Source organism: Patagioenas fasciata, chromosome 17, assembly GCF_037038585.1.
Source record: "Patagioenas fasciata isolate bPatFas1 chromosome 17, bPatFas1.hap1, whole genome shotgun sequence".
NCBI classification, from domain to species: Eukaryota; Metazoa; Chordata; class Aves; order Columbiformes; family Columbidae; genus Patagioenas; species Patagioenas fasciata.
Window position 1 is genome coordinate 7,937,464 of NC_092536.1, and position 208,832 is coordinate 8,146,295.

The following is a 208,832-nucleotide window of genomic DNA, read 5'->3' on the forward strand; positions in this document are numbered from 1 at the left end:
CGGTGCTCCCTCAGCCAGACTCCGCAGCACATTTTTCTTCTGAATTTCCCCCTTTCTCCTCCTTCCCACACCTGTATTTTTGCATATATGATCAATTTTGTTTTAACTTCAGCTTTTCTTCTGATCGACAAAACCACAGGGACTATGTGACACAAGCTTTTCTCTAAAAGATGAGTGAAAATGGTGAACCATACTCAGGGGGACACAAGGTGGGTGTCCAGAGAGCAGCGCAACGTGGTGTAGCCCTGTCTTTTACAAAACCTGGCTCTTTGCTGGGTGACTTGCAGAGTTTCCACTACGTGAGTCAGAAAAGGTGAGGAAGGAGGCTTTGCTGAAACCTTTTCTGCCCCTTTCATTGCTTGGTTCTCCAGCAAGGATGGTGTGTTAAGGGAACAACCAAACCAGGTCCTGCTGTGTCTGGAGGGATAGGCAGGAATTGTGCAGCCTTACTATAGAAAATCACTCCTGCTGTGCTATTTGTAAGTACATTTTTACGTTCTTTGTCTTTGACACTTTTCCAGTAAATGCGCTTAGAGAGAAAAAGTAGGATTTTAACCAGAGGCTGAAATAGCTTTTGTCTGGCCTTGCCCAGAATAACACCAGCACTCTCTTACTTTGCATTGCTCCATACCAGAGGCACTGGGTGACCAGTAAATTCGGTTTCCTGAGATCTGGCACTGTAGCAGCAACCACCACAAGCATAAAACATCCTCAAGAAGGTGGTGGGATGTGGGGGGGCTGACAGCTGTGACCGCTTGTTTCCATACAGCTTCACAAAGACATGGACTTCACAGGAGACTCAGCTCTTCACCTTTGCTTTTTCTGGTGTGGATTCAGCCCGGCCTCTCAAGGACTGTAGTATTGTCTGCGTGGGCAACAGCACTAACTGAATGGTTTTCAAGCTAAATTGCTGCAACTCTGTTTACGTATTTACCAAGAAAAAAAGCTCAAAATATTGTTGTTCAGTTTAATTTTGCCTGTTTCCCACTGGCTTGAATTGTTGCAGCCCACTCCTCTGGAAGTAGGAGCTCATTCAAGCAATTGCTCTGCTTCAGCATCATCTGATGGGTTGCACTGGTGCCCATCTCACATGGGGCCATGAATTGTGAGTCGTGTGTGGTCAAACTCTGTGTTTCAAGGTCTCCAAGGAAATCCTGCTTCTCCCTCCAGCTCCATTCAAGTCAGGGACCCGGCAATGAGTGTCCCCCAGAGCCCAAGCCACCGTCAGCAATAACGGCAAGGGGCTCCATGGGGTGGAACAGAAGCATGTGCAGAATTCAGTCCAACTCATTTCCCATCTGTGCTAAATTTACTCCGGCTAACCACTTCTTACTGTGAACTGAAAACCACACAGAACACCCCTCTACCAGGTACTGCTCCAGGCAAAGGGCCGTCATATCCTCTTGAGCCTGACCAGTGGGCACAGAGAAGAGGTTCAGGCCCTGGACCAGCCACTCTTTGGATGCTGTTGGTACGAGAAGCAGAGCAGAGATGAATGGACAGAGACAACCTGGAGGAGGCTGTGATGGTCAGTACTACGGGGATGCTAAGTGTGCCAGGACACCTCGCTGGAGCCTGATGTGCAGGTTGCAGCAGTCAGACCCTTGAGGTGGCTGCTGGACCCACCGGGCAGCAGAGCTAAAGCAGAGGAGATGAGAGAAGTGCCAAGGCTGCTTGAGGATCTCACTGGGTGCATCACAGAGGTGGCACATCCCTGCCTTGAGGCAGCCGCCCACACTGGTGCCTCCAGCTTGCACAGGTGTCCTTGGGAGCCTTGCAGAGGGGAACCAAATACCTGCTCGGATCCATTCTGCTTTCTGGGGCTTTCTGGGCCAATTCCTAGAAGGTTTTACAGAGGTTTTCCAACCCTTAGTGCCTCCATGTGCACCTGCCAAGCAGCATATGCCTGTATGTTGGCTCCAGTACCGACCTACTGACCTCAGCCTCTGCTGGGGCTGCTGAGCTCTGTTTCTGTGTTTTTTAACCCAGATTGGGCCCAGAGACCTCAGAGTGAGAAGCCAGAATGAGCCCTCACTTCCCTGCCCAGGCAAGGGGCATTTGTGCCCCTTTGGTTCCCTGGGCTTTGATTTGATGTCGATGATCTGAGCTTTGATGTCCATGTGGACAGGCTTGCACAGAAGTACAAGGTTTTGGTTCAAAAGCAGCAGCGTGCTGGTTTAACGCTGCCTGCACTGCTGTGTTGAGGGCTTGTTCCATGTCACCTGAATCCTGGACATGGGTGGCAGATGGCCAGGGGTAAAGCAAAAGCGGTGAAGGGCTCGAGTGCTAAATGCAGCCAATCCATGGCCGATCCCTTCATGGTGCCGCTCAGCAGGAAGGGGGAGGCCGAGCACAATGGAGCCAGCGGGTGCCAGTGGGTCGGTGCTGCTGCAGGCAGTGGATAAAGCCAGTGCTCAGACACTGGGTGAGAAATACCACATATTTCTGGAAACCCCCTGCCACCCCTAGGCAGTGCTGTTTGGAAGGAACAGGATGCTGGAAATCTTGCACCAGGAAGTAGCTTTTATAAGCAAAAGGGGGGGATTTGCCAAACACAATCCCCCCTACACATTTCAACACTGTTTGCTTTGGAGAAGGCAAACAAACTAAATCAGACCAAGCAGGAAGGAGGTGGGCAGCTGCCTGCCCTGACCGGCAACGGGTTACACCACTCGGGATGGCCAGGGATTTCTCGCTTCCTCTCTTTCTTCGGAAAGTGAATGTTATTCCAGGCATCACGGAGGATCTGACCACCCTGTGCCATGACTGCGGGGAAGGAGCCGGAGCCAAGGCTGCACTTGGAGCTTGGTGAGCACAGCCCCACTGCTCCAGCACACACACCTCCATGGCAGTGACATCCAACCCCCTTGGCTCAGACAGGGGTGTACCCAGCCCTGCCACCCACACGGACTGGGATCCCCGCTGCAGTGCAAGGCTGTGACCAGGCTGCAGTGCTGGGGGGGACAACAGGGTGCCAACACAGCCCCCTGCACTGCCACCCAGCCGCCAGCATCCACCTGCCCATCCCACGTGCTGCTTTAGCTCACCCAACCCAGCACAAACAGCCAGTGGCGGGTTTGCTTCTTGGGCCTTAAACCCTGCAGCAGAAAACACCTCTAAAAAAGCAAAAGGAGCTTGATGGGTAGATTGGAGAGGAGAGAGGCTCCCAATGGGGTCAGCCCTACCCAGTGCTGGTGTGAAAGCCACCATGACAGCTCAGTTCCTTCCACGCTTCCACAGCCCTGACCTCCTGCACCACCTTTGGGCAGCCTGGGCAGGTTTTGGGAGGTTCCAGCCGTGGCTGCTGATGCCCAATGAGCAGCAGTTGTGACCATGCTGTGTCGTGGCCAATCACACTGTGCACGTCCCACACCAGACCCCTTTGTCGGGAGGCAGCAGTAGCAGCGTTAGTGCAGGGCACGGTGGCTGCTGTGCTGGGGGGCTGCAGGGACTGTGGGGGGCTGCAGGGAGCTGTGAGCACTATAGGGGGCTGCAGGGAGCTGTGAGGGGCTGCGCATGGTGCCTTGGCGTGGCCGGCACTGACTCACCCTCCGCTGAGCTCAGGCACTGCAGCCCAGTGACTTCATCCACTGGAAATAGCAACTGAGGAGGAACCTTCTCTCTGTCACCACCATACCCGTATAGACACAGGCATTCGCTGCTGCCTGCACCTCTGCCCGTCCTGCTGCCTGCACTGCTGCCTGCACCTCTGCCCGTCCTGCTGCCTGCACCCCAGCCGCAAAAGCTGGTTGAGCCCCAAGGCAGGGGCAGCCCTCCCATCTGGGACTGAAGTGTCTCTCCAGGCAGGTTTGGTCCCTGGCTGGGTTGGGAAGGGCAGAGCAGGCAGAGGGGCTCTGGGAAGGGCTGGGATCAATCTATCTGCTCAAGTAAGCACTGGGTACCAGGTTTGTACCACAGGACTGTGCACAGAGCAGCTTCCCAGGCCCTTCTGCTGTTCCTGACATCACAGAGAGGCCAAATATTCCCTTTTACACAGAAAAAAAAAGGCTCATCTGCAATCATAGCAGGCTGTGTTTGACAACTCATAACTTAATGACTTTAAAAAAATAGCCACAGCCTGTTTTAAACACTGGTCAAGGTCTCCTCTACCCCTCCCCCTGGAAAGCCTTCCAAGCTCTCACTTTTCTGATATTAGATACTTTCTCTAATCTTTGGCCTCCATTTATTAATGGCTAATTATATCTATTTGCTTTTGTGCCAACATTGTCCTTTAGCTTGAATAGCTTTTTTCCCTCCCTAATGCTCGCTTCCCAGTGCTATTTATAGGCAGCAATTGTATCCCCCTCCACAGCCGCTGTTTTGCTTGGCTCTACAGGCTGTGTCCCTTCAGCCTCAAAATGGACCCATCACCCTCCTGCCTCCCTCAGCATCCCTTCCCCAAGCAGAGGGGGTTCAGATGGGCTCCCAGCCCGTGCCCAGGTCTGGCAGAAACCAACTGGGTGGCAGCACTGGCCATGATGCTTTGGGGCAGAAAGCCAGGGCAGAGCTGTGTGCCTACAGGGAGCTCTGTGGGGTTATTTTTTAGGTAGCCTCATGGGGTTACTTTTTTAGGCAAAGACCAGGGACCACTCCAAGCTCCCAGCTGCCTTCCCTGTTGCTCCCACCCATTTCTCTGGGAGGAGAGCAAGCACCCAGCAGCATGGCCCACCAAGACAGCACGGGGAGCCGTGTGATTTCTATCTGCACTTTCATCCCAGGATGAAAGAGATGATAGAAAACATTTGTTTTTATGATAAAAGCAATTGACCCGGGAGGAATCTGCCTCCCCAGGGTGGCCTGCAGCAAATTGCGGAGATAAGGCACTGACACGCAACAAACGCCAAGTGCTTCCAAGTCTCCGAGCGGCTGCAGAGCAAATCCCTCCCCACGTGTAAGGAAACCCGTGTTGGGCTTCCATGGCTGCTCTTGAGCCCGGATAACACGGCTGCTGGTGATTTTAGTGGATTTTGCTGGGGCCAGGAAGATGTGCAGAGAAGGACACTATTTTATTTTTTATTAATGAATGGCCAGATTTTTTTCTTACAGACATCTTCACCACAGATCTCAGTCAAGCTTTTAATAGATGGTTTCCTTGCCAGTGGCAATTGCAAATTGATTGCAGCAGAAATGGCAAGTGAAGACAAATATAGTGCAGGCTGCCTGCAGGGAGAGTGCATGGAGGAAACTTCGAATGCTATTTTTGGTGCTTTGTCTCTACCACTTACAGTATTTCTAATCTTTTTTTCTCCTTAAAAAACATGTTTAGGGTTGGGAATTTGTTGTTGTTGTTAAGAAAAATTCCCTTCTCCAGAGAAAGGGTTGGGTGCCATGTCCATGCCCAACTCTGTGGGAGGGCAAAGGTGCGGGTGATGCTGCCTCCACCCCTCTGCTGGGACCAAAACCAGGCCTGTCTGACTCGAAGCCACGGCACAAAGGGTGATAGAGCCAAACCATGATTTCACCCCAAGCCATGGGAACCTTGTGGGGAGTAAGGGAAAGTTCAGCATGCTCACTAATAAAAAAAGGAAACCCTCCCACGCTGCCAAGCCACTGCTGCACCATGGGGGCCGGCAGCGGATGCTCCAGCCCTGCAGCAAGCTCCACCGCTCAGCACCAATGCACTGAGTTTTGCACAGTACCACCCAGCACCAGGAGCCGCAGTGGCCTGATGTTCCCGAAACACGGGGGGACTCATCTGGGTCTTGCGGGCAGGAACACATATGTTGGAGACCAACTGTGAGGAGACAGGGAGCACTGGAAATCATTCTGATTACTTGGCAGAGTGGAAAAACGCTCCTTGTTATTGTTGTGGTTAAGGAGCCACGGCTAGGTGACACTAAAGTGATGTTAAAGGCTTTATGGCATTGATGCCCTAAACTTCTTGGCCTCTGGTCATCCCCTCACAGCCTCCACCCCAGGGGGTGATTTGGGACGCGGTGGCAGATCGAGGCACATCCCAGGATGATCAGCCCCTGGTGCAGAGGCGTCTTACTCACACGTGTGCCCGTGGGTGTGAGAGACAAGGCTGCAGTTATAAATAAAGGAGCAGAAACGCTAATAAAAGTGACAAGCAAGAACGGGGAAGATCTGGGTTTAACCATAGGAAAACAAAGTAACAGCAGCTCACCTCAAGGCTGGCCATGACTGCCACAGCATTGGTCCTGCACTTTCTGCGTCCGCCTGGCAACCCGCGGTGTTTGCAGCAGCTCAGGGGCACCATCACCTTCTCCGAGGATCTGGCTGCATTTTGGACCGTAGGATAGGGTTTGTTTGCCTCAGTGGGAGGCTCCTCGGTATGAGAAGCCCCAGACGCTCTTCTGCTGTCTTTTTACACATCCACATTTGCTCAGACCCCATTTTGCCTTGATTTGATCAAGCTGCAATCTGGCATTTGCAAAACATCCCCCTCTTTCCCATCTTTGCTTCTAAATAACCTAAAGGGCCCAATTCCATCACCATGCTGGATGGTACTGGAGTTAAAGATAACAAAAATGGGAGAAAGAAATTGTTCATCTGTGGCTCATTGAGTTCTTTAGCAGAGAGCACCTGTGGCCCTTTCATAGCCAGCCAGGCTGACGCTGTGTGTGTTGTGCAGGGCTCACACCCGACAGCTCAGCTTTGTCCACCTGAAGCCGGGGCAGCTGCAGCTGCCGAGCAACCCCAGGAAAGAGTTAAAAAAAAGAGGCCTTTTTTTTGGTGCAACCTGTGTCTGCCCAGCCCCACTATGGGACAAGGCTGCAGGCGATGCCACCGCTGAACAGCCAAACCCCTTTTCTGGGGCCGCAGAGGCAGCAGCTCAGCTTCCCCAGGAGGTTATTTCGCAAGAGAAGTCAGCTTGTGGAGGAGGTTTTCATGGCTGGGGATCAAAGTTCTTGGCACTTGCCCAGTTTCCCAGTATTTAGCTGTTGCACAGCACGGGTTTGCAGCTGGGTTTGTGGGCCAGCGCCACAGTGGGGAGCGGGGAGCCCAGGGCTTGCTGGGGAGCAAAGGCTCGGCCGCCCCAGCACCGGGATGCTGGGGCCAGCCCACTTGCCTCTCCCACAGCCACTGCCACCACCAGGCACCCTGAGTGGCACAGAAATGGGGGTTGAGCCCTGTGGCCCCTCCCAGGGAGGGCAAGGGGAGCTGTGGATGCTGGGGAACAGGATTGTCAGTCAATGGGACTCTCAAGCTTTAACAACGGGAAGCAGCTTTTCTTTACCAGGAGATTGAAGCATCATATCCCAGGTCTCACAGGCATCCCGGCTAGTGGGAGTGTGGCTGGGTGCTGGCCATTCCCTGCCCCTATCTGGACAACACCAGCCTCACCCCAGGTGATAAACCTGATTTCTCCATCATGCTCCATCTCGACCAGTCCTGGGCTGTCTCTTGGTCCCCATCATTCTCAGATGCTCAGCTGTATAAGTTTGTTTTTCATTCTGCTTTCTGGCCACAGGCCTTGCAGAGTTCTGCAAAGACGCAGGCAGAGACACAAGGAAGATGTCAGCTAACTTTTACGGCTTTGATTATTTCAGACAATATATAGTGAATAACCTGGAGGATCACATTATAAGACACTGATTTCCCCCCATAAAGCAAACAGTGTGCTTATCCATGCCAGGTCTGCGGGGATGCTGGGTGGCATCGGCTGCAGGTGGAGATCGTTGGGGCAGAGCTCATCTCCCTCAGCAGCCTCACACCCATTGAAAACAAGGAAACTGGTTCACACAAACCAACCCCACCTCGCCAGGGCTGAGTTAAACTTTCCCAGCTCCAGCTCTGCCCGTCACAGTGGGGCTGTTCCCAGGTCTGCTCTTGCAGGGGCACAGTTGGGGCCCCCTCCAACGCCCTCATCCCACAGGACCAGGAAGGTTGGGAACTTTTTCTTCCCAGAATAAATATATTTCTGGAAAACTCCCATTCTAAAGCACTGATCTATAAGCCCTATCTGTCTGTGTTGCTTTTGCATTTCATCCAGCCATATTTCCATAAACAACTATTTGGAGGGAGGGTCCAATTGTCACCTCCCAGTGGCACCCGGTGTCACCTACCATCCCCATCACTATCCGGGGCCGAGAGAGCACAGCTTGCTCACATCATCTCAAACCCTGGCTGCATCACTGCCGGACACTTTGTCAGCAGACATTGGGCTGGCAGGAAACCAAGCTGGCACTTACAACAGAAAAGGGTAGAAAACTGATGGTTATGGGGCCAGAAGCTGTTCCTGCTGTATTGTTATTGGCAACTTCTGTTATAAGAAAAAAAAAAGCTGAAATTTAGAATAGACGTAAAGAGCAACATGTTTTTTTTCTCCACCCAGCTGAGCTGTCAAGAATAAATCTTTGGGTTTGTTTTTTTTTGCAAATGCTCAGCGAATCTGGGGAAATCTGCTGGGAGCCAGAGCGCTCAGGTCAGGGCTGTCCTGCCAAGAGACGATCACAGCCTGTCCTGGGGACAGAGGAGCGGGGAACGGGGCCAGGAGTGGCTTCAGGAGGTGTCTCAAGTCCGGGAGTAAGATTACAGGCTGCGAGGTCAGCAAAACCCTCTCACAGCCCGGGCAGCACCTGAAACCTTTCCAGCAAGGAAAGCACCGGCGGAGCACCCCTGTGCCCAGCAAAGGGCCCTCCCAGCAGCAGCGGGGCAGGGAGGCTCCAGCAGCCCCTGTGAGGACACAGCAGATACTCAGGGAAGAATTAATCGGTCACTGCACAGCATTTCTACCCAGCACTGGAATGAAGGGTCTTGGCTCCCGGCCATGGCTGTGTCACCTGTCCCCAGGGCTAGGGTGCTTAGAGGTGGTTCCCCCCACCAGCTCCCGGCCTCCTGCCTGGAGATGCGCAGATGCAAGACAAACATCTTAGCAGCCTGTGAGCTCCCCATAAAAGCAATGATCGCAATTTACATTGTGCCTGTCTTGAAAAAAAAAAAAGGCATCGGAAGAGTAGGTTAAGCATGCAGTTCAGCAAAGCGCCTGGGGTTTATTGCAGCAATTAATCTGTAACAAAACAAGCTACGCATTGCAATAGCTTGGCCTGATATTTTTTAGCGTGTGTGTGTTTTTTTCCAAGGGTGAGGGCTTGCAAGCGCCCTGCTCACAGTGGCAGGGTTGCTGACTCTGTCGAGGAATCGGTGCCAGCCTGAGCTCCATTCAGCACGGGGCTGGCTCTGCCGCCTCCATGCCCCTGCCACGCTTTCATCTTCCATTAAAATCAAGCCTGTAGTGCAACAAGGCCGCAGGGAGCAACAGGAAAGCCAAAGCGGATGCCACTCAGCGCTCATATCAGGGAGACAATTGTCCAGGATGGTGGCAGGGTGCTGAGCGACGTGGAGCAGAGAGGATGGTCCTCAGCTTCATGTCCCAGCCCACTGAGTGGCTTCAGCATCCATCCCATAACCTGCCCACACACAGGCAGGTCCCTGCCCGGAGCTGCAGGCAGTCCAGGCACAGACGTTTTCAGCTGGGTTTTAGGCAGCCAGGTGGTGCCAGCCACAGGGAGATTTCCCCAGGAGGATGGAGCCCACCTCTGCTTCTTGGTCCAGAGCCTCAGGGGATCAAATATTTGTGCAGCTTGGCTTCATGTAAAATGGAACAAAGAGGCAAAAATGGGGAAAAAAATGAGGGAGAGGAGCAACCACCAGCTCTACTGATTCCGCAGCTGGCTGTTGGTGCCCAGGAAGCCCGGCTGGGCCAGCCCAGGAGCAGGTTTAACCGACTCGTGATGTGAAAACTGGAGATCCTGGCACAGCACGTCTGCTGCCCTTGGCTCTCGTACATAATTCAAATCAGGGACCTACTGCACGGCTCAGAGGAGATAAGCTTGGTTTTCAGAACCAACATCCACAGAAACCAGAGAAGTTTCCATGAAGCCCTTCACACAGACAGCGTTGGTTAAAGCCCCAGCTCTTGTTACAAGCCTTGGGATTTTTGAGTGGCAAAACCACAGCGTGTAGATGCTCACTAACAGGCGTCAAAATTACAACTTGTATGGTCATAGGGGGTGGATGTGGCACCTTGAAGCAGCCAGGCTCCCTCTCAGGCAGGCTCCAGAGCTGCTCCTTTTCCCCAGGAAAGGGATCTTGTCCCAGCCAGCAAAGCCAGGCCACAGTATTGCTGGGCACCAGTGGCTCACAAAACCAGCAACTGCTCCTGGCTGTCAGACTTGGTCTGATTGTGGCACAGCAGAACAGCAGCAAGAGGTAAGAAGGGGAGAGGAAAGGGAAAAAAGGAAAAAGAAAAGGAAAAAAAAGAGACAGAAAAAAAGGCAAAGATAAAAGAAAAGCCAAGAGATGCAAAGTAAAGCAGTGGCAAGGGGAGGGGTTGCTGTGTGGTTGGGGGTGCAGTCAGGGCTGGAGAAGGGCTCATGGGGCTCCCAGCCCCCCAGGAGGATGGCTACCCACATCCCATTGCTGCAGCTGCATTTCAGGTTATGCTCATTGCACTTGAACAATTTTTCTTACAGCGCCGCTAGCCTGAGCATCTAACGGCCCCAGCACAGCGCCCAGCAGCTTGTTTCCCTGGGTCAGGGCTGGTTTCCAGCGGGAGCTCCCAGCGCTGCCCGTTGGCCTGCCCTGCGCCAGGGCGGGCAGCCGCTGAACCGTGCCCGGGCACTGCGGGTGCACGCAGGGCGTCCTCACGGGCTCTGGGGCTCCAGCTTGTGCACACAGGCTGCATCCCTGTGTGCTGTTTCAAAGGGCTGTTTTGCCTCTGTAGCTCAAATGGGAAAAGCAAACATTAAAAAACACCCTCCACCCTCTGACACAGCTGCAAACACTTTGTCATGCAAACCTCCCGGTAATGGTCCCTGCTGTGTTGATTTAACAAGCCTTGTGGACTGGGTTTCTACTTGCCAAGCTGGCCACTGGATTTCTAGGAAACCAACAGATGAGGTAGGCAGTTTTGCTCCAGCTTGTGGCCTGGGGTGAGCAGATGCTGCGCAGGGGACACGGACCATACGTGCCAGCCACACTGTGCCAGGCAGAGACAAAAAGCCCTTGACCAGATGAAGCTGCTGCTGCCAAGGTGAGAAACAAGTGAGACATCCACACCCAGAGCCCTAAGCAGCAAAATGAGTCACTGCCTGGTGCCAGCAACATCCAGCACTGGGGACGTGCTGGCCCTTGGCCCCTACAGGGTCTTTTCTGGGCAAGGGTGGGTGGCTGAGGGAGGTGGGTGCTCTCATTTCGGCTACACTACACAGGGCTCCAGCTGGCAGGATGCACAGTGTGGGGCAGGAGCATGGTGCCAGCCCCACACCTGCCCTGTGCTAACCTTCAGATGACTTTTTTTTCCCTTCCACAGCTCCTTTGTGCAGTGTGGAGCTGGACAGTGGGATGGGGCAGGGCACGAGTTGCCAATGGGAGATGGGGTTTGGAGCCAGCCAGATGTGAAGGGAAGAGTGTGGGGAAGCAACAGGGGCTCTGGGCTTCACAAGACACAGGAGACTTCCCGAGCACTGGCTAAACAGTGGTAATGAGGGGAGAGGGATGGCAGAAAAAAGAACAGCAAAATGAAGCTAAAATATATGGGCAAATGTCAACAGCAGAATGCGAAAGCAAAACCCCAGGGGAGGCCAGCTGATCTGACCATGATGTGGGTGCAGTCGGGAGCCTGCTGAGGGCTGGTGGGCACAGAGGCTGCAGCAGTCTTTGCTGACAGGCCATCGGCTGCAGGACAGGGCTGCTCCAGACCCCTCAGCCCCCCGGATCTCACTCTGCCGGGAAGGAAACCTCACACACCAAACAGGCCCCCTCCGTGCACGCACACGCGCACATGGGCACAAGCAGAAAAACAGCAAGCTCAGTAAAACCACGAGTTCAAGCCCTTGGAGCCTCTTGGGAGGAACACGCTAAATAAAGAAACAAAACACACTGTATTTATCGTCTTCCCCACGCACGTGTGTTGCAGACCGGCTGCTGCAGCATGTGCGGCTGTGTGGGGGCCAGCGCGGGGAGAGGAGGCTGGGAGGCGGCGGGGGCTTTTCCTGGGCAGGCACACAGCTGTGCACAGCCCAGCATTAGCAGTGCTCCGTTACCTGGGGCTCTCGCACAATTAATTTCCCAAGCGTTATTAAACTTTTTTTCCCCTCTTAGGTTATGTGTTAGGGGGGTGTTGATGCAGCACACATGCAGTGTCAGTACATGGCACATTTTCTCTTTAAACCTTCCTGCTAGTTCCTGCAAACCTAGGCTTGATGGCAATTCTGCTTAAAATGGCTTTGCAGGCATGAGAAGCAAGCTGAGATCCTGCTGAACACCAGGACTGATCCCTGTCATGGTGCCCCAACCATCCCTGCAGCCTCCTCCAGCCGAGCCCCTTTGGGAGCCTGTATCTCCTCAACCAGAGCCTCAAAGTCTAAATATCAGCCTGGGACACAGGGAGCCTCTTAAAACTCCTGTAGCAGGAAGAGATTTAAAAGCCCATTGCCTCACTAGCACAGTGTGCCTGTGTACAGCCATGCAGGAGGATGCTGAGTCGCTTTGTGAGTGATGAGTTTACATTTATATAGTGCCGTTTGCCAGAGGGATCCCCATTAATACTGCAAATATCGCATACTCGCAAATGCACATCAGCCATGTCACGCTCCCACGCTGCAACACATCGGGTCCTCTGAGACAGTCAGAACCACCCAGGGAAAGCTGGGCAAGAGGCAGATGCAATTACCCCAGCTGGAATTTATCTAAAGCACAGGAGCAAAACCTCTGCTCCTGTGAAGCTGAACACATTCAGGCCTTTTCTATCTGATTTAAAAGTGATTGGACAGGACCAGCTATTGTTTTGTGTCCAGAGAATCAGTGATTGCTTTCAGTCCTCAGAAAATCTCAGATTAGAAGATGGTATTGTGCTGTATTTCTACACAGATGAGGCTTCAGCAACATCCTGCTCTCACAGGTAAGGGGCAGCCAGGTCATGGCATCGGCCGCTTTCTCAGACCTATCTCTCAGAATATTTGTTTTGTGGCTATTTCTGCCCAGACAAACATTGCCATCAGTCCGCTGGCTCAGTAAATGCTGTAACCAAGAGGTTTTTCTAATAAAGGCTTGGGAATCGCAGCATGTTACAGGACAGACAGCTTTGCCGGATTAGAAACCTGATTAACGGCCTCGGGAGAGATTAGAAATTGCTATTTTGAGAGGGGGTTTTCATAGCAGGCTCCGTGTAATCGCCAGCCTGAGCGGGACGGTTTCCTCCTGGGCTGGCTGTTTTCTGGGCAAGCGGACACTTCTGGGAGCCCGGGGAGGCAAGGGAGCACAATTTCTCTCTGCTAATAGATGTGTTTATGTTTTCTGCAGTGCTCATCGCTGGCTGACCAGAGCAATTACACAGGCGAGTCATATTTACATGTTTTAACTCTGAAACACTGAGCAAACAAGGAAAGATAATCATTAACTTTGGGAGCTGTTAACCTTCAGTGTGAGTTTTGGCCGGTGAAGGAGAGGTCTGCCAGAGCAGTCTCTGCTTTAGTAAACATCGAAAGCATGACATCAGAAACCTTTTGGTTTTGTATGTTATAAGGAGGTAATTAAAAGGCATTAATTTGTGTCTGCAGCCTCTACATTGTAAGAAACTTCTCATTATTGAAGAGAGGAGGAAAGGAGAAAAATACTGCTGCTAAAGCAAAATCCATTGGCTTCCTCAGCCTGGGAGCTGGAGGAGCAGAGGCAACAAAGCACAGCATCGCTGGGGGGCTGCAGTTTGTACATGCTCATTTTCCTTTGATTATCATGACAGAGAAACAGTATTTAGGCCTCAAACTCGCTGCAGGAGTTTAATCGGTAAAGCAGCGATAGGCTGGTAGCAAAGCAGCAGGTTGTCCTCTGCCCTTGAGGTCTGAGGATGGGCGCAGGGTCCAGCCGGACAGGGTGGAAACACAGCGGCTCCCTGGTCACGCAGTGAATCAAACACCATGAAATACCAGCATATGAATCATTAGTGCTGCCCCGCGGGTGTTGCGTGCTGGAGGGGAAAGAAGAGGAACAACAAAAAGCAAAATGCTGCAGACTTCGGACTGTTATGGATATCATTAAAAAGTGGTAAAATGAGGAAGATAAAAGAGGAAGAAAGAGAGGGAAGATAATTTAAGTAGACAAGCAGATTTAGAGTCTTATCAGTTCTACTGTGTAATGAAGCAGAGCGTGCCATCCAGTGCAATTATGCTTATTTGACCGGCAGTGGGAAACAGATAATTAATTCAGGCCTGTAAGGAGATTACGGTCAGAAAGAGCCTCTTGCCCCCAAGAGCAAGGGATCGGAGCAGGGGCGCCCTTCTCTGCTGGGTGCACAAAAAGCAGAGTTTCATTTGCCATTTACCACAAGGCACAGAGATAGATGGCTTGTGGGGGACCTGGACTGTCACAAGATTTCATCTATTCCCATTGAATTGCACTTGTGCTCTTTCTGCAGGGCAGGTTGTAGGAGACTTCTTTTGTAAAGGTTCAGCTTTTCTGAGGAGGCAGAGCCGCCCTCCCAGCGCTGCAGAGATCGGAGCCCTCGCCTCCTGTCCCAGCGCCTGACGTACCTGCCAAACCTGCCTTTATGGTGCTTAGCTCCTGTCTCTCAAAATGGTTTCACAGTGCCCAGCAGCTCCGGATCAACAGACCGAAGGCTCACTGTGATAATATCAACAGGTTTCCCCTGTGCATGGCAGAAAATCTCTTTATATTTGTTTAGGGAAGCCCCCCCAGCCCCCAAAAGCACACATTTTACATCTGCAACCTGGCTTGTAGATGTAGCAATTCCCCCCAGGCCCAATTGCAAAACAAGCTCCTCTCACCCTTGGCAGCCCCACTCCCTGTCACAAGATCCCTGACTTCCAGTGGGCCTTTACAGAAAGTTTGGGAAAAATGTTGAACAGACAATGCACAGAGCTCCTGCAGTCGGGTTTTAGGGTTTTTACACTTTTAGTGTTGTACCTCTGTGAAGAGCGGGTCATAAATTCAGTAGTAAAACATTCTGAATAACCATTCATGCAGAAAGAAGCTTGATTTCACTTTTAAATGGAACACACAAGGACTGGAGGTATCTGTGCAGCTCAGCTCCTGTTTCTAGGGGCAAAGGAACTTGAAGAAATCCAGTGTGTGATCACAAGTGGATGTAGCCAAATTCAAAGATTATATTGGCCGTAATCTTGTATGACCTTAATAGTCTGCCTTATGCAATAAGGGACAAAGCCACCAGCTTTGACATATGTATTGTACAGAGATGTGCAGAATAGAAAGGTTAACAAAATCAGCAGCAATCAGGCTGCTGTTTAATCCACTGAAGTTTTGATTCAGGGTACATAAGAGCAGAAAACTTTTTCAGATGCTCGTACACCATTGCTGCACTGTCATCAGCTCTAGGTCCCAAACTAGAGGCTTTTGCTCATAAATTATTTTGTAAAACTAACTTAACTTTCATCAGGTGTAAAATAAAGCAGATGATCATTGCTGATCACGTCATAAAGGTGTTCTGAAGATTAAATAACATTTGCATTCCCTTCTTGCAGGTAGAGGATGAGCCACGATGTTCCATGCTGTGATGGAATTTGCATACGTGTATACATTTTAATGTCAGGATGCAAATTCAGTTTTGAATAAAGGGCTAGTTTAGTCCTGCCATTGCCTTTGCTTGAGCTTGAAACCTCTGAAGTCAATTTGGATAAGAAGTTAAATTACACTATTTGCTACTAAAATACAGAAATCAGACCATGCAAGAACTGTCTGTTATTTTGTTAAATACTGAAAAGACTACATTATCTTTCTAGAGTGATCTTTACTAAGGTAAACTCTTTGTGCAATCGGGTTTATACATACAAGCATAGATTAAACTGCTGCCATCAGCACAGAGCATCTCAGATCCTCAGCCCTGCCGTGAGTGACCTCAGCTCAAATCTTATTCTGCAACGCTGTAGAACTGACAGAGCCAAGCCCTCAAGTTAGCTCAGCGTTCACTAGACGAGAAGCAAGTTAATGCTCATCAATTCCATGGCTCAGTAGAGCTGCTTCACAGCCAAGGAATTACTTTGTCCGGCCTCAGTTAATCCACAGCTGCTTTGCTTGTCAGGGGTGTGAGCAGCAGCCCAGGTGTTCTGCTCCACTCCATGGGCTGGACCCTGTGGGAAGAGCCATGGGAGGGGGCAGAGGAAGAGACTAAAATGGAAAGAAAACCTCCCGTGGGCAGAGTAACCAAACTGCAGCCCTTTAGTCGTGACTGTTTTCCTGTTTAACCTAACCGGATTTTGTAAATAGAGACCTACTGCTGTCCCAGTACAGCTTGACCTTACAGCCAGTGTTTCATGCATGAAAGAAAAACCCTTAACTGAGACTAAGGTCCAGTTATTTAAATTTAACAGAGGCAAAAAGGTATCAAATGGAAAGTTCCCAGCTTGTAGATAAGGCATCTGCCCATCTGTGTCTATCTGGAAGTCAGAGATGCTCCAGGGATTTTCCAGCTTTTATGACACAACACTGGAGTTCGCATTTCCAGTATCATTCTGGTAATCCAATTGCTGACGGTGTTTTTACAGTCCCTCTACTACACCAAAATTTAACAGGATGTTACTATGATCATCTCGAACATGAAAGATACATCTGTGTTATTTGAATCTTTGATTATACCCATGTCAAAAAATTAGGTTTTTATTCAATGAACACTCAATAAATTTCTCACAAAATGCCATTTTTACCCTTTTTTTTTTTTTCGGATCTGGTGAGATAGTTTTATTGTGGTCTAAGACAGTAAAGCCAAGAAAAGGTTAAAAAGAAAAAAAGGAGCCTGAGATGACAGCTTATAAGTGCATGAATAAAAGAAAGGGTAGCAGGCTATCTTCCATTTCCTCAACATGGAAATGTTGTTTGATCTCATATGTAGAGCATCCTCGTCCCTCTGTGAGATGAAATGATGGATTATTGAAGAGACACTGAATAAACCTGCACTGAATGACTTCATTCTCAGCCTCAGGCAGTCCAAAGGGGTCATATTTGATGCACTGTTGCTAATGTTCAGTAACTGAACATTTAACTAAACCAAATAAAAACCCCAACTCCCCCTCCAAATCCTACATGAATCCTTGCTGCTAATTTCCTACTTCACCCAAAGCATTCAAATGCAAACAACTGACACTTCTAATCCAAATTCTATGTACCCTACTGGTTTAGCATGCTAAAAATAATTGAATTATCACAATGACACAATTTAGCCTACCTTGGAGTTCAGAGCTTCCAGGAAAATTTCATCACCACTTCAATATTACCTAACACGCACCTACATCTTGTACTAGCAAGCAAGTCTGGTGTGAAGCACTTCCTTGAAAAGTATTTATTTCACATGGTTTAATGTGATTAAGGATAATCCTACACCCGTTACCATACGGAAGAGTAAACTAAATCACTACAATATTCCCTTGCTATAATTTAAATAAATTTTAAAGGATATTTTTACTATCAGTATATCAACAGAGCTTTTTTGGGGATTTGTTTAAACTGAGGTATTGGTTGAAGTCTTTCAAATTAATAATATGAAGTCTTTCAAATATGAAGCGTTTAATAATAAAGTCCCAGTTTGATTTTGTAATCATTAGCATGAAGATCAGTATGACCATCTACAGATTAATTTTCAGGAGAAAACATCGCTTTGGTTGGTGTAACAATTTGCTAAACGGTCAATGAGGATCACAGACTCGGTTTTCAAACTGAAAAGGACCTGGGGGCTCCAGTGGATTCCAGGCTGAACATGAGTCAAGTGTCCCCTCACTGCAAAGGGGCTAGAGCAGTAAAGTAGCCAGCTTATCACAGTAATCATCTCCCTTCTACTTAATCATCCCGACAGCCACTGTCAAACCTGCTGCTACGGACACCCGGTGATGCACTGACATGATCATTAGAGAAAGTTCCTGTGTGAATGTTGGTGGGAGCCCTTCACAGCCACGCACGTAGCACACCATGCCTCCTGCAAATAAAATACATACATCTGAGTCAATATGAAGCCCACTATGTCTTGGGCTCTTGGATGGAGAAGACCCATCTTCACCACATCCTTGCTACTGACTCACAGTGGAGACTTCAACTCCACTAACACGTGAGAAGACTGTTAATTTGATTAGAGGAACTACAGCAGTTCCTCCCAACTAAAGCAGAAATAACAGATTGAGTCCCAGTGCTCAGAGTGCTCCTCTGGTCTACGGTGACCCAGACATCGCAACAGAAAGCACACACGGTTCCTACAGTTTATCTGAAAGTCAGTTTTGGGGTATGCACAAACTGGCTCTCTTTTTGAAAGCACTTTGCAGAAGTTCCATGATTGACTCAAAACAGGCCAAAGCTCTAAAAGTTGTTACACAATTTTCTATTTTTTTAGGAAGATCAGTGAAAGGAAAAAGAACAAGTGTTTAGTGACGTTCTTAAAACCACATAAAAATCAGATTCAACCAACGGTTAGAAGTTTTTAAGAGCAACTAAGAGCACTGGTGTTTCTCTGTGGCTTTAAGAGAGGAAAAAAAAGCATGAGAATCTAAATTAAGCAGGAAAAGACATAAAAAAAATAACAAACAACTCAACAAAACAATTGAAAGCTTTTATTGTGATACCTCAAGTAGATACAATATAGTGAAACAACAAATAATGTACAGTATTGCTAGGACAAAACAGCAACACAGCCATGTCACCTGTAAAAGAAAGCATTGTAAAGAGTTTAAGAAACAATGAGGCACAACTCAACCGCCATTTACGACTCATGCTTTAGGCCTTAAACCATTTGTAACAGTCCTTTTAAAAGAAACCTCCAAAGTGTCTGTTCCTTTTGCGTTAAGTGTTCGTACTGCTGGTTGGCTCAACATGAGTCTCAAGGAAATACAATGAAGTGTCCAAAAAGTTTAACAATAATTTGACAGCTTCTTCCACTCAGTGCCATATCAAAGAATAGAGATGTTTGAAATTTGGTCTGCGAGACTGTAGGTCACTACTGTTGCAATCTGACTGCTGAGATGAGCGTGCAGAAAAAGCTCTACAAGCATTAATCAAAGGGAAGCCTAAGTCCACCAAAAATGGTACATGGCATTCATGAACTCTTGCACTAACTCAGTACACCAGTAAGAAATTCGGATGACCGTCTGGTTGTGGGCACAGTGATGACTATTTGCCAGAACCTCTGAGGCCAGACTAACTCAAAGAAATTTCATAGACTGTATTGTCTTTCCTCTCCCATGGACTCCAATGACAAGCATGCAAGGCTCAGATTGGCCATTGCATTAGTGAGAAAATAAGATGAAATTATAACAAACTTCATTAACACAGTCCGTCATTGTACAGCTTACAATGAACAAAGGAAATTAATATTCTGGCCCTTTTTACTGGGAGATGACATTGAGATTACTAAACTGCTGGGCATATAGCAAGAGTGGTTGGGTTGATGTGTCCGCAATCTCTCACCAAATTCTGCCGCTTATTTCACAGCAAGTTTGCAACTTAACAGAATTTTTGCAGATGGCAGCATCACCTTTTATTAATCAAAATGTACTTGGAGTGACCAGCCAAAGAATGACTCTATGTTTGGAGGCAGACCCAGTCCTGGACACCACTGTTACAGCCATTACTTTGGACCTAGACAGAGCATGTGTGGTCAGATTACTAAAGTCACATCAAATTATGATTAATTACTTTAGGACAGGCGTGGCTTTAGAGGTTCAGAGAAAAAAAAAACAGTTTTCAATACATGTACATTTTGCTAGCAAATTCCTATGCATCCCAATGAACATTTCTTCTAAGCCAGCTCATAGTCAGTTCATTTGGTCCAAGAAAGAGCCAGCAAGAAACAAAGGTTCACAAAAGCTTTTTGTTACAGTTTATAAAAAACGAAATACAAAATAAATGTTAAGACCAACAATAAAAATAACCAGTACAAGTAACAAAAGTGCTCAAGTTGGAGGGGAAGTAAACTTGCCCAGAGCAAACACATACAAACTTTAAATATAATCTTTAATATATTACAAAAATTGGTTAGAGGGAAAATGCTTTAGTAAAATTTTTTTTCAAGTAAGTTTCTTTTTCTTTCAAATGACTGCGGGAAGGTTCAGTGACCAGACTGACCTCTTCACATCAGCCAGCAGCCATTTCTGTCTGGATTCTACTTTCACCAAAACCAATAACAAGAACTCTCTACATCTTTACAAGGGGAGAAAATAATCATTGATGCTGCCAAACAACACAGGAAGAAAATTCACATATAGCCTCAATAGAATGAGCCTCAAGAATTGTTACATGGCAGCATGAAATAGCAATTGTTAGTTCTACTCTTTACTCCTCCTAAGCATTAACTCTCAAAAGACCAAAAAGAATATTGCTTTGTTTGGTTCTCTTAAAAGCCATAAACATAAGATATAGATCATTAACTCTTTGTGCCAGTAGTCCGAAGCTCTATGTGCTAAACACGTGATGAAGTCCCAGCCTTTGGCATCAAAGTTAATTAAGGTTTTGGTGAAAATGTCCAGTTTGAAATATAAATAATGCACTGAAGAAAGAGGTTGAATTTCTAAGTAAGAACCAGACTGTGTTACAGACAGCATTACCTTACTAACAAGAGATAGCCAAACCCCCAATTTTAGAGAGAATAATCTTCAATACTTTACATATTTCCTTTAATTTCAGCTCTCTACTGAAAAGCAGCCGTTACTTTTGTCTTCAGTCCAGTGTACTGCTTCAACGAGTCTGTAGCCAGGAAATAAGAAAAGCCCAAAGAGACACAAACTTCACATCAGCGTGTTCACAAGTATCAACATTGCAACTGGACTTTGAAGCCAACACCACCTTTTTGTTGATAGAAGTTTTAGTGCCACCTTTGTTGGCAACATACATTACAACAGAAGAAAATAAAGTCCCAAGAATTCCAGGTCAAAAAGATCAAGAGACAGACAAGAGCAAAGCCCAGCTCCTGCATCAACAACATTGTTAAAAACGAGACTCTGAAGCCTGACGATGTGAACATGAACTAGTAAACATGTAAGCCACAAAATCCAGAGCAAACACGACTGTACCACCTCAGGTCTCCGGACTGAAACCAACAGCTTTAACTACTTCTCCAATTCTTCTATTTTTAATTTCTAGGTATAGTTCACTACAACATCTTGAATGCAGTGTAGCCAGCCTGCATCACAGAGAATGCGTAAACATGGGTGAACTCTCTTCTCTCTCTGTCCATGAAGACACCGGGAAGCTGGTTTTAAAGATTTGTATTGCCCCTACCCATTGGCATAATTTTTCAGGTATGACAAAATTTCTAAAGTGCAGCAGAGTTCAGAAAGCCTATCAGAGATTCCCAAAAACATAACAGCAGCAATAGCACCTATGACTAAATTTTGCAGGTGCAATATTAGAATTGTTATTGAGAGAAAATGATTCTGTATTGCAAGGCTTCCATACTGTTCAGTTATAGTACTTATGTAGTGTTAAAGGGTTGTTTTCCAAACTTTTTGTCCCCAAGCATTGAAAGGATCAAAATACAAAAGGTCTTCGGAGACTGTTTAATTTGAAAATAAAGTCAGCAAGTTTAAGTAGAGCATTTCTTTCATAGTTGCTCAGAATTTGCATGCAGATACCAGCAGCTAATATTGTGCATACACTTTCTAGAAGTTTCTCTCATTAACTCGTTCCATTTAAGAAACAGCGTGAGAACAAAAGAGAAGATGAGTTTCATACAAATTTTTCTATTAAAAAGGTACTTGGGGATGATTTAGCCAGCAAACCAAGAAACCCTTTCCCCACCCCCAAGTTTTAAAAACTATCTTGTTATTTTATGAAAAACCAAGTCAAACTTCCCTTCCCTCTTATTACCCCCCCTTTTTCTACAGGTACTATATTAATTTTCATGTCATAGGCTCTGGCCATTTCTCACAAAAATAAATATTTTTGTTCAAAGGTAGCAGAAGCAGAATACTTCAACAAACTTCCTTGATATCAACCTCTTTGTCCAGTGCATTAGGACTATACAGTTACATGGAACCAGCCATAAAACTTTACTGATGCACAAGTCCCTGTTACTGGCAAAGGTACAGTACCAAAACTTTTAATACACTGACTAATTTATTTTTTTTCCAAAATAGAAGATGCATATATTTTTTTGCCTTTTTAATCTTGCAAGCTATAGTTTTATAAATTTATTATCCAGCAAAATCCTTAGGGAATATATTGGTCTTAAATGAACATATTCTATAGCATTATTGATTTTAAATCCTTCTAAGGTGTTTTGTTAAGATACCAAAACTCTAGCATAACCTTTCCTAACAAGTTGAGACCTGCTAACTTCAGTCAGTGCAACTGAAATATTTTTAAGTGAGCACTGTACCTTTAACCAATTCACCTACAAGATGTACACAGGTTATGGTACACTCATATTTAAAAAAAGAAATAACTACAATACTGCATCCTCTTCACTGCCAAACACATCAGAAATTGCTACATATAAAAAAGCACCCCATCCCATACATTCTTTCGGACTGCTCAGGTATAGAACTTCTACAGGACTGGAGTGTAGGTGTTTAGGCAAGAAGCATGCACAGCAGAAGGTAGCATTAAAGGCATAGGTCAGAGATAAATGCTAACCAGTAAAATCCGTTTTCAATTAGTGAACTGTTTCTCTAGTTTGAGAGAGTTTAGAAAAAGGTCATCCAAAATGTTCCAAAACAACTGTTCACACAATAATACACGTACAAAAAGAGGGAACTTACACAAGGAGAAAAGGCAAACATGGCCTGAAATAGCCACTTACACTACACTACTCATTTGTGAGGTTTCAGAGTTCAGTGATATTCCCAGGGCCACTCTAGCCAAGATCTTCCTTTGCTTTAGTCTTTGTAAAGCATGTTCCACAGAATATTGTCCAAACAGAAGGAAAAATGTTATGATTCACTCCCAGCCATTGTCTTTTATCATGTGGGCAAGTTCAATGATAAATTTTCCTTCTTTGTATTTCTGACTGCTCTCAAAAGCATGTTCCTGGAAAAAAGAAAAATCAAGACACCAAATTAAGCTTGGGAAATTCAGTATTTTAAACATCAAACTTCCATTAAAAATACAAACCAGGAGACATTCCGGCTAACATCCCATATCGGTTACACCAAATCAAGGGTGGGATGGAGGAAAGAGAGGATGAAGAGCATCGAGAAGGAAATAGGAGTAAACTTCTCATTAGTGGAATGGGCAGATCCACTGCATGACAGATCTTGCTTTAGAACTCTCCATGTTCTCACTGCTTAGAGAATTTTAGCCCTTTTTTATTTTTTTAAAGTGAACATTAAGAAATCGCATCACAGAATCCCAGAATGTCAGGGATTGGAAGGGACCTGGAAAGCTCATCCAGTGCAATCCCCTGCCAGAGCAGGAACACCCAGCTGAGGTTCCACAGGAAGGTGTCCAGGCGGGTTTGAATGTCTGCAGAGAAGGAGACTCCACAACCTCCCTGGGCAGCCTGGGCCAGTGTCTGTCACCCTCACTGAGAAGAAGTTTCTTCTCAAATTTAAGTGGAACCTCTTGTGTTCCAGTTTGAACCCATTACCCCTTGTCCTATCATTGGTTGTCACCGAGAAGAGCCTGGCTCCATCCTCCTGACACTCACCCTTTATAGATCTGTAAACATGAATGAGGTCACCCCTCAGTCTCCTCTTCTCCAAGCTCCAGAGCTCCCGCTCCCTCAGCCTTTCCTCACACAGGAGATGCTCCATTGCCTTAATCATCTTTGTTGCCCTGCGCTGGATTCTCTCCAGCAGTTCCCTGTCCTTCTGGAACTGAGGGGCCCAGAACTGGACACAATATACCAGATGTGGTCTCACCAGGGCAGAGTAGAGGGGCAGGAGAACCTCTCTCGACCTACCAACCACCCCCCTTCTAATCCACCCCAGGATGCCATTGCCCCAGGTCCCTTTCCCCTAGACTGCTCTCTAATAGGTGTACTAGCTGTACTAGATAGCTGTACTAGCACCTCTAGCTCGTGCTTGCTTTGCAGTCCAGAATGAGGTTATTATCTACTCCAACATCTCAGCAGATATAAGGAAGCAAAACTACATTACAGTCTGATATATAAAAAAGCACTACAGCTAACTCACCTAACTATCAGTATAGATGCTGCTCTGTGGCCTATTCAAATATCAGTACTTCAACATATAAACATCTATCGAAGACTTAAGTATATTGCTTACATATTTCCATCCAAGAGTGGTTTTACAGTTTTCACAATAGATATCTGCTACAGCATGTAAGCCTGTCAGAAGAACTCGCTCCTCTGCTGGACCACAACCCACATTTACCCTGAAAAAGAAGGAGAAATTACTCTGTGTTAACTGCACGGGAGTTTCTTTTCTTACCTGGTATCCACCTTTTCTCTGGAGGACAAGTAATAGTTAAAGGTCCCTAACTTCTACAATGCTGTAAAAGTAACTTCCTCTGTTACACTGAGCTGAAGGACAGGAAGAAAAAATGAGGTTGTTTTCTCTTTTTTCAAGTGGCTATTCTAAAGAGCAAACTGTCGGTGATGCCCACGTCCTCCCATGAACAAAGACAGGCTAAACAGTTAAAGTTTCAGAGAACAGAGCACTAAGCAGTAACTGGACACCTCTACAGTTTTGGGCTTTTCTTCAAAAACAATTTGAGACTTCTATAATGGAAATCTGTACCAGTAAATCAGCACCAACAGCTGAATTTAGAACCAGCTCCAAAATAGCAGCAAGGAAAAAGCCTCATAAATATTTCTTTGCTACAGATCAGCAGACTAAGCCATGATGAACAAAAAGCAATATAAAAACAAAACATCCCATGAAGTACTGCATCAAGTTGGCTTTTTCATGAATAAGAGCCTATACAGAAAACATCAGGTAAATCTAAACAAATTTTTAGACAGTGTTATACGAGAGCAAAATTTTGCCGTTTTTGCTGTTGTTATTACCAGTTCTTACTATCACAGTTATACTAAAAGTCCCAAGTAACCACTGAAGGACTACATTACAAAAAGAGTTTCAAAGATCTGCAATCAAATCCTTTGCAGTTATAGTTCCATTATTCTGGCCTAAAATAGACTGAGACACTCAACTGCGTTTCTTTTTTCCAAAATGCTGCAACACAACGAACTGCTGAAAAAATAGGAGACAAAAACGCAATCCTGCATATTAGAAACTTAAAATACATCCATTAGCAAATGCAAAGAGCTTTATATCATGGGTAGGACGTGCCTAAAATTGCAAATATTAGGCTTGATAAGATCACAGAGACCTTTTGCCTCTAGCACATTTGCAATACTCAAGGTCATTTAAAATGTACCAAATTTGCTGGAACATTAACCTGTAAATGTACCTACCTATCACACTGGAAAATTCTTCTTTGGACTACAGCAGAGTTCTCTAAAGCAAATTTACAGTCACACGATATGTTTTAATTTCTGGACCATCTCAGGATGACAACTCTTACTCAAGACAGTTATCATTACATACACAAAAGGAATTTCAAATCAACACCCTCCCCTAAACTTTCAGCTATTAGCAGAATTGCTTAAAATAGAAGATAAACTAATATGTGCAGAGGGAGGTAGGTCTGTAATAACTATTGCTGGTGAGTAAAGACAATGTTAAAAAGAACAGGGCCAAGTGCACCTAAATTAATTTCTACTGCTTTCCACGTATGAAGCGTACAAAAGAGATTATACTCTGTATGTAGTGTGCATAACCATAACAACATACTTACACAGAGTTGAAGAGGTAGGCGCGCCCCTGGCTGCCCTGGAAGGACTGAAACAAAAAAGAAAGAAAGAAAAAGAGAGAGAAAAATCGCATTTGTTAAAACCCACAAAAAAATAGTTCCAGAAGGGTATGTTAGTAAGCATATAAACATAATACAAACTATTTCAAGGGAATTACTTTAAGTCACATTACGTTTTTAGCAACAGTTTTAAGTATTCTTTTTCTATGTAAGATGTCTATAATGCAAACATCTATAATGCAAGATACCAATTCTCATTTTCCTGGACATCCTTCATGCTAATTAATATCTGCTTTTAACTCAAAGGCAATTATTTCCATCTCCTCCGTCCTCTCCCACTGCACCCAGCAGAAGATGCTTTATTTCAATTTCATTGCATCATTTGATGTAAGTCTGGCAAAACGGCTGGACCAATCATAAAACCAGCACACTGTATTCAGGAAACGCATCTGATCAGTTTGTAAGCTCAGCTTTATTTTAATACAATTACTCTTATCAAACTCCTAAGCACAGCCATATACTTTCATATCTCTCACATTCCTGATAGATTACGGACAAAAGATGACTGTTAGACTTTCTTGCCTGAATCTCAATTAATATTTTAGTTCAGAGCAGTAGGACAGTAGAAGTAAAATCCCTAATCGGCCACACTGATGGGGGTTGGTTTGGCTTGCAGAGCAGTTCCAGTGCCTGTGAACTACAGCTTTGTTCATTCTGTACCAAACTAAACCAGCAGCTCTTCCACTGTGCACTCTGCAAACGCTAACGAAGATGTAAAGGCCCGAGCCCATGATCAGACAGCTCTGAGCTACAAACATCCTGGCAAAACTTATGAGCAGACCAGATCCAGCCACAGGTAGAACATCAAAACATGTATATAAGACACATCACTGCTTTCATCTGTTGATCTGTTCCTTCTGTACTGCAGACATAGCCATTATTTCCCATTTAAACAGGATCACACTGAAATGGAGTTTTTCTTTGTTCTCTCTTCCATACTGAATTCCATTTTAAAAACACCTAAACAGCATTAATTTCATCTGTGTGGTTTTTTTTTGGTTGGTTGGTTGGTTTTTTTTTCCCCCAGAATTTCCCTTCCCTAACCTATTTTCTAAGAAAATTGACATTTTCATCTATGCTGACGAGGTAGTACAATTTTTTTAAAGAATTCTTGCAGTTCTAGTATTGAAGATCACAGACCAACTTTTCTGAAACCTGTGTTATATCAACATGGAAGGTTTTTGGAAGGAAAAATCTCAAATATTTTTGACCAGTTTTAGTAACATGAGACATGGAACCATAGGCAAAATGACCTTTCTGCAGTGGATTCTTCTTCTCCTATGTATTTACTTATATAATTAGAAGTCACTTGACACCAAAATAGATATTTTGCCAGTTTAACAATTACCAACACAAGTAACTGTTGTATCTTAACTACTTACTCAGAACAGTTTCTAAAAAAATATGTAAAAGGAAAATGTATATAAATGAACACTTTTTGATCAACATTAACCAGATTATTTACTGCAACAAAATGTTAAATCTGTGGCTCTGGATGTAGCAAGGGTGGCAGTGTAACTGGTTACATATAGCCCTTAGCTACTCATAATATCTCACCTTAAGATGAGAAGGTCTACTTAACAGTTTATAGCATTAATATTTCAGTATTATTTTAGCAAGCATTTAAAATAATGATTGAATGGAGATTTTGGGCACAGAACATATTTCTTCATCTACAGCAAAGACAAAAGGAAAGGTACTCTGTCCATTTTTCTGGACTGCAAGTCTAATTTTTCACAAGGCGAGGAAAAAAATGCGGTACAGTGAAAACTAAAACTTCAGGTAAGAGCGACCTTGAAAGGCGAGACTCAGTTGAGCCCAGTCTGAACAGCTCTGCCAGAAAGAAACACGTACACCGCACCACCAAACCAACCAGCCCATCGCTAGTTTGGTTCTCCTGAGATACTTATGAACACATCACAAAACTGACAGAATGGTACAAACCCTGCAATCTGTAGTTTCTATAGAATTAGTGATGCTCTCTAAATTAGAGCCAGTGTCTCACAATCAATACCAAAGTAGAGAATGCTGACTGCAGATGAGACAAAAACTACTCACGTATACACTCTCAAAACCCGCCCACTAACAAATAACTAGCCTGAGTAATCTATAAATGAATTTAGAGAAAACCTCAGTTGTGCAACCCGAAAATTTAAGAAAAAGCAAAGGAAACACTTTAAAGGTCCTTTTACTCACTAAGAAGCAAACTTAAACTGTAACTCCCTTGTTTCATGTACCTGAAATTAAGGAAAAGAACTTTCAAGGCCACAATGACCATTATTTTTGGTTAAGCTACTGTAACAAACCATACATTTAAAAATTCGCAGCCATTTCTCCTCCTTGCTTTAAAAACTCTACTTAGCAAATTAGAATTCACAAATCTCTTTTCAAACTGCACCAATAAATACTCTCTCCTACTAAATGAACCATGTGCTACTTTCTGTATTTACATGTAATTACACATGCCAGTCGCACACAAATTATTGTGGGGCGGGGGGGGGTTGTCTGGTGCTACACAATCTCTTTTAAAACTGCTTATATACCATACTTGAAGTTTTCCAGCTGGCTGGGAAATAAAAAGACTACAGAACAAATCAACAGTCAAGAGACCTTTTGGACTACTTTATGCAATTATTTCTGCCAAGTTTATGTTTAGTCTTGACTTAATACCACCTAATAAAAGCTCTCCTTTGACCCTGCATTTCTCAAAATTAAGCAGAGGGCAGTAACAGGATGCCAGGAATAGCAAAAAAAGGAGCCCTTCCCCTCTCTTGTTTCATAAGCTGAAAAACGTTCTAGCCAAATGAAATACAAACCACAGGTTGGAAAGTACTGCTTTAGTTTTTCTTTATTCCTGATGTATTTTTAAATACGACTTTTCTTGTACCCCTCATGGTGTTTGTTTTTTTTTTTTTTTTTTTTCCCCCTGTAATCTCCTAGTTTTTTTCCCCTCAGAAACAGCCACTTTCATTACCTTCCAATTTTTGGAATTATCAGGGTAGAGCAGAGGGAAAAGCAACACAAACCAGAACCTTTTCCTGGGAGAGTGGGTTTAGAAAGAAAAATCTGTTCAAACACACCCCACCATGAGAAGCTCCTCCATTCCCCCCTTCTCTAGCTGCTTCTTTGCAGAGTTTGGCTGACTCATCTTTCTCGCCTACATACATGTTTAGAGGCTAAACATTGTATTTACATGTGATAGAACAACTGTTTCTTAGTCCAGCTGGGAAAAGCGAGTTCCTCCATGTTTACATCACTCACAGATAACTTCAACCTGTGGCAACTTGTGCTACTGTGCTCTGGAATACAGAATCTGGTCTAGGCAACTCAGGTTTTCCTTTAAAACAAGCGTCAAACCACAACATCCATGTGCCACTGAGCATTTAATGGTCTGCAATCCATCCATGTGGAATTCTTATAGCTGAATGAAGTAAAAGTACCATAAAGACATCAATTTTTACATTCCCATGCCTTTTTTCTTATTAAGTTCTCAACTTTTAGAGCTTCGCAGTTATAGTTTCTTATTCATATGAATAACTGAGGAGATGATTTTCCCCAAAAAAGCTATTCAAACAACACAAAAACATGTACATCTGTCACACAGGCATTCTCTTGACCACAGAACACTCGATTTACATGTAGGGTCCACCTACTAACAGGTATAAGAAAGATTCATTATCAGAGCTCTACTTCCTGATGCATCCTATTACTAGAAATAAAAAGGGGACAACTCATTTTGGCACCCGAACTGCTTGCTAAGCTTGTAACTTGGCTATAAACTGAGTATTTTGCATAACCAGAATAAAAATTTCTACTGAACAAACATTTGGTTTTTACCAGCACGAAGTTTCTCACACTCTGCACTGTATGATTTAGTTCTACTGATATGAATTTTAAGAGGTTGACAGGTTAAACGCCTTGTGTGTCAGCTCCTCAAAGGAAGAGAATATTTTAAATGGCAGCGTCAAGGACAAACAGGCGTAACTGTTCAAACCAGTCTCCAGACAAACGGCTCTTCTGAAGAGTAAACAGCAGCTATGCAAAAGCAAACTTTTACTTTGCAAGGTTTGTTTGGCACATCCAAGATTGCTAGCGCCATACAGCAATCACAACCAAACCAGAACATTCCATCAGAACTGCGTCTCAAATATGCATCCCACCCAGCAGAGAGGAATTAGAAGAAAGTGGCGAGTGCGACCAACTGTCGTCCACGACCCACTTCAACGATGATTTTTACTTCAAAGCTGGGCAATTTATCAGTTCAACTAAGATTCACAGTTAAAAGAAGCTTGCTTTAAGTCTGCTTTTTCATGGTCCTCAATTATTAATATTGCAGTGATTTATTACTTTTTCCCTAGAAAATCCATGTCTTTGACTACTTGTCCAATTCTACAGGAAGATCTACAAGATCCATAACTGTGTTTCAGCACAGCCTGAAACACATGCTTAGGAACTACACTAAGGTCGACTGCAACAATACTTAGGTATTATGATCTCTTCAAGCCATCTGACAGACCTCTGTCAGCAATACATTTTGTATTAAAGAAACTCTATAAACGTTTCACTTATACACAAGTACACATCTGCAAAATTAGATATCATCTGTGCTTTTAAGTTAAACGCATCATTTCCTCTAACACGAGGATTAACTGTTTTATGGAGGAGAAAAGGAAGTATCAGTTAAGCAGAACATGTATCTATTGCCCCAAGGCATACCTAAGGGCATGGGTAGGGAAGCTACCAAAAAGCTTATGTAATTAATTATTCCCCACAGCCGGGATTAGATGGTGTGGCTAGGGATCATGTAGCACAGAAAACATCCAGTGAAACTGGCATCTTCTCATGTATTAAAGGTATTGCAGCATTATAAGCAAGTCAAAATTGCATTAACACTATGTTCCTTAGGCACAGCTTGCAAGCTACTCATAACATGGAAAAATAAAGAATGGAAATTAAAGAAGCCTAAAGGGTTTTTTTTTTGTTGTTTCGTTTTCTTTAGTTTCCTTCAATTTGCTAGAGTTCACTTCACAGGCCAAGATAGATGAACCTGAATTAGTATTCTGAACAAACGCTCAAAGAAATATTACTCAGTAATTCAGAAGACAGTGTTCTTAGGCATAGCATTTTTAAGGTAAACCAGAAATACATATATAAGGGCTCTAATGCCTGAAATTATCCTCTCAGTAAGATGCATCACGGACTGTAAGAATATCCTGTGACTTCAAGATTTGCAAAATAAATTCAGAAAACTGAATTCAACATAAGCTACAGACAAATAAAATTATCACGGAAAAAATTATTTGTACCATTTGGTATTTGTCTCAGATCTAACTCCTCAGTGCTGCAGACAACTAGAGATAATGCTGCTCAGCTGCTTTCTAGGCAAGTTCAAGATGACTCCATGACATGTATTAATCTTTTTTTTAAAGTACATTTTCATTCAGTTATTTACTTATTTTTAAAAAGGAAGTTATAAAGTTCAACATGTAGAGAATAACCTTAAAAAAAAATTACACCCCCAAAACTGCAAATCTTCCCTGAAGTGAAGACTTTGTCAGGCAGGACAAGTTATCTTGACTTATACATCATCTATTCCAGAAATAACTATGTCAAAATACCTATAGAGAAGAATGCTTCCTTTGCATACACTGCAGCTCCTTTAGGCCTTCAAATCTATTCTTGGATGTTTTCTGGAGATTGCTTCTCTTCCAAAATCTAGATTATTCCCCCAGGAGAAAAAAACAGAACCCAAAAAACTAGAAGCCTCTAGAAAATAATCACCAGAATATTTATGAAGTTAGGCCCATTCTCAATATTTTCAGCATTGAACAAAAATGGCCTTCAAGCATACAACAGGCCCATCTGTCTTTCCAAGTACTCTTATATCATAAGCAAAGGAGATTATCAAATTGAATCAAGCTAAGAACACCACATTTACTTACACACAATAAACCCTTAAAAAAATCCTCTTGAACTCATCAGTTAAACAGCAGAGGACAAAAACACAGATTGCTTAGCAATGCTAAAAATATTTTGGCATCTATTTAAGCTGAAGACTTTCCCTTCTCATCAATAATAAAACAGCAGACATGCTGAATGCCTTGGAGAACTAAATTTAACCACCATGAGGTGCGAGGATTTCCCAGCAAGGTCAATGACAGTTATGTATATATACCTTTATGCAGAATGTGTTCTTGAAAATATTGACACATCTAGTCTTGTTCTGGGACTTCATATGGCTTTTTCCCCCTCTGGTCAGATATGCTTTGCAACGAATGAGACAGAAGAAAGTGACAGTATTTATACAGGTATCTAAACAAAATAATCCAGATTTTCTTCCAACCCCAGCATCAAGGCACTTTGTAAGATGATTTAGAAGTCTTTCAAGCAGGCCAACCTTGAGTAATAGAGCATTATCCTTTGCACTATATCCACGAGGTTCCAAGATATTAGGTATTTGTATTTCTTTATAATTTGTTGGACCTTGACTGAATTGCTAAACAATTACTGGAACTTAGTGGGTACAAGTCATTCTCAAGTGTTTTAAAACTTATGCTCTTCACGTAACATATGCCTCCTATAACATTAACTACTGCTAATAATCACTGCACATTCTCTACCATGTACAAACCAGAAGAAAGCTCTTTCAGTTAAGCCTTTCACAAAACTCACTTTAGAACGCTTTAAGAGCGGCATACATATAATATTTCGTATAGGCCACACAAATGGCAACCTCCACTGGACTTCAAAGAGTCTTGTAGAGGTTTTCCCTTCAAACTCAATTATATCAATTTTTTAATTTGTCTGGATTATTAACATACACTGGTTGTTTTTATGTGCTATTTGAACATTTTAAATTCAACAAGTGCCCCTTGTGGCATTAACTTTTTGCCTTGCTCTTTGTTAAGGCCTGTGGTCGCTTACTGGTAGAAGTTACTTCCCTGCCTCTACTCATAGTAGGGTATTATTCTAAAAATACCCGTTTGCTTCTTTAAAAAAGTAAAAAAGCCGCACATTCTTTCCCTGTCCTCTGAACATCCCCCAGCGTAGTGAAGACTGGTATAGTCCAACAGTTTTTAACATTTAACATTCACTTTGAAGGCTTCATCAAAGAAACAGAACAAACAGTACTTGTAGACCTGTTAACAATGGAAATCAGTAGTGTTCAAAAGCTACCTACCACCACTCCAAAATTACACTTATTTCAATTAAAAGTCATCTACAGTTTGGTATTTCTTCTATTGTGCATCCTTCAAATGAGTGTTTTCCCCAAATGACTGGGATTATAAATTATTATGGCAACTGTTTGTAGACATGCACATGTGTTCAGCTCTACAGACTGTCAACATCTCTACTTCTGATGACTTCTCAGTTTGGGACTTTTGTTCCCAACCAGCCTTCTTCCCATTCCTCCTCTTTCCACAAGCTCCTCCCTAGACACAGAAAACATGAGGTTGTAGAGTGAAAATATCGAGAAACGTATGCTCTAATCACTAACATCCAAGCAGATTTCAACACAAGGCAACATGTTGAGTCCCCTCATAGTTGCAGAAAAAATGAAAACTACAGATAATGATGAATTCACTTGTGCAGGTAGCACATTTTTATACTGTCTTATTAGTCTGCATTCTTATTTCTAAGCTGCTGCCATGACTCTTGGTTGCCATTTTATCACTAGCAAGGGCACAAGGGAAAAAGAAAAAGAGCTTGATGATTAATTCTAAGGAAAGAGAGAGATCCTGCTGCTCAAAGAGAACAGAAATAAAATGAGAAGGTGATTCGTGTGCACTGCCATCCTTGTCAGACAATTGGCATCAACAGCTGTCAAAAGCAGAACAACTGCAAATCTGTATTGAAGTTTGGTATTCTGAGGACCAGAATCAAAGGGATGATTGACAGAAATACACAGCACTCTTTGCTTTTCCCTGACAGACAAATGTTTAAGAGAAACACCACTCATTTCACAGCATTCAAAGTTGGAAGCATTATGGTGTCAGGTATACAAATGCATATACCTCAAAGCACATCAGAAAGGTAGGTATAGCTGCTTTAAAAATAAGAGTGCACCATATACTTTGGCTCTTTTTTTCTCCTGACCACACAGAATAAGAAGGCAACAATCACCATGCACCCAGGAAATGTCAGGTGGGGAGAAGACCCCAATTAACCAGTTACACCTAAATGCCAAATACCCTTTGCCTTTACCTGCTGCAGAGTATTTGTAGCACTAGGGTTGTGGAGTGATACTGTATAGCAAGCATTTGGAAAAAAAGTGAGACAATCTGTAACCAAAAGTCATATTTAGTGTTACCCAGAGCTTAGCTTTTAACTAGGCCCTCAAAGTGAGGCATGGAAGGGGGAGGAAATGGGGTTCAACAGCCCAATTCTCTGCTCCATCAATAAACCCAAACCAGCACAGCAACGGCACCATTCTTAGTTAACTTTAGACTGCATAGAATCAACCTGCTACACTTCGCGTTATTTAAGTATTTTTGCTGCAGCTAGGTATAGTAACTAGGAACATATATATTGTTAATATAAATTAAAAAATCTCTCATTAACCAAAGTTCATTGCACGCTATGTGCAATGAAAGCGCTTTAAGAACTTCAGAAAAAAGGTTCACTCATCTGTTAGTCCTTTTATGGTTCTGTCTACACATTGTCTAGGATTTCTTCAGTTTTTATTTTCCAGCTTAACCTGTGTTTTCATTTAAAATAAATCTTATTTCCTCGCACACAAATAACTCCTGCTGTCCTGGGGAGTGGTATCTAACTATTGCTTTGCAGTTGTTTCCATCAGAAGAACTTCTCCAGTGTTGGAAAATACACAAGCTAAGCTTAAAGGATGGTGAGGTTGCTAAAGCTATGTTCCAAATACAACAGATGAGAAATGTTCTTTTTATTTTTACAAAGATACAGAAAGACACACTTCACATTTAAATTTATTTCTCATTATCACACAGATATAGACAATAAAATACGGATCAGATATCAAATAAGTATATATGGTCAACCTGCAGGTAGAGAAACGTTTTAAGATGTCTTCACTGAAAATTATGGAAGCCAGAAAAAGCAGAATCCATATCTAACACTTTTCCCAACACCATTAGGAACAACTTAAAGTATTCCCCTTTACTAGATAGATTTTTAAAAACAGTTCTCCATGTTGTTTGAAATTTTGACTTTTTCATGTTTGAAATGAATTTATTAAGCTGTAATATGAACGTGCTATTTGCTTAAGAGCATTCAAAAATATTCTACTGAGCAAAACTCCTGAGACGTAGGAGAACACCTGGCTCATGCGATAACTGGCAGTTTATTTGGCATGCAAAAATCTAAATCCACTAAAAGTTTGCTATTAGGTACATGTGCTTGGATTGGGTTTTCTTGATGAATTTATACATCTCAAGTTTCTCTCTTCCTGTAGGCATCTACAACCTGAAGCTCAGGAAAGATTAATCTCTCCCACTAGTTTTCAGCCCAGAACATGCAGTGAATAATGAAGCTATTATTGCTTGTGAATTAGAATCCAGTGTGGCCAAAAAGACCCCTTATATTCAAATACTGAAATCAATGTGGAAATCAGTGAAATTCAAATGCATTCACATTATTGTTTGAATATTTCTCTTATTTTTCCTCAAAACAAAATAAGATCAATCACTCTAAAGCAAGTGAGGAACTTTTCTCAGGTTAATACAAGTAAAACAAGTCCTCCTTAATTTCTTGACATCATTTTACATATGTAGCTAGCTCACTGTTTCACATTTGCAGTTCCTTGCCTCATGTACTAAGTTGAGGAAAATAATTGTTTAGGGGAAAAGACTGAAGGCAGAGCAGAAGTAAGGAAGTGAGCAAGCAATAAGTAACACTGCCAAGAACGGTTACAAATTTTACTATTTGAATAAAAGAGTTGTCTTGAGACCTAAACAAAGACCAAAAATATTAATAACACAGGAAAAGCAGCATGGGGAAGACCCATTATTCCCTGACAACCCTTTAAGGGATAATCAAGTAGGTATGCTTTCTCCTCACACAAACAAAACCTCAATTCAGAAGTGGCAGCATTCTCAACACCCCTCATCTCTTCAGCACTCAAAACCAGCATCACCTGAGCACTGTCAAACACAGGAACAGGTAAGAGCAACAGATAAAGTCAGTTTAAAATGGTTTGCCACTAAAAAGTTTATTTGACAAAATAGTTATATAGAAAGCAATGTGTATTAAGAGGTTTGAAAAATCAACTGTTTTCTCCAAGATGCCATTAAGATCAAATCTGTCAGTAGCTTATTTGAAGCAAGGAATGAACCAGTCTGTCAAGTATTTATGCCAAACTTAAAGTGTTCCTAAGTATTTCACACATCACAAATCTTGGTTTCTTCCAGCAACAGGTAAGAAGGACAGGCCTTGCCTGTTTCAAGGATCCACACATCCTCTAAGGTTTAAACAGTCCAATTACTTTGAACATCTCTGGTTAATCACATTCCTCAAACTGGTATACAGCAGAAGTAAATACGTTCACAGCAGTGGAACGTTCTGGAAACAGTTTTGTGACCTTCAGTCAAATAGAGTAAAAAACAATCTTTATCTGGAATAACCATGCCCCAAGTAACCCCTACCCAGATATCCATGCTTTCTTCTGATAATTTTCTTAGCAGACTTCTCAGATATGACTGCTCACAAATAGTACCTACCTGACAGTAGTCAGAGATTGTTAATATAAGGAATATATTAGATAAGCCTCTACATCACATTCAGAAGCTTCCAGAATATATCCAGTCCTCAGTACACAACATGTATGACCCAGGAGTGAACTCAGGGAAGATACTCTGAAGTATGCATCAGTTTGCATCCCTAGTCTACTGGGAGCAATGACACAGTGATAACCATTTTGGTTAAGAAATAATTCATGAGGTCTCTAAACAAACCACTTGCCTTGGAGATCAATTCATCATGATTGGCTAGATGGGCTCTGCAGTGGATACAGCTGTAGGTTCGATGACAGTTTGGCAGGTAAGCCTGGAACGTTTTTGACTTTGTCATTTTTACCATCTCTGCTGGTGGCTCCTCACTCAGCTCAGGGCTGGCACTTGAAGAATTACAACTTTGCTGAACTCGCTGACAAAAGAAACACTGGAATATGCAAGCAAAAGCCGTTGTTGTTCTGGAGTGTGTGTGGCACTTTCCACACAAATGACAGAAGAGAAACAGTCACAACCTGTAGGTGAAAAGAGCAGAATGATTAGCAGCTTACCACAAGGCCAGAATAGACTTGTTATCCAATAATTCTACAGACAAAGCAAGGCGTTATTTAGAGCAAATGCCTGGTTATACTATAGGCTCCTTTTTTTCTATGAAGCCGCTCAATTCAAGTTCCATTCAACACAGTAACAAGTAGTTCTGTTCTCCTAGTGGAATCTACTCCAACACATGTCTAATGAAGGAAGAGATTCAAACAGTGTTTCATGAAACACTAGAGCACTTTCTACAATATACCAGGTATGTTCTTTAGGACATCCATGCAGCAAAAATGCAGGAGATTAGAGAAACTTAATTGTCTTTGAAGTTCCAGTGGTTGGTTCCAATATAGCAAGTGACAAGACATCTTGGAAAAAGGTGCTACATCCAACAATAAATGCACGCCAGGTATTTGCACTTGGGCTTTCAGCAAAAATCTTGCTGTATTACATATAGCTTTAAGTCAAATATCAAGCAAGATGCCACTACCCTATTGAGGGATCCAGACCTCCTCTTTCAAGCTCAGCAGAATTATGTTTTTAGGCAAAGCCCTTTTTGACTAGTGTCCTGACCAAAACTAATTAGAGACTTCCTTATTCTACCAGAATAGTCTTAACAGATGCTACTACCAAAGTCACAGTCACTAATAAAAGGTAAATTCTACACACTTAACACCCAGTTGCATTCTTAATTCTCTGAGTCCCTTTAAGAGACATTACATGCATAAACTGAGAAGGGTGGACCTTCCTGTTAAGCAAGCCTTTTTCAGATTTTGCCTGTAAAATTACAGATTCTAAATATTCATAACATCTACTCATCTGTCAAAGGTCAACAGCTACCACTATATGTGACAAGTTAATGAGCAATCCAGACACGAGCACTGCACAGTCACTGATGTCATCAGCTATCAGCTGACTGACACAGTAGGTCCCCAGCACAAATACAGAAATGAGAGCCAATATAAAGAATTTACAGTATCTTGATCCAGCTATTAAAACGAGCATGCAAAACACTTATCACAATTGTAAATTGTGCTCCAGGTAGCAGTTAACCACTCTTCTAGCAATAGAGTCCTAGCAATAGCAGTAGAGATAATGAAAGCTACAAAAATTGAAGATAGTTTATAGGAAGCATTAACTGTGCTTCAAAAGTAGTCTTGAAAAAAGTGAACTGCACAGCAGGCCTAGCACAATCTTTTTTAAATCTTAGGCTTATGATAGCAGCAGGAGAAAAGACTCAAGAACTACTGAAGTAATTACTATAAGAAAGTTTCTTACAGAAGGAATTGCAGAGGTGGAGATAAGCCACAAACAAGACATAAAGCAGAACATATGCAAAGCAAAAAATAAAGCAACACATCACAGTGACTGGGCTTTTGTTAGTCACTGAAAAGGAAAACAGATTTGATAAGAGATACATTAATATATTCGAAGTATTAAATCTGGTTAGTAGGAAGAACAGAACTTAATTAATACAGAACTTAATTAATACAGTCATTTAAACAAATATTATATACCTATTGTAGCAAGATAATTTAATTATATAATTGAAGATTGATTACCGTGTTTGAAATAATGTATTGCTTTTGTAGAACACTCAGATATTAAGCCAAATTTATTGGAGGCAACAGATTGTACAAGAAAGATGACATAAGAAATACAACTCTAGAAGTTAAAAGGAAGTTCCCTTGAAATTCCCAGCTTGAACTCTCAATGTTAGAAATATACAGATCCTGTTTCCATTCACAGAAATGGAAAAAAAAAAAAAAAAGGGTTTCAGAATGAAAGGCACCACAAGCAACGATGTTTTGACTTTGGATTAGACCCTTTCCATCAGTAACTGAAACATGAGTTCAATGCTTGCAAAAGTTCAGCAAGTTGAACATAAAATAATTTTCTTCAAGGTATTTTTAACTCATATTTCTAATGGCAATCCAGACTCTTTCAGACTCAATATACTGAGTCCTTCAACTACACAAATTAAAGAATTCCAAAGCTCTTCTGATAAAACTGTATTTGATATTGCCATCTTCAAATAAAAGGCAATCCTAAGTGTTTAATACACACTGTAAGAACAGTGGGATGTTAAGGCAAAGTTGGGATGTTAAAGGCAAGTTCAAAACTTAAAACAATTTCTTAGTTTGTTCTAGTAACGATGAATAAATCCAACCTTGCTTCACTCTGATAGCTATGAGCAGTATCAAGTTCCACAGCTACTGTTCAGTATTCTGTGGAAAGCAGCGCAAAAACTTGAGGCAACCATTTCTTTCTTATTCTTGGACAACAGCACAGTCTGTGCTTTGGTCATGCACATGACAGGTTTCCTGAAGATCTAAGGAATTTGAAAGAAAATGCAATATTAAGTGCAAAATGAAGCATAGAGACTGCCGTCTAGCCATTTCTACATGGCTGTCCACACCATGTTTCGGGTGACTTGTCCCTGTACCTACCAGTCTAGAACCGGGCGGGGGGGGATGAATCATTATTGACCAGCCCCGTCCCGTCGCCCGCACTTCGCCCCCCGAGAGACAGCGCGGGCCCGGCGCCCCGCCCTGTGACGTCACCGGGGAGGGGCACTGGACTACCAACGGGGCGGCGGGGCGGCCCCGCCCCGCGTGGCTCCCGGATGTGTAAACAAACACCGCGATAAGCGTGGCGGGGGGGCGGCCCTGGGCAGGGGGCGGTGAGAGCAGCTCCGCTCAACGAGCCGGGCACCGGCAAGGGAGACACGGAAAGCGGCGACCCTGCCTGCGTGGGGATTGTCACAGCGCTGCTTGTAACCACACGCGCGTATGGAGAAATAAGATGTGTGAGCAACTAGCCTCTCCGTCATTCTGTCCGGGCTCAAAAAAAAACAAGAGGCGTGACAAAATAAACTTAAGAGTCTTTGACTGGCCCCGCAAAGCCGGACAAAGCCTACGTACGCACTCTCGGTAAGCTGCGATTTGATTACTCCATCGAGAAAAATCTCAAAGATTTGCTATATAGGCGCCTCATTTTCGCTTTCGATACCGAAAAATAACAGGAAAAAAAAGATGCGATTAGAAAGTTACCGGCAGAGCCAGATCTCGGTTTCCCTGCCGGGAGGGAGCAGCTGCTCCATGCGTGTTTAAGCCTTTTCCTCCCTCCCACCGGAGCACAAAGCCGCGGCGGCGGGTGACGCCGTTGCCTTTTCTCTCCCACTCGCAGCGATCCCCGCAGGACAACGGCTCGTTCTCCCCAGAGCGCGGGCAGGCAGCCCGGGGACAGCCGTGTGCAGCCACCCTAACACGGACCAGCTCCCTGCCAGCCGCTGGACCCCGAGCAGGGACCCGCCGCACCGCTCCCGGGGCCCTCGCAGGGCGGGAGAGACCGACGGGGGAACCCCACCGGACCGCTGCCCACCGAGCTCAGCCTTAACCCCCCCCTCCAATTATGTAAACCATCACCACCCGCCCTGTAACGAGGAGGCTACATACAGGCAGGCAGCGCTGCCGTCATTTCCAGGCGCTATAAATAGCGCCCGAGCCCTCCTCCCGCCAGCAAAGTTGCCTTGGTGGCCCCCCGCCCCGCGCGCACAGGAAGCCACGGCTCCCCCCAGCCGGGGCTGCAACACGGGGCTCCTTTCGGAGCCGCCTGCCCGTCCCCCCCAAAAAAAATTCCCAACAACAGGGAGAGGGGCCGGCTGCCCGCACGCTCCGGTACTCACCGCTGCGCCGTGCCGGCTCCGCTCCCCAGCCCGGACTCCAAGCAGCAGCGCGCTCCCGAGCCCCTCTCCCTCGGCGGGCAAGGGCAGGAGGGGAAGCGGGACCCCTGATCCTCACGCGGCGGCCGGCAAGGGCTCAGCGCCGGGCCCTCACCGAAAAACAAAGGGGGGCGGGGGGTGCGCTGGGGAGCGGCTTCCTTCGCCTCGAAGGTGCCTTCTCGGCGGCAGCCGGGGGTCATAAGCGGGAGCTGGGCACGCGTCTCCTGCCCTGAGGGCCGAGGGGCGGCCGAGGCATCCTGCCGCTCCCGCCCGCCGCCGCCTTTGTTTTGTTTTCCCCCGGCCCGGGGGTGCTGCGGCCGTTAAACCCGCTCCCACCGCCGCCGGCAGCCAATCACGGCGCGCGCGCGCGCGCCCTCGCGCTCGCCCCGCCCCCTTGGGAACGGGAGAGGGAACAGGAGCAGCGGCCGCTGCGGGGGGCGCGCGCGAGCTGGGGGGCGCGCGGCGCTCCGCCCACACGCCCCTCTCGGCCTTGTGGAGGAAGGGGCGGGGCGATCTTGGCTCCGCCCCCTGTTGCTCCGCCCCCTTTCGCTCCCCCTCCCCGCGGGCCGTTGTGCGCGAGGCAGGGGGGCCCGTGTTCGTGTGCGCGTGGAGAGAGCGCCCCCCCCGTCCCCGCTTCCCGCGCCCGGGCGCTCGGCGGTGTGAGGCGGGAAGCGCGCGCTGAGGGCTGTCACCCGCGCGGGCTGCGCTGAGGGGAGAGAGCTGAGGAGGAAAGAGCTGAGGAGGAAAGAAAGAGCTGAGGAGGAAAGAGCTGAGGAGGAAAAAGCTGAGGAGGAAAGAGCGAGCTGAGGAGAAAAGAGCTGAGGAGGAAAGAAAGAGCTGAGGAGAAAAGAGCTGAGGAGGAAAGAAAGAGCTGAGGAGGAAAGAAAGAGCTGAGGAGGAAAGAAAGAGCTGAAGAGAAAAGCTGCCCGGGGCGGGGAGCGAAATCAACACGAGGTAAATTCTCAGCCGGAGCAGCCCCCTCGGTCATGGTTTCAACCCTGAGTATTTCCTGAAGGGTTTCCATGCGAAGGCACTGTAATAAGCAATGTAGGATTGCTCAGGCTTTTTTTTTTTTTTTTTCCTCACGGGAGAATATTTGTTTTCCACTTTTCTGCTGAAAGTAGGTAAAACTCTGGAGGATCACACGACTGTGTTCAGTGCTGTAGGATAAACATTAAGGAAAGAAGTCAGCTGGAGATTGGAAGATCAGTAGAATGGGTCAGAGCACTTGTTTCTGGAAAGGGAGTTTCGGAAAGAGTTCATTGCTTATAAAGAAAAAAAAATATACAGTTTTTAAGGTATAGAATAACTATTTTGAGGATTAAGAAAACCAGAATACAACTCACATACAAGTAGTTTCTGAAGCATCTGAGGTCTGTTGGCAAGGATCTTATTTTCCTTAAAAAAGTAAATAAAAGCTGGCCCCTAGTTTATTTTGGCTGTACACTTCTATTTCCATGGGCAAAGAGTATAGAGATACAAACTGACAAAGCCTGTGACAAAGCTGTCATTTCCACTTTGTGCCCCAAGGCAGGGCTCTTTTGTCATGCTACATAAATGCAGCATCAATAACATTTCCTTCGCCTCCTTTTCTTCTTGTCAGTACTGACATCTTTTTTTCCAAGTATTTATCAAGTGGGTCTTTTTACCCAAGGGGCCTTGGTACTTTGCAGAATATTAGAGAAATATAATCCATTACAATTCAGCTAGTGGCTATAATCAATAAATCATGTGCTAGCTGATTTTATTCAGCCGATCAGTTTTTTACTATAATTCACATGTTCTTACATTTTTTTGTCACATGCTTCTTCTTTCTTAATGGCAAATTAATGGCCATTCTTGAAGAACAGTACAAAAAGTCACGCACAATAAAGAAGAAATACGTTTTTGGCAAAACAGCAGGAAGCAAACATCTGTGAGAGTGTTTCCAGTAGGGTTTTTATTGCAATTTTCCCGTCATCTCTCTTGCTCCAGTGTTGATAGCTGTAGTCTTGTAAAAAGGAGAAAAGGTGATAATCCTTTGGTTGGTTTGGCCTCGCTTCAGAGTGTACCAACTCAAGCTTCCCAGTCCAGTTCCCACAGATGAGTTGGGTGAGATGTATGATAAAGATGTACAACAAGATAATAATTGGAGAAAGAGGCAGGGATGTAGCATAATTTAGCAGAGAAATTACAACAGGTTTCTTACTCCATTCCTCTTTATCAAGTCGAAGGATACCTGACTAGACGAATAGCTGTTGGCATCTGGTCTGGCTGATCCTGTACCCTATTCATGCAGCCAGCTGCATGAATTGTGTAAAAAAAGTTCCCATATGTCTGCTTTAGAAGTAATTGCTTTGGCCTTTTAAAAAAAGTTAATACTTATATTGGATTTTACAGGTTCTAAGTACTATACCACAGTATGTTTACCATAGTTCCAACTTCTGTCCTCTTTTTGAGGATTAGGAACGAGGAATATTAGACAATGAGCAGAAAGTTGTGATAAAAACAACACTGATCTCTGCCGGTCATCCTCCCAACCCACAAAGTGAGGTGTCAGTCCACGTAAGCAATGACTGACACCTCGCTGGTTCACTGAAACTGGTGGTGAAGCTCCCACCGCGATACACAACCCCTGAGCCTCAGAAGCAATGATACCGCACATGCAGAGTCCTCAGGGATCACAGCTGCACAGCCTGATGCTGAAATGTGGCAGATGCTGCATAACCTCTTGCCCTCTCTAAAGTCTTGCTGATGCTCTGTCCCAATACTGACTGGAAGTACAAATTCAGAGTTAGTAGTGCTGTTGTATAGGCTTTTCTACCGATGTGAATGTAACATGGGGTTTCTCTTTTCTGTTTACCTTGAGAGAAAAGCTGTGATCTTGATTTAGCTGTCAGGAACTAACCAGGTTACACAGAAACAGACATTAAAATAGACTGGAGGAGTTTTAAAAATAAAAAACAAACACACACACAAAACAAAAAAACAAACAAAAAAACCCCACACAGCAGCCCAATCCTGAATATAGAAGTGACTCTCCTTTTCGGAGCTGACAAGATGGACAAGGGGGAGAAAGAAGTGTCTGTCACTCAGTGAGGACAGCAAAGGATCCCGAAAGTAGAACAATGTTTCCATTGTTTTAACACAAGCTCTGCTACACCACTGGAAGATCCAAATGACAAGGACACTGAGGGTTTCTTTCTCTTTGCTGTTTGTTTCCCTAGTAACAAACACACAAGCTGCACTGTTAGAATACCATCTTTTTCTCCATTTTTTTCTCTTTTTTTTTTTAGTGTTTTTTTTGTTTTGTTTTGTTTTGTTTTAATGATAAAGACATGTCAAGGATGTATTCAGTGCTTTCGGGAGCAGACTAAGGTTGCTTGTATGAATAAACCTCTGATACAGCATGACGTTCTTGGAAGTACTGCCTGTAGTCCACCGAGACAGTGAAATAACCTAAGAAGTGTGGGAGAAATTAAATGCTTGCATCTCAATTTCTATACCGTTTAGATTGTAAACTCTGAGGGTCAAGTCTGGCTTTCAGAGCGGGGCTCTGATCTTGATTAGCAAAGCAGAAGTCGTACTACCACTACTACTACTGCTACTACTGAATCCTCTGTAGTGTCATAATTGTAATCATATTATCATCAGTAATACAACGCGCACCATTTTAATAGGACTGATTTTGACACTGACAGGTCTTGTCTATGTTCCTGTTGTGAGTTCTGCATCATGAAACTTCTCTTTAAATATAATTCTGTAATGGAGGGGGGATGTTGCTGTTCCTGTTAAGATTCTAATCAACGTTATGGTCTGTAGTTCTGGAATTCACTGCGTTATGGGAGTCAGAGAGACAGCATGCAGTCATAGTCCATGTGGTTTAGCACATTAGAAGTAGAACTGGTAGGTGACTTGTATCTAAAAACATAAAAGGCCATTCTGAAAACAGGACAAACTTGAAACAGGACAGGTAGAGGCAGGAAGGACCATTAAAGACACCCAAACTGAGAAAGAATGTCAGGATCTTTCTTTCCTTTGGTTCCTCAAGATGTTAAATCTCTATTGGTCCTAGAGCTGCAAAGTTTGGTGTTCTCTGTTTTAGCTGAAGTACACACCACTGGAGGGTGATTTGTCACCTGTACAATCTGAATTGCTCTTTTTATGCCCAGAATCACTGTGGAAGTGCTCCTTTTATCTCTTGTGTGACATTTGAAATAACAAAACCAGATGTTACCTAAAATTTTCTGATATTCAGACTGACAGATAGACAAGTGTTCTACCTGAAGCAGGTAAGTTCATCAGGGAATTAGGCAGCATACAAGCCCTTCAACCTTCAACATACATTAGTAGCTAAGTTACTTCCCCCTCCCCGAATTTGGTTTTATAATACTTAAAGATCTGCTTTCACTAGAAACTCTAGACCTTTCACTGCAAGGTAACACTAGTAGGAGCCTATAAGCATTCGGGTGTTGTTATGTACTCCTTTTGGTCTTTAACAAAAATACAAGACCAACAAAAAGAATCATCTTGATACAAGCACAGTAGTGAAAATGGTGATCATAACAAGTGACAGCCATATTTATTCTTGAAATTTGTTTCTTGTACTAGCCAAACTGTGGAGAGGAAAAGATACTGGATCCATGAAGTTCTGACTGTCCTCAAAAGCAGAGACAGCTACAGGGACTGCAAGCAGCTACTTGCCTCGTCTGGTAAGTGAGGAAGCCCTGCAACTTGTTGTTTCTGCTTTTCCTGCTAGCTGTCACTGCATTTGCAGAAAGTCTTTCAAGAGACTTGAGCAGAACAGAATTGTAATGTGTGAATGCATGTGCATATCTCTCTATAAAATTAACAAGAGTGTTTTTCTAATGGGAGAATTTATAACTGTTCAATTTGTGTATCTGGCACAGTCAATCAATTACAACCTCTGTAACTGTAGGATTCACAGATCAGGACCCAAAGGTGAGATACAGTAGCAATTAGGTCCTAAAATTGGGGTCACAAGTGTTTTGGCTCATTATGATATGCTTTAGACTGCTACGAAAGAAGATTCAAGGCCAAAAAGCAGTACCAAAAGTATACATTAGAAGATCATTCCATTTTAATTAAAATTGTAGATTTAGCCAGTGCTGTGAGCTGTACATTATATCTCTCAGTCCTAACTTTGAAATTCCAAATCTTACTGTCTATGGGCAATCTACCTCACGTTTCTCTTTATGTGAAATAAGCATAAGCATTTTATCTGTCGAATACAGACTCATTTTGATACTTAATGTGAAAGCATACTAGAGATGGAAAACAGGATAAAAGTGGTAAGCAGTCTTAAAATTTGTTTGTGACCTGTTTCAGAATTCAGTAATTTGATCTAATTTCTGATATGAAAGTCCATTGGTGTACATGACTGGACTGGCCAAAATCTGTCAGTGAACTAGAACCTAACCCAGGAGTACTATAATTTCCTCCTCATCTCTGAAAAGTAGTAGTTATTTTAAACTATCCCAAGCTCCTTGTGGGTGGGTAGAGGGGGAATAAGTCTAGATCATGCTCAAAAACTGAAAAGACAGAACTATTCTGAACCCCTGATATTGGTTGGGTAATTCTGAATGCTGAGAGGGCTAGGTTGTGTCTCCAGCAAGATACATTGAGACTGTAGGCAAGAATCAGACTTCACTTTACCATGAGACTGGGGATGGCATGTTTAGTTTTCCAGCTATTTATTCCTGGTAAGTAAATTACACAGTGTAGTGGAACATTTGAACCTCAATTTAGCATGCAAACAGGAGTGGGAACACAATAAACCAGCACAACACCCCATACAAACTAATTGCACTTTATGAGGACTGTAGCATTTAAAGTGCAAAAGCAAATGCTAGCACGTATTGTCTGTATTTAGCAGTAAAGAAAGCAGAAGACACATTTCTCTGAGGCAAAAGAAAGAGGTAATAAAAAAAAACTAAATAAGCTTTCAATGTACACATACATATTATAAAATCCACCTTTTTTATAGAATTGTTATCTGTTTCATGTGGCTATAGACTCCCTGGCTAATTGTTGGCCAGCTATTACTTATCTGAGAAGTTAAACCTGTGTTTTGCGAGCCGTGAAAAAACAGAGCTCAATTTTCTGTTGAGACATGTTTTATAAAAACATATTCTGCATATGCTTGCCTATATATGTAAAACAGTTGGCTCGAGGCAGGGATTCAAGCTTTTTCTGGTTTAGGTTGTATTGTGGTTTTGTTGATTTTTTTTTTTTCCTTCTCTTTTTTTCCCTTCTGCCAAGAGGTGTGTTTTTCATTTTAAATCCTAGACTTACATTTCCATCTTCATTTTGTATCCTGTCCAGATTAGGGCATCCAGCACAAGCATATTCTATCGTTTCACAGATAAATAGGGCCAAGGAGATTACCGTAGTCATGTGGTACAACTTGCTGTAAGATAGAAGCCATGTGACTGGTGATATTACTTGTCATTTGAACCAGAACATCCCTTAGGAAAACATCCTAGAACATCCTGTCTCTACAAATTGTTAATTCCTTTTTCCAGTCATTAATTACTCTCATTGGCAAAACTTTACATCTTATTTCTCCCTTGAATGTATTTAGTTTAATTGTTCAGCTGTTTTTTCGTTCATCAGTAAGACTGAGACAATAGGACTCACGGCAGATACAAGAGCAAGTCATCCTTTTGAGTAATAGCATTTTACAAAGCACATTTTTCAATTTCTAAGTTGTTTTTTGTATCTCTTCTCAGATCCTCCTCTAAGTTATCAAAAGATTTCTTGAACTGTGGATTCCAGCAGCAATTTTTGTCCCTGTCAAGCACAGGACTGTTCTTTTCCTATTTAGACAGCCTGATTATCATATCTATCTGTTTGGTTAATTGCTAGGTGTTCAACTGATTCTTCATTAGGATCCCCAAAGGCATTTTAGAATTGCTGTTCCCACTTCAAGAACATGAATACCTGCCTGTTCCCACCTTTTTTTCTAAGCAAGGAGATTTGTAAAGTTTAAACCCCAGAGAAGCCTTATAGAGAGGGAAACAAAATCTTGATTAGTTTGTTACCTTCCCTGAATAACAAATAGCATTTCAGATATATCAGAGACACTGAGTTGATTTTTTGAATGTAAGTTATAACACCACTTTCAATAACTTACTAGAAACATATAGTGAAGTTTCTCTAACTGCTTAAACACAAATTAGATTTGAAAATCACTGATGTTTAAGATAATATAAGCAAAATGGACTTCTGGGAAGAGATAACACAGTAATTGGTCTAATAAAAATGTTAGGCCACCCCACAGACCCCATGTTATAGATGTTTTTAGACAATGATAGTTTATACAATGCTAAGCAAATGCTTTCTGCTACCATTAATCTGTTATTAATCCATCAGCCTCACAGCATCTATTTTAATGCAGTTAGCTGTTTGAATAAACAATAGATGAAGTATAAAATGAGTACTACAGATGTTTAACTTCATTTTTCCTTTCTACAAGCAGTACCATGCAGATCATATATTATATAAACATATTAATTCTTAAGTTGAAAGAAGTGGATGTGACTGGCCTCTTCATAAATGCACTGACACTTTAATGAAGACTTCTGCTACTGATAATCTCATAAAAAAGAAGAGTTAGCTATTTGATGTACAAACATTTTCAGCTTGTTAGTGTTTTCTCCTGAATTGGTCCAGACATACTGTAGAAGTTAAAAGTCTGGCTACGTTCAGGAGATCTCTCTTGTTGAGAATGACCAGCAAGTCACCTAAATTTTTTCAAAGGTGAATTAGAACATAGGTTTCCTTAATAAAGCTATGCTCTAGGATATTAATTTTTTTTAATAATAGGAACCTATTTTGATTAGGAGGATTGACTTCTTGTAGTAGCCAGCCCATTGTTTACAGGGCAAAATGAAGCAGGGCAGGGTAAAACTTCAAGGGATCACACTCACGCTTTTCTCTAGAATTATGTGAAGACAGATATAGTCTAAAGACTAGTTTTATTTAGAGTCACAAAAGAAGCATCACTGATTTTTATTTTTCATTATTAGATTAGCTGTAAGAGTTTCATTTGTGGGTTGGAATCATTGATACATGAATTCCATACCCTAACTACTGGGTATTTCTGGTTTTTTGTTTTCTCCAATGCTATCTCAGTAACTGAGAGGCAAACAATCCTCTCAAAGCTGCTGAAGGATTTAGAGACAAAATAGCATGTAACAATCTCTTCAACTGAGAAGATGTGCCAGATACTGCACTGGCTCCATCTCGTGGCTGAAGCTGTACTGATTTTTTTTTGTAACAGGTTGACTCTTCTTACCATCATCCTTATATACATATTGATAAGTAAATATATGAACTTCGTTTATAAATTTTAGAACAAATGGGTCAAATGTTTCTGGTAATAGAGAAATAGGGAGACTGGTTAAAGACAAGATTAGCTCAAGCAAGCATTGCCTGTTTCCTCATGTAACACTATCAATCATAGTATTTGATTACATCCTCCTCGTTACTGTTAGAGAAGCCTCAGCCAGGCACATAGTAAGAACAAGCGCCTATCAATCAGCACTTTTAAACTCCAATCTGCAGTAATGTTACTGTTCACTATTAACTTGGTGTGCTGAGTGAAGTAACTTGCCACTTACCTTGAAGAATTGCCTAGAGTTTCTATGAAAACATAAGCACAGATGAGTGTTGTTTATTTTGGCAACTTTTTTTTCTTCTCTAAACCAAGTGGTTGTCCTCAAATAAAATGCTAGCATTTGAATGGAAGAAAAAAACAGATACCTTTCAATTAATTTCCTCCTGCCATCCCTGAACTAGAAATGTATTCAGTAACTGCCATGATTTGACTGCTTGACCACCCAAACCATAACTCAGCATAGGAAAGGACAAAACACACAGCAGAAACTAGAGAGGCCACCAGCACTGGACTCACTGACCACATAGCTCAGCGAGGCCCTTGTTCATATCCCACATATGTAAGTTCATATTTTGGTGTATAGCACAACTATACATTTCTTCAGACTGAAAAAAAAAAAGTAGTTCACTTTTAGCACATTCAATGTTGGCAGCAGGAAGGCGGTGAGCTGACAGGGTATACCAGATTTTCAGTTCTGTTGGATATCAGCTTGTATATTACTGGATAGAGCTTCTAGCAATTGCATCAGAAATTGCATTAATCTCTCTAAAAATATTGTCAGAGGTGCAAGATTGCAGAGATGAAGAGAATACAATTATGTTTCCAGAAACTGGTATGGAGTTGGTTACCGGGTACATGACAGGACGCACATATATTTTGACAGTCCTAATATGAAAGACATATCCCCTGATCCATATGACATGGAAACAAAGAAGGTGCAACAGTGAGTCGCAGGCCCCAGCAAAATATGCCTAGCAAGAACAGTCTCTCTTGCTATGTCATGTAGAGGATCCATGATGTCCAAAAGTGAGTGACAGAACAGCCTTACCTTGTAATGTAAGTGCCAAGCTGGAACACATTCCATATCTAGAATTCCATTTTATATACCCTGCAGATATGCTCAGAGATCTGAAAATAAGTGCAGGTTGAGAAGACTGACACTTAGTGAATTAATATTATGAAAGTCTAATTCTTTCTGCTGGACATCATATGCATTTCATAAATTAAATTTGCTCATGGCTGCACTACAGTTTTATATGAAGAATTCCTTGCTAGCTTTTGTACCAAGAAAAAATATTTGCATTAAATGTGTTGCTTAATCAGAAGGCACTACACACACAGTACCTACACACTGTGTTTCGTGCTGTGCTGTACAGCTACTGAATACTTCTTCTGGTCTGCACTGGTAGTTACATGTTTGTCAAAACATTTTCTGAGCTTGCCACAGTTGCCAGTGTAGCTTGTAGCCCAGTGAGGCAGAACAAGGAAGAGGACAGGAGAGGAACAGCATGACTGGGCTGCTGCGAAGGAGACTCAGCCCTTCTTTTCAGCCACAGCATGGTTAACATTCTAAATTACTGGAAAAGGGGCAGTTGAAAGCTATAAAAGGCTATCCTACATCTGCTTGAGACAGCAGCATCCAGCACTGAGCACAAAAGCTACCAGCCGTATCTAATAGTATGCAATAATGATTACTTAAAGACAGAGGTAATGCTGCTGCTTCACATTCTGCAGTACACCAGGACAGAAGGTTGACAGGCAACATAGGGATGAAGTGCAAATATTGCAATATGTCGTCTCAATCGGTATCCAAGTTTTGGGAAAATTATCAACTCAGTCCTCAGGCAGCAAAATTTTCTTGTAATCCTCATTTCTACTGCCTTGACCAGTCATATTCCACAGACACTGCGAGACTCAGCCTGCTTGGAGGGGAAAAAAAAAAAAAAAGGCACACAAACCCCCACAAAAAAACAAAAAAAACAAACACCCACACAAAAAAAAAGAACCCCAAAACCTGCCATGTAAAAAAATGAATCATTCACTACACTTTCATAGGTATGTTCCTGCTCTAAACTGTTTCTAGGTTAGCCTTTGATAAACATTGAGCTATCATTCTAGAGAATTTCCACAATATTTTTTTGAACACTCTAGGTATTACTATTATAAATTTTGCTCTTTAGTGATCACCTCAAACTGTCAGTCAGGGAGGTTTTTATTTATATGAACAATTTTCATGGCAACTTCTCACCAGCAGATGGCCCAGCTGCAGGCCAGAATCAGTCCAACAATTCCACAGTTCCTGGAATAGGCAGGAAAGCTATGAAGCACATAGGACTAAGCAACAGTTAACGCTTTTCCTTCAACAGCTTTTATTTAGATTTTCATGGATGCGAGGTTTCTAGTGGCAGGCTGGATAAAAAGTATGATTACATCTATGGCAAATTTTAGGTGTGTTCTTTTTCTGCTCTGGAGACTATATAGCCCTATTGCTGAAAAATTTGACGTGCAGACAAAATTATTAATAAAAACAACATGGCATTGGAAAAACCACCCAGCAGCATTGTGACTTCTGCTAATTACCAAGCTCTGGAAAGTGACAGCCTGTGGTTTAGTCACCAGCAGGATATAGGAATTGTGTTTATAGGAGAGCATGAGCTGAGTTTACATTATCTGTTTTCCTCAAGCTTTTTAGATATTAACCAGCTCTTCACTGCCTAAGTAGGTGCAAAGGGTATACAGATGTATTTATTATCCCTGAACAGGCCATACAGAGAGTTTGTAATTTTCACTAGTCTACCTGAAGATTATTTCATTCTAAAGACATTCCAGGGCATGGAAGAGTACACTCCAAAAGAAAAATAAGTCATGTTTCCCCCTCCTCCAAATTCAAGTACATTTAGCAGGCAGTAGCAAGGCAGGATCACTGAAAGGCTGTCACACTTCTTTTCATCATGAAAATTACTGGGTGTTCAAGTGATTAACACATTCAAGTAAAACCAAAATATACACATGCCAAGTTTCAATAATTTAACACAAAAATGTCATCATTAATCCATTTTCAGAGCAAGTAAATGCCAAAGCAATACTTGGAATATCTGGAATAAGCATCTTGAGAGCTGAAATGGACTCTCCTGCTTAATTAATTGCTATCTTCATTTGAGGAGGTGTGTGGCAATTTGCAGATAGAAATGTTTATACAAGAAATGCCACAGGCTTCATTGTTGCTGCCCACCTCTCTGCCCCCAGAAAATGACTGGGTTATAATCACCACCTTCAGAGAATCTCTGTCGCATACATAAATTTCATTCATTCAAGAGCATTGCTTCTGAGATGTTTTTGTTTTCTAGTACCTGTTTGTTTGGATTTGTCTTGTCAGAGATTCCATTCAGTAGATGTCATGGACATGACATTTTATTCTGAACAGGGCTGTATTTGTTTTGAGTATGTTTATTCTTTGAATTGTTCAGTTTAATATGCTTGCTGTAAATCAAACTCAATTACCCCTTATGGTAAAAGGCCACAGGCTACTGTGTCACAGCTCCTGCTTTGAGAAACAGTTTGATCCATGTTAAGTGGAACTGTTTCCATGTGGTACTTGCCTCTTAATTCACTTAAATACCTTGAAAAGAATCAGGCTCCCACAGATTATGTAGCAGTTACAGGGAAGGAGATGTGAAGGGAAGAATGAGGTGAAGAGCTACAGGAGCAACTGAAAGCCAAGAAGCAGAAATATTACCATATCAAATCATTTAAAGTCATGAGCAACACTGAAAGTTCATTTCTTTCTCCCCTGACTTTAAAGGTCTAATTTGAATGGAAAGCAATTTTCTTAATTACTTAACAAAAGTATGAGGGGAATTTGTAGTCAAAAGTACATGTGTTAATGCAGCCACTTTCAACTAACTATCTATGGCTGGCAGTGTCTGAAGTAGAGTGATGAAGGAGGCTGGCCCAGCTGTTGATTGTCCACATCTTGAAAGCAGAGGGCAAATTACTTGTCCTTTGCTCATTTATTTGGCACTATTTAAACTCTGAACATAGCTAACATTATTAGACAGCATCAAATAGCATTTTTGGCTCATCAGCTGCTTTTAAAAGAGCTATGACTCCTCTTATTTGCTTTTCCCCTCCTGGGCAGTGTCAGAACTCAAGACTAGATGTTGTGCACGTGCTGCCTGACTGCCACCGGCCTGTCCCTTCAGATAACTGTACTCACACTGCAGATCACAAGGACAATTATTTTAAAATTAATGCACAAAATGTTTGCTAAACTGGAGCAATTTCTAAAAACAGTTTCTCCCAAATTAGTGTGTTCTTGATGACTGTCAGCACAATACACAAGGAAAGCAAAAAATCTGTTCTGATTTATTTCTCTGTCAAGTCCATTGTACAAAACAAAGCAAGCATATGCAAAGGGGCTTGCCAAGGTTTTTATTACTGTCGCACAAGGAAGTGTCATTTGCCTATCAAAAAGCTCAGCCCTGTAATAACTACCAACAGTTCTCACCCCCAAAAAAACACCAAACCCAAAACCAAAACTCAAACAAAAACCACGAGCCAAAACCGATTTCAGAATTAAAGTTGGACTGAACTCTGCTTCCAGATGAACTTAAAGAGTGGAAGAGGGAGGAAAATCTTATCAGTCACAGACAAGGCATCGACAAGCAACATCATTTAATCTGCACTGGCAGGAAAAGCCATGGGATGAAGCCAGAGGGACAGGGAAGAGAGAACTGCAGAGGGTGATTCCGTAGAGGCACCCAACAGGAAGAACAGCGTTATGAACCGCACATTTCGATCAGCCCACCCGCCCCTGCCCAGACAAGCTTTTTAAAAAGAGCCTGTTGCCATGGTGTGGAGTAGAAGGTGTTTTTTACCTGCATACGCAAATACAGCTGACTGGAGCCTCAGGTAGTTGGGAATGACAGGCCGTATCTCTCCAGCACTGCAGAAAATTCAGTCATTTGAGTATTTTCTTAAAGTATTCCATAGGACTGCCTAAAACATTCATCCCCAAAAAAAAAGGCATGAAAACCCTTAAACATTAAATTTTATCTACTGGTACACAGACCAATGACAGGCCCTCCACAACACATGCATACACGAAGGCAAATTGTTCTGAAGAGCTTAACATCTGACTGCTAATTAGATCTCAGGACTGTTTTCTGGAAGAGAAAGGCAGTATTGTTCATAAACATGTCCCCACCAGCTCCTGGCAGTGCCTGCCATACCTTCCTCTGCCTGCGCAGCCCTGCAGCCAGCCACAGCGTTTGCTGCTCCATTTCTGACAGCATGCCAACCACGAAGGGAAGGCAGCAGAGCAGTGTATCTGGTTTTTTAACCAAAACATAGCACTTTGTGTTCTCTACACAGGTCAGACCTCTTCCACTTTTTTCCGCCACCCTCTCAATTGGATAGGAAACAGACAGCCCCTTTGCTAGAGCTGATCGGCTCCAAGGGTAAAACGCTACCACAGCAACAGCTTCCTAATCAGCTTCCAACCATAAATAATCTTGTGTTCTCTACTTACTACACAAATTTTTAGAGATATTTACATAAAAATGTATTATTGCTCCACTGACAATCAGTTTGACATAAGCATTGATTTGCTGTCATCTGGCAAATTATGCTGCAAAGTTACTGCCTAGAAATAATTGCTGGCAATGCTGTAGTTGCCTGCAACTTGTTACTAGGACCAGATTGCTGAGGAGGCCAGTCACTGAAGGGTTTCTTGTAAAAGGTACAAACAGCGACTTCATAATCACCAAGGGCAAAGCATAGGTCCTTCAGGAAAGCACAGTTACACTTTATAGCTAAGGTATGTCACACATTTACAGAGTAGCACCACAAATAACTTGACCATGTGTTTACAGTCATTTTATTTACAAGTTACCACATGACACCTGTAGTGCTACAGTTTTTATGACACCATTAGCAGTAAAGTAAGTCACATCTAGAAGAGTAGGAGGCAGCAGAGGAAAAATGTGCACAGAAAATGCAGAAAAGCTATTTAATTATAACGGGAAGTAGGTATTTTTCTACAGTGAGAAGGAATATACACATTAAGAACAGCAAGTTCTTCAGCATTAAAATTTTTGTACAGCAACACTTCAGTATGATATATACTACACACTAGCAGTCAAATGCAAGTGGTGGGGAGATAACTGTCTTAGTATCTTGCCCTTTTGAGCACCCAGAAAGGAAAAAACCAAACCTTCTCTCTTTTAACGGAAGGTTATCCAGGGTGGGTTTACTTGCAGAACCAGTAGCACGGAATTGCTATGGGAGAAGCAGGAGGGACAGAACTTAAGCCTAGAGACTTCCCATGCATTGTATATTGCCTGTGTGGTCTTATCTGCTCTTAAGCAGTTGGTGAGCAAAATCAGTTGCAGCATTCCACAAGTCTTTTTACGGTGCTGTGATCTAATAAGGCTGCGCACAACTTAGCAGAATCCCAAAATCAAGCAGAGGGAAAAAAAAACCCCTTTCGCTTTCTTATAATCCTTGGGTCTAATGATGCTGGTGTTGAGCCTGGGCCTTTCTCAAGAGGAAAAATGTGGAGGAACAATTCTGGAGAAACACTCTAGAGATCTAGATGTATTCTGATGATAAGACTCAGAAAATATGCTTAACGCAGCATCAGATGCAACCCTTCTCTGCTTCAAAGTACAGCAGCAGCTTCCAGAAAGTATTATTCAGGACTGTTCCCCCCGCCCCAGACATCTTTAATAGCCTGGAGCAACTGTCAGTGCACATGATCCATGCTAGTGGCAAGCGCTGGAAAGACAATGAAAATAAAAGCTTCACAGTAATAATTATTTCCACTACTAACTAGACACAGGATATATTGCTTTTGGTACAATGCCATTTATTGTCACAAGAAGAAAACCAGTGATTAAGCTGAGCACACATGAATTATGCAGACCTTTGCCATGCTGGAACGACAGCGTGTTATTCTTAGAGAAATGTCACCACGTCAGCTGTAAAAACAGCTTAATACAGTACTCCCAAAACACCAAACATACCCTCAAAAACAAGTTTATAAATTAAGTTTAGCTATGAAAGAATGCTTAAGAAATAACCACAGGTGTTTTTTTTTTCTTCCTTAATGCCCGCCTATTTGCCTGGAGTGCTGCACTTATGCTGCATGTGAGAGCAAACACAGACATCAACAACATTAATTAAAGTATTTCTGAGCGTGTAAGCTGGCCTGCAAAAGTTTGCATTCCCTCCGCGTCTGCGGCATACCTAGTCAAATAGACTCAGGAGTTCAAACTTTAGACTTTTAAATGCATTCTGTGTTTTTAAAAAGCTTTTTGTTAGTTTTTGTACATGTATATACTTCTGCAGGCTATGTCTCAACTACAAGTTAGAGTATTTGTGAGTTTTAACACTTCCAGGAATACAGAAAGTTTTGTCATAATTTTCTTCTAAGTACTAGCTCTTGAAATCAAAGGTAAACTAGAAGAAAGGCTTGACTAAGAAACCTTCCTCTGAATTGTTCGTATTACTTGTGGTATAATCAGTTCAGTGAATCTCAAACCAAAATTCTGAATATTCAGCATTTTTGCATTTGCACTCTTAAGGCAGAAAAACATCTTCAGAGCAAGCCATTTAGTCTTGGATCTAACAGCAACAACAAACCCCTAGAATGTGCATCTCAAGTCTTTTAGTAATAGCAATTTAAAAAAACAAAACAAAACAAAAAAAAAAACAAACAAACAAACAAAACAAACAAAAAAACCCCCAAAATAACAACAACAACAAAAATCAAACAAAAAACAAAGACATTCCCTTAGAGCTTTGGGTTTTATTATATTTTTTTGCTAGAAAAGCCTGAATTTTGATATTGTTTTCAGGTGTGCTGAAGCATGCATCATGGCTACAAAGACTAAAATTTTCCATTGTTATTTCTGGGTTGTGTATTCAAGCTCAGCATTAAAATTGTAAGGTGGAATGAACAGGTCACTGCACAACGTCTTGGTGCCATCCCTGGCGCTGCGGTGACCAACAGCAGGAGAGGAGCTGCCATGCGCTGTTTCCTCCCCAGAGGCTGTGACCAGCAGCCCAGGGCTCAGCTCTGCAAGCACAACCGTGTCCTTGACTCAGCTTTGCAGAAGGGAAAAATAAAAAAGCAAACAAAAGTCGACCTGTGAGACGGTAGGTAATTACAGCCATGCAAGATAAAGTCAGACCAAAGAAGTGAAGTCATTGAGTCGGTCATAGGAGACAAAGGGACTTTAGAGAAAAACACCAACATGGGAAGTGTAAAACCCCGAGGAACAGAAGCATTGCAGGAAGACAGTAACTCAGCACAACCAGAGGTCAGCCCAGCCCAAGCAGCAGCGGCAGGAGACGCAGAGAACTAGTATTTCAGTCAACAGCTAATGCAGTTGAGCATTGCACAAACTCAAAGACAAGATAAATGAAAGTATTTTTTAACTTCTATTTTTAGAAGAGAAAATGCTTCACACTCAACATGCTGTCAATGTAGTTCTTGCTCTTTTCTGGGAAATCAGAAATAGAATACTTCAGGGTTCCTTTTTTTTAGTCCTCGTGTACAAACATAAGCTACCTCTGTACCAAGCAAAATGAAAAGCTAGAAGGATCACACATTTGTTTGCCACACTCGTTAATCAGATGGAAAGGGAAGGAACTTAAGGTAAAAGGGCTCTGTCTGTGCATTGAGAGCAAGATGAGAGGCAACTTTAGGGAAGTAACAGGCAGCTTTCAGTATCCACAAGGTATTTAAATCTTTAGAGTCAAAAAGAGAAAACTTGGAAGCAGGGACTGTTGGACTTCAGGCAGAAGTTCCCAACAGTAGCAAAGAAACCCAGCGGAACATGGTTTTATGCCACATCTCAACCAAATGCTCAGTTCCTTTCTGCTCCTTCTGTTTTTATATTGTCTTCTCAGAAACCCACGTACAGATACCAGATCACAGGCTGTATCTTCCAAGAGGAAGAGTCCCAGGTGACTTTCCAGCTTCCTTGCTTACCTCTTCAGTAGATATGCAGTTTCACCAACAAGATCAATAATCTGTTGTTTACCATCAAAAAGCTCATGAATCCTACAGAAGAAAGATTTTTTGAACAAGTGGGACTTTAGACTCACTTTGAATAGGGAGACAAAGAAAAAAGTCAACAGCAAGTTGTAGTGAAAAAACAAGCAGAGGTCTGGAAAACAACTGGAAGAAAAGCTATCAGCATGAGTAACATACAAAGGGGTAAGACAGAGGGGTTACAGAACTCTTGCATCAGACTCCACATGAACACTATGTTGAGTGCAACCACATTCCGACAGAGGATGTGAACACTGGCAGAACACCAGGATGTCACACTGCAGACTCACCAAAGCCACCTTCAGAACCTGAGTTCAAGCCCCAGAACTCTTCTGAATCTAGCTGAAGAGTTCCATGCGTGGTGGAAAGATACATCAGAGCAAGATAACCATCAACAGACACAATGCGTATTGATGCAATGAAGTTTCTAAGTCTTCTACACACCTCAAATGTTTTTCTTATTTTTGAAGCTTGTCAAGTGTTACATATATGCAATTTAGTAGGAAAAAAAACCAAACTGAAAATGAAACATACAGAACATAGAACCTGCCATCTTTGGTCTGCAGAGAAAGTCCAGGGATCAGTTCTACAAAGCTTGATGCCACCAGACCTACACTAATCTCTTCAAATAAACATGTACTCAGTAGCTCCTCACAAGCCTTCATGATCTGAGTACAACCACCTTACCGGGCTCAGCTTCCAGAGCACCCTGGGGACTCCTGCTGAACCAGGACAGCCCATGCTGGCCACAAGCACCCATCCCTTGTCTATGACTTCAACAGTTTGAGTGCCTGTTATACTTGAAGTCCACAGATAGAGAGGATCAGTGTCCAACTGTGGTGAAATATGGTAACTATTAATATTTCACACTAACTGTACTTAAACAAGGGTTACCAGAGTGTTAAGCCAATCAGTAGCTTGTCAAAACCCTCACTGAGACAAGCTGCAGTGGAGTCATACCTTGAAGTAACTTGTAGAAGCAGATGCCACTGCAAACACAGCACTCTGCTAGAGGGAACAAAGACAGCAAGAGGCAGGTACAGTCAGCTAAGAAGAAAGCACACACATAAACCTATTTATGGCAAAAATGAAATTCTGTAATACTCTGGGAAAAAAACCTTACATACTCTGCTGTGAAAGCCAAAGAGGGGATGGAGAGATGAATTTTGACAAGCTAATTCTCAGAATTGTTACAGAACTGTCAGTTATAGCTAAACTCTCTTCAGTTTAGGTCACGTCTTCTGTTTTCATATTGATTAGAGAAGTTTCTAGCTGCCATTATCCAACTACTTCTTTTAAGAGTTCAGTTCTTTGGCACAGTCTGATTTTAGGCTACAAAAAAAAAAAAAAAAAAAATCATTAAACACCCATTACAGTGATGTAAGCTCGCTCACATTGTTCCCAGAAATCACACATTTAAAACCCTTGGCCTGAGAAAAAACCTTTTTGTAGTAAAATGAAAACATTTGCTCTCTAAGGATTGCTCAAGTAATTATTTTCAAGACTTCATGGGAACGAGGCGATAGCTATAGGAATATCAGTATAAAGAGTGTCAAAAAAGCCTGTGAATCATCAGATATGCTGGGATCTATTTGCATTACTCTGTGCCCAACCGTTCAAAATACTGATGATTTCATAACTTCGTTGCACCAAAGATAAAACATTTCTGCATGTGTATGAAGAAACTTCACCTGGGTTTTTTTGGAATGTTTCCCTAATTTAATTTCAAGCTGGTATAATCATACAGTGGAACAAGCAAACTTGAGTATTTACAAATGTGAAATGTGGGCTACTCACCACTGCAGTGTTCAAGCGACAGTAACTTTTTAGATAAGCTAATGTAATACATATCGTGTAGCTATGATTTACAGAACAGCAGTTCACTGTAAAGCAAAATTCCAGTCATTCTATATATGCACAGTACTATGCTGATTTGGTAATACAGGGACACAATTTAATGATTTTCTTCGCATTTGTTTTTACAAGATTCAGATGCCAAAAACAAAACAGAACATTAAGTTACCTGATTCAAAAAAAGAAAACCACATACGTTTACAACATCAAAAGAATAAGACGAAATATAAACCTTTGCTACTTACAATTGATCTATACAGATTAACCAAATCACAAATCTGTCACAATATAAACGTTTAATTGTTACAATGAATAAGAACATACAGAAAATGAATTTATTTTTTTTTTTATAAAATCTTCCTTTGCTTTTTTATTTTAAACTTACCATTAACTAAAGTAGCTATGCAGGACCTTGGGGTACATGACTAAGAAGGCACCAACAGTACAAAGCAAAGACAAAGCAGTTTGAGTATTTTAAGAGTGCTCTACACTGGTACAACACAAGAAAAGGCAACAATAGTAAGTAAACCAGCTGCAACCTTTAGAAATTTGTTCTAGATTTACAAAGGTAGTCCAAGCTTTACATTTCCTCCAATGTTTGACTTAGTTTGATCACAGCACATGCTACAAAAACCATTGTAAGCTTCACTTTACTAATGTGCACTTTTCACTAATTTAGTGTCTTGATTTCAATTGTTAACTAAACCATTTTGAACCACAAATGTATTTAAAACTTAGTAAAAGGATTGTTTGGACTTTTTTTTGTTTAAACCACTGCATTTACAAAAATATTTCCCCTAAAATCTGGGATTGCTTGAAGACATAGCTGTACAAATATAAAAGTACTATGCAAGGGACCAAATTCATGAGTACATGGTGTGTATGCATAGACCTATATTTATACCATATCACTGTGCTGTAACAACACAATAAATTTATCAATAACCAAGGACTATATAAACTACACTAACATAAGCAAATATATATTAATAAAGTTTAAATCTATAGTACAGTTGCTCAGCAAACAACTTCGACATGGTATAAATATATTGTAGCATATTACAGTGGGCAGCAACAACAGGTTTTTCTTTTTCTCCTTCTGTGAGGAAAACCACGCTCAGCTCCTCGGGTCTCATTTGGCCACTGCTGAGCAACGTCAGCGCTGCAGCCCGACAGCTCCTGGTGCAGCGCAGCGCTCAGCCCAGCGCGGGTTGGACACTTCAGCCTGGATAGAACGTGCAATATTGATGAGGAAGAGTCTGGTGACAGTCAGGACAGCAGAGTAAGATGCTTGTTTGCCAGAGCATCCGTGAGAAATTTATGTTTGCATATTTTTCTTCAGCTGTAAGGTTGGAATGTTTTTGACAGTGAACTCTTTACATTCCTTATTCTCAAAACACCTTTACCATGAAATATGCATGTTAATTCAATTAGGAGTTGCTGTTCTCCACTCTAAAATATTAAAACTACATAAGGAAAAAAAAAAAATCAATGTAAAATGATGAAATAACTGACCTAACACAGTGTTGTTATAGGCACCTTCTTTTAAACTATTTTCAAAATCTGACCGAAAAAAAAAAAAATCATGCTTCTGCATTTGACGCATCAACAAATTCAACCCAACAATGTTTACTGCATTCGGTAAAGGATTGGTGAATGTGGTTGCTGATACTGATGGATGCCAATTGGATTCAGCAAGAATAGCTAAGGAAGAAAGCCCCAAAGCACCAGATGTTGGGTAAAGCAAACCCTCAGCTTCTCATTCTGAGGGACACAATGCAGGGCTAAGTCTACACCTCTCCAAAAATCCAAAATTAAAGCAAGTATTAAAAAAAAATAATTGGAAAGAGAAATATGAAGTAAGCTGACAAAAGTTCTTTCTTAATAAATTAAGATGGAGGTGTTACAAACATATTTCAGTAACAGTCATCTTTCCAACCATGCCAAAAATTATTCCTGTAGTAATGATCATACAAGTAGCAGAGATTCTAGAAATATTTCAACTTTTCAAAACTCAGTGAGAAAAGCATTTTGGTAAAGATGTGTAGAAATGTTGAGAAATTTCTACACTAGTATCAACAGTCAAGTGCATATTTCCATAGAAATGTTTTTAGCATAGGTTCCATACCACAATTCAATGGTCACTTGCGCAGTGTCCTGACAATGCTCCTAGTATGTTCCCCGCAACAGAGATTTATGTACCACAGGAACTTCCTAATAGAAAATGCCCTTTAATGATGAACCCTTGCTTAATAAAAATTAGTTTTGGCAGACCAACACTTAAAAATATAGGAAAAAGAAAATTTTGAAATGGAATCTTGTAAGCACCCTTATCTATTGAAGTCTAAGTTAATGGCTTTCTAGATTTCGTTGAAGAGCAGACTAAATGGTATGAGGAGCCTGAAGTTATTAACCAGCAAGCGTCCTTATATACTACAGTAGCAATTGAACCTGATTTCCATTCAAACACGTTACCCAAGAGGAAACCAAAAACTAATTCTTAATGTTAATGTGAAGATATAAGATTTAAATTTATTTCCAGGAATTACAAGTGCATTTTGTTCATATTAGCAAGCAGTCTTTATACAATCCATTCTTCACTGCTGCCAAAATAAAATGAGAAAAAGACAGCAGAGATATGAAAAGCTAAAAATAGAACTATTTTTCCTAAGTTATTTGTTGAATAGCATTTCAGTTGAACACAACTCAGAGGTAACAATAGATTATTTTTTCTCTCAATCATAGGCATGTGGCACTTAGACAATCATCTTTGCACAGAAAGCTTTAACAGTCATGCGAGGGCACAGTAATTATTTCAAACAAGGCAAATTTCTCACCACAGAGAGCAGTGGGGAAAGAAAAGGAGGCACTGCACTGGAACATAACACCTAGTAAACTCCACATTATACAATTTCAGTAACAAATACTTGAAAAGATCATTAAAAGGTATACAATTTTAAACATTATTTAGTGCTAGCTTTGTTTGGTTGTCCTAACTCAGCATTATCAGAAAAGTTTGATAGTACTTGACAACAGAACAGTACTTCATGTCACGAGCTCATGGAGGCTGGATTACAAATCACCATAGTGTAGGTTGCAAGAAATGAACTTGAGATGCTGACATGCTGTAGGAGCAAAAGTAAAATCAAACTTTCTCATTTAAAGATGCAGTGTTCCTCTCTGCAAGAATTCTGAATGTCAGTGATTAGATTCAAAGGTAAAAACTATCATCCTCATCTGAAGCATTTCATTGGTATGCAGTATGTAGACAGTTTATTAACATCGTATTTTGGTTTCTCGCTTGCCACCGCACATGGATGCCTTCCACAGAGAAAAGCATTTGCCATTAGGTCATCGTGCCATTATGTTCTTTGTTAATCTTCCACCACACGGTGAGTAAACATAAGTTGGCGAGCTGCCACTCATTCTCTTTGCACAAGCCTTATAAACACCACTACATGGTATGAACTTTGGAAGTACCATGCCTCCAACATGGTTAAACTTTAAATGATCTCTTTTAGAAAAGGCAGGGGAAAAAAGGTACAAATTTTGTCTCTACATGGAAAAAAAAAAATGTTTCTTAGATGAATTCAATTAAGTTGGGTTCCTATGTGGCTCTTACGCTGTATATAATACCTGTATGTACAGCACAGGACACCCAAACAAGTGCATAAGCAAGATTAACATGAACGCAACTTATGCTGTAATCCATAGCATAATGGTATAAACTCTGCCGGATGCTACCCATTTCTATTTAAAAAGGAAGTGCAAAAAAAATCTGGGATGTCACTGACTTAAAGTGCCCTGAATAGTAGCTTTTCTAAAAAAAAAAATGCCAGCGACTTCAGTAAAGTCAGAAAAACATAGTTCATGGTGTAAACTTCTTACAGGTTAATGAATTATCTTCTTGGATATTGATCCGGGAGTGAAAGGAACCACTGCATCTTTCAAACCAGAAAGCAAGCAGTTAAAATACGGCCAGCAGTAGGTGCACTTACAGTACAGTACTGCAACAGGTCAACAATGGGCATTACGCATAGGAGTGTCAATTACAATTCTTCAGCCTTAAAAGATTCATTGAAAGCATGAGAAGCCAAAACTACCAGGAACTGCCCTCCTGAATGGCTCAAAGGAGTTAGTGGATAAGCTGAGAGAGGCCACAAGACATGACCAACAATAAAGAACTGGGAAGAGGAACAGCAACGTTTGAGCATGCCCAGTCCTTTAAGTCCTTGTCCTACAAAAAAGAGCAGAGACACATTTCAGTGAAGAAGGTTTTAACATCGCCTTTTACAACACGCATTCTTTCCTAGTTCTATGCTTTATTTATACTGTGTGCCAATATACATTAAAAAAAAGTGCCAGAGACTGTGAATATTAGTAAATTACATTTTAAATTGAAAATGTAAATCTTCCAAATATCAGGAAGATTAATCAGAACTAATTAATGAAGTACATTATTTGTTTATCTGAATTATCTGTTATTTTCACATTGCTTCTCACTTCCAAAACTACAGCCAAGGAGGAAGTTTTGAATCTTAAGAAATAAACACACTGAGATAGTTTAAGAAGTCCTGGGGTGTGTGTAGGGGGAGCAGAAAGGCACAGAAAGAGACCGTAACTGTCTGGTTTAGGCCACCGCCTGGGGACTGGCCTTCACTGGGATGTCAGCTATGTTTGTTTAACCTGTTGTGATGTGGAATAGCTAATAATTCTAACCACAAATGACTAGGACAAATTATCAGCATATCATTATCAAGCTGAGTACAATAGTTAAATTTCAGCATCACGTAAACCACATCAACTCTTCATAGTCACATTTAAAGGTAACAGTTTTAGCAAACCAGAAATTTCCGTTAGCACTAGATCACTGATATCTTTATCCCCAGTCCCTTTATCCCTTAATCCCTAACACAACCCAGGTAAGTATGCTTTGGGCAAAGAGGCAAGCAGGACAGATCATCAACTACAACTTACCAATGTCAGCTATTTGCTCTCCCTTCATACTACAGCCTACTAGTAACAGGATTCATCTTACTCCTAAAAATTTAGGTCATTTTCTTCCAGAATGTGTACATGTACAGCTCCTGCCTCTTGTACAGAATTAGCTTTAAAAAACACAGACAGGAAATAAGCACCACACATGTTGCTGTGTCTAATTCTATTGGCAATGCGCAGCTAACAATACGCGCCAGATGTGTGAACCTTAGATTTACCTTTTAATTATTAAAATGGTTTCAAATGTTAGCTAGTAAGCTTAAATAAACAAAATATAGTATTTTGAATGTTCAAGCCAGTGGCCACAGAAGTTACTCTATTTAAGTAAAAACTGTATTTTCAGAAGTTTCTTCAGCAACAGACAGAACTGAGGTCAAACGACTAAGCATAAACTCTCCTTTTACACCTGTGAGCACGTCAACAGAAACAAGGTGAGTTCTACATTTCACAGAATCCCAGAATGTCAGGAATTGGAAGCGACCTCGAAAGCTCATCCAGTGCAATCCCCCCACCGGAGCAGGAACACCCAGATGAGGTTCCACAGGAAGGTGTCCAGGCGGGTTTGAATGTCTGCAGAGAAGGAGACTCCACAACCTCCCTGGGCAGCCTGGTCCAGTGTCTGTCACCCTCACTGAGAGGAAGTTCCTTCTCAAATTTAAGTGGAACCTCTTGTGTTCCAGTTTGCACTCATTACCCCTTGTCTTACCATTGGTTGTCACCAAGAAAAGCCTGGCTTCATCCTCATGACACTCACCCTTTATTTATTTATAAACATTAATGAGATCACCCCTCAGTTTTTAGTGGTAACAAAGTTCCAAATTCTCCCCCCTGCCCCCGTGGGTTCATATTGCTGTGACTTTACCTATGCACAATTTAAGATCGATATCCTGGCTGGAATCTAGCAGTTTCCTCAAAAATCAGTTCTTTCAGCTTTTCCTTCGGCAAGTCATCCAACTCCATATCAAACTTGAAGGGTGCTTCAGCTACAGGCTGAATAATAGAAAGAAACATTACTTTTTGTTAATAATACTGTTCTGTGGAATTTCATGTAGTCCTTGTATGGGGAAAAAAAAATCTGAAAATGCACTTCAAAAAATATCTAATACTTCGCAGTCGTCAAGGAAGAACTCATTTTATTTGTCCTTTGTGCGCTTTATATATTAGCTTACCAAATTTTAAGTCAAACCATAGTAAGTAGCTACTCAAATCTAAACCACAAGTTAAAATATTTGTTAAAGGCTCATAACTTCATATCTACCTGAAGAAAAAATATCTGAAACATTTGAATTTCTCAGAATAAGCATACCCCTCCCTCAAGAAAAACTAGCTCATTTCCTTCGCCCCTACTTCTGCACCAAAAGTAACCTGATGTCTCAGAATTTTATGCTAAACTACAGCAAGCTCAGATTGAGGGGTTGTAACTGCATAATCTGATGGCAAACTCCGTTATTCTCCACCTTCATCTCAGACGCTATGAAACAAGAACATAGTGAGCCAAGAAGTTCCATTCTCAGCAGAGTACACCTTAGCGTCTATTTATTGCATTGCGTCTCCAAAAGGTTGTAGACCAAGAAATACAAAAATTTGGTAAATTGATGCAATTAATTCTTCAACTCCATTAGAGCAGCAGAAACACTGTCCTTAAACTAATGAAGAGAATAACCCATTACATCATTTCATCACCATTGACATTTTAACAATGTCTTTACCTCATCACTTGGATCATAATACTGCTCCAGATATGGATGGGCTAAAGCTTGCTCCACTTCAATCCGCTTGTGAGGATTAAAGGTCAACATTTTATCCAACAAATCAAGTGCTAAGAGAAAAAAAGTGAGCAAGAGTTTAATACACATCCTAAAGCACAAAAGCCATGTAAACACCAATATTACACAGAAAATACACTCTGCACTAAGTTTTGCACTAATTTCAATTTACAGCTGGAATTCCCCAGCTATAGTAGCAGCAACAGAAGCAGCTGATTCCTCCCTGTAACTTGGGCAGAGTCTCCTCGCTCACCCATCTCATCAGCTCCTTGGCTACAGATGCCTCTGGCACCATCTGCTGTAAAGGAGGTAAAACCCTCATAACGGCTCTTCTAGTGTCAGAATGGAGGTCAAGTGAAGAAATGCATAAAACCCCACAGTAGAATCTGGTTTTAGCTACAGTAGAAATGGAAGAGATCAGGATTTTTCTTCACTCAAATAGATGCTTTGGATTTTTGTGCCAAAAATCCAAACCAAGATGGAGCTTTTCTGAGATGAGTAAGTAATCACAAATATGTTCTTATTCTGAAAAGAAAACTTGGCTGTTTACTGACAAAAATATCATCCAGAAGTCATTAGGAGTTCCAGATCATCACAATGAACTGTTCCAGCAAAACTGGCTGCCCAGAAGATACTCTCCAGCTAAGATACAATTATATTCATATTCATGACATTCAGGCAAAATCTGTTGAAGACAAGTCATAAAGTATCCATAGAGAACTTGAGGATCCAGTAAGACAGAGAGCGAGGTCTGACGAAATTCTGTACAAATGTTACAGGTCAGAGTTACTGCAATTGTTCAACTACTTCGACTGTAACCCATTTTCCTTTTCCAAGGAAAAACCCAGAATTATTATAGCAAGAAGCCTAAAGATACCTGCAGTATATCCTGAATTCCATTCCATTTCTTTTCCTCACCACATAATTCATGACACAGAACTTAACTAGAGGCTTCTTACTGCAGCAAAGTAGCTGTAGCTTTGCATCAGGATGAGATGCGTGCCCAGCACTGCAGAAGAGACAGGCCCTAGCACTGCATTCAATGGCACCTTGAAAAGCTGCAAACTTGCACAGCAGTTAACATCAAATATTTTGATGCAGTTTTCTCAACACTGGAAACTCACATGCTTGCTCCATGCTAAAGTGTGTCCCGGACAATGCTTTCACTGAAATGATTGACAAACAGCTTTTTGAAAAACTGCTGTCAAAGCTACTCAAGATGAGAAGGCGTTGCAGAAACCGTGCAAACCGCACGTTCCCCTGGCAGCTCAGCACAGCAGCGCGGCTACAGCTGCAGCCATCAGGAGCCCACGGTAAAAATTCTCACATTGATAAGCACTATTATAAAAGCAGAATAAATCACTGCTGTTTCTCCCAACGGTAAGGATAATCAGCTCTACACAGTTCCATCTGCAGAAATCACCTTTACATGGCAGTTCAGTACCTGATCATTTTCACTAAAAGTAAATTATCATATCAGTTTAAAAAAATAAGTGACTTATGGTTGTGTCAGAGCGAGTAAAAGAGCACTGGGCTGTGAACACACCCACCCCTGAACTGCATGAAGCAGAATGTAAAAGGCAAAAAAAAGTCATATTTACCCTTTACTAAAGCCTCATTAAGAAAGGTAACAATTATTATATTCCTTGTTTTTATAACTCCTGCTCCACTTATCGTAACTGAATTTTTTAACCCATTAAATGTTAAGCTGTCATACTGCCTAAGGCCCCACACTTGGATTGAAATTATCCTGTTTGATCTGCACAGACTATACTGAGTTTGGCAATAAGCAGCTTTCTCATATCCCGTTTTAGAAACAAAGATTTGTTTGATGCCTGTGTCAAAATCCGATGCCTGTGTCCAGTACCTGAGAAGTGGATCGTGCTTTCAAAGACAGTAACAAGACTTACGTTTTACATGTAAATTAAAGATCAAACACCACAACATGTAATCTTAAGAGTAACTAAAAATTGCTTTAAAAATATAAGCTAGTATGAGGGTTCCACGCTGGTTTCTGATTAGATTTATACAGCTGTTTTAACGGACCTGCACGTTCTATTTCCAATATAGATCAATTTTTATGGTGCATTACTTTTGGGGCTCATTTCCCTTTCTGAAGATGTGATACAATGTGATAAAAGGATAAAATACCTTTGGGGTCAGCGTTTGGAAACAGCCTGTTCCATGGTACCTTATTTTTGTGTGGTAGAGAAAGCAAGTAGTTTCTGGCCTTTAAATTTATTATACAATTCAAATCTTCTTGGGAAGGGGATCCAAGTATACCTAAAAAAATACAAACAGTACTGCATTCTATGAAAAGCACATTAAAACAGTTATATCACATTGCTAAAACTCTACATTAAAACTGCTGGGAAGATTTTAGACTAAATGCTTTAAGAGTATAGAGTATCTTGGATTTCTTTAAAAAACCTTTACTAAAAAGGTTTAAGTTGTTTTTTTTCTTGTAAACAAACAAGTGCATTTGAGTTTCCTAATGATCAGTAATCTGTTTAAAAGATAAAATTAAGTGGTCTATCTACAGATATTTTTTTAAAAATTGGTCTGGACCTAATAGTACATTTAAGCTTTTTTTTTTTTAATAAATTGGTAAATATCCTCTAGTTGGCCCCAAATCAACAATTTGTTGTAGAAATCACTGCAGAAATACCAACAGGGAACAGATGTTACTCCTGCAGATCCCTACATTGTTCGTTGACCAAGAAGAGAAAGACGGACGTGGAAATGCCACTTTCTACAAAGCTCACCAAGGATGTGGTTAAGTTGGTCAAGGTAGTGTTTTCCTGGAAAGATGGGTCTGTTGGAGAGCATCTCTGCCAGAATACAGCCTACTGACCAGATGTCAATAGACTTGGTGTAACCCTGCAAGGAAAACAAAACCACATTCTTGTCAAATGAATTTTTGCATCATTGCAGCAACGTGTTACTTCAGTAAATTTTGAAAGTTCATGCAAATCTTTTTTTTTAGATGAGTCACGCTTGTTCACGCTGTTTGATTTTTCTCTACAGAATGAAATCATTAAGAACTGTATATCAAAACCACTACTTCGAAGGGGGAGCAAGAGCTGAAGTATGCAAGTGAAGCTTTTCTGAGAGGATTCTCTAAGTTTAGCTCAACGTATTACCAACTGCAAAGTTTTGAGAGTCCCTAATTTTACCGCAAATTTACACTAACAAATTTTGGAAACAAGCTATTCTTCTTAATTCTGTAGCTCCTAACAGTATGCTAAACACATGTGAAAAGTGCCATCCTTCTTCCTAACAGGATCTAAATACTACACCAGCAAGCAGCCTTCAGTGTCCAAGGGGTGAAAGGGCAAACCAGCTTGGTTTTTAGCTGGTATGTAAAACACAACAGCAAGTAAGTAGTAAAGATGATGTGAGAAGGCCAACAATAGTGCATGTGATATATGAAGAATGGAAGCAATGGCCATATTTTCATGTGTATGGAAAATCTGTGTTAGCCATGAGAAAAGCATTACCAGTGCCTGGGTAAGGCAGGGGCGGTTCAGCTCAGGAGCCCCTGTTTTCCCCCAGCAGGGAGCTGCCAACAACTGCTCCTACAGTAACGCTGAATCCACAGCACCTCAGAGCTGGCTTCTCAGGACCCCATCACTTGACTGTTTGTTTTCAAGGCACTGTAATTCTAAAAAGAATCACCGTACAGGCCAGGAAAATTCTAAGTTGGCCACCTCTTAAGAAACACACAAAAATATTTTCTTGTAAAAGCTGCTGATGGATATCCAGAAGTAAGGTTAAGTTGTGCTGTGTTTATGGCCTCAACATGAGTTTAAAATACAAAAAGCAGAAAAAAACCAACCTTGATTGGTCAGATGAGTATTTTCTAGAAGCACATTTGACACACTATTGCCACAACAAATAAAACAACCACCAGTGAAGCTGTAATCCTACAGAAACAGTCTTTGAGGAATTTAAAAACAGACACAGATGTCACATAGGTATTTTGCAAGTAAGTGTAAGGCTGTAGAAACTAATACAAAGGTTATGAAAGATATCCATTGCTCACACCATACAGGGACCAGATACACCTTAAAACAGCCACAGAAGAACGTAAGAATAATTCCAAGTATAAAAAAACCCAAATCAAACAAAACCAGAACAATAACACAAAGGGATTATTTCATTAACACTATGGGAATGCAATTAAGATTGGCACATAATCATCACATGCCTTCAGAATTAGATTCATTCTCATTATACTTTCTAAATCAAGATGTCAAGATAATATTAAGGCAACATTTGCAAGCCTTGATGAAGACGGTAGTAAAATGCTCTCATTGCCAGTACTTCTGCCCTGTTCTGTGGAGGAGCATTTGATGTAAAGACGTCTTGTGACTGGCAAAGAACTTGACACATGGGAACTCGCACACGATTACTCAGCTGTAGTAGCCAATAATTGTATCTGGAATCACAAAGTTATTGCGAGCCAGTAGCTACACTGCAAATCCTTTGCTGCATTTTCTCAAGGCTCTGCATGAGTGAGCCTAAAAACATGGGGGGGTGGAAGCAAACCTGGTACTCACAGGTGAATGACCAGCAACAGAAGCACCAGAGCAGCGCTGTGGTTCTCACCTTAGAATTCAGCATGATTTCAGGAGCCCTGTACCAACGCGTGGCCACGTATTCTGTCAAGAATCCTGTGTGATCATGATCTGGATCTGCAACACGAGCCAGTCCAAAGTCACAAATCTGGTTTTAAAGAAATTTAAAAAAAAGGCATGTTAGACATTAGACATACAGCTTCCAATACCACAACATTACCAATTCACTGCTCCTCAACACATGATGTAACACCTACAAATGTGGGGATGGTAACCTGTATTTATAGAAACAAATCACTGTGCAAACCTTAAGAAACATGTTTTGGATATAAACGCAAAGAATATCAGATTAGACCATGCAGGGGCCAGGCAAAATAAGCCGTTTGGGAAAAAAAGTTGTTCCTGTGCACAACTGATGTTGCACTTAACACCTTCTCTGCCAGATAAGTGGCAAAATACATTGCTCCAACCTGTTATTGGGAATTTACCAGAAAACGGAAGGAGATTAAGATTTCCAGAAAACAAAATTACTAACACATTTGTAGCAAAGTTCAATACAATTTTTTACAAGAGCTACCATCATAAATGCATCTCTACACAAGATCCCATCCAATCATGAGATAGTGGTAGAGCAGAGAGATTGTAGGTGCTGAATAAAGCATGAGTTCAAAAAAATCAAACCAAAAACAAACAAACCAACAACAACAAACCCAAATGCCATGCAAGAAAATATTTTTCAGCCTTGTATCAGGAAAATAGTTTTATCTAACCATGGAAAGAAAAATAAACTCTGATCTAGACTAGTGAGTTCCTTATTCTGGTATGGAGGCTCTAGGGCTTTCAAAGCTATTGAGTGCCCTCTCTCCAGAGAGAAACTAAGAATACTCAAAATGTGAAGAAACAGAGTGTTCTAGAGAACAGCAGCTGTTCCTTTCTTACCTTCCAGAAGGTACATGGCAGGAGACACATTCATACGCTTTTGCTACCACTAAGCAAATACCAGTTTATGATAATGATCAACTTCCACTCAAAGTGTATTTGCATGAAAGAGTATGTACTCTCAGAAAAACAAGGCATCAAATGTAGGAGTAGCAAACAGGAGGTTCCGCTGATGCATACATCTTATAATAGTTTACTCTTTGATAGTTGTGTACACTGATTATATTAAAAATGTGAAGTAATAATATATTGTAGTCAATCAAAACGGTAATGGATAATCCTGCCAGAAGCCTCACAGTACCTTGCCAACCTACTCCTTTATTTTCCTGGAAGGACAAGCCTGTGAAACAATTGACAGATCAGTTCAGAGTGATTCAGCCCACTAAAAGCTGCATCTGAAAGACAAGATTCAGCAGCTGACTGTAAACAGAGGGACTGAGGAAAAGGCCGTTATGAAATTCATAAGCCAGGCTGCATGAGATGACTCCTCTGATTTTAGCTATGTATTAACAAAAAACAAAAAAACACCAAACACAACACAACAAAACCAAAACACAAACAACAAAAACCCACAACCTAAGTCCTTAGAAAACAAAACCAAAAAGAACCCTTTTAAGCACGTCAAGGTTCTCCCTGGCTACAGAAACAGAACAGCTTCCTTGTGTGCAATTAGCAGCTTACATAAAGAGAATCAGTGCAAGTAATCAGAAGAGACTCCTGTGAAGACAGAGGCGAAGAAACTGTAGAGGAAAGCTTCATGCACTTCAGAAAATAATTATGCAGGCAGACAAAACTGTTGCAACCTCTTCCTCCTCACCTCAGAAAAAAGCTAGATAAGGCTACAGGCAAGGGGACTTGTGCAGAATTATACTATTACACATAAGCAAAGTGCTACGATTTGTTATTACTAAGAAAAAACACAGACACTCACTCTCTGATCCACAGTGAGGGGAAAGGACAGAATTAAAGAAGGTGCCTGTGAATCTTTCAATTCAAGTAGAAAAATGCACATGGAATAGAAAGGAAGATTAATGATCAAGAGAGCTCATTAAAATGACAAAAAGCCCCTGCTGACTAGAGCAGAAACAGGTTAAGCAGAAAAGAAGAAACACCATTAGTGAGAAAGACATCGAGGCTGAAGCTGCAAGAAAAGAGGCTTCTGGCCGTTGGCAGCGCTCTCAGCAGCTGCAGCGCTGCCCAGGAGCACCAGCAGGACAAAGGAGGAGCTGGAGAGGTCACAGTTCTGCCTCAGGTCCTGGATGCGAGGGACAAAGCGCAGAGACTGACCATACCCTGCTGAGGGCAGACACTGCTTGTCCTGTGGCAACAGAGTGCGTTTAACGAAACAGCCACCCTGTTTAGGGAAAACAAATAAATCCAAGTCCACTATTCCTGTTCAAAAAATAATTGATAAAAGTCAAAGCACGAGAAGAAGGCAGGCTTCTCAATCAGAACTGAAACAGAAGAAGAATCTGTGAAAGCAACATAATGACAGGCAACATTTTCTTGGCATTTTGACATAACAGAGAATAAAGAACTGCATAATGAAAGACCCAGGTATGTCAGTCAGTGCTTCATGCCTTGGAGAGACAGAAGAGATGCTACTAAGAGAGAAGGAATTACTTCCCCACTATATAAGTAAATAAATAAAATGCCAGCATCTTATTTATACATTCAGCTTCCTCTTCTCAAAAACAATGTTCTTGTAATCAGCATCAAGTATGTTTTTATTTTTGTTAAGCAGATATAACTTAAAATTGGATGAAGCTACCAAGCAGGTGGGAACATTTATGAGGATCACGTACATACTACCATTTACTAAGCAAATTAATTGTCACCCAACAGTGCAACTAATACACTGAAATATTTGAAGCTGTATCATTAAGTAGTCTGTGCATGTATATATGCGTATAAAAGGAAAAGGAGAGGCTTCCGTTAAGTTTAGTTGTTAATGATGCTAGTTGAAACGGCTGTGTCTCTAAAGTAATTGGTGAAACCCTGAAACAAACAACTTGCAGTTTTTCCTCAAAAAAAATCCCTCTCTCATCACCTTCCTTTCAAGCCTATCAAGGTATTAATATCTAACAATTCTTGGATGTTTAATACTTGGAAGTATCCACTATGTAGATAGAAAATCACAACTTATAAATAATATTGATACAGTGTATTAATGTTTTAACCAACTCAAAGAGATAGATTCTCAGCTAGAGTGGTACACTGAAAACACTGCAATATACTAGTTGAGAATCTGTTTGAAATAACTTTGACCTCATTTTCTGAAATATTAATGCCACTAGCCTAGGAAAATTACACAGTCATGATTGTTTATGCAACTTAGTCAATTTACAAAACTGCGAAAGAGGCCCAATTGTTGTATGAAAGCATGTGAAAATATTTCTAAAAATGTTAGATACTATTTTAGAGTATATTCCAGCCGGTGGTATGTACATTAATCTCATTCACAGCCAAGATGCCAGACTGGAAAAGAGAAGACCGGGGTTTTTATTGCCCAGGACTCTCACAGGACGGAGATCCCAAGGTAGTAGTTTTCATGTATTCTCAAATCTAATCTTTCACTGAAAATACATAACAAGAGACAGTAGTTAAGTAAAAATTATGTACTTTCACAAGTTTTCGTTCTCCATGTGGTAAAACACATTTAAGGTGTCATTTAAGTCCATAGCATAGCCTAAGGAAACTAACAGCTTTAGGTTCTGCACTTCCGCCCTGAGCCTTCAGCTGCTTCGGAGAAGCAACAGGGTTCACAGACAAATTGTGTCAATAGAGACTCCTACATTTCCTTCCTGGCAATGGAGTCTCTGATCCAGGAGTCAAGATCATGTTTAAGGGAGAAGAAAGAAAGAGCTCTTGTTATAACCTGTAGGACTCTGAGCTCCAGAAAAGATGAACAGCTCTCTTATAACACCATTAAAGAAAGAAGCCAACAGCATTACCACTGAAGATGAACATAAAATCACACTTTTGGAAGAAAGTAAGTGGTTCATTTTCACAGTATGCTGTGGTTTGAGTTTATGTGCAATAACCAAATTAGTAAGCATGCACACGTACAGAGCTAACACACAGACTTGCAGAACGGCCCCAGAAGAAACGAGTTAGTACAAGTTCAGCATTCATCAAGCCCTAACATGTACTAGTTTTCTCTCCAATTCTGTTGTTTAAACTTTAGATGCGGTATTAATACAAAACCAGAGTTCCCTTTAGGTTATGAAAAAGCATATGCTCTGTCATACAGACTACCGCATTCTGCACCAGGCAGCACATATTGCAGCCACGTGCCGTTTTTATAACCTTACAAAGCAACAGAAACAATACTCACTAAGGTCATATAGTATTATTTTGCCATACAGCGAGCTTACCGTCTTTTTCATTACTGTCTTACTTCTGTTAAAACACTGCCTTTTATTGTATTATTGCCTTTAAATGCACATAACACAGAGCTACACTCAAACTGTTCTGTTCTGCTTCTGTCGCAGTCATCGTAGATTTTACTCCACTTCTTTCACGAAGGGGTTAATGCCTCGAAGGGATTTGATGTAATAACAGCTGCTGAAATCCCATGGCAGGAGTCAGAGGTGACCAGTCCAGCAGTACCATGCATTAAGAAACGCTGACAAGTAGCAGTGGGAATGTAAAGCAAACTGACCATGCAGCCAGTTTTTAGAATGGACCAGCGTATGAACAGCAAGGACTTTTCTGGGAATTGTGACAAACTTGTACAGCCAGCAACTGGTTTACATTTTGAAGAGTGTATTTTTTTAAACAAGAACACTAGAGCTACTATAAAAGACAAAGTGTAATTAAGTGCAACACAGCGTGCAACAAACACAGTTGTACCACATCGGATCAGAGTAACCTTCGTAATCTCGCTCCATCAGTGACCAACAGCAAATACGTAACATAACGTGTCAAAGGGAACGTAACAGTGCTGCTCTGCCAGTCCCATCCTCCATGGATTGGCCAGCATGGGACTGTAAAACCAGAGGCAGCTTTCAACAGCTTTGTCTTCTGCTAATTTGGTTGGTGTTTTAAGTCACATTATCTGTAATATCTACAGTGCTCTATGGTACCAAATTCCACAGTTCAAGAATACTGCAAGGTAACTACTATGTCCTTTCACTCTGAGCATTTTCTTCCCTCCACCTCAGCCTTTTTGGCAGGTAAAGACACTGAACAACTGTTCTCTATTCACCCTCCCTATGCCACTAACAATTTTATCAAATTCTACTGTGTTCTTTCTTTCCCTCAAGCAGTATTTTCCAGCAGAGATCCTGATAAGGAGGGAAGTACTTTGAAGCCCTGGTCTCCTCATTTTAAAAAGATATCATAGGGAGAAGTGTGATAATTATGATCACACAGAACCGAAAACTCCAAAACAACAGAAAGCTGTAGAATGGCATGTTTTCTATTTTATTCTCTATTTCTGTTCTGATTCTTCACACGTCGTTTGCTTTCCTGAACGCTACTAAGCATTGAGCTGACATTTTCCAAGACGCATAACAGCTCTAAGATCATCCTGGTGTAGTATCAGCCAGTACAGAGCCCAGCGCTGGAAATGTAAATTAGGAATGCGCTGTCTCTCCAAGTAATTGCTGCACATTTAATCAGCACTGAATTTCACATGCCATTTTAGTTGCCCACTAATATGAAGTCCTTTTCCAACACCAAACAATTAACATTTTAAACACAAAGAAACCAAGACCTGAAATATATAGTTTTGAGTTTCCTTTCTAGGCAAACATAACTCTGCTTCAGACAAGTACTTTCACCCAGCTTTCAAAGAGGCTGTTTCAAAGTCAGCCTCCAGATGGAAACAGTGATGCACTCATTAAAATAGCATAACAGTGAGTTCTTAGTCACTCAAATCTTAATAATTATTTTATCAAAACCAATAATGTTTTGGCAATCTTTCCAGGATAAAAAGCACGTTACTCTCCAGTAACACCCATGTGTATAGCAGGCAGATTATGAAGACCCTGGAAGCAAAATTTCTAAGAAATTTCAACTGACCTTGAGATCACAAGTGGTGTTAAGCAGCAAATTCGAAGGTTTGAGGTCACGATGAAGCACATTGGCTGAATGGATATATTTTAACCCTCTCAGAATCTGGTAAAGGAAATAACAAATGTGGTCGTTGCTGAGGTGTTGAGTCTTTAGGAGCTTGTAAAGATCTGTCTCCATAAGATCTTGCACAATGTATCTGTCAGGCATCAGATGTAAGGCAGCAAAACAAATGTGGTGCCATCTTAGATATCAACATACAGTACGAGATGAAACTTCTGTAACAATTTGTCTGTTTCACAACAATTATGAATCTATGTAGCTGTTTCTTCCTTTATGAGTTCTGATTCAAATCAATCTTGTTACATGATGCAGCCCTTTATAAAATTAAGAGGCATCAGCACATGCTCCTCTCCAACTAATCATCATAAACCTCTATTTCTTTACACTAAAGCCTGATTTTTATTGGAATCTTAACATGATCAGATTCCTATCCCGCTTGCCAGGAAATAAAAGACTGCTTTTTACTTTAATGAGTAATAAACTTCCGAGATACTTGCTTTTAGTTGCATAAAAGCATGAAGGTAGAAGATCTGATCATTTCTGGTCAGGCTTCTATGCCACTGCTCCACTTCAAAGATGTGGCTGTTGTTCTCCTTTACTATATATTTATTATGCTACATCGAACACAACAGTCCTTTGCTTACCAAAATGAAATCTAGTATTTTCAATCATATTTTTTTTTCCCCTAAGATTGGAATGAATATAACAAAAAGGTGGTGGCTGCTTTTCTGCTTTGGCAGGAGTAAGTAAAATCTTCTTCTCTTTTAATTCAATTTGGCTGCAAAACCCCTGGGGTGTAGTTCCACGATCACTTTTCACCAAAATAGGATTTTGTGAAAACACCCTACTATTGCCATTCTAGTTGGGTATTCCCATCCTGTCCTCTGGGCATTCAGACTGGAGCACACAACCAGGACATCATTCCATGGGCAGCATCCACTTACATTAGTCAAAATGGCTGCAGAAATGCAGGCTCAGAATCCCACGTAAGACCAATTGAACTCAAATAATATACTGATAATTTACGAAGTGAAAACATCTGACCTAGATTCAATTCCATTTCTGCCTGCTTTATGCCTTTTGTTGGGCATAGACCCACAAAACCCATAGGAACCAATGAATATGGACTCCAGGAAATTAAGCTGGTTGACTCTAAACTGTGCTTTGTATCTCAAGCAGAGTCTCTCAGCTAAGACTTCATACACAAGACATCCACATGAAGTCACCTACACAAGCCAGGTTTCTCATGAAAGATCAATTAGTATAACAAAAAGGCCAGATTTGTATATATTAATCCAGCATGTTTACCTGCCTGTGTGCAGTTGGGACTTTTCACACATGCAGGCAGCTCTGCACAACCAGGGGCTGTATTTCACTCCTCCCCCCCCAACATGTAGCCATCCTATTCTTTAAGAAAATTTTAGACAATTATAGCAGAGTCTGGCCATTTTATTTTATCCTCAGAGCAATCAGATAGTTCTAACAATAGCTCTATCAAGAGCAAATATATTTTTAGGATTAAGTGGCTAAACTAAATCATCTCTACAATGTTGAGTTCTTTGGCTTGAAACATAGGAATTACCTTTTTTTTTCCTGAAAAAGAACAAACAAAACTAGTGTTCACCTACATATCAAATCTAGCTGTACATCTATAAAGTCATCAATCACCATGAACTTCCCTTTCAATTTTCAATAATAGAAGCCAAATTTTATTAAAATCTAGTAAGGAAGAAGATGAAAAGGGAGAAATAATCAAAACACAGAAGGCGGTAACCATCACTAACATTGCAGAATAACTTCAGAATTTTGGAAGGATACACATCTTTCATTTGTTCAATAGTTGGAGCTCGGATAATGTCATTTATTCCAATAATATTCTCATGTCTGAAGCGCAGTAGGATCTTAATCTCTCTCAGAGTTCTCTGGCAGTACGTCTGATGCTCAAAAGGGCTGATTTTCTTTATAGCAACTCGAACTTTGTTGACGTTATCATAGGCAGAACTAGAAGAGAATCAAGAACATTAGTTATAAGGAATATTAAATTAATTCAATTCAGAAAGCTAGAATGTGAATTCAACTGAATATGGGGGTAGTGCATTTGTTTTACATTTATTTTTATGAAATTAAGAGAGGTGACAGTGGCACATATCTTTTAATCTGGTGAACAGACAAGACTGTTGTTGTATTACCAGCATGATCATGTATCTACAAGTCATTATCTTTCCCAGCTGACTTAGAGTCTGCTGATTCTTGGACACCTGAACAAAGAAAGAAGAATTCATCTTCTTTATCAGCCCTGTGGAACAAACAAGTTTGAGTCTTTTTCTATGTGCTGTAATCAATAAGTTGTTTGAGACAAGGAGTTCATCTTGAGTTAACCCATTCACTTGAGGGTGCAGAAAAACCTTCAGAATTCATCTTTCAACCAGCAGAATCCCACATTCTGTGTCTAACTCCTGCAAGTAATCCAGCTGCCGCAACCTTTTGCCACTCCATTGAGCCACACTAGTTGCATCTCCACGAAGAACAGATATTGAAGAACAAAAGGGATGGCGAATTTGTGAAAACACCTTTCCGAGTACAATTCCAAAGATACAGCAACAGAGAAAGGCTGTACCAGACTACGCACATGAAGCAAAAGCAAGCAGCAGGACGAGGAGGCAACCCGTGAGTGTGACCCACATGAACAAACACGCTGGCTGCTGCATTTCCAGTGCTGTGAGCTCAGCAGCTCAGAACGCATTCCTGGCTATACCAATAAAGCAGCATTTCTGTTTGAAATGCCTACACATTTATGAAGAATACCACAGCCTAAGCCATGTAAAAAGGCTCAGTAAAACATATATAATTTTCTAAAATTTGGACTCAGGTCGTTATTTAGTAAAAATGTTATGAATCCTTACAAATTTTAGGATGTTTTCTATGGTCTTGCTTATACGAATGACAAAGCATCTCATTATAATAACTTCTCTTTATATTGAAAGTATATGGTAATTAAAAAAATAGAATTTAAAGGTGTGTATATGATTCTTGTTCCTTTCGAATGTATTTTTATTCACTACTGTATTGTTTGGAAATCAACAAATAAGCTTACACTTAAACATTTCTGTTAGTGTCAACTATTTCATATAAAAATTTACACACGCTAGCCAAACAGGCTTTACATTCCACCAATTTTCTATAATCGAGTCCCAGAACATTCTTTGAAACCTTCTTAACTGGCCTCACTCTGCTGAGACGGCCAGGTATCTGGTGACTGCGTAAATCAAAGAAATATGAAAATCCAATAAGAAAAGGAGACCTAAAATGAATTCAGATACCTGGCCACGTCGAGGTTCTTCTACCACTAAGCAGATTTATGGTGCAGTGAGGTGGTTTTGACACAGCACTGTTACCACTGTATGCAAGTGCTTAACATTTCTCACTTTCATTATTAAAAATGACGGAGAAGTTGTGCCACCAGTAAGATCTCCATACAGCCCATGCATTTGTAGCGACATTTTTTTTGCATGATTTTCCTGCAGAATCACTCTGTAACTCCGGTCCATAACCACAGATCAACTGCACAATTTATTTGCCTCTAGAAGCAATGAACTCAAATGCTTCACAAGGTGCTTTGAAATTCCACATGCTAAGAGCAAGTGTTCGTTACAACTGTTGCTATTACATATGCATAGATAACATAATAGCAGTTCTTAAGTCCCAGAATAGATAATAATAAAGTGCCATAAGTGGAACTTGGCATAGGCTTCAAGAGCACTTCGTCTTCAGTAATTTTCTTAGTTAATCACCTGTGGTGTTTACAATATACCAGTAAGGTAAGTCACAAGCAGAAAACAGAATCAGAAATACTTCTGATGCACGAACCACCTGTATTTGAGAAAGAAAATAAAAGATTCCTATGGACTATTTTAGCCTTATAAACAAACCTCCTACCTCCTTCTTTGTATTGACTTCAGCATATTTTTTCCCTCACAATACAGAATCTTACCTCCTTTCAGAGTACTGGACACGAGCAGCTATGCAGAGCAGAAAAAGGCAAAATGCCAACATTTACTAATGGATGCTGCTTAAATAAAAGTTTCTAATCTCTTACAATATTTGGTAATTCTCCAAGTTATTGCTTCTCACGCAAAGGTTGGTTATTGATGAAAAATATGCATCTTCCCGTGTACAGATTCAATGAACTTGGATCCATCAATTAAATATACCAAGATTTGCTCCCTGGTAGCTGTTCCACATATGCTTCTTAAAGTGTTTTCTTAGCAAAAGGTTTATGCAGTTATTTAAAAAAGGATGGGTAACTTTGCTTTCAGATGGTTCAACTACAAAACACATGATTTGGTGTGGGGAAAAAGCTGACTATTTGCAGTAAAGATGCAATCAGTTTCCTCTCCACTGTACATTCTGCATACAGTCATTTCTCTGTGGGTATCAGATCTCACCACACCAGTGTAGCTAAGCATGCATTGCTGTTACCACTGCAAAGCCTCAGCCAAGGAGAGCAAAACCAAAATATCACCTACTTGAAACATTAATGGAACACTGGATTTCTTTCTGTTGTCACACTTTCTGAAATATGAGCCTTTCTGTAACTTGATTAAGCGTATGAAATATTATCTCAATTCCTATGAACAAGAAGCTAATAATATAAGTAGTTAGTACACTTGCTTATGCATAATTTAAATATCATGCATAATATAGGTACACAGAGAATCTGTATTAAAGTTGACACCATTTCACATTCTCAGTCACAGCCCTCAAAGCAAATATGGCTTTGAGTAAACCCTTTAGAAAGAATGTGCTTTTTCAATTTGACGCATGCTACAGAAAACTGTAAAAGCTACATACATATCACAACAAACTTCAGTAGAACTGAAGAGTAGTGTGTTCATATGCACATATGCTACAATCAGACACATATTTGGACTATGAAACCAGATAGCAATATCTGTTTCACTACCTAGGAAACACCATAAACTAACAAAATCAGGTCAGACCAAACTGTTTCCTAAAGCATTTCCTGTCTCCATCCAACCAGCATCTACCATCAACACCAGATTTACCCACCACTCTCCAGAACTCTGCTGCAGAAATACGCTGCACACAGTGTCATGTGCAGTGTTCACAAATAAAACAACTACTAAAAGTGCAAATCCAAACCCTCGATGCTTTAACTCACTGCAGTTAATATAACAGCTTATCACTTAACGCAGGATTCATCTTGCTTAGCCTTAGCTAGAATTAGAGATCTAATTTTACAACTAATAATCACCCATGCTCCCCCTACAGACCAAAAAGGAATAGCTCTGCATATACATCCCATCCACCACCCTACACATTCTAAATTTAGATTATTTGCATTCTGGAAGTGCTGTCCCAGTGTGCACAGTCTAACCTCATTGTCTACACTTTCAGCTTCTACTAAATCTCACAACAACTGTTGATATTTTCCCAGGACTCCTTCTAAAGGCAAGAACTTTCTATTATCTAGACTTTTTTTTCTAGAGAAGATACAAATCTGTGAAGTGGGAATAACAGTTCACATACTAACAACTTTTAGAGTACTAATTTATAGATTTTAGTTTCTAATCATTAACCACATGTACCAATCATTGCACACAGAACTTTCCTTCAACAGCCTGCATGTTACTCACATTATGATTAATCCAGTTATTGACATTTTAAATATTCAAAATGAATATTTGAATGATATGCAGCTTCACAAGCTGATGCAACCATTCAGCTGTGAGTGCTATTTATCTGTAATGTGATAAATTTAAACATAGATTTTGCAAGTGCCCAGTTCTAGTATACGCAACATTATTGCTATTTCAAGCTGGGGTTACCATCCTGAGACAACCTGCAACAGCACCATTATTTACATACTTTTAAGACATCGCATGAAAATCAATGCAAGGCCTAGCAGCACAGTTTATAATTCCTAATATTAAGGTTTTTGTAAATATATAAGGAAGATTTGACATGTAAAACATCTTTCACAGACGTACAAAATAAATACAAGATGTACAAAAAAAATACGAGCACTTATAACCAAGAAGTTGTACCTCACAACTTCTCAAGCCAGCGTTTTAGCCTCCTCTTGCTCCGGTACCATCTTCCTTCTGAAAAAAACAAGCCCCAGGTGGGGCTGCTTCCAAATGCAATGACCAGAAAGTGCAAGGCGGTCTCCAAGCAGCCTGCAGAAAACTGCACACTGACTGCTCAGCGGAACCTCTGACATGTAGCCTCTCTCCCATTCATTCCTCCTGGAGGAACGAAAGCTTTTCACCAGACAGAATGGGACAAGCGCCAAAACTCAGCTCCTTCTACCCACAATGGCTGCTGCATGTTCTTCCATCCATTTCGATTCTTCACGTTTCATTTTGGAGCAGAACTGGAACAAGTGAGAGCACGCTGCAGCTGCGGGAGGAAGGGAGCCAGCTCCTGGCAAGAGTTACACCCCACAGAGTGCTGTTTCTTCATAGAATCATTGAAAAACAACCACCTGCTCTGTGGGCACCCCCATCCTCAGCACACTCCTGTGGCACGCGGCTGGAAGGCTCACCCCACCATGGGATGTTCTTCCAGCACTTCAGGATTATTCACCTTACGGCTGTTCTACAGGCTGCTCTCAGCACATGCATACATACACATTAAAATACACGATCCTACCAGCAAACATCCTAATTACAACTCTAAATAAAAGACTGATTTGAAGTTTAAAAGGGATGTTTCATCAGTAGCTTTGTGTTGCCGTGGAAACAAGATTCCAAGGGCATATCCAGGGATAAGAGTCTTTCTGAAATATTGAATAATTCTGCTTGCAACCAGGAGAGGAGAGGCAAAAATAATTCCCAGCAAACAAGCTGATCTATGAAGATCTTTAATCTCTCCGTTCAGTCTACATTTAGCTCAATCACGGACATTTCTACAACATGCTGACGTTTATCAAGTTACAGTGCATATAGCTTAAATTTATTAAGACTGCTGTAAAAAAGACTCGCAGTATTATGATGTAGTAATAACCAGCAGTACCATAACAGACTGCTCACTATGATTTTTGGGGGTGGGGGAAAGTAGGAAGGTAGTGCTATGGGTGCTGATTTGTGGAGGGGACTGTATGGTTTTAGTTTGGTTTGTGTTTTATTTTAATCAGATATTAACCCTTTCCGATTCTTCAGAATAATTAGTTTCTGCTTCTAGATGGTTAAAATACAGGGAGTAGCTACAGTGTATTATTCTTTTACCAAAAAAACTGGAAAAGGGATAAAAGTAGTCAAACACAGTTTCATATTTGAAGACATTCAGTAATGTGCCATTTTTATACCACTGAATATATTTTTTGTCCCCAACTGTAAACACGTATGGTTACTAGAAGTATGTGTACTTTGTCTCATTTATTCATAATATTTTTGAAGATAAATAAGTATACTATTCATTAGACCTCTTTTATTAGCACTAACTTACTGAATCAGCACCTGGTTTTAAGAGGAATAGGTACCTATTCATATTAAGACATACTTGCCTTGTTTTAACAGACCTGAGTTTATGGAAAGACAACCCATGTCTAGCTCAGAGTTTTTGTTTTGATTTACTAGCTTTCTCTAGAATTGCTTCTCAGTAATGGAACATCTCCCAGGCTTCCCAGCTGTGAATTCAGGAAAAAAGCTAATCAAACAAGGGCATCTTAATAAACTTTTGCTTTGCTCCATTAAAGTTTTAGTTTTACAGACTAACTCCTACTATGTAGGAAAATTAGTAGATCCATGAAAATGGAGAGCTAAATATTAGGTTATAAAAAACAAACAAACAAAAACAAAAAACCCCACCCAAAACAAAAAACCAACACCACACACACAAAAAAACAAAGCAAGCCCAACAAACCTCAGCCTTAAGGGTCTAGTTGCTTTTCAAGCTACAAAAAGATTATAATAACTTTAAGAACATCAGCACCATGTACTTTTTCATCTTACCCAGACAAAAGTCAAGTAAGTTGTAATTCCGCACTCTTATCTATTGCTATGCTACAGAGACTTCCCATTGATTGTTAAAAAAATAGCTGTATGTATTATCTTCTCGGTCTTTAGGAAACATGCATAAGCACTACTAGCCTATAATCATAGAATTGCTTAGGTTGGAAAAAACTTTTAAGGCCATCAAGTCCAACCATAAACCAGCACTGCCAAGCCCACCACTAAACCATGTCCCTAAGCACCACATCTACCTGACTTTTAAACCCTTCCAGGGATGGTGACTCCACCACTTCCCTGGGCAGCCTGTTCCAACGCCTGACACCCCTTTCCAAGAAGAAATCTTTCCCAATATCCAATCTAAATCTCCTCTAGTGCAACTTGAGGTCATTTCTTCCCATCTTATCACTTGTTACTTGGGAGAGGAGACCAACATCCTCCATGCTACAACCTCCTTTCAGGTAGTAGTAGACAGTGAGAAGGTCTACAGAGGTTCTACAGGTTAAATAATCCCAGGTCCCTCAGCCACTCCCACCACACTTGTGCTCCAACCCCTTCCCCAGCTCTGTTCCCTTCTCTGAACTTGCTCCAGCACCTCAAGGGCTTTCTTGTCATGAGAGGCCCAAAACTGACTCCGGGATTCGAGGTTTGGCCTCCCCAATGCCCAGCACAGGGGGACAGTCACTGCCCTGGTCCTGCTGGCCACACCACTCCTGATACAAGCCAGGATGCTGTTGGCCTTTTTGGCCACTTTGTCACTCTTCTGGCTGATGTTCAGACAGCTGTCAGTCAACACCCCCAGATCCCTCTCTGCCAGGCACTTTCCAGCGACTCTTCCCTGAGCCTGTAGCGCTGCCTGGGGTTGTTATGACCCAAGTGCAGGACCCGGCACTTGACCTTGTTAAACCTCATAGAATCGGCCTCAGCCCAACAAACCAGCCGGTCCAGATCCCTCTGTATGGCCATCCTACCCTCCAGCAGATCAACACTCACACCCAATCTGGTATCATCTGCAAACTTACTGAGGGCACACTCAATATCCTTGATAAAGAGATTAAACAGAACTGGCCCCAGGACCAGACACTGAAACTCACCTGGCAATTTTTTAATTTTTGTTTTTATTTTCCAACCAGGGTCCCTTCCAATCCCTAACATTCTGTGATTCTGTGTGATTCAGGGGGAAAATAAATCTAATTTCTAAACCGGTGTCCGTTATCACAAGTCCATAGCGAGGTGCCCAAGTAATCAATGCAGACTGCTCCATCATGCTTTTAGTTAACTTCTGAAGCTTACTGTGTGAAAATGTAGCTGCATTGCCTTCACCTTCACCACCTACTTTTTCAGTCCCCTCTCTCTCATAACATTCACTATCAATCCTAGTATTAAAGATTGCTGGCATAATTATGGCAACTCTTTCCACCCATGACAAATGTGAATAATTACTCATAAATGTTATTAACTCTTTGGCAGTTTCTGATCTGCTACAGGTTATTGCCCTTCACACCACAAATTTTTAAGGCACGTTTGTAACCTCCTATAGGAAATTCGTTTTCATATATCTACTCAAATGATTCTAACAGGTTACAAAAGCATTATTTTATTTTTCAGTATTTGAAAAGGAAAATCTGATGGAACCTTCCAAAGCATTACAATTTTAAACTATTTACTATGCACATAATAAAGATTTAATAATTTAATTCCTTAGATCATTCCTAGTATTTTGAAAATAAAGAGTTAGTCATGCAAAATGGAGCCTGTTAAATCACTTTCGCCAGAAACTCGGTCAATTCATAATCCAGGGTGTGGCAGAGCAGATGATTTGTGCTTTGTTAGCACCTACTAAGCAGAACTATGGAAAACAGCAATTCCAGAAATACACTTTAATATCTAGTATTAGAAAAATATTAGCCATTTCACCCAAGGTTCTGTATTGTTTGTCATTTAACTTCATGGTGTTTTGATCAATCCTACTTGCTCAAAAAAAAACCAATCTGAGTCTCTTCTAATATGTATTTTTCTTTCTATACCTTTAGCTGTGAAGCTCCGTGACTTCAAATTGCCATATATGCCTGCTTTATTTTATGGTACTTCAGTTCAAGTTAGTCTTCAGAAAACAGACAACTTTTACATAGTCTATTTTTTCCACTTCTTGCCTTCCCACTTAGCTTCCCCATTTTAGAGGTTTACAGGTTCTCCACTGCCAATATTTCCTTCAATAGCATCTATGCCAAATTTAACATTTAGGCAAACTTAACTGTTACATTTCAAGGCCCTTTTCCTATCTGCAAAATAAAACCTCCATTCCAAAAGCACCCATCGCTTTTGATAAGATATTATGATATTAAGTATCACTAGTTTTCTTCTCTCTATATAAACTTAAAGACAACTCCTGTGGGAATCAATTTCAGGCTAAAATTGTAAGAGCTCAACAACATCTGAGCCAACCTAAGGGCTGCATGAATTAAAAGGAGCGGTTGCGGCTCCCTCTCCTTTTTGTGCTTGACAACACTGCTCCTTTCTCACTTTTTTGCTTGGAGTGGTTGCTTTCTTTGTGCCAGTTCAGAGAACTAAAGCAGCTCAAAGTCAAAGCAGCTTATGAACAGGAACAGTAAAGAAGTCTTTACCTGCATATTCCCGTTCCCCTCCTGCGTCAGCACTAGCACTCGATGGGTTTTGTGTCAGTCACATCAACTTACCACCTTTACATTTTACTTTTTATGAAGTAACTTCACCTAAACCAGCTTCCCACCACAGCTAACTCTACAGCTCTATAAGCACCAGCACAAGAGCGGAGGAAGGAATGACCCGACGCGAGGCACAGAAGGAAAGGTTGCTCCTTTAGAAGCACGACAGTCCGAGATCAGCACAAATCAGTCATGGAAACCACAGTGTAAGCGTTGAGGTCCCACTGTCATGAAAGCTCAACCTCCACACGAGCTGATGAAGCACCAGCTTCCTCCTCCTGTGCTTATGGCTTCTCAAGAGGCAACAAAAAGCCACCAAGACAGCAATGGTGGGTCAGTTCCACAAGCAGTGTTACTCCAGAGTCAAGGAAACAACTGCTGCCAGCAGAGCAGCACTATGAATGTGTGCAGGAAACATTGTCCTTTCCTAGAGAGAGGGGAGAGAGCTGGGAGTGAAACCTCATTAACAAATCTCCCAGTGTGGTTTACTCTTCTGTCTAATAATGTTCTAATTTGACTTCAATCCCTAATCAGCTTTAGAAAAAGGAAAAAATCCATACAATTACGATATTTTTTCAGGAATTAGCTTATTTGATTCCACGCTACATAAATCTTCAAAAGAGACAGTTCACAGTATTCCACTCCAATGGAAAATAAATAAAACACTGAACAAGATCATCCATGGATACTTAGAGAGGTTTTCCTAAACCTGTAGAAAAATCAGTGCAAAATGAAAACTATCACAAAGCACCAGAGAAAGCAAGCTCTACTATCCACCTTACCATGGCCAGTTCAGTACTCCGCTTGCAAAACAAGACAAACAAAAACCTAAACCACCAGCACTGACGGTGCATCTCACCACTATCAGAAGTTACTTCCCTTCAGTATCCGCTTACAAGGCATGTTTTGCATGTTTCTTCTATCTTTTTAAAAGCATGCTAACAGTAAACTCTAGCCCCTCAACATACTAACAGTTGTGTTTTGTTCAGGCAGGGTATCGGCATTAAGACACGTCAGCTCCCGTAACTAAAAGGAAGATATTCCACAATTATGAAACACTCAGAAAAATCCAACATAAAAGGCATCCTGAATGTCATTTGGAGTACTTTGCACCATCCAAATCCCAATCAAATTGGCCAAATTCTGGACTGAAGCGGTTTCAGAAGTATCGATTTGCAGTGCTCAAGTGACTTCAAGTTTTACGCAGGACACATCAGCAATATTTGGGGGAGCAAATTGCCTTCTCTCCAAACAACTGAGAAGGCACTGCAGTAACAGCTGCTAATTTTAAGGAAAACTGCAAAGCGAAGTAATTGCATATTATAAACTGTAAGTCTAATTGCAAGTTGCTGGTACTTAAAACGTACCCACACCACAGGCGAATTACTTTCTACAATGTAACAAAAACTCTCATTTGCATTCCAATCACCACAGAGTATTCCAGTATTCTATGAAAATTCTCTTAAAATACAAAAGAAGAACCTCTAAGAGAAGAGATCTTCTGTTAACAGAACTTAGGCCATTGTGATATTAGGTACTGGTAAACAAGATAAATAGTGAAAACACTTGCACAACTCCACTAAAAACTGGACTGTCACGGAAGATTCTGCCCAAATCTAATAGAACAATATTTCTATTCAAGCCTTTCTTCAAGCCATCTGTCTATATATACACACACACAAACTGTTTCATCCACTGTTAACCTAACACTGCCAAGTCCACCATCAATGGTAAGTAGATATCAATTATAAGAAAATAATCTCATCAAATAACCCCCATTTGAATGACATTTATTACTAACTGAATCTTATTAATCTACCTGGTAGAAGCTGATAAAGCAATGCATATTTGGCTTTCAATGTACCTTGCAAAAATATGAGTTTGATAATAGCTTCTTTACATGCCCAAAAGTTTTAATAACATAAAGGAAAATAAGTTCCCTTCTGAAAAGGAGATTCATTCCAAAGCAAACAACTCTCTTTAACTAACAATTACTAGAATCTAGGTTTTACACAAATAAACCATCTGAAACAAACTACGCTTTGCTGCATTTCACATATACTATTAATTTAATTTACCTTACGAAACAGTATAATTGTACTCTAGAATATGTTTATGGCTCCATATGCTTCATTTGAGTGATTTGGAAATCAAAATCAATTACAATTGAAATAGTTTAATAAAATGTTATGGGGTTTGTTTGTTTGTTTGTTTTTCAGACATTATGTGAAAAGTTCCTAAAATACCTCACTTTAAGTGCAAGTAAAAGTATTGTCTAGATTAGCAGAACAACATCCAGCTTCATCCATGAGCAGCACCTGCCCACAGCCAAGAAAACTAACCATGGACTGGGCTGGGTTATTAAGTGTGTAGCCAGCAGGTCAAGAAAAGTGATTACTGTTGTGAGGCCACATCTGGAATTCTGTGTTTGGTTTTCCTCTCTCCCAGTACTGGAGCAAGTCCAGCAGAAAACCATGAGGATGCACAGTGGGCTGAAGGACCTGACATAAAAGAAAAAAAATAGAGGAAACTGGATTTCTATAGGCTAGGAGGGAAAAAAAAAAAAAAAAAAAAAAAAGGGTGGCTGGGCAGAAAGCATCTAATTGCTGGTTTAAGCTACATAAAGGGAGATACAGAGAAAACTGACCCAGACACTTCTCAGAGGTACAGTACAGAGGACAAGAGGTGACCATCAAGTTGCATCAAGGGAAACTCTCATGTTCTTAAGGGCAAAAATTCCACTGGTTTAACACTAGAACCAGAAGTTGCCCAGAGATGTTGTGGAATCTCCACCCAGAAGACTTTGGAAATATTGAGTGGACAAGTTGAGCAACCTGATCTAATTTTGACATCAGCCCTGCTTTGAGTAGGAGGTTGGACTACATGACCTCAGGAAGTCCCTTTCAACCTACATTATGCTGTGAAAGATTCCATAGCAAGATGTCATAAAATATTTTTATGAAATATCCAACTGATCAATAAATTTCATCACTAGATCATAGCTGAAAGCTATGACAAAGTATCAACATAAAAAGCATTAAAAAATTACTATGTTGGCAAAGTACTAGTTTTCAAATCAAGTTAAGCTGTTCATCTACTCCATTGGTAAGTATTAAATCCTCTGTGGGCTGTAGATCCCCACACCTAAACAGGGAGCTCACTGAACAGAGCCTGGTGCCCTACAAATACACATTTCTCATCTCCAGAGTACCAATAAATCCATCTGTGAAACTGGGGCATCTGTCACATCTCTTTGGACAAGTCAGACTTCTCATACGTGACCTCCTGATACAGCCTCTTCTTCAGCTGAGCAGCATACAGGATTTCTTCACTGCAGCAAAATACCTATTTTTAAGAAACGTGTAGAAACTTTCCATCTCTAAGACCTCTACCATCAGGCTTAAAAAAATAACACAAGTTATCCCTATCTGTTTCTGTGGGCTGGACCAGGCTATGTTAAGAAAATGTGTATTTATTTATAAAATGCAAGTGCCCCTGAGCTGCACCCCTCAACTCTTAAGCTAACATCCCATTACTTTGGGTGGACAGGAGAAGCTGCTACCTCTCATCTTCCATAAATCTCACAGACAGTTCTGATACAACCAGAGTGAGCAAGTAGCTGCTGTCCCATCCCTGCCACCTGCTGCACAGCTTGGGGACCTCCTGTCGCATCCCAGGGGAGAGAGGGAAAAGCAGCTCTAATAGCTCCTTTCGTGTTTCCACCTCAGATTAAACAAGCTTGGGTGACTGAAGGGAAACACTGACCTGGACCTCCTCCCCAGGGGACAGAAGCTGATAAGGACCCACCAATTACACTCCCTGATAAGAACGATCTGTCGGGGTTGGCTAACTTGTATCAGCTCCCCATCTTCCTCATGACAAAGACTAGAACATGTTAATTACTGGGTATGGACACCCATAACCAACCCGCGCTCCCTAAAAGCACATATAAATAGGAACATCAATCTCTATACTTGCTCTATCATTACAGCATACTTTGTCCGTATCAGTGCAATGGTTAACAGAAAAAAAACTTACAGGCTGTTTCTGATCCTTGCCACAGAGCAGCCCGCCCACCTGACCCTCACAGGGATGCAAATGCTACCTTTTTGTGTAATGTTGGGCAGTCTCAAAAGAAAATATTACACAATCATCAAGCTCATCAAGTTTTCTATTTTCATCTTTTAATATCTACACCTTGCAGATCATTCTATCCCTGTTTTTTTTCTGTTTCAAGCCTCTTCATGAACACACTTCTCAGATTTCATTTTAAATTATCCATCCTCTACAAGTAGGGCTCTTCTGTGAGACAGCAGAAAGGAGCAGAACTTTGAAAAAACTACTACCAAATGTTTTAAAATATTATTTTCACTATTACTTTAAAGTAAGTCCCTCTATTGACTACCTTAACTTCTAATATCACTCTTCTATAGCACATCAGTAACACTAAGATGTCTTTGTAACAACAGTCAAATTCAGGCCAAGAAATGCAAGATTTGAGCTTCAAGTTTGTTTTCTTCCAACTGCATTCATGTTTATTACTTATATGCAGTTATTCACAGCAGTAATAATACTTCACATTCACATAAGCCTGATTATAAAAAGGACTTCCAAAACCCAGAATATAAACCAACATCCCTATCACAATCCCATTCATAATTTCTTTCCCAAATGCTGACTTGTTTTAAGCTGTCAAATGATCATCCTTACCAAATTTCCGCTGACCAACTTGATGAAGAGCAATTCACACCAGAAATCTAAAGCTCGACACAATCCTATTTTTTTGCTGTGTCAGTGTGTTTTAAGTATGGCCTGTTAACAGTTTTTTGTTCGTTTGTTTTTTAAGAAGAAAAAAAAAAGCCCACACACATTTGGGAAGGAGGAGACAATCCCACAAACCTTTCACACTTTATTGTGTCTGAAAGGCAGCTCTGAAATTTTCAGACTTCGTGTGAAAGTCATTCCCAGCTGACTCTGAGGTTGATAATCCCCTATCACTGAAAGAAAGGGCAAGTTACATGAAGGGCTTCCCACCAAAGCCCTTCAAAACAACTCTCAAGCAAAAGAGAAAGGGAAGAGAAAAAAAATAAACACAACATTTGCATATATTTGGATAAATTAATTCAGAATAACAAACATGACTGTATGACTAAATTGCTCAAAGACAGTCCTGCAGTACTGGAAAGTACTGAAGACTGTGGCTAAAACTTGGTTTGCTCTGTGGTCATCCCCTAGTTTCACAAGCAGAAATACTGAAAACAACAGGTTAGAAAGGAACACTGACATGGCTATCCACTTATTAACTTCTTCACCTCCAGCAACAAAATTTCCAAGTAAGATGCAAGCCTGTATCAAAAAGGATGAACAATTTTGGCAGAGTTTAACTGGAGGACATTAAGAGGGGGGTTTGCCTGATGCCTTTTCTGCTTGCGAAGCTGAGGAAGTGCAACCACAACACAGCAGTAAATACACTGTTAAGTTTATTTTTACTCTAAACCTGATTAGGTTAAAAAAGAATGCACTGGAGAAAATAGATCAATGCCTTTAAGGGTTTTCAAATCCAGATGAGAGAACATTCGCGTACAGTCTATTCAGTCAACGTCTTCCTCTATTTCCTGTGCTGTTATTTTATGTTGCGATCAATATTTCTCAAACATTATTTTCTCTGCTGCAAAATCAAAATGGAAGACTGACTGTAACAGCACTATCCTAAGAATACTTAATTTGCCCTTTTAGTAATATAATTAAAAGAATATTATTGTTTTCAGCTCCCTAATCCAATAACCTAGATATACAAGACTCAGGAAAAATAAGGAAAAGACTGAAGGATTTTAAGAGTAAAGTCACTTGTTTTCTGTATAACAAGCCTCCTGGCACAATGCACTTGCATTTCCCAAGTTGTACGCATTAGCTCTAGGTCTAAAACAGAATCATCAAAGCTTGCTTTGCTTTCCCTCATTAAAGTGCAGAAATTTAAATGGATTTTGCAGTTGCAGGAAACATCCCCATCTGCACGCAGCCTGCCCTCTACCCTGCCCCCAAGGGAGAGGCTTCTGCAGATCCTCACTGCATTAGCAATCAAAGCTAGATAAGAAACGTGTAGTATTAAATTGCATAACCTATACCTCTGTTGATTTATAAGTAATCTTATTTAATCATAAGAGCTTGTATGTTAGGCACTACAAAACATTACAGTTGCTATGGCATTTAACTACAACAAGTGCATCCAACACTTGGCTTATCAAGTATAACAATATAAACTGAGACTTTGTTCCCTGTCATTTCACACCCAAGGCAGAAGAGCAATAACGAAGTGCACAACATACCCAATTTAGTAGTTTGCATTAATAATTTTAGAGTAAAAAAACACAAGAGCCAAGTGCATATTTCAACTGAACTGGAGATCTGGAATTTTTGTTAGTAATTCCGTACAGCATTCATAGCAGGGACAATATATTGGAGCAAGTTTTTAAATAAAATATAACCTTATATAGTTTTGGAGGGGAAACAGTTTCAGTATAGAACTTCATAACATAGCATTTGGAGGGGCAGAAAGTGGCCCCATCTCCCCTGTATCTGCTCACTAGCACAGTGATGCCAAAAAAGGGCATCAACTGCCATCCTACTGCTCTTTGTAATCTCTGTAATCTGTGGCCAAATATTTCGGCTTTAACACCTTGTCTGTTAAACACACTTTTAACACCTCGTTTCACATGAACCACCCTATACAGAGTGTACATCTTGGAAATACCGCTGCCAAGTACTTTCCTAAATCAGACTGCAAGTGTAAACCAGTGCAGTTAGTACTGAGATTATCTGCACTGGTTTAGCTGCCCTAGCCCAGATGATAAAGTACACAGTAATAAAGTACAGCTTGTACCATAAGCTACATTAACAGGTTTTGGACTCGATACGTTGTTGTGATTTCTAGAACTAAAACAATAACAAGGATATCTTTACACTGTGAAAAGGATTGCTGATTTACATTTTGAAGGTTATTCCCACAGCAAAAAAAGCGAAGGCCACAACTAAAACTTCACAAGAGGCTCACCTCCCAGCTCAGTTCAGGCCTAGACGAAAGCTTCCACCCTGAAATATGGGATGACTTCATCTTAACAGGCCAGCACAATTCAACGACTATACGCAAAAACTTAGAGCTATAAAACCTGTAACATACAGCTGAAGGCTGTGAGGAGCCTTTGCTGAGAAATGCACTGGTTTACAAAAGATGAAGCATCAGAGAAATAAATTAATGCTGATAAAGCTTCCATGAAGTCATAGCCCGTAAATCTCCTTTAGTACCTCTGGTCAAAAGCACACTGAAGAAACAGATGCAGCGTTGGAAGAAAGTTGACAAAACAATAACAAAATAAGTTTTTCATCTGCATCCCATAAATTATTTCAGAAGGAGGTTTTTAACCTCTTTTACTAATAGAAGACAGAATAAGAAATCCTAAGTGAGGCCACTGAGCATGTCGGATTTATAACCCAGGCACTACACGTAGCATCACGGAGCATCATCCCAACTCATCTAGATTGAAAAGAAAAAAATAAAAACAACCCATCTCACGCTCTCCATCTGCTTAGTTTACCTTTTCAGTCTTTAGTAGCTAATTCACCCGAGTCTTTAAGAGCGATATCAACCAAAGCAAACACACACGATTGCTTTTTAGTGAGACTTGGTATAAAAAAATAACCACAAGCTAGAACGGCTGAAGAGAACTTTCACCTGCATGCATGTTCATTTAGACACTAATCTGGCAGGCTTTACGGCACAGACAGCACGTCCTAAGAAAAGCCTGGTAGGGGCAGCAACTCTTAGGCACAAATTCACTTTTTTTGTCAGCCGTGACCTCAGGGCCAGGCAGGCAGGTGAGCCTTGGTGGGGCACAAAGAGCCGCGGAGCTGCTAGCAGGATTCTACCTTTTCCCCCTTTCTGACCGCCTGCAATAGCACAACAGTGAGGGAGAAAATAAAAGAGAGCAACCAACTCTAGAGACAGGGACGAAAAATATCCAAGGAAATAAACGCACGGCTGAAAGGAAACGAGACGCTGAGCTGCACCCATGGATGGAGGAATTTTGGAAGCGTGGGGAGGCGGCAGCGAGGGAGGGGAAAGGGGATGCCGGAGGGACAAACCTCGGGAACACGGAGGGAAAAGCAGAGTTGAGGGGAGCGAGGCAGAGATGCCGGAGCCCCGGCTGCCCCTCCCCCGACACACGGGCGGGCCGGAGCCCGGGGCCGGGCCCCGCGGAGGCTGCGGCCGGCAGGGCGGCGGGGAGGGAAGGAGGGAGGGAGTTGTTGAGGGCAAGGGCGCTGCCCCAGCCGGGCTGGCTGCCGGCACTCACCACACCATGCCGTAGGCCCCCTCGCCGATGTAGGAGAGGTTGGTGTAGCGCGGTCCCACGTCGAACACTTGGCCCCGCACCATCTCTGGGCCCCCGGCGTTGGCAGAGCCGCCCGCAGCCCCGGCCCCCGACACCGCCGCCATGTTGTCCGTGCCGGGAACCGCGGTGACTGAGTGGGGGGGGGGCGGAGGCGGGGGGAGGAGGAAGGAGGGGGACGAGGAGAAGGATGCGGGAGGGATGGAAAGAGGCGCCGCCCGCTCCGCAGCACAGGCCGCCACCGGCTCCGAGGCCCCGTCAGCGCCGTCCCCGCCGCGGCCGCTCTGAGGAGACGCCGCCGGCCGCGCGCGCGCACCGAGCCAGGCCGGGGGGAGGGGAGGAGGGGCGGGGGCTCGCGCGGAGGGAGCGGCGGGGCGGGGCAGGGGGCGGGGCAGGGGGCGGGGCCGGGGACTGCGGTAACCGCAGCCGCTGGGGAGGGGGCGCGGCGGGCGAGTCACGTGGTGGGCGTGCCGGCTCTACGGGCGCGCGGCCGCCCGGCGCCATTAGAGGCGTCAGGTGACGGGGCCGGAGGCAGGAAATGGAGCCGGGCAGGGGTCCCGCTCCCGCCGCCCTCCCGCTGGAGAGCCGGCCCGAGCCCTCCCGGCAGCGGGCGGGGCTCCAGCCCCTAGGCGACCGCCCGGAGGAAGCCCCGAGAGCCGGGGGTCCCGCACGGCGCTGTGACACCGTTACCCGCGGGCTGGGCGGCCGTGAGGCGCTGCAGGAAAAGCGCTTCTCCGTGCCGAGCCCCGGCCGGGCCCTGCGCGGCTCTTGGCTGCGCTACAACCCGCTGATGTTACACAGCGCAAGGTTATTATATGTGAAAACTGAATTGCTGTAATAAGGGCAAGTTTGTTTCTGACATTTCCTAACTTAAGTGCTTAGTTTTGCAACCTCTAGTTAGCAGACTGTCTTTATACAGATTTTCCTCCTAGTTGTTTCCCATATAAATATAAATAAACTTAGGGCTTGGACAGGAGGTTAAGATGCAGTTGGTGGTTTGCATTGTGCCATTGACTCTGCTCAGCAGTGCCTGTCCTGTTTTCCTGCAATAGCTGTTACTTGATCTGGAAGCTTGCAGAAACTGTGCACAAGGATCTTTACCACTTCTGATTTTTTTTTCCCCACAATTTAACCCTCTTGACAAAAAGTATTAACCCTGATCTGAAATCCTACTGCTGCTTGCTCTGACTACAATGGCCAGTGCTGCTTGAGATGTGCTGTATCTTCTGTTCCCTTGAAAATGTGTTCAAATACATATCTTTATACATCTTAGCATGCTTGTGTCTCCACGTTTATACCCATGGCAGCGTGTCAAAAGACCACGGTGTGGAATCATCTGATTACCCCTTATCAAGCTTTTCTCTTAGAAGCAGTTATTAATTTTGCATTCCAGTTTACAGTGCTCAGACAGAAGTTGTTACCTGACAATCCAGTTGCTCACAGGTTCTTACTGGTTGTACTTTGCCCTCTTGTTACTCTCGACTCCTTCTGTTGCCGTTTCTACTATTGACATCTCCGCTGACAATCCTGCTTCTTCATGTCTGTCCTTGCCTTGAAGGTGTCCCTGCCTGTGTGCTCTGTGTTTTCCTTCTCCCAGCTGCCAGAGGCTCATTTCTGGCGTTCCACCACCTTCTGGCCCTGTGTGCTGCGTGCCAGCTTCCTTCACCATCCACCCAACAATTGCAGTTTTCCGTAGCTGCTTCCAAATGCTGTACAACCTCCTGATTACGGCTGACTAACATCCCCCGAAGCCTCAGGATGGCTGTTTGACCAGAAGTCGAGAGGGAAGAGTTTCTGGTTCCAGTTGTGCAGCCGGGTAACCAGACTGCAGCTCAAGGACTCTCCCTCCAGCCCAGCAGGGTCTGGGTTTCAGACACAGCCCCAGCCTAGTTTGGTGGAGTGAAAGCTGTCATAGGTGACCAGCATCATCTGATAAACTCCCTCAATGATACAGCTTGGGTTTTTAAGTATTTGAGTGGGATAATGCTTCTGATGTATTTATTTTCACCTTCCTTCCTGTGATGTGTTCTCCTGCACTTTAGAAACACAGCATTATTTTCTCAGTAATTTTAGACAGCAGTAAATGTGAATAAATGTTTAAATTTTCTGAAACCAAGTAAAACGTTATTTAAAAGGTTCTCTTAGCTCTAAAAATGAAATTGTGCTTACAGTTCTGATTACATACATAAATAAATCTGTCATCAGCAAATGCAAAACAAATTATTATAGAGAATCTAGCTTAAACACAACCTGTCATAGCAAATTTAATTAAAAACTGGTGTGTATCTAGCTTATTTTCTACCTTCACTGGGATGTGTGCGATCAAAAAGGAAACCAACCATGCAGACCAGGAAATTGCAGAAAGACGGTCAGCTCCTCGAGTGCTGTGTTCAAATACGTGTCTAATCCAATTAAACCCAAATAAGTGGTCAGATTGCTACGGCATGCTTTCCCAACCATCTCCTGTGGCAGAACTGAGTATATGTATTTCAGCGGAGCACTCCTGTTAACGAGATAGACCACGCAGAAGTGTTATCAATTGCTTTTTAACCTGTTTAAATACACTGTCATTACCTGCACTTAATGTTGGGTCTTTTACCTCAAAAAGGTGACGTTAAAAACCTCACTTCTGGAAAGAACATTAATGTGCTTTCACAAAATTATTAGTTCCAGGATCAAAATAAAGGGTTACACTGGGGGAAAAGAGGTGATACTTAGTAAAAAATGATAGCAGATGATGAAAACCCTTTTATTTCAAAAAGAAATCAAATCACCACTGAGAAGAGTTTGTCCAAGCAGAAACACAGTATCTTCAGGTTGAAAGCGATATTAGGAAACAGCCAAGCCATACAACCTGGCAGTTTAAAAATGCCATGGTTTGGACGATCTCCGTATCAAGTTCGGGACTCACATGGCTGAGTTCATCCTACAATCAGGGTCTAGAAATTCTCTGTCCTGTTACATGTGTCTACTTGAACTGTTAACTTCTGTAAACAGGTCTCTTGAAAAAAGTAAATCTCATGCTATGAAAGGTCCTACAAGTCCTGGAAACAGTATTATCGGGTTTAGGCAAAGGACAAACACTGTGTAGCTGCTGTACTGTGCCACTCTTTATTCAATTTTTTGTGCCAATTTAAAACTAAAGCTACATCTCCCAAAATCATCATCATCATATTAGTTGTATTATTTGCATGGGGTCACTGAAGATGCAGGTTTCTTGGTAGCTGCTGTAGGAGTATGGCATTTGCTTTCCGAGTACTTCAGCATGACCGGAACCTCCCCATCATCCCAACAAAATGTATTTAAAACCATTTTCCCAGCATTATTTAAAAGGACCTCAAGCCTCTGTGCGGGGGTGACAAAAGAGTGAAATAAGACACGTAAGATGTTTTGTAAAGATATCTTTTTAACTTCTAAGGCACTCAGGAACCATGGTGATGAATGTGACACAAACTTAAATTGCTTAGATATGAGCTCTGATCCACAGGGAACTATCCTAAGATTCATTAAGAGCATTAGATGCTAATAATTCTAGTCGGTACCTACCTGGGCTTGATTTAACTGGTGACATGCGGCTGAAATCCCTTGAGACTGATTCTCATTTCAGTGTCGGCCACAGCATTGACAGTGCGAAGTGACCTCAACGAAAATGCGGATCTCGGTGCAATCTTACGCTGTTGGGAAGTTAAAAACAGTCTCTCACTCAATTGCTGGGCAACTGATGCCAAAACAAAGTTACTTTCCCCCTCCCAGTATTTCCTTTTTTGCCCATTCAGCATTCTGACTTCGTAGGAAGCTTATGGTGGCTTATACACCACACTTAACACTAGTAAACAGATTGCTATGTTTGTTTTGTGCATGCCAAGGGGAGCACAAAAGATGATTAATTGCAGAACTATACTGTCAGTAGCAATCTTGACCTTGCACTGGGTGTCGTCACTGTCAGAATCTGTCGCTGTTGTAGGAGATATCTTGTATTATCTATCACGTTCTTGTTAGATTTGCTGTTCACAAATATAGCTTGAAAATGCAGTTACATTTTCAAAGTCATTTTTTGCATAAGTAGTTCACAATTATGTTCTAAATATTTTTAAAGGGATCTATCTTACAGCAACCTTAAAAGCTTATTATATAATTCTAACAATTCTAATTACTATAGCAACATTTTGCTGCTGTCTATATAAAATTAAGTTGCTTTTATTTTTCAGCTGCAGTAGCAGCAGTAGCCAGGCACTGACCTGCACTCCAGTAATGGAAATTTCCCAGCCTCAAAGCACACTCTGTCACAGTCAGCTGCAATAAAACTCTGAGTGATTTCAATATTGTTGTGTGCTTTACTTGTCCTCAGTTATCTGGAGCTGGTATCTTGAAAACCAAGCTACCCCTCATGAGCTTGCTTCATCTTGCCCAAGACTTAGAATTCATTAAACAAGCTGTGGATTATAGGAGAATTGAACCATGAGATTTAAAGTTATTTTACAAGACTGACCAAAAAACCATACGTATGGTCAATATTTATAGAGAATATTACAGTGACTTTTGAGGATACCACTGAAGTCCTGGTACATGACCACTCTTGTGCCGAAGCTTTATGCACTGGAAGTTTTTACAAAAAGATGGTCACTGTGTTTCTGGTATCATTGATCACTAGGCAAATACAAGAAAATATAAACAAAGGGGATAAGATTATTACAAAACCTCACAAGTCTGATGATCTACAAATACTAAAATATGCAGTCTGTTTCCCCCACTTGTTCTCAGTTCAGCTGTGGACAGGACAAGTGATGCCTCCAACAGAGACAGAAGTCAACATAGAAACAGGATTATTAGGAGTTTTGTTCTCCAGATATTGCAGTAACTTCATTTTTAATACTTCTCATAGCGAAAGACTTAGGGGGTGTTTATGATGAAGAGGTTGGCTGATGTAAGGGCAGAGGAGAAAGAATGGGGAAGAATAAAAGAGAATATGGCAGGGGGAAGAATGTAAAAGTAAAGTAAGATGAACAGGTAGTGGGAATGAGCTATGGGACAGCAGGGTGGGAGCTGCAGGGATGATGTCCTGACCCCAGTGCATCTGGCTTTGTGCAAGGGAAGCACTTGGCAGAAAGACAAGTCCCTTTGTGGGGAACCGGTTTGGGGAATGGTGCCAGACCTTCTAAAAAGAGCTTACCAGGACTTGCTTTCACGTGACCTTGTCAGCTGGGGTGATGTTCATCACAAATACGCGTGGCTAATGATTTTGTGACGGCACAGGTATACTTCCTAACTGCCTGTGTTGTTGTACTCAGTCTAAATGATGGGCACTGGCTGAGAAACAGTTGACGGGGACCAGTACACTAGTGGGATTCTTAGATTTTCACATTAAAAATCAGCAGGGTTCAAAATTCAGCCAACATCGATACAACATCGCATGACAAGCGTGTGGCAGCCTTTATGAGCAAATTGAAGGCCGTAGGACAGTTATTCTGAATATAAGGTTCCACATACAAAGCATCACACTTCTCTTTCCTGTTGCTGGTCGTGGCAGACAAGAAGACCTGGCTGGAAGCAGAACGGCCTTTTCTCCTTTGCTGGCCACGTCCCGGCCTTGGTAACGCTGAACGATAGAACCGTGGAAGAGGCACCGCTGGATTTACAGCTGAGACACTCCAAGAACCTGCAGGAAACCTGCATCTCTGCTCTCCAAGCTGCACCTGTGTTGGGGAGGAAAGGAAGGTTATCAGTTTCTTCTCCTTGCATGTTGTTCAGTCCACTGACCTGAGATCCCAAAGAGACCGTACCGCATTTTTTCAATAGATACTGTATACATTACACACATCCGTTTCTGCACTCTGAAATTGATGAATCATCATTCCTTTTTAAAACAACCATTTCTTTTGCAATTTTGCGTATCTATAGTAGATAAGAGCTGTGCAGATGAGAAAGATTGCTTGAAGGACACAGTGTTACAGTATTTTGAAAAAAAAGAGCCAAGCCGTTAGAATCTGTGTTGCATTACAGGGGTATTGCAATACCTCTGAGCGCTTCCTGTTTATCAGGAGAGATGCAGTTTTCACCACATCATGAAACTTTCAAGCCTTTGTTAATAAACACTCCTAGAGAAAAAATAATATCTAAACATACAACCCCCTGTGGCATCTGTCGTTATAAACAAAAGAAGGTTTTCATTATGTATATCAGGGGACTGTTTGTGTGAGAGAAGCAGATTTTGAGGGCCCCATCCACCTCCTGCTGAAGTCCATGTTGCATCTCTCATTACATCATCAGACCCCAGCACATGATTTTTCTTGTGTGTAAATATCAAGATGTTTGAATGAGCAAATGTAATTTTTACTATCAGCATTTGTCATTTTTGTAAACAATGTGGGCATACAGAGGACAAACATCTGCAGAATTACTGCACAGAGCCTTATATGAAAACGGCAAAAGTAAGATTTGCTTCTAACAACAATAATCTGCAAGTGCTGAGGTGCCTGATCAAATATACAAATTGTGCAGATGTTCAGCACAGCGCTGTCTCGCAGTGTGGCCTTTCTCACTTGACAGCTTTGTTGTCTCAATTAATTCTTCCAGATAAATTAACCTAGCCTGAAAACACAGAGCTGGGGTGCAGAAAGATGCAGACTTTTCAACACCAGCAACCTTGATGGTGCAATTTGCACCCCCAGCAGATACGAACTTTGGCAAGGAAACACAGATTGTTGAGGCTGATTCAGGAGGTGGTTGTGATCACGGCTGGAGCTTGGTCCGCAGCTGACAGGCACACAAGGGTGGGACTTGGGGAGGAAATTCAAGGTTTCTGCCAATTCTATGGGGAATAAGCATGTTGATAGGTAACTACACAACTATCCAGAGACAGGCCTTGTGTCTCATAGAGCTTCACCAGTGGAGGAGGCTTGTTAAGTTCAGAGAAAACTATAAGCCTTATCTGTTTGTTTGGTGTTTCTGGGAGAAATGGACAATGACTGTACACAATTCTTATTCCTTTAAATGGCAATAACATTTTAAACTCTGCCACATAGACTGTTATCAAACCAGGGGAAAGACTGAACTTCAGAAAGATGTTCCCTCCAGCCACCAGCGCTAGGTCTTGCTAATATGAATTAGTAATTAAGACATTTGTAGCTTTTTTTATTTTGAAAGTTTTAACAATAGGAAAATTATCTGGCTCACATTATTGTTGTCCAGCCTGACATATGGCGGTTATTACTCCAGATATGTAGAGCCTAATGATAAGAGATGCCTTTTATAGCTGCCATACATCCATTGTAATCAAGCACTACATTTATCTTATTGCATTACTGAGTCTCTGGATTTTGTAAAAGTGACACAAAATTGTTGTGAGGATCTATCAGCAACCTGCATCTCAACTAACTATTCAATATGATGTCTCATTTCTCACTGATGTTAAGAGCCAAACTGAATCCCTGGCCTGGAAATCCTGAGAGAAAGACCAACAGCAATGAAAAGTATTTTTGACTGTTACAATAAAGGCTGCTTTAAAAAAACAAAGAAAAAAAGGCAAGAGAACACTGCTCTTTTTGTAGGACATGGCAAAATACCTGTAGGATGATGCTCTGAGTCTAATTTTACAGGTACCATTAATGGTGGCAGGATAGATTAAGTGATTATGCTCTGCCAAACAGTAAGTGTGGGAGAGCAGACAGCAGATCTCCAGCCACTTAGGCCTATGCCTTGTGCACCAGACCGTAGTATGGAAATGTGTGTGGATATTTAATTGTAATTCAACTACAAGTTGCCTGGATTTATGAGTCTGGGAAGCACATATGCTGCAGTGAGAAATGAGTGTTTATTAGCACAGTAGCAGTGCTGAGCTTTTCTGCAGAGAGGCAAAGTACCCCGTCTATAGAAAATGGATTAAAAGGGGGCAGCGTACCACTCCCGTGTGCCATTTACCTTTGTGAAGTGCAGCTGGATAAATGCCAATATACAGATACATTTCCATCTTGAACTCTGAACAGCTTTTACTGCTGCTGGGTGCGGATAATAAAAATGCAGCAGCTGTCGTCTTATCGAATCCCAATCTGGAGAAATGTATACCTAAATAAGGGACATAAACAGGACTTCCCCTTCAGGGACAGCTACATGTATACACAAGAATAAACCCTTTAAGAGCTAGATTAAGAAGATGGGACCATCACCCTGTATTCAATCATTTTTCCAGTGCTTGTTGCAGCAACCTTCTGTGGTCACTCTGAACATTCCTCTTTCTTCCTTGCTTCCTCTTCCACCACTCTTACCCATGTCAACATCCTCCTGGGCTCCTGCAGTCCCGTTCGTTCCCTTCTCCGCTATGAATCGCCTCCCTTCACCTACCCAGGCAGCCTCCCTGATCAGGCTGCGTTCATCTCGTGCCCTTTTGAGGGGAGCACCACCTGGGAGGTGAAGTGGGAGGCGAGGCGCAGAACAGCAGTGAGGCATCCCCAGCACACCCCAAATCTGCAGCAAAAATCTGACGTCTGTACTTCTCCCACTCACTGCAGTTCCAGTCTCCATTCTTACAGTGTCCAGCTCTCCTTTCCTGGGCTGGTTTTTGTTTTGTTTTGTTTTTGTTTTCTGAATTAATTTTCTTACAATTTATTGAGCTGCATGAGCTCAACAAAGGGCCTGACAAGCACCAGACCTGTACAAAGAAAGCAGCAAGGCTGGGAGCAGAACTGTCATTTTTGATACCAGCAGTCCATTAGATTCAACTCAGCTGCCATGTGCTATCAGTCCCTGAATCTAGTTTCATCTGTGAAACAGGGAGGTTTGACTACACTGCTGAGAAGCCTTCAGGCACTTCTCTTTTGCCTTTGCCGTCTTTTGCTGCACTTTTCTCTATTCTGGAAAAATGCAGGAAAAAATAATAACGAGGGCAGTTTTATAGTGGCTTCCTTACCACCTCCTTTCTACTTGTCCTCTTCCTCTCTCTGCCATTTAGCCCTCCCAAAAATCTTCCTGCTGTAATTCTCCATGCTCCTGGTGACCTTGTGCTATCATCTCATGAGCAGCTGCTGACCTCTAGAAACACACTCCTGCTCCAGGATCTTTTTCCTTGCAAACACACCGCACAAGCAAGACAGACAAATGCAGGCCTCCCTTCTCAGGACAAGCCTTCAAAAAAAGAAGTATTACACAATCCACAAGACATGCGCATTACTCACCAGAACAATCATGGGTATCCTATTTCTGCAGCCCTGCCTCTCACTGCTTGTTTCTTTCCAGTATCGTGCCAATATCCTGAAGCTGGAACCCAATGGCAACCTAAAGCCTGCAATGGAGGGGAGTTTTTTGTACAGCTATAGTAACAACCAGAGGCATTCCTGCTGTGAAGGACAGAAGTATCTTGCTGCGTTTGTTTTGTGATGTGGTCTGATCATTTATATTGTTGAATTAATAAAAATAACAAGGTAGAAGCTTTCCAAATGGGATCCATTGCTAACTGTCCTTCATTGCTCTATTCTTATTCCACGTACATTAGGAAGTGCGCATTATCTGATAAAACAAGACATAAGAAACAAATAAATGCCTTTGTATTGTAAGAAAAAAAAACCTTTCTAGAAATACTGTAGAAACATTCACATCCTCTATTTCTGTCTTTTATAAAAGGCAGGCTGTGTCTTATTATCATCAAGGAAAAGTAAACAAACGTAATTTAATCAGTTCTGTCGCTCGCTGATTTGCATCAGCAAGAATAAAAGACAAAGGCAGAATAGAAAACAGCAGCTTTGTGCTAAAAGTTTGAATGCACAAAATACTTCTTTCTCCAGCTGTCAACCATTAAAAAACGCTACGCATACCAGTAATAATAAAAGTGTCAAACAATTGACCACAATGGGAATCACAATGCTTCATTAAAAGCTCTAAAGCAGAGCAGAAAAGCTTCCAGCCATTTGTTAAACAGAACTAAATGCTAAGATACTTGCAAAAAGCCTCAGAAGATGCTTTTATCTAGTCTAGTCAGTCAGATAAACATCTCCTTCCTTACTTCTGCCCCGTCTCCGAGCTCCCACCCTTTCAGCAGTAACAGCTCTATCTGCCATTTGCTTTCCTGAGGCCGGGACATCTCTCAGTAACACAGAGGAGGTTTAATGTCCTTTCCGGTGATCAGGCCTTCATTCCATTTGCTGCAGGGATATCATCAGTTACTTTGTATTTACATACGTAATTATGTATTATTTGGAGAACCTACCCTATTTGTTCAGCTGACAGGCGATGTTGTGATAAGGAATTTCAGCAGGCGGGATATTTATAGACCCTTTATCTCTACGTACAATCAGAACTAAAATGTCAAACAATACCCCGAATGAAGGGTTGTTTCAGTTCAACTTTGCTCCATTGTTGCTTTTCCCTACTTTTTTTTCTCCTCCCTCTGTCTGGTTGCTGCCTAAAACTTGGCAGTGAGAGAAAAAAGGGAATGTGACTCACACTGACAACTTCATTTGCTGTAAGAGACCTCAGTAATTGCTCTAACCCACTTACAGGAAAGCTACCCCTCCTCTCTCCCTTTTCCTCCACCCCTAGATAGACAGAGGCCATATTTGTAACAGGAGCAGCCTGGCTGATCTCAGAGGTCATGCTATCACTTGCGAAGCAACCAGGACTCTTTCTTTTCACTTTGCTTCTTCTGGACTCGAGTTAACCCTCACAAGAACTTAAAGCACCTTCAGCTTAAGGGGCAGGTTCCTGCCGTGGATTTCTCATTAACTGAATAAGCAGGGGTTCAAAGGACCCGCGGCACAAGCGCGGCAGGGTTCAAACGGCTGCGCCCACGGCTTGCACCAGCTCGGCAGCCAGCGCCGCCGCGCCAGGATGAAGCTGCCCAGGAGTCAAACAATCGTCGCCTTTCCCTTTCCTTGTGGGACGGGGGCAGGGGCTGGTAAATAGGAACAGGAGAAGAATCAGCACAGATGCCTATGCAGCACTCTACCAAAATATATTTTCATTTTTAATTACATAATCAACATAATCAGAGTGGCATTCGTAGTGAGGGGGTGGAACAGATGGCAAAGACTTAGTTTTCAGCAAGACATTAATTGACAACAACTCTGGTTTCTGCTAGAGAAGGGGGTTTGTTCTGCTCTAGCAGGGTTAAGACAAGTGCTTACTACACAGGACAAAATGCCGTTCCCAAACACAGAATTGTCTTTTTTTTTCCCCCCTACATCCCTGTTGAAATTTCCAGGATACTCACTAAAACACAGCAACGTGCTATATGTAAAGCCTTATTGAAAACACAAGTATGGGTCCTGGCAGTAGCTTGGGATCCTCCTTGCAAACACTTGAATGCTCTGTGGACATATAAAGAGGAAAGGGAATAAGAGTTAATATGGTTAAGTGAGAGAGTTTTGTGCAACTTACACTGCAAGTGAGGCTTGTGTAATACAGAGCAGTTTCACAGAGTTATGGCTAAAGCTTTCTTAGATGCTCTACGTGAAGTTTTCCCTCTTTCTTCTTTTCCACACACTCAGGCTTAACATCTTCAGCACACTGATGCAGCTGAGTTGGAAAGAGCTATCCCAAAGGGGACTGAAGCAGAAAGCAGCTATGAAAGATATTTATTAAAACCACAGGCAGAGAATACATCACCCAGACACAATGAATAGGGAAATGGCACATGCAGCCTGAAAGTCTAGCCTCTATTTTCTGTCTGATAAGCTGGCTGTCCAGCCAGGCACACAGAACAGCCCACAACCCCCCAGCTCTTCCCTCCCTGTGCTGCCAGGTGACATCAGATTTGCTTTTTCCTGCTTTGCATTCACCATCAGAGGCTCTCCAGAGTCACACGCCCAAGTCCTGCAGAAGCCTGTGGGCCACATTCCTCCAGGGATTACATCCATCCCAGCGGGAGAGAGGGAAGAGGGATGCAGGCCAAAAGGGATGGGCGAGCGTGGGGAGGGAGGAACTGGGGGAGCAGGAAAGGAGCTGCCTGCAGAGAACATCGAGACGAACATCGGCAGGAGCCGGAGGACAGTGCTGCAGCAAAGGGAGAGGGGAAGCAGCCATTTACTGTAGCAATATTATGTAAAACAGGGCAACAGGGCATCTAGACTCATCTGCTCTGGAGCTTGGAAATGAACCCACTATTCCCACGTTTCAACACTCATCTCTGTGCTGCCAGCAAATATCTAACTGCTGATAAGAAACGTTTCTGCCCGTTCTAGGGACGTGCACATCTAGCAGGGATGCTTTTCCACTGTTCCATGCAGGCAGTAGATATTTGTGGGTCTGTGCTGTACCAGGGGGAGTGAATAATATGATTGCAGATTATTTTTTATTTTTTTCAATGTGTGTGTGTTAAAAATGGGATGAGTTAAAAATTATAAGAATATTGCAGTTGTGAAGTCCAACACTAAAAAAAATGATTATATACCTAAAGTAAAAATGCCTGTTCCATCTTTCAGCTGCTACTTTAATTCAAAATACCAGGTCAGGCTCCCGTGCCATATTGCTCCCAGCCATAAAAAAGTGAATCCTGACATCGTTATACTGAGCATAACTAACCTGCAGGATCGTACATGACTTGGGCCTCCATCGGTTCATGTTGTGTTAAACCAAAATGGGCCACAGAGGGGAACTCAGTATCTTGCATACATCAGATGGCAGAGATTCTTTGCAGGATGATTTTTGGGCGAAGTGCCAGATATCACCAAAACTGCTTAGGAGGTGCAAAGTAGAGGAAAGAAAATAACACACAAAAATTATATTCTGCTTAGCCTGTCCTCCTTTTGTAGGGGTTAAGAGAGAGATACGAAAATCAACAGAACTGCATTGATACTTACGGCTACTTCTTTGGGAGGAAAGAGGGGCGACTAAAAGCCCTTTGCTGATATTACCTTTAAAAATAAAATGAACATAACAAGAAGTTAACTCTTCAAGCAAAAAAAAACCAAAAAGAAAAGCAACCAACAGATGCACAGACAAGCACCGACTTCAGTGGAGCTGCAAGGCTGAATTTGGCTTGAATTCTGTGAAGTACTTTCAGAGCAGGAGCGTACTGCATACAAATGAGTGTTAAATAATTCGCATCATTAAGAGAGCGCTGAGCAGCTCATCTGGACTTTGAAAAAAGCTAAAGTAAATGTATATTGTTTGAATACCATTAGGGACGGTCATTAACTAGCATTAAGACATCTACAGTATCGATGCTTAGTGCTGTAATAAGAGACCCATCCTCCCTTCTAGGTTATTTTCTTTATTGATTTGTAGAATTTCTTATACACAAGCTTTGGAGTGCCACAGAGCTCAGCAATTCATGTAGGAATACCCATTAAAGAACTATACAATTACTTCTGTTTTTTACATTGCATCTTTTAATTTTGGTTTTATGGAAACATAGTCCTGTGTGTTTGGTGTAGATACCATAGACAATTTAAAACCTGATGTATATCAAAGAAACAAAGACACAAATAGGTAAATGGATTTATCCAGGGTGACCCAGGAGGACACAGTGTGACAGAAAGAGACTAAAGGCTCTGGATGCCCAGTTTCCCAGTTTAACCATTTTACTCCATCAGCTCTAAGCAGGGCTGCTGCAGGAGTAGGATAAACTACAGCCCCACACCATATCTCAAACATGTTTCAGAAGTAGCACGGACAGTACAGGTCAGGTGAAGAATGTAAATTGTGCAAAGAACCAAAGGTACGATATAGTTTCATGTGGTTGAAGGTATCCAAGTGGCAGAGCTGCAGGAGTTGACGAGTGATGGAATACTGCGAGCTAAATATGTGCAGCAAAGTGCATAGGGGGAGGCAGGGGCAGGCTGCAGCCCACAGGCAGTTGAAGGGGAGATGGAAGGAATCTTTAATGAAGGCAGAAATCATTCTGGGTGACTCAGAATATCGGTATTCACGAAGAGAATTGAGAACAGGCAAAAATAAATAAAGCTGAAAGCAAAACCCAAAGGCCAAATGCCTCTCAATAGCCAGAACACTGATATAATCTGAGCAACTAAACAACAGGTCCTTGTGAAAACCTCTCCCCGGCCGCTTCCTGCACAGCGGCCGCTCTCTGCGGCTGGCGAAGGCTGCGAGCAGCTCCCGCTGCCCCGGCCGGAGCGCTTTGCAGCGGCTGTTGGACCGACACCATTTTCCTTGCAAAACACAGCTCCGGTGGTCTCCCCTCCACACCCCAGCCCTCGGCTTCCCCGTGACATCTCAACTAGCGCATTGTGTAACTTCACCGACTTCCCTTGAGCCCCGAGCAGCTCAGCTCGGCTTTCACGAGCTGCCAGCTCTTGTCCATGTCACACACACACGGGTCACTGACAGATTCCGAGATGCACTAGTTTTATTTATCAGCGGATTTAAGCCAGCCAGCTTCCAGATCCTGCTGCCATCAGCCCAAAACGTATGCAGGCAGCATTTAACTAAAACCCCACGTTCTAAAAGTTTTACAGTGAAGACTGAAAAACCAGATTAGTTTCAATTTTTTATGCAAAACCTTTTGCCTTTCTTTTCTAATTTTTCATTAAAGAGTAGTCAAAGAAGTCACAGTTATATATATTGGAACTGAGATCGGTAGGACTGACAAACAGGAAAGACTTCCTGACACTCAGATCTATTAGTCAGTGGACCAGTCTCCCAAAGGAGGCAGCGGGAGCACAAGAAGTGCTTTAGCAGAGCCAGCGTTAAGTGCTCCCAATGATGCAGCCAGCGCTCAAGGATTGCCATGGGACGCCTGCCATTAGCCCGCTAATGCACATCCTGCCTTGGCCTATTGCTACTTGGGAATAGCCTGTTGACTTAAAATTTCATTAACAAGAAAATATTGGAAGGCAATTTTCTGAGGCAAGGGGCGGGCCTTTGCAGCATCTCTTCCCATTACAAAAGGTCATTAGTAGTCAGGGGGAGAAATGAACAATTTTCGGTAGTATTTGTATTAAGGTTTTGTTCATTAACCTTTCATTAAACTACTTCAAAGTAAAAAATACTAAACTTCTTGGTTCCCCTGCCTCTTTTACCCTGCAGAAACCAGCCACTTCCTAATCTCTTGCTAGCATTGCCAAATAAATACATAAACAGTAACAGAGTAACAGCCACCAGTTACCAAGAGGTTTAAGACTGAGAATACAGATCCACAATTTATTTAACTTAGAAAACAGACAAAACCAAGACACTAATTAAGATACGACAATTAAAATGCTACAATTAAAGAAAAAAAAAGCCTCAAACATTTTGAGGAGGAAGAACATAATGGGGGAAAGAAAAATTAAACTATTTTTCAAGGGTCTTAATGTCAGGCCCAAACCAAGCACTTGCTTCATAATCTCTCTTTAGTGAATGGTGCACTGTGGAGCAGGAAGGTTGTTTCAATGGTTCAAGCAGTCACTTCCAAACACCCTCTACTCAGACTCTAAATGGAACCTTAATACTGCATGTCTAGGGTTTGACGTTTACTTCAGTGTCCTAATCAATCAGCAATATAGCTAATGAAGCAGCTTTTGATCTGTAGCAAAGGGGAAGGTCTGTCCATGTATGATTCGATGTTTCTAACATTTTGAAGAGATGAAAATCCATGGAAGAGTGGGAGGGGATTACTTTTTGTTTTCAAAAGCACACTCACCAATGCAACAACAAAACCTGCCTACACCGTTGAACCTGACATTTTCTTCAACTTCAATGATTCTTTTCAGAAAAATACGAGACTTCAGGTGACTGATACGATAGAAAGCGGGAATTGGCAAAGTCATTTTGGCATCTAATTCATTCTCCCATCTCGAGTCCCTCACTAGCAGGGTTTTCAACAGCAGCAGTGCTAAAGCAGCTGTGCTCCAGGGAGTCTGTTGAGAGCCAACACTAAGGACATGGTACCTTTAAAGACCACGGACATTTGGCCAGTTAAGTCTGTCAGGGAAAGCTCTTGACATATATCCACGCTTCATCCCATGCCGGTCATTCCAGCTGCTGGAACAGTTGTGTGGAATTAGCTGCATCAACAGAAAGCAATTGGGTGAAATATCTGATGTCAGTGGCCCAACTTGCATTACCTGCGCCCGTCTGTAACCCAACAATTAGATCCATCGTTAGCAGTTTGACTTAATTATAACTTAGAGCTTTTTCAAGCATAGACTTTGCACAAGATTTTAAATAACCATAATTAATTATATGGAAAGCCTGAAGTGTCTTCAGTTCCATTGTTAATTTTTTTCTTCCTTTCCCCACACTGACACCAGAACTTGGTTTTGTAAAGGAACTGGGCTCTAGACTAAGAGAGGTATCTCTTATAGCCTGATAAACACACAATTACTTTTTACATCTTATATAAAGAGAAACACAGCTTCAGATTTTTTAAAATCTTGTCCAAGAGGTGCAAAAAGGAATATTCTTCTAACCTATACTGCTTATGTCCCACTCTTTATGTGAATTACTTCTTCCCTGCCTCCCATACAAAAGGCTTTTTGCACTCTCCCCAAATTACTGCTGTTGGGATGACCAGAGATCTGGTATCAGACAGCTGCACCCCAGCCTGAACCACCCGCCTGCATTTTAACCGGTAAAAATCAAAACAGAATTAGTGCCGGAGACACTGCAACTTTTTAAAAGATATGGCAAAGGAAGGAAGGCAGTATCATAGAATGATTTTGGTTGGAAGAGACAGAAATTTTCCCCACTCAGCTTTCCAGTGCCTACCAGCAAGATGAAAATATTATGGGAACGACACAATACGCAGAGGGCTCTTTTGAACAATTTGTGGCAACAGGCAACATCACTTTTCCCACTGTTTGTTGTTTCGCTTTGGCCAGAGGCAAGAGGGAGCCCTCTAGGGGCAGAAACACAAAGCCCTGAAGGAGCGTTCAGGCACCTGCAGAACAATTTGCCTTTTTCTGTACCCAGCCCCTCCTGCCTCACTTTGAGCCAGGACCAGTGTCAAGGGCTCGGAAGCCGCAGGTGTATGCAGAAAAAGCAGGCTGGGTACAAGGAGGTCACAGGCTCCTTGCTGGAAGTGCTTACCCTACAGCCTAAATACGATGTGGGGAATAAGTCTCTTTTCTACCATTTGTGCCACCTTTTCCAGGGCCAATAGAACACCACCAAACTGCAGGCTGAAATAGTGCAGCTAGTCCGGCCCACCACAACATAGCTAGAATTTTTTCTTTCAGGCTATGCAAAAGAGTTGTTTTTGCCTTACTGTATGCCTCGAGCATACAATGAACTCTTGTATAAAATGAGCAGGCTTATGTTTGTCAAGGCATGTTCAAAATATTTCTTTCCAAAAGCTACTTGTATTTGAAGGCTAGATAGCAGCTGCACCATTTAAACATTTCAATATTTTCTCATTCTAATGAGAACTTTAGATTATTTCCAAGTGGCTCAAATATAACAACATGAGAACATGGCAAACCCAAACTTCAAAACATTTTAACTCCAGTAAAAAACAACAGCAAAAAATACACACCACAACCAACACGCAAGTAACAAAAAGCATCTAACAAGATATTTAGAATTAGTTTTAGTACAACAGGTAACAGATTGTTAGATATCCAAACCAGAAAAGTTCAAAAACAGCTTAAGACTTTTAAAACATTTGTTTTTTAATATATAAGGGATGTTGACTGTAAGATATCTGCAGAGTTACATATGCAAAACTGCATTATCAGTTTGGTGAAACAGGTAAATACCCATTACAGTCTCTACACATAATACACAAGCAACTTTCTGCATGACATGCTCAAGATTATGCTTGATTTCTTAAAAAAAAAAGAAAGAGAGAGACAGTAACATGAAAGCCTGTAATCCACATTAGTGCTACTTGAATAGCAAACTTGATCTAGATGCAGAAAATGTTTTGTCTGGCCCTTGCCAAAGAGCAGAAATGTGTGAAGTCTGCATTACCGGAGGAGAGCCAGTGTTTCTTATAGTTCTCCTGGTCTCTGGAGAAGCTCTTCTGCTCACTCCTTTCCCCAGGTGGAGAGAACAGGCATTCTCAGACTGATTTGGTAGAGCTGAAGAACTAATTTCTGCATAGCAACCCCCAGTGAAGTTTCCTAGATAACCTGGATGAGAACAGCAAATACTAGTCAAGGTAAACTCAGTAGCTCTGTAAGAATTAAATAGCCCCCATTTGTGCTGTAACAGTCACTAATTCAGGATGAAACAGGAACACCTGCCTCTCCACCACTGTTATTTCATTACTTTATACAGTCTAGGAAACAAGTGGCTACTGATTTTACAGTGCATTGTTTGCAAAAAAACATATCAAACAGGAGTGGTTAAGCAGGACATGAAGATTTGTCATGGCTTGCTCAAACAATTGAGGTGGATGCTGCTTCTGTAAAATGAAACCCACCAATGGCATCTAAGTTTAGTTTCATGTACCTTTAAATCAAAGTTTTACATTCATTTCCATGGGCTTACTGATTGCTTCTTGCTCAAGCCCACCAGCAACAGAGACTGCAGATGACTGATATCACCAAGCAGAAGGCTGGCTACGAGCCCCTGTTGAACACATGGTCTACTGAAGACCTTCTAGATGAAAAAGAAAATGTCCATGAGTAAGACAGCACAGCCAACAAGAATCAGCAATGTCCTGATTCCGCCTTCTACTAATTGAAAGGTGACAGTAAAGCCAGTGTTGGGGACCACCAAGGAGAATCAATAGTGATGTCCACTCCTGTTCTCAAATGCAGCTGGAATGGGCTCAGATCTACAGGAAGACAACACCTTTGTGAGGAGGTGCCCAAGATGCTACAAGACTGATGTGGTTCAGCTCAGTGCTGTTATCAGCAAAGAGCAGCTGTATTTGCCTTCGGACTGTGGAGGTACCTGGACGATGGATTCCCATAGCCGCTTTCCAGAGTCATGAAAAAGCAGCAGCAGTTAGCTGGTCATTGTGCTCCCTGGTGAGCTAAGTACTGTACTTTCCCAGAAAGGCCCTGTGGAGGAAAGTAACATTTGGTGACAGGGTAACCACCCAAAGATGTGCAATATGACCAATGTGGATCCAGCTACTTGTAGTATTAGAATGAAAAAGACATTTAAGAAAACAAACAAGCAACGCTTCAACTCACTATACTTTATTAATACTTCAGAAACATCAGATCCTACAGTGGAGAGTTCTCATCCCCACCGGTTTCCAATCACTGCTTTGAAACAACTTCTTGCAATATGCAAATAGATACATGAGGCACTGTGTGAATACAAAAGTGACAATACAAAAAAATCCCAACAATTAAACCTCATGCAATACATACATACATATATATAAAAATATGGTAATGTAGCATAATACACACAAGCACTATTAGAACAATCCATGTAAATGAATGTACAATATGCACAGCATTTAATGATCAATGACAACAGGTTTCTGACCTATGCACAAAACCAGTCAGCTTAAATAAGAGTTTTAAGATATTAGATAACTGGTTAAGCCACAGTTTATAAAACCTGCTGTACTGCAGCTTTTCTGCTCAGAGTCACAAGTGCAGATTAGCATACAAAATAAATAAGGACTACGATTCTACAACACTTGGCTAACAGCTCCTGTTTCAAAGTCACTGGCCCTCTTACTTTCATTCAAGGTTCATTAGCCAACACAGTGGCAAGAAATGTGCCTAAAGAAACAGTTCTGCTCTTGTACTATTTTAATACTGATAAGAACACATACTTTTAAGTCAGCAGGAGTAGTTATGGAGATCTAACTTAGCACTAAATAAGACCAGGATTGAAGTTATCGTACAGAGCAGACACTGCAGAATGACAGACTGAGGGTGAGGAGCCCATGGTGAGCTGCGCTACCAACCTGTCTGTTCAGCCAGCCAGGGCAAGAAAGAGGGAGAACTGAAGAGGTGAAGGAAGTCAGAACGCTTTTTTCCCCACTCTAAACAGTGTAAATGTTTGAAAACACAAACAATCTGCAAGAGCAAGGAAATACAGAGACAAGAATATTTCTGAAGTCCTGCATTCAGGATGAGAGCTACTGTTACCTGAAATAAGCTTTAGTATTCCTATGGAATAACATGCAACTAACAGGATTTTCTTCTTAGACGTCCAATATTGGTCAATGCCAAAGACACAACAGGAAATCAAACACCAGCAACATTAATCATCCAGTATTAAGCAGAATGCCTTTTAACAAAGTTAGAAAGGGCAACGTGAAAAAGAGGAAGTCATAGTATTTAACTGCCCTGAGAAGGTTCCCATAGGATCTCTCTAGTTTCCTAGTGATTATCTCTTTATCCTTAGACATCCAAAAGGAACCACCATTCCTTAGATAAAAGGATAAATACTTCCTGCAGGGACTGGTGGTCACACCTTCCAGCTCCATTTGCCAAAGTGACAAACCTTCCACATGCCTAATGTATTGCCACACAAATGATAATAAACTTCAAGAAGTGATCCGCTAGATCACGAAAGACTGTGGAAGTTCTTGTCCATGGAAATGCAGAAGCATTTAATCATTAAAAAGCTCAGTACGTGCTATATTAATATCTCCTGGGTATCAGTAAGCAAACTCAATAGTTCACAGACAATTCGATAATAATAATCTAACTAGTCACAAAGCCCAGATACATTCAGCTCCTTAGAAAGTTAAATGTATCTTCTATCTTCAGATTAAAAAGCATGGATCAACAACAAGACACAAAACCCTGACTGAGAGGAATTTGTTAGCAAAATAAAGCAGACATTACAAAGCAGCCAAATTAATTTGCTTAAAACAGTGGTTTTAAGCTGACAGTGCACTGCCAATTCTTCTAGGTTGCCTTTTTTTTTATTCAATTGTTTGCATTCCAAAAAGCTTGAAAACATTTCTTTTCCTATTGATTTTGTCCTCTTCTGTTTGACAAAAGCTGCATCTTGCTAAATTTTCTGTGCTGCCAACACAGCTGCCTGTTGTTTATTTTTGTACACACCAGCAGCAGCGTGCGCAGCCTGGAAAACACATCAAACCAGCACCAGCGAACGGCTTGTGGGAAAGGATTCTGAGTGCTCAGGTTCTGATGGGTCACACCACAATCAAGGTTTAAGTGATTCTTTGTAAGATTTTGCTTTCCTGCTCTATTCAGAGATAAGGTTATCACAAGGGCCTACCAGCCCATTTTAAGGTAGTATTTTAAGAAGTGTCTGTGACAGATATCTGCTCAGATCCACTCACTCCTGCATGCCTCCATTTGATTACTTTTCAGCTGACATGACTGAAATCAATAGACATAACTTTAGATAAAGCAAAATCCAATACATATATTTAAACCAACCAAAACATATGCAGAAAGCAGCTGGCTTAGCCCTTAGAGCTGTCAATGCTGCAGAACACTCACCAGGGCTCCTGTGTTAGTGGCCAGTTCAGGAGGGCAGGCAGGACCAGCCTCTTGGGTTTGGTGCCGTCAGTTTTACAGGTCATGACTGGCTTGGCAGAAAACCCACTGCGTTCCAGCACAACTATTCAAATGCTATCAAACCTGCTATAAACATGAGTTTAGACAGAACACATAATTTAGCATAGATTAGCAAGTTTTGCACTCATTTTTCTCCCTCTCCACTCGTGTCTGAACGACATTTTGTCCCTCACGAGTTGTTTGCTCCTCAAAAAAAGGGAATAGACCATTATTTCCTAGTAGGATTTTGTCTGATGGCACAGGCTCAATTGTAAAAGGGACAGTAATAGAATTAAGCAGGGAAATTTAATTCAGGCCTAACTAGAGCTCAATCATATGTGAATCATCTGCAATCTGCTCTATTGTGGCTAACATTTCCCTACCTGCTCCCTAAAGCACTTGCTTGACACTTGACTGTAAGAACAGAACTAGCCCATGGCTGGTGCTGTGCAGTAAGTACCTGCACTCACAGGAATCCGCTAACCAGAGTATCACTTACACAAAGAGCAAAGCTGCAATCTTAATTTAGACTTTAAGGTGCTCAACTGTCTGTGCCCTTTAGACATTGAGAGTAGATGCGATTCCTTGAAGCTATGGCCTTTTGTGGAATGCCATTTAGAAACAGCTACCCTCCTCAGCCACTTGTTTTGGAAGCCCCTTTTTGTTGGTTTTTAAAGGATCAGCTGGGAGGGAAGTTTGAACCTCAAACAGTGGTTTTAAACTATCAACTGAAAATGAGTTTTCCAGTGCAGACAGCCAACTTATCTCCAGAATTCAGAAAGCAAGAGAAGCACTTTTCCCAACATCCAACAAAAAAATGGAAATTTTAGTGGCTTTTCATGACAGAAAGCTAATAACACTGGAAATGCTTTTTAAAAAGAGCAGTATCTCATCTGACTTTGAATTCAGATAAGTGTCTATTAAATGCTATTAAAGTCATCACTGTGATTAACACTATTCAACTGCCAACTCTGCTGTAACCACTCGGTGCCCAATTACTCATCTTCTGAGAGCTCACCAGCCGGATCGATTCATTAACGCGCTTCACGGCATTTGCTCACGGCAGCAGTTGCACAGTGACCAGTAACTGTGTATTCTGAACGCTCCCCCGCTTAGCACTGCCTTACACATAAGGACATTTAGAAAAATCCATTTAGTAGCATTAGCTTCCAAGAGAGAGTTGAGGGGTCACATTAAGTCACCTCAGATGCTTTTACTGTGATTCCTTCCTTGGCTGCTTGAACACAGAGTTACCATATCTGAGTTTTGCCTTTTTAATGGGTGTGTTCCTAATTCTTTCAAGCACTGGTATTTCACTCTGAAGAACTGACATTTGTAGCGCTATTTTCCAGCCCACTTGCCTTTTAAAATAGGCGTTAATAATACTTAAATGCATTCCTGTCTCTCTCTTTCACTCCTCCATCACTCAAGAGGGTGGATTTTACTTAATCTCCCTCTGTTCTAAAAATTTTCCTACATTTCTATCCTCTGTATTCTCGAAAAACCCAAAACCCCAAAAAAATGTGATTTGTAAAATTGTAATCTTGTCTCTGTCAGACCCAGAAGACTTCACTGTCTTAGGTATGTTTCATTGTAGGAGAGGGTGGGTAGGGAAAGAAAGGTAGAAGTATGAATTACCCTTAAGTAAAAGAGATGTTGGACACGCACTAAGCAGCATGACTAAAGCTGGTTTTCAGTGAAGCACAATGTAAGGATTTAAGTGTGCTCTGTTTTAAAAATGCAGGCTCCTTTAAAGAACAATTTTGCTGACACTGGGTGATAAAATGCAGTAGCAGACATTCATTTGGAGTTTAGTAAAATACGAAAATACTTTCATTTTTCACTGAACATCTGTCCTGGATCCTCCAGCTAACTTCTGCAGCTTCGAAGATTTTGGCTGGACTACAGAATTGGTTTTGCTGCAGGCCCCTGAGAAAGGCAACAATTATACAGGAAAATTAGTCAATTTGACATAGGCAGACAAGCGTTAATACACGGCACTGAGAAGGCCCAGAGAGGCGAGATGATTCCCTCATCAAAATTACATATTATTTTTAACCAAAGGAGGGAAGGAAAACAGAACAGCCAACACAAGAAAGCCAGGAAGTTTTAAAGAGGAAAGATAAGAAAAGCTAATGTAATACATTAGTACTGCAAATTCAAAACATAGCACCACTCCGTATTTTGGACTATTTAGTTGAACTTCATAACGTTCTGCTGGAGCCCCTTCCCCTCCCTCCCCACCACCCGCACTGGTGACACTTGTAACAGTGTTATGCATTGTAGCTCATGGCTTCTAAAAGTAATATCCAGGTCACAAGTGGAACAGAATTGGGAGGCTGCCTTGCCATCCCCAGGGTAAGACCACCCTGATGACCATTTTCAACTGAACGCTCAAAGTGCACTTGAAATCTATTCTTGCATCCTGTGTCATGACTGATTTAACTTCAAACTTGAAATGTTGGGGTTTCAGTTTAAAAAAAGGAAATTTTAAGGATAAGACATCTCCAAACCAAATTTTCCTGCAAAATTGTATGTGAAATTTTACTGTAGATGACACATTAAGACTTATTTAGTCCATTGAGAGGATACAAACTGCTGATTTTGACCTAGTTACAACTCTTATACACCTGACTAAACTTTTTAAAGCTAGTAAGAAGGTCTTGGAAAATTAGAGAAATATTTTCTATCTCCCCTGAAATCTATACAAGTTTCCAAAGACTATTCCTCTTCACTTCCACCTCAAAGAAATGAGGCACTAGGTCATTCAGAATGAGAACATCTATGCAGAATTTCTTCCCTACAGTATACCTATCAAATTTGAAACAAATATGGATATTCTCACACATTGAAAGGCTTAAGACTTTTTTCCTCCGTAATGCAAATCTGCCACAGAAAGGTTGAAGTAAAAGGATCATTACCAGGAATTTGGCTCATTTAGTCCCCTCCATGTTTCAGGAAGTTTGGCAAATCTCAGAAACTAAACCATACTATGAATTTCCTGACATTTCAAACTCTTCTTCAGGAATGCGATAGCTCCCCTCTCTCCTGATAAACCTCAGATAGCAGAAATCAAACAATTCTTTATGATTCTTACTATATTAATAATGAGAACTCTTTCCAAGACACAAAGAGGCACTAGTGGTTATAAGAATTTAGCACGACACTGAATATCTGGGTTAGAAATCAGAGAGATGGGCGATGGTAAATCCAAAGGGATTACTTGGCAAGTCTGAAGGCTTCCTTAGCTGAAGTAGGTTCACTATAAAAATTAACACCTACCCTACCAGGTTGCCATCACTAAAAGCCCTCCCCAAATACTTTAGGACAGCAAAATAAAGGACAGCAAAGTGCTTGCAACCTTCTCAGAGGAAAAGCTCCCATTGTTGCACAGCAAAACAAGGGAGTCACTGTCCAAGCTGCTGTGTAATGAGATGGCAGCTCACTGAGGAGTTTCTATATCAAACTGTACAATCAACCATAGTAATCCAGAAAAAAGAAATAAAAAAATCAAGTTGCTTGGCTAAGTGCATTGCTGCACACCAGCTAACCGTTCAGAGACACTATGGACAGAAACAGTCCTGCTCTGTTCTTGCTTTTAGCCATCTCAACTCTTTCACCTAAAATTTCTCCCTAAGCAACATCAGCATTCAACACATTTTAATCAACACGACTGACATATTGCAATGCCATGTGCTTCTAAATCAGGCATACAGTCTTGCTGCCACATGTAAAGCACTTTTTGTTTAGGTACAAAAATTACTAACACATTTATCACTGAGCCTTCAGATCTTGCTGAGTCCTGTGGGACAGGTCAGCAGAGCAAGGCAAAACACCACCAGAGGCTCCGGTGTGTAATGGATATAACAGTCACACAACAACATACACGTTCATTAAGATTCTTTCATCCTCACCTTAGCTTCACATCTCCTTAGAAAGTTATTCACAAAGTATGGCCCAATTAACCATCTATTAATCAAAAACTGTTACTAAACTGTTTCTAGTTTGTGTTATTAAGTTTTTCTTGTGAAGGTCAGATGTGTATTTGTTTTTAAATGAAAGTCACGATGACTCATTGTTACTTCATGATTAAGTAACTCCAGCTTTTTGCATGGTGCAGGGGGTAAGTCACAGTAAGTGTTGTGAAGCTTTTACTACAAGCCACAAGATTTGGCAACAATGAACAAGATGTTTTCTTGAAACCTACTTCCCACTAAAATAATTCACAAAACCGAAACATTTAAGTGCATTAAACATTAGTATCAATGAAATTAAAAAGTCACATTCTAAAAACGCTATAAACTGGCTCACCAGAATACAACAGGAAGCCAGCAATCCTTGGGTGAAATATTTAAGGCACTTGAGGGTAGTCAGTTTTAAAAATCAGATAATAAAGACACAACTACTTTAAAATTCTAATTTAAATAAAAACCACAACAAAATAAAGTAACACTGCAAAAAATTACTCCAACTGTAAAATTCAGTAAATAAACAGATAAACCCTTAGAATAAAAATAACATTCTCCTTTAGTTATAGTACACAAAAAAAGTGGCAGAAACGGAGCATATTTAACTGCTGGAGCACACATACTGTAAGCATCTCTGTCAAATACAACACTAAGGGTCCTTTCTTTTCAGGTTGCCAAATAGCCAATAAAGAGTGTTTGTTAGGGAGAAATAATCCAGTGCAGTTAAATATTGGATTCCAGTTTATAAACCAGAACATCCCCCCAAAGCAGCTGATTTTGTATCATTTTGCCTGGGATATTTCTAGTTAGCTTTCTTGCTCTTTTTCTGGAGCATTCAGCTTCATTTTCTCCACTCCATACACACAAAACTAAATGCCTCTGAATAAAGAGACCACACCATCCTTGTAATATTATCTTTGGTACAAAACCGAAGTTACACAGCATAATGGCATCAGCCAGTCTCTCGCACACCAAGCCTGTTCCTACAGACCACACGCAGCAAGCAGCTTTTCTGCGATGGCGACAGCTTCTCTCCTCTCAGTCTCCAAAGTAACATCGCTATTAAATACAACATACAGCATTCTTTTTAAGCACTAATTTAAATTTTCACACAGAATTCACAAATGGGTATTCTCACCCGTTAGCTTATACATCTTACGGCTTCTTACCACCTCCAGGGCAGAGGGATGTGACCAGCAGCCCCAGGACACACTTTAGAAGTCTGCTCCCAGGGACGAAATTGCTGTACAAATGCCAACATCTGCTCAGTGTTTTTTGAAGGGAGAGGGATGGAAGGAAAAGACAAATAGGAACTCAGTAAAAGGAGTCTTGCCTTTCTGTTAATGGTATGTCCATTTTTCATTTTTTTCCTAATATGTCTTGCCTGTTGTATTAGAGGCTTCTTCAGTGGAAAGCAGTTCCTTACGTGAACTTACTTGAACGTTTGGGACTAGGCAGATTTTGTCACTGTGTGGCTGCTGCCTCACAGCTGAGGAAATTGAAGGGTGAGCTCCGAGCATCCTCACCGGCTCCATGGTTCTTAGGGTCCCTGAGACAGTCTGCCAAGATGTCCTGAGGATCCCTCAAGAACACCACTAGAACAGTGATGTTATCACTGGATCCGTTTTCCTTCGCAGCAGCCACCAGTCTTTCTGCTGCTTTGAGACCCACTCCTTTGGTTTGCATTAAATGTTCTAGGACCAAGTCTACAACCTCATACGGCTTGATCACGTCAAAGAATCCATCGCAGGCTAGGAGCAAGTAATCTTCAGAACCAGTCAGCTCAAATGACTCTCCATCTGCATCACCAGAGATGTAGGGTTTCTGACATATGTCACCTAAGATAAACAATTGAAACAAAGGCTTTATTACTTCAAATGTAAACAGTTACTTCACCCACCACTTGCTCTTAGCATCCTCGAGGACGGTCAGACCATATTCCAGAGGCATCTGATGCAGGACAAGAGGAGTGAAAAGCTACAAAATAAACATGGAAGGCCTTTGTTTCTCTAAGAATGCTTGAAACATATCTAAATCCAGTGAGTTCCTAAGGAGCTACTCTAATTCATGCTTTCCTAATTTTGCAGGGAAACTAAGGAAATTCTTCTGAAGGTTTTTTTCCTCTCTGAAATACATTTGTGCAAGGAGATAGTCAGGCCTTCATTTTGCAAGCATGCCTCTTGTACAGCCTTCAGAATGCTATGAAAATGTACAATAATACAATGCCAGAAAAATCTGCTCATTGTGTTTAGTTAATCAGCTTCATATGGACATACTTATTAAACATGGGTTACTATTGATCTGAATATTATCTATACATTTACACTAATTTGCTTCCGCGCATACATTACAGTTATCTACTGTACTTGCCCAGGATCTTTTCTTTTCTTGCCCTAATTGGCCAGTAGTAAAGTAAGCTCATTTACTAACATTCTGGAATACTACAATTAAAATGCCCTAATTTGCTGGATATGTGTTACTTGAAAGAGGATGCAGCAATTTGACTTAAGAACTGCAGTCAGGAGAAAGATATATTAATATTAAAGTGGCCAAAAAACCCAGAATATAACCACATAAAGGCTAGATGAAAATTTATTACTTCCTCCACTTATTACAAATTAAATACTCTACATTTGTTACTGTAGGACACCACGGAACCAAAGACATTTATAAGAAGTAAAAGACTTAGAAGTATAAAATAATTAGGACTGTCATGGCTAGTATGTAAAATTAAGCAATATTCTATGCTTATGGTAAAATCAGTAAGATTATGTAGCTGCAAGCTATGTGAGTGATCTAGTTGTAAGCTAGACTTATGGCAAAGACAGTAAAAGTGGTTTAATATTTGATTGATGCTGAGCAAAATGTCATTTATAGTAAACCTACAATCCCAGGTGGTGTGTTTTAAATCAAATTTAATCTGAACAATACTAATTCTGATGGTTTATCTTACCAATTGCTCTGGAAACACCCAAGGTACCATTAACCCGCCAGCAGTCCATATAGGTTACACAACCACCCAGAGTCTCAATACGTGCTCTCTCATCCTGCAAAACAGTAGAATACAAATAAAATAATAAAATACCTGACTATTTAAAATATATGGAAAATGCTGTACACTTTAAGCCAGTTAGGATACTAGACCACCATTAGCTTTCGAATGACAGCAATCTCAAATTAATAAATTAATTTATAGCAGGCAGTTTTAAATTCACACACACAAAAAGTGCTGTGAAAGCCTTTAATTACCACAAATTTTGAAAAGCCAGTCTGGGCAGGGACTGGAGTCAGGACTGCCAGTACCACCAGTACTTTCAAAGGGGCACAGTTGGAGGGAGAACCTTTTCAAGATACGGGAGCGGATGGAAAAAAAGAAACTGTGAATTCTCTGAATCCTACCATCCAATAGATGTAATTGTATAAAGCACCAAACACTTAAGGCTTGCTTCCAAAAGGTTTCTAGAGAGATTCTTACAGCACGCACAAGGTGAAAAAACAAGTCAGACTTACTTCTCTTTCTGGTTTGTGAGGTTCCATTAACGTCACAGCTTTTCCTTGCTGCACAAGCATTATCTGCGAGTCCCCTAGCCATGCTATGTGTAGCTTGTTCCCTACAATCAACGCAGTCACACCTGTGGTACCACTCCGCAGCTTCTACAGAACAAAGCAGGTATGTTAGGTGAATATTCAACAAGTCCTACTATGTTACACAGCAATATTGTAAACCTAGATTTAATCACACTTAAATGCAGCAGAGTAGACCTGCCAATCATAATTCAAGTACCTGAGAAAAGGTACAAGATTAGAGGGACTTGAAATAAAGTATTTACACATTCTAACATGTGTAGGGCTAATACTGCCTCTCTTATGTTCTTCCTTCTCTGCTATTAATTCCACAATTATCTCGGAGTCTAAGATGTGCCTCTGTTCAGAAAAAGGAAAGAGGATCTGAATTTCAGTAGTATGAACGTTTCACAAACACACACAGGTCGCCCCAAACCTTTCACATTCTCCATTCTACCATTAGCAACTACAGACACCTTGCACTGTGTACATCCCCTTATCGTTGGTTATTTAAAAGAGGATGTCAAAGGCAGGAACCTGACTGTCCTAGATTTCCTGTAAAGGTTAGTGAGAGTCAGACCTCGTGAAGATGCTGGTCTCTCTTTCGTACCTCATTGACAGAAATGAAGATATTAACAACGACTACTTCTATATTCTGTTACTGCTATAATAAGAGTTATCATTAAACTGTATAATAAACCACCCTCCCATTATGTAACACTTGAAGAACTAACACTCATCATACCAACTTGATTCAAAGCTGATCAATAAGCTTAAGCTTAATGAACTGAAGAGTCTGATTTAAATAGATTAGATAGAATACATTTTTCATCTTACAACCACCTGCGACACAAACGGTGGAACAAGAAAGAGGAACATCATGACCGTATTATCAGGAAGAGAGAAACATCTTTTCCAGGTAAGAGGTAGGACAACAGAACATCTAGAGGCTGCCTAATTTAGGCAAAGAGGCAGCAGAGCGTTCTGTCAAATAACTGTTATGTCAGGATCATTTAAATCACTTAGTGCTTCTTCTCAGTCACTCATCTTGAACTTGCAAGTACTGTCATCTTGTTTTTCCTCACAAAAAAAGAAATAATTTGTTCAAAGAACACCTTTACATGTGGCATTATTTCATAAATAAGCCAGTGATTCAAAGAAACTGTACTGCTAGAATTTTCTGGATAATATAATGTTGTCCAACAGTTCTCAGTGTTATTTAAATAGCATGGAATTAATCTGTACCCACTCACCTCTCTTTTGGCTTTGAAAAGAAACATTTCATCTGTCTTCTGGAAAGAGCATTTCAAGGCCTCAGCTGGATTCTTAACAATGTCTTCATGCAGCCCCACATTTACATGTAAGTGGGTTGCTGAATAATTGGCAGCATCCACTCCACCATGGCCATCAAATACCGCAAAGTAAGCACGATCAACGTCATCCTTTTGTGGGAAGGGAGAGAGAGAAAGACACATCCATGTTCAAAACCAAAATAACCCAGAGACTGGCACCAGCAAGCAAAGATTCCTTATTCTGGGCTTTCTTCTACATGATGTTGCATAGGTAAGGGTAATTTAAGTCAATTTACCTGTGTGCAAAATGGATGAAAGAGATGCTTTGCAAGGGAATTACTTTTCTTTGTTTGCTGTTAGTCATTTAATATCCTTGAAAATAAACTGGAATTGAAACAGCACACAGCGAGTTACATAGTCCCACTGCAGTTTCATCAATTGGCACTTGCCCTTGTTCAACTGCTCTTCTCCTCCCTTATTTTCTGAATATATCAGTTACCACACTCACAAGAACATTATAACTCCAGCAACATCCGTCTCCCTATATAACATATGACATGAAACTCAAGGTCACAAGATCCTCCTTTATCAGAGCAGTAGTCAGCCCTGAGCAATCTGAGCCAGTACGTCCTTGCTTCAGCACAGAAATGATAGATAACCTGCGGCAACAAATTCTTACAATTTCACTGATCACCCATCACTAGGTCACCGTGTTCATAGGAATGCTGACATGTTACCAAACTGGCCTCCCCGAGTTTGTCCAGACTTACGGATAATCCAAAGAGCTGATTGAACTCTGGGAGCAGAACGTGCCGGTCCTCCATTTTCCGCCGAGTGTTACGGATGGCGTGGATGGAAACGAGCAGGAATCGCTTCACTGGTCGCAGCGGTGGCAACTGCTTCTGCCACTCAAAGCAGACGTCCCGAAGCTTGTTAAAGAAGCAGCGTTGCAGTGACTCTCCATCTAGCACTGACAGCACAAAAACAAAACAATAAGCTTCGGTTTAGCCCATCTTTTGGCTTATGCTTCCTTCAAGTTTCTTACTTCAGAGCTACATACACACATTCAGCATTCTGCCTCTACAGGTTCTGCAAGAATTAGAATAAGCTCCTGAGAATAATGTGGAAAGAAAGCTGCAATGTAAAACAATATGACATTAAGGATAAGGGCAGCTTCTTTACTTACTAGATCCCTTTCAAACCAGAGGTTTATCAAGAGGGTGATTACATTACAAAAAATCATAACAAACCCCCCCAAAATCTGCCTGGAATATCAGACAGAAACGTTATGTAAAATACAAAAGATGCAGTGGTAGGAGCGCATCCTTACTAAAGAAGGTTAAATAAATAAATAGATAAGAGACTGCTGCTGTATTGGACACAAGGGTTGGAAAAGCAGTAGCCTCACTTTGGGTCAGGTTATGTCCCACTGAACCACTTACACTGAAATAACAAGGAAGTCTGAGAATGTTTGGCTGAGGTCAATAGCTCAACTCATAGCTGAGCTGAACAGATTAGAATTTTAAGCTGTAGTCTTTATCTTTTTAAATACACATGGTTGTAGGAGTGTGAGGGACAGAAGAACATTTCCGTCACTTTTCTGCTTTCTCATTACAGAGCAGAATTGTAAACACCCATTGAGCACAGTGTGAAAAGCTCCGGCCAGACACTCAAATCCTTTTTTTGGATAGGTCCCAAAGATCAATTAATCCAAACATACTGTTCATCAGACTGAATGGTCTGGTTGACATTGTGTCTAGCTTTGCAATGGTCTCTCTCAGAATAGGTAATAATTGAAAGTTTTGTTACCTGAGTAAGAATCCTGCCTCCATGCTAAATAAACTAACTTCAAAAAGCATTGAAAAGATCACCTATACAGTAAAATCATTTGCTGGCCACTGACATGTTTCCTATGAAACTGCAATGCATGAACTATCTTTCCTACTTTGATTTTACCCTGCCTCCTGCTGACACTGTTAGCATTAAAGCTTCCTCAGAATTCCTTTTTATAACTCCTGGTTCTCAAGCACTTATTTTCCTCAGCAACACTGCACGGTCAGCTTCAGATGCACCTGTGGGCCTGGAGAACTGAAAGCTCAGATTTAAACATAGATCTTTGACTAACAGTCACTACATATTAGCCAAAATTACTTTTGGTTTGCTTAATATGCAGGTGTGAATGGGCAAGATTTTAAGACTTTCAAATATTAAGTCATCCCATATGCAAATATGATGAAATAGGACAGCATCTTCGCCTTGTTCACAGGTATTAGTTTACATATTCATGACTCTTGACTGTTACTGAACAGAAGACTTGAACACACATCACTTTTTAAGCTTGTGAAATCTGACATAAGGTTCAGTACCTTAACACCAGAAATTCTTCTGCAGTTTACCACATCAAACAGTGGTACTCATATAGGCACACATACATACCTTGCTGTTATATAATCATTTCCTCTTTCATTCATGTGTCACTTCCAACTCAGGACATTCTATGACTCCAAGAATGTTTTTTTTTTTGCCAGAGAATTATTATTGCAATGTAGGGAGAGTCCATACTGTGCTGTAGCACAAGGAACATATTTGTTCCTAGTTGCACAGTTAAAGTGATGTAACAGCAATTACAAAATAGAGAAAACAAATACAGTCCAAACGTGCAGAGAAATTCATGCCTTTAAAGTAGATATTCCTTGCTGAGATGAGGCAATGCAAGTACCAGAATAGTATGCAGATTTCCATAATATTTGACAGGGAAACAGTGAATAGCTACTTGATCTAAATGACAATGGTGACACAAGAACAAACGACTGGAAGAGACACCCCGGAGAATCTCTGAAGGCCTCTGCAGAATGTCCTCACAAGCTGTTCTAGACCCAGGAGCTGGGAGGCTCCATCCCAGAGGGGCTGAGCCCACCTCTAGCTTTGTCGGGGGCGGCAGAGCGTGCCTGGAGGTCAGTTTGCTCATGTCCTGTGGGCCAGTTTGCTTATGTCCCAGGGGCCACTGCTCACGCTGCCCTGAACGGCCAACACAGAACCACTTCTCCTGTGCCAGAGGAGGAGAGCCAGGGCGTGACGTTCAGACCGTGGCCAAGCTGATATGAAGCCAAGTGTTCCCATGCAAAACGCTGGAAACTTGCTACATCTCTCCGGACATATGAAGGCTACAAACATGAAGGCAAGGGGTGAAAGATTCAGGGGGCAACAAGACTTACTTGTGTTGACCCTCCTCCAATTTCAGACTTGTAGATGAATACTGAAATAGGCTTCAGGAAAAGTGTCACATCTTGGCCATTCCCAGATCTCTGCTTGGAGATGCATCCTCTGGGGCACACTGAATGGCCTTCCAAGTCATCCCAGCGAAATGGAAGGGTGAGCATTTCCCCTTACAGGGTAGACTAGTTTGCCTAAGACACCTCTACTCCACTTTTATCTTCAACTGCCTGCATCCCGCTCCATTTAAATTCTTGGCACTGGGATTGAAAGTCTGGTGAAGTCTAATGTGAAACACTTCAGTGTGTAAATGCAACAGGACCATCTGCTACACGAGGCTCAAACCCATTACTCAGTCACCAGGGTCTGCTCTCTCAGATTCACTCAGATAAGGGAACATGCAGGCTTCAAGCAGAACACACATGCATCAGGTTTTTCATCCTCCAGCATCCCACCTTTATGGGGGAGGGTGGAAAGAGAAGAAATAGTCAATAAAGACAAACATGACTGAGAAACTTGTCAAGAGAAAGATCTGGAGTTTCAAGATATTCAGGCTGCGGAGGGCCCACAGGTCCCAAAATCTGTTCCTCAAGAACAGACATAAGCAAGATGGATTATATGGATGAATTTAAGGTGCCAGTGTGGTTGCACGACAGCAATTGTGACGATGTCAATGTCAAAACACAGTAATTAGCTAAGGTCAGTCTATCAAAGAGAAAAGGGCACTTTGGAAATATAAAAGGTTATCAACTTAAGATAGGAACAGAACCAGTTCAATTTAAGTGAAATTATCAAATGAAGAAGCGTTCTTGAGCAGGAAGAGAGGCACAGTGGACACAGTCATTAAGAATTTTTGGGAAGAGAAACTCTCTTTCCTTTCCAGAAAGCCAACCCACACGCTCGGTCCAGGGCTCCAGACACCACGTTTCCATCTTGCCTGCAAAACCAGCACAGCTACCTGTCATCCCACAGATACCCAGCAGGAGCAAATAAAGTTCTGAGGGCTGCTGACTGCCAGACAGCGTAACCAAATATTCCGGGAAACATTTCAAAACACTGAATATTCCAACAGACAGCCTCTGGGAAAACCACAGAAAGAAAAAAGTATACTTACAGGTGAACCTTTCCTCATCTCCTTCTCCCTCTGTTTCCACATTTTGCTGCTCAAATTCAGTCAAGTCTGTTTGGAGAACTTCATCAACTGCAGCATGGATTAACGATGCTGCAAGAAGTGGTGAAACACCTCTGCTGGTAAGAAAAGGAAGGGAAAGCAAAATAGACTGCATTAGTTTAAATTGAGCTACAACCCCACTGTTTATGGTTGGTGACCTCAGAATTAGAAAGCAATAAACACAATAATTTCAGCTTCATTAGTAAATCAGTAGAAGAAACCATATGTTCAATATTTATTCATACAAATCTTTAGTAAGATCTTCAGTTAGACAACCGCTTTCTCAAAAATGCAAAGAGGAAGAGGCATATGAATCATGTTTTCAAACTGTTGCCTCACGCTCCAGTCGCAGATGGTACCTCCTTCTCTTGAGCTCTCTGATGGGAACTGCTACCTTCAAATCTACCTTCTGAATGCAAACATTTTGTTTCTACTCACTACACAACATTTCCTGCTTGTAGTCAACTGTCTCACCACCACAGACAGTATCAGGATCTCTGCAGTGTGGTACACACAAAACTCAAAAAAGGTTACTGAAGACTCCAGTGCCCCTGCACACACAAAAAAGTCACGTTCAGTACTAACCTGCAGCCCTTTAACACCCAGTTTCTCCTGACTGAAGTTCCCCAAAGAAATCGCCCAGGAAGAAGGCGCAAAGAGTTGGCACGGGGAAGTAAGCTAAGAAAAGACTCCAAGACTTGTGATTCAACTGAAGTTTTTAGGTAAGCATCTAGAAGACAATAATGCTACATGATCTACACACACTCTCTTTTTTACTCAACACATTAAGCAAGTTCCATGCTTTATAGGAAGCACATGCTCGCTATACTGCTTTTGAATCTGTAAATAAATAAGCCTCATCCAAATTTAAAATGCGGCTACTAGAAAATAACTCTTTTATAGTCACTATATTTCCACAGCAGGTACTAACAATTACTGTAAATAACACACATTCCAGACATATTCTGTGAGCACAATGAAAAATAAGCGTGGACGTCTATAAAAAGCATTTTATCCATTGTTCATTGAGTGTTTGATACCCGCAAAGTATCAAATTATGCAACCAAAGCAGATAACACATTAAGGCACCTGCAGCAAGTCAAGGACAAGATTTGTTTTGCCAGGAAACATTTAGAAAGTTTTGCATAAAACTGGCTGGCTACAGAGTAAGAAATGGTGGAAACAACTGGTCTCTGCAGAGGTTCAACAGAAACGACTGGTTTTGTGGGTACAGAAGACTGGGGAGTGGAGGACAGTGAGGTTTTAGGTCCCAGTGACAACAAGCTGAAATGCATTTGCCATTGTGTTTCTGACAGAGGGGCCTTGTCATGCTCTCCCAGCCATGTCCGAGTAGCTCCTGCGGCAGCAAACAGCGAGCATTGTGTTAGTCAGCAGGCTGCGAACAGAAGCGTGTTTTATGCTACGCATTCTGTGGCGGTGATGGGCTCCTTTAATGAGTCACTTCGGTACTTCAAACAGACGGCAGTGTGCCTGCAGCCCTTTCAGTGCTAGCTGCAGTCCTACTGCATCAAGGGGAGCCAGAAATTGGCTTTTTATTTCTTTTTGAGGCTAATACGTTTAGGGGAGTTGGTTCCTTTCCTATCCAAGTTAAAAGGAACAATGCCTGCTTATAATCACTCTGGCACTAACAGACAACCTTTTAAAAGGTCAGGCAAGAAAGAAATCTGAAACAGATACGGCAGCTCTCCCCAGTCCTGCTTCCTGTTTGTGTTTGTATAGGTGGAAGAGAAAGGAATAAGAAAATACAAGCCACATAAACAATGTCAGATGTGTAGCTGATGCTGCTGAAAGTCAGAAGCTTTAACTAAAGTAGGTTTCAGCTCCACAAACAGAGACAAAAAGTAGTAAGTCAAACTACTATGCATTTAAACACACAGCAAGAGCCACAGCTTCAGTCATCTTCAGAATTTCTCTGCAGTGCTGGAGGAAAAATTCAAATCTAGTCTGGGTTTCCAGCTCGCCATCAGAAGAGGGCTTACTGCTTTGATTAGGAACTCGGCAGACTTCTGCTTTCTAGAGCTCTGACTTGCTGAAATGGGTCCGTAAAAAGAAGCTCAAACGAAAGGCAATAAGCTAAGTGCTATAACTCACAATTCCTGTATAAACCTCTGCTTACAGGATGCCTGTAACAAAGGAAAGGTTTACGAGTTATTATGTCACATCCTTCAACTTTTTCCAGTTGCCACACAGTTCCTAAAAAGGAAATTCAGAGATTCCTCAGTACCGGTCTGCTTCATTCAGCTCTGCTTCCTGTGCATTTCCTTCCTCTCCACATTTTTCAAATCTATACAAAGAAAACGGTTGCTTATTGGGATTTTTTTTGTTATGCAGTCAGCAACAACAACATTGAGTAGTTGATTCTGTCACGTTGACAAAAGATAAGATAAAAGCCTAAAAAATGACCCTACCTATTTAGTTCAACCTCAGCTCCAAACAGAACATTTTGTCGATTACTTTACAAACTCTTAATACTAGTACTACCATATCAGTAAACCTGGTTTTTTTACTCAAGCTCAGGTAAATGGACATCCAAGGTAATGACATCTTCCATTCAGTTTAGATGTCTACTGGTTCTAATTTCATCCTCTAGAACAGAGGTTTCAAGAGTTAACAAAATATATGGTTAAAAAGCAAGAACTGCTTCTTTAGTTGAGAGCTACAAGGCCTCACTTGGCTAGAAAGTATCTGGAAGCAGGCACAGTACCTATGGCAACCAGCGTAAAAGTAGAAGCCCACTGCAGTTACCGTAACAGATTTCAAACCTTTTCTGTAAGCAAAGAATGTCACTTATTGTTAAAATCTTGCTTCCAAAGAAGCCCAAGACACCCTGCTGACAGGCTGAACCAAACATAATTTCATCTTCATGCATCAGAAGAAATACTGAAGTTGTTTCCTAAGCAGGAAAACAGCCGTGTTAGGAAGAAGAGGGAAGCTGGTGGGTGTGTTTCCTGAAAAGAATGTTACATTCTCTTAACAGAGCCTTAGAAGAACTGTGTCAGCCCCATTTCTATGACAAATGCAACACTAATTACCTAGCGCCAACATACACAGATGAGTAGCAAACAGACTTAACATTTATTTGCTACAGACTATTTCTTTGCTAACAAAAATGTTGCGTTTTGACCACAATAAAAATACTTAAAAGGAATGAATGTGTGTTGTTACAGTGCAGATGAGGCATTGCAGCTTCACCACCAGCCAAAGTCAGATCACCAGTGGCTGGAGCATGGAGTTCATACCCTCCAGACACTTCGTGGTAAAATACAAGTCTCATTTTAAAAACTTGAGTATAGATAAAAGTGGTAAATTCAAGAGCAAAGCAATACTTGTGTTAATAAAGAACACATTTAAATGTATTTTCCATCCTTCTTGAAAAAACATGGACCACTGGACACATACAATATTGTTAAGAGGAGTTATGCAAAGCTTCTGCTGATATACATACCTGTAGGCCAAAATAAAGCTACACACAGATGTAGAAAGCAATTACGATACTTTGCACACTTCAGATTTAGCGTAGGTTACAGAACAGAACCTACTTCTCCTCTTGTTCACCTTGTTTCTCTTCTGCAATACAATTCAGTTCTCTATTTTATCTCACTTTAAAAACCCAGCTGGCAGCCATCACAGCCACAGTGTATCCATATGTCAGATCAGTCACAAGACTGTTACTGACACCTTAAGTATCAGCTTTCAGAAAGAAAAGAGAACATATACAAGTTTCTTCAGGGAGCAGAAACACTAGTAAGATCATTTGGTTTTATTTGGTGCATTAAATCCCCAGTACACTTGCATTGAGTGCTGCAAACAAAGTCACCAGTTCAAAGGTGTCCCAACCTCTTCTTTCCTTCAAATTTAAGGGAGTATATTCAGAATTAAACACCTTTGTGGGCAAGGAGGAAGCATCCGCATCAGAGTTCGGGCCACCACATCTTGTCCAGAGCCTCAACTATGACTACACTTTTTTCCAAAGGCTTGAAAACAGATGACACACTTTCTGTTGTGCTCTATGCCCACAGCAGCTCCGAGAAAGCAGAGCAGTGCAGGAGATGGCAGACTCGGAACAGCTGCTCTTGAGCAGAAAGAAGCAAGCGCAGTGTAACCTGGCGGAGAGTGGTACAAAGCCTCACTGGGACATACCAAATACCCGGTGTTCATGCAAGGTCTTCTGAATTTTTATTTACTTTTTTTTTTTTAAGGAAAATAATTCCCATCCCCCCACCACAAACACACATCCTCCCATAGTACTGTCGGGAAATCTGTATGAAGAGAAGAGTCTTTACTAACTATATTGGCCAAATTGTTGATCACTTGTCACCTTTCAAATTAAAAAGGTTACATGATGTTCTTTCTAAATATTATGACTAAAGTCACAGCAACAAGGCAGCAGTTGCAGGTCAGAGGACCACTGTACAATCCTCTTTTCCTTTCAGAGTACAAATAGATTAAATAGATATAGATATATAGATATGTACACACACATATATGTTGCTATAAGTACTAGCAAAAGCTTCTAGCTAAGTCAGCTGCAGCTCACTTGTATCAAGAGGGAAGACATATTTCTGCACTTATTTGCTACCCAGGCTCTGTAACACCAGATCGCACCCAGCACAGCTTTGCCAGTAAAGCAAAGTTTGTGGACTCAGAGTGTGTTTCTAGCACGTTACAGCTATATCAGCAAAGTGGGTTTAGCGCAGATCTGCAAACGCCAGCAGTTCTCCAGCAAGTGAAAGATCCTCTCGTACTGCCAAAATGATAGCAGGTCACAAGTTTCCTCATAAACAAAAGCTGCTTGTATTATTTTCTCCTCAGTCTGTTACTTTTCTTTCCCTCCCCGCTTTTTATTCTTATAATCAAATACAGAATGTTTCCACTCAAGTGGCTCTGAGCATTAGTAATTATTACAGCAGCACCCAGAGTTCCCAGGGCGACGGCGATCAAAAAAGTACAAATTATATATACCTGTTGAGAACATCTGACATCCTATAATGCACAGAAGTTGTTTCTTTGGTTAATGACATCAGATCTTTACAAGAAGATGAACAAGATGGAATCAAAACCAATATATAAACAATGCTACACATGGAATTCCAAACTTTTATCTTTTCATCTTTACATGAAGCAGCTTTTTCCAGATTTTCTTCTGAAACTATCAGAAGCAGCAGCTTCAGACCCAGAATCCATCTGTTGAGGCCCTTCAGCCACCATCAAACAATTTGTACAGAAAATGTGCAATGCAGAGTCACCTGCTACTTCCATTTCATTCTCAGCAGGAAGAAAAACCACACAGCAGAATGGGAGAGGCTTAATTCCACAAAAAGTCACTTTTCAATTAAGCCCTAAACCTGTCGTTTCAAAATTGAGTATTTCTTATCTTGATGCCAAATTCAAACAGTAATAGAAAGGGTGTTTCACACAGATTATGAGAGAAAAATATGCAAGTTCTAGGGAAAGAGAATTTCAGTTTTCCAAGCAGAACCAAAGAAACTGATACAAACACCAGCAAACCAGCTCTAAAAGCTTCCTCATCAATATAGATGTGATTTTTTTCTCTCTTGTATTGCAGATGTCCCTGTACATACACTTTCTTTTCAAAGGCAAAGTGATTCTTTCCCAAAATTACTACTGAGAGTATCTTTTAACATGGGAAACTCCCTGGGAGTTTTAAACTAATAAATATCTTCTGAAAAGCAATTTACTGATCACAAAATTAGCAGTTTGTCCAGCCTCTAAATACTGCTGGAAGGCAGGTCAGAACTACCAAAACCTTTATTATCCAGACACACACACAGTGTGACCTGTACATCATTTTCCTCAAGCTGCACATTGTCCTCCCATCAGCTCCAGAAGCAGCAGTGGACAAACCACACACAACAGACCAGACCACCAAAAATTACCAGAGTCAGTTTGTTAACCATTTGCTAAATTAACTAGCAAACAGCAGAAGCGCCACATTCCTCTTGTGCGCTAACTTTATCAATGCTTCTAATTCCACGATTATTAATTATAAACCAGTGGGAACACCAGTGTTCCTGAAGGAGTAAGCTGTTGCTGTTAATCCCACGCTTGCTTTGCTACCAAGCACAACTGGGCCCATGAAAGGTAGAACGTTTGTTTCCAAATTCAGTGATGGATCACTGAAGCTGTAAGCATGTTCCTAGCAATGAGAAGTACTGGTACATTACAATAACATACACTAAATGGTACAAATTAGGAATAAGGGAGTAAATTCTATGGAACGTATTGAAAGGAGAGATCATGATAGTCAGGTTATTAGTAGCTTTCACACAGGAAGAAACTAAAGAGAATTTTAAGAAGAGACTGGGTAAACCAAAGGCAAGATTTTTTTTTCCCCTCTTCATGCTTACATCACATAAAAACATCAAAATATGAGAACTGCTGAATTAACTATTCTAAAAGCAGGGAAATGCTGAAAATAAAGCTGCCAGGGCCACACCTTGGCTGTAAGCATTACAGTGTAAAACAGACACAAAACAGGATGCTGAGGCAACTGAACCACAGGGAATCGTTTGAGAGGGGGCACAACAGGAAGCGCAAGTCTCACTACTGTTATTGTCATAAAGCCTCTTCGAACAGGAAGGCTGCTGGAATTTCACATTGTTCTATGGCTGTGTCACAGGATGGTCACACAAGTTTTAGCTCCTAGGAAACGGGGGGTCTGATCTCATCTCATGTTCTGTTACAGTACAAGTTAGTAAAATCTCAGGGTAATTTCTAAAGCTTTGGAAGTAACTAATGGAATCTTTGTTCACATTGACCCATTTACACAGATTGTTGGAATACGTAAGCTCTTACCCAAAAGCGTATCTTTATTAAAATTCTGCAAAGCAAGGTTACTTAAGCCTGCCCCAATTCTTCACAACTTCATGTATGTATTTAGTTTTATACAAGTCAGGCTGTTCCACTGATTTAAATGAATTGTTCAAAGTAGAAACATCTGCAAAACTTCCCCAGATTAGGAATTTAAGTGCAGGTCCTGCCAGGAAGCGGGAGTGGCTGGCCGCCTTAGCTAGTGTTTGCCTATGCTAGCTGCATTTGCGGATTGTCAAAATAGTTCATTTTAGACATTCAAGGGCATTAGCCTGAGGTATCCAACTGCTTCCATGTTAAGAGAAGTGTGGACCCTTAGAGAAGCAATAGCGTTCAGAAACTCCTTGTTGGACCTAACAACTGTTACTCCTTACCCCATTCTCTTCTCAACAGCAATGCTGATGTTTCTCTTTGCAAAGACACAAAGGTTTATGCCTCTAAGCAACTCGAAGGACAAGCTAAACATCACCATATGTCCTCTCATGAGCCAAGAATATTGCTGGACCTTTGTTGGCTTGTGCCCCTCAAGGCATGACACACGCATCTGTGTGGGTGTGGAGTAAGTATCTCACAATACAGAAATGAGAAGCAGAACTGCATGCCATTCCATTCCCAATAACACTTTGATCTGTAGAGAAATCCTTCATCATTACTAATCATCGTATAAAAGAGATTCTGTGATGCCAGAGTGTTAGAGAAGTCTCAAACTGAGGAAATGCAGAACAAGCATCAATGCCAGAAGTCAGCAAGGTACATCCAAATAACAACTTCCTAGTGTCAAACCTGGTTATACTGACACTGTCATATTTGAAACCGCTTATTTTCCACTGAGCTGCCACCTGTGTGTTGGGGATGCTACCATGACAGTTTAACCTTCAAAACTGCACTTTGAGTCAATTTGCAATAGTGAATGCAGGAAAAAAAGCATAATTGGCAATTTCTCAGACCAAGACTCTAGTTTTGGTCCTTAGTTACATGGACCACGAGAAGAGAGCCTACGCTTTCAAAATACTACATTCCTGTCTTGGCTTTAGGCTCTACCAGTCTTCTCCTCCACATGCAAGAACTCAGCCTATCCAACAGGAAACTGCAGACTGTTTGCAACTGCAAAATGAAGTTTCTGTTCACCACAGGCGTCCGAGACTGAGCTGTAAGTCTGCTGGGATCCCTAACACCGGACACTTCAGGTGTGCTGCACTATGCCCGAACACACAACTTCACGCACAAGGTTGCTTCACTGGTTTGCCTGTGGGTAGCCACAAGAATTGATAAAAATGCTTTCTTTATTTATTTCTGTTTTTCAAGTACATTTTGTGAAAATAAGCATAAATAAGTTGATTGATGCACTTTTATTCTGCTTTGCTTTCTTTAGCTATCTTTCCCTTCCTTTGTATTTATTTTTGCCAGCTCAGGCCTCAGGAAGCTCCGCAAAGCAGGCTGTCTAATCAGAACTGGCTGCGGGGCAGGTATGTGAAAAATGCAGCTTCTGACAGGGGAGGCTCCTTTCTGTGTAAACACCAGAAGTGACAGGTGAGATGAAAGCATTGCAGAACCAGCACTCCTGCTTCCACTTGTTCATCCGCCCACTAGAGAACAACAGAATGTTAGCAGATTTGTTACCCAGAAAAACACTGTTTTAAAAATCACTACAGTTTGAAGAACCTCTCCCAAATCCCTACAGCTTCATACTTTCATCTCCAAAACAACTTTAGAAAACATCATTCTGGCCCACGTGTCAGACGGGTTGCCATATGATAGGTTTTTGTTCAAGGCTGGCATTACACTGTTGTTTAAAGCGCTCATGCAGAACCACTCTTGCTCCAAAGAGCTCAAAGATTCAGTGCACATTTACAATCTTTTAGGAATGCAGCAGCTGTGTTTTGTTCAAGAGCAATTTAGTCAAAGCACAACTAAGTAATGCAATGATCATCTGCATCTTTTTCAACTACAGCCTAAAAAACTAGGGGGTTTTGGTACGCATCCCTCAGCTTTTGTTTTAGGCACACCATTTAAGTGAATGATGCTATGTCCAAGAGCATCTACGCAACATAAAGCACAGAAGTAACTTGATTTTTAAGGCAATTTAAGTACATAAAAATCACCTATACACTTTTGACAACAACAACAAAATCTATTAAGTGTTCTTAAACTCACCAGACAGTAACTAGAGAAAGACAAGTAATTCAAACTTTTTTCTGTGTCTTTATGAAATTCCTCTAGTAAGCAGGTAACATTCAACACAGAACTAAACAGAACCAGTCCCTTTAACTTGCTTTCTTCACTAGTTACCCCAAGTATCAGAGCACAAAGTCAGCTCTCTCCTTAGATTTTTTCTTTTTAGATCATCCAGAATCCTTGTTCTTGACTTACGGTAACAAACACCTTAACAAGGCAGACCATGGTAGGAACTCTGTAACACCCAGAACCCGCAGGCCCTAATGCTGAAGTGCGTCAGGAAGCCGACATGGAGAGAAGAGCATCGAGACACCAGAGGTTAGAGCAAGGCAACTTGCTCCTGGTGAAGCACTAACTTGCCAAAACAAGTCACATCCAAATTCTTAGCAGTGTTAATGAGGAAATTCAAACTGATAAGGATGCAGCTTGTGAGATGTCTCTCCTGAACTCAGGGGATGACAGAAACATCACTGAAAGAGGAGCTGTGTTTTCCAATGGTGTTGTGACTACACTCTCAAAGTTTTGAGAGAAACATCAACTTGAGAAACCCAAGCAAGCACATCCTGCTCACCAGGACAACTCCAGAGGGCTGGGAACAGTGGCAAAGGAGCTGAATTCTTTTCTAGGTGGCTTGCTGCTTCCACCTGACAGCCCTCATAGGCAGGCTGCAAACTCACCGGCTCCCTCTCTCTCTCCTCAGACTTCCAAGTGGATCCGCACAGGTGCCCTTAGGGACTTGAATTCAAACTACTGGCACTTCACCACAAGAATCGCCCTATCAGGCTAATTACAGGATTGTAATTTAATCTCTCATGCACCAAGAGCGGGAGAGAAATATTTTTGAGAGCACACAAACATTACTATGAAGGCACAGAGCTCGCCAGGAGGCCTGTGACAGAGGCACTGTGTTGAAAGCCCTATGTCCAGGACAGTACTCACAAAAACGATTATGAAGGGGGAAAAAATAATTTAGAAAGCTAAAATCGCCCAGGAGAGGTTGAGTGGATCTCGCTGGTGCAGCCCTGGCCGAGCAGCGGCCGGCACGTCCGGGCCCCGCGGGCCCTGCCCAGGCCAGGCGGTCTCCTCAGGAGGCAGCGCCGCCCGCACCTGCTCCGGCCCCGCGCGGCGGGCAGGGGCGCAGCCCCGCTCCCCTCAGCCCCGCTCCCCAAGTCGCCCGGTGTCAGCCCGGGGCCGCAGCTCACGGTGGGGCGCCGAGAGCCCCCTGCCCGCCCGCCCGCCTCCGGGCTCTCACCTGCCGTCCAGGAGGCTCCTCGCCCGCTCGGCCAGCGCGCCCGGCACCTCGGCCTTGCTCAGGGCGCCGCTCCCCGCGGAGCTCCACGGCAGCGGCTCCCCGGGGCCCAGCGGAGACGGGAAGTCCTTCAGGAAAGAGTTCAGGGGAGTCGCGGACGCCTCCACTTCCAGCGCCATGGCGGCGCCGCGCTGCCCGGCCGCCGCCTCGCCGGGAGCGGGCCAGGCGCCGGCAGGGACGGGCGCCGAAAGGCCGGCCGGGGAAGGGAAAGCGGGGGGAAGGATGCGAGGTGACGGCTCCTTTAAGCGAAGCGCAGGGGCGGGGGCAGGTGGGGGTGTGGCCTGCGGGGAGGGGGCGGAGCCAGAAACAATGTCTGGAATGCGGGGGCGGGGCTGACGGCCACGTGGCCGGATGGGCGGGGCCACCTCCCTGGTGGCGGGTTCAGAGCCCGGGGGGACAGAGCGCCGGGGGGACCTGAGGGCAAATTCTGCCGCCTTTCCCCACCCTCTGCACCCAGAAACGGAGCGATCGGGACAGAAGCGTGTTCACAAGGGACATCTTTACACCGAGCTCTCCCGGTGCTCAACGCTCCCCCAGCACAACCTTTGCATCCTAAAATAAACACTGACCTGTTCTACACCACATTATAAAGAACTACACGCCCTGACCCGTCACACACGGGGGTACTTGCAGCTGGCAGGTGCACAGGCACCCAAACTTATTCTCTGAGACAATTCCACCCTTTGTTACTCATAATCCCTTTACATTTTCATTCCCTCTGAAAAGCTTCACAAGTCCCCACTCCCTAGCCATGCTAGTTTGGTGGTTTTGTTTTGTTTTTTTGCTATGCATAATTCACTGCAAAACACCTGTGCTATCTTACAAAACCTTATCACAGGCAAAAAAACAAGATACTCTCACTTCAATAGGCTGTTGGCTCATGTTCCATCCCTACTCTACCAAAATACTAGCAACATGATACACTTCCCACTTTAACACTACAAGACACCTCTGAAAAGAAAGGGGAAACATGGTGAATGCTTTCTAAACTTGCTTATTTTTTATACTGAGATAACTTATTTTATGGAATCCTCTGTGAGGTATCTATGACAAAGAGAGGGCCAGGCTCAACTCCTGCTGAACCTCGTACAAGTTTAGGATTCATGACAGATTGACACATCAAGCACAAAATTAACTGTGTTCAGCAACAGACACTGCTGAGGTTTTTTAGATTTCTAATGTATTGAAGTTAAGGAGATTGTTATCCCACCTCTGCCCTTTGCATCCCCATGCTCAACTACAGCAGCCTGTACCTGGCAACATCCCTGCTGTGATCACTCCCTACCAGCAGTTCCAGGAACAAAAAGATTTAAGACAGTTGAATGATTTAGGAGAAGAACCTGAACTACAAGTGAGACCACCCCTTCAGTATTATCTATCTATCTATCTATCTATCTATCTATCCATCCATCCATCCATCCATCCATCCATCCTATTGTACCACTGCAGGCTACAGAGGTAAGAGAGAATTAAAAAGACTGAATCAATGAAAGCACCCTAAAAGCTGGTACAGTTGATGCTAAGATCTGTGGCTCTGAGACACTGCAGCAAGACCATCTTTAAAACATGAAAAGCTACTCACTCCAGGCTATGTGAGATGCAAAGATGGTTTGTTTTTACCAGAAAAAAAAAAAATTAATATTTAGAAGAAAATAATCAAACAAGAATTACAGAAAGAAACTTCGACCTATGGCTGTGTCTTTTAAGCAACACTATTAAAACATAGTTCATGTTTGAGCTGTAACTGCATAAACATTTGATCAGAGGAACAGCCTTGGGGCTGTGGTGTTTTGTCTGTGTTCTCTTGTTCAGTAAATGCACACGCTGTGCCAAATAAAACAGCAGAGCTGTACGTTACCTTTTGTAGGGACTTGTCTTTCCTTCGTGTTGCCAAGTTGCTCTCTGTATATTCTGTTCACTGCGGCAGCCTTTGTACCACATATAACTGCAATGGCACCTTCCCATCCAACCGCGGGTGCTGAAACTGTTTTGAGGGTTTAGATGACACAAACTGTACTGGATGAGATGACCAGACATGACCAGCTATGTGCACATGGAAGGAAAGGAGAGAGTATTATATACTTGTAGTTAGATTTTGTAACATGGCACCCAGCGGTTAGATACAGCTCCGTATAAAAACAAGAGGAAACCCTCCTTTTGACAACACTGAAACGACAATTTGCGGTACAGACAGCACAAACTATATTTGGTCATGTATGATCTGCTAAGTGACTACAAAGGAAAAGAGCACAGGTATTCTGTTTGACCTCTAACTGCAGAAGGTCACACGTAACCGGGGCCAATGGACCAAAAGACACTAAGTTGGCTGCACAGACCATAATTTGGAAATCACTACTCCAGGCAGATATTCCCCTTCACCTTTATAATTTCCATTTTGTATGTCTCTAGGCATTATTCCCTTATGCAGCAGAGTGACAGGTTTGAATTAGTGCTCTTGCTATTGCAGATGTAATTTAAAAATCTGGCAGCTACTAATCATTTATTATTTTTGAAGATTCAAAGTCAAATGAAACAAGTCCCATTCCACACCTAAAGACTACAGCAGCATAACAGTGATCTTAAGCAGCTCTTATATTCCTGGTACTTGTATTGCTAGCAAAGGCCCCAGAAATGGCAGAAAAGGGAAACTTCATTTCTATCAGCCACAGGTAACAGTCTAGGTAGACTTCTTGAGTCTCCCCACTGTTTGTGAGCTCTACTTGCACCAATGAATTACAATTCAAAGCTTAAAGGCTTGCTCAGTTATTTTTCCAAAAGAAATTGTTTTGTGATTAAATCAAGGCATACAACAATCTAAGGTGTTAAGCTTTTCTAAGAATAGGAATGCAATGAAGATCAAAAAATACTTTAGAATGAACTTGAAGGGAAATGATTTTTTTATAAGAAGTTTATTTTTCCGTTGTACGACCGTTATACAAAGTAAGCAGCCAGAGCTGCCATTTTGTCCTTGGGTTTCTTTGGATTGAGCCTTCCTCCAGGCCTCCGGCCTTTCCCTCTTCCTCGGCCTTGCCTTTTTCCTTGTCCCCCGCGGTGCATGGGGTGCCTCATGGCTGCATGTTTCAGCTCCACCAGATCCTGAAACACAGGATCACAGAACACGCAGCCTGAATGCTGGGTCTCATCGCCAGGCAGAGGAGATTTGGCTTTGTTAAAATCTACGTCCACAAGGGCCGCGTCACACAAGTCGCAGGTCTCCGGCGACACGCGGACTTTGTGGGCGTTCTCGAAGAAGTGCACGATCACGTTGCATTTGTTGCAGGCCATCTTCCACTTGGGACCCGACGTGGAGTCCAGCACCAGCACCCCGTTCTCACACTCAACGCACTGCCCGATTCCAAGCATGCTCAGGGAATGCTGGCACGTGGGGTGGGTGCACTCGTTACAGCCCATTCCTGGTGGAGGAAAAGTGAAAGCATAGCACGAGGAACCCTTTGGATCACCACCCACACAACTCAGTTTGGAGGAGGTGAGACACAGAACGCAAAGACAGTTTAGTATATTACAGGTTTTCTAAATCATTAAAGAATGGAACCACTGCCCAAATGGCACCTTGTGTTTTCACAGACTCAGAATAATCCCTTGCTCAAAATTTTTTCTGTAATGGCTTTCAGAATTGCCAGATACTGTCACTGTACATTACAGGCAGTTTGGACACACTAGTGATGAAATCCAGTCATGTTTTCAATTAAATGTATGGCTCCTAACTTATTGCTATTCTATACTTGCAATATACACTGTTAGTACAAAACATTTTAAATAAAAAAACCTAATAAAAATATGCCAAAAAGCTCCTGATACTCCAAGCTTCAAAGCACTACTTTAAAAGTAAGTTTTGGTCCCACGGCTAACAAACTAAATGCAACTTTTACCCCTTCTTATATTCTTCAACAGCTTTTGACATACCATCTCAGTATCAAAACACTCCCAAGACCTGGTCTTAATCTATAGTCCTATCCATACCAAGTACACTCCACTTTGCAACATGTCAGAATCTCAAGTGTCTTTCACTGCACACTGTTAGGAAGGTCACCTACTGTGCATGCACATAATTAATTTATCGCATGCACATAAGTGATTTCTTACTTATTTCATAAAACAAACAAAAAAAGTATTCAGAAATGAGGTAACTAATAAATCTTGGTTGGCGAGTTCGATGTTAATATTAGGTATCTGTTATCTATTTTGAACAGCACTGTATACTAAGAAACACTGCTGTATAGACTGCACCTAATTTATTTCAAGTGAGACTGATCCCTGCATATTTACAGAATTCCTACCTTTTTTCATGTCCCGGAAGGGAGGATGGTTGTAACAGTATGGACAGAGCGGGTAGCTCTTTCCTCTGGATCCAGATGACCACAGCACCAGCTCAAAGTCATCTAGGGGGCAACGCAATTCTTTGTAGAGTTTAATGGTACCATTCTGTGGGAGACTGTAGGTGTCATCACAGTGCGAGCAGTGCAGACGACTTGGTTTGGCCTAGAAATAGAATACAAATCTCCAGAAAAAACTGTAGTGTCAATAGGGTTCAAAACCTGCAGGAAATCCAACTATGATTGCTCTCTGTTTTGTGCCCCATGGAAAAACTCCATCAGGCTTTGGTTTTTTTTAGAAGTGCACTCTTGACAACCACATATGATATCCAAATTCAATGACAGAAAAGGGGTTTCTACTCAATGCCTCCCAGAAATTGACATTTAAATTACAAGCATTAGGTGAACTTACCTGAATATACTTCATGAAACGATGGCATTTGCCACACCGGGAAAGAGGTTTACCTGTGGCAGCTAAAGGCGAAAACGACACTTCCATCAGCTCATCCATACCTGCAGAAGAGACAACCACAGTTATGTTAGAATTCTAGTTCTTAAGGGGAAACATTCCACAAAATCACATGCAGGACCTGTGAAGAAGTGGGAATGAAAATATTTTATTCACAACACTCTTCCTTGTTCACAAAGAGTTTTTAAACACACAGAGTTTTGCAGTCAGCATGCACAAGCACACAAGGGTAAGTACTTCTGCTAGTCTGAAGTTTGAGAACTCACCACTATACAGTCACAAACTAAATCTGGAGTTCTGGAGCTACGAATTAGTCTGTCTCCTTTTGGAAATGATTTAATTTGGCTGGAAACTTCCAGTCCTGACACGACTTTTCAGGAAGCCTAAACCTCTGAAAGGCACCTAATATGTAAGTATTTTCTACTGGCATCTTTGCAACAATTAAGTAATTGTAGGGAACTCCACATGTAAAAATAAAATAAAATAAAACAAAAAATTACCTGCAATAGAATCAACAAAATAGTGAAATTTCCTCTTGAAAATGTCAAGGGTGTGCTCCAGGACCTGATGATAATTCGCTTTACCCAGAGCTATCAAGTTGAGTTGCTTCTCTACAGCACTGCGAATCGTAGGAAGAACCAATTCTGCATCTAACCAGAGACAACAGTGACACAGAAGCAGCAATGAAAGATCAAAAAATGGGGTTAGGAAACTGTCCATACACAAGCTGACATCAAAATAAACAAAAAAGATTTAATTATAACAGTACTTGGAATTAGTAATGTTTTCCTAGATGCATTATTTCAGACAGAAATGCTACTTACGCAGTGATAACAACCCTTGACATATTGAAGGGAAAAGGTAAGAGCATGGAAAGGGAAGAACATTGAACTGACCTATCTTGTAATAACCATGAACCAGAACAATGCCGAGGTTTGTAGGCTTTAGTCTCCGACCACTCTCCACTGTGACATAGTTCCGCTGGCAAATGTTGTTAATGTGGACTGGAATACTTGCATCAGTTCCTGCCACACAAGGGAAAACAATACATCCATCCTCAACAAAAAGTTTTCATCAAATTACTCATTTCTGACTTCTCTGATTTTATGTCAAATTATAGCACTCCTGAGACTGCTTAAAATTCAGATACCTTTTTACTGTTAACCAACCTCCAGCAGATAACTTATCTCTCTAGTAACTCTTGTGTCCTTTGCAGTTCTGAGAAAAGTCTGAAACAATTTAATTTAACAATTATTTCAATTCTTCCAATGAATTACTATTGAGAAGACACCTGTTCTCACAATCACTTGTTCTGGAGAGGCACAGTGGTGCAAGAGACTATGTTTGTTTTGACTGGACAAATTTATGAAAATGCACTAAAGGAAACAAGTCAGATTAAAAAAGAAAAGTAGTATTGTGGTAAATTCCATAATAAGATACATAAAGACTACTGGAGGCAGCAAAGCTGAAGCAAGCTGCAAAGGAAATCATTCCTAAGAATGGGGAGGCACATTCTTCCACACAACATCATCTCTTTCTGACAGAGGATGTGTTACGGAAGGATGCTGCTTTGGCCAGAAACCAGGCACAAGGATGAGAAAGGCAAGCAGATGTAAAGGAAGAAACAATCCACCACCTAAGAGGTGCTACAGGCTCTGTGGTTTGAACAGAAAAAAAAGAGATTGTTACTGTACCTATTCAAATGAATTCTGAAACGTCTTTACCAGAGATAGTGCAGAGGAACAATTCAGACTCTTTGCACTCTTGCTGGATGTATTACAGGATAATGTAAATTAAGCAAGTTCCTACCAATGCCATGTTTTTCCATCAGAGTGATAAGTTCTGCTTCTGTCAGGTAATCAGGAGGACTGGTTTGCTTTTCCAACAGTTTTATTTCACCAACTGGAAAAAGATCTCCTTTCTCACAGTGAGGCAGGCTCTCTTCTAATGCGATGCTGTGCCAGGGCATAATTTCTGTGAATCCTGGAGGTAAAGAAACAAACAAAAATAATGAGAGCTTATCTTCACAGCCTTCAACAGGCCATGGTTTACCTTTCTAATTTTAACATGGGCCGCATTATACAGATCAAACTTAAGGAGCTGTCTGCTATACCACACAGAAAATATCTGAGACTAGGAGTACTGAGGCAACCTCATATCACAAGACGGTATCTCCCACTACACTGCATCAGATCTATTTTGTGCGCAACTTGAGTCAGGCTGATCTATGAAAAAGAGTAAATACTCTCCTTGAATGAAAGCACAGTGTCAGAGTGGATAGGAAGAGGGTCTTAACATACAAATACAAATAGCAAGTGATATTAATGCAATAAGGACTATTGGACCAGATTACAATTAAAAAAAAATCTCAGTTGGGGTGCTGTAATTAAAAAAAAAATCTGCCTTTGTGTAATTTAACCATCAAAAGGCATTTGCTGTCTATAAAAAGACTGGCCTTCACACTAGCAAATATTGTATTAAATCTCTGAGACTACTACATGAAAAATAAGAGTTTTTCTATTGTAATTGAAGTATGGAAATTAAAGCAAAGATTTAGTCTTTGGTCTTGATAGCTCAATAAATGTCTTCAAAATTGTACTTGTCCCCAGCACTTCACTTTTGTACCATTCAACGTATTAATAAGGAAAAAAATAATCTGTAGGTATCAAGTTATCCCCTGGTTAGTCTTACCTGGTGAAGTGACCACTTTTCCAACACAAGTGAAACGTTCAGGGCCAATGCTGAATGCAATGGTGGTCTGTAGGTACTTGCAGTCAGCGCTGACAGTGGCAATGAAATGCCTGGTTATATACTCATAGAGTCGCCATCCATCTCCACCTGAGGACAAACAACACCTTACACACAAAACTCAAGTCCTGCAGCTGTACATAAAATCTGCACTAAAAGGTACCAGGTTTCCACAGGTATCACAGGAAAATCTGGTACCTAAAGGAAAGCAACATTTGAAAGTCCATCCCCTTTAAAATTTCCCGTCTGTAGAATCACCATGTCATACGGGCATGAAACGCATGCAGATGCTTTTGGAGGACTGCCAGTATAGCCAGCCTGTCTCCCAGTTTTGCAATGTGTTTGAATGAGAGAATAAAGTAGAAAAGACTTTTTTCCTTAAAAAAAAAAGGCAGATGAACACAAATAAAATGTTATACTGCTTAGTGCTGCTGGAGACCACACTCTAATCTAAACCCTCAAAAGGGACACAAATTGTAGAGACTAAATTAAAACGCAGATGAAGCTCAACTTTCAAGTACAGGAATATAGTAAAATTTCAATACTTGGAAGCTCCTATTCCGGGGCAAATTTCTCTCAGAGAAAGTAGGCATTAACTTGTCAAGTTGGCTATTCCTTTTTCTTAGGAGTACCATGGTCCCTAGGACTAAATATTGAATAGCAGACCAGCTCTGAACTTCACTGTCACCAGAAGGTTAAGGTGGGATACAGTTTGCCTCTACCTAGTTCTGCTTCCGTCGCAGCTCTCATTGGCGTGATGGGAGGATGGTCTCCTGCATCGTGGCCTTTCCTTGGACGATTAATGCCTTCTGATAGTAATGCTTTTACCTGGGTGAAGGAAGAGAGAGAAAATAGGCTGGCTGAAGTGGGTAACATGTCTCTCTTCATCGGTTAAGAAGCTTTTCAGATCAAATCCATAACAATAAAACATCCATAAATAAAAGAAAGTGCATGTATTATTGTTTCTGAAGACCGATAGATCATAGTATACTAAGTAAGATATGTTCTAAAACACAAACTAGAGGGTGGTCTGTGAAACAGTACAGGTATTGTTTTGTATACTCACAGTTTCTGCCCAATAAGGATTATTGGCTTGTTGTCTCAAACATCCTTTCAAGTCAAAATTTTCTGGATAATGAGTAGTTTCTGTTCGAGGGTAGCTAATATAACCCTGAGTATAAAGACGTTCTGCTATTTGCATAGCATGTTGTGGACCCATTCCTAAGATGGGATAGGAGAAAACAAAAATCAACTACACATCACTGTGACTGATTTGTTTGCTGCATTTGAAAGCATAACATATCAAAGCATTTAAATAAATCATAGCTTGTCCCTTCCATAAGACTTGCATCACCTTGACCTTATCCAACATCTCATGTTTTACAAGCTTTCTAAACTTGATCCTTCCCTCAGATGATGTATTATAGGGAGAGGAAGGTATCAAACCATATTTGACACATCCTCGATTATTTCACCTGAGAAGCCAAAATATTTTGCTTTAAAACAGTGTGAAAATCTGAACTTTTACACATACCTAAAGCAGCACTGGCCACTCGTAGCATTTCTACCGTGTTCAGAGCCAGTGGTCTCTGTTTCACCTTCTCTTTTTTACTCACAGATTCTACCTAAAAAACAGCATTTTCCCAGTAAGTTTTGAAGTTGGGTAACTGGTAAACATATAATTTCTGTTATGCCTATGAACATGTGACATACCTAACATTATCCATTCTTCTCACGGCTGTTTTGTTTTCTTAAAACAGTAACCATCACTATATTTTTACTTCAGGAAATCTGAATGGAGATAATTTTACCAAATTCTAAAGTTATAGTGCTAAGGTCCCTTTGTGCTAAGGACCAGATCAGGCCTCCAGCTGGGAACACAGCAAGATAACTTACTGCAACCTTCACTTCCCATCTACCTCGCGTAGTTTCAGTGCTACAAGGATTTAGCGCTTATTCCAAGTAATGGTCTTAACTATAAAGATCCAGATTTTCATGCAGTCTTTGAATCTTGATGGCTATAAGTACTTAAACCCAAACATACTGTCAAACAAGTATCGAACACAGCAGAATGAGAAGTTAATTTGCTATAAAGACTGTATCATACACAGGATTAAAAATTTAACTACAGCAATATTGCCACATGAGTAATTAAATTCTGATTTATGCAATGTCTCGTGGGAAATAAGAAGTCTGCTTGGAGAGATCTAAACAGTATTTCTCCGTAATGAAGACTTTCTATCACAAGTGATGATCATTTCCAAAGTGAACATTAAGAAGTGGCTTCTGCTGAGATGATCACAGTGGTATAACATGAACTACAATTAAAAGTTCTCTTGTCCTTTATTCTCATTTACACAAAGCTGAATGGAGTAAAAAACAAGAAATAGATATTCTACACCCTTCTTTAATAAACAAAGTGCAGCAAATGAAATATTAAATGGTATTTCCTTTATATGAAATATGCCTCTACTGACACTTAGTGAACATTCCGACCTTTGCTTCTTTTGCTGTCTTTGTTATATTCAGGAACATCTGAGCAATCTCACGATCGAACACCCTCACTCTGTCCCAATCCAAAGTGAGAGAACTTTCCTTCTCAGGGTTCACCTAATGGACAAAAATAAATCCCACCAACTCTCTTAATAGAAGCATGAGAATGCACATTTCCAACCATAATCCAGCAAGCAGATCCTAACAACACCTCTAGCAGGACACAAATGCCTCAAACATGCAGTTTTACTCTTTTTCACAGGGGCTTTTGAGAAAGATGGAGCACTTGGAGTTCTGGGGTCAGGGGAATGACTGGATTTATTCCTGCAGTTAACTGAAATACTTCTCTTATTTTAGTACTGCAAACAATAAAGGCTGAAATGGGCAGAAATTCAAAGTCTAGCATTTTGATTTAGCAAAATCGATAAATTGTATTAAACTGTAATTAGATTGTGTTCTAAGACCCATGTACAAAAATAAATATGAAGCATGCAATACAAGAGAGCACAAAACTCTGAAAACAGGCAGCAATTATTTCCTAGTATGGCACATAAGATACATCAGAAAACAGATGACAGTAGACACCAGACTTCATATTTTTCTTATTTTGGAATCTAAAAATGGCAACTTTTTACCATCTATCCCATATTTGTTTAAAAAACTCCTTGTGATCACAAGCAGTAAAACCAAGTTGGTTTCCTCTCAGAGCGTGGACAGCAGCAAAGCTGCAAAACTGCCATAAGCCGCCAAAGGATTCAGAGGATTCAACTGCCAATTAACACAATGAGCATTTTATTTGCTTTAGAACTCCAATACTCAGCAATGCCAATGTTTGTTGGCAGCCTAATTAATTCCTGGATTCAAATTAACAACACAGTCAGTCCAAGAACCCCAGGGAACAAAAGAATACCATGTTAAGTAGTCTTTTTGGCTGAGTCTAAGCTTAGATGGTTAGCACTGAAGAATTCTCCTAAGCAGCGGACAATAACCACTTTAACACAGAACTGACATCCTGGAATCTGTTCTTGAGAACAGTGACATCCATGTGAACTGAATGGGAACACATGGGTAAACTGTAGCCATTGTCAACTCTTGTCAGCAGCTACAAATTTATGAATGAACAAAATGTAAATGCATTTCTTTGGTAAAAATATATGTTCCTCATATACAAACAAGCATTGTGAAACTTACTTTAGCTTGCAGCACCCAGTAAGTCTCAGGCTTAAATGACTGGATTTTGTCATGTCTTTCAACACAGAATCCAAGTGTTGGGGTCTGACATGGCCCAAAGGAGATGAGGGAGCTGTCTAAATTCCCGTATTTCCCCTGGAAATATTTAGTCTGAAACCTTGGAGAGGGAAAAAAAAAACCAAACAGGAACAGTACATTAATATCCTCATTCCCATGAAAAGCAAGTTTTTCATTAACTAATACACACAGATATGAGTAATTTATTAAATCATTCAAGCATTAGGGGAAAAAAGCATTCTGAGAAGTCTCTCTTAAAGCTAATTAAGCCACAGTTACTTTGCCTCACTGAATGCTGTTTATTCCCAAAGAAATGTGAGAGAACATCATAAAATAAGTTCATACCATAGCTGCAGATAGTACTTTGGCTAGCTCAAAGCCATATCACAATTTTTTATTTCTTATTATTTGTCTGTGCATCAAATTGTTCAGTTTGGTGCTGAGCAGAATTAGCTACTAGCCTTCCGAGGCATACTTTGCAGACACAGCAGTATTCCTGAACCTTTCACAAAATGGTCTGTAATCTACACTGTCACCTTGTAAACGCGCAGCCAATTCTTAGATCCAGCTCCTGGCGGGCATCCACTGAAAGAGCTTCGTTGCGATTGGGTTCTCCCAAGTGATTCATGGCATTGCAGATGTCTGTGTCAGTAATAGAACTGAATTTAGCTCTATAAATTGTCCTTTCGGTGCTACGAGGTTTGTTCATAACAGGAAGAACAGCATCAAGAACCTGGTGAAGATGAGAAGCGTATTTTAAGAGTATTTGAAAAGGCTTAAGTCAGTTTTTCTAAAGAAAATAGCTTTACTTGTCACAAAATATTTGCTGGTAGGTTACTACTTCCTTAATTCAGCAAGATGTCATGTCAATATACTAACTGACAAACAAGAACAGTATTTGTCTATCCACTCAGAAGCATATTACGAATTAGCAAACCTGAAGGATTTATTTGTTAAACAGCAACTGCTGGAAGTGAAGCGCTATTCACCAGCACAGCTGCAGAACCTTTTGGTGAATATGTATCAGTTTCTGGGGCCCAGTTATGATACAGGGGGTTTTAAAGAACTTAAAACCATTACTTGATGAAAAGTGCTTCTTTAAATAAACAATAAAATACTCTTTATGTAGACTTCTGGAAATAGCATGTTAAAAAAATCACATCTTTGCACACCAGAGGTTTAGTTCTATACCTTTTATGTGCAGAGTCCAAATTTCTGCAGTAAATCTGCACTTAAAAGCAGCCTCTATGCTAAAAAATGTCTAATTGCTTAATATACAAAAGATAATAGAGATCACGTTTGATAAGGACAGCAAAATAATTACTCCAGCTGTGAAACACGGACCAATTCTCAAAGCACTGGAATGTCTGAACATCTAAGAGACCTTATTGTTCATCTGGGATGAACAACAGCTGCAAAACTGATTTATACTCAGACTGACCTGTTAGGAGTTCAAAAGCACAAGTTTTTCCACCAAGGCCCTCCATGCCTTTAAAACTTCATTCAACTTCGTCTGAGTTTTACTGTTTATCCACAAAACAATACGCTGACAGTACTGTATGTCACAAATACATTGGGGTATTATAAGTCTTAAAAATGGAAACCTTACTTCAAAACAGATGTTTTCTCCTTCCTTATCACAATCCAACCACAAGACAATGCAATCGCAGCCTCTTCCTTCCACCTGTGAGAAAAATTACCACAGTTTTTCAGCAACTCAAAAAAACCCCCACCTATCTCCTCACTAACTGTATACTTTTGTTTCTATCTTAAAGTACTAGAGATAATTTATTTGGTGCAAAAAGGATTGGAAGAGTACAGCAGAAGTGACGGGATGGCTGCAGGTACTTAAACAATGGTTGAAAAGAGAAGGAAGGAGAATAATTTCGCTTATTTTTCTTGACAGGATAAAAGTACATCTCCTTGCTTCCTCCAACAGAGGAAGAATCGGAACAATGAATCTGTGAAGACGGAATATGCTCCAGATGAAATAAAGAAAAAGAATGCCAATGAGAAAAAAATATATATACCTCAAATAAATTTCAGAAGACAGAATACCTGTAAAAACTTCACCATGGTCAGTTTGGGATTAGCTTCTTTCTTCTCTGTGGGAGCTTTGCTAAACAGTTCTGCCGGATCCACTTTGTCCCAGCTGTTATATTTCCCTGAAAAACAGATGTATATTCACTAGAGCTCTACATATACATTAAAAACAACACCCAAACAACAGAAAACAATATTACTTTGGAAAACATTTGGCTTTTGAGATATGTCTCAGAAAGCTTTCTACCACAACACAACTTATTTACTGTATATCAAGGGACCCCTTAGCATTACGTGAATTAAAGCTAACACTTCGAAATGTATGAAGGAAGAAAAATACCGATACGCCTTTCAAAAATTCTAACATGAGCTATTAAAATATCTTCTGTTTGTGCAATTAATTGAACAGGTGGAGAGAAGGGAGCTATTTTTCCTTGTTTTCACAGTGCACATGTCATGTGCACATTGCAGTCTGTTTTATTGTTCATACTTAAAGCCAGTTATGCCATGGAGCACCCTCTGTCACCTCCTCATACCAATGGATTCGTTCGTTTCCATTTTTGTGAAGTAATTGCGAGTAATATTGCTTAGCAATTACACAAAAAAAACACTGTGTAAATAACTCAAAATTCAGTTCGCACAAAACTTGTGAGGTCGTTATTGTTAGAAGACGTACAGCAATCACAAACCTAATTGCACACTTCAAAGCCAGTCAGTGACAGGATTCCTTACACATGATCCTTGCCATGGCTCTGTTTTGCAGTGATATGCTACAGTGCTTCAGAGAACATCCCTTCAGACTACGTTCTCCTTAAACACTCTCCAACCAAAGTACTGAGACACAGGCTAGCAAATTGAGTCTCCCTTCATTTTCCAGGGACATAATTCAGCCACAGAAAACATAAATCACATATGACCAAAGTTGCGCAAGAGATCAGCCAGAGAACTAGCAACAGAAATCAAGAACTGCTGACCACAAGTGATCTTTTCACCCTCCTTTCCTCCGTAGTTCTAATTCTTACTGAATTATTTCCACGACTAATTTTCTATTCGAAGTCCTTCACGATTTTACAACCCGCACCAGTTAAAATATTTTGTGAACAAATACCTATGAAATCCAAAGTCATGACGTGACCACACACAGATGTCATCTTGAAATGGGCACTCTGACCTATAAATGATCCTGTGTACTCATGCACAGAGCAGGCACCATTCAGTCCCTTGCGAGAGGACATGTTTCCTGTGAAAATAAGATCACAGATATCAACAGGATAAAAAAAAGAATTGAAATAAGATATTTGGTGTGAAATGACATCCCATCTTCTCAGAGCTTAGAGACAGGAGCTTCCTGATCACAAAATTTTCCTTACTGATCAAGTTTTTACTTCAGCTAATTATCACTTTAGACCTTTCTTAGAGCACAGTTCATTTTCAATTAAAACTACCCATCATGTCTTCCACCCTCTCCCTCCCACCAAGAAATCCTTACGAAAATACAGCTAGTTTTCTAGACCAGTACAGTTATAATCAACTCATTCTGTTTTCCACATGATTTAAGGAATATATAGTATCGCTTCAGAAATCTTCAAAATGACAACTTGCTGCCTGATTGGCACTTTCTAGAAACCACGTGCACTAACACACACTCCGGCTACATAAAATAGTGTCTCCCCAGCCGGGCTGTGCACCCCAGAGCATTTCACAGAACCACACAATGTCAGGGATCGGAAGGGAACTCAAAAGCTCATCCAGTCCAATGCCCCCGCTGGAGCAGGAACACCCAGATGAGGTTACACAGGAAGGTGTCCAGGCGGGTTTGAATGTCTGCAGAGAAGGAGACTCCACAATCTCCCTGGGCAGCCTGGGCCAGTGTCTGTCACCCTCACTGAGAAGAAGTGTCTTCTCAAATTTAAGTAGAACCTTTGGTGTTCCAGTTTGAACCCATTACCCCTTGTCTTACCATTGGCTGTCAGTGAGAAGAGCCTGGCTCCATCCTCCTGACACTCACCCTTAATGAGGTCACCCCTCAGTCTCCTCTTCTCCAAGCTAAAGAGCCCCAGCTCCCTCAGCCTTTCCTCATACAGGAGATGCTCCACTGCCTTAATCACCTTCGTTGCCCTGCGCTGGACTCTCTCCAGCAGTTCCCTGTCCTTCTGGAACTGAGGGGCCCAGAACTGGACACAATATTCCAGATGTGCCCCTGGCAGAACAACAAGCACAAGTACCAAACCAACACAATTCTTTTCCTACCCCTGGACAGGATCTTGGCGATGGACTGCGCCAGAGAAGGCTTCTCCGCCACCATCAGAACAGTCTTCATCTTCGGCCGGTGGGACCCGGGGCACAGGGACAGTGGCACCGTTCGGGTTCGCGGGAGCCCCGGCGCGGAGCTGCTGAGCTGCTGAGCCGAAGCCGGTCCGCAGCCTGGAGAGAGAGCACAGAACAGCTTTACCGCAAAACCGCGTCCAGTAGCAATAAGTACGAAAACCAGACGGGCGGTGACCGACTCCGCAGCTCCCGCCGCCCGGGAGCGCAGCGGGGCAGAGAGGCGGCCCGGGAACCGCTGCGACTGGAGGGGGAAGCAACAGCCGGGGCCCGCCGGCAGAGACAGGTCGAGGGGAGTCCCCGCCTCGGCGCTCCCTGAGGGGCGAGGGAGCCGCCCGGCGCGCTGAGGGAGAGCGGGAATCACCGCCCAGCCCCGCTCCGCACCTCAGCGGGCGACCACGGCCCCGCCGCACTGCCGGGTCACCCGGCCGGAAGCCGCGGGCAGGGGGCGGGCGGCACCGCCACCTTGAACTGGCGGCCGCCGGCGGGAGCGCCCCCTGGTGGCGCGGAGGAACGGCGGGGAGTAGAAGGCGGCGCGGGCGCGTCCCCGCGTGTTTTACTCCAAGGGCTTCAACAACGCCGGAGTTCACGGTAGGAATTGATATTAGATACATCACCGAACACAGGACCATCATCAAAAGCTACCGGCACAGCTCCCTGACGAAAGACCATGCTTAAAGTACTATCGCTGGAAGCACTGGACGTGTTTTGCGCTCGCTGCCCCACATCAGGCCAGCTGTGTACACGCCTCCCCTCGTTTTAGGTTGTTGTCAAAGGTGCACACAAAACAGATACAATCAAATTTCTCTAAGAAAATGCATACATGCAAATTGCATCTACTTTATTCAAGTAACTTAAAGCAGCGCACCTGCGCACAGTCCGTAATTCAGTTTCTAGTTTCCATAGGCTTAAACCACTGTGAACAGTCCCTGCCACTAACAGCATCTCCTTCAATGCAAATAAATTTGTCCTAGGAGTGTCAGGAGCACATGGGTACAGTTCCCAACCTCTCCTGCAGCCTTCAACTCTTCCACATGCCCTGAAATGTTTCTGTCAAGGAAAGTGCTGAAGAGGGAAGCCCCAGGTTGATGAATTTTATAGAGCTCAACTCTCTCTTTTTACCCCATAGTGTGCATTGATCTTTGCCAATGTTTGCAGCACTTCTTTTGCAGGTGCTGCTCAGGACCATGCAAACCCAAAGCGAAAAGATTGGGAAGCAGCCAGGATCAGGATGTATATCAGCCTCATACTGTCTGGGAAAAAACAAACAAACAAAAAGAACTAATTCACCTTCAGTTAGATTAGTAGAAAATCATAGATATTAGAGTTACCAGTGAAAGAAAAATCAAAACAAACCCAGGGCTTTTAATTCTTTGGCAATACTGAAGTTAGAACTTGTTAAAACAAATGTGTTCTGCTGTTTCAATGCCTGGTTCCCTTTGACATCTGGGCAACATCTGGAACAATCAGGATGCAAGTTAAAACCAAGCCTTCAGATATGTCAGATACATATTTTTCAATTTCCTCTAGTAAAAGCCCTCTACAAATTCCAACCTTTTTTTTTTTTTTCCCGAATGTGCAATGTAACATGCAAATTCAGACTCATACTCACCTGTGAAAGCACAGTCAGGTTTCTGCAATATGCAGCTGGGCACCTGGAGTCCCCATATGCACTGTGCTGGTACCGACGCCTTTGGGGCCGGTTCATCAGGTCACACAACGATTCCCCAGCCCGAAGCAGCCCCTGCTCACTGGACGGTCCATGGACACCAGCCCTCCCCGGTCCAGTCCACGCAGCGCCTTGGGACAGCCGGTCACTGCAGCCCCTCCGAGCGCTCACAGCCAGGAGAGGGCACTTTTGGAAAGCCCTTGGCGGCTGGGAAAGCCTCGCCCAGTTCCTAATCCTCCGGCGTGGAGCGGCAGCAGCCCCACGGCTGCCGAAGGGACCAGATCACCCAGGCGGGTGGGGACCCACAGCCCACCCCGCGGGGTCCCTGGGCAGGAGGCCGGAGCTCGCTATAGCACCTTGCAGCGTCCCTCACTTTCTCCAGTGCAGCCCTAGGCTGTGGCTCAGGACTTTCTAAATTCACTTTGTTCCAATTTGCACCTTATTTTCCCCTAGGAATCGGCTCCCACCCGCTGTGACAGCCCGAATTGGCCCCAGAGAGCCAGGTCCCACCACAACCTCCTCACAGGGCTTTTCTCCTGTGTGTGTTACCGCTGTTTCAGGTTCGGCCACCCTTTCTTTAGGAGCACTTGTCACTGCACTGAGGAGGTTCTGAAAATTATCTTGCTTGACCCCACCACCCCTGCAGCAAGTACCAAGGTCTGGGACTGGTCTGGTCTCTTCATTCCCACTGGAACAAACTCTGGGGAAAAGAGACCATGTTTGCCAGGACACCAGTTACCCGCAGGGCTGGAGCAGGCTTCATCCAGGTTATTCCGGTGGGTGGTTATTTAAGCAGCCAAAGCTCTCACCCTGACTGAGATGTCCATATATTCCCCCTCCAGCGGAAGAGCTTGTGCAACGGTTAGAGCATTGGACCTCTTTATTCTACCACTGACTCTCTGAATCACTTTGGCAACTAACACCTTGGTGCCTCCTCTCGCCTCCAGGACTTGAGCAGCAACTTCCCTCTTCAGGGATGTTTTAGAGATCTGTGTGCGTAAAGCCCATTTTAAGAGCAAGATAGAAAAAACTACAGAAATATGAACTATTGTAGGGAGCGTGGTTGTTACTGTTTTGCTTCCCTGGGCTCATTCTTGACCTTAGAGTAACTTTTTCCTGTTTGTTTCCAAACATCCTTGAGAAGATTGCTATGAAAGTAATAAGTATTGACAGGAGGGTCAGGCAGGCAGAAACACATCTGGAAGGACATTAGAAATTATGAAAATGCAGGTCAAATCATTAAAAGCCAAATAAGAACTATGAGGCCACAAAAATGTGCCTGAAATCTTGACTACAAATCTGGGCTCCAGACACTTCAGTGCTCAGAAACACGAGACAGAGCTCACCACGTACAGAGCGACAATAGCACTTGGTGTCTTTTGAGCTGGAGTGAAAGTTATGCCTGTGCCCCTTGTAAGAAATTTTTAAAATAATCTTTGGATCATATAAGGGAGAGAAGAGGGTGAATGCTAATGAAACACGTTACTATTAGTTGCTGAGATACAGGCATGCACATGACTCATAACATATCATTAAATCTTGACTCTGTCTTCTCTTCAAGCAGTAGCCTTTTCTTCAAAGGAAAATGCAAAAGTTCACAGATAACCAATGCTTTGTGTTAGAAAACATCCAGGCTTCAGTTCCACACATATCCAATGTGCCTCTGCGAATTAGTACAGTACTGCTTAGAAACAAAAGATCACCCACTAAACGAGAGGAGTAAATATCAAAATAAAGACTGTGGAGTTTAAGTGCTCATTTATCATATGCAGCATTTCTTCTCACTTTAAGGTCACCTTAAATTGAAGAAGAGATGTGGAAGGGTTCCGTGTGAATGGGAGTGGATCCGTAGGGATGGAACAAGAGAAACCTAACACATGCATTTTGCTCAGGTTTGGTCTTGCACCAGCCGCTGTACAATCCAGCCCAGCTTTGGCATTGACAATAGTCCATGATCCAGGTAGGACAACACAGTCCATATCCAAATGCAGTCTTCTATAACAAAACAAAAAAAAAAGGCAGAAAGAAATCTGAAGGCAACTTGATGGCAACCATTTGAAATTCTTGTCCGCACGTGTAGGTAATTGTACTGCAGACATATGAGCATGGCTGGGGGATGAACAGACCTCAGCTGCTTTCATGGGGTTACTTGCAAATTAACAGCAATTTAGCAATTTAGCTGTGACCACACAAAGTCCCAACCTCCAAGCAAGTATCCGAGACTTGGTTAGCACTGCTCATGTGGGAGCCTGAGTAGAAAGATCTGCATCAGTTGCAGTCTCACCACTTGGGCATAGACATGCCCTGAGATCATCTACCATTGGCAGCCTCAGCACACTTGTCCTCCTAGCGCTCCTGGGGGAGGTGATGCTGCCTTCATGTCACACATCAATGAAACCTCTGGCACAGGGACGCTGATGTGCAAGCTTCCCAGGAGCTGAGTCAGCTCCTCAACTTCTGCGCAGGGTGTCCCAGCTGTGGTTGAGCTTCACTCGAGAAAACTGGCTTTGTTCCACCCTGCTCTGTGTCCAGCTTCTGATTTCCCACCCTGAGGAGCTGCTACTGCTGCCCACCCTCCCTCACAGGGGCTCAGGCAGGGCTGGCACCGAGACCAGGGCAATAACTGCCCAGTTGAACGATATCACGCACAGAGTTGCGCGTGGCTGCTCCACGTCCCCCCACCTATCCGTACACTGTACTCCCAACTATAATATTGCAACACAGAGACACTCAGGTTGACCTGTCAGAAAACCAGCACTGGTCTGGCAAAACAGATTCACACGTGCTCCGACCGTGCCCTGTCTGTTCTTGGTATTGACTATATTTGCAGTTTTGAAGTCCTCGTTCAAATGATACAAATCTAGATAACAAAATAGCATGCCATAAGCATCCCCATTGCCAAAAATAACACCTGAATGGGAGGAAATATGTAATTTATAATTCATAACCACACAGGAAGGTTTAGACAGCCTTGTCACGTTTATTGTATACCCAATTTTTCATGTTTTTGCTTTCTAAATGTTTGAGATGTGTAAATTAGGGGTGAGGTAAATTCTTGGCTGTCACTGTGCAGAAATCTCAGCTGGTTTTTGAACCAGAGTTTTTACTGAGTGTGAAACTCGGAATTTCTGCTTTGCACCGTGTTGAAGCCTCAGTGCTGAGAGTGACCCCCCAGGTGAATGCAGGTGGAGCCAGCCAAAAACTCATCTTCACCTGAATTTCACATCTCACTCCACCCAGGAAGCGGTAGAATTCAGGACTTGAAAATCTAATAATATTTTTATATGTTGTATCCTCCTTGTTGTAACCACATTTTCTGATGACTTTTTGCTATCCCACATATCTAAAGTCAAAATGATCCAAACAATCGTAGCTCTGCTGCTTTTTCTTTGGGAAGGACCAGCCTGTCTCCCCTCAAGTCTAGGACCTTGCCGAGGTTGAAGCCTCTCAGAATGCAGTTCACAGTCACAGTGTGTTTAAAATTATACCTACATGAGAGCCTCATATAGCATCTTCCTTCTCTTGGTGGTCTTCGCCACCTAGTCTAATCCTAAAAATTTGTCTGTGAGTTGTGGGGTTGCTGTTTCGCTGGTTGTGGCCCTGGCCTTTGAGCTGTGAGTCAATTTTGTGTTGTACATTTTGAGCTAACACCCACACTGGTGCTGAAGTCCAAATTTGCCTTGCGTCTCTGCTGTTTGGAAGTTGCTTTGGGGCTGGACTCATGTCATAGGTCCCAGCACACACAGTCCAGGGAAAAGAGCCTCGCTTCTCAACCAGCTGCTTGTCAGAAAACCTTCTACCTCTCCTACAGGACAGCAGCACTTCCCTTGCTCTTTACAATTAGAAGTAAAACCAAAACCACTCGAGTAGAAATGCAGTATAGAGGAAGGAGTCTGACATTTAGTGTTAGCTGCTGACTCTCCTGCTTTGCAGCTCTAAGCAGGACCTTGCAGTCTACATTGGTAGGAACTGGCTTCAAAGTCCTACCAGATGCAGCCTAGAGAGCTCTGCATCCTTCTCCTGGAGCATTAACCGTGATAGACGCTGAGAAAGAGTCCCCAAATTTGTGCTTCTTCTGTAAAATTCATGTTAGTGCCTGCTCAGCTTCCACACCTGCTCTGGGCTCTCTGCACACTTTTGCCTGGTCCCAAGGCAGCTCCAACCCTTTCCATGTCTTTGTCCCCACTTCACAACACTTCTACACAGCACAGTGAAAGACCCAAATGGGAAGAGCTCTGTAGTGTGAAATGTTGAGGGTTTGATTAATAAAACTGCTGCACTATGGCTCTCATACACAGCAGCGCTGGCACCTTTGTGAAACATGTCCCATCAAGACTATTTTACTACAACAATGAAAACCTCTTTACTTGTGTTTTCTTCTACAGTTGTGACTACCTAACTCCACCTGGCTAGTAAAGGCTGTACAACCTCCATTCAGACTACCTTCAATGAGTTTATTAGCCCAGAAATAACATCAATCAGCAATTGTTTTTGAGGTAGGGAAGTAACTTGACAGATTCTTTCAAAGGAGAATTAGGTTCCTAATTATCTGTGACCTTGCGTGTTTCGGAATCATTACAGCCATTAAAGGACATCACTTGTCTTTACTTTGACTGTTCCTGCTTCCTTTGCATTCTCCGACATTTTTCCTATTGATTTTCAAAGAAACTGATGGGGTCATGCTGTGGCCCCCAGCAGAAATGAATCCTCAGTACCTCCAGCAGCTCATAATCAGAGCGCAGAACGAAAAGCCATATATTGCAGGACCGGTTAAACTCTGAGCCCTGCGTTGCTGCCTGGGAGATGGAGGCTGAAACAACATCCATACTGCATTGGGGTGGACTTGCCAGTTAGGGCAACTGCCTGAAAAGATGGGCTACAACCCCCAGGAGCTGCTGGGGTAATTCAGCCTTCCTGAGACCCTCAGCACTGTGCTGCAGTTAAACTGATGCCCTGCAAAAGCAACAGTTGGGCACACAGCCCATATTTTCATGGATTTCCCAGTTGCTCGCTACAGGCACTTGGCAGGAGCTGCAGCTCTTGCAACAAAACCTTAGCAAAGTGGAGAGCTCTGCGTGGTGACAACGTGGTGTGGCTGGTCCTATGTGAGCATTTTGAAAGCACAGTTGTGTTTGCAGTATGAGCGCTCTGGAGGTACCTTAGTGCACAGCCTGCTACATCACTGCATCACCTGGAGATGAGGGCAGAGAGGCTGGATGAACCAGTAGCAACATGGTATTATACACAGATATTAGCTATGAGGCTCAAGCTGAAATCAAAGAACAACCAGCTGTCAAGAATATTTCCATGAGAGGTGCCTGAGGTCATTTTTCCATAGTTTTCAGAATTACTCAACATCTCTGCAGAATTATCTGGAAAATAGTGTCCAAGACACTCTCCATTTTCGAGCGTCCATGGGTGGAGTGATGGAAGGGGTTAACTGGGTGAGAGAAGCATGAATTCTGGAGACATTTTCAGATACCTGGGGTACCTTCGGCTCCACAATGTTGACCTCTGACTCCCGGAGTTTATCAGCACGTTCACTAATCAGGGGTGTTTAATGGAACAGCCACACAGATTCCTGGCATTCTTGAGACGTTATGACCCTGTCAGTTGTATGAAGACTAAAAGTCTCTTGCTTTTGAACTCACTAGAGTTTGCACTGTCTTAGAAGCCTTTGATAAATACTTACTGGATTTCTTACCTAGCTGCTTTAAATCTGCCCAGGGTCATCATTCCAGAAAAAAAGGTTTTATTTTGTGAGCATTCATCACTTAAATGGATCAAATCAATGTTTTCTCGAATTGTGAAGTGGAAAAAAGCATTGTGTGCCATGGTTAGGAAAGCCAGCAGATAAAAGATTTATTTTCATGCTACATGTGGTGGTTTTTGTGTTTGCTGTCAGTCTCCAAAGACCTGTAAAAAGCAAATGTTAAATATGTTTTCCACAAAAAACAAACACACCACCTAACATTACTTAAATATATCTCACACAAGTACACAAAGGTTTTATCAACAGAGTCCACGTGGGTGTTCTTCCTTCACAGTTCACGTTAAAGAGTTTGAGCACAAAGGTCTGGGTTCAGTTACAACCACAGGTCCAAGCCTGTCCAGAGGAACATGTCATCCAAACCTTGTCCAGAATTTAAATGGACACAAATACAAATGGGTTGAGCTCCCCAAGAGTGAGGTACCCAAATCACTCTCAAAAATTACACTAAAATTTAACGGTCGCTTCAAACACTTTTTAAAATTTACTTCATGTCCAGGATATGAACACGGGACATCGGTGTCCAAGTAAAATAGCTTGACTTTTGAACAACAAGTACTTTTGTTGAATTTCTTGTGAATAAGCTCCATACAGAGCAAGCCTCGCTGGCATGGATAAGACTGGAAAACTCATCAGTGTAAGAAGGCCTTGTAATCAAGGTACTGGCAAAAGGCAAAGAAAAGAGCCTGGAAATATCAAGAGTTAACAGGTGACTTTATATGGATGGCTGTCTCTGCTACAAGGCTTTTAAAAGCAAACAGTTCACATAATTTATGAATGGTTTCGTAGGAAGGCTCACATTTACCCCAAGAGGCCATGCCTCGGCATAGCAGACCTCCCAGGAGACTTTTCAGGTGACTCTTCCTTTATCAACCTCACTTTATTACTCCTAATTCTACTCTTCTGCTCTTTCTCATGATACCTCTTGATATTTTTAAACCATTCACCTGCTGGCAGATTGTCATTAGATTATATTGTTCAGCTGAGCTACACCCAGTTATTTTGAGATGGACGACAGCAAGAGCCTGACCCTCCACAGGGCAGGAGAAAAGCACAGAAAAAGAACTGAGGAGGTCAGATCTGCACACAGTGGGAGCTGAGCTGCTGCTGCAAAGCCAGGCGTTGAGTAAAAGCATCTCACTTGCAGGCTAACACAATGCTCGCCCCTTGCTCCGCATGCACCATCCTCCATCTCACGGCTTCTACCTGACGTGGTGAGGAGTTGAGGAACTGGGACACACCGTGAACAAGATTATTTCTGCTGCACTCTGTCCCACCAGCACCCAGGCACACACCAGCTCCCACGTGGTGCAGCAGAGACCTTGTGTTTGATGCTGAGCCTCCTTATGTGGGCTCCAAACCTGGGAGGAATTTGGTAGCAATCCTTGGGACACCTCACTCTCCTCATCACCTCTCCTGACCTCACAAATGCGGAGCAGGATGGGAGTGATCTTTGTACCTAGGTCAGATCTTAATATTTTTTTCCTTTATTACAGAATCACTCCCTCCTATTTCCTCTCAGCTCTTTTTCAGGTTTGCCTTCCAACTGTTGGTTGAACACTTGCCTCTCATTCTCTCCTTCTGCCCTCTTCAGCCCAGGGCAGAATCATTTGTACTGAACAGGGTGGGACCTTTCTTCATTTTCTGTCTCTCGCTTTTCTTTTTCACCCCATCTATCATATCCCCAGATTGGGCTGATGTAGTACAATGAGATATTTAAAACCACAGAAACTGTGCAAACCAGAATTTTTTTCCCCCTGACCTAATAGCAGAGCAGAAACCAGCTGGGGAGACATTGACATAAAACTCATTTTACCAGCAAGACTCACTTATTTGTCTCCAGCCGCACGTTCCTCTGGTCAATGAGGCCATGGAGCAGGTGCAACCATTCTGTCTGCACCCCAGCAACTGCTTCACCCACTGTATAAGGCCACAGCAGGGACTGGGCATGTCACCTCAGAGTGCCTGGGCTCAGAGGCCAAGGGACCTGTTGTCTTTCGCTCCATACAGTTCTGCTGTTGGGCATATCTCTGCTGCCTCACCCCTCATCCTGCTCTGAACTGCATTACAAACACTCACAGTTGCCCTTTCAAGGTGCCCACAGCCCCACTGGGACTTGTCCCACACCCCACGTGCAAAGCCCTGTGCAAACCTTCCCCTTGCAGCCCCGATTTTCCCCTGGGTAACTGGCAGCACAACACAGAGGCTATTGCTGATAAATCCCTGGCATGCACCACACAAAGCTTTGACTGGAGCAAAATGTAATCACTGATTTAATGAGTATCAAAATAAAACTCAAAAAAACTACGACAATACTGGAAGTTGCTGAGCAATGGCAATCACAGGAGGAAAGCAGGAGATTACCACAAAGACCTTGAAAGGCTGCAGTGGTCAGGCAGGGACACAGCCCTTCCTGACCCCTCTGTCCTCACAGGAGGAGGAAAATGTGTCTCCTCTGCTCAGCTGGGGGCCCAGCCTGCAGACAGTCACCCATTCTGGATGGCAACGCACACATTGATTCAGCCAACTAGCTAGAAGAAAAGCTTTTGAAAGAACTATCAAATAAATCATGGAAGCCCCATGTATAAGAGCAGGAAGCACAACCTGAAACCGTGGCACAGGTCGGCTGTGACCTGCATTAACCTGTCCAGGCTCTGGCACTTGAGAAATGCCAGGAAGGAAAGTTTTAGAGATGACTGCTAACTCATACGAGAACTGCTGCTACAAGCATCCTCTTCTATCTACCTCTCTCAGGGAAGAAGGGGCTGGAAGGGCAATCTCAACTGCTTTTCTTCTCCTTTTCTTCCTCCATTGTGGTTGCAGACTCTGACCCACAACATGCAGCAGAGCCAGGCTGCGTGTGCACAGACTCTTCCAGCTGCCGGTGTTTCAGCTGAGAGGTAGCTCTCCTGATTTGCCCTCATTTCTCATCTCCACAGCCTCCTCCTGCCTTTTAGAGATCATTCTATTTGAGAGCTCAGTATCTCGTGTGGCATTCAAGAGGAGATGAGCTAGTTTAAAGCAGCAGAGCTTTGCTGAGCTGACCCGGCTCTTCTAATTTAGACTATGCCATGAAGGGAGCAATCAACTCCAGCAAAATGAAGGGCAGCAAATAGATCAGAGCTGGGCAATGCCAGAAGAGGAACTAGAGGGGGATGATTCTGCAGACACAATAGCTAACAGAGCCCTGGCTGCCAGACTCAGACTCTTCAATCAGACACAAGTAAGTCCCATATTTTGACCAGCTATTGCAGTTTTTGGAGAGTGTGTACAAGGTTGTGCCAGTGCTGAGCAACAGGCAGGCTGGATGGTCAGCTTGGACCTCAGCCCATCACCCAAAAAATGCATGTCAGAGCAGGAAACCTGCAGGACAGACAACTCCTGGCTGGCATCAACGCCCCATCCCACCCTCTAAGAGTGAGTTCTGCTCTCCTGATAGAGGCTGTACACTGCATGCACAATAATGCGAGGAAAGTACTGAGCTTTATTCCTTCACATTTGTTCTTTACTCCCCTGTTGTTCTTATAGGCAAGAGGCAGGAAAGCAAACTCCAGAAAGCATTTGAAACCTGCCAGTCCCTTGGAGGCTGAAACATTTTCCACTCACACAAGTGTTACTGGTTTAAGACTATAGGGCAAATTGCTCATTTATGGCAAAGCTAGTGAAATGTTAATGCATCTGTACCCCTGCTAAGGCTGCAGGATCCTTTGGCTGATGGTGAAAGCTTAATCATCCAAGCTTAAGTGAACAATTTAGCTGAACAGTTGGTTTCATGCTTCACTTACTGAAATGCTCTGACCTGCGAGGTTCTCTGCTGCAGGTTGCTGTGGCTCATCCTCCACATGTGCCACTTGTGTCTGCTGCTCTGATTCTTGTGTGCACTGTTAAACTGGAATGGTGAGAGACTTTAAGGCAGATGAGGTGATAGCTGGGAACTTCAGTCGCTGCCCCAACAGCTGATGCTCATAGAAAGCACCACGATCCCTGTGGGTTCCCAGCACAGAGGATGCTCTGCCAGAGGACGGGTGGTTGGGGCCAGCTGTGCACTTGCAGGCAGAGGCTGCTTGCCACAGCTTCTCCGCTCCCACACCTGCAGAGCTCTCCTTCTTTTGCCCCTTGAATGCAAAGTTATTTTTGGCTGTGTTCTGCTATATTAAATATTAGCTCTAGGCTTTCCCCTACGTACTGTGTAATCCTGTTCTGTGTGGGTTTTATGTATTGTTCTTTTGACATTGTCACTATTGCATATTAATAAATTAAACCTTCAATTCATGTTACTCTCTTGGGCCAATGTATATTGCTACAGGGTGAAAAGAAGGGATTAAACTGGCTTAAGGTGTTCTGCTCTTGTACCATGTTACAGCAGATGCATAAGAAGGATCAGGGAGTTTTCTTGGCTCTGAATTTTTATATTAATAGCAGAATTGGGGAGTAATAATTTTTATTACACTCTTTTAATAAGCTATTGATGCAGACACATTTTACACCTATGGGGAAATATAATTATGCTGGAATTGTAACATTGGATGTTCTCAGCAGAATATCACAAGGTGTTAGGAGAAGAATAAGTCTTCATGTGATGTTGAATGAAGTTTTAGCAAACACGGGGGGGGCAAAGGTTCAAGATAGAGGAGTAAAAATAACTTGAATGTCTCTAGGTTTGGGTTACTAATTAGCATAGCAGCTGGGGAGCTGGTGGTATAGACTGAACTCCTCAATAGGAGCATATATATGCGGGTGCATGATGTGATGCTGCATATAGTCAACAAGCTCCAATAATAATAATGCACTGGAGAAAATCCTTCTGGTGGGGTACACCTTATGCTGGAGCTTCAAGACATGCTGCATCTCTGTCTTACCAAATGCAGTGTAGAGCTGTGGAAAGGTGAAGCACAAAATGAACTAATGTCGTCTGGAAGCACCCATCAGCCAGCTCCAAAACCAGGGAGGAGCTAACGCTGACTGAAAAATTGCCATTGAGATGGGGCTTGATGAGGTAGATGAGATTAGATTCTCTACGAAATCTCTAATAAAAAGCAGAATGACAGGGCTGAAAGCCACAGACCAGGAGAGGCAGAAAGCTCTGAGGTGGGCGGCTACTCTGCAGAGCCAACACACATCGGCTGCTCCGCCAGTGCCGCCTCTGCCTCTTCACTCCATAAGGAAACCAAATGGAGCTGAAGCCCAGAAACCTCACACCCCGCTAGGCTACAGCAGGTTTCTTGTTTTGAACAAACTTGATCGTTCTCACAACCATTCTCACTTCAGTTTGTTCTGTGCTCAGGTAACCAACTCCACGAGCCCTTCATTCACACTGCCAACTATATTCTGTCCATAGCTTAAACACTCTCTCCAGGAGATCAGACGTTCCTGTACCCTAAAAGTTGTACAATATCTAAATATACACAGTGCCATAAGTAGACATATGACTTCTATTTACTATGACTATTGTTACTATTTTATAATCCTGTAGCACTACAAATATGACAGGCTTATTATAAATATTAAAGGAAGTCAGTTCCTTGCTCTGAAACTCTCACCAAGAAAACTTCAGCTCTTTTTTTGGGGGGGTGTATGTGTGTGTGATTTAGCACTTGCCACCCACCACACACCAGCTGAGATACAGGCTGTTTCTACAAATAGCTTTGCATTTGCATCCCAAACAGTGACTACCACGTTATGATGCCTGCTTGAAGTCCTGTCAAATGTATCTTAATTTGTTAACAGTTTTGCTCCATTAGGCTGACTCTGCTAAAAGGCTATAAAAAGTAATAGTCCATTTGTGAGTTTACTGCTATTAGCTACAAGTGTTAATTCATGCACAAAAAAAACCCTATACAGCTATATACATTCAGCCAGTAATGAAGTAGAGGAGATTACATAGTGGGTAAGGAAATTATTCCCGTTGTAGATTTGGTGTGTATTCATCTGTAAACAGTCACCCCTCTTGCCTCAAGAAAAAAGTGATAACTTCTTGGTTTTAATCACACTCTGTCAGTTCTAATGGCTTCACAAACAACAGCACAGGGCAGGTAATTGGGCCCTTCAGCTGCTCAGTCATAACAGCGCGACTACTCAGGAGAGGAAAACAAATCCTCACCCATTCCAAAAGCTAAAATAAAGCAATTGATGAAGCCTTCTAATTTCTGTGCAAGTCCTGACCTACCTGTGCAAGGTAACGCTTGCATGTTAATGTTTAATCAACCAAATAAGAACACATATCTCCCCAATGAGCTACTTGCTAGGGGACGCATAGACAAAACTTTTGCATTTGGAAAAGCACGGACTCGAGCCTGCCACCCACTTCACAACACGCAAAGGAAGACGAGCTCCTTGTCACCTTCCACTGTCCTGTTTGTCAGTGCTTTTCCTTTCTCCAGGACACACAGAGAGGAAAATGAAGCCTGGCAGGTGCTGGGCAGTACGTTTTTCTGCAGAGGTGCCCGTTGCCCCCCCAAAGCACCAGCAGAGCAGCCACCACTCTGCTGCCCGGGCACCGCCAGCCAGCACGGGGCAGAGCCTGACGGGGCCACCGAGCTGCTTTGCAGCAGATCTGCAGCACCAACAGGTCTTCCAGCGATTACCCCAGGCAGGCTGACATGCCCAAGCACCACTTCTCTCAGCTAAGCCCCTAATCGAGCCCTAAGTATTAGAGGCATCTTTTCTACTTGCAAGAACAAATTTCTGCATCAAGGATACCAATTGAACGCAATGTTTGCTAGACTTGTAGAGCAAAGAACTGTAGTTTTCTACAATGGTTCCTAACCATATGGCTTTTTAGAAGCCCACAGAATGAGAAAAGCCTGGCAGCTCAGCATCCCATTGCTGCAGCAAAACAGCCGCTCCAACGCATTGCAGAACTGCACCAAGGAAAAGCCCTGATCCAACCAAGTCCTGCTGTGTGTGCACAGAACTCCACTTGTATGTATAAGCTGGGCTTCTTGAGGAGTGTTTTCTGGGTACCATTCCATGAACACTGTAATGCTAAGAGATTTTTGCCTGGCTTTGAATAGGATAAATAAATGTGGCTGTGAAGATAATATGAATAGGAAAACAAAAGAACTTATCATAGTTAAAGCAAGAGTCAAGTGAGACCACATGGAATGAGACAACGGGGAAGCCGAGCAAAGAAAAATATTAGAAAAATGCAAGTCATATTTGGTGGAAAAAGGTCTTGAAAATCTGAGGACGTTTGCAAAACAGTGCTCCTTCCTGTGGGATATCAAGTACTTAAAACCTGCCAAAATTTGTCATCCTGGGTTAACTGAAAAAAAAAGTAACAGTATTTCTAATTGTTTTTAAAAAGTGGCAGCTCCTTGTACAAAGGTTTCCAGAAGAAGAAAAAAAACAGACTGCAACTATGAATGTCAATAAAACAAGATAAAGCAATATGCATGCAAGACTCTCATGCTGTATTACATAGAGCAGAGAAAGCCCAAGGGAGCTTAAGAGTACTTTGACTGCCCAATATACAGGAACAAGAGACACTAAATCCCGTTTTAGCACAAATCTGGAGGAAAGTTTATTAACCCTGGGGAAATTATTCTCACCACAGCCTAGGAGAATGGTGAAAAGAGAACTAGTTTTGTGACACAGTGATCGACAGTGGCAGGTAGGCACCAATTTTCTATACACTAGAGTCTAAGTCATGTATATATCAACATTATGGTACCTTCTCCCATGTCAAATCTGCCCCAACTGAAACTGCTCTGGGAACACTTTGTTCAACAGTTAATCCCTGAAAACCAGCACTTGCTTGGTCTAAACTTCTTGTTCATTCTTACTTGAATGAATTTTAAGAGGGTAACTTTTAATGATGTTTCCATTGAGTTCCACCTTGCTTGCGTTACGTCACACAAAAATGCACGGCAGGAAGGTTCTTCGTAATGCCATTATGCTATAAGTGCTAGTGGGAGAAATTGTGATGTTTAAGTATCAACAGAAATAGCTTCGTTGCTTTTCAGAAGAGATGGGAAAAGAGAGAGAAAACGGGACAATCAGCTGATATGTCAAACATCCACATATAAATGATGATTCAGAGAGGGGTTATAATGGTACCAAGACTAATGAGACACTACAGATAATATAAGAGACACAAAATTGAGTTCACTTTACAATCTGAGTGTATTATAGAGCTAATCAAGAGGAAGGAGGAAAACAAATCGCTGCTTATAGAAGCGGAGATGGAGGAAAAAGAAACTCAGCAGATGACTCAGTGCTCCTGGGTCACTCCAGTTTCAACCACCCATCGACCCACCAGGAAAAGTTTGAAGAGCACTTTAGAAAATGTTTTAAGTGTGCACTACACTTTCTTGACTGAAAAGGCGAAACCAGGGCAAGGCAGTGGGATATATTTCTAGAACTGCTATTTGCAGCTGGGGAAGAAACAGAGCAGAAGAGGGAGTCTTGACAGTAGCTGATTAGAGAAACAGTCCTGCCTGCTGGGGGAAGCGTGTGTTCACATCAGTAATACTGCTCTGGTGATCAAACTTTTTAAATAAAAAATGTTTTGCATGTACTAGTCTTTTAATAACACAAGGTATTTGGTTTTAAGTTTTAGGTTTGCATCTCTTTCTTCATTGTTTTCCCTGTATGGGAATAACATTTGATGTTATTTCCCTCTCTAAAGTGCTGCCCTGCCAGTGGCAAACATCCAGCAGTCTGTCAGTCAGAAGATTTGAGAAATACCCATCCAAGATTCACATCTGAACACTGGGAATGAAAATGAGCCAGCCTCGGGGTACATCAAACTCCCTGTACCCCTGGAAACAGAATTCAGCACAGTGAAAACCTGGTGTTTCTTATTGCCTACCTGGGTCCTGTGCTTTCCCGAAAACACGTTCTTAAGTGCCAAAAGTTAGAAACTCTTTTCATGTTTTGCTTTCCAGATTTCACAGATGTGAAGAGACCAATGTGCAACTTGCATAACAAAGTAACTGATGCTGTCTGATTACATTGGGTACCAGCACTGGGAGACTTCAACTATGAGGTTCAACTATGAGGTTCTTCAGAGAAAACTGTTCTAAAGCTTCTGTAACAGGAACTGATTTATTCTCTATCAAGTGAAAGAGAAATTCCCTCATTTATTGCAGCCTTTTGTAGACAATGCATTACATTAGCCTGTGTGTCTTGTCATAATGTATTCCAAGTGATATGTGATGACGGCAGATCTGTTATCCATTAAAAAGGTGCTGAAGACCAGCTTGTCGGAAGATACTTTTTTTCCCCGGTTTTACTCCTCATTAGTTTCTGAAGCCTGGAAGCTGCAGAACAAGGTTCACGTTAAGGGCTACCACTAATATTATCACGCTGCTTTACTGCTGAAGTAGTCAAATCTCTGAAAACCATATTCCCAATTCCTAGCACCACGTTTTTATTCTAAACATTAGAAAGGCACACATATCCTGGAGAGAAAAATGTTTGCAGCTGACTGATATTTATCTGAGAAATGTGATTTCCTCAAAAGCAGCTTGATGCAGCTCCCTGCAGCGTGTCCCGCACCGCCGGGGCTGCGATTCAATACGTGCATGCTCCGCAAGCGGACACCGCTACAGAACTTCATATCCATGCGATGCTGTAAAGTGAGGTCAGGCTTCGTTTAGCAATAGGACTCCCTTTTTGTGAGCTTGGAAGGTATTTTTTGTTTTGTGTTTGGCTTAAGATTTTGTTTGTTTTTTTAATAAAAGCACGGGGAGATAGAATTACTGAATTAGTTTTATTCTCTAAAAAATATTTAATGGATTTTTTATTTTTTTTTTTAGAGGAGGACTTGATTTCTATTTACACATCAGTCATTTTCCTCTGGCTGAACTAAATCGGGTGCTTCCCACCTCAGTCTCCATGCACAAGAGTTTTGGAACTAAGTTTAAGAGCTTTCTCCTTACATCAGCTAACAAGACATCTTGGACATACCCACTTAGTCCTTTCTCAAGGAGGTCAAGATTCATAACAAAAAAATTCTGCAAATCTATCACTTGGAAAAAAACAACTTAATGCCAAAGTTTTCCAGTCATCTTCACGTGGTGCTTCTACACCTTCACACATCTCATGAAAAGTCTGTTGCAGACTTCTGTAGGATTTATTTGGAGAGACAATTCAACACTATATAACAGAATTTGTGATGATTTAGAGCTAGTTTATAAATCAAATGAAGACTGACAAAAAAAAAGAAGTATATCTTGGTATGATCTTGTTCTGAATGATGCTGCTGAGAAACACAGAATAACACAGAAGCGGAAACTTGTGGAACTCAAGAGTTCCCTGGCAAAGCCACGGTCCCTGGCTGCACAGAGGGCAGAACAGAGATACTGAATGGCTGATAGCGAACAGGATGAAGTCCATCTGGTAGGGCTCTGAGTGGTCTCTTCCAAGTTCTTGGACAGTAAGTTTCTTAAGGTACACATGCAGTTCAGGGGCTTTGCTTGCTGCAGATAACCTTTCCCTAAAAAATATATCCAGAAAGTATGCTATTAAGCATTAATAGTCAGCACTATTCAGACTTCTTACCACCAGAAATACTCACCTACCCCATAAAAGACTGAAGCCTGCCCATGTGGCTGTGCACAGCTGTAACAGGAGTGAGGTCTATCATGGTGACAGAGGAGCTGTTCTAAGAGTTTTATCTGCTTCTGTGAAAAAGACCAAGCCCTGGAAGAGACCCTCAGAGAGCTTTCCTGGTCAGACACAGCTATTCTTCACTCCTGAAAGGCAGCTATTCAAGGACATCTCCCTGTAAGGACAACCCTGTGAGAGCACACAGCCCCTTTCCAGTAGTAACATTCATTTACTAAAGGTAAAAGAATTTAATTGAGTAGTTGGGCTTTCCTGATCCCTTAAATGATCACTTGCAAATCCCTCCAGCTATTTGTAAAGGTTTTTAAAGAGATGTCTTTAAAAAAGTGAAGCACAATAGTAGAAGACCTCTCCATGGCAGGACTCCCAGATTTTATACTTCTGTTCCCCAGTAGTCACCCTCAGCCTTGCCCTTACCTAGAAAGTGTTGGAGACCTTGGCTCACATCTCTGAGCGCAAGGAAGTTCCAGCACCGTTTTAGAGGCTGGGAGCTGACAGCAGGCACCACCTACAGATAGGACTGTTTATGCTGATGTGGGGTAAATGGATGGAGATCTCCATTAATTGTAACCGCTGGAGTAAACCTGGAAGTGTTTTCTTGTACAGAGAGATAGCAGTGCAGGCAAGGAGGCAATGGGAGCCACGCTGTAGCTGCAATTTGTTCTTTGCAAGGAAGGCTCCTGCTATTAATATCATTGCTATCGTACCAGATAATTCAGTAAAAGGCAGCAGCTTGCAGAAAGGCTTAGGCTAGAGTAAACTGAGGAGTACTCTTTTGATTACAGTGTGAGGTAAAGTCCACGGGGTGTTCTCATATCTCTGCAAGCTAAACATTCAGTGTACACCAGGACAGTCCTGCTATTTGTATTGCAGTAACACCTCACAGCCTGACGGGAGCAGGGCTGACTCTGCTAGACACAGCGTAAAACAGCAAGAGTCAGGCCTACACCTGCCTCAAAGAACAGGGACAAGATAAAAGTTAGGAAATTGGAAAGAAACTGTTGTCCACCACGGAATTCCAGGACAGACCCTGATCCCTCCAGGGAAGGCAAGTGGCCCGCAATCTACTACAAAAGGCAGATGAGCATCTCTTGAGAAGACAGCAATGCTGCTTGTGGCCAACCCCCCACCCTCTGGCAGGGCCCACCATGGCAGAGGGATGTAGCTTATCTCCACAAAGCTTTGAACCCCTGGCAGAAGCGCAGCTCTTCATGCACCAAAGTCTTTCCTGATGTACCTCCTGTTCCTGCAAAGCAGCTCTGTGCAGCATGCAAGTCAGGGATGGAGAATTTCGCCCCTTGCTTGAGCTTTTTGGAAATGGCTAATTTACTTTGACCTAGAGAGAGAAAGAAAGGAGGATACTGAATGTCAGCCCAGGTTGGGCCTCAGACCCATCTCGGGTTCAGGAGGGAAGGAAAGCACAAAGAGCTCAGAGACCTCCCCAGTCTGGTTTTCCTGCAGGACTTCAACATATCAAACTGAAATGGGCCTCTCCTTGCCCCTGGCTGTTCCTATAGTTTAAATGCTTTAACCTTTAGAGGTAGCATTCAGGATCCATGGTACTTCAATGTTAAAGTGAACTTGGAATGTAGTTTTGCAAAGGGGAAGGAGTTTTACAGGGGTTTATACCTCCCAGACTTGCATTTCATTTTGGCATGGGTCATGTGCGGTGCTGGCTCTGTGTATAACCTGCCCGTGGTCCCTCATCTCACCCATTTCCTCAGTCTTGTCCTGAGAGGATCAACAGATTAGGAGCAAAGAGGATTTAAGGCTTCTTTCACAGTGGTGCTGAGTGCCTGCAGCTCCTAGCAGTTTTGATAGGAAGGGCGCTCAGCGCTTCTGCAGGAGGCAGCAATTCATCTCCATCAGTACTGCTCTTTGCCCTGGTCTTTAAAGATTATTTGAGACACTGGACAAGAAATGAAGAAAAGCCTTTCCCTATCAAAAAACATCCAAACTCTCCTCAATTTTGTTGATACCAATATCTCTAACTCCAGACCCTGCTCACCCATTAGAGTCTCTTAGCTAAGATAATCTCAAATAGCATTGAGAAGATACATTTTGTTGTAAGGATACCTCTACATCAAGATAGAATCAGTTCTGTTGTTGCTCTGAATGCCAACAAAATAGTTAGGTTTGGGATCTGCAAGTAATTACCTGCATTCCTTATACAACATTCATAGAGCAAAATTGCGGCAGCAATGTCCCTAGGACAGAGCAGTCACCAGACAATAGGCGGCTGCCTCTCAGCCTGCCTTGCGTTTGAGAGCAGAGCAGAAAGGTGAACGTCTCTATACGACATTACAAAACCAGGCTTCCAGTACGGCAGAGCAGCCAACAGCTTTTCAGCATCTCCATGACTGTATAAGTGTGTTAATGAGCACGCAGAATATGCAACCAATCCCGACCTCCAGATACCTGACTTCAGCAAAGCCTCCAAGAGAAAATGTATTTCAGGTTTCTTGCTAATTCTTCTCTAAAATTGGAAAACAACATGTGATGCCTCCACTTAACCAGGCATAACAATTCAAACCTACTGCCACCGATGCTTTAGCAAAGTCCTCCTGCTCCTGTCATACCCCATGGTTTTATTTATCACTTCTCTGGGCAGAGGAAGCCAAAGCTAGAGATTAACTTCATTAGAAGCCAAAGCAAGGATTATTTGGGGGTTTTAATGGCACACGGACATAGCTTGCATGGCCCCCAAAACCACAAGACATTCCCTCCGTTAGCACAGTGGTGGAGCAGAGCCTAGAGGTCTACCTCTTTCTCCAACCAGGAAACACAGCCATTAGACTCACAAGCAAAATACAGCAAGTAAGACACATGCAAATGGCTTCTGAAATAAAAACAGAGATGTACAAAATATCCTTCTGGAAGAGCAGCCTTAGCCCCAGCTGAGTTCCAGGTTAACCAACCCCCAGTGCTCACCAGGTACCTCAAAACAGTCTGGAAGCAGCCGGGCTCCCAGAAAAGAGCAGGGGCTGGATGGACTCAGCACTGCTGAGTGACTCCAGCGCCCAAGACAAGAGCAGGTCCCACAGCCTTGGGATCCCAAGAACACGCAGCACTTGGCCGGAAATCAGAGCAACCTTAAAAACACATTTATTGCCTGTAGATCTGCACCAGAACACTACTAACAAGATAAATAGGTTTTCAAATCAAAGGTGGTTGATTGCATTCGCCCATGGTTTTCCTTTCTCTTTTTTTTTTTTTCCCTTTCCCCCCTTTAAGTAGCTTTTCACAAAATAATCATCTTTCCTAAATTATTGTTTCCCCTCTTTCTGTCTTGTTGGTGAAATCTGGGCTGAGATTTGAATGCTGTAGGACAGGGGTATGTTAGGAAATTTGATGCAAAGGACAAGAAAACAAAAATCAGAGGTATTTGATCTGAAAAGAGGCTTTGTCCAAGGCATAATTCTTGTGTGTTTAAGGACAGAGTAATAGATTTGGAAGGATAAGTCATATATCTTAGGATTTTCCTCCCTGCCCCCTTTGATTGATTAATTCCAGTCTCTTCAGATCTTTGCCTGTTCCCACAAACCTGGAATCTCAGGATTGTTTGATTAAGTCATGGTTACCATGACAATAAAAGTGCCTCTGGCCAGTTTGACCTTTGACTGGATTCAATTCACTGAGAGAAATGGACAGAGACTATAGAAAAAGCTTCAGCTTCATGTCCACTACTGCACAAAACAGGCTCTCCCGCACTTTGAGAGCGAGTTGGTCGTCCTTTTTAAAATATAAATTGGGCTGGAATGCTCTGGAAAGCACTTCTAAGGTTTTGGTAACCAATTTCTGGATGAATATCGCTTCAGATAGAAAATGCACACAATCAGATGGTTGGAGGATTATTTTAAAACGTGGTGTTTAACACAAGAAAAACAAAAGCTGAAATTGGGTTTCACATGCCTGATGTATACGCATACAATTTTAAATCATGTCGTATACATAGAATATTTTATAGGTATTTACAAATATCTAGCTCTTTGTAGATACGTAGACATGTATAAAAGCAGATTTCAGACTTAAGACTGATTTCTTCAGATGGTGCCCCACCCCCACACTGCAGGCATTGTGTTGCTGTTGCTCATATAGATAATTATTCCTTTTCAAATACTTTCATTGTAAATCCATTTCAGCAAAAATAAGGGAGGGGAGAGAGAGAGAGAGAGATTTCAAAATTAAACCTGTTATGCGATTTGTAAATGGGCCTGACAGAATGACAGCCGAGTGGCCGTTGCAAGGCAACTCATGCATGCAAGATTGCAGATCCCTGGTGGGAGAGAACGCGGTGCCCGCGCGTGGGGGGGCTCCACTTGGGCTCTTCCCCTGGCTGCTTCGCGCTGCACCACCCCCTTTATTTTATCGCTTTCTCTTTGCAAAGGAGGGAAATCTTTTCTTTAGTCCAGCTCAGAACAATGATTAAAGACGTCCAAAAAGGGGTCTTGCTTCTGAAGGTGCTGGCTTTCCAAAATGCAGCAGGTTGAGATGGTGGCAGACGGGATCAATGGCATGAGCCATTTGGGAAGAGCGGGCTTTGCTGGGCACACAGCAGCTGGAGCAGCCAGCAGCCCTTCCTCCGTGTGTCCAGTCAGGGTGCATACTAGCCAGCAAAATGGCACAGAGCCAAATAAAGGGAATTAAAATAAACCCAGGCACTATAAAAACAGAGCGAAAAAGGGTGTCTGGGCTGAGGTGATAGCTGCGTTGACCTTACTTGGGTAATAGACAACACTAGTTTAAAAGAGAGTTCAGAACAGGCAAGCTGGAACTTACAACCTGACTTTCCCGATTTAAGTCCAGTTTTTTTGTTGCTCGTTTATTGTCAGAAAGTTCTTCCTCCTTCTCACCTAGTTACCTTGAATTCTGAAGTCATGGGAAATAACTGGCGGGGATTATTTGAGCCCTCTCACATAGGCTCTTGGATGCAGGAGCCTCCTGTTTTCCGTGCTGGCCGTCAGGGCCATATTCTGTCAAGTGACACAATTTCAAAAAGTTCAGTAGAGAGCCGCCATTGTTATAGGATTTTGGTTCCCAGAGTAAAAATTGGAAGAGGTATTTGTTTGGGAAGGAATAGGGAATGGAGGAATTTTTTTGTGTGCCTTTCCCCCACACCACCTTTTTTGGTGAATGATAGTGGGAGAAACATCAAGAAGTGTATACAGGGCTACAACCAACGTGAAGAGCATCTCTCCCTACTGGAAAAGCATCTTGCCTTCAAGAGAAGTCAAAGAACATTTTCAAAAGCACCTACCTGACTTTCAAAGAAAAACTTCTGGAGATCCTGTGGCTTTGGAAAAACATATCTGGATCCTTCTACTTCCATAGTTCATAAGTGAAATGCTTTGATTTGGATTATGATGATTTCACTTCTGAAGAAATAGCAGGCACCCACCCCACTGGCTCCTTCATCCCTCGCGACAAGATGGGAGAACATTATTAATGCAGAGTTTGCCTGTTCCATCTAGGCCTTTCCCTCCCCTCAGCCTGTGATGCTGAGTGCTTCCAGTTGTGCCAGTCTGTAAACTCTCAATGGTATTTTGTATTTTCCTTCAGTCTTGCTCCCTCTCTGTAAGATTTTGCCAGCCTATTAGTGTTAGAATGTGAGTGTTTATTAAATCCAGATATCTATTTATCTATTGGTCTATCTTTATGCAATTCATATACATGCATGTCTGCTGAAGCACAGTCCTGGGTATAATGTTCCATTAGAGTGAAATGTTTACCTAAAGGAAACTGAGGAGTTCAGTTATTATAAACCTGGACACTGTCAGTTTACTTACAAGAATGTCATACACAGTCCATGACCAGCCTTAAACTGAGACCCTATCACATCTCTCATATCTGTCCCTTTTTGTCTTCACTTGTGGCCCATCACAGACGTAGCATGAATTAGTTCAGATGCAACAAGAATCTTAATATTAGTGAGTGGCATGGTTATCAGTGAGACACTGTGTCCATGCAGGGTGAGTATTAGACCATTTCTTTCTGCCCAAGGGAATATCTATCCTTATAACCTCAGAAAACCTTCACACAGACTTTTACATCTGTCTTTCCCTCAGAAATAAATCTACACACAGCTACTGGTACTTTTTTTCCCTATTGAATGAAAAACTACATGACAAGCCCCCAGTCCCCATCCATCCAAGATGAGTAGTTATTTGAGGAGGGTGGCTGGATGAACCAAGGATACCTACCATCAGGAAAGCAATTTGGAAATACCTGTCTTTTTGTACAGGCTAGATTCTCCGCTCTGGGAAAACACAATTTATTTTTAGATCCAGTAAACAGCAGGATGTTAGGTGATCACCCAAGACAGGGACTGCTGTGTTTAAAACCCTGCCAGCTAGCTGTACTCATCTCCAGAGTAACCCTTAACACCATCACAAACAACTGGCGTGGTTTTAAACCTAAGTGTCTGGCCATGGCTAGCAATGACATTAGCGGAGAGTGAAAACCAGCCTCTTTCCCCTCTGGTCCCTGTTGCCAGAGCTGCTGATCGCAGGGTGGCTCTTGCTGCCGGCAGCACGATGCTGCTGCCCCCCCATTCTGCAGCCCAGCTCCCTCCCGCTGCACCCCCCAAAGGCAGCAGAGGTCTAAGGACCTCCCGTGCACTTACATCTAGCAGATACGTTTTTGAAAACAGAATTGGACCTCACACATCTATGGCCACTTTAGAAGGATTCTCACCGCACCTTCTGCTCTCTGTTCTCTACACTCAAGTGGAAGAGCTGCACAAATCATCCCCCTCCCCACCCTCTTCACCCAGCTCTTCTCGACAGCAAGAAAAAATTAAAGCAGCCGAAGGAAAGCTAAAGAAACAACTTTGGGTTCTATCTGCTCAGAGAACAATTTCTGTATCTGTTTTTGCTGCTGCTAAAGGGCTGAGCACAGCTTTACTATCACTTCTTTCCCCCTGTGCCCTTTGCTTTCCATGGCTCCATATGGAGAAGGATTTTGTTTGCTGAGTCAAATCAGCCGATGGGAGAATCTTTCCATCACTGCATCCCAAAGACTGTACCTCTTTCCCTCTGATGCTCACCCACTCATGAAAAAGGGAAACAAAAAAATAATACCAGAATCAGTCTTGGTTCACCTCTTCTTCCTTTTTTTATTGCTCTGTTACTCCCACCCATCAGATTTATGGACTATCTTTTATTGACTCGTGTGGGTTGAGTCATATGAGGACCAATTTACAGCGATGCATTAGTCTGCATGTGTCACAAATGGTGTGTGATCAGAGGCTGGAGACAAATACACACAGCGCTGACACACTACTGAGACTTGTTCACAATTACATTGGTTAGTGTGGATACTCAAAATTGTGCAAGAGCAGAACAGGCTTTTTCTCCATGCAAAAATAAGTAAAAAAAACCACTGTGGTATTGAGCCACAATCTCACACCTTAGCTGGTACACCCTCACACCATCTCTGTAGCAGAGAACTGAGATGATGTGATGTACCTCTGAACACGTAAATTGATAGCAGAACCCAAAGGCTAATCATTCCTTAGATAAGACAGTAATCTAGTGGAAACTACTTAGGAGGTTTTTAGCATTGATTCAGAAAAGCCACAACCAGATAAAAATCATTGCTTTGATATAAACTCAGCCTAAGAATTCTTAATGCATAACAGTTTGACAGGGCAGCCCTCATATTGAGAATTTTACACCACATCTGTCTGCGCCATTTTCCTGCTTCTGCACCAGGTGTCGCACGGCAAAGCCAGCAAAGACTTGGCCAAGTGCTCTGAGTCATTCCGCAGGACCATGCCCAGTTGGATAAAACCCAGGTTACCAGGAGGTCTGGCCGTGCACGGTGACACCTGAATTACCTTCCTTTACTTACTCTACTTGTGACTACTTTAAATAAATAGTTGCAGTAAACTATTTTGCAAAAGTAGACCCAAAAGAGACAGCTACAAACCATTTACATTCACCTAGGAGAGCACGATACAGGTACAGCTTCCTCCATGAGCCCCTCTGCTTTGTTACATACACCTCCTTTCCAGCAGCCACCTCCCGGTCTTTGTTCAGCATCACTTGAACCCAGATGGGTTCTTGGGAAATGTTTGACCTTCCCCAAATGAAAAGCTGAGGTTCCAGTTGCTCCTTACAGTACTTGTCTCTTCCACTAATCATTCCCCTCCACTTTCGCATCACGTTGCCTGCCCTTTGCTACTGTTCAGTCATTTCTTCCCTTATGCCTCTTCGGTGACTAGAAGAAAACAGAAGCAGAGGAGATGATTCATACAAACTAAACCAGCATTTGGACTTCCTTCAGTTCTGCATCTTTTTTCTGAAACAGAGTGGAGAAAGTGCCAGTCCAAAGCAGAGCCTCCTCAACCAGTGCATTCCCTCACTGCCACCTCAAGGTTACCCCCATTTTTTAGAAGCAAGGAGATTCACTGTTAACAAACACCTGAAGTGATGATTTTTCTGTCATTCTGAGGCCTCTGGCTTGGCAGAATCCAAGGTGGCAAATTAAATTCTCTTAACTGCTTCTTCACTAAATCTACACTGCCTGCTAATCTCCTGCATCCCTGTAGAAAAGTCACGACTGAAGACTCAAGTTGTCAAAACATCACTTGTCTTTTCCACCAACGCTGATGGGAGCATGGCTGTGCTCAGCCGGAGCAGAGTTGAGCTGGCTTTCAAGAGGGTCCCTGTTTCCAATTTAGCACAGCTCCCAGGAGGTATTGCATTTCCTGGTGCAGAGCAGAGAACGCTTTGAGATCCTCAAGCACAAAGCCTTGTTGTTTTATTCATTTGTACTGCCAAGCAAACTCTCTTTTCAAGGCTTCCAGTGGGGAAATCTCCTTCAGTTTCTTCATAGCAGAGTCCAGATTAAAGCTACCTTTACCCTTTTAATGTCTAGAAAACACGATTCCTTCAAAAACTGGCTTTATTTCCTGTATTCCTAGAAGACCTTTTTAATTGCAAGAAGTACTCTGTTCTAATTACAAAAGCATTTGAGCTCATCCTTTACTCTGCTGTGCTGTTGGCAAAGCCCATGGAAGAGCTCTCCAACCTGAAACTTCCAAGGAATCTATTAGGAAACCCATCGCAGCTTCCAGATAACACGCTGCCAGCTTTATTAAAAGAGCAATGCACGAGCAGGCTCGTACTCGCATTGCAGTCATTCTTGGCGCTCCCGCCGTCTCCTCCATCCAAGTATTCTGCGCCGCTCATTCCACTGGCTGCCTCTTCCTGCCATCCCCACAACTAACGTACACAGGCACCTTCCAAGGTCACCTGGAGCACATGTATCTCGTAACACTTCATTAATTACACCTTATGAAGACTCTCCAATGTCACCCCTGCTTTTCCCAAGAGAGAAACCAAGGCAGAGCCGACCAGAGCAGGGCAGCCTGCGGGTCTGTCCCAGCAGACCAGGGCAGCCGCTGTCTCGTCAGCCCAGAACTGCATCTCATGTCTAACACAACTTTGTCCCCAAGCACTGTGTTGCCCTTAACTGACCAGATCCCACTATTTTTCTCAATTTTTCCCCAGATTACAGCCAGGGCAAGTTTGCTGCTGCTTCAGAACAATGTTTCTCTGATTACAACCTAGGCTGACAATTACAGTGATTTAAAACCAAACTAATTGTGAAGTACTTTGATCATGCTTAGCACAACTTGTGGTTTGTAGGCTGCAAATAGTTGAAAGAAACCCTTGGGTTCACAATTTCCTTGAATATAAATTTTATTTTGATACATAAGTTGTGATTTTAATATTAAAATTAACCTTGTGTTTGTTTTTCCACTCATCCCATTTCTTCTTTGAATATTATTGCGGGTATAATTTTATCTCCCTAAGCTTAATATTTATTTACCATACAATTTGTTTTAGTTTAAATTTAACTTCCCTTGACAATTTGCTTTTATTTAGAAGAATTTTCTAAAATGTTTTTTTTATTTTGGTCTCAGTCACGGAAGTTTTTGTTCAAGCTTTCGGTTTGGTTTCGGTGGTTTTTGTTCAAAGAACGTGTGCTGGCAATGCAAGGCGCCTTCTTGCAGGGCAGACAGAGAAGGCGGCCGAGCAGCAGCTCCAGGCCCAGGTTGCTGGGAGGATCTCTGCTGATGTTACAAAAGTCCTAGCAGCAATTTGCGCTGCATTAACTCAACCCATGCACAGTTTTTGTTAACATAGTATGAGCAATAAATCCTTCCATTTCTCTTTCCTTTCTTTGCATTGTTAAGAGTATCAGACATTTCCTTTTGCAACAGCGACAAGTTGCATCAGTTGGTTGCAGCCAAAGCTCCTCTAACTGACCCTTGCCAAGCGCTGTACGTGGATCTGCAGCTCAGATCACATTGTTTGCAGCGTTCCTTGAGTCAAACTATTGAGGTAGCGCAGACATGGGCCCACTTCAGTGAAATTTTACATTTCCCTCCATTATACTCTGCTGCTTCTGCCCACTCCTGGAACAAGCCTCCATCCTGGGCTGCCCTGGACTTTTCCTGTCCCCAGCCCTGCGCTTTCAGTGCGATTTCAGGTACGAGTGGCCGGTTCAAAGGGAGGTGCACATGTTGGCCCCATCCCCGAACTGGCGCCTCTCTGCCTGGGAAACCTGAGAGTTTCTGTCCTTGCTTATGAACCGTGACATCTGCGCATTCCTCGGGCGCTGACCCCCGGGGGCCAGAGGTCACCCCAAGGTCAAGCAGTTTCCTCTTTCACCACCAATAGAGACCTTGACTAGAGGTAAATTATGTTGCAGTTTAAGGAAATAATTTGAAACACTCTTGTAATTATAATAAATTTTGCTGTTTACATTTTAATCTTCAACCCTTTCACCCTCTGGTTCTCTTGTTTAAGAGAAAAAGTGGGGAATTATATATTTAACAGAAAAACTCCTGCCATGGTGGACAGTTGAATAAATAGCTGGCGTTCCACTAACACAACAGCTCCAAGGTCTTTGTCTGCCTTCAGCATGAGCGTGCACTTTTGTGAGTGCAAGATCTACTTATCTTCAGGTAAGTACGTTCACGCAGTACAAATGGAAGCACAATATTGCGTTAGGAATGTCACGTGATTCCTAATTCTCCATGTTGAGTAACTGCAAAGTTACTCGAAGAAAAATCTCAAGCACCTTACCCAGGCAAAATTCCAGTCGACTCCAATGAAATTCTGCAGTAAACCAGACTTTGACGCATGGCTATAGAAAGAGCAGCTGTTTCACTGAGCATACATTGCCATCCGATCATTTTCTCTTGCTGCTCACAGTGCTGATGTGCCTGGAAAATCCTTCATTCAAAGGAAAATGCTCAAATAATCAAAATTAAGTTCTGTCAATTTGTAGCTGGGTATCATTGCTCCATCTGATATTTTCAAACAAGGCTCTGCACACATACAACCATTCCTCATTTACTCGATACACATTATCACCCGAAAACTAAATTTGGAGCAACACATAGAGAAGTAGAGCAATTACAGCAATAAGGTCCGTGGTGATGTTAACAGTCACAAGAGTGAACACTCGAGAAAAATAGAAAACTACTTGGCACAAAGCATGAACTCTCAGGACTAAAGCACAGGGCTTTCCTTGCAAGGATACCTGAACTTCAAACATATCACCACTGTGAGTGAGAATGAACTAGAGCTGCTAGCTGTTTGTGTGAGGGATTTTGCAATCCTACCTCACTCCAAGGACCCTGTTTCTGTGCTACGTAGCACAAGCACAACGCAATGAGGCCAAGGGAGCAAACAGAGCAAGTGCAATTGAGATTGGTGAGCTCTAATCTTTGTTCTGTGACAGACAAGATGTGTCCTAGGGCAGGCAACTTAACTTTGCTTTGCTTTAGCAATGACACTCACAAAGCAGACGCAACAATCACCTTCACAAAGTACCTTGAGATTTACAATTGCAAGCTGCTGCTCTTCGCAATATCGTGTCTGCATTAGGTATTATTACAGAGTGCCATGTGTTTTGAGACCCTTGGATAAAAACAGCTTATGAAGAGATCAACATTGTCTTCAAAAACAAAAATAGGAAATACAGAGAAATAACATAGGCTAAAGGTACTCACTCACCAGCAGAGAGGAACCTGCAGCAAGGAACGGTCACCCTCAGAATAGGAGTGAAGTGGCCTCAACCTGCCAAACTTAAAACCTCACCCAGTGCAGCTGGGCTTGCTGGGGAGGGAGTTCCTATAACAGGACAGCTGGGTAAGTGCTAAGGGGGTTTGCCTGCTGTAATTAACAGCTCACTAACACCAGGTGATCCTAAAGTGTGGGCAAGACAGGCACATCACTGCTTACTGGAAAGAGAAAAGCCAATACATGGAATCACTGACCAGTCCATTTTTTTTGCATCTTGCTCCTGGCCTGGTTTGTATGAACGGTCTCTGTCCCAGCAAACTGCCCGTTGATGCGGATTTCTGGGGGCAGCTTCAGTTCCTCCCTTCCCTGAGCACAGCCCTGTTTGGAGCAGCGATACAGCCCCGGCCACCTCACTGCTGGCCCCGGCCACCTCACTGCTGACCCCAGCCTGCGTTCATTCTGAGAGTTGTGCTTCTGATGGGCGCACAGGCAGCTGCTTTGCTGTCCTCAATTGAGGTAATCCTGTTCTGATCTGAAGGGATAACAGTGGCATGGAGCAGGAGGGGACCTCTTCCTCTGTGGGAGGAGCGGCAGGAAGGTGTCTCTTTGCTTGATAGTGCAGAGAACAGCAAGACTCTGCTCTAAAACGTGGCAAGAGTTGGGAGCTGGCAAGTGCCGTCTTCCTGCTGGCAGGGCATGATCTAAACCTCTTTATCCTTTTCTTCCTTCCTGCAGAGCCCTTCCCCAGCCAGCTGGAATAGGGTACCAATATCTCACTCTCCTGTGTCGGCACAAAAAAGAACCCTCTTGTAGCAAGCGCTGAGGACAGTGTCCTGTGCCTTTGAACAGATACTCTCCCTTGAGACACACACGCAGCCTCCAGCTGAGCCAGTGAAAGCTGTACACTTGTGTCCAGAAGCGGATTTTCAATCCTCACACTGATCCACATCAATGATTTCAACAGAAGATACTGTTGGCTGGATAGGAACTGGAAGCTCTCCAGACGTCAGTTCTGGGCTTTAGCGGAAAGTCTATTTCTTTAGCACTCTGGTGCACTTGTCGTGCTGCACCAACACAGCCTAATAGTGTAATTTTACCTGCATTGAAATCCAGCAGCAAGAGTCCCACTGCTCTCAGAGGGAAACTGTTCCAAGCTCTTAATCTTAATTAAGTGTCTGAATTAGAAATTAATCAGCCTTGCATGTTCAAAGAGTTGAAAACAGTGATACTCTATGTCTTCCTGAAACATGATGAATGAACCATTTCTGAATACAGTGTATAAACAAGACTGTACAGAAAAGCATTGAGCTGGTACACAGATAGTGACACAGAAACTCCTCTACGCTGGGTGTCACTGCTAAATCGGGCCAGTTCCCAGACCTGACCTGGCAGTCCAGACGGAGTATGGGAAAAGAAACTTGGCTTCTGCAGCACTTGCTTTTCATTCATAATGCCCATCTGTTGCTGAAAGATTTCCTAAAAGCAACCTCCACCTCTCAGTGCAGAGGACCTCCCAGCAATAGCTGGAGTTTGACTACAGGGACTAAGAGATGTTTCCCCATTCCTAGTTTCTATGAGTACATTAAATCAGATTGATATCTTGTTTTGGACAAACCTAGGTAGATTAATCTTTTGATGTACTGTGGCTGTGTCTATGTTTCTCTGATGACACGTTATCACAGAAATCATGTGGGAGTTTCTGTGGATCCTCCCAAGGAGCAGCAAATATCTGTCATTCCTATCAGCAGTACGCAGAGACTCGGCAGCCGTATGGATCCGGAGTCCCACTGCGCGATGTACCTCAGTGGAGACACTGTCAGACTCTACATCGCGATGAAATGCTTTACTGTTTGACTTCTGCGAGGTTTGGGAAACAACATAAAGCAAGGGAAGACAAGCGGAAACCTGTCAGTAAGTAGGCTGGACCACATTTTTGTCCAGCCCTCGTCTAAACCCAGAATCCCTCAGTTACTTTCCCCAGAGGAGATAGTGTCTCAGACAAATTTAGAGACAGGTTTGTCTGGGAATTGAGCCACAGGAGTCCTGCCCTGCATCAGCTTCAAACACGAGACAAAAGGAAATCCAAGAAGCTGGGACTAAGGACACGCCAGATTATGAAAGCACCAAGGTACTGTGATCACCAGCAATCTCAGTGCCATGTGCTAAGAATGCGTATTTAAGCAGATCCATGTTCTGAGAATCCTCTAATTTATTTTCCTGTTGACAGTTTGCAGGATTCATGTTCAAAACTTCAGCTCCCTCTCCCATTTCCTCTCCAGAGTGGAGATCTATGTATGCCACACACAGCTAACCAGATGGCATGGCTGTGGGGAGTAGAGATCAAGCTTGCTTTGCCCAGCAATACATGAGTACAGGACCGATCAGGGTAAGACTTGTCTGTGATTTTATCCTCTGGGAAGCAGGCAAATATCCCAGTGACAAACTCAGAGGAATCCAGTATTACTCAGAGTGTTTTCTCTCCTTGCATCCAAACACGATGATCATGCATGACCAAATTGTGGCTGGCTCGCCAGAGAGATGTTCTACCATAGGGAGATGGATGGAGGGATAGGAGAGATGGGGAAACAAGTTCTGGCACCTTCTTAGGAAAACAGTTTTAGAAACCTTCTCTTTCTTTCTGTGGAGACATTTAAAATCTTTATTCTCCATGTAATTGTGTGAAAGGTTTTAGGCTGGTCTGGAATAAATGATCCCATCCCTCCTTTCTGATAATTTGTTTTCTTCTCTTCCCACCCTAGTTTTGATTCTTTTCTTACAATTGGTTGCCATCTCTCTGACTTTCATTTTAACTTAGTGATTAGAAGTCTAACAGAGGGATTTTTGCACCACGGGGTTAAAGACTTAATCCAATTTATTCTAGCTACTTTCTCTTTCTTGAAATAGCAAAATTAGCTATTAAAATATTTGGGTAGATATTCAAGCAAACCCAAAACTCAGCCGATGACTAGATAATCCCATGGACCACAGGGAAGAATGGTGGGGATGAGAATGGAGAGCATAGCTGGTCCATCTTTCCAACCTGCACCTTTCTGTAAGTGTCTGGTACTCAGACAAAAAGCAAAACACACTGCCTGCTATTCATGTGCTGTCCTGGTTGCCTCTGAACCAAAAACTGGTTATGTCGGGATAAACTCTTTGCTTGAGCTTTAAAGCAGTCCCAGGAGTGGGGAAGGTCAGTCCCAGCCAACAATCGAAGGAACAGCAGAGTGCAGGGTGTGCACCCCGGCACAGAGGAGCAGAGCAGACAAACCTCATCCTCCCTCTCACTCCAAATGGGCACTTTGCTGTTTGGACGAGGCTGCTTGCAACAATTAAAGGGCTCTAACCCCTGTAGTGCTTGGACAGTATAAACTTCGGCCACCGTCTCCTTTATCAAAACAGCTGTTCTTCTCCTGAATTGGTGCAAGCTACTTGGGCTCTGAAATTTCTCTCACTTACCCTTCCTGCAAGCCACACACTTCAGGAACCCACTTCTGCTTCTGTTCAGGCAGCACAGATTATTCATGTCTGTTTCCTGACTTCACCCTTTTTAGCTCCTGTATCCCCAACAAATGTAAAACTGACGGTGCTGTTAAAAGCCAACACGTCCTGATGCACTTGACACCTAAAGGAGGAGTGATCAGCAAATTTTCATAGGAACTGAAAAAACACAGCAGAGAAAGGAAGGATTTCAGTCTCCTCTCACCAGGACATACATGTATGCGAGTGACCTGTTCAGCCAGTGAAATCATTTTGAACAACAAGACAGCTTTTTTCAGTCTGAAGAAATCGGTACGTTCACCCCAGCCACTATTTATTTTGTAAGTGTCCTGCATATAATGAAAGGAACAATCTTTCTTACCATCTGCCTTACTGAAAGGCACATTTTGTGTGTCGAACAGTTTCAGAGAGCTAATGGCAAAGTGCACATTACCAGCCCAGCAGTGAAAGCATTTGTAAACATCATCATCATCAAAGAGGCCTAGAGCTGCAAAGGCTGTTTTTTGCCTTGTGAGTTTATGTCTGTAAATGACTAATTGGTAAAGTTTTATCTGCAGAAGGTGGTTGTTGGTGGAAGATATTTACAAGAAAGAAAAGCAGGAAATAATTCATCTTGAGGAGCTGAATCTGATCTGAGATGTTCGCGAATTAAAATGGGTTTTAAAAATGAGTCTCTTTTATTTTAAAATATATATATAAAGAAATAAGATTTTCATCCTAACGAAATGAGAAATGGAAATGCACATCCAGAGGGTGTAAATATACCGGAAAACATGTGAGAGTGAGACCGTATAGATCTGGGAGTTACACACGCAGGAGACACCAGGCAGGAGCGGTTTGGGATGGAGGAGCCGAGCACTTGCACCCACTTGCTGCACTTGCCGTTAATTTATTAAAAACAAACAAGATACCTGATTTTGAATGAAACAAGAGCTCAACTGTGGGAAACAACCACTTGTGTTTTATTGCTTTATTTAGTATAACCCTCCAAATATAACTCTTCTTTGAACCAAACCCGAATAGCAAAATAAAAAAGGACAAAACACACAACAAAACTGGTCTTGCAGGCTGGGGAGCAGTTTTTTCCTTTAGGCCACGAAGTTGTTAAAATAATTTCAAATGAGCTTGGTGTTCAGTGTTCACTGCAGGAAACACCGCTCTACCTGTCTGACATGGCTCTTATCAGGAACATAACGCTCACTACCTCACTGAAAAATCAAGGGGTGACTCTTTAAAACAGTTATATGACCTTTAAAAAGTACACAAAATAAAGGAACAACAAGGATGTTGGAATCCCCATTAGTTAAATGGCCTCCTAGGCTTTCATTTGGTTATGGATGTATTTAACTAATAGAAAACATCACCCAGTCTGATTCCTGTCTTAGAAGCAAAATAGGGATAATTTAGTATCAGGAGTGATTAATGTCATTTACTTACCCGTTTTGTTATAGCTGTTACTGAATTTAAAATGCTACTCACAAATTAAATATTTTACAACCATTTTGCTCCTAATTGGTTGCAGATCACAGATTTCCTTTAAACATAATGGCTGTTTAGGTGGTGGGGTTTGCAATGCACATTGTTTTTTTACAATCACTTTTGACGTTTTGAGAATTTGTTTAATTTTGATTAATTTCACTTAAATGAGATGCGCGCGTATGATCTCTTTGGAACGCTCTGCTGTTTCAAAGGGTGTTTTAAGTGCACAACATCCTTTACCATATTAATTAGCGCACTTTGCCGTGTACAGGTTGTCCTTTAAGAGTCCGAATTAATGTAGCTTAAAGAGATGTTATCATGACTATTATTTGGATCAGGATAGTTTGATATACCCCTAATAAAAACAAATACTCTGTCACATAATGAGCCTAAAGTTTTTAGGGATCTTTTTAAACTTTTAATGAAAAGTTTAATTCAAATGAGAATCAGTGGAGAGTGCACATCCTCTTTATAGGCAGCAGAGACAAGCTGATTAGTTTTTCCAGCAGGCTAACAAACAGGCGTTTCTGGGGCGCAGTGACTTCTGCAAGTTGTACTGAACCCCAGACAGGGCTGCCAGGAGCCAGGTGAGAGCAGCAGAAAGATACCCTGGGTTTGAGTCTGGTAGACAAAGCTTACGTGCATACTTGGAAGAAACCTTAAGAGTTTGTTTTAAATATTATCAAGGTGTTACTATGTGGGTTTGTTGTTTGTTTTTTTTTTTTTAAATCACAGCTGATCTACATGTTCCTTGTCTTAAATTTTTACATGAGAAAGAGAAAAACTGTCTGACCTGAAGCATAATGATACCTGTAGTTTCCTTTGCCAGGTCTTAACAGAGCAATTTTTCTCCTAAATTCTTGACTTTTTAAAGGATTTTGGTGCTGTTCACAGCACCAAAGTAGCTTCCTTCTAAGCCTAGGTCCAAAAAAGTGCTATCTCTGGTTTCTGCTACAAGTCTTCCTCTTAGCTGGAAGTATTCAATTGTAATTGTTGCATTTGGAAGAAGTGGTGAACTGGTTCAGCCCTGCGGTCACTCGCCCTTTTCTCTAGTTCCCTGTTAACACTGTCCACACAACCCCGACCCTTCCCAGACGACACTGTTCATTCCTCCCAATCTTTCTCTGCCCGGTGGAATTGCCCAGTCCTGAAATCCATCAGCCACCCCCCCATTTGAACAGCAGTCCTTGCCTTGCCTTCCAGCATTTGCCCACCGCCAAACGTGTGTGATGTGCCACAGCAACCACGCATGGACGACATCTGCCCCTTCCTTTCCAAATTCAAACATTTGCTCCCTGATCATCCAAATATTGATTTAAACAGTCTTTGATGTCATTTGGGGAAACACATTTGAATGTTTTAAATGTGGACTCAGTCCACTACAAGGAATACTCGGGGGATTGAGACAAACAGGGACCCTTTGCACTCTGTTAGTTAATGTCATATTCCCTGTGGCATTTACTAAAATCATTTAGTCACAAAGATAACATTGTGGATGAGGAATATTTTAAAATGTTTTGAAAAGTCACCGTTATCTGTTTGATCTTAACAGATAACTTCTACAATCTAAATTCCAGCTTCACCGATAGAAAAAGCTCCTATTCTGTAAGAGAGTGTTTATAGTGAACTGTATCTGAATTTGTCCTGGGTTTGGTCACAGGCTCCTAGCAGGTTTGAGCTCTCATTGAAAAATTAGTTCTTCTCATGGGTTGTTATTTTCCAGGTACGGATTTCAATTAGCATGAAGAAGCTCTTGTTCCCACATAAACGTTCCCAGCTACATATTGGTGCATTTAACCAGGACTTCCCAGCTTCTGGGTGTATAAACACCCAAATTTCATTGCTATTTTTCCCCCCTTGACATGAAAGGCACACATAAACATGCTCAAGAGCCAGCAGTGTTGACTGAAATATTTCTAAAGGGTCTTTTACACCTTAAGCACCCGCCACTTCCCTGTGGTTAAATGCACAATGTGTGGGAGATATTAACCAAAGAAATCCTGTAATTGCAAAGGTTATTTTTCAGGGCTTGTTAATTCATTTATTCTCATTTCCCTCTTGTGCCAACAAAGTCTTGCTTAACTAGCTCAGTATCTTTTACTATAAGTGACGAGGAATGCTAGATTATAATTAAAGGTAGGTGCTCTGCTCGGTTAACCAGAGGTGCCTGGAAACTGGATGTGAACTTACAAGTGGTATTTTAAATATAGTTGAACCACTAATCCTTGATGGACTTGAATAATTGGTATATAGCTTGGGATTAAATAATTTAACAAAATGCCAATATTAATTGCGTTGGATTTGTGAGAAGAGCAAATCACACAAGTTTTAAGGGGAAATTAATCTTGAAACAAAGTTTTCAATAAATATTGTTTAAAAATAAGCATCACTGGTGCTAGTGAGCAATACAGAGATTAAATTTAACTTTGGAAGCATTCACTAAGGATGCAAGCTTAAAACAAGGTTATATTGGTTAACAGCTAAAAGCAGTGGAAATGAGTTTTCAATTCATTTCTAGCATGCAATTCAGTAGCCATGCCAAGCAAAACTGTGAACACTTCTTTCTGCAGTTTTACATTTTGTTCTGAAAATACAGTTTATGAGATAGCCAAGGTAAGAGCACAGCCACACGTTCACCCTTCCAAAAACCCCACATTTAAGCTGAAAACTCACAAGCCTTTTGAACTAAACCATTTGTTTGGTAATCAAACCATAATTTTATCATTCCATTCGTGTCGATCAGCTTCTTTGGAATATACCAACTGCATCTGCACGAGTGTTTACTGGTGGGGTTTCAGGGTTAAAAAAGGAAAAGCTGTTTCCAACATTTAGCAGAGAAACAAATAGCTCTGCTCACCCTGCCCAGGGGCTGCGCTCACACCTCAACGAACACACAACTATCTTCATGTTTAGCACTGATTTTACAGACACCAGAAGAAAGAGAAAAGCTTAATAATGATTTGTCTTCATCTTAAATTCTTAACTCAGAAGTGAGATGTGACCCTCAGATAAATCTCCCAGAATACCCTGCTGATTCCTCCCGTTTGCTCAGGGCTCACAGAATCATAGGAACTGGCATCTCTGCTGTGGGGGTAAAGAGGTGGGTTTTTTCTTCAGTTACTTTTCTTGAATGTCAGACAGATGAGTGCTCTAAAATCTCTCAGAGATAAAAATGCTGCAGATTTCAAACAAATGATATTCTAAAGTTGTTTGTTAAGGTGAATTCAGTGAATGAAGGAAATAACTCCTTTTTACATGCTCTCTGAACTGTAGGTTGTACATTTTATTTTGGTTTAGGCTGCAGGTTTTTTTTAACTATGTGGGAAAAAAAACTAAGAAACAAATTAGGAAAGAACTGAATCCCAGGTTTTGCTTCTGATGGAGTTTTGCGAATCAGCGTTATTTAAAAAATAATTTAAAAAAAAAGGACAAAAACAAACAAACAAACAAGCAAACCCTAAATGTTCTTCTTGACAGTAAAACAGAGAGGGAGACCCTGAGGAACTTCCCAGGGCAGGTTTTGTCGGTGCTGTGCACTCCTGAACACCACGCTCCAAACCTTTCACAGCACAACTGGCTCCCCTCCCTGCCTCTCTGAGAGCACATTTGGGTTGTGTGGCACAGCAAATGGCCCTTTTACTTTTGTTCCCAAAAGAGATTAAAGTACAAATCCACGGGATTTTGGAGATGAGCACATTCTAGGAGGGCATTTTGTTTTGCAAATATTTTGTTTTAAAATGTACATGCAAAAGCTTGTATAATGGTGAAAGAACGAACTTCCTGAAATTAGCTAATCCTGAAAACAATTCTTTCTATTTAAAATGTTGTTTGTTACTAAAAAAACTGGGGTTGTCTAAAAAGAAAATGTCCTGGAAACCTTCCTATTGTGTATCCTGGACAAGATAGAATTAAGTGTTGCATATGAGTGAGAGTTAATACAAAACGTTTGGGCAGCTTGCTCCAAATAAAAATCATTCAATAAAAGTAGGAAGCATTTGAATTATGATCTAAATAAAATTTAGCACTAAACTATCTATCAAGACAAGGTCTTTAATTTTAATAGTGTTAGTATTAGATAGAAAAAATAATCTCTTTGTATTTTTTTTCCACGTAGAGCTCCACTTAAATGATCTCATTCAAAGTCGTGCACTTTTGAACCAGCAAACTCATTCTTAATTTAGTGTTAGACTGATAAAGTAATTTCAAACAAATGTAACTCAGTGCCAACACACAATTTCAACAAGAAGCAGAATTACAACAACAAATATCAAACAAACTATTTGACTGTTCGAGCCTGTGTGAAATCTGAGCAAGGCAGAATTCTCCAACAATTATTATAGCAACTTTGGGTTGTTTGTTCGTTTGGAGCTTTTTTCTGTTCAATTCAGTGACATTGTGTTTTACTGATGGAACACTTTGAAGTTAGATTTTGTTTTTAAATTTTAGATTGAAATGAAGCTCCAAGGCATAACTATGAATTTTCTTTTAAATGATGACTAAGAATGACTTGCTTTCTAAGGAGAGAACACAGCTATTCGCTTTTATACCCATGCCAAACCTCTGCAGTATTTCTTTGAGCTAACCTTTATCCCCTTTCTGGACTTGTATTGGTCTCTGCTAGAAAGCAAGTCAGCTGTAATTACTTACAGGTGAGTTATTCCATACTAATGAAATAGCTCTATGAAAACGATGTTATTGAATTGAAATGTAGATGGCAGAAACACATTGATTTATTTTGCATGGATTTTTAAGCGCTTAACAATCGCTCTCTTTCCCCTCAGTGCTAAAGAAATTAAGATCCAGCAGAGAGAGAAGTGAACATGAAGTTCACTTGTAAGTTAGACTGGTATCGTTGTCGCACGGTTTGGGGACAGAATGAAAAGTCAACTTGGTTTAATAGTATCCCAGGAAAATGCCTCATTTTTTAATTTCCCAAAGCCCCGTGCTGGGCACAGCAAGGCACAGCACCCTCACCTTCCTCCTGACACCGACTGAAAGATGAAGTTGTTTACTCTGTTGTGCTTTTTTTAAAAGTGTGGGTAACTCCACCCATAACTCTGCAACTTCCCACTCACCCACTTCTTTTTAACCTTTTAAGCACTGCTCCTGACCCTCCGTCCTCCCTGCCACTGGTGCAGACATTTTCAAGCCACATCCATTTTTATTGACCAGAACCAGGCTGAAACCTCCAGCTCCCAACAGCAATCCCCTCCAAAGTGCCCCCAGCAGCTGTGAAAATAGGGGGTCTTTCCACACCAGCCCCAAACTACCTGAGCCCTGGGTTGGCAAAGAGGAGCCAACTGCCCCTTGCATTTGTCTGCAAGGAGGGGGTTCCTCTTTTGGGGCTCTTTTTGTCCCTCTCTTTCCCTATACATATATATATATATATTATTATTTTCTGGCAAGGGAGGGACAGGATTTTGTTTTGTTTTTACAGCAGCCATCCAGAGCCCTGGGTATTGATTTTCGGGCACATGAAAGGGATTTTTTACAGGCCTTCCCTGTGGAAGGGAGCAGCAGTAAAAGGTGATACCACCCACTCCGAAGGAATGCTGTGCATGCAATTAGGAGCAAGCTCCCAGCCAGGGGGTTAGAATTCAAAGCAAGGCAAAAGCTCCCCACCTCCCACAAACAACAAATCCATTAAAACTACCAAAGCCATCAATACTAATCAATGCATCTAGGGGCCATTAACTATTTCAGTGCTCGGGGTCTTTTTTCCCCTGGCTGCCTCACACTCCTTCCATTCCTCGCGTGAAATCTCCCGGCTTTTGGGTCGGTGGCGTTTTGTTCTCCCGCTTCTCCCCGCTCCCGGAGCCGGCCCGGCAGTCCCGACGCTGCAACCGGCCTCATTAAATAACATTTAAGTGCAACGGACTTCAAAGGGCTGACCGGGAGCTGCGGGAGCGCCGGGCGCTCAGAAGCCTCTCCGGAACGGCCCCGGCCGTGTTCCCCCACCGGCCGCGGGACAGCCCCGGGACGGCCCCGGCCGTGTCCCCCCTCCGGCCCCGGGACAGCCCCGGCCGTGTCCCCCCGCCGCTGCGGGCCGGGTCGGTGCGGGGCTGGGCAGGCAGCGCGGAGGGGTAGGAGCGAAGTGGTTAATCAATACCAGGGCTGCAGGCGAGGGAGGGGCGGGGTGGAAGGGGGATAAAAAAATGCAGAAAGGAAGGAAATGGAGGGAGTGAGAATTAGACTCACTATAAAACCTCCTCATTCTGATTTACAAAAGAGGGAGGGGGGAGAGAGGTGGGGGACGAGTAAAGAGAGAGGTGGGGGGAGAAGAAAATGTGAGGCACCGAGCACAATGCCCCTCTTTCCTAGAGCGAGGATGGTTAGTGGGGTCTGGGCTAGAGATGTGTTCGACTGCGAGTCCGCGGTGGGATCCGAGAGAAAAATCACATCGATGTAAAACCTACGGAATTAAACTGATTTTTGCATTAGCTGTGTCTCTCTTTTTTTTTTTTCCCTCTTTCTTCCCTCCTCCCATCCAACCCCTCATTCATAACTTGTATTTAGTGACTGTTTTTCTCATTCATGCTCCCCTCCCTCTCGGACACTGTCAAACCGAGCACAAGAGCCTGCTTTGTAGAGGGCTGAGCAGCAGAGATTTGAGCTCTTTGGGCTGGCCGCCTTTTGGTTACATTCAATCACTTTTGAAGCTATCGATTCGATATGTTTGTGGAAACACGGAAGGGCTTTTTGGCCATCTGATAGCTAGGAAATGATGCAGTTTATTCATTTTTAGCGAAAGAAACGAGGAGATTTTTCTGCCTTTCTTATTTTCAATGTTGCAGATAGGAAAATGTCCATAAGAAAATATGGCACTTTTATCACTTTAAAACGATTGTTTCGTCTAAATAAAGACGTGGTTGGGAAGGTGAGTTTGGGGGCATTTAAAACTTTTAGAAATCGTTTCTGACAGTTTTGAAATTAATAAAACATTTCAGATTATGGCTTTTTATTGTGAATAGTGCTTTTGTTTATACTTTTTTCATTAAAAAAAAATCCTTTAACAAGCTGCATTTGTTAAAAACCTTTAAGAATCTAGGGGGGGAAAAAAAGAACAATTTGAATTTCAGTTGATAAGTAGACATATATGTGGATAAAGATACACATACACAGAGCAATTTTAAACTGTTTTATTCTTGTGTGGCTGAATCAAAGCCCATTCAAATAAAGCTTTTTTGTAAAATATTTGAGTAAAAATATGGGGATGGTGAAATCTCACATATTTTAGGGCAAGTTTCAGGAGCATTCAAATCAGTGTTTAAACGAAGAGTCTACTTTTTTTTTTTTTCCCCAAGTTTGTGTGTTAAAAATGAAAACTGAAGGTATTTGTGCTAAATTCGAAGAGAGTTACAATTTTAGATGAGCCCAGAGGTGGCTTTGATTTCCAGCCTCTCTGGAGGAGTGGTAGCGATTTTCTTTTATTTTTCTGAAGTTCAAACCAAAAATCCAATGTGTTGAAGTTTCAACATTACCAGTCAATGCTGCCCTGTGAACATTTTATGAATCTATTTGTTCCAGTCTCCCCTGGAGGTTTTATCAATTCATCTTGAATCCAGCCTTCTAGTTTTGTCCACAGGAGCAAATGTTTGCAGCTAAGGGGTGGAAATAAAAGACAACACACAACAATCAAATCTACCCTTCCTGAATGTAACAGCTTTCCACAGAGATGGATTTTAAAGTTAATTTTTAACAGCCTCAGTAAATATATTTGGAAACTTCTGAGAAATTTTTCTTGCCCTCTTCTCTTTGTTTCTGTCTGTCACCCACATTCACAAAGCACACGTATGTTCAAGACCTAATTAAGAAGGTTTTATACGAGTTTGTACATGTGTTTTCATACAGACAATAATGGTGAAGTGTGTTACTGGGCTGTTCATGCGGGACTATGTTAACCTTACAGATGGGATGAGTGTTATTAAAGAAATCATAATTAACAGTATGAAGAAGTTGATTAAAATAAAAAGCGCGTTGCTGCAGTAGGGGTCTCATTAAGGAATAGTCATGCCTGTCTGCCACAGATTTAAGAACTTTCAGCCACAAGGCCTTGAACTGAGACAGCTCCAGTTTAAGCAAACGCGGCAGAGACTCCACCCCCAGTGACATCAGATTGAGTTACACTGCAAAAACACCCCAAGATCTGGAGCAAAAAAAAATCTGCTTTTCTCCCTCCCCTCCTTGATGTTTAAAAATGATAAAAACGCCATTCTTCTCCAGCATTGGACGTTTGCAAGAAGCCCTTCCTTAAAGCAAACTAACAGCAGAGCAAATGTCTCTTCTCAGCCTTTCTCTCCAGAAGAAGTGGAGAGCACAACTGTGCATTTGCAGCAAAACAACACACACACAAAATCCAAATAATTCCCCAATGTCTCCCAGCCCTGAAACACAAAAATTCAATCAATCCAGCCTTACAGCAGAACAATCCTCCTCTCACAGAGCAGGAAGGAGCCCCGTGGAAAGGGCTGGGGACCAAGGGCTGCCCATGGGGAACTTTCATTCACTTTATTTGCAGTTTGGCTAAAATTAAACTGGCAAACCCATTTGGAGTTTGCTGTAAAGTTACATATTTTTCACGTAAATATCCAAGGCAGTTGCCTTTCTCTAGGATATGTCATTTCCTGTGTGGTTATAATAATATATTAAGTAAAGGGATAGCAATGAATTTACATATGTATGTGTAGACGCTATGCATAGGAAAGAGAGCAGGATGTTGTGTATATACAAGAGCAGAAATCGGCAGAAAGCATTTTGTTACAAAGTTTGGGAAATGACCCCACTGAAATAAGAAATGCTTCAAATATTCTTGCCATTCAAGACAAGGCTGGCAAGGAAAGATTTATAGACAAGACAGTGTGGAACAGGAAAGCTTCTATGTTTGAAGATTCGGGGAGGCGGATGTCACACTCGGGACACAGGTCACAACTACAAAACCAACTCAGCTCTTACCTGCTCCCCGCGGGCTTTATTTTACTCTGAATCGTGCAATGCTAAACATTTAGCAAGGCAGTCATGAGCAGACTCTCTGGCGACTGATAGCAAGCTGAAGGAATTAACTGCAGGGATACAGGGGCTCACCTTTGCTCCAGGAAGGACATCCTTCTTTTTGCTGTGAGATATCTACTTTTTTTCCAGCAGTAAAGTGTCAAACACACAAAGGAAGCGATATAATTAGTGCTGGTACCTACTACAAACTCGGATCTCTGAAGAGAGACCAGAGCAGCTTTTCAAATGTCTACCATTTTGAAATCAGAAAAACATTTTCTAACAGACAGAAGAATCCCTCTTGAATCCCCCCTGGCCCTTTTGAATTCACGCCCTGCCTTACATCAAACGCTTTTTTGCTGATTAACTGCACAATCAGGTCCCTGCAGATCAGGGGAAGAATGGAGAAGAGAAAAGCAACCTCTTTTCCAGAGAACAATACCATTATTTCAGCTCCATTGGACAGGAATGTGTGATTTCACAGCCCACTGCCCTTCTCTCCCATCTCCAAAAACACTGCCAGGGATCCACTGCCCAAAGTCTCCACCCATTAGTACCCAGATCCAGCCTTTACAACTTGAGTTCAATATTTGTGCGTGGGGGCTACACACACAAATGCATACATATATGGAGAAAATAGCCAAATCAGAATCAACTCCCAAGCTCAAGAATAGATACAAAGGAAGTTTAGTTTATTTTTTTAAATAGTTAATATCCTTTTTTCTTGTATAATGTAAAATTCTAGTTCACACACTAGTGATATTTTGGGGTTGGATTTGGTATGAAGGTAGGTAGCAAATGAAGGGGAAAAAAGATTTAAAAGCTGAAATCATTCAACAGTTTAGAGAGAAATACGCTTTTTCAAAGACAGATTGCTTAATAAAATGCCAGTAAATACTGTTTTTGAAAAATCTTTTTTACCTACAAACGTGTGTTGCTTTTTCACAGCTTACCCGATTCTTTTGCTGTTAAGTTTGTCTCACTGCAGTATGAAAACATTTTCATTTTACAAACATCTGTTGAAATCAATTGTTGAAGAGCTGATTCCTGTGAATTTCAAAGGTGGAAGCAACTGCACAGTTGTGGGTTTGTAAGTTAACAATATGGCAGAAATATTTTCAAAAAAGAGAAACTCACCAAGACACTTCTCTGTGAGAGACTGTCAATGACTTTCAGTCTTTGTTATTCATTTTTTAACGATTCCAGTGTTTTCCAATTTGCAGGGCAAGAAAAACACTAGAGAGCTTCCCCCCCCCAGCCCTTAAAGTTTGTTATCGCCTGATTTCAGCTCAACCGCGTGTACAAAAGGAAAAGCTCCTGTCATGAAAGTGCACTGAAGTGACCTGGTGTGTTTTAGTCGGTCACAATTAAATCCCCTGCTTGGCTCAGCCCGCGCAGAGCCCGGCTGCGGGAGGAGCGAGAGAGCGTGGCCGTGCCCGCTCCGCGGGGAGAGCACCCCTGGGTGCGCACCCACCGACCCCCCCGACAAACGCTCCCCGACCACACCAATAATTACTATTCTGAATTGGGCAAAATTAGCGATTTGGTTTGCCCGGGCAGAGCTTGCTTTTCTACTTGCGGGAAAGAGGATCGAGCTTTGCAACCGAAACAGAGACAAAATAGCTGCAACCTCTCCGGCAGAGCAGCCCCCCGCCCCCGACCACACCTCTCCGATCCGGGACCGCTGGGGCTCAGTTTTGTTCCCCCAACACCAGCACTGCCGAACAAAAGAGAAAAAGAAAGAAAGAGAGAGAAAAAAATATTTGCTCAGGTCCCCCCTCTGTTCGTTTTTGATTTATCTGTTTACAACCGGGACCCCCTCAGTTGAAACAAAAAATCAATGAAAATGTAGTTGGAGAAAAGGCGGGCAAACTACTGAAAAAAAAAAAAATTTGTGAATGGAAGAATGTGTTTGTGCATTCATTGTTAAAATAAAGAGCGTGGCGTGACGTAGCACTCGGCCGCCAATGGGCGAGGGGGTAATATTTTTAAATATCCTCCCCGGGAGCCAATGGGGGAGGCGGTGGCAAAGACTAGCGCAGGGGCGAGCCAATGGCGGGGGAGGTATGCTAATGAGGAGTTGGTCAGGCAGGAGCTGAATGTCAACTAGTCAAAGATGGAGGCTGGAGCGGGGAGGCCATGAGGTTGGTACTGGAGGATTTGCCCACATTCTGATCGATCAGGGAGCCACGCCGAGGCGCGCCCGGGGCGGCGGCGGCCGGCGGCGCGGGGCGGCGGGGGGGACGAGGGGTGGGGGATAGAGCCGCGCCGCTCCCACAGCCTCTTTTGCACCTCTTTTGGCAACTTTCCCCCCCGCGGCGCGGGGATCCGTCCCTCCCGCCGCCAGGTACCGCGCAGCGAGCGGGGCCCGCCGGCCCTGCCGCCGCATCCGCCCGCCCGGGCGGAAATGGCGGGAGCTGCGGGCCCCGGGGGGCGCGGGGGAACGGCGGGCGCGCCTTCGCCGCGGCGCTGACAATGGCCCGCGGGGCGAGCGGCAGCGGCCGAGGGGCGCCCCCCACCCGAGGCGTGAGGGCACGGGGATGCGGGGGGGAGCCCCGGCGGAGGGAGCGGGGCGGTGGGGGGGCGCTTCCCGGCAGCGCCCCTCGCCCTCCTCCCGTGCGCGGCCGCACCGTCGGCCGGGCGCTTTCCGGAGAGGTTTCCCCGCAGCGGGGCGGATGCGGGAGCCTATTCCTCCCCCCTTTCCTAAGCACAGCGATTTCCCAAGCGAAGTTCTCGCTGGTCGGTTTGCTTTCTGGCGTGCGATCGATACGAGGCGTTGAAACGAGCCGGCGGCCGGAGCCGCCTGGGACGGCAGCGGGGCGGGGGATCAAACTTGCGAGCGGCAGAAGCGGCGAATCGCCGTCGGTGTCAGCCGAAAATGGAGGGGAGAAGCGGGGCCGGGTGCGGGTTGTGCATCGTCCGTGCGCGAAGTGCTGCAGAAGTGCTGGGAGAGACGATTGCTGGCAGGCTTGGCTGCAAATCTCTAGATAGTGGTGAGCTAATATATATATTTTTATTCCTCCTTTCTCAAACATTTCACCTATGCAAACACTTCTGAGAAATTGAGCGCAATCCCACAGATCAAATCCTTTTTGCCGGAGCCGAGCCCGCTCCCGCAGCCCCGCGCCGAGGTTTGTGTTCGCGGGAGGGCTGCGCGTCTGCCGCTCCCGTTGTGCCACCAGCTCCTCTCAGAAAATACTATTCCCGTTTTTAAACGTAGCAAAACTCCTGTCTCTCTAGATACCACGTACATTTTCTTTGCTAAGAGATCTTGTTTTAGAGCCCCCCTCCTTTTTTTTTTTTTTTCCTTAAAACCCCCAAAGAGCAAGGGAGTAAGTCACATGCTATCTCCAGCCACTATTTATATTGGCTTAATATTTAAATCTCGTAAAACTAATGCTTTGCTTAAATAGTCCGGAGTTTTTGCAATAAACCAGGGTGCACAGCCCAAAGTGTTTCTTTGGCATTCTTGCACTTTGCCCCAATTCCGCTCCGTTTCCCTCCAGTGTGTGGTCTTTGAGTTGTGTAAGGAAAGCTCGTACCCTCAGACACAGACCTGGGGCTCTGCAATTTAAAAAAAACTTCCGAAAGTATAAAGCACATTCTTTTTTCTAGTTTTCTTTGTCTTTTGTTTTTCTTTTCTCCTTTCTCTCTATCTTTTATTTGTTCCTTTTTTTTTTTTTTTTTAACATCTCCAAACTAGTCCAGGTTTCTGGATTAGGGCTAAATTATTGTACAAAAAAAAAGGAGGAAAAAAATAAAACCAGAAGATAAGAATGCTTCAGTTTAATATTCTAATTGGATTGGGACACGTCCAAATCAATTGGCTTTTTATTAACACTACTCTGAAAAATTGACAACTGGAATTCATTTAGTGCATTTTCTCACTCAGCCCAAACTCCCTCAGACTTGAATTAGTTTAATTCATTTTAGCATTTGGTATGATTCTGACTTGTCTATGGAATTAATGGAAAGTTGTTTTCAAGTTTGGATTTCTTTGCATAGAATTTATTTCCATAGTTTGAAGTTTGAAGTCAAATTATTTTATAATTTCTCAAGTGATTCTTATTTTTAAAATAGTTACATTTTCTTGGTTTAAGTTTGAAATTGTTTAGAGAAACAAATGGTAAACTGTTTGAAACCTAAAGACTAACCAGTTGACTTTTAAATGTTACTTATTGCTAAAATTATTTGGAATGTCTGATTTGTAAAGATTAACTGATGTTTTCTCCTTACTACCCATATATTCTTTTTGAAAAAGGAAAAAAAATTACAATAGTAATGTTTTAATGATGTAAGTAGATGATTTTTAAAGGTTTCTCGCTCTTAGGTGGCAGTTGTTTTGAAAGCTTGTTTAGATGCTTGTATAAAACAGCAAGACTTCCTTAGCAATTACGAATAAATAAAAATAATTTAAGCTACTAGCAAGCGTGTATGTAAAAAATACCAAATATTTTAGCAGGCAATTCAGATGAAAGCAACAGAAAGGATATCAACTTCTCCACTGTGTCTTTAATCTAAATCATTACACCTACTTTTGTAAAATAGTGGGGTGCTGAAATGCAAGGACAATCCCAATTCTTGTCTTTGCTTTCACATGCTCTAATGCAAACCTTTACCACTGAGAAATAAAAAAGTCCCCCAAACAAGCTTATCTAAATTATTGCTGAAGTTAATTCAAGATGCAGTTGTGAAGTATTAAAATCTACTTCTAAAGAATGACAATGAATCAATGTGGTTGTTGAAGAAACTCCTTTTTTTTGAATGTAACAAATCTGTTTTAGAGTAAATCATGAACTGAAGGCCATCACTTGGAGAAGTTTCTAACTGATTTAGCATTTATATTGGAAAGTCTCTGGAGTGTGCTGTTGTCCAGAGCCCTTTTTCTGTTGTACTACTGGCAATTATGATGAGCAGTGCAATATTAAAAGGGCATTGGCTGGCAGAAACATGACCCCCTTTAGCAGCCCACCCTCTTCAGAGTGGGCAAACAACCCTAAAATAGATGCCTCCTCCAGTGTATTTATGCACGTGTGTGAAATAAGGTTTTATACATGTGGGAGTGGTTTTAAATAAGGACAGAGATTCTGGGTTATACATTTTTATTTATCTTTCTATAGGAATGGGCTGGAATAATTTAAACACATCCTATTTCAAACATAAGCTCCAGACATTTCTGGGAGCTTTCAAGGCATCACATTACCTGCTTTGTTTACTAATAACTTGTGAGTAATTCATTATTTAATTTCTACACACTTCCCTACGATATCTACGTTGAATTTTTATAGTGATTGCTTTATAATTTTTCCCCTTATGGAAACGTTCCCCTATATGTTTAAGGTGGTCCCTATCAATGTCTGTGGGGATTTAATGCTGTTGATTTGTTTCTAACAATCTGTGATGTTTATGCTGTGATTTTTGGGTGGTGACACACAGAGATGCATGTGAGATTGAAGCACAGACACTAGGTATTTTTGTACACAAGTCTCATCATTTCTGTAACATTTTCCATAGCAAATCAAAGCACTGTGTATTTATACCATTCTATATATACACACACATCAGCCTTTTTCATCTCTGCTGGTCAAACACCATAAAATACACAGCACAATTGAGAAAACTTCTGTAGGCACAGGAAAGGGCTGGCACCTTCTGTGATTTATCTAACTTGCCTAGTTCAGATTCATTGACTGACCAATTTGGGTGTTTTTATGGAAACACATACATGTGGAGATGCTGAATTATGTCCCTTGTTCTTTTATTCTCCATCACTGTAGAAAAATATTTTATTGTATAAAACCTTTATAACGTACCGTGCTTAGATATACTGGGCATGTAGCAAAAGACTTGAATGGTTTGTTTAACAAGCCATACTAACAGTGGTCTTTCTCTCTTTCTCTTTTTTCCTCTCTTTCTGTCATTTTTTTTAAACTAACTTTTTGTTGTGGGGGGTTTTTGTTTTGTTGTTTTCTGGTTTTTACCTTGTCTAATTACGATTGCAAATAAACTTTGTCATGCAGAGTTTTATTGGGGCTAAACATAAAAAGGTTATTGTGGTTAACACTGTAATGTAACAGTCCCTTACAAAAGGATGCAGGGACAGCTGTGCAGAACGTGACAGTGGCTGCTGGTATCGCTGGCTCTGACAATGTTGCACTACTGTCTGCACAAATAAAGCAGTGCAATAATATTGTCAAAGCATTTGGTTCCAGTCCTAATACATCCTTTATGATCAGTTACTGTTGCACACCCAGCCCCTGACATTATGGGATTCTATAGTTATTTAATGCATTTTAGCAGGGAACCAGCCCCCTACTCTGATTTCTCCCCCACCGCAAAGGCTCGACTGAGTGTTAAAAATGACAAGATCATGTAGAAATTGCCTAAAAAAACCCTACCCTTGTGTTTGTTTGTTTTGTGTTTAGGTTGAGTGGTCTGTATGGAAATTCCTTGGGTTTTGTTCCCCGTTTGGACTGCTTCAGTGTACAAAATGGATTGCCCTTTCTGGCACTAGCGTGGGTTTGTGTGTCCCAAGTTGTAAAATAAAAAGCTGGCCTATTCACATTTTAAAGCCCTCTTGTCCTCCTTTAGAGCAATCACCACCTTTAAAAATATCCTGACCAGGTTTGAGTGTTTTCCTGCTACTGCTTTAAAAAAATAGAGTTTTACGAACCTAAGAATGTTATTGTTGCTTATAGAATTCAGTGACTTTAATATATACACATGCATTCACAGGCAATTTAATTTTTGCTTCCTATTGATGTATTTTTCAAGTTACATCATATTTCACTTTTAGAGGAATTACTGTTAGGATTAAAGCAATATCGATACCTTCATTTTCATTAAAAAAAAAAAAAATAGAAGGCACCTAAATAATAATCAATAGGTTTTGAAAGACAATCTTTCCCTGCACTTCCCAATAGCAAAGTGGAACAAGTCTGAGAGACGCAGGGATGATGTAGGCCTAGGAACAGGAATATTGCATTCAGAATTGATCTTTAAATAACAGTATGTTGGTGACTGTCACTCTCAGTGTAGTTGGAGGCAGATGTGGTATTTTCGCTTGCAGCTGCTAAGAAAGGGGTTTGGAGGGCTGGGGGATGGGACCTTCCTCTCTCTTTTTTCTTCCTGAAGCCTTGAGCTGTTACCTTGGGAGCAAAGGGTGGGGGTGGGGAGAGCCGTCATATTGGAAATCAAATCTAGGTAAAGGAGCGTTTTCAGATTGCACTGCACATCCCAAGCCAGGCCAGGGTGTGCTAGCGAGCGAGCCATGGGAAGGCAGAAAATGGAGGACCACGTCCTGAGGGAGGGTGCGTGTCCCATTTTAGAGGGATGGGGGGAAGCCGAATCCTCAATAAGGCACTCCGGTTCTTCAATGAACAAGGGAGCAAACAAAAGACACCTTTTCAGTCCCTCTGTTTCTGATGAGGAGCTGAAGCCTGTCTCCCTTTCACACCCAGAGAAGGCCAAGACTCCGTACTCGAACTGGGGGCGCGGAGCTGGTGGTGGCTGAGGCTCCCAGGCCTCATCCGAGGTAACCCGAGCCGGCATGGCTCCCTTTCTCTAGGGCTTTTCTTTTCATCCATCTCTCTGCACTGTAGCGCAGTTGCCATTTTTATATGCTTTAAGGAACAGGGAGGGCTGTTTAGCTTTGGCACTTTCCCCTCCTCCTCCTAATTTTTGATTGATTAAAAAGTAGGAGAGAGTGAAACCTTAAGGGCTCTGCTGGGGGGGCCTGTCTTCCCCCTGGCCATCAATAGGAGCACAGGGGTGACCAGAGTGGAAGTGTGAGGGCCCCTTTGCTGCTCCTGGCCAAGAAGGATGGGAAGGAGGGTGAACCAGTGGGGAGATGAACA

At 42.2% G+C, this 208,832-nt stretch overlaps 4 protein-coding genes and 2 long non-coding RNA genes across 15 annotated transcripts; 2 read left to right on the forward strand and 4 right to left on the reverse strand.

Annotated features, from left to right (window-relative positions):
- Nucleotides 1–18,508: 18,508 nt before the first annotated feature.
- Nucleotides 18,509–41,065, reverse strand: YPEL1 (yippee like 1). 3 transcript variants are annotated; one of them, XM_071816158.1, is made up of 6 exons: nucleotides 40,672–41,065; nucleotides 39,154–39,315; nucleotides 36,682–36,964; nucleotides 25,675–25,718; nucleotides 24,141–24,249; nucleotides 18,509–22,941 (listed from the first exon to the last, which is right to left on the reverse strand). In XM_071816158.1, exons 3-6 carry the CDS (start codon nucleotides 36,796–36,798, stop codon nucleotides 22,852–22,854), a joined length of 360 nt encoding a protein of 119 aa, XP_071672259.1. In that variant the 5' UTR covers nucleotides 36,799–36,964; nucleotides 39,154–39,315; nucleotides 40,672–41,065; the 3' UTR covers nucleotides 18,509–22,851. The 3 variants fall into 3 exon arrangements, with proteins under 3 accessions (XP_071672259.1, XP_065707681.1, XP_071672260.1); XM_065851609.2 differs by lacking the exon at nucleotides 39,154–39,315; XM_071816159.1 differs by lacking the exons at nucleotides 39,154–39,315; nucleotides 40,672–41,065 and adding an exon at nucleotides 31,925–32,013 and having other exon boundaries at nucleotides 36,682–36,814.
- Nucleotides 41,066–41,281: 216 nt separating this feature from the next.
- Nucleotides 41,282–80,397, forward strand: LOC136109366 (uncharacterized). 3 transcript variants are annotated; one of them, XR_011741737.1, is made up of 5 exons: nucleotides 41,282–41,661; nucleotides 45,298–45,398; nucleotides 65,365–65,452; nucleotides 74,772–74,845; nucleotides 79,617–80,397. It is a non-coding gene; the product is annotated as an uncharacterized lncRNA (long non-coding RNA). The 3 variants fall into 3 exon arrangements; XR_010652481.2 differs by lacking the exon at nucleotides 79,617–80,397 and adding an exon at nucleotides 75,801–79,210; XR_010652482.2 differs by lacking the exons at nucleotides 74,772–74,845; nucleotides 79,617–80,397 and adding an exon at nucleotides 69,815–74,480.
- On the reverse strand, nucleotides 60,102–96,744 carry MAPK1 (mitogen-activated protein kinase 1). The gene is made up of 9 exons (XM_065851972.2): nucleotides 96,394–96,744; nucleotides 79,207–79,389; nucleotides 77,335–77,524; nucleotides 71,399–71,515; nucleotides 69,553–69,667; nucleotides 68,939–69,070; nucleotides 66,731–66,840; nucleotides 65,884–66,011; nucleotides 60,102–64,260 (listed from the first exon to the last, which is right to left on the reverse strand). The coding sequence occupies exons 1-8, from the start codon at nucleotides 96,534–96,536 to the stop codon at nucleotides 65,895–65,897; spliced, it is 1,107 nt and encodes a 368-aa protein (XP_065708044.1). The 5' UTR covers nucleotides 96,537–96,744; the 3' UTR covers nucleotides 60,102–64,260; nucleotides 65,884–65,894.
- Nucleotides 96,745–115,432: 18,688 nt separating this feature from the next.
- PPM1F (protein phosphatase, Mg2+/Mn2+ dependent 1F) lies at nucleotides 115,433–143,440 on the reverse strand. 2 transcript variants are annotated; one of them, XM_071816157.1, is made up of 7 exons: nucleotides 143,152–143,440; nucleotides 130,901–131,031; nucleotides 127,344–127,543; nucleotides 126,535–126,723; nucleotides 125,228–125,371; nucleotides 124,671–124,764; nucleotides 115,433–123,555 (listed from the first exon to the last, which is right to left on the reverse strand). In XM_071816157.1, exons 1-7 carry the CDS (start codon nucleotides 143,328–143,330, stop codon nucleotides 123,182–123,184), a joined length of 1,311 nt encoding a protein of 436 aa, XP_071672258.1. In that variant the 5' UTR covers nucleotides 143,331–143,440; the 3' UTR covers nucleotides 115,433–123,181. The 2 variants fall into 2 exon arrangements, with proteins under 2 accessions (XP_071672258.1, XP_065707407.1); XM_065851335.2 differs by lacking the exon at nucleotides 143,152–143,440 and adding an exon at nucleotides 141,237–141,506.
- Nucleotides 143,441–144,183: 743 nt separating this feature from the next.
- Nucleotides 144,184–157,389, reverse strand: TOP3B (DNA topoisomerase III beta). 2 transcript variants are annotated; one of them, XM_065851784.2, is made up of 18 exons: nucleotides 157,338–157,389; nucleotides 156,879–157,052; nucleotides 155,737–155,868; nucleotides 154,644–154,750; nucleotides 154,195–154,269; nucleotides 153,122–153,318; nucleotides 152,529–152,685; nucleotides 151,341–151,454; nucleotides 150,379–150,469; nucleotides 149,911–150,065; nucleotides 149,567–149,672; nucleotides 148,788–148,934; nucleotides 147,906–148,079; nucleotides 146,993–147,121; nucleotides 146,597–146,746; nucleotides 146,040–146,140; nucleotides 145,592–145,793; nucleotides 144,184–144,706 (listed from the first exon to the last, which is right to left on the reverse strand). In XM_065851784.2, the coding sequence occupies exons 2-18, from the start codon at nucleotides 156,946–156,948 to the stop codon at nucleotides 144,225–144,227; spliced, it is 2,589 nt and encodes an 862-aa protein (XP_065707856.1). In that variant the 5' UTR covers nucleotides 156,949–157,052; nucleotides 157,338–157,389; the 3' UTR covers nucleotides 144,184–144,224. The 2 variants fall into 2 exon arrangements, with proteins under 2 accessions (XP_065707856.1, XP_065707855.1); XM_065851783.2 differs by having other exon boundaries at nucleotides 156,879–157,381.
- Nucleotides 157,390–203,045: 45,656 nt separating this feature from the next.
- LOC136109255 (uncharacterized) lies at nucleotides 203,046–207,547 on the forward strand. 4 transcript variants are annotated; one of them, XR_011741680.1, is made up of 3 exons: nucleotides 203,046–203,120; nucleotides 203,690–203,969; nucleotides 206,097–207,547. It is a non-coding gene; the product is annotated as an uncharacterized lncRNA (long non-coding RNA). The 4 variants fall into 4 exon arrangements; XR_011741679.1 differs by having other exon boundaries at nucleotides 203,062–203,120; nucleotides 203,685–203,969; XR_011741681.1 differs by lacking the exon at nucleotides 203,046–203,120 and having other exon boundaries at nucleotides 203,529–203,969; nucleotides 206,097–206,201; nucleotides 207,402–207,547.
- The last annotated feature ends 1,285 nt before the right edge of the window (nucleotides 207,548–208,832 follow it).

Coding starts and splice junctions, on each gene's coding strand:
- YPEL1 (XM_065851609.2), bottom strand. CDS start 36,798: ATGGTAAAAATGACAAAGTCAAAAACGTTCCAGGCTTACCTGCCAAAC. Junction 25,719..36,681: donor ATGATGAATTGATCTCCAAG/GCAAGTGGTTTG, acceptor TTTTTGTTTCAG/TCCTTCCAGGGCAGCCAGGG. Junction 24,250..25,674: donor GCCTACCTCTTCAACTCTGT/GTAAGTATGTTG, acceptor CTTCTTTTTCAG/GGTAAATGTGGGTTGTGGTC.
- MAPK1 (XM_065851972.2), bottom strand. CDS start 96,536: ATGGCGGCGGTGTCGGGGGCCGGGGCTGCGGGCGGCTCTGCCAACGCC. Junction 77,525..79,206: donor ATTGAACAAATGAAAGATGT/GTATCCTTCCAA, acceptor GATGCCTGACAG/ATACATTGTGCAAGATCTTA. Junction 71,516..77,334: donor ACACCACTTGTGATCTCAAG/GTCAGTTGAAAT, acceptor CTTTAAAACCAG/ATTTGTGACTTTGGACTGGC.
- PPM1F (XM_071816157.1), bottom strand. CDS start 143,330: ATGTCTGGTCATCTCATCCAGTACAGTTTGTGTCATCTAAACCCTCAA. Junction 131,032..143,151: donor AAGACAAGTCCCTACAAAAG/GTAACGTACAGC, acceptor TCTTACCAGCAG/AGGTGTTTCACCACTTCTTG. Junction 127,544..130,900: donor AGATGAGGAAAGGTTCACCT/GTAAGTATACTT, acceptor TTGTGCTGTCAG/TGCTAGATGGAGAGTCACTG.
- TOP3B (XM_065851784.2), bottom strand. CDS start 156,948: ATGAAGACTGTTCTGATGGTGGCGGAGAAGCCTTCTCTGGCGCAGTCC. Junction 151,455..152,528: donor ACTGGGTGCTGCAAGCTAAA/GTAAGTTTCACA, acceptor TTTGTCCATTAG/GTGAACCCTGAGAAGGAAAG. Junction 149,673..149,910: donor ATCCTTATTGGGCAGAAACT/GTGAGTATACAA, acceptor TCCTTCACCCAG/GTAAAAGCATTACTATCAGA.